Source organism: Vulpes lagopus, chromosome 22, assembly GCF_018345385.1.
Source record: "Vulpes lagopus strain Blue_001 chromosome 22, ASM1834538v1, whole genome shotgun sequence".
Taxonomy (NCBI): Eukaryota; Metazoa; Chordata; class Mammalia; order Carnivora; family Canidae; genus Vulpes; species Vulpes lagopus.
In genome coordinates, this window is record NC_054845.1 from 14,309,647 (window position 1) to 14,594,470 (window position 284,824).

General features: G+C 46.4%; 2 protein-coding genes across 4 annotated transcripts; both read left to right on the top strand.

Moving 5' to 3' along the window:
- The first annotated feature begins 28,966 nt into the window (after positions 1–28,966).
- On the top strand, positions 28,967–145,091 carry NRP2 (neuropilin 2). 3 transcript variants are annotated; one of them, XM_041737156.1, is made up of 17 exons: positions 28,973–29,910; positions 44,066–44,243; positions 63,774–63,955; positions 70,277–70,507; positions 71,920–72,075; positions 73,713–73,882; positions 75,724–75,879; positions 88,745–88,889; positions 90,005–90,354; positions 92,775–92,919; positions 97,212–97,328; positions 100,229–100,369; positions 111,651–111,913; positions 113,473–113,569; positions 114,768–114,788; positions 139,683–139,733; positions 141,758–145,091. In XM_041737156.1, exons 1-17 carry the CDS (start codon positions 29,838–29,840, stop codon positions 142,060–142,062), a joined length of 2,781 nt encoding a protein of 926 aa, XP_041593090.1. In that variant the 5' UTR covers positions 28,973–29,837; the 3' UTR covers positions 142,063–145,091. The 3 variants fall into 3 exon arrangements, with proteins under 3 accessions (XP_041593091.1, XP_041593092.1, XP_041593090.1); XM_041737157.1 differs by lacking the exons at positions 139,683–139,733; positions 141,758–145,091 and adding an exon at positions 123,741–127,374 and having other exon boundaries at positions 28,967–29,910; positions 114,768–114,803; XM_041737158.1 differs by lacking the exons at positions 139,683–139,733; positions 141,758–145,091 and adding an exon at positions 123,741–127,374 and having other exon boundaries at positions 28,970–29,910.
- On the top strand, positions 31,512–35,986 carry LOC121480545 (translation initiation factor IF-2-like). Its single transcript, XM_041737159.1, has 2 exons — positions 31,512–32,489; positions 33,511–35,986. Exons 1-2 carry the CDS (start codon positions 31,644–31,646, stop codon positions 33,586–33,588), a joined length of 924 nt encoding a protein of 307 aa, XP_041593093.1. The 5' UTR covers positions 31,512–31,643; the 3' UTR covers positions 33,589–35,986.
- Positions 145,092–284,824: the final 139,733 nt, after the last annotated feature.

Genomic DNA, 284,824 nt, shown 5'->3' on the forward strand with positions numbered 1-284,824 from the left:
CTTTCAATGTCTAACTTGAAAATAGAGTAATCTCCATTCTAGAAGCTCGCCCAGGCTGGTTCCTCTCCGTCTTTTTAGTTCCTTTTCCCATCTGCTTTTTGAAATGCACATATTTTGATGGTGGGCAAGTCATTTCTCCCTGTGGGCTCGGGTTTTCCATTTATAAAGCCAAACAAAGATTTGCACCATCTCCGTTTTAGGAGCTCTTTTTGCATGCCTTCCTTTTCCTCTCAGAATACGCATATCTTCATGTTGGGCACGTTTCTCCCACAGCTCTGGGTCTCAGCTTTCTGGTGCAGTGAAGATGGATTCTCTGAGCTCCTTCATGCTCTTGACAACACAGTGTGATGGAGTGATCGCTCGTGCAAATATTGCGAGCTGGGGCACCTGTTTATTCTTCCTCCCTTTTCAATTTTTACTTTCCGGCCCATCTCCAACTTCCCTTAAATCTTCCTCTCCTTTTTTTCTTCCTCTCTGGACTACTTCTGTGATGTGATGTTCCCAAGGAGAGCTGGGAAAGCTGGGAGGGTACCTTTGAATCCCGACCACCTGTATCTGGAGAGTGGCCCGTAGATGACCAGGTTGTGGTCCAGGCGGGTCTCTGAGGTCCTTTGAGCCAGTTTCTGTGTCTGAAATGTAGATGAGCACAGGCAGCTGTTGAGGGGAGTCAGTGTTTACTTTACGTGGAGTGGTTAGAATGGCGTCTGGCTCAGTCATTGTTGACTTGTTCAGTTTGTCTGGACAGGACTGTCGGATTGAGGTGTCAGCTGGCATGAGAAGAGGTTCACGTGAAGTTTGGGTAGAGAGAGGAGATTCAAGAGAGCATGAGGTGGGGAAGACGGCCAAGGGTCCATGTCAGATGGGCTCCATGGTTGGGTCCCATGGAGGCCCATGGAGGGAGAGAGGATGTAGCCAGCAATGGAATGTGAGTACACACAGAGCTACTCTGGGGCTTGACGAAGCAAGACCCAGAGGGAGGGAGAAAGACGTTTTCCTGAAGCTTCTGCCCAGAACACAAAATTGCTTGCGTACAGTGAGGCCTCAAGAGAACTCAGCAGAGCTTAGTCACCACAAGGATGGGAACTTGACGGGCATCCGGAAAGAGTACGCTCAGCACAGACGTCAGCCTCCCCAGGGAGGATGCCAGTCAGGAGCGGCGTTGGGGAACGACATAATCAGCGGACATCGCCAGGTGGGCAGAAGCTATACATTCACAGGCCCTGAGTGAGAGCCAAAGAGATGCCCTGCAGGTCTCCTTGACTCTCGGGGAGGAGCGTTTTGCACACGGCTGAAGTCCTCCCCAAACAGGTAAGGAAGCACAAGCAATAAAACGGGATCATCAAATTCCATGAGCCCATGGATGGACCCACATCATGAGGCCTGGGGGATTTCGGGTAACACGTTGGGGTAAGAAGTGTGCTGGTCCCAAGCTAGACGCACGTATCAGCATATATAAACTGTAGCCTTCACCTTCTGAGCCAGATATCAAGATCCCTGATGGAAAAGTCAGCTTGATCACAGATAAAGTCAACTAAGAACCTGGCTTGAAACCACCCAAGTCAGCTTGCTGACATTTCACCCCTAAATTAGCTCAACGTGACCTCCTGGGTGCAGGCAGTGATAGACAACCTCAGTGGCCTCCTGCAGAGACTGCCCTCCCCTCTGGGCGGGAGCCGAGGCATCTCCTATAGACAGGCGAGTGTGAGGATGCAGGGGCTGAGCTGGGCATGCCTGGCTCTTCTTCCAAAGTTATCAGGTGAGGGGAAGGAGAGAGACCAGGAGTGATATTCAAATGAAACTTTCTCTACGTAGAATCATGAAAGGGTGAGATGAGGTGCTCCCCTTATAAATCCCAGCTGGGATCACAAACCCAAATGCTTAAGGGAGGATAATGCGCTGTGGGCAAGAGTGTAAGAAGGTCAAGAGCAGCAGTGGGAGGATGTAGGATCTGAGAGAAGGTGGGAGGGATAGAGGCTGGGCTTGGGAAATAGAGGAATCTGTGTCCCATCCAAAGGTGGCGGCCTCCCCTCGACTCTGGCCAATTGTAGGGCATGGTGCTGACGGAGCTGCAGAATTAGAATTCTCTTTGAAACATGGAATCTGATGATTAAGTGATGACACAGAATTCAACCTCCCACAGCTCACCCAAGGTCTGCCAGTTTGTGGCCCTTTTTACAGCAACACAGGAATGACCCTGAAAGGGATGTGCTTTAGGGAAAATGGGAAGCCAGGTCCGGAGGCCTTTGCTCTCTCAGGTAAGGGCAGAGGAAAGAGGGAGATTTCCTCCACAATAAACAAGGAGGAGTCCAGGAAGCTCAGGCAGGAAGAAGGGTCTTCCAGGGACCCCAAAGCTAGGGAATCTGAGAGATCGCCTCATAGCCCCAAAAGGGGGGGATTATAGCCTTTGATCCATAAATACAGGAGGATGAAAGGGCTCCCAACTGGGAAAGAGGGAGATCTTGCCAGAATCTGCCTTGTTCGCCAAGCTCACACCCTCTACTGTCCTCAGTCCATTCAGAGGCCTAAGGAGAGGCAAACCCAGAAGCCAGTGAGTCACCCAGTCTGGGAGGACTGTCCTTCCGCCTTTGCTTCCCGTCTGCTCCCCTCATCTCACTAATTGTTTCCAGGGCTGGAGCTGGGGGCAGACGCCGTCCAAAGGCCTGCTCTGTTCCTCCCTTCCCTCTTGAACAGGCCTCACAGGCTGCCCTGTGTTGCTGGTGCCCATTCATCTGGAACTGGCTGTTCACAGCCCCAGCTAAAAAGGCCTTTCATCCACTCATTATCCCTCCACCGAAACCTCAAACGGGAAGAGACTTCAAAGTGCCACAAGCGGGTTTGATTTCCAGTCTGCAGGCAGCTCTCCCACAAGCAGAGACAGGAAGGAAAAGTAGCCCCACCTCTGCCGGCAAAGTTGTCACCTGCCCATAGAAATTCCCAGTCTGCTGTGTCCCTTCTCTTTTCGGATGCTCCCATTATTGTGTCTATTAGAGAACGACAGTCTTCACAGGAAGACTCTTTCACGTTCTGAATTGGCCCCTCGCTGCGCTAAGAACCCCCTTTTAGCAACATAAGCTGAAATGCTGCATCTTGGAGCTCCCAGCAGGTTGGGTCTTGAAACCAAGAAGCCCCTGGCACAGCTCCTGGGTTCCTCCATCTTATTCTCCAAATCCTATGATTTTATTCCTGATTAGAACCACATTTCTAAAAGTAAATCTAAAGTGAGGCTCTGAACAGCAAATAGGATGGCGAAGTGGCCGTTTCCCCATCTTGATCCTAAGGGTCGTGTTAATGTTGCCTGGTCCTTTCTGTTCATCCTGTGTTTAGATTGAGGTTGGGAGGAGCTTCCACATTTTATGGATCTTTGAAAACCTGAAGTGTGGTCCTCAACACCTATCAGGACCAAATATAAACCAGGGTTTCCTCTTTCCCCCTCACCACAGTCTCTTTTTTTCTTGAGTGAGAGATGCCCGGGTTGGTGGGGCAATATCCCTACACAGAAACATGTTCTTAGCCTGTCATCTGCCCAAACCAAACATTAGTGAAAAGTCTTGTGAAGCTTTGAGCGCGTACGTACGTACAAGTGCACAACCTTCGGGCTGCTAGCAGCCTAAGCAACCAATTTCTGACCTATTTGGAACCGTGCTTCTCGGCACAGGTAAAGGAAGACTTGAAGGTAGCTGGTCACTGAGAATTCACCATCTGCCTCAAAAGCCAACCAGAGCTTGGAACATAGACCCTTGCCTTATTTAGTGTTTTTGTTCCCATCCACCCCACCCCCAACTCCCCACCTCCCCAAACCCTGCCCTACATCTGCCCCTAACAATTTCTGCTTGGGAAAACCCACTAAACTTGAACCGAATGATCTGGCTCCCACTGGCCATACAGCAGGTGCTATTTGCTTCTAACACAAGCTAAAAACCCCTCAAGTCCTAAGAAGATTCAGCACCACTGCTCTCTGCCCAAGCTCTCAACCATTCGTGCTTCTCTATTAAAAGCAGCAGTCCTGTCTCCAGGAGCTCAGCCAGGCCCAAGATGAAGGGAGGGTCCCGATGTCCCCATCCACTGCCACTGCCTCTTTTGCCACACCAGCTTGGATGATCTGATATGCAAAGATTCTAGAAGTAAGAGTAGAACTCAGCTCTAAGACTGAGATTGACAACAGCATCTCATGCATTTCATGAGCTAGCAGTTGGTCCCTTTCTGCTTCCTAATGGATCGTGTCCAAGCCCTGCCTAAACCATTGTTTGATAAGTTTGGAGCTTAGACTCACGAGTAGATGGGGCTAGCGTCTACATTGTTTAAATTGGTGTGGAAATTATGTGTTCAGCTCCAAAGCGGGTCTGGGGGACACTCAAAATCACCAGCTATGCCTTGCATAATATTCTGATAATCTTATTCAAAGATTTATTTTTTGAAAAAGCAGTTCATTAACAGAGACATTATAGATATGGAATGCAAAATGCTTCATGAATTTTTAAGCTAGAATTTGAGACTTGAAAGCTATTTTCTTGCTTGAGGCAGGAAATCCAGGCAAAGCACTTGAACCCTCAGGCCAGCTCCCCTACTTTGCTTTGCTCCCAGGGTTAGAAGTCTAGGAAACCTTCATGAGCAGGATGATCATCAAGGCCTCTTCCAGCTCTTGGATTCTGAAGGTACATCCTCCTTTATTTCCTGGGGCTTGTTTGTTCCAGAGGTGAGACAAAGACATTCCATCTGATGAAAATTACTCCTCGTATTCATGTTGTACCATCTAAAAAAAAGAAGAAGAAGAAGAAGAAGAAGAAGAAGAAGAAGAAGAAGAAGAAGAAGAAGAAGCCACCCTGATGGACACTGAAAATTTTGGATTCAAGGACACAAGAAGGCCCGAATGGAGAATGTCCGAGGGCTGCTGAAACCAAGGGTTCGCCAGTTCAAAATCTCACAAGGAGCTGCCCCTATAGCTATATGACCTTGGGCATATCCCCTAACCTTGACTGTGGCTCAGTTTCCTCATCTGTAAAATGGGGATAATAATAATTGAATGTACTTCATGGGATTGTTAGAAGGATTGAATAACTGTAAAGTGCTTAGAATAGACGTCACATACCTTAAGTGCTATAAAATAAATTTTGGACCTATTCCTTTCCCAAGATATTTTAACATTCTTAGTTCCAGCAAGAGCCTTTCCTTACTGCCCCCCATCAGGATTATTATTATTATTATCCCATAGCAATTATTATTTGCATAGGGTTTTCATTTCTCCTCACCATTGGCATTTTTCTACTCCTTTCCATAGTAAAGTGGAGAATTTGCACAATAGCTCATGTTATTAATCTAAGCAAGGCTGCACGTATTAGCAAGAGACAAGTGTGTTTGAATCGCAGATACTTATGATAGGCTGAATAATGAATGGCCTCCTAAATGCCGCATCCCAATCCCCAGAACCTGTGAATACACTACCTTAGGTGGCAAATGTGACTAAATTAAAGAACTTGAGTTGGGGAGATTATCCTGGGGGGCCCAGTGTAATCACGAAGATCTTTTTAAAGAGGGAGGCAGGAGGCCAGAGAGGAGAAAAGGTGTCACACTGCTGCTTTCAAGATGGAGAAAGGGACCACCAGCCAAGGACTGTAGGCCAACTTCAGAAGCTGGTAAAAGCAAGGAAACTCATTTTCCCTGAAGCCTCCAGAAGGGACACGACCCTGCTGACACCTTAATTTTAGACTTCTGACCACCAAAACTGTAAGATAATAAGTTTGCATTGTTTTATGCCGCCACTAACTTTGTGCTAATTGGTCATGGTAGCCAAGATGCCCTGAGCAAACCATGGCCCAAGTGGAGAAAGGACACACTATTTCTAAAGAAATGCTTGGCATCATCCTCTGGACTCTGCTTTATGATCAACTAAGGACAAGATCACCCGGCATCTGGCCATGAATTGTACCCGCGTGTGTTTCCAGACATAGTTGGAATGTGTTCCTTAGAACATATTTGAAACTTCTCATTTTTGCTTTGCGCCATTTCTTCCATTGTTTTTATCGACTGTTATGGAAATCTTTTAGTTACATTTTTATGTGTTTATATAACACTACTGACGACAAACCCTTATCACAAGCCTTCTCTGTATCAGGCATTATCCAAAGCATTTACATGCACTCATTCATTTAATCTTCACGATAACCCTTTGAAGCATATACTGCCATTATGCCCACCTTAGAGATGGGGAAACTGAGGCTCTGAGAGGATAAGTAACATTCCCAAAGTGACGCAGTTCACTGATGAGCTGGGCAGTGTGACTCCAGGTGTCCAAGAATCTAACTGCTATTACCTTTTTCTTCATTACCCCATGACCATGAATTTCCTAAGGGCCAAAGACCCAATGTTATTCATGTTTTCACCTCCCCTACTCCCCGCCCCACCATGCCTCCCACATTTTTTGAGCACTTGTAACTGCCAAGGCAGAGGCAGACACTTCCACATGTAGTATTAACTTCATGTAACCTCTGCTGTGATCCCAAGTGCCTCATCCAACGTCATATGAGCACAGAACCAGAAGAACCCAAATCACCATGCACTGGAGTTGTCAAAAGCCTTGACTGGAGCCTAGGTCCTCCACTTATTACCGGCGGTATATATTGTGTCGATCTCTTCAGCATTTGGACTGTTACTTCACCTCTAAAATGGAGAGGATAAGATCTTCTCTGTAGAGATCTCAAGCCCCTGCTGGATGGGGCTAGGAAACAAAGCTGACTTTCCCCAAGGCAGCAGCAGGTGTCTGAAACTGGCTGTTGGAGCAGAGCTGGGGTGGGTTCTCTACCCTTCTCCCATGGAAGGCTTGCTGGCCTTCCCTCCATGCCTTCTCCAAGAGGAGCCATCATCTGATTGGAGAGGCTGGAGATTATATCCTCACTGAGAGCAGTGCTGCATCACCTGCCCCAACTCCTTTCCATTCCTTAGGTGTCAACACTGTCTGCCCCCAGTCGGGGTCTCACTGCCACAGGCATTGGCAGCAGCTTAGAAAACCTGGCTGACAAATGGGGGATAGGGGCCCAGGACTGAGGCCCTACCTGACTCTCCCTTCCCCATGGTTCTAGATACCTGCCCAGGCTCTGAAGGAGATGTGAACACTAAAGGGTTCTGGGACCTTGTTGGAGGTGAGGGAGAGGGTCCCTGCACCCCGAAAATAATCCTACCATGGGACCCTACAACTTCCCCAATCTGAGGATAGGAAGAAGGGAAGCAGGCAGCCCAGAGCAATCTCTAACCCCAGCTCTGGGAGACAGGGAAGCTTCTCAGTTACTTACCAAATTAGTGAGCACATAATGCAGGATTTTAAATTGTTTAGTTCTCTGGACATTACAATAGGAAAGCCTATGGCTTGCTTTTGGGACTTTTTTTTAACTTTCAGACACATTTTCAGTTCTCATTATGTGTGAATGAAAATAGAAGATTGCCTCCACTACATCAGGTAGGTGATTCATAGCTCCTCACTAACTCCATGTTTCTCGCTACCTGCACATTAGGATCACTGAGGGAGACTCAAGAAAGTAGCAAAGGTCAGGACCACCCCCCACCCACCCCCAGCTAGTCAGATCAGAATCCCCATGAGGATGGGAGATAGGGCTGGCTTCCCCCAAGGAATGGGTATTTTTTAAAGTTCCTCCACTGGTATTAATGGGCAGCCAGGATTGGGAACTCTCAGAATAGTGGCTCAGAGTTCAGTCTTTGGAATCAGATAGACCTGCATGCATTACTCACTATATAGCGATAGGCAAGTCACTTGAATGTTCCTCAATTCCATTTACTCATCTATAAGGCCAGTAAGTAGCATAATACTTCTCCCTTTTTTTTTCATGTCACAAAACAGAGAAAATAAAAAATATTTAAAAAGCATTCCCAAATGATGGAAGGCGACCTTCTCAAGTGTGCAACCATCCCAAGGGCCAAGGGGATCAGTATCTGTCCATACTATGTGCCTTTCAGGGCATGCTGGTCAGGGGGCTTTGTGGAGGTAAGCAAGGGGGAGATTTTACGAAGCCATCCCTCCAGACTATTAGAGCTAGAAAGGACCTTAAAAATGATCATCGGTTTCAGGGATCGTCTTTGGTCAAAATCCAATACCTGGCCAGGATGTACTTACCCTCCCTCCCTTTGATCAGTGGGCAGCCCCGAAACAACAGTCCCATCCCTCGTTGGGGGATCTTGCCTCCATCACGCTGAATAACACCGATGCATGGGCACCACGCTTTTCTCACAGCCCCAGAGAGTAGCTGGGAAACAACTGCCTTAAAGTGTGGTGCCCATACGGAATGACAGCGCACAAGCTCCCTTGCTCTTTGTCTTTTCCTCTTCAATCTGAAAAGCTGCAGTCAATGAATGTGTGCAGAATTAAAGCCAGCAGTGTGGGAACAGAGGCCTGATCGGAGAGCCACTCAAGACTGACAAGTCGACCACTCAGCATGTTGAAGTCATTTGTCTAGCTGGAGGATTGTTTTTCCTCTTTAGGTTTATTTCATTTGCGGAATGGTTGGGGTCTGGGGAGCTGTTTGGGTCCTGACACTTGAGCTGCTTCTGCACCACTGATTTATAACAGATTCGTGATTCTAGAAACGCTGGTTGCCCTGTTTGCATGCCGCCCAGGACTCCCTCCCCCTCCAGCCTCCTCAACTCCATTTCCCCCTGCTGCATGGAGATGAAAAACCAGAATGTAAAATATAAAATGTGCTGGTGACAAAGAAAGGCCAAGAAGCCACTGGTTACATGGGCTTGAAAGTGGAAGCCAGGTGCATTCTCTCCAGCATGGCTGCAGATTGTCTTTGAAACAGATGTCACCCACTCCTCCGCCATTCTCTCTTCGTGAGGAAGGCGCAGAGCTCCAGAATGGGAGACAATAGGCATTAATATCCATTGGAATGACAGCTGTTTATGACTCGCTTTGCACAGGACACGTGTCCCCCAAGCAGAATGATTAGCGCTCCAGCAGAATACGATATTTGTGGGTAATCAAAAGCGAATGGCAAACCGTTTGGACTAATGGGAAGCAGAGTCCACATCAGCCTTTCTGGAAGTTCCCACCAAGAATAAATAATAAAGTGAGCTCATAGCAAGAGAGCGATAGCCTCTCTCCTACTCATAACATGGTGGATTTGTTTAGTGTATCCTGGGAAAACTTACCTGCCTCGCCAGGGTGTTATGAGGATTAATTAATGTTTGTAAAGTGCTTGGAATTCCACTGAAGAAATGTACCTTGTCGATGCAAATTATTATCATTCTATAGTGCCTTTCATCCCAGAATCTCAAAGTGCTTCCCCAACAATTAATTAAGCCTCGCTACACCCCTGTGAGAGAGGAAAGCATCATTCTGCCCGCGTTAATACAGCAGAGTTTTTGCACCTGAGTCACAGAGTCTAATGTTCAAGTCGCCCTCCAGGAGGGAGAGAGACCCCATTAACGAGCATCCCTAAGTGCTTCATAATACATGAGTCACTAACAATGCAAGGCAAAGCGCTACACCCAGTACCTATGGCCATAAGGACCTGTTTAATTTTGTTTGGTCCCTAATTGTCTGGGCTGCGTGTTTTATTTCCCTCCCTCCCTTGTAAAGCAATAAGGTGCTTGTCAGATGAGAGCCCAATTAGCAGCTGTAACGAGTTACGGTGTTCCGACTGCACTTTCTAATCCTCTTCCTTACCATCTGTAATGCCAGAAACAGGTTGCACCCCTCTCCCACCTTGTGCATCCCCAAAGAAGTTAACTTACCTTTCACAAAAATTTTAATGGCATTATTAACGGGATGGGCAGTTAGATGCCGTGTTAGCAACCTAGAAGCTGCGCACACATCTAACACATGAGCATCTCAAGCATGTATTGTAATTCTTTTTGCATTACAAGTGCAATAATTCATAAAGCATAAATCTCTTGTATTGGCTCCTTTCAAAAGAAGCCTGGAAATCAAGTGAGCATGTGTGGTATTCCAGGGTGTGCTGGAGACAAATCAGCCTGCAGAGTCCTCACCAAATGCATTTTGAAACGAAACTTTTTGGCATCGGTTCTGGACAGGGTTAAGACAGGCTCAGGAGGCCAACGTTCTAGTCATGAAAGCCTGGGAGGGAGATAACGATTTCCAACTCTCATCCTCAATCTCAGGTGCCGAGTCACCAGGTGACCTCAGTAACATCCCCACGTCCCTCACATAAAGCTTCCGAATCCTCTTGTGTTCATCTTGATGCTGCAAGACTCCGCTTTCCTGTTGGGTCGGCCACTTATCTGGACAAGCCACTAACCATTCGGAGGCACCGTCTCCTCATCTATTAAATGGGAATAACAATGGCTACCCTACATACTTTCCACGTTGCTGTGTGGCTGGAATGAAATCATTTTTATGTGGGAGTGCTTTGTAAACCCTGACAGCTAGACAAGTGTAAGTGGCTGCTAAGAGCAAGAGATGAGTCATCGTAAGAACCCTGCAACCGTAGGAAGATACATTTGTTCATAGCCATAAATCACACTGAAGGTCGCCATCTCTGGGTGTGGCTACAGATTCATGCTAAGTAACACCAATGAGACAAACTGAGGAGCTCTAGGATTTTGAAATTTGGAGGCATCCTCAGATGGGTTGTAGCACTTCTGGTTCTGTTGGTCTAGCTTCTTTGCCACTCCCTTACCCTATCCCCCATCTCCTAGCCTCCTTTATCTGATGAAGACTCCTCCCCAACACCATGTAGTCATGGTGGCTTTCATGTAGAGTCTCATCTGCTCCCCACTCTGAGAGCAGGCACATGATCCAGGTTGGGCAATCAGAAAACTCTATCCCCTGGCCTAAGGGATGGGCACCAACTGAAGCATGGCCAGTTGGAGTCTTTTCAATGATTGATGTTCAGATGTTGGCATAGAGAAGTCCCATTTCCTCTGAAGTTGCTAAGCCAGGAGGATGGATACAAGTTGCCTGCCACTTGAACAAAGCCGGCCTGGGAACATCAGGGACTTTCCGAGGCAAGAGAGAAGTGATTATTTGGGGCACATGTGTTAATATGGGAAATACTGATAATGTCTTGACAACATTATGTGGGTTCCTGGGTCTAGCTGTTCCTGGACTTGTGATTTCCTAAATATATGAGCCAAAGAATTCCCATTTTACCTGAGTTTAATTTGGGTTTCAATATCTGTTCCTCGTAATAATAAAAGACTTGGTTAACATAGGCATGATGTTACCAATGAAGAATAGATAAGATTTATCAGTTCATCTTTTGGGGAAGGTGAATCACAAAAATCCCGAACCCCATGATTGGATGAAGCGGTTGTTTTGTGAATTTTCATAGTACCTATAACACAGAGAGAAAAGGTGATTTGAAATGACTATATTTTTGGGGGTGGGGGGTTGTTCTTTTTTTTTCAAAGATTTTATTTATTTACTCATAAGAGGCCCAGAGAGAGAGGCAGAGACACAGGCAGAGGGAGGATCAGGCTCCCCATGGGGAGCCGATGCGGGACTTGTACCAGGACCCCGGGATCATGACCTGAGCCAAAGGCAGACGCTCAACCACTGAGCCACCAGGCGTCTCTGACTATATTTTTTTAAAGAGAATATAGTCGGCCTCCTTCCAAGTCAGTTGGGCATCATCAGAAGTTTAGTGTCCATTCTCTCTGCCTGCTTCTTGTAACATAAGCCAAATGGTCAACCAGCGACTCTTCTCCTGACACTAGGTCCCAGTGTTTGGGCGTTTCTCCTCTCTTCCGCATGTGCCCCCATCAGAAGCCTTCATTCTCATCCCTTCCTCTCCATTTGCATCGTATTATTCCCAGTAGGGTTAGTCCTGGGTCCAGTGGGTAGAATGAAAGCTCTTCAGGGACAAGGTTGGAACCTCTGAAAGCACAGCACGCTGCCTGATACATAGTGGGATCTTGAGGTTGGCTGTGACATACTGCTCAGTAGATTTAAGGAAAAGCCAAGGCACAAAAGAATGACTTTTTAAATTCTGAGCTGGGCCAATCGAAAATATGTAAGTGTAATTGGTGTGTGTGTATATGTGTATGTTTTAACTCACAGGAATTCTGTTGACTGGATTGGGGTATATTATTGGGTGCATGATGATGGGCTCCAACCCTGGTTCCAGATGGTCTGAGTTTGAATCCTGAAACACTGTGTGACTTTGGGCTAATTATTGCCTCTCTGTGTCTCATCCTCCTTATCTGTAAAAATGGGCCAAAAATAAGGCTACCTCATTACTGTAAAAATTAAATTGGTGCCAGTAGAACAGATAGAACAGTGTCCAGATCATAGCAGATACTCAAAAAATGTAAGCTAGTATTATTAAGGGGGAAGTCGGCCTTAGAGCACTCATTCAACTGTGGGTGTAGAGATACAGCATCCATCCCCTCTCCTCTACCACACAAGGTAGAAAAACTATAGTTTTTCTGATTGTTCTGGCTATGAAATTGGGTGCTTGTTTCGCCACACTGAATCACTGTCCTGTGGGGTTGGGCAGCAGGTGGCATGACCGTGAAAGCCCATGATGGTGTGTCACCGCCACGGCAAGTCACGGATGGTGTTCCGAGACACTGTAACGAAACCAGCGAGAGGAGACCAGGGACCCCATCAAGCTTCAGTTAAGACTCACGGAGCTCTTCTTTTCGTTCTTGTCGATGTTTTTTTTTTTTTTCTGGCTTGTTACCTTCATGAGCATTTATTTTTCTTTATTGTGTCCCAATGGTAGGTTTTTGCTCTCTATGTTTGGACATAAACTTTTACTTTTTCGCTGATTTCCTTCCCCACTAGCCCTCATCTGATCTTTATTTGCATCCGTTTGCTTGTGTGAGAAACATAGTTGTTCATGAGTGTCAAATGGATGAAACAATTCTCATGGTAAGGCAAGTTTATACGTCCTCTGAGGCTCCCATAAGGTAACTCCTGACCTACATGCACTTCATTCATAGAGCTTTGAAATTTGTTCAACTTGCTAACAAGTCAGAGAGTATTTACAGAGGAGGGATGAGTCAAATGGGGAACATGAACAGATGGAGAAGAGCCAGTTGTTATGCTTCAAGAGTACATTTCCCACATTGGAAAGCATCAAAGCCTGGCGGTATATACTGCATGCAAGTCACCCACATAGTATAAAACTGATTTAATTTACTACCAAACGCTTTGTTTTGCCATTACATAATCACAAATGTGCCCCCAAAGAGGCAGTATTGGAACGTAAGCCAGGGCAAGGAGCCAGCCAGACATGAGTTCTAGTCCTCGTTAGAAAACTCCTTCTACTTCCTTACAAATCCTCTGTGGCCAGTCTGATCTGTGACAGAGACGTACCTTGACGCCACTCTGGTCTGTTGACTTGTCTTCCATGCACCTGGCTGTGATCTGCAGCTTACCAGGAAGCCTCTGAAGCGTGCTGAAGATATTAAAGGGTAACTGACCTCGTGCCTCGGGGCGTTGAAGTGACTCCCTCCACCACCCATAGCCTGCCTACCCCGTTGTGCAATCACTTTTCTGAAAACAGAACTCAGTGCAGCTAGCGAAAGGCCCGGAGAGGATGGCTCTCAACACATTTCCCCCACAAGGCCTTGCTGTTAAATCTCCCACAAGCTCTAGGAGCAAATTGTCAGCGATCCACTTAGCCGGCCCTAAACACCTCAGCCGCCTCTACTGGATGAAGAAAATTGCTTTCAGGGATAGATGCATCTCAAGAAAGTTGGCTACAAAATGGATTTCTGTAAAGAGAATTCCATTTTCTCCTGGCTTCCATTACAAAATTGGAAAATTTGTCACACCAGGGGGGGAAATCCTCTCAGGAGACTAAAATGAACATTTGGGATGAAAAAGAAATTAACGTAAAGCCATAGCAATGGCACGTCTCTCGCTGGAATGCACCAGTGCCTGCTGGGAACCACCTAATGGTTCACTTTTCTTTTGAACCACTTCCAGCATTTTGTAGAAGTGTTGGAACTCGTGAACCTTAGACGCACTGCCAGTCCTTTTCCCTCCTCACCCACATCTATGAGAATTTTCCCCATGATTGAAGGTTCCACTTCCATGGTCTTACACCTCTCAAAACTTGCTGGGGCTCGCTCATACTAGTCGAATATGGCATTAGGTAGCAACATGACGTTTTACTCCTTCATTCACTCATTTATACCCAGCTTTATTCCTATAAATAATTTGATGTGGCTTACAGGGATAAAGACGATAAAATGGTATGTTTGCATTTCAGATTTAATTCTGCTTGTTTGCCCTAATTAAGTCAATTTTGACATTTTAATGTCATAAGTTATAGCACTGAATAATAAATATTAATCTGTTTGAGTCGGAAGAGTTTGAGAGGTCGTCTAGTCCTACCTCCCACCCAACATAGCTTCCGTCACACCCTGTCCAGTGAAAGGGAGAGAGATTTCTACTTCAGCTCTACCACAAATTATTAAGAAACCGCACAAACTTCTTTCACGTAATGGTTCACGGGAAGCCTTCATTGATGACATGAAGCTTGGTGAGTGTTCCGCTGAGTGAAGAAAAGTTTGAGTTTCTGTGGGAAGACTCTGTTACAAGTAACGCGATGAGTGCCACTATCAGGCGACAGGAACACCTGAGGCATTTGTAGCTTCTTTTTCAGTTTTTCTCCCTTTTAAGGTTTGTGAAAAAGCCAGAGTCTTCATTCTTGGAACCGTAGCTCCCTCTCTGCCCACGCCCACCTCCAGAACAAAACTGCTCATCTCATGGTCATCTACACTGACTCAGTGGAATTTCCTGCACTCTGTTCAAGGAATCCCTCTGCCCTAAACTTCTCCTTTTCTGGGTCAGTTCCCCCAGTTATTTCCTCTTTAAAGACTTCACAAAGAAGGCACAGAGTCCTTCTCTTGGCCCCACAAGATGTGACTATAGCTCTCCTGTGGGGAGAGGAAACAAGGACAGGAACATTGATCTGACTGCTTAGCTGGTCAGGTGATTGCAGAGACCTCCTCTGATCTCCCGACCCATCTGCAGGGCCAAGGACACCTCCTTCTGGCTAGGTCACACCTCCTCAGAGTGGGCTAAGCCCCACTGCCTCTATCACATTGTTCCAGGATCACAGGGAGCACCCATACCACGTAAAGCAGGTTTGCATAATCCGCGTCCAAGACCTTATGCTGTCACAACCCCCAAGATCTCAGTGACCTACATGGTGAGGTTTGTGGCTTGCTCTTGGCACACATCAGTATGGCTCACCTGCAGCTCAGCTCTGCTCTTTGTTTCCTCCTCGTGCCGGGATCCAGGCTGATGGGGCAGCCCTTGGCTGGTACCTGCCATTCTCATGGCAAAGGGCAACACTGACCCTCACGAGAGCTCTCCAAGTATCCGCTTGCAGGTTACACCGCAGCACTTCCACTCAGATTCCAACGGCCAAAGCACATTACATGGCCAAGTCTGATATCAAAAGGGTAGACACATGCACTAAACCTTAGAGAAGGCACCGCACAGCACAGAGCAAAGGAAAGATGTATCATCCTTTTGCAGCTAATGAGGAGAATAATTGGGACCAATAATACCCGCTATCTCAGGGACATTAAAGTTTGGGAAAGAGTCCCACAGAGGAGCTAACCAGCTTATTCCAACTATAGGGTATCATGGACTTGCACTGTCCAGATTTTTGGGGCAACACCTCACTGCTATTTCTTCAGGCAGTACTCAATGTCCTTCAAAGATTTTCTTATCCCTTCCTCATGCCACACTCTTCACTTCTTACCTCCCTCCTCATCTCACACACACACACACACACACACACACACACAACGGCAACTGGGTCTTCTTTGCTCTCCCTAATTCCCTACCTCCCCTTCATTCCCAGGCTGTCGGCCTTCCCAAAGCTTCCTCTTGTGTGCCTTGGAAATCTTTAGGGACATGAGGGACAGATGTTCTTGGCTGTTCCCATTTCTTCTGTTGGTTAAGGCAACGGGAACCTTTGTCAAGACCTTGTGGTCAAGAGAAGGAAAGAAAGACACAGTGTAGGCTTGACTTTAAGAGGCAAATCGCTGTCGTCTGCTCTCTGAATTCCTTCTCTTATGGTCACATTCTAAATAGATCAGGAGCCTCACACTGCGAGAGTTTACCTTCTGCCCATAGGTTTTCCTAAGTTTATAGATGAGATTCCTACTGTCCCTGCTGGCAAGCCTTTGGGACCTTCTTCAGCTAAAAGGATATCAACCTCCTTCACAACCTTTGGTCACATACAGATTACTCTTCTGTTGACTTATCCTTGAGGGACGTGCCCCAGAGCGTCACTTTTAAGATTTCTCAGTGTGTGTATGTGTGTGTTTTCCGGCCTGGGGCTTTTTGTTTATTTGTTTTCAGCACTAAGTAGAGTCACTTTTGCCGCTTGGTCAGATGGAAGCCCCGATGCAGGGTACCAACCGCATCGCCGAGCAATCTCATCCTACCACCACCGCCACGTTTTCCTCTCTCTTCCAGAAGAACCATAATTTCTTGATACTCCTCAGGACCCTCCTCCTGCCCAAATGGTGCTATATGTACAGAAGAGCATTTTCAAAGTCCTGTGTCGAGGTGCGCCATCTCCCAGCCCAAGTTTGTTACCACACACTGACGCTGGTAAATGGTCTCTGAAACAACACTTATGTGCCCCAGAACCTTCACTTTTCAGTTTGCCCAATTTTCTTTCTCTAGTCATTTGAAGAGCTGCAGCCTGAACTCTGTTTCACTGCCTGGTCTCGCCTGGTGACCCAGTAACAGCATACTCCAGGGGGAAAATACCTTGTGACTGGCCCAAATCCATACTCTAATGCCACACAGGTATGCAACAGTCTTGGTTTTTACCCAGAGAGGTCATGACCTTTGACCTTCATGCTGTTTGTATTCCTGCCCCTGTGCCTAACCCTGCTGCTTTGGGACAAAGGGTACTAACCTATAAATTGCCAGGCTCTTTCTTCTAAAGTATGGATGACCATTTGAAATCATGTAAAGCCAACCACCTCTGAAAGAACACACATTGAGAGGGGGCTATTGATGCAAATGTCCAGTGAGCTGATGCTTCATAGAACCATGGAATAGAAGAAAGACTAATCTTCCAGGGAGACCTGTCTAGTCCAACCCCCTCATTTTATAGAGGAAGAAACAGAAACCCAGAGCACTGCGTACAACGTGCTCGCAGAGCTGCTGGATGACAGAAAGTAGACTTCCTATCCCTTAAAAGAATGTTCTTTCTGCTTTAGCATGCCCCATCCCTGAGCCAAGCGCAGTCATTTTTTTTAAGCAATGACAAACCAACAAAAAATATATTTGAGATGTTCCTCTTTTTGAGAACGCCACGTGACCAGTAATGGCAACTTGTCCCCGTTTAGATAGGAGCTGGTTTATTTAACTTAATTCCCATCAGAACTAGTAGAAAGAGTATGCAGCGGTTCTCCCTACCTAAGCACATCCTATCTGCTTGTTCCTGGAGAGACCCTGCCCCAGCAACAACAAACAAGCTATCACTCAGGAGCAGATATCTTACTGGCCATGCACGTCATGTCCAGGTCTTTCCGTCTCTAGAAGAGTCTACATGTGATCTGCACTCACAGACAGGCTGAAGCAGGAGCCGTCTCTCTGCACAGCCCCAACTACCCCAAAAGCAATGAGGTGTTTAGTAAATGCTATTGTAAGGTGATATGTTTTTACTATAGTGGTGATATTGGTTTTTTTTTTTTTTAATCAATATCCTGGTGACAGACCCCAGTTGGGCCAGCTGATGCTGATTTGTGGTATAAGATTTCTTTTTGAGATCTATTACCAAGTTCCTTTGTAGTAAACAGACCATGTGGAGAGGTGGGGAGAGCTGGAGTTTGAAGTCTGAACATTGCCTTGTGGTCAAAGTACAGTACTTGGTTTAGAGTTTAATTTCCTCCTTAGCCAACAACTGTTGATAAATAAGCTGACATCCCTGTACCTCTAGGCAGAAGGACAGTCCACACAACTCTGGAGCAGAGGAAATCTATTTATTTTGCAATTAGCAAAAGGTAAAAGGTCTTGTCTGAAACATTTTGTGAGATTCCCAGACATTGACACTCCTCCCACCGATGGTGGGCATCTCCCTCCTCTTTAAACAATCCTCCGGCCATCACATTTTAAGAGTCTGAGAATTTGTTTTATTAACTCTAACAAACAGCACAGCAGCATTTGTTCAAATTGACTTTTTCAAATTGTTTTCAATGGATCTGGGGTTTCTGCCACACGTTACTCTTGAAAAGAAAGGATCAAAATACAAAAGCTATCGTAACAGTATTTCTGATGGAATTGCCCTGGTGAGTATTTTTAAAATAGCAGCAGAAGACGCTTTGATTTCTTCTCATCACAACGTTGCAAAAGAACCTAAATACAGCTTTGCATTTGTTTAAATGAAAGCTGCCATTTCTCAGTGTCGGTTAGATGTCGAGTCCCAAAATGATGAGCACAGTTAACTTAAGCTACAAAAAAAAAAAAAAAAATTATGAGTCTTAGCATATTTTTATCAGAGTGTCATTGTTAAAATGACTCCATAAGAGATCCTGCAAGGAGAAAACTAGAATTAGAGAAACACGTGGGATGGGTTTGGATTTGATAGAACTTCTATTTCGCAATGCAAAAGAAAAAGGGGAAAAAATGTGAATACATTGAATTTCTCTGTCCTGGGCAAATTCATCATTAGTAACAGGAGCAATAATAACACAAATAAAGACCATAAAGTGGTGCAAAAGCCTTTCATGGTTTTTATACATTTTGGTCTAAACAGTGGTTTGAGAACTGATTCCAAGCAAATATGCTTTAGTTAGTTCCAGGTCAGTCTATACCTATAGAGCAGATCAACCTTGGGACCCTTATTCACTTCAAAAATATGTGCTTTCTTCAAACAGTGCCTTCTTTAAGATTATTTATAATGTACTTTGGCTCACGAAAATGTGATTTTCTTATGTCATAGCTCAAGAGCACATTTTTGCCTGAACCAAGGTGCCTGTAATGGAAATGCAACCATGACCATCAAGTTGTCCTGAGCTGGGCAAGCAGTTGCAATGTGACTGGGGTACCAGGATGCTGATATTTCTTCCTTGTCTCTGTGTGTCTGCTTTCCTTTGGAGAAGGCAGGAGGGAATGCATACAGAAGGGTGGGTGTAGCAATTCTAAACTCTGAGCCAATTTATCTGGCCGTGGATTTTCAGGCAATTAAGGAAATGGACTTGAAAATTAACTCATGGGTATGTGCGTTGGGCCCTGAGCGGGGTCCATTGACTCTTGCCTTTCTTAAGGATGATGTATCATTGATTCCTCAATGGGATCGCCTCGGTCTGGTTCTCCCATCCCAATGGGCGTCAACAAGAGATCCAGGCAGGGAAGGATGGAAGACTTGGGTCATCTATTTCTAATCAAATGTATAATTTTTAAAAATGATTCTGAGACTCAGAAACTTACTATTTAAGCCATAACTAAGAAGAAAATCTGTGTTACAGTAAGAATGCTACTGCTTTGAAAAAGCAGTCATAAGAAATGGAACCACAGAAGACCAATTTTAGGAAAGCAGAATTACTTGGATCCCCCAAGGATAAGAAATAGAAAAATTTCTCCACTAATTCTTTTCTTTCTTTAAACATTCCAAAGCGTTATTGAATTACAGTTATAAGTGAGAAGAAAGCAGTTTACCCTACTTGAGAGAAGAACACGTTAAGCTCTTTAAAAAAAAAAATCATAACAGAGTTTCTGAGAATTCTAAGCATCACAAGGGCAATATAATTTTGAATTTGGTTTGTAAGGCTGGCATTTGGGGAAATATAATGTATGATTTTGATACTTTGAGTGCTAAGTTGTTTGGTAATTCATATTAAGTTGCTGTATTTATTTAAGACCTAGTGCAGAAATCTCATGTTTTCATTAATTCAAAAACATTTGTCAAGCACCAATCATGTACCTGAAAACTGGGTTAAACACTGGGATCCTCTGATGAGAATAGACAATAAGCAGCAGTAATGCTACTGTTTATTCAATAATGAGTAAAATCAAGCAAGAACTATGCTCCGGTGAGCTCCTGCTATAAAAATTTAATAGAATTATAGAATGTGGGAGCTTAAAAATATTTTAAAGATCGCCTAATTCACTACAACCCACAGAAAGAAATAGATTTTCTTGTGACCCAGAACACTTGTGTGTATGTATATATGAAATCCACATACACATGGAAACCAGTTTCATGAACAATATATACTCTGATTTTACTCTGACCGATTGCATTTTTCTTTAATGTTGTTCACCAACGTCTCAGTGGCTTTTGTAACTCACTAAGCGGTCTCATCCTGAACTTTGAAAGACACCAAAGTTCTTTCACCAAAGTGGTACAACCCCATATCTTAAAGACGACAGATAGAGCCTGAGTTAGTCTCTTGTTTATGGCAGCGGCTTGGTTAGTAGATGGGCTAGTTCAGATTTCCCATCTGTTGGTTTACCGGTCTCTCACATTATCTTATTTTGTCTTCTTCTTAGAAACTCACTATCACCTTCTGAGAGGACCCTGCTCTTTGTTGACTTGGGTGTTATCTGTCCCTCCCTCTAGGAGAACATCTGTCTTCATTGATTACTATTATTCCCCCATGCAAAGTCTGGCATGCAGTATGTGCTCAAGAAATATTTTTTGAATCAGTGAGAGGAGCCTCTAAACTGACCCTCCTTTCTATCAAGGGCAGACTCACCTAAATGGCTTGGTAGGGCCATCACTTTGGAAAAACAACATGCCTTATATGAGTGAAGAAACAGAATCACAAAGAGAGAATGGATCTTGTGACACCAGGCACACACAGCATCCGTGAAAAAACTAGAACCAGGAACTAGGTCTCCTGACCCCAGCTCAGGGGCCTGAGCTCATTCCCCCTGACATGTCTGTCTTACATTGCGAACCTAGTTATTAATGTTATCGAGCTGACTTGTCCTAGAATACTCCTCACCCCTAAAGTGCAACTTTCCCATTTTCTGAGGGCTGGGGGGAGCTCCGTGCTGAAGAAGCCTCAGCCTTTGTGGTAATCCTGTCAGTCGGGTATAGCTACAGGCAAACTTCCAGATGTGTTGAAAGGTCAAAAATTGCATTTACTTCTTCTAAATTATGATCAAATCAAGTGGGAAATCAAATGGGAAGTGTTTTTACATCCTAGCTCCTAGCCAAATTCTAATAAAGAGACAAACTTGCTCTGTGATTTAACTTTGGGGGACTTGTTTAAAGGAAGCAAACTGCTTCTGGTCAGAGAGGCTTTTGTTTGGTCAAATTTCCTGTTTGATTTTTTTTTTTTTAAACCTCTTAGAAACTGAACTCTAGGACTCCATGTCAAAAAAAAAAAAAAAAAAAAAAGAACAAGAGTGGACTAGAGAGAGCTTGTGACTTTAGGCCACAGAGGAGAACCCAGATTCTGCAAAATGACCGCTGTTGGAGATAGCTCCTACCGCAACCCACCACAATTCATCAAAACTCCAGTGCCCGCTTGAGGAAGCCCGGGCTTCAGCTGGCACGGGGGTTAGCGTTCCTTATGGCAAGTGCACCCTGAGCTTTGTCTTTCATAACTCCAGCTTGCCCAAACGTCCCCTGCCCATCCCGGGCCTTAGTGAATACGTGCATCTGACAGCTGTGATGGAAGGTTGGGAGGACGTGCCTTTCTTTCCAGAACAAAAGTTTTCACTGGACTTTGCTCAGTGACATCGGGTATAGTGCTTGGAAGGATTCTATCCTCTGAATCAGATTTAGCAAATACTAAATACAGGATGGCCAGGCATCCCATGTTATCTGGTGACCCGAGGCCAGGGTTTCCTCGAGTTTCTTCTCTCCAGTTTATAGGAAGTTTGGATTAGAAAGGGAAAAGGAGGCTACGCTAAAAGTGATCATGTTTATTATGCTCTAGAAGCAAGTTTCCATTTAATATTATCCCAGCATAAATGTTGCCCCTGCATTCCATTCAGGATACAGAACTCCCATGAGGTCTTGTTTCTGCCTAATGTACCCAGGGGGAAAGCCTAGAAAACATTAAAGCAGTAGCTAGGAGCTTTAATGAAGTTAACCTGCTGAAACCAGGGGAGGTTTGCTTGAACTACACCTGAAAGCACTTTGATTATGGCATCGGCTTCCAAAGAAACCCATTCCCTCATTTCTGAGCCCTGCTGCATTGAGAAGTAGAATTGCACCTTTATATTCAGGCTAATTTTGCTGCCTTGCTGAGGGCTGAAAGCATTCTGAAGCGTTCTAACCATGTAAGGGAGGCGGACTGCTCCCCCGCCCTCCACCCCCCCCCCCCCCCCCCTCATCACAAGCCCAAATGGACAGAGGGTGCTCTCAACCCTCCAGGTCCTAAGCCTGCGAAGTCCAGTATGATAAATGCCTCCTGGTTCAGAACCAAGATAACCTCCCACTTTCTGCAACACTGAGCCAATTCAGGTTCTACAGGTTTGCTGGAGAAAAAAACAAAAACAAAAACAACAACAAAAACAAAAACAAAAAACAAAAAACAAAAACCACAGCGACAACCTCAATCCTTGGGCTTTATAAATTTCTCCTCCCTTTACACTTATCCTTCCCTTAGCTTTGTAATATAACTTCCTTTCATTTTGTAACGCTCTGCTGTTGTAGACTTCTGCTTTCCTTTTAATTTTTTTTTACTTTGGCTGATGTCTCGCCTTAGCGTTCCTTTCGTTTCCTTGCGCATCCCTTCCTCTCGGATTTTAGTTCTGCGGGCGCTCCTGCGGTTTTCTTTTCTGGTCACAGCTGCCCCCTAATGGTTTTCAAGATCATTACTGAGTAGGGGTAGAGAGGGAAGAAAAGAGAGCTGGAGAAAAACATAAAAACGTGTTTTTGCTTGTAACTTGGAACATAGAATCAATAACTCTGGAAGGATATTGACCCTCCAACAGGTATCAATGGGGAGGTGAAATGAAGAGGCTAAATACAAAACTGGGGGATGAGGGGGGAGGGCAGTTTGGGTTTTCATTGACTACTTTTGTGCTGTTTACATTTTTTTTTTTTAACGATCTACCTGTATCATTTATTCTCTTTTTAATTTAGAAAACAAATAGAATTCAAGTCTGGAGATGCCTCTACAAATTCTCTTTCCTTGCAGAAAATAAACATCACTCCAAGCCTCGTCCCCCTAACAGGGATCCTATCCCGATGCGAAGGTTGATTGGCAGCTCAGTAAACTGCGTAGGAGTAAATATGAAGGAGGAGAGTGGGAACTAATGACCAGAGTGGGTGTGAATTAACCCACCCTGAAGTATCCTCAATTGCAAAAGGTCAGCTCCCTGACTCTTGCCTTTCCATCACGACTTTCATGCTCAAATTAGCAGCTATTGCCATCATAATGTAACAATCACCTGACATGTAGATGTCTAATTAAGGCACCATAAGTCACAGGTTACAAATTCAAAAACAGCAATAACAAAAAAAAAAAAAAAGGAGAGAGAGAGATCCCTTGTAAATCAATGGGGGGTTGATAGGGTATGTATGCATGGGAACGAAGGAAAAGCATGTGCACACGTGGACGGAAGATTCGAGTTTGCAAGAATATTAGTCTGTAAATTTAGTGAGAGACGGGGAATTTTCAGTTCAGAATCAGATTCTCCTGAATGGTAGACGGAGAATTTTCAGTTCAGAATCAGATTCTCCTGAATGGTAGACGGAGAATTTTCAGTTCAGAATCAGATTCTCCTGAATGGTAGACGGGGAATTTTCAGTTCAGAATCAGATTCTCCTAAATGGTAGAAAATGTAGGTTATGACCCTAAAATTTCCAATCACATCACCTATAAACGCCATGAAGTTATAAATAAGTTGTTGGCTTTTGTTTGTGATTGTCAAGTGGAATCTGCTCCTTGTTTTGTTTTGGGTTTTTGTTTTGTTTTGTTTTGTTTGAGGGTCTAGGAAAAGCCTTTGCCCAAAAATCTCTCTTCTGAAAGCCTGGTCAAGATACTGAACATACTCACTATTACTCACTCTTTGAAAAAAAAAGTACTCAATGTAAATACTGTGATAATGGAATATTCAATTAAGTCCCATCCATAAACTAATGTCTTCTTGGGGGATAAATGGCTATTAATTTTAATTACTTAGGGTGGCTATGAAATTAGAACTAAAATAGTTTTAGATTTATGAATGAGGATGGAATCAGGAAACATTCCTAGCCCAAATTCAAAACTGTAAAGGGACAGAAGTCATGCAAATGAACTCCTTCATTTCTACAGGTGAGGAAACTGGTCCCAAATTAGTTAACAGACTTTTCAAGGACACCCAAGGGCAGTGGAGACCTAAGGTCCATCTGTCCTGAACTCAAGGTTTCTGCTGCCCCAACCTGCTTCTCTATACTGAGGCCAGGAGCCCGGGGAGCGCTGTGGAGGATCTGATTCCTGGTGAGTGCTCTGGAAAAGTCATCCAAGAGAGCACAGACGGAGCACAGGATGATAGATACTAATATGATCCAGCCCTTCTCTCCTTGCCAAATAGACACCAAACACTTTCAAACGATGCTTCTGCTAATACTGGGATTCCCTTTTTGGTGAACAAATGAAGTAGCCTCAGAGACTTACAGGGGTGTGAATACCTGCGGGCTTTTAGGGAGATCTCCAGCTCTGGCATTGGATTATCTAGAGCTGAGTTGTCCAATGTGGTATACACACAAATGGAATCCGTATTTTTTGAGGGGGATCGGAAACGTATGCAATAAAGTTAAATACAATTTAAAATTCAGTTAGTCACATGAGGCACATTTCAAATGCTCATTAGCCACCTGAAAGGCACAGATATCTCCTTCATTGCAGGAAGGTGTACTGGAGGATGCTGCTCTAAAGAGAAGGGTTGATGGGGACCTCTTTGAAGCACCAATGCCTCAAATGTACAAAAAATCAGTGTGGCTGATTTTACTTCAGCAGAGCAGAGAAGAGGGAGCAATATGCCTCCTTTAATTTCCTTTGCCAAGGATTCCAGGGATATTTGAATGAATTTTGCACATTTTGCTCATTTTTTCTTTCATTCATAGGATTCCCTCCCACCTGACCTAGCGTCCATGTCTGAGAAAGAGTTGAGAGATATACACAATTTAGAGTAAAGGGAATTTTGATATTTTATAGAAATCTATAAAGATTCTGGGAACCCACCAAAGGTAGAATCAAGTAGAAACTATTAGGTCATATTCAAATGTAATAACTAAAAGAAAAATATCGTTTAAGGTCTGGGGGAGGGGGGACCCTACCGACCAGAAACTGGGACTTCACCTGAAACAAAAGAGAGGATAAAAAATGAGGACTTATTACTTTTTAACTGAAGCTTTGCCTCTGAGACAGATGTAGCTAAATATTAACTAGGGCAATGTAGTAAATTACAGATTAAGACGCAATTACGTCTCGTATCTCCACCTTTCAGGGTGAGAGCTTGTCGATGGTAGTCCTCCGATAAGGGGAGGCACCATGTGACAGGTGGCATCTATTGTGGAAGCATGAAACTTCTGGAGCTTTTAGATTCCGTATTCCCAGGAGGCAAGACCCAAATGTCTTATTTGCTTGCACACCTCCTGCATAGTCACGCTTCCATGAGCATTTAATAAGTACAATGTGATGAACACAGATGGAAAACCTATACCTGAACCAAACCTCTAGTGACAACCAATGGTTGAGTGGGTTGGTGCTGAAAGGGCTGGATCCAGCTCCATAAACCCCATCAGTTGGCACCTCGAACATGTTCCTGCAAACCTCCCGCCCCCAGAGGTGTTTTCAAATGGCCCTTTGCTGTGGCTGCTAAATAAATGTCACAAGATAAAGCTGGGAATACCACCACTCTGGCATTTTAAGAGACATGTTCTTAGAGGCTCTTCCCAATGTTTTCCTTGAAACATCTGCCCGCCTATCTGAAAAGTGCCTGGAGAAAAAAATGTGGAGAAATGCTTATCCAGGTGTCCTTCAATGGAAGTGCCTACATCGAAAGCTATGCGTAAATATAACATCTCAGAACAGAGATTTTTTTCAATGGCTGGCCTGTTCCGCATTTGCATCAGAATCACCTAAAATGTGTGTTAAAAACAGAGATTCCCAGACACTACCCTAGACCCAAGGAATCTGATCTGCAGGAAGATGGTGCCCAGAGATCTGAATTTTTAACACTTGCCCTGGGTGATTCTGAGGTGCCCGCCCTCTGGGGTGGGACTGTGTGTCTAGCTGGGAACACCCATCTTTCCGTTGGGGTGTGGCCATTACAGCTTTCTCTCAGCATCGTTTACAAATCCGTTTTATGTTCCCCACATCCCTTCCTGTCAAAGGAATGGAATGTAGGATGGGATTATCTATTATTATTTCACAATTAAGGATAATGATGTGAAACGTCCCAGGTGAGTCAGTGATGCTGCCAGGAATCTCACCCTTACTTGTTAGCTGGTTTCTCGTTGGTTCGGTGTTTCTGTTGATAAGCCCATGGTCTCTGTCCACGCTACTGGTCCTTTACTAGGCAGCCTTTGTGGACTCACTAAAGGATGCCTAGTACGGAGCCTGGCTCCTCACCCCTGAACCTCTGGTTGAAACCAAACCAACTAGAGTCAAACTCCTGGGATTCCAAGTCGAAGCAAAAATGGGCCTGCAGGTCTGGGCCGGCCCCAGGCTGGAGAATTTCCTTAGGGATTTATTTTCCATCAGGCACACATGGGATTTGGGTTTAGTCCTCAAGAGTCCTTGGAAGCCTTGGATGAAAGAAATTCTGAGTCCTCCCTGGCCCGGTGGGCTCTTGTTCAGAGTGGGCTGGGGTGATGCGGCCCAAGCTCTGACTCCTGCGGTCTGATAAAGGGTTTTGAGCTCCTGGAAGCGCCTGCAGTGCTGCTGCAGGTAGTATTCGCATTATTTATTCAGTGCTGCCCCCTAGAGGATTACGAATGGTCCGGCCGCTTGGAGTCCCCGGGGCTCTGAACCAGCCTCACCCTCTACCCAACTGCACTCAAGCGGATTGATGAGAAGGCTTGCAGCAGTTGGAGTGAGAACTGCCAGGAAGTAAGTTAGCTCCCTCTTTAGGGCACCGCTGAAAAATTAAAATCCGTAACGCTGGGAGTCAGGTCCAGGAGCTGAACACTGAAACTGACCCTTCTTCCTTCCAGACGGAGGCAGCTCCAAGTAGCCTGAGGGGGACCCTCAATCCTTAGGCCCCAAGAGCAGAAGCCCAGAGTTGCTATTCTTATGGCTTCCCAATGGGCTTCAGTGTTCCTTTTGTCTCTTTTCTCCTCTTCCCTGTGCCATTGACCTAAGCTCTGGCCGCAATGTTCTCAGAAACAGGATTCTTTCAGGTGGGGCACTTGCTAGAATGAATGGTTTGGCCCACCTGGGGAGCTGTGGGGCGAGGTGCTACTAAATGACTTTCTTTACTCATTAGAGTGTCACTAATAGTAGTGTCACTAATAGTAGTGTTGGTTGTCCTTAGGTTAGCATCTTGGCAATGATAGAAGCCAGGAGCTCTGCTGAAGGTTCAAAATCCAGACTGCCTCTTTATCCCATTAAATGTTGGAGAGTGGCAGTCTTTCTTTATTTTGGCGTTTCAATGGGGGGGGGGGAGTAAATCTGGAGTTTTTAATGATGGGGATGTGCTCTCAAGTCCAGGAAAGGCGGGCAAGAGGGAATAGAGAGGTGTGGGGGTGGGGGATGAAAGGAATGAAGGTAGCCTTTAGGCCGGCCAGCAGGATAGGTTCCCTGGAAGAACTCACTAGGCCTCTGTTAAATGCCCTTTCAAACCAGGCATCTAAGATTAGCAGTGTGATATGCAGCACTGTAAAATCCCTCCATGGCTTGGCTCAACTATTTGCAAATCACTTCTGATTCAATTTTGTTTTGGTTATCTCAGTGTAAATAACAGTTAAGTGGGAGTTACAGATTTTTCAAACACTAAAACTGATAAACAAAGCTAATGGCAAGTCCAGATAAGGAGGAAAACCACCCAGAAGAATCCACAAGTACAAGCAAAGAAATAAATGGGATAGTCAGATGTGTGTGTGCTTCTTGTCACCGAAACTTTATTTTTCTTCATCGGCGGAGTGGCAGAGGAGGTATATGCGGAGTGTTATTTAGACTGTTCTTGTTGGGAGTCTTTAGGATAATGCAGTAATGGGTGCTTAGTGAAGCAAGACAGTTTGGAATCCACAAAGCCATCCTCGGAAACAAAGATACAAGTGTTTCCCCAGCTGTTAGCTTACAACTCCCTCTAAACAGTTTTCACACCTCCATTTAAAAATAGTTGGCATAATGCTGTTTTCTTTCTCTGCGCGCCGTGACCACATTTCCATGGGGGGTGGGGAGGTGAATAGAAGTGGTTACAGTAGCATTTGGAGGAGAAGCCTTCACGTACCCGTACTTTTGGGGAGGCTTGGGGCGGGGCGGGGGGGGGGGATGCAATTGAATTACCTGGAGAAATTCTTTGCACAAAGTGTCTCTCCTGCTACTAGTTGGGTGCGCGGGGGGGACTACACCCTGGCCCCGCGAGGAGGGCGACACAACAAAGGCCCCGGGGAGGAAGCGCACGAGGGTTCGGGGTCCTCCTCGGCGCCGCCTGCACCGAACCCCCGACTCCTCTCCTAACGCCATTGCGCGTGGCGCTGTGCCGGGCTCCACGCGTGTGGCCTGGGAGCAGGGGCCTGGGGGCGGCCCCGCGCAGCCTCGCACGGGCGGGGACCCCGCGGCCCAGGGCAGCGCGCCCCGGGGCGCTCCCTCTCCCGGGCTTTGCGCGCGGGCGGCGGGGCGCAGCCAGGCGCGGAGGGGCCCGGGTGGCGAGGACGGCGCCGCACGGGAGCCGCCTCAACTTCGGTCGGCGGCGGCCCCGGGGGTGCGGGGTGCGGGGTGCGGGGTGCGGGGGGGAGGGGGCCGGGGTGCGGGGGAGGGGGCGCCGCCGCCGCCCCGCCCGGGCCGGGAGCCGCCGCGCCGTGCGCCGCGCGCCTCCGCGGCTGCCTCTTTAATCAGGAACACAGAGGGGGCGGGCCCTGAGCCGGCGCGTAATCGGATCGCGGTGCCGCGGCGCTGACATCCACATGCTGCTCGGCCTGAAAAGGCTGGGGGAGCCGGCGGGGACGCACAGGCGGCGAGCGAGGCACCGGCCCGCAGCCCGCCCGCGGCACATCCCCCGGCGCGCAGAGCCCGGCCCGGCGCCCGGCAGGCGGAGGCGGAGGCGGAGGCGGAGGTGGAGGTGAGGGCGGCTCGCTGCCTGCCCGCCGCGCCCCGCCGCCGCGCCCCGCCGCCCGCGGCCGCCGCCGCCGCCGCCTCTCCGCGGTGCCTCCCCTCGCCGGGCTGGCCGGGCGCGCGTAGCCGCTGGGGACGCTCCCGCCAGGGGGACCCGGCGAGGGCAGAGCCGCGCGGCCGCCTCCCGCTCGGGCCGTCCGGCCGCCTGGGGGTCCCGGGGGCCGCGGATGCGCGTCAGCCTCCGCCTCTGAGATCGCAGCTGCCCGGGGGGCCGGGGGATGCCCGAGGCAAGTCTGGGCTTTCCTTTTTATTATTATTACTATTTTATAGACATATATATATATTTTTTTTTTCTTTACGCTTGGCTTTCGGGAAATCTCCGTGATGTTGTAGGAGAAAGGAAATGATACTTTGAGGAACTGGAGAGGACATCGATGCGTTTTCTTCTTAAGATTGGAAAGCCGTCCGTCCCCTCTGCCCGGCTTGCCCCCGCTCTGCTGATTCCGAGAGCCACCCTCCTCTTGGGGAGGTGAGGACCCAGCAGGAATAAAGGTGAAGACCGGCCGCCAGGACCCAGGAGGGGGGACACTGACCGGTGCAAACCTTTGCAGAAGATACTGTAAGGAAGAACCTAAGGGAAAGAAAAACACAAAGACTTAAAATCATACAAGAAATCTGCGAATCCAGCTCTGGAGAAAGCCTCCTTCTCCAAAATGGATATGTTTCCTCTCACCTGGGTCGTCTTAGCTCTCTACTTTTCAGGATGCGAAGTGAGAGGCCAACCAGGTAAGCCCCTGAAAGTTTTTTTTTCCCCCTGTTCATTTCAGCTTGCTTTTCCTTTTAATAAGCAACTGCTCATATGGGCCACACGGAATGGCATAGAAGGAGGCTCCTTCTATACTAAATAATTTCAAGAGGGATCCCAGCCGGTCCTCCCTGCACCACCACGGCTCCTAAAACCCAACTTTTCTCTCCTGTTACGAGTGTGTGTGTGTGTGTGTGTGTGTGTGTGTGTTTTGAAACACAGACAGAATTTGGCGGTGTTCAGATGTCACATATGGACTGAATCAAAGGTTTAAAAATACTACAAAGCCTTTGCATTACAGTTTTTGGGATTTTTTTCCCCCTGTCTTGAAGCAGAACACATCTCCCTTGAGTTTCTTCAACCTAGCCAGTGAAATATAAATCATTTGCATTCTCTCCACTTAGCTGCATTGAGCAATGTTAACTGAAGGGCTTGGGAAACACAAGAGTCTAGTTTTGGTTTTCCAGCGCTGTGGATTCATTGCAGAATGTGTGGATACGCCTCAGAACCACAGGGCTCGGGCTTGATGGAGCAAGTTGGCCTGCAGCTGAGCTAGGGGCTTGGGGCTGGGCGCTGCTGGCAACCAAGGCGGCTGGTGGACCCCGCTCTCTTCCCTGCATCCATGTGTTTTCTGGGAAAGTAAATCATGTTCTTTTAAAAATTATTATTAGATAAAACAGACTGCGTGGCCTTCGAAGGTCTCATACTCTTGTGAAGTGGTTAGAAACTTTTGAGTGGAATTTGTTCTCAACCACTGCCAAAAAGGGTGTGTGGACAGACTGCAGAGATAAGGACTGCAAGGCCCAGAACAGTCTGGGGCCAGTATTTGGCAGCGGGAGGAGGGCTGGCAAGGGGCGCCCTGCCCGAGAAGGGCTTTCTGGGCGCAGGGAATCCAGTGGGGCTTGTCCTTCCTTGCCCACGCCACTCTCCAGAGTGAGCCTCTTCTCCCCTCGGAGAACAGTGTCGGGAATCTGACAAAACTCTTGGAAGCTGCTACAGGTGATTGAGAATGGGGAAACCATCTGTGGAGGAAACAGGGGAAAGAGGAGGTACAGGCTTCCTGAAGTGCCCTTCCCGGAAGGCTCCTGCCGCAGTGGCAGGGCTAACCCCTTGCAGCTCCCTGGGCACCCTCCCTCCATCACAGCGGCCTGGGGGGTTCCGTGGGAGCCCACAGGGGAAGCTGTGCGCCGGGTGCTCTGGTTCTCACCGCCGGCACCCCCCCCCCCCATTTCAGTTTGAGCGTCTGCTTGAGGGGAAGCAGGACTGAGGAATGCCTTTGCCATCTACGTGCACACGTTTGCTGCCCCCCCTCTGCCGTAGCCGGGCTTCAGGGCAGCTGCAAATCGTATCAAAGAGATGGGCGCAGGTCCCGCTTGGGGAGATTTCCTGTGTCTCCCCAAGCCCTCTTGCCTTAATTCTAAGTTCCCAGCTTGAAGCGAAATTAAATTACCTCCCACAGACCTAGATGCTGCATAAATTATGTATGTCTGTGTGATCCGCTGTGTGTGTGTGCGCGCGCGCGCGGAGAGGATGCCCACGGCACACGGTGTGTTCAGGCGCGGACTCCAGCAGGCCCCGGCGCGCGCGCACACTGGGGCACACGCCGGCACGCGCGCCCGCAGACACACACACACACGCACCCCCAACTTCAGGTTCTGTGTGCTTTGCGGAGCGGGAGGGGTCGTGCAGACTCCGGGGCCATCTCCTACCCCAGATGTTCGCACATCTGTCCCCGAGCGCTGCGCGGAGCGTACGTGTGCGCGCGACGGCCGCTCGAGCCCAGTCCCGCGCCGCCACCTGCCTGGGGCGCCCTCCGCAGAGCCCCCCCAGCCCCGGGCCGCGCTGCGTCACTTCTCCAGAAGCCCGGAGGCGCCGCGCGCGGGGCAGGTCACCCGCTGCAGCTCTCGCCGCAGGCAGCCCCGCACCCGGGGTGGGACCCCTTGGGGGACGCGCATCCGGGACCCGCCCGGGGAGGATCCTCTCCAGCCCCTGCAAAAGGCGACCGCAGACCGCGGGGAGCTCGGGCTGGCCGTCGGAGCACCGGCCGGCACGCGGGAGGTGGCAGCGGGGGGGCAAAGGGCGAGGCCCCACTAGGCCTGTGACTCACCCGGGGCGCGCCCGCCGGGGGTGGGGGGTTCCGGGGAGTCAGAGCAAAGGGAGGCGGAGGGTGCAGCGGGGGGGGGGGCGGCTGCGCGGACAGCCCCACGGCGGCGGCAGGGAGGCCCACGCGCGGCGCGAACCAGCTCCCCGCCCCGCGCCCCGCCGCCTGCTGCCTCCCCCCGGCCTGGGTTCGCGGGCTCGGGGTTCGGGGCCGCCGGGCGGGCCCTGCGCTGAGCGCCCCCTCCCGCCTCCCGCCTCCCGCCTCCCGCGCTCGGCTCTGCTGCGGAACTGCCCTCGGCGCCCCCGGAGAGCCGGCGGAGCTGGGGAGCCCCGCGCTGGCCCGAGCGGGTGGCGGGGAGCCGGGCCGGGGGCGGAGAGGAGGCGGCTGCAGCCCCGGGGATGCGCGCAACCTGCCCCGCGCTCGCGGCGCCCCGCGCCCCCCGTGCGCCCGCCCGGGCAGGTGAGGAGCTCGCGGCGCGCGGCGTCCACGTGGTGGGGCCGTGGGGCCCCCACCCCCTCCGCGCGGCCTCTAACGCCCCGCATCGATCTGTGTGGGCTCCGCGGCAGAAACGGAGCCCAGCGATCCATAAACATTCTATTAGGGCAGAGAGATCCCCGGCGAAAGCAAAAGCAGGGCTCGGGGCCGGGGACGTTGGCCGCCTGCAGCTCCTCCAGGCCTGCCCCCCTCCTCCCCGCGACTCCGGACACCCCCAGGGACAGGCCTGCGGCATTTCCTCCGCGGTCCGCGGCCAGAAAGTTAAGTCTCCGCAGCGCAGAGGGTTCTCGGCTGGGGAGGAACCTCTGCAGTCGCCGGCGCGGTCCGCCTCCCCCCCCCCCATCCCCCCACCCCCACCCCCCCGCCGCCTCGCCCCTTGCTTTTTCCACGTGAGAAAAAGAAATCTGCACGGCCAACGCTTCATTTTTCACTGATTGATTTCTTCTTAATATGCACACGAGTTAATGGAGGCGAGGCGAGCTGTGATTAAAGGACTGTCCCCCCCCCCCCCTGTGCTCGCGCGGGCTGACTGCATCGCAGCTTTTCCAGCCGGGCCCCGGGGGCTGGGTGGGGGGCACCCGCGGAGCCGCGGTCCGGGGACTGGCAGGGGCATGCAGGGGTGGGGGGTGGGGGATGACCCGGTCTCTCCTCTGGGAACCGTGGGGGCGGGGTGGGAATCCGCTTTCCTGGCAAAGCTTAGGGGATTCGGCTGGTCCGTGTCGCAGCTTCTGCGGCTCCGGTTGAATTTCTCTGGAAGGGGAGGGGACCGAGCCCCGCTTCCCCGGCGCTGCTCGGCCCGCCGCCCCCCTCCGCCCTCCCCGCCCCCCTCCTAAGGGCTGCAGGCTGAGCGCAGAGCCCCCTGGCGCTAGCCGCTCCCCGTCCGCGCCCGGCCTCGCAGCTCCCCTTTGCAAGAGTTAATGGGGAGGGGGGTGGTCTGGGGTTTGCTCAGGAAATTATTCAGGCCCTGACAATGGGTGTTTTTCAGATGGTGGCAACTCCCCGCCCAAACGTCTTCACCTCCGGGACACACCGCTTGGGGCCCGAAAGAACCAGGACCCTATAACCCACAACCTGCCTCCCCCTCCACCGCCCCCATCCCCGCCGCCCCCAGAGCTTTGATCTGTGCTTGGGTTTAAACACCATTGCCATGGACACGGGCAGACGCGGTCAATCAACCTTGCGTCTGGAGTGGATGATCAGATAAGAGGTGTAAATTGTCTGTGGGAGACAGGTCTGGGTTCAAATAAATCCGAAAGGAGAAGCAATGATGTTCGAGGAGCCTGATAAGGGATTCTTTTTTAGCCTCTCTCCCCCCAACAGGCTGGAGGACTCCGGGCAGGTATAATGATTTGCCAGCAAAACCAACTCCTAGGTTGTGTACCGACAGCCTGGCCTGCTCTAGGCTCTGGGGACTGGTCTCATGCCCACATTCGGAGCTTGCCCAGTAAACTTTACCCCATAAGCAGCCACCGGAGGTAGTGAAACTGTTACCAGTTGCCAACAGAGCACACAGTGCAGAACAGTGGGAAGAGGAGAGCTCCCCGAGCGTGCTCCAGGCAAGCACCTTCTTGTCCAGGATGTGCCTGCTAGGGTTGTGAGTGCCCGGGCACACTGCAGGTTTGGACTGTTTGTTCATTCTGCGGAGCCTTCAGATTAAGTCACGGAGCACCCAACTGGCGAAATGTAAGGTTGGGAGGCTGCAGTGACTGGAACCCCAGGCTATCTAGACAGGACCCCTGCTGTCTACCAAATGGCTCTCATCCCCTGCTGTTGAATGTGGAAGTCCACATTCTGCAACCAGAAAGGTCAGCTCCTATCTTCCTAGTATAGAAAAAGTTAGAGGACTCCAAATGCCATTTCATATGCAATGGGGCATGAATGTAAACAAGGGCTGGGAGGGGTCTGGGGGCATCCGCGGAGAGAAATGCCTTGGACTAGATGATTCTGAGGCCCCTGCTTGGTGTTTTTCATTTCATTCAACTGCTCATTACAGTAATCAAGAGAATGAACTGACTTTGGGTGATCAGAGTGTGGGACAGTTCTTGGTTGATAGGATTCAGAGCCAGGCTTATTCATAAGGGTTTTCAGAACGTATTCCCCAAAAGTCCAGCTGGGAAGTCTAGGAAACAGAGATGAGATTTTTTTCCTTTTTTAGAAGATGGAGCAGAAGCATGATACCTTTTAATTTCTTGCACTGTTGAGAAAGGACTTGAGACGTGACATCTGGGCAGTAGTTTATGTTGTCATTAACGTATTTGAAGTATTTTATCGTCTGACCGTTATTTGCCACTGTGTGATCTTTGAAGCACCCTCCTTGAGTGGCAGACATGAGTTTGATCCCCTGAAGTTAGTCTTGGTACCTTTCCTTCCAGGTAAGGAATTCACTTTTTTTTTTTTTTTTTTTTTTTTTATTAACCCATTCCTGGAAGACACAGGATTGACCTAGGGGGAGCCTACAGCATTTTTTCAAAGCTTTATCAGCCTTGATGAGAAATGGCCAAGGGGCTTAATGGTTTCATTACCTAACAGGATTCGATGAGGCTGGATTCCTGGACACCGAGGCCTTGTAGTGTGGCTGGCCCTCCAGGAGAAAGCATCTTCTGAAGGTTTAGGAAGCTGTCAAGTTTAGATAAGGCTGAGCTCCGATCCTTTGGGACCTTGGTTGTATTAATAAGAAGAAATTAATTTTTAACCACTGGGAACGTTGCCAAATTATGTGACCTTTGGCAGACCAGCTGTGCTATAAAAATAAATCCCCCATTTCTGAAAATGCTGCTCCTATCCAGTAGAACAATAACAATGTGGCATTTGGGATAGGGATGAGTGGGGTTGAGGAGTAAGGAGAGAAATGGGAGTTGCCAGCAAAAAACCCTCAATGTTGTGACACATGGTTTCAGACCCGAACATCCTATCCACACCACCCTCTCTCCCCCAGAGAGACGCACCTCGGTTTCCAGTACACAGGAAAGAGGGCCAGGAGGACAAGGAGCAGGGTGCCAATGTGTGCAGGGAGGGGAGAAGGTGTTAAGTGCTTCCAGCCCTCCCCACACCCCAGCCCCGAACACATCTCTCATTGTTCACACAGAAGGATTACTGGCACGGGAAAAGCAAAGGGAGATTTCACACAGGCAAAACATTTTTCTTTCTCTAAATGCCACTAAATAAGTTTGTCACATAGAAGTTTTGGGGAGCCCTGCCTTGGGCTTCCCAGCTTCTGAAGCATCGAAGCCAGACTGCCTAGGTTTAAGATCCAGCTCAGCCATTTGCCGGCTCTGGGGTCCAGAACACTTCATCTCTCTGTACCTCATTTCTTTCTCTGGAAAGTATGTTTGATTGTAATACCTACTCCCTAGGTTTTGTTTTTTGTTTTTTTTTTTTTTGGTGCTATGGCAGGTTACATAGACTACTGTTTGGTCCAATTCCGAAGGTATTTATCTTCAGAAGAGCTTCAGTGAGGTTGAACTGTATCTCATGATCATAGAAAGTACATTATAACCATTGTGGTAAGTTTATGTTATTTTTATGCATGTTTGTAATAAGTAAATAATGGTCATTCTCAGCTCTTACCCCACTGAACGTTTGTCTGTGTTTTATAAGCTTCAGATGCTCTCTCAGCACACTGTTCTTCAGAGAGCAATATTCTTTGCTGGGTTTTCAACTTAGATTTACGCCTCCTTGTTGCGTTTTTTTTCCCCTCTCTCTCTCCCCTTGTTCTTCTGCTTTCAGTGTTCTCATCTTTACTTAGTTTTTTTTAATCTCTCCCCCTTTCCTTTCCTTTTCTCCTCGTCCATCCTTCATCACTGCAAGTATGCTCAGCAGGGAGCACTGTGTGGAAGGTGCTCCCCCGAACGTGCAATAACTTCTACTCCGGCGTTAAGGCCCCTCAGCAGCTGAACTCAAGAAAGTCATCATAAAGACAAAATAGCTTTTACCCAGCAAGACTCTTAATAATCCCATTTCCCTCTGGGTCTTCATAAAAGAGGCATGATCTAATCCAGGAAAAAGGGAGGGGGTTGGGAATAACAAAAGGAAAGCTCTCCCCAGTAGCGCGCAGTGGATGGGGCTGCTGGCCAGCTTAATGCACATATGCAGTGAATCCCTGCTCACCGCCTCCAAAGATCCTGATAACCAATGATCTGGGCTCTGGCCAGTCTTTCAGCAGAGAAGATAAAGGGAACTGTGAACTACTGGGCCGAGCACTAGTAATAATAATAATTGTTTTGATAAAGGGGAAAAATAAAACAGATGTGCCCCAAAGGCATATTGGGAGAAGGGAGATGGGGAGGGATAGGTAGAGAGAAGGGGCCTGAAACCCAGCAAGAGATCATCTGTTACCAGCAAACAGTCTTGTGATGAAGCAGCAAGTGTGCGTCTTCCTGGTGCTACCGGTAACAGATATCTAGAACTCACCTTTGGAAGAGTGAGGGAGGGATGGGACAAAGAAACCCTCAGATAAATTATTTTTACCATCACTAGGATTAAAATGTGTAAATATCCCTTTGAACTGCATCATCATTATTATCGAAGGTTTAGAGTGTCTTTGGAGACATGATTCACATAACTCAACCTTAACTCATGACCAGGTATTATGGTCCCAAAGAAGTTAACTGCAACTCATAGCTCACAATGAAAAAAAAAATCTTTACAGTTAATAGCAGCTGTGGGTTGGGAAGGAAGGGTAGTACTAGGGAAGCAGGACAATTTGTGATAAGGCTTCCTGGAGTTTGGCCTAGCTAGTGATTCTTTTGGCCTTATGTCAGTCAACTAGTAACTGGTGAATTCATCATACCTCACTGAGTCGGACTTTTGGGGAAGGCTCTGGGTTTTATCCTATGAAGTTCACCAAAGACGAATGAGGAAGGAGTCATACTCTCAAGTTGCAGTGGTCCAGCGGAATGGATCAGGCTGTCCCGAGCTCTTGCACACCTTAGAAGGCATTAAAAAGCTTCCATCTCCGAGGTTCGAGGTTCGAGATACGGAGGCTGGAAGAGTACTCTTGGTGTGGGAGTCCAGGGAGGGTGGAGGTGGTATCTCAGCCTGAGAAGATGGATGGGCTTTAGAGCTGGAAAATGGGTATCAGGGGAAGATGAGAGCAGAGAAATGGACACTGGGTTTAATTGGGGAACACTCAGAAGCTGCAGTTTAAAATATGTGGAGGGAAAGAATTGCAAATAAGGATTGCACACAGAAATGATTCCTTAGGCTAAATGCAAGGCCCCATTGCTAGGCCAAGGGGTTTGGATTCCATTCACTAACGAATGGGGCGCCACTGACGTTTTAACATGAGCCTTCAGTTAATCAAAATAAATGAAACAAAAATCATATTACCTTTTTTTTCTCCTTCGGTTTTTGGAGAGACTTCAGAATTATTCTTCCTCTATTTCCTTCCCCAAATGTCTGTTGACATGGTCAGGAATTGTAATCCCAGATCTCTCATCAATGGCATCAAAATTGCATTTGCAAAGAGGGCTGGAAAAGAGTGGACATAAATATAAACTAATGATATTATATTGGCTGCCCTATTGGAATTGCATTTGTTTATGATATAAGATGACAAATAACAAGGTTACCACAGGTGGCATGATTCGAGGTCAGAGGAGGTAATCACATCAAACTTACATTTTAACGATTAAATGAAGGTTCATTTTTAGAATCCAGATGAAGGGGAAAAGACTTTGCGAAGGTCCCATTTCCAGACCCAACTCCCAGTTCTGTCCTTGGTGAATCCTTTGGAGGTGTTTCTGAAGAGGGAGCTTGCCTGGTTCCTGACTCCTTTCTTGCTATGCTTATGTGCTGGCTTCCACTCCCCCCCTCTGATCCCCTCCCTGTTGCCCTCCCAGAGGTTCTTTTATTCAGATTTTGAACTTTATCACTGCAAAAGTTCACAGGGATTTCCATTTGCTGTGCCTTCAGGAGTGCATCATTCACTGCCACCCGGCCCCATAAATTGAATAGATTGCATCCCTTCCCGGTTGCCTTAGGAAGTGGTCAAACAGCCACATTCCTGGGCTGATGGATTGGCTCATTTCTTCCCAGCTTAAGCCAAGATACAGATTTTATGAGACTGTCTTGTGACAGACTGAAGTCGCTTTGAATAAAACAAAATCCAGCCTCAGCTCACAGAAATAACTTTTAAAAAGCAGCTTATCCGGGGTTAGTGAGCAAAATTTGGTTAAAACCCTGAGCAGAGGACTTAGATGATTCAGGCAAGGGATTTGAAGAAACTCTTTCTGGTCTTCCTTTTTATGCATCGCTGTTGCTGACATGATCACACACACAACTACACATCCACAATGTTTATCAATATGCAGCCATAGACTCGGTTAAGGAAAGAAACCCACGTCAGTAGAGCTAATGTGATTGAAAGAGACATCTGAACCCTCCATAATGCAAGACAGGCATGCTCCTCGGAAAAATCCTAGAGGTTGTTTCAAGGCTTACCACACCGATGAAACAGGAGTAACACCTTGTTCTCCAGGAGAAGAGGAAATCTTTTTAATTTTCGGTTCAATCTTTGGGTCACAGGATCCTTTTCTCCCACCTCATCCTATATGCTTTGGATTAGAAAACTGGAACTGACCTTTAGAATCACCTCCTCTCACTTTCTAGGTGAGAAAACAAAGTCGTAGAGGTGTCTCCAGACTTACCCAAGGTCACACAGCCTGCCAGTGGTGAGACCATATTGAAGACAAGATTTCTTGCTAGTGAAGTGGCAAGGTGACAACCGTCTCTCTTTTGCAATAGGAGAAAAAGCTTCTTTGCCTTGCCACTAATCATGAAATGAAAGCAATGCTGTGGGGGCACAGCATTGTGTCTGCCTTCCTCTCAGGTCCTCGGGTCATGATTCAGGGATCCTGGGATGGAGCCCCGCCCCTCCCTGCTTTCTCTCACTGTGGCTCTTTCTCCCTCTCTCAAATGAATAAATAAAATCTTAAAAGAAAAGAAAAGAAAAGAACAAGCTAGCTAGCTAGCTGTGTAAGTAGGAACAGGATGGGATTATGCTGTGGATAAAGGATAAATTATGCTTTAAATAAAGTATATTGTTTTCAGGAGAAGTGAGATCCAATGCTCTTCCCCACCAGGTATATGGTGTACATGACCCTTAGGTATATGCAAGAAATAGATGTCTCCTAATCCTTCCACTTCCCTTTTACAAGGCACTTTAAAGTAACAAGGGAACTGAGATCTCTTCAGCAGGTTTCAGACTGTGTTCCCCAAAGCCCCTTGGAGGTGATGGGGAACTGTGAGGCCCAGACTCTACACCCCTTCTCGCTGCCCTACCTCCTGCACCCAAGAGAGCTCCACTTCTGCTTCTATCTGCTTTGGACACTGGAGTTCTGTTCCAAGAGCAAACAAACACTTCTAAGAAGAATTTTGAAAACTACACACTTGATTTAATCCACTCATTGAATTGCAGTGTAGGAAGCTGAGACCGGGAAGGTCCCCAAGTGAAAAGCCAGGCGTGCTGCATGCCCTCTTCTTGCTACTATGGGACCACCCCGCCCCCTACCTAGTAACTTGCTCCCATTATCCCAGACCCACCTTTGACAACAAACTGAGTCTCCAATCCCACATTCAGCCAGTCGTACATTTCCCTGGTTTTGCCAAGGACTTTTTCCTTCGGTTCAGCTAAACTAAGTGATCTGATTGTTGTTTTGCAGGGGAGGGGGGGGGACGGGACGGGGGGACTGCCAGCAGGCTGTTGCCTGGTGTCACCTGGTGCCTCTGCCTGTCCTGGAGTGAGCCATTGTAATTCTAATTATTTAAAAGTATTCACAGCAGTCAGGCTTCTTTTTGGTGAATATTATTGTCAAGTTCAGGCCAGACCGTGTTCCTTTAAGACCACTCCAGCTGAATTTCCTTGGAAGGCAGACCAGATTTTTCAAAAGATTTTCTTCTACTTATTACTTCCTAAAAATCACATATGACCAAGAAACTAGTGGTTTGTCTTAAACTGGGTTCTGTAGAAGGGTAAGTTCCTCTGGAGCTGGCAAAATGCCTTAGAATTGTAAGTGGATGGATACAAAATCCCTTTACCTTACCCACAACCAGGTTACCTCCAGGGAGCATCAGATGCTGCTTAGGCCACCGACAAAAACGAGCCCATCTGAGGAGGAGAAAAACAAAAATAAAAACAACACAAAAAGAGACAGAAAGATATAAATGCCAGAAATAATCTGACATTTCACCTGTCAAATAAGAACACCTAAATACTCATCATGGGGGGAAAAAATCAGACCTTTATGACTTTAGGACTTACTATTCCCTTTCTTTCCAATTACGTCTAGTGGTGTCACTTTAATCCTTTTATTCTTGGGCCTCAGAGGTCTTCATCTGGCCTGAGCTGGCTCATCCCCCAGGCTGCCCTCTCCGATGAAAACCTCTCTGAACAGCCTGGGTTTGCCTGCTTCTCTTTGGGAAATGAATTTGCCCCAGGTGAAAGGTATTCGCAAAATAGCTGGAGAAAGAAGTCCCTTGTCAACTCACCAAACAGGCTCGGTAGCTCCAACTTCTACAGGGCCCGCTTCCCTTGTGTCTATGGAGATTGGCCTAAAGGGGTTTGCCCTTGAGTTCAACTCGCTTTGCCTGAGCTGGGCTCCTCTGACACAGGACAGAGAGCATTTATGCTGTCCCTGCTGGGACACAATACAGGCCTCCAAAGGAATGGACGGTGTAGCTCTTCAGAAGAAAGTCTAGTTCATTTCTATTGGGGGCATGTCTGTATTCAAGAAATGAAGGCTCCTCCAACCTGGGAATGAAATATCAGCGATCAAGAAGAGGTGTAGTAGAAGGATTGTGTTTTCTTTATGAGTTTTATGGATATATTTCAAGAATTCAATGCTCTCCAAGAAAGATAGAAACAGAAATTGCGGTATTTATCTTGGTGGATATACGTCTGTGTAAATGATGTGTGATATTTTACGAGAGGGTGTGAAAGCGTGTATGGGGCCGAAGTGTGACTTTCCAATATGTGTATGTACCCGACGTACGCTCCGTATCTATGTTTGCGTGTGCTTCTGAGTGTGAGTGCCATCCGAACAAGCATGGGAGTTCATAAATGTTTGGGTATGGAAGGGGTTAACTACACAAAAGCAAAGCAGATATTTTAATGAGTTTTCAAAAATTTTCATAAAGTGCCTTGATTTTCCTCGGATAAAAACAGGACAGAAAAAAAAAGAAATGAGTTACCCCTTTTTCTTTCCGTTGAGTTTTTACCACGGAAAATAGACCATCAGCCATGGATTATATATAGTCTCCAATTTTTTTTTTTGAGTGGGGAAGTGATCACTCCTGGTGTGGATGAGAAACGAAACCTTCCTGTGAGGAAGTTTCCTGTCTTTATTGCTGATTATGTGTGCCTGGTCTGATTCCTAAAAGCTCGAACTTTGGGGGCACAGGGAATTGAGAAGTTCTCCTTTTGGGGAGGAGTGGCTGGAGAGAAGCTGAGCAGGGCTCGGAGAAGGAGGGAGAGTGTGGATGATGTAGAAGCCACAACAATTACTAAACAGGAGCTCAACTCTGATCCCCTCTGATGAGTTCCAAGGCGAACAGTGTGGTTTGGGGTGAGTGTGCAGCAGGGCTGCAGTTTCCAGCCAAACAGCTGGCAGAGGAGCTGTACCCAGGAGAGTAATCCCCTCTCCTGCTAGCCTGGTGAGAGCAGCTGGCCATCTGAGCCCCCACACCTCCGCTTTCTCCGAGGTTCCTTCTCGGCCCCATTTCACACGCAGGAGCCAGCACCAACAGGCCACAGTCTGACTTGCTGGAAGGTGCCGGGAGCCCAGCATGGCAGTGGTGTGGGCAGGGGCGCTGGCTGCAGGGGACAGGGGCGGCATGGGGCCTCTGCTGGCCTCCCCTCTCTCTGCGGGAGGGCTGGGCCCATTGTCCTGCTGGACTGGGGAGGGTGCAGGGTCATTAGTTAGAGGATGATGTGGTCTCTGCTAGCCAGAGGAAATGGCTTGCTTTTGTTTTCCACCCAGTAGGAAATGGAACCTGAATCCATTAGATTCTGGGCAGTTCAACACGGCACAGTTTGAGCTCTTGGAGGCACGATGCCTAAAAGGCTACTTGTGTGGATTTGTGTGTCCCAACCACCATTGTGCAGCATGCCCATCTTTTATGCATTTAAAGCCTGTCAGGCTGGTAATCTAAAGCAGAGGTCTGGAAGACAGTAATGCCAACAGACATGGGGAATAGTAAAGTGCACCTGTAGAGTTAAAAAATGCATGACCCTTTCCCTCAAAGACTGAACACAGGAGAAAGACCCCGTCCTGTAGGGTGGCTGCTGAGCCGTAATACATAATTCACGGGCCCATGCTGCTCCATGCAGATGGCGATATTAAATCGTGATTGATGCTAAGAGAGGCGCACATCTCAGGAAGGTCTCCGGGAGGCTTCTGAATATTTCCAGGTCTCTCGTGCCTTCCTATCTTCTGTTCTACTGTGGTATTAAGCAAAACCCCCCATTTCCCAGGAACCCCTCCTGGGGATTACAGAACTTCACTCCCAAATATATGATATTCTTCAAATGTCATCACCCACCTTTTCTGCCTTTGAAGTCTCCCCCTTGCCTCCTGGCCCACATGAAGCTGTTTACCTCCAGCCAGGCACTGCTGGGAAGGAGGGGGGGGGCAGCTACTCCCCTGCAGTGGCCTTTCAAATGGCTGGTTACTGGTCGCTGCTGGACAAAGCAGCAGCACACTCTGGTGGTGGTGACCAGGCAGGAGGGACAGTGGGTAGAAAGCAAGAGAAAAACACAAAGCACTTTTGTCGAAACTCTGAGGTCAGAGCCCATGAATTCTCCAATGCAGATTTTTCCACTCGGTGTATAATGAAATAATAAATCAAATTTGTGGTGTATGTGGAATTAAATGTTTGGGGTTTTTGCTTTTTCTTTCTTAAAAAAAAAAGAGAGAGAGAGAGAAGAAGAAGCTAAAATCACCCTCCAGGGCCTGTTCTGGCCCAAAGCTGAAAGTGCTTCCTCCGCATCACATGTAATTGTTACCAGGCTCGCTTGTGGGTCGGCACCACAAAACCACTATTGTCAGTTCCCGGAGCCGTTACTTCTGGCTGCCTGGGCTGGGCTGGGAGACACCGAATGAAATGAAGGATTTATGAGATAAAGATAGAGATGTGAGGTTTGAGCAAGAGGAAGATGCACCAAGGAGAGGAGACAGGAAAAGGCAGGCGGGGGGAGGGGGGGCATGTTACGTTTGCTACGCTCTTGTGTTTTTTTCATCTCAGACCATGTAATTGGGAATATTTATGATCACTTTCTGGAATATTTTAATTTGGGAGTGTGTATGATTGTGCACACATCTGTGTGTGTGTGTGTGTTCAGTTGGGTGAGTCGGGGTTGGGGGGATGAGCTGAAATAATCTCTTCCACCGAATGAGTAAGTAGGTTAGTCTTCTGGACTGCCATAAAAGGTCTGTAAAACAGTTTTAATCAGCCACTGGTAAGGAAGAGAAACAAGGAGAGGGGAAAAAAAAAAAGGCTGTAGCATATTTGAAGTTCTTTGGGTTCTTTGCCTTCTCTTTCAGACTCACCCTGTGGAGGTCGTTTGAATTCCAAAGATGCTGGCTACATCACCTCCCCAGGTTACCCCCAGGATTACCCATCCCACCAGAACTGCGAGTGGATTGTTTACGCCCCCGAACCCAACCAGAAGATTGTCCTCAACTTCAACCCTCACTTCGAGATTGAGAAGCACGACTGCAAGTAAGCAACTAATTGTATATCCAACGGGACACACACTCCCACCCACATCCCTGGGCTCCTGCCACTTATGCCACCTGATGGCAGCCCCCATAACCCAGGACCTGCTGAATAGGGGCCCCAGAGGGAAACCTCAAGATGATGTTCTCTTTCAAGGGAAATAAAGGCCCAGTGGATCCCATAGTATAGAGGGAAGAGCCTTCTTGAGTGAAGAGGGTAGAGAATAGTACCCTGTATTCAAAGTGGGCAGTGGAGGAGAAGTCTATCCTAGGGGCATGAGGTGGAGTACAATATGCCAGCTCTTGACTTTGGGACTCACTTTCCCCTTGGAGAGCTCTCCATTTCCACCGCTGCCACCGCATGTGGAAACCCCACCAGCTTCCCTACTAAACTAGTAGCCAGGTCCCCAAGTGGAGACATCTCTGCATCCAGCCCCAGAGGATCAAGCTGTTATTTTATGAACCAGCAGCTGGTTTCCTTAAGGAAAGGGAGTTAAAAATCTGAGTCTACACTGGTGGGTGTCAGATTCACATCGATTCTTGTTACCTGGGCTGCACAGGTTGGAGTCCCAAAGCTGGTGTCATGGATTTATTTCACCGACATGTTCTAATTACTTTACAAATATCGATCCATCCAGGGCCCATGGTGGCTCTGGGGAAGTTGGTGCTGTCAGGACTTCCATTTTGCAAATGAGAAAACCAAAGCTCCAGAGCACTTGCCACCCAAGGAGGCTCAGTTGGGCTCGTAACACCAGTCCTGCCATCTTGGAAATGGGTAGAGACCAAGTGGGCACTTAGACATCTGTGAGAGCTTTAGAAATGCCTTCTTGACGCCAGGGTCCCTTAAATTAAGGCGAAGGAGCAGGTAATGTTGTAATGTCAAGAATGAATGTGCTTTGTACCACCTAGTGGGCTCTGGAAATCTGCTTATTGAAACAGTAGTGTGAGGTTTCTGTGCAGCGAAGAACGTACCAATGATCGTGTCCTGCTCCCAGTGTGCACTTACACCGTGCCGTTGCTCTGATGGGTGTTTGGTATCCCCTCATGATTCATCAACAGTCTGGACATTCCTTGTGGCCAAGGTGTTGCAAGAATGGAAAAATTAATAAAGGGACCAGCTGGCGAGAAAGTGCAAGGGAGTAGACCTCCCTTTAGGCCGGCTCATCCGTGTGGGGGAGACAAGGCCCCCTTTTAACCAGGGCTAGCCTGGGAGGCAGTGAATGTCGCTGTTACCCTCCTAGGACTACTTCACACTTACATAATGGTTTTCTCCTAACAAGAGGTAGTCTTCACTGAAAACTGGAGGGTTTCCAGGATGGATGCCTCATGTGACGAAGAGTCATAAGACGGATTTTCTAATCCCAGATCTACTCTTGACTCGGTGGATGACATAGGGTAGCTCATCAGTTCCGCTTTGTCTGAGTGAAATGCGCAGCCTGATACACTTGCACAGCATCTCGGGCCTGCTGATTCCCCGCAGTGGACTTCAGCAAGAGTTTCTGTTGGAAGAGCTCCTATATTGAGTGTTTTTGCTCCTAGTCCCTTTGGCTGGGCTGCCGAAGGTTGGCACACACCGAAGTGTAATGCACAGAGAGCTCGGGTCTGAGCTCAGAGAAATTTGACTAAGCACCTCTGTCCACTGAGGGCCAAACTCTGTTATGCTGATGCCAGCAGATCTCCCGGGGAAATTGCTAAGAGGTCATCTTATGTATATTCATAGTGGCAGGAGGAGAAGGCATGGCTTTCGGAAGGAAAAACTCAGGGAGCCAGTGAGCCTGGCTTAACACGTGTCAGGCAGTATGAAAGGCCAGAAGGACATGCTCCTGCCCCAGCTGGGGCTACGGGGTCCGCCTTCCCCTCATAGGACTCAGCCCCAGGGCTGCAGAGAACTCAGGTTGCTGGAGTCTCCGGCAGCAGAAGGGGACTAGGATGTTGCCTCTTGCTGGACTTGGATTAGGGGAAGCGGTCAGGGGTCTGGTTCTCTCCTGGCTCATCATCCTCACTAAGTAGCTTCCTGTTTTCCTCCCCGCTCCCCCATGGATGCTCCCCCATGGATGCTTCTCGCTTGAACTGAAAAGGTCTGGAGGGTCAGAAAAGAAACATTTTTCTGGGGTCTCTTTTCCGCAGGGCCAGATTGTCAGAAAGGCTCTGGTGGGGTCCAGCCTCCACTACTTCAACCTCACCCGTGGGTCTCTCTCCCTCCCGCCGCCCCCTTTCCCCTCTGTTCCCCATTTCTCTGTCCTTCCTGCTCATTTTTGTATTTAGAAACACCCATCGGGTTCTCTCCATCCCTTGCTCTGCAAGTATCTTTAACATTCTTCCCGGGCCACTTGCATTCGCAGTAACTGAGCTGCTCCCCGGCCGCTCGACCCCGCGCTGGCAGAGGAACAATTAACCTAATGCAGGTCCTCAAAGTTCTGGGTGGTTCCTCCTCTCTCCCCACCTCTCCTCCTTCGTTCCAGCGGAGCTCCTGGCTTTGGAAAGCACTTACTACCGAAGGAAATTAGACTCCTTTCTCCTTTCATTTCCGGTGCATGTTTGGAATTGCACTTGGCTCTGCAGGCCCCCAGCGGGGATCCTTACGGGGGATCCTTAACGGGGAGCGAACCGCAGATAGGGCCCCCCCAGCGCCCGAGCAGCACCCCGAGCAGCACCCCGAGCAGAGCCAGCCCCGCGCCAGCACCTGCCCTCGCATCTCCTCCCCGTGTTCCCGACGATGGGAGGCCCTGCAGGGGCTGCCACCCCGCCGGCCACCCAGACACCCAGACACAGGCCCTTGGCTCTCCAGTCCTTGCGATGGGGCAACGCACAGGTGGAGCCCGTTGAAGAATAAAACCCCAGACAGACCTTTCCCTCCTTAACGGCGGCTCGTTCATTTTGTTGCCCGAGAGCCTGCTGTCAGCTGGGAAACTTTTGCTCGGGCCTGGCCTGAGCCACGGCCTCGTGCGCGGCTCCTCGACACCCCTCGACTCCCCCCGACGCCCCCCGCGGGCTGCGAGCGGGCCTCCGCACCCCCAGCTCCCGCCGCTGCTCTGAAACCCCTGCCACCTCCCTGTGGCCCAGGGACCCGGGGGCAGGGCTCAGGGCCACCTGAGCAACAGGGCGAAGCCCCTGGGCCCTACTGCGGTGGGGCTGCTCCTGCTCCCCACCTGAGTCACAGCACTAGGGTGCCCGGTGGCTCAGGTCATGATCGCAGGTGTGACAAACACCCACAGCACACACTTTTCCCGCTTCTGAAATCAAGATATATCCGTGTTGTTAAGAACAGCCGCCTGCATATGACACACAGCTTATTCACGAGTCCTCAAACGGGCATGGCATCCCCCCCCAACCCTGGAGGCCCAAGTAAAACCAAAACCCAGAGTCTGGGCCCTGTTAAGAATTGGTCATTTCCAGATGGGTGTCTTGGAAAACATGCTTCACAAAGTGCACAAACCACTAGGAAGACCAAAAGAACAGTTCTCGGGCTAAAATACGCACATGAAGTTGATACGAATGATTTTATGTGTGCATTCAGTGCAGCGTCCTCTCGTTCACCACGAGGCACGGAAAACCGCGCTCCATCCAAGTGAAATTTTTAGATACCCAGACCTACTCCTTTAGAGTTCCAAAGTCCTTTTCTGAACAGATTTCTTTTTTTTTTTTTTTTTAAGATTTAATTTATTTATTCATGAGAGGCAGAGAGAGAGAGGCAGAGACACAGGCAGAGGGAGAAACAGGCTCCAGGCAGGGAGCCCAATGTGGCACTCGATACGGGGACCCCGGGGTCACGCCCTGAACTAAAGGCAGACACTCAACCACTGAGCCACCCAGGCGTCCCTTAGGTTCAGGGATCTCACATCTGGCTCCCTGCCAGGAGCCTGCTTCTCTCTCTGCTAGTGTTTCCACCTCCCTCTCTGTGTCTCTCATGAATAAATAAATAAATAAAATCTTAAAAAAAAAAAAAACATTCTAAATCATGCGCCACACTTCCTTGTCTTCTTAAAACCAATGCTGAGGGGAGTCAACTTTTCCTTGATGATTCAGGCTCTAATTTTAAACTTCACTTTTGGTGACTAAGACCGGTTGATAATCCTGTTTGGATCAGAGAGGTTGAGAGTGGAGTTTTTGTTCACCTTTTAAACTTCCCAGGCCTCAGTTTCCTTACCTGCAAAACTGATAAGTACTTTGCAAGATTGCTGTTTGTTTATGTGGATACACATGATCAATTAGCAACCACATTAGCATCTTTGTCCTTTGTCTTGGGAAAGTTTGCATTGTGATTTTGGTTTGTTTTTTTTTTTTTTTAATTTTTATTTATTTATGATAGTCACACAGAGAGAGAGAGGCAGAGACACAGGCAGAGGGAGAAGCAGGCTCCATGCACCGGGAGCCCGACGTGGGATTCGATCCCGGGTCTCCAGGATCGCGCCCCGGGCCAAAGGCAGGCGCCAAACCGCTGCGCCACCCAGGGATCCCTGTTTTTTTTTTTTTTTTTTAAGATTTTATTAATTTATTAGAGAGAGAAAGCATGTGTACGAGTGGGGGGAGGGGCAGAGGGAGAAGCAGACTCCCTGATAAGCAGGGAGCCCATGCAGGGCTTGATCCCAGGACCCTGAGATCATGACCTGAGTTGAAGGCAGAGGCTTAACCACTGAGCAACCGGGCACCCCAAGTTTGGGACTTCTTTCTAGCAGTACTCTTGCTGTCACTTCCTGTTAGGTGTATGCCTGCCTCCTGGAGCCTTCCTCTTCTGATTTGTTTTAAACCTTTATTGTGTTGCATGGATTTTGCTTCAGGAGGTCTTGCTGTCCATTAGGAAGTTATGGATCTGGGGTGTCGGCTCTGCCCCAAACCAGTGTGATCCCAGGGCCACCATGTCGGCTCAGCCAAGCTCATGGCACACCAGGCACGGGGTGTGTGGAGGGTGGGGCACACCCCCAGGGACAGAGTGGAAAGAGCATCAGTGCACGGAGTCCCTGGCATTAATTGAGGTACTCAAGGTCTTTTCTTCTGAAACCATCCCCCCAAAGCTCACCCATGTTCTAGATATTGAAGGTTTAGGGATATTTGGCCTCTAGCTAAGTGTCCTAGATAAACAAAGTGCTCTTATATTTATGGCCAGAGGAGCTCCCTAAATCTTAGAAGATGTGTCTATTTCTCCCAGAGTAGGGGATGATATCTTAGAGACGTAACAGCTTCCCAGGTTGGTAAAATGACCACCGTCAATAGAGGGAACAGACCGGACCTCAATAATCTAGCCCCTCCCCACCCAACGAACAGTGAGCATCCTCCATTTCAGTCAAACAGCCCAACACCACCTTGTACCTGCATGAAATCCTCTGAGTACCCAGTGCTTGGACCCTCCTCCCTCACCGCTCCATAGTGACCAGCTGCATACTCCGCTCCCTTCTGTTTCCTTGATTCTTCTGTTTCTCTTCTGTGGGTCCCAATGCCGAACTCCCAGGGCATTGTGTATTGCCTTGATTTGCTGGCTTGCCTTTAGTTCATGTGTAGTCAATGTTGTGTTCTGAGCGTGCAAATTCTCTAGGGGCATGGACTACATATTTCATTTCTATACCCCCAGGGCACCTGGTCTTAGAGTACTAAGCAGGTGCATGCACGTGATTGTTTCAGTGATATTTTTACATTTGAGATGCCAGGACATAGGTCACATGGCATGAACCTGCACTGGAAGCAGACACAGCTGTCTTCCCTATTCATCCATCTTGTGATATGATATAATGACAGCAAGAGGGTGAGACAGGCTTGTGGAAGTTCCTAAGCTCTCTGTGACTTGGCCTTTCACCAACAAAATGGCAATGGACCATGCATTCATTCATAATTACTAAACACCTACTGTGTGCTACCCGTGATGATGGTAGTGGGAATACAGTAGGGAGTAAATTCCTTGTCTTCATGGAACTAAGAGTTTGGGAGCAAGTTAAAAATATGGTTATTGGGACATCTGGGTAGCTCAATCAGTTAAACATCGGACTCTTGATTTCGGCTCAGGTCATAATCTCAGGATCCTGAGATCAAGCCCTGTGTCGGGCTCCTCACTGAGCATGGAGCCTGCCTAAGATTCTTTCTCTCTCCCTCCCCACTCCCCCTCCCACATTCGCACACACTTTCTCTCTAAAAAAGTAAAATAAAATTTAAAAATGTTAAAAATACATGGTTATTGATGATAAAGCTACCATATCTAGAGCATCACCTCCGAGCCCAGCACTTTGCTAAGTGCTTCACATATATCATCTCATTGATCCTTGAATCAAAAAAATGCAAAGTCATTGTTACTCCTCCCGTTTTGCAGATGAAGAAACTTGGCCTTCAGGAATAACTTCTGGCCCCAGGTCCCACTCGTAGAAATGGCAGAGAAGAGATTTGAAGCCAGAATGCCCTCCTTTGCAACCTGTACTCTTTACTCTTGTGCTCTGTGGCCTCCCCCGGCACTGTGCATGCCAACTGGGGATCTAACATGGGCATGTTATGTGAGCCCACAGCACGGAGATCCAGCCTAGGCTGGGGAGATCAAGGAAGGCTTCCTGGAAGAGGTGATGCCTGAATCAATCCCAAAGAAGTTAGCCAGACAGGGGGAGTATATATCTCTGGTGGTCCAGGTGGAGAGCACCACATCAAAGGCAAGGAAGGAGAAATAATTTGATGTCTTAGGGAACCACAGTAATTGAAAGGCCATCCTTGTGACTTGCTGATCAACAAAAGTTCTTTTCAGTGAAGAGGTACCTGAGCCATGCTATTGAATTTTGTTTCCTGGCCAGGCGACTTCACCATCTTAGAGAGGGGCTGTAGTCAGGAAGCAGGAAAGACTAGGATTTTAAGGACTCTTTGCTGCAACCACCCTCTCTGACCAGGGTCTCTACAATTTCGTATCCTATGTCCAGGGACAAACCCCATCCCACTGCCACCAGGGGAGGTGAATGCCTGAACTTGGGCCTGGAAAAATCCAGGTAACACTGGATTAACCTCCACCTGTCATTTTATTCCTTCCTACACAGGACCCTCTCTCTGAACACATGTTTCTTTCCTAAGACTAGAGAGCAGGAGGCCACATTGCCCAAGTGGAGGGGTGGCTTCAGCTGGTGTCCACTGAGCCTCTGAAACTTGAAGTAGAGTGTAAGTGCTTGGTTCTAGAGAGTGTCATGCACTCAGGAGAGAGCCTCAGGTTGATTACTCATGACATTATTATAGATTTACTGCCTGCCCAACCACAGAAATATTCTGATTCCCCCAAGGAACCGATGAGCAGCAATATTTTTCTGTATTGCAACGACCCTGCTAATGACAGAAACAGATCCCCCTGCAGGTACTTGGTACAATAAAGTGGAACAGTCCTACCGACTCCAGCTCAGCTGGCAGCCGACCCCAGCTCACCAACCTTGACCAAGGACTCCACCCAGCAACTTAGCTTGCTGAACAAGTGGGAAAAAACATCACAGATTGTTCTCCTCCTCCTACCAAGGTTAAAGAGCGGTTGGGACAACGGTTATTTTTGGCAGTTTGTTTTTAAATCTGCGATGTTGCAATCGCAACTCTCCAAATGCAAGCTTTGCTGTGGATGTCCTTCTTAACAATGCATTTTATCTCCTGATTGAGAAAATCACTTGAGGTTTTCTAATTCACAATCTCACTTGTTCTGCCTCTCAAGCCTGGCACCTTCTCTGAACCTGAAGGTCCCAGAGGGCCAGCATCTTACCCCATGTAACTGTGTGTAATTCTCCCAGCTAATTACACTGGGTGAGAGTCTGTCTTCTGAAATTCAGTGGGAGTTCAGGGTGCGGAGGGTATAAAGAGGAGAAGGAAAGAGGCCAGGTAAAGAAATTAGATTTTTCTTAAAAAGAGATTTGTGTATTTTCCTATAGTCATGAGTCCTATAGAAAATAATATATGCTCTTTGTTTTGTCCTTTGTAACAGCAGGGGGATTGAAACCTTTGGATTAAGAGAAACTCAATAGATAATTTAATTCCAGGATCCCTGGGTGGCGCAGCGGTTTAGCGCCTGCCTTTGGCCCAGGGCGCGATCCTGGGGATCCAGGATCAAATCCCACATCGGGCTTCTGGTGCATGGAGCCTGCTTCTCCCTCTGCCTGTGTCTCTGCCTCTCTCTCTCTCTCTCTCTCTCTCTGTGTGTGTGTGTGTGTGACTATCATAAATAAATAAAAATTAAAAAAAAAAGATCATTTAATTCCATTCATCTACTTCTGCCTGGATAAATCATCCCAGAAAAAAATATATACATATCAGCTGCCCTTGTCTTTCCTTCCAGAAAGGAGCTTCCATAATCGACCTTCATTATAAGACCTAGGGCCTCACAACTCATCTCAGTGATTGCAGAGTAGATGGTTGTATTTAATTTACATAATCAGAATTTTTTTTTTCCTAGAAGGAAAATCCCTGAAAAATGTTAGCTGGGTCAGAATAAAATTTTTAAAAAGAAGAAGAGAGAAAAATATGTGAACTGGGCTTAGGTTTGGGAAGCTACCAAGGACTTCACATGATGAAAGAAATCCACATGATTTTTTATGCTTTTTTTCCTACCTTTGGTATCCAAGCATCTTGGCAGTCCTTCTCTCTCTGTAGTTATATATATATTTATATATAGGTACTCCTAGGTACTCCTGTTATTCCCATTTAACAGGTAGGTACAGTATGAGAGAGATCTCCCAGGTGGTAGTGGTAGGGCTGGGATTTGAAGCCCGCCACCCAAAGCTGCCTTTATATTACCTTTGTCCATGTACCTAGAGTTGTCACCCACTGTCCCCATGCTCAGGTATTTGAGGCCTCTGATTCCCTTAGACATCCCTTAGATATCCTTGACAAGTCTTTTCTTTTCCTCTTCGGTTTCTTACCCCTTTTCTTCGCCTCTTCCTGCCATGCGGTCACCTCCGGATGCCAGCAGGGCAGTCAAGGAGAGAGAGATCTTTCTGTGACTCTCCATCGATGGTCTCCGACTGCCTCCCTGTCATCCGCCCCCTACTCCCCAGTCCCCTCCAGCCCCCCTCGCCATCCTCTTCACATTCCCTGCCATGCCCCCACCGCCTCACTCTGCAGCTGGAATCTGAAGATGTGAGGGCTAGTAATAGAGTGTCAGCGGAAGTAATTGATTCCTCACACACAGAGAATTCTCCTGCCTTCAGTGTCAATGGAGCTGAACCAGAGTCTTGGAGGTGAGCGAGACATGTAAACAGTCCATGGCTGAGCTGTCAGGGCGAAGCTAGACACGCCAGAGAGTGAGCGAGAGGGAGAACGGTGGAACAAATAATTGTTTTATTGGGAAGGAGAGGAGTAAATAATATTTCAGCCCGGGAATTGGCAGTTTGAAAGAGATGGTTGAGAGCAAGGAGCAGAAGGCATCGTGATGCAGGTTTTAATGGAAGAGTTTTTCTTTGTCTCAAGGTAGGAGGTTTCGTCCTCACCCTGCCCCCCCCCTTCTCCCATTATCATCATTATTATCATTAAAATAATTACCGTAACAATTACGGTTGATGAGACCTCGAGTTTATAGAGAGCACCTTTCATCTAAAAGTTCAAAGTGATTTATCTATGTGTCATCCCTTTGAGAGTGGTAGGAGGGTAAGAAAGTTTTTTTTTTTTTTTTTTTTTTTTGGTCTTATCTGCTGGGAAACTGAGGTCCAAGCAGATGGGTGATTCGGCCTAAGCCTTGGGGCAGGCAGCTGGGTCAAGTGCTGGGTTACTGACAGCCCTTGCCCACTAGGGCCCTGACACTTGTGTGGCCCTCACAGCTCCTCCCTGGCACTAAGTGCTCCCTCCCGGGAGGCCAGGGGCCTGGGGGCCCTGCAGTCCGCTAGCTGTGCAGCCCAGCAGCCAGCAGCTCCATGCACAGAGCAAGCAGTCTACGATGCTGTGAGGTGTGGAGAGGTCCTTCGGGGTCTGACTCCCACTGCTCCCATCCTGCTAGGAGACTTCCTGCAATCTGGCTGCCTTTCTTGTAGAAGCTGCTGTCCTTCCCAGACCTATTTCATCTAGTCTTATGTAACCTCCAGCCAAGAGAAGCCCATATTCCTGAACATTCGCTGCTTCCATCCCCAACATGCTAGCCACTTCTTTCAGAACCCAGGGCCACTTCTGCGCCAGGGAGAGGCTGGTGCCCTAAGATGCCCTGGGTGGGCCAGGCCGCTTTGGCTCCCAGTGCTCACATGGTGCCTGCACCGCCCTGCCGTTGAGGAAAGCAGTCACCCAGCGGTGGCTGGAGAGGGAAGCCATTCCAGCCGACGGGCCCCTGAGTGCTGTATTCAGAATCTCCACCCCGGCGTGGCAGCGGCCCTTCCCACCTGGACATTAGTGCAGGCCCGTCACCTCCACACCAAGGTGCTTTTTGCACGATTCTGATAAGTCGGCCCCTGAAGCCAACAGAAGCTCTGAGCTCTGTAAGCTGCAGCTTGCAGTGAATGAAATCCAAGGACAAGGGCCCATCGCCCCAGCCCCGTACTCCCAGATTGTCTCCTGCTAGGATTTCTGCGTGGTACATTTTTCAGGCAAGTTTTGTATTTTCTACATTTTGTTACTGAGGCTGATTGCCAGCAGAAGGGGACAGAAAAACGGTTGGGAGCCTAAACCCCTAGAAAAACATTTTTCCGATACAGTGATTGATTCCCTGGTGCCTCGTATGCCTCATTCCCAGCAGGCTCCCATTTTTCGGACAGATGGGAAGGTTATGATTTGCTCTCACAATTAGACCCTCTGGGAGCCAGGGTTAGCGAGCGCCCGTTCCAGAGGGAACCGTTCGCCCGGCCAAGTGCGGGGCTGCTGCCAGCACACCAGGCCCTAGGATGGTGTACTCTGATTTCCCCTTAGTGGATACCGGTCGCTTTCTGCCCCTTCCAACCAGCCCCGGGAGGCACAGAGGCATGGTTCCTGTTCCCATTTATGTGATGAGGCAAACCGAGGCATGCAAGCTTGATTGACCCAGGCCAGTCTGGCCTTGTTGGGTGGGGCTCACCTTCACATCCCAGTGCCAGCTTGCTGGTGAACAGACATAAAATACGGGTTACTCTCGCCTACCTCCTGCTCTGGTGTCCTTACAAAATGCTAACAAGGGGCCCTTTGAGCTAACTGCAGAGAGTGAGGATTTTATAGACGTGTACAGCAGACGGGAAAAAGACCCAACCTTCACGCTGAAAACAGCCCGCCCAGCAGCCTTACACTTCACATCGGCCCTGGTTGCCTAGAAAATCATTCCTTACATAAGCAAACACGTTCCATCCAAGGCGGCCTCCAGCGCGCTCGCTGGTCCAGGAGTGGACCGATCCGAGGCCATCCAGCCCCAGGAATGCGCCTTGCTGGGGAGCCAGGTCAGTAGGGGAAGCGGCGTCCAGCTAGGGGGCCGGGGAGAAGTGCTGGAGGCTTTGTTGAGGGCCCTTCATTCTCTGCAAGTTCATCCACAGCGAGACTTATCAGACACCCTGTCTGGAGCGGCCTCCTTCCTCACGTCGTGCGGCGTCTTGGCAGCCTGCTCCATCAGGAACAATGAGATCGGCAGGGCCCTCTCCATCATCCCAGGGCTTCTGCAGGAAAACAACCAGCAATTATAAATAGATGTTATTTGTATTTCCATTTTCTTGCCTTCAAGGTTTTTTGGAATAATTCCTTCAGTTTGTTTTGGGTTATTTTCTTCGCATACTTCCTTTGCTGGGTGGTCAGATTTCCTCCTTTCTGAAGAGCTGCGATGACCCTGGCAGGGGCGGGGATTGCGGCTAGGCTCCAGATACCAGAGGTTGGTGGCGGGAAGAAATGAAGGAAGAAAAGGAAACTGCCTTCAGTCACTATTAAAAAAAAGCAGTGGCACCAACATGGATACACAAACAGATGCGGAGTCTTGGCTCCCTTGGAGTCCTTGCGGTTATTTAACAAGTAATAACAATAACAACAGGAATAATAGTAACAATGACTAACATTTATTTATTGAATACTTCCTATGTGCCAGGCGCTGCACTGAGGTGTTGACATGCATTAACTCCCCACACTGAAGGGGGTCCAGTACCTAGTTCAGGGCCCACGAAGAGGTGGGAGTAGGGGTGGGGGCGGCAGGGCAGGGGCAGGGGGCGAGAAGGCACAGATTGTTCTGAATCCGGCATGGCAGGCTGGTTCCAGAGCCAGGGCTCAGAAACATGAGATGGAAAGGGAATCCCCAAAACGCAAGTGATTGAACTACTATTGATGGATTTGTACAGAAGGAGGATTTTTAGAAACCACCATCCCTAGCGTCGAGGTTGGGGAGGGCATCGAGACTGTCTCTAACTTTGTGGCTTTTCATTCCTTCTTCACGTGTTCTTCTCGTGTTCAGTTCATGTGGCTGTAACCCTTCTCTCCCCAAGTCTGCCACCCTGCTTTGTAAAAACACGAGTAATAGGAAAAATAGCGAGTGTCTCCCAGTGACTTTCATAGGCATCTAGCACTCTCCTGGGCTCGTATGTATTTTTGCAGTCCTTCCACCAGTTCTACAGGTGGGGCCCTTTATTATTTGCATTTTATAGGCAAAAAAACTGAGACTCAGAGAGGTTCGATGCCTTGCCTGCACTCATGCCACTAACGAGTGCTGGAAACAGCTGGGTCTGCCTGCAAAGCCCGTGCACCACACTTCTCAGCACACACACGCACATGGACAGATATGTTTCTGTATAACAGTAATTTAAGATTTTTTTGTGTGTGTCACAGACCTAGAAAAATGTGCATCTACACAATCGCAATAATTTCTGCGTGTGACTATAGGGGTCCCCTCCCCTACTGAAATTCATCTGTGGACCCTACTGGAAATCCAGACGTTTAGGAATATGTGCTCTAGATGATACTTTAAGAGCTTATAAATACACAGGATACTGTTTTCTCACTCGATGGACCATATGTTCACATATGGGCATATATGTGCTTATAAAAATACTTCACTTGCAAAAATTAATATGTTATCCCATCTGAACACTTAAAAGCTAAATTTCAACAGGGTGAATCTTGAAACCATGAATTCCAAATCTGCTCACTGCTTCTATTGGTGATTTGTCTATTAATTTTGGCAAGTCCTATAGGCTTTGTTTAAACAAAAACAGCTAAATAAAAAAGAGCAAGATTCTGGTAAGTCTCTAACGGAAACCAAGCACTTTCTTTATGCCCAGTACCTTCTAATGCTATTGTACTGTGGCAGTCGGATGTTCTGATAGGATGGTGGTGAGGCCTATATGCCCAGGAGTGAGACCACCTGGGTCTGAAGCCTGCCTCTGACCTGTTCTCACGGGACTTTAGGCAGGTCACCTAGACTCTTGGAACCCCAGTTTCTGCATCTGTAAATGGGTGGGAGCCTAACAGGGCATGGCATGAATTCAATGAGGACTAAACGAAGTAATATCTAAACGGGGGTCTAGCCTATAACAAATGCTCAGTAGATGATTCATATTTCTTCTCACTGATATTCCCGGGAATGTTCCAACTTCTTAAATGGGTGGCCCCAATGAAAGGGAGAAATTCAAGAAAATGAAATTTGTTTCTTAAAAGACCTGATCTGATCTGATTCCTCCATAAAGGCTGGATTTCACTATTGAGCCGGAGACCAGGTGACCTGGCTTTGGGCTTGACTGGACCAGAGACTTTGGCCTCGTGCAGACCTGCCCGCAGCCCCTTTGTGTCGCAGGCAGCTTCTTCACGGGGAAGTTGTACATGACAGTGTTGTTTTTTCCTCCTATTTTCCCTGCAGGTTTTAATGTAAGGATTAATAAGACAGTGTGTGTAGATGTCTTTGAGCTTCCCAGAAGAAAGGCACTCCAGGAGGTGGTAAATTCTCTGGCCTCCATAATCTACTCATGAAATATGGAACTTTGAAAGTGTGAGAAAAATCTCAAATCACTTTGACAGCATTTTAATTATAGTTGATTTGTTTGCCGCTAATAGTGAAAATGCTGTCAGCATGATTTGAGATGTTTCTTCCACTCAAAATGTTATATTTCATGTTTTCGAGTCATGAGGCAACATTTCGGTTTCCAGATAAAACCAGAATAGTTCAGTGAATGCGCTGGATCACAAAGGCAAAGGGTATAAAATGGACCAAATGTATCCAACCCCTTGGGAAACATCATCACAGAGGAAATTATTCCTGGACTTACCAACCGCAAGCCCCTCATTCATTTACTCGCGCCACAAAACATAGTGAGCCCTGGGCTGTGCCGGGCACCATGCAGGTGCTACCAATTCAGCAGCAAAAAGGCGAGGTCCTTGCCTTCGTGGTGCTTGCTGTGTAGTGAGGACACAGATTCCAAACAGATAAACAAGTATGTTGACCTTTTGCAGCTTATAACGCTATATAAAGGCAATAAGAGGATGGCGTGGCGGAGAATGAGGGCATGCCGTCTGAAATAGGGTGGTCAAGACAGGCTTCTCTGAGGAGGTGACATTTGCACATAGAAAAAGGAGATGGCATCAGCCACCGAAGAAGGTCACAGAGTTTCGCAGGCAGAGGGAAGAGCAAGTGCAAAGGCCCAGTGGCCAGAAAGAGCTCGCCATGCGCAAAGCGCAAGGTCTTAAAAATATATGACACGGTAGCATAAAAGGAGACGTTGATTGGTTGGCCAAGGTTATGGCTTCGGGACTTGGGTGGTGATGTGTAGACCCAAGTATCATCAAATGGGCACAGCACTCTTCCCCAGTGTACCCAAGTACTCCCCCTGTGACAGAGAAATCTCTTCACAAGCAGTTCTAAGCACATCCCTCCAGGTGGACCCTGGCAGGGGCCGGACACCATCTGGCCATTTAAGAAGGGCCTCGGCGTAGTGGATCCTCTAGCACAGGCTCTGTTGGCTAACCCAGCCTTCGGGGGCCTGCTGGGAAGTGTCAAGCGTGGATAGAGTTATGGAAACTAGAAAGCCTCTTTTCATGTTTGCCTAGTGATGAGAGGAAGAGATGAGACTGTTGCTTTTTCATACCTCTCCCGTGGACTCTGAAAATTAATTCCACCGTCAAGATTCCCACGCCCCAAATGTGGGTTTGGGGAGAGAAATTAAGACTTTGAAGTCGAGGAAGAACGTACAGAAAGCGTTCTCTAGACAAATGCTCGACATGCAGATGTCAGAATCTGTGAGGAGAAAAGTAAAAAGGCACCCGGGAACCACTTTGGAGAGAAAAGGGAAAAAAAGGTAAGGAGTGGAAATGGCTACTTCAGCTTAGGAAAGTAAATAGATGAATAAAATAACAAAAGGTAGTGTTAAAGCTTGGGAAGGAATTTTTTTCATTTGAGGGAGATTATGAATAATGAAATGCAAACACAGTACTTAGTATGTCCGTTAGCTGGTTTATGTTTTCTTCCAGAAAATGCATAATGTGCTCCAAGAGGACCGGCTTTGTAGGTTATCCTCCTTGACTGTGGTTGGGGTGAGCCTCGAGGTTGGACCCCAGATTCCTTCACCAAATAAATGCTGGCTCTCAGGCGCTAGATGAGGGCCGTGTTTATTCCAAGGCCACAAACTTCCTAATCTCCTGCAAGCTCTTCCAAATGAACCTGACAGCACTGAAATTTCTAAGGAGATTTATGCCAGCTGTAGCAAATCCCTAATAATAAAAAAGTTCCCCAAATGAGTCAGTCACACAGGACGTAAATGAGACATTCTGTGGGCAGTGAGCATGTCATTTGGTGTGTGCCCTTTATAGGAGAAGGCCAGCCAGAGGCCCAGCTTGTCCACAGGGCGGAGCCCGGGCACTGGAGGGAGGGGGGTTCATCACCCAGTGGGGACTCTGCGCCCCTTTCCCCTCAAGCAAACCTGATGGGAAAATCCAGTTTCTCTGAGAAGTTTCAGTGAGGGCTGATTATTTGCTTCACAAAAGGATTCACCAGAATCCTTTTAAATAACAAGCTCAGAGAGAAAATTTATAATACGATTGATGTATATGAACCCTTTTCAAAAATGCATCCCTTCACTGTATGTGTAGGTAAGTATGTAAAGATGTATTTTTTAAAATATATTATTTATTTATTCATGAGAGACAGAGACAGAGAGGCAGAGACAGAAGCAGGCTCCATGCAGGGAGCCCAACATGGGACTCGACCCCAGGACCCCAGGATCACGCCCTGGGCTGAAGGCAGCGTTAAACCGCTGAGCCACCTGGGCTGCCCTGTAAAGATGTATTTGTAGCTGCCAGCATGACAAAAAAAAAAAAAAAAAGAATTTGGGGTCATTATATCCACTGAGTAAATTGAGGCAAGCTTACAGCTATGGCATTTGCTGGGGAGCCCTGCTTCATCGCTGATTGTGTTAATCCCCTAAATTACTCCATGCGTGATTAGGCAACCAGATAGAACCTCCCCTTCTGGTCATCCAGCCATTGGGATGTCTGGGCGTCTCTTTGTCCTTTCTGGAGAAATTGGCAACACAGACTGGAGATATCTGGTTATCTTTAAAAAAAAAAAAAAATGTTTAAGTAGTTACTGAATGTGGGCCACGACCCCTGGCACTGTTTTAGGTGCCCCAACACTGTGAGTTATTTAGTCCTCACGACAGTTCTGTGAGACGGATGGTGATGATGAGGATGGTACTTATGCTTTCATCTGCTACATTCTGAAAGCTGGGTTCTTTTTCTCAGTTCTCCTACTTTGAAAAAAAATTCTTTTTTAGTCTTTTTTTTTTCTTTTATTTTATGGCGTATTTTATGTGTTGTTGAAGTATGGTTGACATACAAGGTTATATTAGTTTCAGGTGTGTGACATAGTGATTTGACAATTGGATACATTCCGCAATGCTCACCACGATGGTGCAGTTACCATCTGTCACGGTGGAAAAAAAAATTCTTAATGGAAGCAGCTTTATTTTATATATTTGTGGCTTATTAAGAAATGCAAGCTCATGGTAAGTGATTCAGAGAATAGGAAAGAACAAAGAAGGAAGTAGAAATTGCCAGTTTCTACCACCTGTATATCTCAGTTCTGTTAACATTTTAGTATGTAGTCTTTCAGACTTTTTTGTTTGTGTATGCAAGGACGTATGTATGTATATGTATTTTAACACATTATTTTTTAAAAATATTTTTTAAACTATCAGGATATATGTCATGGCCATTTTTCCCATAAAAACAGAATATCTAGACCTACAGCACTCCCTATCTACTTCAGTGGTGGAATATTCCATTTTATAAATATACCAAAATTGATTTACCCACCTCCATTGTTGGACATTTAGATATGATGCTGTTTATAAAAAAAGAAAAAGCATCTTTTCACTTTTCTTAATTTAAATTCTATCTACGCTTTTTAAATTATATCTACGCTCACCAAGATGCATATACATCTTTGCACAATTACCTGATTATTAGGAAAAATTCCTAGCAGTGGAATTGCTGGATTAAAGGATTTGTCACATTTCTGCCAAAATGCACTCCAAAATGTTTTAACAGATGTTCATTCCACTTACACTGTACCTCGATGCGCTTGCTCTATCGCTTCACCTCAGAAATGGGTATGAGAATAAAACAAATCACTGTTAACCAAACACTACCTACCAGGCTGAGTACTGACACTATATAGATTATGTTGGTCACTTAAATCTCACAACAACCCTAGGAGAAAGGTTCTAATATCCCTATTTTATGATCATTTTCCCCATTGCCAGGGATCAGAAAGGTTGAGTAACTTGCCTGAGGTCACCCAGCTAATAAGGATCCAAATCCAGTTCTACTTTTGGCATTGGCCAGGGCATGGCAGGGGTACAGGTGGGGGGATGGACGGGCTCCCCCATGCAGGTTCATAATTCATTACTCCCTGTGAACTGGCGAATGTCTGCTTACTGAACACAGCTGGCTTCTCAACAGTTGTGCACCCTACATCACCATTACTCAGCACAGAGTGATTGCCCAGGGTGCTTACCCCAGTGTGGAAATACTAAGGAGGGATTTTCCAGAAGGTTTGGGGAATTTCCTTTGAGAACAAACTAAGTGTCTTTTCACTTTGGTTTTTGGAAGTGAGGAAGCACACTTGCAAACTCGGCATCATCTCCCAAACTGAAATCACAGATCCCCCCCAAACCTCCACTGCCTTTCTCAATCTGTGGCTGTGTCCCCAGAGCTCCTGAGGGGAAACCCTGCCATCTTGTCTTCTCCAGACTAACCAGCTTCTGTGATTCTTTGGACTGTAGGTTTCTAGGGCTCTAGGGTCTAAGATTGAACTAATCCCTGTCGGTTCCTTATACTTCCTTCACGGTCTTGTTTTTCATAAGTGGCTGCACGATCTGAAATATGGCTCCTGGGGGCTGTCGTGAGGCCTCGGGCTACTCTGGCTCAAATAAGCCACTTCTGCAGGCAGCCAGCTCTCACAGACCCGGTGTGTGTGGCAGGAGCCTGCAGGCACATCCCAGGTCCCTCTCTTTACCCCAAAGAGAGACATTTCTTACATGTTGTTTTAACAGGTTGATGCAAAATAAATAAACAGGGAGGGAGAAGGAAATGGATGCTTGTCGGTAAATAGTGGCACAGTGACCAGCAATTAGCAGGGAGCTGGTGGGAAAGGACCTCAGCAGCTGAGACAGCGGGAGTCCCTGGGAGCCCAGAGAAGGAGCCCAGAGGTGGCACAGGGAAGACTGCCCGAGCACCACCAAGGCCCAAAATGTGTGCCTGTGCAGATTGGCATCCCGTGAACCAAGCCAAGGATGTCTGTCTTTGACTTGTCTTCCCCAACCTGGGGCCAGGTTGATCCTGTTTGAAATGAGCTCAAGCCTGAGCGCAGGGCCGTCCCTGCCTCTTGCTGAGGCTAAGAGTTCTGTGCTCATAGACACTGGGTCCCTGGGGACTCACCCCCTGCTTTTGGAGAAAGGTTTTTATTGCCTTATCTAATATGATGCTGATTCCTTTTAAAAATGTGTTGTTGACTAGACACCGCTGCTGATGGGAGCTTTGCAGAGTCATCTCCAGGACAGAGGGGGCCTGAGCATGGGAGTCTTTGTCACTAACAATTAAAGATAAGGGAAGAGGGGATGACCCAGGAGGAAACTGAAACACGGGGGAGGGGGAGGGGAGTAAGCAGATATCTCAGGAACGTCCCCAGTGTGCCCGGCTTGGGGCCTAGCACCTTACTTATATTTTTCATTTCATCTCCATCCCAGCCCTCTGAACTGGATATTTTTATCCTCATCTTACAGATGAAGAAATTGATCTCAGAGGGGTTAAGTAGCCTGCAGTGACGCAGAGCTAAGAAGAAAAGACTAAGATTCAGGGAGATCGTGGTGGACATAAAAATGGTGCTATGGAAAGAAGGAAAAACGCTTGCTCAGAGATCTTTGATAGAGGGGTGCTACCGCTCTCACGTGGGCAGGAGAGAAGGCCTTAAAATCTAGCCATCCACTGGGACACCCGTTCTCTCCGTGGCTTCAATAAGGCGATGCAGCTCCTAGATCTAGGGCGGCCGGTCTGTGCAAGCACACCCAGTCCCTTGTTTATCACTCGGGAACACCTGAGCATCCATCTAGAAAGGGCGGCTGGAGCGAGACGACGGTCCCTTTCCTCTCCTGAGAGTGATCTTGGCTCATACGTGCCCCTTTGTACCGTCCTCACGTAGGTACGACTTCATCGAGATCCGGGATGGGGACAGTGAATCCGCAGACCTCCTGGGAAAGCACTGTGGGAACATCGCCCCCCCCACCATCATCTCCTCCGGCTCCGTGCTCTACATCAAGTTCACCTCCGACTACGCCCGGCAGGGGGCAGGCTTCTCTCTGCGCTATGAGATCTTCAAGACAGGTCAGTGCCATGGTCAGGGTCAGGGTCAGGGTCACGGGCAGAGTGGGGTGCTGGGCATCCCCGGGAGGCCGCGCCGCCCTGGGTGCCGGCCGTGGGGCGCTGTGCAAGGGGATAGTTACGGGCGCAGGGATGCCCCCGGGGAGGCAGGCAGGGAGGCTTACAAACGTTTTTGGAGCTGGAACAGAGGCTCAGGGTGACCCAGCCATAGCCCGCGACAAAAAGCCAGTTTAACTCCTGCTGCGACCTGAGAGGGTGTGTCGGTGCGAGGTTAGTGCTGGGTGCTGCCCACTGAGCAGACGGGCTTTGTTCGCGGCACCCCGAGAGGGCAGCGCCAAGTAAACCGAGAAACGCTTCTGCAAAGAAATGTATTTTTGTATGTTTTTCAAGATCACAATCCTCCTTTTGGGAGAAAAGCAAAACTTCGTTGAACTTCCTCCTATTTACTCCATGGTTTAATGTCGCCTTTATCTGGAATTTCATGGGCAGAAGGACATAATCTTTTTCGGTGTTCAGAGTCTCTAAAGATCTTACCTGTGGGGTCATACAGGAGCTTTTAAATTCAGATGTGGCTTGTAGGACGTCCCCATGCCCGATCCATTTTACCACTTCCACCTGTTGAACATCAACTTCCTAAACGCCAATGGAGCCGCCTCCTGAAAAGCAACCAAAAAGATAGGAAGAAAGACCACTGCCCTTCTTTTAAGTTGACTTCCTTGCTTTCCATGAGGCCCCCCCTTAGATGACTTTAGGCTCTGGGCATCCTTATTTCCATAACGGGAGTGAGCCAACCTTAATTCACAAGTTGCTGGTCCAGTATCTACCCTGAAGCGCTCAGGCCGTGTGTCCTTCCCCTCAGTGTAACAGCTCGCTATCTTGAGGCTAAGCGAAGTGCCCCCTCCAGTTCTCCCCTCGCCCCAGCCCACTCCCCCACCTACAGGCTCCTACCCCGTCTGCTGGTGTGGCCCCTCCGAGCCTGTGTTTTACAGCTTGTGGAGGGAGTCTGGTGCAAAGGGAGGCTGTCCGTCTTGTCATCGAGAGGCCCAAGTCAGGCGCCTACTGAGTTCAGTGTAAGGGGACCTATTCATATATATTTTCTTTTCACTAAACAGTTCTTGAAAGGAAGTGGTAGCTGCTGAAAGCACTTTTTATATCCACTCTGTCTAAATATTTGTCAGATTTGTCTGCCTGAGAGCAAGATGTAGAATCCAATGACGGGGCGGGCCGAGGAAACTGTATCAGGGCGTCATTAAGCCAGAGTGGGAGCACAGACCATCCCAGGGCACGGGTCAGAAGAAGGCCCATCTGCCATGGGTCATCATGCTCCCAACCACATGAGGTCATAGGGACTGACAATCTGTGTGTCCGGTGTCACGGGGGCTGGTGTGAGGCTCCTGAATACTTCGATCCATATTCCCTAGCGTCTTGCTCAAGATCCAGATCAGTCACCCCTGGAACATTCATCATGCCCTCTTCAACTGGGGAGCAGCGGGGAGAGAGAAGGTAGAAAGGAGTAAAATACTAGAAGAGGACAAACAGATGTGTAAACCCTCACATGTAACAGATGTACGTGGATGTCGTTGCATGAACATAGATCAATAGCTACGTAAATTGAAAGGAAAACTATAATATGTGCCAGTGGGAGTCAGCACTAAGGAAGGGTATGATTAATGTGCTCTGGTGTTTTGTTTTTTTTTTTAAGATTTTATTTATTTATTCATGAGAGACACATAGAGAGAGAGAGAGGCAGAGACACAGGCAGAGGGAGAAGCAGGCTCCCTGCAGGGAGCCTGATGTGGGACTCGATCCCGGGACTCCAGGATCACACCTTGGGCCAGAGGCAGACGCTAAACCGCTGAGCCACCCAGGGATCCCAATGTGCTCTGGTTTTGAAAATGAGGGCTCCGCTGAGTGGACTTGGGTGGTCAGTTAGATAGCAGCAAGGTCCCCAGTGCTAAAGCTGTCACTCGGCTCCACTGTGCTGACTGGGAAAGGAAAGCAGCTCCAAGCGGGGTCTTCCAGGGAGCTGGCCACGGGAAGTCCCAACAAGGGTGAGCAGGACCACTAAAGCTCATCTGTTTGATGCTTCCCTTTTCACCAAGGATGGTGCCACATTCTCTGGAAAGCCTCAGAAAGAGTGAATGCTAACCCTATCCATTATGCACCTTCGAAGGGATGAGGTTAAAAGTTAAAACGCACAAGAGGGTAGCATCACGGAGCGCTGCTGTCTTGAGGACAGCCAGTCTGTGGATGCCCAGACACAGGAGCGCCAGCCATGCCGTTGGCTTGGGCGTGGAGCAATGGGGCAGCCTACTTCAATTACTAGGATTGCCCAAGGAAAGAGGAAAGAGATTCTTGCGGTGGGAGAGAGAACCCCGCCAACAACAGCCAAATTTCTGGGGAACATAAGAGAGAAAATGGGAACCCAGTAGTCTTCTGGGGGGGTGCTGCTGTCTCCTGGCATCATGCTTGTCCAAGAGAGCAGCTCTTGGCATGAAAGCCAACCCTGTATAAAACACATACGTTGCAGGCTACAGAATTCAACGCTGAGAAGTCTAGGAGGATGAGCATTTCTCCAGGTGCCCTCCTCTCCCTGCACCCACATTTCCACTGTCGGAGTTCTGAAAGAAAATACACAAAGTTTACGTCACCCACAGAACATGAAAGAAATTCGTGAACATGCTGAAGAAATCCAAACAAACACAGCTATGTTTGCTAGTGAGATTCATAAAGAGAAAGAGGGGGGGACTGTAAACACAGATACACAAAATAACCGTACAGAGGACCGTGGAAGTCTGCAGCGGCACATTGCCCTGGCGAGCCCCGGCCTCGGAATGCCACCGACAGACACAAACCCTCAGTTCGGGTGTAGACAGAGCGGGGCGGGGGCGGGCGTGTGGCTGGGGTGGGAGGTTCATGTCTACCCTGAATGAAGTGGTTTATAAAAGAGTCTATATAATACCAGACCATCCACATGTTAAAGAGCAAACCAAGGCAGCTCACAAACATAAAGGATCTCAGATTGCCAAATCATGAGCAGAACAGAGAAAGGAATTTTAAAAGTAACATTGGACACTGAATCACGGGAAAATGTGGTGGTTTTTTTTGTTGTTTGTTCGTTTTCTGATACTCTTGACCCAAGTTCAAGATTAAGTTGGCTTTCCTGGTGTCCGGCGACATTTCAGAAACTGAATGCCCTGGGGTCATTCACAAGTAGAGAAACCTCAGTGTGCTCCCCCCCCCCCAACTCCTACTCCCTGAACCGAAAATACCTTTGGAGGTCAGGCTGAGCTCCTTTGGGATAAATCCACCATGTTTTAAATAGCTCTGTGCATGCAGGTTCTTCTTCTGCTTGCAGAGTTATTGTAAAATTGACAGTGGAAAAACACGGAGTGTGCATTTTTCACACCAGAGTCCTTTGGTATGAATCATTCACTGCAGCCGAAATCCCCCCAGCTTGTGTGGACAATCTCCGCATTGAGTCAACCGGAGTATTTGTTGACTGAGCTTTTTTTTTTTTTTTTTTTTTTTTTAACCTGAGATTCTTCTAACACATTGGCAGACAAGGATCTTGGGTCAGGTGTCTACAAGATTCCAGTCTTGTCCCAAGATGGTCACCCTCTTCTGAGATCTCCTCTCCACAGTTACTGTTCAGCTTTCCTGCTTTCTGACCCTTTGACCGCAGTCCAAACTATGAGCGGCACATTTACAGACGAAGGCACCACTGTAATGCACAAGTTTGTTCCGCATAGAAAGGATAAAATTGTTTTTCCTTCCTCTTTTAAAATAAGCCAGGGGACATACCCATGTATATCCATATGTCAGAGAGAGAAAGAGACAAATACATGCTCTTTTTGGTTGGGATTTTGTGTGTGTTGACCTTACAAATGTCATATTAAAAAATTCTGACCAAATGCAGGACCTGGGAACCCTGGAAACTGTGGGTACTTTAGAATCTCACATTCCCCGGGCCTCTCTTGGGCTCACTGGGTGTCTGCTGTGGAAGACTTTGTCTCCCATGGAGGGGAAGAACCAAAGAAAGATTGCACCAGAAATTCCTCACTCTCGGGAGGATGGGGATTCCCCTTGCCTTGAGCAGGAATGACAAGAGAGCGAACTCGAGGAGGGAATGTCAGGATGCCTTTTCTAGCTCTGAAAGCAAGTCGTGGATAGAGAGTTAATTTCCTCTGGCTGAGTGACCCACATGGAGAAGGCTGCACAATGGCAATAAACACTAACCTTTTCAAGATTCCTCTCAGCCCCCCAAAGACCTGCCAGCTGGCTTGGCTTTGCCAGACCGCCTCATCCTGGGACCATTGAGGAGGCCCCCCCGGAGCGTGGGGCTTGACAGTAAACAAAGCTGGGGATTCGGTGGTAAACAAACTGGGAAAAGGCCTCCCCAGCTCAGCCCTCTGGACCTGGCTGCCCACTGGGCCGCCCTGCCCCTGATCGGTGCGGAGCCTCAGGCGTGGGGCACCTGGAGAATGTTCAGAATCCTGAAGAGGTTGGCTCTCACCCCGGGAGTCCCGGGACCCCAGGGCAGAGCGCTGGTCTGGTCGGAAGAGCAGAGGTGATGGATGGGCAGGTAGGGATGTCGGAATTTCCCATCTGCTGCTAAAGGAAGTCGCGGGCCTCCTTCGCCCGCTTATTTGCATGGCACCTTTTCCAAGCCAGACGTGTGCACTTTCCAGGAAGCCGTCGTCAATAAAGAGCCTCGCGGAGGGGCCTGCTGCAGGAGGCGCCGATAAAGACATCGCTGCGGGCTAAGATCAGTGTATTGACATCACACAGTTATATTTCAGTGGGATCCCTAGAGGACACTTCCTGCCAGTAAACACCTGGTTTATCGAGTATTTCTGTATTTTTTCTTCATGCTTAGAGTACTTATTATCCTCCTCATAAATCCTGCGACCTTTTTAATTTTAAAATCAGAATGTAGGGACGCCTGGGTGGCTCAGCAGTTGAGTGTCTGCCTTTGGCCCAGGGCGTGATCCCGGGATCCAGGATCGAGTCCCACATCCGGAAGGTTCCCTGCATGGAACCTGCTTCTGCCTGTGTCTCTGCCTCTCTTTCTGGGTCTGTCATGAATAAATAAAATCTTTTAAAAATAAATAAATGGGATGAAATAAAATCAGAATGTAGTGAAATCAGTTGTGATTGCCCAGCCTTTATCCATTCGCTGCAGTGACTGGCGTGGCCTCCGGCCCTGGGCTGCTCTGTGCGCCCGTGGCCTGGGCCGCAGTGTCCCAGGACCTGCCTGGAGCCCAACCGCTTTGGCAAATGGTGGCTGGGTGAAAGCACAGGAGGGCCCTTTTAACGTGACTCCACCTCGAGGCATTAGCAGATCTGGTGGCTGTAATCCTCTTAGAGCTCCCACTGCCGTCCAAGCCTGCACCGGGTGTGAATGTGGGCCGCATTTAATAAGAACGCCTCCATGAGTCCCAAGAAAGCAGACGCAGGAGCTTCGGAGAGAAACAAGGCCATCCCTGCCACAAAGCGACCAGAAGCCTTCCAAATGTCAATACACTGCCGCATTTTTCCAAACTTGCTGCTGGAGCGGCCTTTAACATCCCCAACGCCCTGCTGTGATCCACCAGCTACAAAAGTCGATTGTTAATTGTCTGGCCACTACAGAGCAGCTCGTTTTAATATAGTCATGACATGAATGGGACCCAAGCTCCCCTTTGCCCCTCCCCTGAGGCACCTTGCATCTTGGAGGGAGAAGGGGGCACTTGGTTGGCTCTGGTACAATGGGGGCTAGTGTTGAGGTCAGCGATAAATAAGGGGTAACATTGTTTGCCCTGCTGGCAATCAGCAAGCCTTCCTTAAGGATTGAAATAACTTACATTTCTGGAGCAGGCAGCTGAGTAATTGAGAAAGAAGACTCTGTTCCTCTTTTCAAGAGAATCTCTCCCTTTCTCTCTCTCTCTCTCTCTCTGTCTCTCTGTCTCTCTCTGTCTCTCTGTCTCTCTCTGTCTCTCTCTCTCTCTCTTCCTTTCTCTCTCTCTCTCTCTGTGATTCACACACTTCTTTCTGACCCCCCTCCACCCCACCGCCCCACAACTCCTCAATTGCTGCTCTTCTTACTCTATTATGTAGAGCAAACCAGCTCTCCTCCCCTAATTTCTCTCCTAAAGAGAGTCTGGCTCAAAGGCTTGAGGCGTGGATGTGAAGAGTATGTTGCTTCAAGGGCCACTCCAGTGGAAACAAAAACCTTATGAGTAGGGGGATTGGGACTCACGCGTCCAACTAACCCATGTGACGGAGGCGGCAAAGGAAGACATCTTTTCCTTGCTTAATACTACGGTTCTCTTTTACATACAGGCTCTGAAGACTGTTCAAAAAACTTCACAAGCCCCAATGGGACCATCGAATCCCCTGGGTTTCCTGAGAAGTACCCACACAACTTGGATTGCACCTTTACCATCCTGGCCAAACCCAAGATGGAGATCATCCTGCAGTTCCTGACCTTTGACTTGGAGCACGACCCTTTGCAGGTGGGAGAGGGAGACTGCAAATACGATTGGCTGGACATTTGGGACGGCATTCCGCATGGTGAGTGATGTCGCTGTCACGAGGCGCTTCTCGGTAGCTTCGTCTTTGCCTGTGAATTGCTTTGGTAACAATAAAAAAAAAAAAAGAGAACAAAGACTTCAAAGCTCCTTAGGGTTTGTGTATGACCCATGATGACTTTCTTTATTCTTCACCGAGGATGATTTCAGAGAAATTGCAGGAAGGCAGTTTCCTTTCTTGGAAAGATTTCTTTGGAGAAGCATAGGAGGAGACTGAGTAGATACTTGGCTAAGGAGGAGAGAGCCTATGGGTGATGTTCTTTTCTGCCCTGGGTTGTCAGGATTTCCACAGAAAGTGACTCAGTGACCAGCCTCTCTGCCCCAATAGGATGCGAGGGTCAGGCTGACTAGATTGGGATGCTGGCTCTGCTATAAGTAGCTCTGCAACCCTGGGCAGGTCACTTAAACCCTGTGTCTTATCCATATAAGCTGCCTTCATCATCATTATTATTACTATGATTTTTCTATTATTATTATTAGAGTCATAGATGTCAAAAAGGAGTATCACTCAAGGCCCAAAGGAACCAGTACTTCTCAGGTAGAGACCAATGTTAGGTCTTAAGAAAGTGAGAAAACCAATCGTTCACTTTTGTTGTCAGCCACACCGTTTTTGCACCGTGAGGAAGCCTTGATGGCTAAGCAGTTTGATTTCCCAAGAAAAGCATAAGACTAGGTCAGAAAACTTGGGCCTGAGTCTCAGCTCAGTTATTTCCTAACTGTATGAATACGGAAAAGTCACGTGACCACTCCGAACCTCAGTTTATTCTTCTCTAAGACAGACATTATTATGATAGCTTTCTGGCCCGTCCCCAGAACAGAGCAAGAGAAGAGAATGAGGCCAGGTCAAGAAAAATACAGCTGTCCCTTCAATAACACAAAGGTTAAGAGGGCTAGTTGCCCATGCAGCTGAAAATCCGCATAGGACTTCGGACTCCCCAGAAATGTAAGTGCTGATGGCCTACTGTTGACTGGAAGCCCAACCAATGACATAAATAATCAACACATATTCTGTGTGTTATCTATACTGTATTCTTACAATAAAGTAAGCTGGAGAAAAGAAAATGGTATTAAGAAAACCATAAGGAAGAGAAAATACATTCACAGTACTGTATTTGTCGAAAACAATCCATGTATAAGTGCCACGCGCTTCAAACCCGTATTGTTCAAGGGTCAACTGTACCTTAAAAAAACAAAAAAAGGGTCAACTGTACCTTTTATAGTGCAGGGAAAATATTAGATATTATTCTTTAAGTCTATCTTTGGGCGTTCTTTCATGCCAAGGCATACCCAAAGGATGCCCTGTGAAGTGACCTGCGATTGTGGCCAGGGTGAATGTATTGAAAATGAGTTTGACATTTCCATTTCTACGGCCCTGTCTTTGTCTTGTGTGTCCAGTCGGTCCTCTGATTGGGAAGTACTGTGGGACTAAAACACCATCTGAACTCCGCTCGTCGACGGGGATCCTCTCCCTGACCTTCCATACAGACATGGCGGTGGCCAAGGATGGCTTCTCTGCACGCTACTACCTGGTCCACCAAGACCCACCAGAGAGTGAGTTGGCCAGTTGGGAACCTCTGTCCTGTCCTTCCATCAGGCCTTTGAGGATGTGTAGTAAAGAGAGGCCAGCCTCTGGGAGAGGAGAGGGAAATTCTCCAGAATTTGTTGCAACCTCTGAGTTCAGGGAAGGGGGGCTGTATCCTCTTGCTAGGCAGAGACCGATACAAGTCAAACAAGTGTCGGCTGGGTATTCAGGTCTTGCACCAAGAATTAGTTATTCCCAGCGTAAGTCACAGGACCATCTCACACTTCAGTTTTCTCATCTGTGAATGAAAAGAGATCTATATCAATTCCCCGCTCTATTCTAACATTTTTTGAGTCTTCTCTCCCTCTCTAAGTTTCTGTGGCCATGGTCAGAAAACTGAGCAATTTTTAAACTTCCCTTGTATATATATTTTACATTAAACATCTCCAGCCCTGGGAAGGTTTCTCCAACTAGACTGGCACATGCTTGGATTTTCACTTCATGCTTCAATATACGCAGTTTCCAAGCTTCTACTGTGTGCCAGGTACTGTGCAAAGCATAGAGTGTAGCTCTGGCCCCGGTGTCCTGGAACTGCCCATCGAGACCATGAGTCTCCTGCCTACGCCCACATCTACTCTGAACTTCATCTTCAGATCAGCTCCTCTAGGACATGTGCTTCAGATGTACTGCCATTTCCACTTAGAAACCCAAATGATAACTTTAAGTACTAAAGAAATACTTTAAGGATGACTGGAGCTGGGGAAATCCTGCCATGGGTTGTGGACAGCTTACCACGTGCACAGCTACAGACATGGCAGCCCGGCCTGCTGGAAAGGTGATGGGTTTTGTGCCGGGTTTTGCTTTTGTTCTTCTTCAAAGAGCTCATGAAGATTGAGTAACAGGGAAATAGTATTGCAAATTGCACCGGGTTCTGCAATTGGCCAGTACAGTCACAGAGCTCAAGAATGGGTTTGATACCTGAAAAAATTGCTGGTCTTTATCAGACACCTACACGTGCAGAAATTAACCAGTGTCTGCAGCCTGCATGGGAAGGACAGCAATTGAACTTATGGCGCATAGCCAAAGTCAGTGACTTCTGGGTCCATTTGCCCAGACAGGTGCAGGGGAAGAGAGTGACATGCGTGTGCTCATAGAGTGTCCCAAAGACGGGTATTTACTGCTTTGTAATGTCGGTCTTCTGTGCCAGAAATTGAGACAGTTGAGTGAAAGAACGAAGCAAAAGTGCCTCCTGGGTGTTTATTAAGAAAGCAGGCTTCCCACGATGTATCAGCCCACCCAGATTGCCACGAGTCTATCACACGTTTACCTGTATTTCAATAACGGTGCATCTGGCATCTGTGAGCATCCGTAGCCTGCAGCACCAACAGTTCTTGTGCTTTAGATTGTATTTTTAATTTGTATGATGATTCTTATTTACCCACAGCCTGACTTCTTTTAGGTCCAATTTAGTTTCTTTCAGACCCAGAGGGGTTGTCAAGCTCTATGACTTGGCAGAGATGTTTTTTAAATGGGAGTGTATAATTAGATCTCTAAGATGAGGGAGTTCCTGCAAAGACTTGTCCCTAGAAGGGAGCAACGTTTTCAGGGTCTCAGGAGTTTGAGATTGAGAGGTCTAACTCTGCCCTTGATCGTCTCCCTTCCCTAGACTTTCAGTGCAATGTCCCTCTGGGAATGGAATCTGGCCGGATTGCCAATGAACAGATTAGTGCCTCATCCACCTACTCTGATGAAAGGTGGACACCTCAACAAAGCCGGCTCCATGGCGATGACAATGGCTGGACACCCAACTTGGACTCCAGCAAGGAGTACCTCCAGGTACTTATTCAGATATCGGAGGGTGGGCAGAGTGTGAGCGTTGTGGTGGGCAAGGGAGGTGGTTCCTCGGCTAGAGTGGACAGAGGACACAAAGAAAATAAACACAGCGAGCTTGAGAGCTCCATTCATTCATCCATCCAAACAAACACATACACCAGGCCCAAATAGACTTAGCGAGGCACTGTGCTAACTGCTGGGATAAAACGATGAGTAAGACAGACACTGTCACTGCCCTTGTGAAGACTACCAGGCCTTGGAGAAGTTATTTGGCCTGGGTGCTGTTTGCCTCTCAATATAGATATCCAAGGAACATTCTATAAACAGTTCCAGATCTTCCTCATTCTTGGCACAGGGAGGCATCAGAGACTTGGTCGGGGGAGGGCTTTTTCCTAAGGGCAGACTTGTTGAGTTGCTAGCTGAGCATGGCAGCTTCTCGTGATCTTTGCTGTTTGGAGGGAGCCCTGCCAGGAAGTTTTTGCACATAGCTATCGGAAGAACACATGAGAAAATGTCCCTACCGGGAATGAAACTCTAGTCACCCAGATGCTCTGTAGCATCTTTTCAGACTATTGTTTGCTTTGCTTCTGAATAAGACTTGCAGTTTATGTTGAATAATACCCCCCTGAAACTATAGACTGGTCCAGTTCTCATCCCTTGGGGAAGAGCAAGCTGCTAGACCCGTGCTAGAGCAATGACTGCTTTTATGACACACACCAGACAGCCTTGTGACCCATTGACAAGCCTGTCCTAGTTCTGATGTGACACGGTGACCTCTGCTCTGAGGAGGACGTTGCAGAGCAGACAACAGGACAGGGACAAGTACCACTTAGAAACTTCCAGGGAGTCTGCAGAGGTTCTAACAGCACAACCCTAAAGCCATTTGTCACTATCTCTTCTCTGCCCCTCCAAAAACGCTTCTCATCCTGCAGAGCTTCCAGAACGTTCTCCTTTATAATCAATGTTCCATTGATTTTACTCCTTATTTTTGGTCCTCAGTCATAAGCTCTCTCTTATTGCTATCCAGCTGTTTATACAGCACTGCTTACTTCTTTTGAATTGCATAATATGCTGAACACATATTAAGTACCAATAAATGCTTCCCGAATCAAATTTTACCAGTGAGTGTTGGCTAAATTTTGATCACACAGAGGTTGCCATTAAGAAACACTGCAGCCAACAAAGGAATGACATCCAGCAATTTCCAAATGGGTTTGGTGTTGTGGGAAGAGAGGTGCCTCAAAATGTTGGCCATCTTCCTCATCGAGCAAAAGGTCAGGACTTGGTGCATAAGCCTAATTGCTTGGGCAGACTCTGGATGCCCTTTGACCCTTGAGTGACCTGAGTGACTAAATACACAAAAGAGTGAGGGACCTAGGGGAGGGGAGGCGAGGTAGCCCTGAACTGAGACCTTGCAACTAGCGCGTCCTAAGTGGATTGGAGTGGACTGGAGTGGATTTAGCCATTGTTCCTTTAAACAGCATCTATTTTTACTACACAAAGCAGGTTGTAGTTCAGTAAGAAGAGGTCACAGTTCTAGATGTTCAAGGATCCCTTTAAGGTAAACTGAACGGTTTGTCCCGTTTGGATTTGCAAAAAAGAGAAAAAAAAGAAAAAGAGTCAAGTTACAGTTTCAAAGGTGTCCAATCTAGTGTCTAATACGTTAAGTTTAACCATCCAGACTGGAATTGCGGACTGATACGGATCACACTGATGCTGGGGGATCACAGACACGAGTTGTAAGCTAAGTATTACGGTTTTATCCTTTGAAGCTGAAAAGCAAGAGGCTGCCCTCCAGTCAGGAGCCACGGGGCCCTGATTCCTCCTCCTCCGCTCTTCCTCAGGTGGACCTGCGCTTCCTAACCATGCTCACAGCCATTGCCACGCAGGGAGCGATTTCCAGGGAAACCCAAAACGGCTACTATGTCAAATCCTACAAGCTGGAAGTCAGCACGAATGGGGAAGACTGGATGGTGTACCGGCATGGCAAAAACCACAAGGTAAACCCATTTCCTTCCCCCCCCCCCACCTCCACCCACTCCTGTCCCCAAAGGCATGCTGCTGGGGTGGCGCAGGAGCCTGGGGACAAGAGGAGCTTCGAGTGGACCCCACAGAGGGGAGGAGGCCTTGTTCGGTGAGGCTCAAATAATTGATGGAGGCACAGGAGGCGGTGGCCCTGAAAATATTCTTTCTTATGCTAAAGCGATTGGAAAACACCGTTTCTCCGACAGCCTGGCTGCCGTGGCGTGTTGCACCGCAGAGAGAGAGAGAGAGAGCGAGCGAGAGAGCGAGCGTGAGCTTGCAGAGTGCTCTCTGACTGCAAATGAAGGGGAAAATGTGTCCCCAGTCCGCGCCTCCCCATACAGGATTCATTGAGCATTTATGGCCTGAGTCCCTTCCACATGCTGGGTTAACAATCACAAAACCACATGAAACTGTAGTTCAGGAGTTACCGAGGTCTGGAAATGAAAGGGCACAAATCCTGAGAGGGAATCACAATGTCCCAGAGAAGAAAGAGGACAATAAATACTGAGGAGGAATTCAGTTTGTCAGGGATGGGATCTGAACTGGCAATCACGCTTGGCAGCAAGGCATTGAGTTCTCTCGGCTGGTGTCTTCAGTGGCTGTGGCTCCCGGAGGTGTGTCCGTGGGGGCCATGTGGGGCTTTTGTTGTACACAGGGATGGATGTCTGGCGCTCGGCTTTCTTAAGGCACATGGCATTCTGGCGGTGAGCAGGCCTGCAGCCGTCACTGGCAGTCCCGGTTATGGGGTGCACTCAGGGGAGGGGGCCTGGGTGGCTCAGTCGGTTCAGCGTCAGCCTTGGGCTCAGGTCATGACCCGGGGTCCTGGGATGGGGCCCTATATCAGGCTCCCTGCTCAGCAGGAGCCTACTTCTCCCTCTCCTTCTGCCCCTCCCCCACCCCACCCCCACTTGCACTCTCTGGCTCCATCTCTCTGTCAAATAAATAAATCTTAAAAAAAAATAATAAGGTGCACTCAGCATATGGGGGCCTTATTGGAAACAGCTGGTAGTCTCGCCTGGGCAGGGGGAGAACTCTGTCTCGCACTGGCTCTCAGCTCTGGGAGGAGAGTGCTCATCCTTTCCTGGATGGAAGCGGGGTCCAGCGAAGGGACTGTCCTCTTTAGTGCTGTGGTTCCACCGGGCCCCTGACCAGTCGGGTTGTGAATTGCCAAAATGGGACACGTGTGGCCAAACCTAGAAAGGCTGGAGATCTTTTCCAAACACATCCTCCTCGGCTCCTGCCACTGCTCCGAGGTTGCTTGGCCTCGCTGGTACGACAGGAAATATCGGATGGAGAAAATGCTGAACCATAATGTCAGCACTGATTCACTTGGGAAGTGTGAGTTTTTAAAGCAGTGGATTTTTTTATTATTAAAATCGCCATAGTAACATGGCACCATTCAGCTGAAAATCATGGCTTCTAGATATTACCAGGTATCTCTCTCTCTCTCACAAACACATGCACACATACGCACACATATGCACGCACATGCACACACACATACTTCCTCCATTTCACAAATAAAGAAAGTGAGGTATGTAGCAGTTGAAAGACCTCCCCACCTTGACATATTCACCTGGGTCTGGCTTCTCATTGACTTCTTTTGTTTCGGTTGCAAATATCACTTGGAAATGGCAAGCCTGGGTTGGCACTGGGTGCTGGGAGCATGGACTGGGTCGTCATCCCACCCAACTCTTGCCCATGCCTTGTCTCCCCACCCACCCTGTTCAGTAAGAAACTGGAGGGCAGGCGAGGGCCGGTGCTGAGGAGGGGCGGGCCCTGGGGGAGAAGGAGGAGGTTCACCTGACTGCCTCCCTGTCCAGGCTCAATGACTAAGCAGCGCTGGCCAGAGGGATACTGTAGCATAAGCTGATTTTAAAAGCACGCAGATGGACTGGGATGCTATTTAAAACACTATTTGTAGGAAATCTGCTTTTGGAAATACCTTAGCACTGCACATTTTGACAGAATGCTGTCCTCTCTGGCTTTATCCCTGGTATTCGGTCTGCAGGGAAGATATTCCTGAGAATTGAATTGAGCTTGCTGGGCTCCTTTGGAATCATTATCAACTTTTTCATATTGGAAATACCATTTTGTCTCTCTCTCTCACCTCCCCTTCTCACCCTTGGCTAGAGTCCCTTCCTCAGTGGCCAAGAGGCAATTTCATTTTTGTTTGGTTGTTGTTTGGCTTTTTAGCAAATCAGTCCTACTCACATAAAAAGCCCTGGAGCAGAGGAAAAACCCCCTCTCCCCCCAATAGATACTCATTCTCTGGCTACCTAGATGGAGGCAGGAGGATGGAAAGCTTGCCAATTAGGCATCGCCCCCTCCCCACGCTCCCTTGCCCCACTGCGGGGGGTGGTGGGCGACAAAGGGGACCTGCCCGTGCGCCCTGGGGGGTGAGTGCTGGGCTCCTGCATTAGCAGGTCTCTCTCCCAGATGTCTGTATTTGACGTGCAGATCCCGCACCGTTCATGGAGCGTCAGCGCAGCTCTCTGGTCTGTTCGGGTTGAAGTAGTTGAGTGAACCGTGCCAAATAGATTTGTCAAGTCTGCTGCAGTTTGATTTGATGCCACGAAGGGGAGGCGGCCGAGGAGGGGAGCTGGGGGCAGCTGGGGGGAGAGGCTTGGTCCATGCCGTCTATGCCGCTTGCAACCACTGAGTTTCTCTTTGTAGCCACTGGCTGGTGGGCGCCGGGCCAAGCTAACGGGTGCTAGGTGGTGGGCTTGAAAGCACAATTCAGACAGCAGGACCTGTGAGCAAAGCAGAGCGGAGGTAGAGGCAGCAGCCTGCGCCACTCGTGCAGGGGGAGGATTTGCAGACGCAAATCCGTGCACAGGGTGCAAAGAGGGGATATGGGGCTGTTTGGGGCAGAAATGTGGGAACTTGATTTCAACTCCCTGGTCACTGTCAACACCAGTGCTGTGTACCAAAGACCAAGGGATTGGGGAAATCGGAGAAAAACAAGATTAATGAGTGCTGAAGGTGGCGGGGGATAGCTATGCTATTTCCTTGCAATACACGATTTATGATTCGGACCCAGGCAGGGCTGAGGCAAGGCCTGGGCCTGGGGTGGTGGGGGGCAGGGAGCGGGAATGATTTCCTTCTTGTGGTCAGGAAGTGAGGAAGACTAAGGAGTTCTTTTCCAGCTTCCCCCAGCCTGTGAGTAGCCTCTTCTTCGTCTCTTTCTACCCAACAGGTCATGGTGAGGTTGCCTGTGACAGAGGCATTTGACTAACGTGGGGGGTATTGCAAGCATCCTCCTGGCAAAACACGGCCCATTTACACAGGCCACATGTACAGTAAGCACATCCCCAAAACCTCATCCAATTGCACATGCCATAAATATGGAACCTATGATTCTCCTATAGGGTGGGCCCTCCTTATGCATATTTATGGCATAACCACAAGGCAGGGAGCTTGTCGGCCTGAGACAGCCCATATCCAGCCCATGTGCTCCCTTAGATGATACAAATTGCTTCACCTATATTTCTTCAGAAACCACAAGGAGAAAACTACTGCTTTTGGTTTCACCAGCTATATTAATAACACCCCAAACATAGACGCAGTGTTGTAAATACGGCCTTAGAAGGTTCATGTATGTGTCTATAATTATGAGCACAGTTATGTACACACAAGCCAAGGGAGGGGCATGGAAAAAATGGGAGTAGCTGGAGGCTCAAGGCCTTGGCCAAGACCCTGCTCACCTCTAGATTGCTGATTCCATGGGGTACACTGGGTGGAATGAGGCCAAGACCCATGTCGAGACAGGGGGACAGAAGCCATTGCCCTTATTCATCTAGGCAAAAGCCCTTGTCTTCCTTTCTCCCTTATTTGGTAAATGTGGGCATCTCCTTGTTGATATAACCCTGGTTACCTCACTCTTAGTCATGGTGTTGCTGGCTGTTCTGATGTATTTGGAAGAAATTTGGGCTCAAAGAGAGAGTCTGCGGGGGTGCTAAATATATCTAGATGGCCAGATTGAGGATGGGAGGGTGAGGACAGGATGAGGTCCAGGAGTTTTCACAGTTGCCCTGTAATGAGGGGCAGAAATGCACTAAGCTCATCACATTAATGCAGCAACGGCCCCCAAGGGGATCAGAGAACCTCCAGGTACCACCTCACTGGCATCAGAATTTAACAGCGTTTCAAAGACTGGAATTGAAGCCCTTAGAGTCATTTGCCCCAGGGATATGGGGAACTGTGGAGTCCCCATGACAGGCACCTGGTCACAGGGCTTTGAGCTCCAGGAAGATGTTCCCAGCAATCTGATCCAGGCCTTGCTGTCATCTTGCATCCAGAGGGAAATCGGCTTCCTGAGATGTTCAGTCTAGGCATCTGGAGGCGTGCATTTTCCTGGAGCACCTCCGTTATTGCGGAGGTCCGAAGGCAGGCTGTGCTTGGACAGGACGGCCTAGCGAGCCAGGCTCATCGTTTTGGGGTTTGGGCAACGTCATAGAATCCCCGAGGACGTAGAGCTGAGACACGTGGCTTTGCGTTTGATTTGGCCGCATCCTTTCAAGACACATAAACACCCCCCTTCAAAAATTCTCTGTCCTATGTTTATTTTCTAAATTAAAACAAATCACTTTGAAAGCCATTTGAGAATTTAAGACCTTCTGCAAAATTATCAGAGACTTAGGAGGAGAGGGAGCGGGTGTCAGAAACACCAAACCCCCCAAGTCAGTCGGCTAACAGAACCATGTGGCATCTATTTTCAGATCTTCTTAGATGATGCATCGTGTGACCTTGGAAATTTCTCTTAATAGCTCTGTGCCTCAGTGTTTCTGCTTGCCCAAATGGAGTGGTGCCGCCGCTAGTGTTGGCAGAGCACTGTGGGATCCGTAGATGGAAGGCTCTCTGCAGATATAATTAATGTATTAGACCCACAAAGCTCTTCTTGAGCAGAAGCAAGTTATCAATTTAAAAAGTAACAAGGCCCCATGGGATATTTATCTGCCTCTTTTAAAATCATAGGTCTGGAAGGGACCTGATAAGTCATCCAGACCTCTCCCTGCATCTGATGGGTCCTGCACTCGAGCTGCCTCAGATAAACATTACCCTTCTCAGTTTCATTCTTCTGCTAGGGATGCAATTATTCCTCCCAATTAATAACTTCGAGTTTTCAAAAAGTTCTTTTTTTTTTTTTAACCTCCTGGTGGATGACTGGTTTCCCCTTATCCTTTTCATTGCAGTTTTGTTTTTTGTAGATTACGACACTGACTCCAGCTGTCAGCTGGTAATGGGCATCAGACTTCCGAAGTCACGCAGATGATCACATTGTCGAACCGGGGTTCTGTATATTCCGAAGAGGGCCGATGCCCTGTTGAAATTCATATCTCCCAGTTTTTCTGCCCCCCCCCCCCAGTCATAACTGAGAAGAATCCAGGGCTCTAGGTAATTAAGTTTGTCCCTTATCCATTTGCCATGGGATGAGCTCAGACCTTTAGCCTCTCCACTTAGGAAGCCCAAGGGAAAATGTCATTATACATAAGCTTGGAACCTTTTCTCGATCAGGCTCCGTGGCTGGCTTCACCCAACTCCCATGGGTGCTGAATTGTCTCTGGGAGCTGAAGCCAGCCTCCCTGGCGCTTACAGCCTTGAAGCCAAATTCCCAGTGCTTTCCATCTCACTGCTGTGCATTGAGGCCAGGAGGACAGAGCAAGTGGCCAGGGGATGTAGAAGGGCATAGTGATCTTGCTTGGGCTGGAGAAACTCTCTTTGCCCAGCCCAGCATCCCTAGAGGAGCATCGGAGAGAACACCTCATCTGGTAGACGGTCGGGTTCTCCACCGGTCCCCATGTCCCTGCTCTGTGACTTCCTGAGATTCCCCGGACCCCCACAGCGAAGAGGAATGCAGGTGGCAGATAGGCTCAGGAACCTCACTCCCCATGCCCTTTCGTGCTCCCCTCTGACCACCTGCCAGTCACAGGTGCCTCCTCAGAAAATGTGACAACGTCACAGGAGGTTCTCAGTACGGAGGACCCTGCTGACCCACCTTTACAGGAGGACACTGACCGTTCGGTTCCATTGCCCTGATGCCACATCCTCCCCCACCCCTTCTCTCCCCCAGCCCTGACTCCCTGAGCTCCCCTCCCCTCCTGCTCTCTCCTCCCTGGTGCTTTCCTGTCTCCAGTCCCGAAACCCTAATCCTGTTAGTATGCTATGTTCCAGGGCTCTACGTCTCAATGGGAGTAACATAATCCCGCAGTAAATCTAACGGGACCCACAAGGCACACACAGATGGGATGCGCACATCCCACCCACCTCCACCCCCCACCCCCAGGAAGAAGCCGGCCTCCCCCACTCTACACCCCATGACATGCTCCTGCTCCTCTGTCTCCTCCGCAGCAGCAGAACTGCTTGATGACAGAAACAGCCCTAAGTAGAGGAGCAGGAGACAGGAGGGCATCATGGTCATAAATGAGCATTTGGTGGTTAGAGAACTTTCTCTGCCCTACCCCCATCCTCACCCTCCCTTAAATTCTCCCCCGCTTCTCTCTCATATATGTATATGTATACGCATATATATGAGACACATCCCTTCTGACTCTGTCTGGCTAAGTTCCCACATCCACTAGAATGAAAGCAGCTTTAAAAAAAATTTTTTTATAGTCTTTAAGGAGGAGTTTTAAGAGAGAAATGTCAGGGCCATGATTTACAAAAAAGAAAAAAAAAAGTCCATTACCTTAACATCATTTTCCCCGCATGCAACAGCACCCCTACCCTGCCCCCTACCCCTTGCCTGTTTGGTGCAACAAATTAATTAAACAGGATGGCATTCATTGATTAACAATTTATTTTTATGTGTGGACCCAATGGCTGGTTTTAGAGAAAATGCAAGGGAAAGGGGGTGAGAGAGAGCGAGGACAGGCATTTGGTTCTGCAGTAAGGATGAGTCAGTTCAATTGTTTCTGAGAGAAATTTTTTAAAGTGCTACTGGCTTCCCCAGTTTCTACCCTCCTTTCCTGCCACCTCTCTTTTCTGCCTGCTTTGGTCTCCTCCTCCTTGAGTGTCTGTGCCAAGTAGATTGAAAATGAGAACTTTGGATGCAATGAAACATTTATTAGTGGAGAGAAATATTTTTTTTTTTTAAAGAAGAGGAAGAAGAACGTCTCCTGCACAATTTCTACCTCAGGGCTCCAGCACTATATCGTCTTTGAAAAATTTCCTGCTTTCTTTGCAGTCCCTGGAGCTGGCCACATTCAGATATTTACAGCAAAATAGGAATAAACCGTAGGTCACACCATAGGTAATGAAGAGACGGGCGTGTGCAGACTGCATAAGGAGAGCCTGCATCTGTCGGTCGAAGGGCCCGCCTGGTGAAGGAAGGTTACAGCCAGCTCCCACCACGAGCCTGCACCACATCTCTGTGCCAGGGAGCTCAAAGACTGGGGTGGTCGTGGAGCATCCACACCACCCTGGGCACCTGAATGCTGATGGCAGAGATTACTGGTGTATAGGGGAGGGATTTAGGCCAGGCAGGAGACCGCCCCCCACCCCCAAGGTAGGCAGGCCAGCACTCTCTGCTCTCAGCAGTGCCAGGGCCATGGCATGTTCTTAAAAAAAAAAAAAAAAAGACCTAAGGACAGGGCAGCAGGGAAAGGTGGTTGTGACAGGAAATGGGGTGAAAAATAGAGAAAAGATAACCTTAGGGCTACTCGCTGGCTAGATGTTTCCTCTTAAATCACGTATATTATCTTCTTTTATTCTACATAGTATTAGAGTCCGTGCCATAGGAGCTCCTAGGCATGGTCAAAACATGTTGGTTTTTTCCTTTTCCTGGGTGGGGTATAGAGATAGTAACCACGCTGGGATGTTGGACAGCAGCCAAGTTAATTGGCAGATGTCCCCTCCCCCCAGAGGTGCAAATCAGAAAATCTTTGAAGTGCTGCTGGTTTCAGATTCTGTCTTTCTGAAAACAAAGCAAAGGTCTCAAGAATCAATTGGAAAGTGTTGGATTATGTTCAGAATTCAGCAAGGCACCAAATGGATTATCCAAACCACTTTGTGCCCTGAGCTGCTTTTTAAACTTGGTTTGCAGAGATGCACTTGAAGAAATCTGTGTTTTCAACATAAACACACACATACACACACGTACACGCAGACACACATGCAGACACATCTAATTTAATGATTACATCAGTCAACACTATCCTTACCTCTTAAGAAGGCTTAGGGACACCTTGAACACACTTCCGGTTTTCTCTGGGGTGATAAAGCAACCATATTGGCATTTTTCTTTTGAAATTAATAAAAATGCATCCCATTTGTGACATCCAGCTTTTAAAGCAGATGTTGTAACGCGATCATCACGTATAGTATACGTTTATCTGGGTGTACGATACGCAGACGATCCACTGAGTTTTCTTAGCATTATGGACACCCCACTGTCAAGCTTTGGCCTGAAAATTTGGGGCCTCGAGGTGGGACTTGGGAGTCCGTGGCTTTCAGAACGTGAACCCTGCCCAATGAACAGAGCTCCATGTGTCACTTGTGACATAGCCTCTACTCTAACATCTGTCTAGGGTGTTGTGCAGGCATTGGAGCCAGCAAGGAGGGCTGGTAGCCTTTAGCTTCTATCTGCAAGCCTGCTACCCACTTTATTTTCCTGAAGGAGAAACCAAGGTATCTAAGGATTATTGATTTGCCTATAGTGATTCAGTGAGTCGGCAGGGAATAGGGAATAAAACCAATTTCCTGGCATCATTTCCCATGCACACAACCCCTTACCTTGCAATGCCTAGACTAGAAGCCAAGAATCCATCTCAGAGAATTTGATCAGAAAACATATGAAGGGTGATTCTGAAACCACAGAAGCATTGAGAAAGTCATAAAGATGTATAATATATGATAGCATTTCCCAGCTATAAATAGGAAGATGCAGGGAGAAAAAATAGAGACCTTGTAAATCCATTGGGTCCAGAGAAATAGAAACTGCTTAATATTTCATTAAAAATGGATTTTCATAAATTGCACTTTGATATCTTTGGGTGAAAGACAATATGTAAGGACTAAGGTGTTGTTATTCATTACTTTTCATTATTAATAATTTGAACTGTTATTGAGCAAAAACATCAACAAGGTATCTGCTCCCTCTGAGTGGGGCACTCGCCGTGTGTCCTGAGCACTGTTTGAAATGTATTAAAACCCACATCCCTCATCCACAAAAGCACTTAGGTGATAAGGGACACTGGACAACTAAAATGCCCTTTACAAAATGGGCATTGCTGGGGCAGGTCTAGTTGGAAACTCTTATGCAGAAAGGCTCAGAGTCTGGGGGCCCGAAAGGACCTTATAAATCAACTCATTTAATAAAGGAGGAAATTGGGGCCTAGGAGAGGTAGAGATATTTGGCCACACTGATGAGCTAGCTAATCAGCAGCAGACTGTCTGCCCCAACGCCTGGTCCAGTGGTGTTTGGGAGTTTTTTCCCACTCAGCCACACTCAGAGTGAGAGGTGTATAAGGAGTTTGATCAGGTAAGCTGGTGTTCCTTCAGCAAAGGGTGCAGGGGCAGATATGAGTGCAAAGTCAAGAGCAAACAAGAAGCCAAGAAGGAACTAGGCTCAGAAACTCAAAGGATAATTCGAGGCCACGTTGAATGAGCGATCATTTGGTTCCAGGCCAGGGTAGGAGCAGAATGAGCAAAACGGGAGGGCAGGATGAAGCTCAAGGGGAGCCAGGTAGGTGGCCTAAGTAGATAAACCATGTGCCAGGTGCTCTGCTCCCTTTCTGACTGGTGTCAGAAGAGATCCGGGGTGGGGATGGGGCCTGGGTGGCTGAGTGGCTGAGCATCTGCCTTTGGCTCAGGTCGTGATCCTGGGGTCCCGGAATCGAGTCCCACTTCGGGTTCCCCGCAGGGAGCCTGCTTCTCCCTCTGTCTGTCTCTGCCTTTGTCTGTGTCGCTCATGAATAAATAAAACCTTTTTTAAAAAAGAAGAAGAAAAGATCCAGGGAGCTTCCCCAAAGCGAGTGACCTGTGCATCTATGGGAAGACCAATTCCCTTACCAGGCAGGTACACACACGTGTGTGCGCACACACCCGTGCCAGCTTCCCAAAGGCCTTCCAAGGACACAGTCATTTCCTTACTGAGGGGCGGGAAGGAAAGGCTTCTTAGTGTTGTCTGCCCAGGCTGAGCAATGAAGGGGTCAGATAAGATAAAATTGGATATTAAAAACACATAAGACGTGCTGTGTTTCTAAACGGTACCAGCGTGGTGTATGTGCTGTGGATTAGCAGCTGTGTTAAAGTTCAAATCCACTCAACGCTCCAGTTATGTATTCACGTGGCAAATCAAGCTCCCCTCCCCACATGAACTCCTTAGCATCTCCTGATGGAGGCCACACACAGTCCCTGTCACCATCCTCAGGGAGCAGGCCAGCAGTGACCCCCCACTGCTCACAGCACCCTCCCAAAATAAGCGAAGTGCTGCATTTGCTTATCCTTGCCAAAACAAAACAAAAAACAAACAAAAGCCACTGCCTCATGCTGAATTCTAAGAGAACTAATTAATCTCTTTCCCTTGGATTCAGTTCCTCCATTCCTTTCCTCCGAGCTACAGGGCTCTTCATAAGCACCCAAGAAGCCGTGGAATGGGCATGGCCAGGCAGGGTCCTTCACCATTAAGATCACAGAGGCTGGGGCACATCTCGCCCTCGCTTCTCCATCAGCCTTCCCCCAGGTGCCCGACTCTAGCCCTCTTTCCTCTTATTTCCCTGGTCTGTCTTCCCTTATCTTGTCTTTCTGTCCTTCCTTAAGGGTAGGGAAGGAAGGAGCCAGATTAGACCTGGGAGAGAGGGGTGGTCAAGCAGGTCTGCTCTTGCTCCCTGCAGTTAGCAAGGCAGCAAAGGAAGAAAGTTGGCCTTAAGATGGGGCGGGGGGCTCCCTAGTGAGGAGAGGGTGCAGCAAACCGGGCAGGCTGGGTGGGAGCTCCCCTGGCTTTGGTGGGCATAGCACCAGGAACAAGGGCTTTAAATGGAATATGTTGGGCCAGTAAAACACCTGTTGTCTCCTCTCCTTTGCTCCATCTGCCTGAAGCAAGCCACTTCCCCTTATCTGGCTGCAAAAGGTGTAATGTCTCTTACCCTTTACCCCCGCCGTCAGTGGCGTGCTATGTAATGGCTCTAACTTTTGACCTCAGCACGTGGGAAATATAGAGGGTTCAAGGTTGCCAAATGGCAGCGTTCCTAGTTATAGTTCATGGGCAAGAAAGGACCACATTGTTAATTAGCTCTAAGCCGCCGTGCAGCTCATTGCTCTAACCCAGAGCTTCCGAAGTCAGGATTATAAACGCACATCCCCAAAGAGCAACTCCACCTCCATTCAACCCAGGCTCGGAGACCTTAAGGACTCCCAGACTCCTAGCCACCAATAAAAACGCTGCAAATATGTTCAAAGAGATGAGAGCCACTGTAGGAAACCATAAGCCTACAGCCTAAAATCATGGCAGGGGCTCTGGATCCAGGCAGACATCTCCGAGCCTCTGTTTTCTCGTCAATAAAGCAGGAATAATACTACTTACTTCCCGAGGCATTATAGATGTAATTGTGTTTACACAGGGTCTGGCTCAGGGGTACTCAAACATACCAGTTTCCCCACCCCCTGGTCCCAGCCCTGTCAGTGCCCAAACACCTGCATGTTATAGGCATCATGAGCGGTCTAGCCCCTCAACCTAGGACAAACTGCCAGCAGAGTTGGCTGTGAGTACATTTGAGGAGTCTCCTGGTTGTTACAGCTCTGACAGGTGTGATTTAGAAGGGATGCTTGGTTAGTGGGTCTTTCCCTCCACCCTTAACCAAGGAAACCAAAAGAAACTCACATATACTTGCTCCAGCTACTTTTTTTTTTTTTTTTTAATGGAGAGCACAGAAAAGCATAAGGTCCATATGGCAGTTATTGATTTGGGCCATCTGGTAAACTAGGACTTGCTCCTACCATGTTGGCTTAGAAGCTACTCCAAAAAGCCTTTCCTCCCCTCAGAGATACATTGGTCAGATGGGGACAGGGATGGATTTCATTACAGGGTGGTACCATAGTGAGAGGAAGCCAGAGCAGGACTCTGAGAGACTGTCTGCAACCCTGACTCTCCAACAAAGACCAGAGAGAACCAAGAAACTGTTGATTGGCACAGGGGCTGGGAGGGGTAGATGGCACCCTCCACACTCTCACCCCTTCACCGAGCAGGGGGCCTCTAAGTAACTAACAATACAACTGTGAACCCTTTATAAAAATACCCTGCAAATATTCCTATATGCCTGCGCTGGGAGGGAGGGGGAGAGTCAAGGTCAAGCTAGTGAGGTCCGCTAGCCTTAAAAGATGATCTTTCTGCTCCATTTTTTTTTTCTGCTCCATTTTTAAGGCGCCTTCTTCTGTTGTCTTTCAGCCCAGAGACAAATTTTCCTCTCCTTTTTTTTAAGTTTTTTTTTTTATTTATTTATGATAGTCATAGAGAGAGAAAGAGAGAGAGGCAGAGACATAGAGGGAGAAGCAGGCTCCATGCACCGGGAGCCCGACGTGGGATTCGATCCCGGGTCTCCAGGATCACGCCCTGGGCCAAAGGCAGGCGCCAAACTGCTGCGCCACCCAGGGATCCCCAAATTTTCCTCTCCTCTAAAAGTTTTTGCGAAGACCATTTATTGTTTTCAAGTTAGAGCAGTGTGCGAAATTAAACTTTTTTTCCATGGTGCTTCTAAAGGAGCCCCAAACAACAAACACGCTGATTATTTTTAAGCTTGAGGAACTAAGGCCCAGCAGAACATTGCACCCCGTTCAGAGCCTATGTGAGTGGCCACACTACAAACAGGGATTTTGACAGCTGTGTCCCATCTTACACGACAGGTGTTTCAAGCCAACAACGATGCAACAGAGGTGGTTCTCAACAAGCTGCACACGCCGCTGCTGACCAGGTTTGTCAGGATCCGGCCCCAGACCTGGCACTCGGGCATCGCCCTGCGGCTGGAGCTCTTCGGCTGCCGGGTCACAGGTGAGGGGGGGCCCCGGTGAGGCTGGGGAGCTGATGGCGTCCTGGGCTTTGCTCCCTCTTCCACCCATCTGCAAACAGCTTGATTGCACCATGCGACCTTTCCAGAAGACTCGCTTTTACCTGGAGCTCTGTTTATCAGTATCCAAGGCACCCCGACTGCAGACCCTGTCTTGCTGGATACCATTTATCCATGCATTCGCCACTCGTTCATTGGCTGCACGAGTTGCATTCTTGAAGGCCTGCTGTGCGCCGGGGCCCACACTGGGATTGGAAGTGGACAGGGGAAGGGAACGAGAGGACGTTGTCTCTAACCACATGAAACTTGCAGGCTGGTGGGCAGCATAGATAATAACCAGACCAAGTACTGGATAGTTATAAACTAGGATGTGTGTATAAAGGAAAAAGACAGGGTGCGCAGAGAAAGAGTGGTGAGGGGGACCTAACTGACTGCTGACTGAAGTTTGGGGACAACCTGGGGATGTGATACTTAAGTAAAGGTTGGTCTGATGATGATGGAGGGCAACAGCATTTGGAGTGGCAGGAATAGCATGTGCAAAGGACACAAGGTAGTGACAAGCTATGGTAACACGTGTGTAAGCAAAGACCTGACCCCAGGAAAGTTTCCATCCAGCTGGGAAAACAATCATCCAGGAAGCAATTCGGGGCTCAGCTGAGCTCCCCTGCGCTCACTGCCCTGGGAGGCTCAGTGGGCACCGGTGTCACCAGCGAGCATATGAGAGTCCTTGGCTGACAGCGTGAGATGCTTAGATGTGCAGCACTGTGCTGCGCCTGCTTATGTAGTAACCGATGGAAGCCTCGCAACAAGCCCCAGGAGGTAAGCTCTGCCGCTAGCCCTCCTTCAGACCTGGATACACTGAGGGACAGAGCAGTTGACTCGTTTGCCTAAGGTCAGACACCAGTAAGGGACAAAGCAGACAGTGGACCCGGGCGCTCGGCCTCCCGGTCTGGACTCTTAACCCCAGCGCTCGAAATGCAAAGGAGTCGATGCTGACCTACAGCATTCGGGTTGGCTTCTCGCAGCTCCCTAGCACTGGGACGCGGGGTCGGGTGAGCAGGTGCCAGCCCTGAGCCCTTGCGTCTCCCTCCCTCCGCAGACGCTCCCTGCTCCAACATGCTGGGGATGCTCTCGGGCCTCATCCCGGATTCTCAGATCTCGGCCTCCTCCACCCGCGAGTACCTCTGGAGTCCCAGCGCCGCTCGCCTGGTCAGCAGCCGCTCGGGCTGGTTCCCCCGGATCCCGCAGGCCCAGCCGGGCGAGGAGTGGCTGCAGGTGGACCTGGGAGTGCCCAAGACGGTGAAGGGCGTCATCATCCAGGGGGCCCGCGGGGGAGACAGCATCACTGCCGTGGAAGCCAGGGCGTTTGTCCGCAAGTTCAAAGTCTCCTATAGCCTAAATGGCAGAGACTGGGAATACATCCAGGACCCCAGGACCCAGCAGCCGAAGGTAGGCCATTCCTGGAAGACTCCCTAACCCTACACCACACAGGGAAACTCCGATTGGGGGTGCTGACTTCCCAACTAGACAGTCATCCACCAAGGCCACGTATTCTTTTTTTTTTTTTTTTTAAGATTTTTATTTATTTATTCATGAGCGATGCAGAGAGAGAGGCAGAGGGAGAAGCAGGCTCCATGCAGGGAGCCCAATGCGAGACTCGATCCCGGGTCTCCAGGATCACGCCCTGAGCCCAAGGCAGATGCTCAGCCGCTGAGCCCCCCAGGTGCCCCAACCCCCTGTATTCTAATAAAACAAATATTAACAGGGAGATCACTCTAGGCCAGACACTCTGCTAAATGCTGTATTTTAATCCTTACAACCTCTTTAGAAGGAGGAGCCTTTTGTCACTCCCTGTTAGAGATGACAAAACTGAGGTTTGGTGTCCGCCCTGGGGTCACAGTGTGCACCTGTGGAAAGCCGTGAATCAGACACGGTCTGGCCCAGACGCCTACCCACCACCCAGCACTGCCTTTCTGTCAAGTTTGACTCCCTTTCCACCCTCTTTCAGATGACATTTCCTTGGAACTGGCCAGCGGTCCAAAGGAGATGTGGTTTTTGGAGGCTTAACTATAGAAACTGGGGGATCACTTCCAAAATCAACTGTTGTTTTGAATGTCGCTGTACTCCTTTGTATTTTCCCAGTCTTGCCTCTGCTCGATCTTTCCCACCTCTCATGCTGAGGCTGGGAGAGGCAAGAGAAATTTTCCAGGCCAGCACAGCCCTCCCCTCCTGCCACTGGGGAGTGGAAGGGTCAGCTCTCGATGCCGGGGGTGGACGAGCCCCAGCAAGGGGAAGAGACGGGGTGCCTGTTCCTCTCTAGGACAGCTCGGGGGAATCAGGGGTTCCCATCCTAATGGCTGAGTTACCTTCGTTTCCCTCAGAAGAGGAGGCCTCTTTTGCCAAGGAAGGGGCAATTTCCTGGCTCTTTGGTCCCCTTTGCGCAGCAAATGTTTCCATTCTTAATGCAGAGGCACGGGCTGGGTTGGGGGTTTTGCAGTGCTCACAGTTGAGGGCCCTTGGTGACTGGAACCTTCAGTGGACAGAGCAGAGCTGGTCCGTGGCTCTTCCTGGAGAGAGCCGACCCTGGCTCTTGACCATTCTGGGATCCTGGGAAAGGAGCTGATCTTAGCCAGTGTCAGGGCCTGCCTTCCCCATGACAGTGCCCCCTTTTGGAATTGTGGGCATCCTGCAAATGAGGTAGCCTGCGGCATCCCTGGTTCGGATCAGCCACAGCCCCGGGCACGTCCCCCCACCAGCATCCCCTAAGTCAGTGGTCCCCAGTGTGACCCACCCAGCCTCGACCAGGGCAGCCGCGCTGTCCTCAGTTCACATACTGGGGCTCTAGGGAAACTTTGTTTTGACAGAATTGGCTCCACTACACAAAGCTTTGGGGAACATGGTCTCAGGCTGTCAACGTATGGTGAGATGGTGTGGTCAGTAGCCCGGAGAAGAGGGTGGTCACCTAACCCTCAGCCTCTCGGCAAGCTGGGAGGTGTCCGTCAGCCAGGACTGTCTACATCTAGACTCTCAAGCATTACAATGAGAACTTTTTTTTTAATAAATTAATTTTTTATTGGTGTTCAATTTACCAACATACAGAATAACACCCAGTGCTCATCCCGTCAAGTGTCCCCCTCAGTGCCCGTCACCCATTCACCCCCACCCCCTGCCCTCCTCCCCTTCCACCACCCCTAGTTCGTTTCCCAGAGTTAGGAGTCTTTATGTTCTGTCTCCCTTCCTGATATTTCCCACACATTTCTTCTCCCTTCCGCTTTATTCCCTTTCACTATTATTTATATTCCCCAAATGAATGAGAACATACACTGTTTGTCCTTCTCCGATTGACTTACTTCACTCAGCATAATACCCTCCAGTTCCATCCACGTTGAAGCAAATGGTGGGTATTTGTCGTTTCTAATGGCTGAGGAATATTCCACAATGAGAACTTTTAAGACAATGGGCAAAGCGGCCTAAAATTGACTTCTCTCCTCTCCAGCTAAGTCCATTCAGAGCCTGATTCTTTCCCGAGTCAGGATAGAAGACAGAACCTAGCAATTGCCGCTTTCCCTCTTCTCTGCTTCCCTCTTCTCTGTGTTTCTGGGATCCTAACCATCTAGCCTAACCATCTTCCAAATGAATCGAAACTGTGGTCTGAGAACAGAGCTCCTGTGGGTTGTAATGTCCAGCGAGTCAACTATGAGGCTGCCCTCTGGAGGGATGTGAGGGACAGGGAGGAGAAGGGGAAGGAGGGGGAAAGAAGGGGAAGGAGGGGGAAGAAGGGGGAAGGAAGGGGAAGAAGGGGGAAGGAAGGGCAGGGGCAGGGAGGGGGGCCCACAGAAGAAGGGCTGAGTGGCCTATCTCGCCTGCAGCTGTTTGAAGGGAACATGCACTATGACACCCCTGACATCCGAAGATTCGACCCTGTTCCGGCGCAGTACGTGCGGGTGTACCCCGAGAGGTGGTCTCCAGCAGGGATTGGGATGCGGCTGGAGGTGCTGGGCTGTGACTGGACAGGTAAGGCCTGCCCTCCCACTCCACACCTCACTCATGTGGTCGTGTGACCCTGGCTCCTGGGACACCCCGGGAGGAGGTCAGACCAGGATGTGGACGGCAGCCTCCCCCGGGGAGGCTCTGTGAGCTGGAAATCCTCCCCACCCCAAGCCCCGCCACGTTCTCTTGCCTCAGACCACAGGCCCTGCAGCCTCTGGACAGGGGACAGTTTCTCAAGGGATGTGCTTTGTCTTTTTTAAAGGATCGTTTCAGTTCTCCAACCCAGGTCTCTCAAAAACAAATCATAACCACACACCACCCACCCAAATTCAATTAGACCCTGACTTTTTGGGCCAGAAGGCTGTGGCTGTTGATTTAGGGAAGAAAAAAAAACCCTCATGATAATAAAGTAATCGGTTTATGTCTGAATCTGGCCTCCAGATGTCAGTGGCTAAGAGACTTCATTTTCATTTCGAAGCCACATCTGTAAAAGGCATTTATTTGCTCAGGAGGGACCCTGTTGTAGGGAAGCTGACGGGAATAGGACTTCTTCCCCCGGCACAGCAGGAGTCTTGCTCATTCCTTGGCCCCACTGCCCCTCGGCGTGGCGGCCCAGGGAAAACCTCTAACTGCCCTGAGTGCAGATAAGGCCCACTGCTCATGCCCACCCTCCCTGTTTCTGGGAAGCACCCTTCTGAGTCAGGCCTCACCCTCCCTCTGGGCACCTCCTTCAGCAGAGCTGGCACGAGATCTCACCTGGAGCTGGCTCACGGCCCTCCAGAAGGAGCTCAGGGGAACCACCTGAAGCCAGCGTCAGCAGGAGCAACAGACAGACAGAGCTGCCCTGCCTCTTTCCACCAGGCCCCCGGGTATCTCCATTTTCCTGTCTGTGCCCCATCGACACCGGCTCACCCAGCAGGGTAGCCGGAAGGATTAATAAGGGCATGTCAGAGAAGTGCTTCTGGAAAGTGCTGCCTGTGTGCTGACTCTGATGGCTCAGAGGAGGAGCCCCGTGGAGGAATGCAGGCTGGAAATCGGGCCCAAATGAGCCTCGCTCACCTTTGGATTGAAGGCAGCCCCAGCGAACACGTTTTAGTGGGAAGATACTTAACTCCCCATCATGTAGGGGAAAGGCCAAGTTTCCCTGCAGCCTGCTGAATGGAAGTCACCTGCCTGCTTGCAGGTGCAGAAAACGGCCCCTCCAGCCGTGATACAAGCTGGCTTCGTTTACGGCCTCTTCGAAATCAAAGGGTTAGAGCTGCAGGGGACCCAGGAGCTTCTAGGCCAGTGGCTTTCAAACACTTTTGACCATAATCCACAACTTAAAATAAATTTATATCACAATCCACTTGCCTTGCAAGTGCACAGCCCAATGGTGCGTGTGTCCAGGTTATAGCATATTGTTAAGTGCTGGACCCTGGGGACAGATTACCAGCTATGAGCTCTGCCTCTGCCGATCGCTGGCTGCATGACCTCAGACAAGTTACTTAGCCTCTCAGCATCTTGGTTATCTCAGCTGAAAAATGGGGATGATAATAACATATCTTCACTCCCCTAGGGTTGTTAGGAGGATTCAGTGAAATCATGGATATAAAGTACTTAGACTGCTGCCTGGCACCTAATAAACCTGTAATAATAAGTAAACGCAACAGGAACAAAAGGTGCCCAGATCAGCGCTCACTTTCCCCCTGGGAGCGCACTCGGGCAGGTTACAGTCTACATTCAAAACTGCTGGTCGTGACCCATCCCGTCGATTCACAACCTACTAACGAGTGTGGCACACACTTTGAAAAAAAAAAAAAAACAGATCTAGGTGCAAGTCTCCATCACAGATGGGGAAACAGAGTCCCAGAGAGAGAGAGGAAGCCACTTGCCAGAGGTGGCTTAGGGTGGCTTAGCGCGCTGGGGGCTGACTCCCACCTCCCTCCTGGGCTCGGCCCCCTCCCTGCCCTGCCTCTCCCGGGCCGGCCCCGCTTTATGACTGGCTGGACAGTTGCTAATGTCCTTCTCCACTTATTGCTCCCCGACCCTAACCTGGCCCAAATTACCCTGGCGATGGTCAGCAACAGGTTTCTCATTTCAAAGTCCTGCCTGGCCATTCCTTGGAAGATCAGAGTTGGGGCTTCTTACCCTCCGCCCAGCCTCCTTCCCTTTGAAGTGGCTGACATCTGGTTTTAATTGCAGGGGCGCGCTGCAGTTTGATGGGCAGTTAGCCCTGAGCTCCCAGTAAGGTGCAGCGGCCCGGCCTGCCTTCCCACTGTCCTTCTCGCGCTCCGTCCTCTCCTTGCCTCGTCAGCCCCCCTGAGCCCCTGGATTTAACGTGATCTTTACCAACCCGCTACCTAACCGCCCCAGCAGCTGCTCTCGTGGGCCACGTGGCTTTTTTTGGCTTTTCAGATTCCCAATTCCTCTCTGCCCCTACCCCAAAAGGAGAGCCGGAAAACTAATAGGGCTGGCCTGAGTCACTGCAGCCACCTAATTCGACAGGGCGGCTTCACCTGTTAGTTTGTTTGTGTTCCAAACGATTACTTCTTGCTTTGCTGCCCGTAGTTTGCTTTACAATTGAGTTTGAGATCCTATGACACAGTGACAAATTTGAACTTACAAATTAGGACGCTTCGAGGTTATTTGCTATTTACCGTGAGCAAGAGGCAGACACGGCAAAGGGAAGTATGAAAGGTTATGTGCGTCGTATTTAATAGCAGAAAGATGGGAAGTCGACCGTGAAAAAGCTATTCAGCGTATTTAGCAATTTCCTTCAGCTCCTGGCTTTATTAAATGGTCTCCCGAAGTGTGCCTGACAAAGGCGCCTAATCACGTACAATAGCGCAAAGGAACACGTATAGAAACGGGAGGAACAATGCACCAGCTCATTCGGGGAGTCTCTGGTTGGAGGGCAGCCCTGGGATGAAGACCCCACCCCACGAGGCATGGACTTGAACGCCAGTTACCAGAACCCCTCCTCGCCCCACCCAGGGCCTGACTCATTGTTTCATTCATTTCATAAGTAGCTGCTGAATGAATGAGTGGCGTGAGCAAATAGACGAGTGAACGGATGAGTGAACGAATCACCTGGAGCCCAGGTCAGAAGTGACTGCCTGCAGCCAGGTCCGGCCCGGCCAAGTTTTGCTGCGTGCTGCTTGTTGTAATACTTCGACTAAGTTGCCAACATTGACAAGTCTAGAGATCTTCCATGGGAATGGAATTGGCCTCGTGTTGGAAAAACATCTTTTTTTTTTTTTTTTGCAAGATCTGGCCACACTGGGCCACCTCTCCTCAGGCCTTCAGTGTGCTGGAGCCGGGCTTGGTGGCCTCCCTGGAATCAGGCTCGCAAGGTGCCCTCTGCCACCCTCTATCCCACTCTTCACTCTCCCCAGCCGCCCCCCCCCCCCACCCCCCTGTCAGCCGCCTGGCTTGCACTAGCTGCTTGCATCCAGGAAGTATTTGAGTTTGCCACTCCCTGACCTAGAGGCACAGCTGCAATTACTTCCGCCAAGTGGAGTCTGAGTGCCTTTGAGCCCGTATTCCTTTCTGTCCAGTTTTGTGCAAACACGAACAACAACGTCTGGGGTCACACCTCCGCAGCTGTCTGGCTTCACTCATGGCTTCGGCTATTGTGCTTCTGATTATCTTGTGATAGGTGGGCCCCCTAGGTCAGTTAGCTTTGGTTCAAAAAAGTTCTGTCTGAGTCAGAGAAGGCTGAAAAGAGAATGTCTCTTCCACGTAAGAGCAGGGGTGAGCCAGCCAGGAAGGCACGTCAGCAGCCACCCCAGGGGCAGGGCACAGGAAACTCACTTCATTAGGCACTGAGACTTTTTCAAACCGTTCTGGATGGACACCAGGCATTGTGTGTGTGTGTGTATGTGTGTGTGTGTGTGTGTGTGTGTGCAGCACCCACGCTTCTGTCTCAAACAGGACACCCAAGGTTAGCCTGCCTTGGGGTCAGCTTTGCCCACATGCATTACGGCCCCACGTGGCCTTCTGGGCTGGCACCAGGGCCTCTGCTGCGGAGTACGGGGCCTGGGTTTGTGTCCCTGCTTCTGTCCTGGCTGTTCCTGCAGCTTGGGACTCTTCTCATTCAGCTCAGGCAATGCTCCTGACTTCATTGACAGCACACATAGGTGACTCCAGGGGTGTGTGTGTGTGTGTGTGTGTGTGTGTGTGTGTGTGTTATCTTCATTCATTGTCTTTTCTTCCTCCTTTAAAAGCCCACATTTAGAAAGGAAACAGCTTGAGAATTTGGGGCATCTTCTCCTACTGGGTTTCCATGCGGGCTGCTGCACCCAGCATTCACTTCCCCCTTTGCCTTTATGCAGACTCGAAGCCCACCGTAGAGACACTGGGACCCACTGTGAAGAGCGAAGAGACCACCACCCCGTATCCCATCGATGAGGAGGCCACGGAGTGTGGAGAGAACTGCAGCTTTGAAGATGGTGAGAGGGGGTCAGAGTCAGAGTTCATCCCGGATGGCACGGTGCCGACAATGAGAGGCAGCTGGCCTGTGGCTGGGGCAGGGACCTGGACGTCCTCTGGTCAGAGGCCAGGGAGGTGCAAGTAGTCAAGGCTTGGGGCACTGACCATTTACAGGCAATCTTAGAAACATTCAGATATTGGAGCAAGACCAACCAGTGCAGCCTACAGGCGTGAACCTACTGGTCATCAGCTGACATAAGGGTCCGTCCAGAGAGGACCCCTCATTTGAGAAGTCTCCCTTTCTAGCCCTCACTTTGAATCATTAGAATCCTCAGCCTTTTTGTACACGGCCCAGTCAGGTGAAGATCTGGTGGTCATGAGGGTGACTTGGCCCATGGAGCGTGGCCGTCAGGTGAACTCAGCAGTTACCATTCCGTGATTGCATTTCCCTGTGTCTTTGCCCACTGCTGCTTGAGAAAGTGTGATCATCTTGGCTCCATAAAATGGTGCATCCCATCCTCCATGGGGGCAGGTGGGGGGGTGGTGAGCACAGGTCAGTGACAAAGGCAGAGATGTGCAAAGGCACCTCAACACTACCTTCAGATCCCAGGGCCTCCTGGTTCAGGATCAGCCTCTTCACATGGGAGCTCTGTATCACCTTCCTTTCCTCATCTAAACGCATCCAAGTGAGATAAAAACAATAATTGGCAGAGCCCAAAAGTACGTCACCTTACCAAGTATGAGGACATTCCTAACAAACCACAAATTTTGGAGCACCTGGCATTTTTGGCTAGAATTTCAGGCTTGACAGCCTCCACTTACAGTAAATTACTGATCCTTATTAAACGTTCATTAAACAAAATGAGGGAAGATTGGTGGAGAGACTTGGGGAGTGGGGGAGACCCGGTGTAGCGCTGACTCGGTAGGTAGGTGGCGCAATCAGCTTTGGCCATGCGGCACCTATGGAGTGGCCGGCTTCAGAGCAGGGCTACAGAGGGGAATGGGAGGGAAGCCAAAAATAAATGCTGAAGTTGTGTGCCTGAAAAATGATAATTTAATGCATATGCTTTTAGGAATGTGCTTTTGTGTATTGTGTGGGCGAGGGGGACACTATTGGTCAGGGTTAGTTGAATACAGGATTCTGACATTTTAATGAACTTGTTTTTGTTTTATGAAGAGGAGAAAGAGACTTGGAGGATCTTCCAAGACATGTTTAAGATAGTTCGTGAGCTCACGGTGGAATGCATAGGGAGTTAATATATGGTATCGGATTAGCGGAGTTAGCTTGGGGGAGGGCCGGAGGGAGGGGGTCTATCTAAATGGCAATCCAGAGGAAAATTTAAGAGTTCTGCTGTAAACTTTCAGAAGTTTAATGTAATTTTCCCATTTATAGTGGTGTGTTTCATTTGAGGTTTCTTTGGTGGTTCCTCCCTATTTTTTTTTCCTGCAAAAGGTTTCTTTGTGGAATTTGGTTCCTGAGATAGAGTATGCGCATAAACATTAGAGAGGAATTATGGTATATTGAATTACTCCATATTTTTTAACGGAAAAATAGAAATTCAGAAATTGTCGGGAGAAGGGGGGTGAGGGCTAAGGGCTGACTTTTCCAAGCCACAGGTTGATGCTTCTGTAATAGATTCCATGTGTTTTTTCGATTCAAGCTGCCTTTGGCCAAGGGCGGGCAACATGAAATGCCCTCCCTAGGGAAGCAGGGACAAACCAGGGAGGGCCTGGTGGCAGTCTGCCTCCGTGGCCGGCAGTGCCCTTCCCCTCGCCCCCATGGTGTGAGCAATTTGTTTCCACCAGTCTGTTGTTCCCTTTAGACTTCCTAACCTGCATTCTAGGCCTTCCCCACGGAAATTCCTCTCTGGGAACCCTGAGAAGGGAAGTGAGGAGGCCAAAGACCCCACTTCCTCCCTGCTACTAGCATTAGCCAGCACTTTTCCGCTGTCTCTGCAGCCACTGCCGGCAAGCATCCAAATTTGGATTCCCATTTCCTCTTTCCCCCACCTCCACACCCGCCCCCACTTAATCACATATTTGGCACCAGCTCACATTAGATTTTTAGAGCTGAGTGGAGCCTCCAAAGAAACTCTTTGGGTTCAGTCTTCTAGCTTGGACAGGTGAACAACCAAGCAGACGGGACAAGGCATCTTGTCAGAAGCCATTGTGCGGTGGCTTCTGACATTGCCCAGAGGAAGGCATCCTCTGCTGCCCCTGGGATCGTGGCCTGCAGCCACTCAGGGCCATGCAGAATTGTTTTCTTTTCCTCCTGGTCAGCGCTGAGTGAGGCGGCCGGCTTGCCTGGCCCCTCGTTTTGCCCTACCAGGCCAAATCTGCCCACCTGTCAGTGCCACCCTGTGGGGATGCCGAGCTGACCCTCTGTCCTCGAACAAAAGACCTGTCACAGGAGGTGAAGGGGAACACACAAGCCCTTCCTTGTTTCGGAGCTCACTCTCTCCTCCCTGGCCAGCACCTCCCTGCCATGTCAGCCTCTCTGGATGCTAATGGGCTGTGCCCCATCACTTGTGAGAGCCAGGTTGGCAGGAGCCAGCCTTCCACTGAGGCACTGGGGAGACATTCTTCTCTGGCACTTAGGGAACAGCAATTTTCACATTTGTCTGCTCTCCGAGGTGGACAGAAGAGCCTGATTAGAGCCTGAAGCCATTTGGTGGCCTCATTTATAATTGCTTACTATGGGAACCACTGGCAGACTTGGCTTTCATGCCTGGGAAGGATGAGACCAAAGGCTGACCCGAAAGCCAACGATCGCCAAGATGAGTTAAATGAATAAGCACAGGGAGCCACTTCTTTCTCTGCCCTCCACTTAGGCCTTGCCAGCGCTTTCAATAGCACCACTGTGGCTGTTGTCCGAACCCATTTCATTTGCCTTCTTTGGGTTATTTTTCCCCACTTTCAGACAAAGATTTGCAGCTCCCTTCAGGATTCAATTGCAACTTTGATTTGCCCGAGGAGCCCTGTGGTTGGATGTATGACCATGCCAAGTGGCTCAGAAGCACCTGGACCAGCAGCTCCAGCCCCAACGACCGGACGTTTCCAGGTAAGCCAGCTGCAGATTCAGAGAGGAAAGAGTTAAGGCTAGCCTGCTGCACGTCTTGCAGCCCCAGATTCCCTGACAAGCGTCATAACTTCCCACCACAGAGCAATCCTCTGCTCTGCGCCCACAAACCACTGCAGTCTTTGCTCACAACGTCACCCTACAGAAGAGCTGGCCGGTGGTTCCTCTCCCTGTCTTGTGATTACAGTAGAGCTCAGAAGCCGGGAGGGAGCAAGACAGGCCAAGAGAAAAGAAAGAAAAGGAAGAAAGGAAGAGCAGTTGGGGGGTTTCAGGAGGTGGGTTGAGTCAGTGCCCCCTTGTCACCATAACTAGCCCCCACAGCCGACATCACAGAGCCTCTTGTCAACTCCGAGCTGGCTGTTGTTCCTGAAATGCCTCCTTAGGAGACCACCGGCCTCCAGCCCGACTGATACTTCTTGGAGAGTCTCATCACGTTGGTAGCAAACCACTCTGAGAGTCCGGAATGCTGCCGTGACCAGGGGTCGAGTAGTGCCTCCTGGCCCTCGGCTTCTGGAAGAGTGTTGCTGGAAGATGGTCCTTGACATCTTGCTCAGCTTCCCCTTCCGAGGACAGGCTCTCCCGGCACTGTTGGCGGAGAGGGGCGGCCCTGGGCCCTCCTAAACCTGTAGAAGCAAGAGGCGTCTCCTCTCTCCATGGCAGTGCGCGTGTCCCGTGGTGTTCTGGTCCAAGATTTACCTCCAGGAAAAAGAGAGAAACCCTGCCTTGTAATGTTTGCCACTGTCGGTGGTGTAAATAATCCCCCAGTTGTGGTTAAGCTACCCACATGACCAGAGGCGGAGTTGGGAGGTACAGTAACAGCATCGCATAGTTTTCTGCGTCAGACAGTCAGGACAGGTATGAATGACTTCAGGAGCGTAGATACTGGCAAAATGTATTCAAATAATTAGGAAGTGTTGAGTTTTGAGAATTTATGACCTTTTGTTTTTAATGTAACCTGTTTAATGGTAACTTTATGTAATTTAATTTTTAATAATGACTGCACTTAACTACTGCCTTATAAAATTCCAGAAAATTTAACAACTGGCTCTCACAAGCCAGCACACGTTGACTCTAGCACGCCACGCATTAGGTTTTCATTTTTCTGCACCGCCGGCCTGGACCTTGGTGCCCCATAAGCATTTGAGAGGAAAGGGGTCAGTTCTGGAAATTAGTAGATCAAATGTTGCCTGACTAGAGAACAAAAGGGAGACGGGGCCTCCCCTTCTCCCCTCCGGGTGCCCCAGAGCTGCTCTGCTGCCCTCAAACCCAAGGACTGGAGGTGTCCCCTGTCCCCAGGGGACGGCAATGGGACAGATGCCAGGAGAGCTTTACGGGCTGGCCTCCTGACACAGCCTGCACTTGCTTTCCTGGAGGGTCACAGCGTCTGCTCTGGAGAAAAACATTTTCATATTTCAAGTGTTTATCTCTTCAGCATTTGAGTGCTCAGAGAGATTAATATCTGAAGATCACCACGGCCTCGGGCAACAGGAGAGAACACTTACCCTCGTCCCAGCCTTAATCACCCTCCCCCCTCTCATTCACTGCAATAATGTTTAATTAATATAATGAGCCTCCTGCACGTTGCAAAAAAAAAATACTTATTTTTATAACCCAGCTTGGATTTTTCATTTCATTTCCTCTCCTTTGAGACTTGGCCCAATTAATTGGTTGTTTTTCCCAACCTCCACTCTTTACCCGAACATAAAGACGGTTTGTGGGGTATGCGTAAGTGTGCGTGTGCATATGTGTACTTGTGGGTTATGTGTGTATGTGTGTGTCAGCACATCTGTTTCTTTCTCAAAGTGTTTGTGGGTTTTGTGTGTACGTGCACATGTCCTGCGTTTCACGTATAGATGTTGATGTGTCTGTGAATATGTGTGTGTGTTTATGCATGTTTTACATGTGAACCCTCTGTGCATGTTTGTGTGTGTATGTGTGGAGTGTGTTTGTGGTTTGTACGCATGAGTTGCACGCAGGCGTGGCCGTGAGCATTGCATGAGGGTGGGGACGAGGGGACAGCTTGGCAGAGACACTTTAAATGAAGGGATACAGATGACCCAGCGCCGGGAGGTCTACTGGCTCTTATTCAGAGACTGTCTTCAGGTTGGCCCTAAAAATTCAGCCTTCTCCCTTGTGCTCCTCTGAGCAGATTTCCTCTAAGAATGTCCGAGGCCAGCCCTGTCCAAGCTACAAGGCCACCAATTAGCAAGTGACACTTTGGCGAGAGCTTCTGTTACTCTTCATTTGAGCCTGGCCTCTACCTCTGTCCCTCTGCCCATTGACCTCCACCTCCTCCTGGCGCAGACCTCGCCCTCACCTGAGTGCCCCTTCCGCCACCCTGGCTACCAGTTGGAAATTCGAGTTCTTGTCCTCATTCCAGTTGGTTCATTACACCCTGTGGTTTGGGAGGGCTTTTCAGAGCAAGCTCGCGAAGCAGGCAAAATTCCAACCGTTGGCTGGCTGGATGGGGACAGAAAGAAAATTAGGGCCATAAGGAACTGCTAGATCTAATGTTGTTTCTCCCTGAAGATATTGAGAAGGAAAATAATCATTTTCCTCTTCGAGAGGAGTCCCCGAAGTTCGAAAAAGTGGCACTTGTCACCTGTCTCCAGAAAACAAAATCGTACTACTGTTTTCAGAACCCTTCCTTTATCCTCTGATGATTTTAAAAGTCACTTGCTGTATTTGCCACTCTCCTGCTTACGAAGCTCGAGATGTGGCTTTCAGCAGGGGAGGATAGAAAGCCCTCTCTGTTCAGGGTGGTCCTTTCTTCAAAATAAAAAGGGTGGGGGCCGAGGGGAGCGGTTGGAAGAGAGGAAACAGCTGTCCCTGATCAGGGGCAGGGCAGATGCTGGACCTTCCCAGGCAAACCCAAAAGCCCTGTGTCCCCCACACTTCACCACTCCACAAAGAGGAGACGTTGTTCAGGAGAAGTGTGCCATATGTTTTATCCCCTTACGGAATAGCTCAGCAAAAGCAATTGCCTGTAGGAAAGGGGGTGTCTCCATTGAGGGTGGAGGGCGTTGGGAGAGACCAGGGACAGGCCATGTTGAAATATCATACACAGCCTGTTTGCTGAGAAGCGTCTGTGGAAACAACTCACATTCCGTAGATATTTTCTGATTTAGTTCTTTACTCATGTTTTGTTTTGTCTTTTTTTTTTTTTTTTTCCGCCCTTTTCCTTTTAAGTCAGCAATTAGTTCTGTTCTTTTGGCCCGTGGTAACGGTTGCTTAAGGCTGATGAGACACCCATGGATTTCATGCCACTGTTTTTGTTTTTCAAGATAATCTTTCAAACCACTCAGAATCCCTTGCTTTAGCTCCCTGCTTGTGGCTTAGAAGCCCAGAGTGTGCTCATGCCACAGCCCCGGAGGACCCTGTCCCGAAATCAGTGACCCCTGCTGGTTGCAGAGGAGCCAGCCTCGTGTCCTCTGAGAAGCCACTTGGCCTTTTTTTTCTGGAGCTACAATGGCACAGAAGATGTCCTCCCTTGTGGGAGCCTTGGTATTTTTTACAGACATTCTCAAGTGCGATGATCATAAACCCAGTTTTGAGGATGATCAGATTCATGTGCTTAAGGGACAAGGTAAAAACTCTGAGATGATATGGTGAGTCCACGTGTCTAGCGCTGCACTGTTTAATATGGTGGGCACTAGCTATTTTAATTTTAGTTAATTACAATTAAATACAGCTATAATTTTAGTTCCTCATTTCAAGGGCTTGGTGGCCATGATATTTTGGACAGCACAGATGTAAAACGTGGCCATGGTCACAGAATTGTCTTGGCCAGACTGCTCAGGCATCTTTTGGCATTGATGTGTGTGTGATCTCTGGGGTCCTTGCTGATGCTGGTTCCCCACAGAGAGGATGGATGTCAGTGTAAACCAAGAAGCAAGTAATTAGGTGGATGTGCCTTCTCTGTGGTTCCTTGATGGGAGTGTCCAGTGGCAGCTATTTTTGTCATTGCATCATTCAACCCCAGTGAGCAACCATAGTAAAGTAAGCAAGTAGCAGAGCATTAGATAGTCTGGAATTATTTCACTGGATGACCAAAAAAAAAGGTAAATACTAAGTAATGCCAATAAGAGTAATAGTAATAGTTATTATTATCCTTATTATCAAGAATGAGACAAAAAGACTAGAGAAAGAGCGTACCATTCCAGGTCAGCTTCAGAATCCTCAAGGGTGTGGGTTCCCTAAATGGGTGTTCTTTTATATGTTTGTTGACTTCATGAGGTATGGTTACGATATTACTTCATTTCAGTAACTCCAAATCGTGGAAGTGGTACAAAGAAAACAGGTAGGGCACCTGGCTGGCTCAGTTGCTAGAGCATGCGACTCTTGGTCTCGGGGTCTTAGGTTCAGGCCCCGCATTGGGCATGGAACCTACTTAAAATTAAATAAGTAAATAATAATAAAATAAAAACGAAGTGAAAACAATGAAACAGGAAATGCCTTTTTGTAATGTCATACCATTATGAAAAGACAGAACTTTGGTTGCTTGGCACTTATATGTTTATTGGATTGAGAAAACAAAACCATTGCTCTGGATTCAAAAACAAGCTCAAGACAGACTAAGAATACAATGTTCTGAAATACTCAAATTTTATTAATGGTAGCTATTCCATCAAATGTCCGTGGTAGGGTTATTAACGTACTGTGGGACTGTTTTGATGCAGCTTGGGCCATTTATAAACTCCGTGAGAGTAGAGGACCAGAACTATGATTCACTAGGGGGACATGTACACAAGAAGATTAAGTGTGTGTGTGGTGAGGGGGCGGGGTGTAGATGGTTGCAAAGAAATTACAGAAGAGAAGTGATGAGTGAACTTGCTCGTGATGGGCTTGATATTTGACAGGGAACTAGTAGTGACTCTGTGAATTAAAAAGCCACTCTCTCTGAACTCAGAAGACCTCCGCCTAGGTGGGCCACTGGCAGCAAATGATCCAGACTCTACTGGCGTTAGCTTGAGTTGTCCTCGGAAGGAGGATGATGTGGTGTGACTGAGGCACAGCCACTGCACATACAGAGAGGAGACTTTCTTAGGCTTAGACTATGGTAGATAATTAAAGACCAGGAGCAACTTGGCTAAAAGAAAGCCAGTATTCAAAGAATACCTTCAACTGAAAAAGGAAAGCATAGAGGCTCTTCTTTAAAGAAAATAGGAAGGAAAATATCTCTGACTTTCTAGAAAAGACAGCAGTAAAGAGAAGCTCTTATTCCTTTTTAAATTTTTTTTAATTTAAATTCCATTTAATTAACATAGAGTGTACTATTAGTTTCAGAAGTAGAATTCATTGATGCATCAGTTGCATTCAACACCCAGTGCTCATTACATCCTGTGCCCTTCTGAATGCCCATCACCCAGTTACCCCGTCCCCATCCCCCCCTCCCATCTCTTCGTGCAAACCTCAGTACGTTTCCTCTGGTTAAGAGTCTCTTATGGTTTGTCTCCCTCTCTGTTTTCCTCGTATTTTGTTTTTCCTTCCCTTCCCCTATGTTCAACTGCTTTGTTTCCTTTTTTTTCTGAAAGTCATGATTGGCTGGGGAACTGGAAATTGATAATGAAGAGGCAGTATAATGACAAAGCTGCCTCAACTGCAAAACCTTCATGAAAGCTGACATACAAAAAAAAAAAAAAAAAAAAAAAACAACACCAGCTCTAGGAAGACTCCTGCACAGACCAGACCTGAAACCTCAAATGTCCACAAAATGGTCAATTGTAAACCTTGAGAACATCCTGCTGAGTTCATCCAAAGTCAGTGTTTCCCTTAACTGGTTGTTAATTTGAGGACCTTAGCGGAGCTCGACTGACCTTGGGAGGCCAGCTGAGGGGCTGACTCATGTTTTAAGCATGACCTATACAAAGAGATTACGTCTCCTGCAGCACTAAATATTCTTTCAGATGGTTGTTCTAGTAGGAGGGCAAGATGCTAGCCAGGAGATGTGTGTGTTGGACAGATGGTGCGTTTGGCTTTGCGATAGCCAGGAAGATCCGACTGGTGATTTACTTCAGGGTTTGGTAAGGTGTGGACACAATCGATTCCATTGTTGTTGGGCCCAACCACAGTCACATGTCTACACAGCACTCATGCAGCTGAAGCCAGATGTGGCCATAAATCTCCAGGTGAAATGTCAAGAGATTCTTTCTAGAGACAGCAGCAGGTTAAAATGCCTGAACGACTGTCCTGTGCACGTCCTCTTTGCCCTTTTGAGCTCTTGTTGTTCATTCCCATGTGATTATTTTCCCCGTGTCATGGGCAACAACAGATGTTTTGAGTCAAGAACCTAGCAAAATGCCTCCAAAATATGTCAGGTCCAGGAGGAGAGGGATTGTATCTCTGGGACATTATTTCTTCATTTCTCTCTTAGCAACTGAACATATATCCTTTCTATTGTCTTTTTGTTGGAAGCCATCCATTGCCGGCATCGTTGCCATCAGCTACGAGAACAAGAAGACAGTCTCCAGCAGGCAGAGCTGGTACTAGGCTGCTCGGTTGTCATGTTTGGGGACCTCTTGACAACCCAAAGGGCTTTTCCTTAAAGTCCCTAAAGTAAATCGCTAAAGTGGTCCACCCGCACCATGCCAGCCCTTTGCTCTATCAAGTAATCAACAGCCACTGTGTGCTTACCACTTCCTCTGTGTTTGGCAGTGATAGGCCATAAATTAGAACATTCTACGAGAACAGACTTCGCTTACAGCACATGTGCTTCACTCACAGCACATGTACGGGTGCCATGACTTAAAAGAACTGAAGCACTTAGCTTAGAGGAGCGCTAGTATAGACCTACCACCATAAGTAAAGGCCCAACAAGTGGACATTTAAAGAGACAAAGGTCGGGTTTCCCGAGACAGGGAAGAATGAGGGTCTGAATTCTTCACAAATGAAAATGTTTCCAAGTCAGAGGACAGGAATTGGCTGTGCTCCATCAGGGATGGAAGGAGGACATGTGTCTAAATGACAGCAGGAAAACTTAAAACTGAATTTAGGAAGTTCCTGACAGTTCGGGTTGTGACCCAGAAAACGCATTGCCGATGTGGCCTATGGAAGCTTCTTCTCTAGAGAATTTAAAGCAGAGGGTAGACAGCTGTTCTGGGGATGTGTTCAATGTGGTTCCTCTGGGCAGCCGACTGACCTGATCTAAACTGTCTCTTGAGGTCCCACTCTCATTCCAGAACCGTGTAGTATTTTATTTTATCTACCGTACAGTGACAGGAAAGACATGGTAAACAGTGCATGATGCACAAGTAGGGGCTGGCTGGTTGCTGGGCTTGGACGGATGGGGGAACCGACTTACTCCACAGAGCATCTTTACTGCCCTCGGCCCAAAACATACTTCTTTGGGAATCTAGGACTGGTCTTCCAGGTTATTGTGGTCTTCTGACCTTTTTCTTTCTTAAAAAAAAAAAAAAGGCAAGCATAGGAAGCAGAGCGTATAGCGATAGTAGTAGTAGGCGAGATCATAGCTTTTATTGAGCACTTACTGCATCCCTGTTACTGGGCAAAGCATTTCGCATGGCTTGCTCCTTCTCACAGCCCTCTCCAGTAACGTTCTTATTCTATCCGTGCTACAGATGGGGAGACTGAGGCATTAAGTGATTAGTGAGCAGTAGATGAGGGCTCCAGCCCAGATGAGAGGCCGTGCCCAGCAATCCTGCTCACTCCGGTCAGGGCTGCTGTAATGATTCCAGCAGCCGTCTCGGACGCGTGGCTTCAATTCCCTGAGCCTCCGTTTCCTCTCTGGTAAAAATGAAGAAAACGGTTCTTGTTCCGCGGACCTAGATCTCGCAGGGAAGGTTACGTAAGAAAAGGCTTCTGGCGCGACAGCTGGCACACAGTAGGTGCTCAGCAAACACCGGTTCTCTTGCCCTGGCCCTTCCTATCCCCTCCCTGGACCTTGCCTGGCCCAAGCCATTGCTTTGCGACGTCCTGGTTCTAATCAGGCCCCTCTCGGTGACAGGCAGGGAAGGTCTGCAGCTCAGCGTCCCTCTGACTGATGTCTACTGCTAATTCCTTAAATTTACATATCATCTTTCTTCCCTCGAGCTCATAGCACTTAACAGACAAGTGGGGCACAAATGATTTCACTAAGTGAAATTCAGAGGCCTGCTTGTCTTGAGATTCTGCAAACTAGTGGATTAGCTTAGATGTCAGCACTGAATTATGATCCTTCAGCTGCTCGTGCTTAGCACGCCACCAGCATTAACTCCCCGGTCTTCCAATGGTCCTTTACATCATGCGGAGCGATTATCGTCTTATTGTGAGAGAGCGAGCGCGCAGAGGAGGGGGCAAGGGGAGGGGGGGGGCGGCTGGGTCGGGCCTGTGGCAGCCTGGGGACCTTAGGCCTGATGATGCCTAAAGTCTTAGCAACAGGATGGGTAAACAGAACAGACCCGGGTAAAACCCAGCCAGCGCGGCTCTTTCCACCTCCACACACATTTTACTTACTAAATTCTAACCATTATGCTATGAATCCCCTGCCGCTTAAGAATGTAAATTCACACAAGTGACAGTATTTCTGCCAAGCAATTTTCAAGCAGCAAGTGGGTCTTATTTGTGAAACTGAAGGAAGAAGGCTGAATAATAAGTCTCTGAAATCTGCTTTCCTTTATATCTGAGGTGGAAGCAGTCAGGGCTTGCAAGTTACTGGAGCACGGGAGCGTCTGGGGCGGGGTGGGGGGGCTCTCACTGGTGGCTCCACGGTGCGTCCCCAGGTCACTGTGTTATTATCAGCTCACCTCGCCTTTGGAAGGGGTGTTGGCCCAGAAGAGTGGGAGGGAATTGTGCAGAGATGATCGGAATCTGTGCGATTACCAAAGACTGGCTGATTCTCCCTCTGTTCTGATTTCTCTCTTGTGAGCATAGAGCCTCATATGCTTCCTTTATCTGTGTGTTTGTCATTCATTCATTTGTGGGAACAAAATTTTCTTGCAAAGCAGCATATACATGTCACTGTCTAGGGGCAGGGGGAAGAAGCGGTGTAACCCTGACACGTGTAAGCCTGGGACGCTAATCTCCTAACCGGAGTGATGGGGAAAACACACATAAAACAGTTCAATTACAGCACGAGGCAATGGGTGGTTACCTGCTGAAATGCATGAGAAATGGCCTCGAGTCTTTTTAAAAACCAGGTAGGATCAGTGGTACAGCTGGTAAATGTCGGAGTTGTTGAGAGAAAAGAGGCATTAGTAGAAATGTGCCAGAGTAGGTAGAACTGGCAAGAGCACTGGGAGAGGTGGAGTGGGGGGGGGGGAGCAAGGGGCGGCAGGAAGGAGAAGCGGGAGCAGGGGCGGTGGGGGGAGCCCAGTTTGCCTGGAATGGAGTGTGACCCATCGCCCGGCCGTGGGGCACAGCTAAAGTGGAGACCCTACTGCAGGAAGGTGGAAAACCTAATGTCAGGTCCAGCTGTACCACTCGCTGCCCTCTCTGCTTTGGACAAGTCACTTGAACCTTTCTGAGCTCAGTTTCTTCATCCTGTGCAGATAAGATTCAGAAGCTAGAGCTCACCGAGCATTTAGGAAGGATTAGATGAAATAACGTATGTGCACGTGCTTTGGAGCCTGCAAAGCATTCTGCAAATAAGACTTATAATTATTATCATTACTAGCGGGAGTAATGAGATCTGATAGGAGGAGCGTAGGTGAGGAGGATCTCGGAGTGCCTGGCTGCGGCACCCTGGTCTCCTCCCTTGGCAGGTCACTTTTAAAGTGTCTGCTGTGGACAGCTGCCTCGTTATCTGGCCTTGAAGAGGTCTCGTGTTGGGGGGGAATTAGACAGACTTGGCTCTGGATGGTTAATGAGACAAACTGGAATCCCAACCATGCGCCCTAAACTGGTCTCATTTGACTTCAGGGGAGGGTAGCTCCCGGAGCAGTAATCCTAGAGAATCTAAGTGGAGGCCTTACGGGAGCCAGGAAGGAGGGAGAGAGATGGTGGTGGGGAAGAAGGAAGGAGCTGGTTGGGGGCCAGTGATGGGAGGACTATCACAGGCTCATTCTTGCTAAAACAATGATATCAGCAGGAGTAGCAACAGCAAACCAGTGGTCCAGAGAGTAACCTGTCGGTTCAGGGCTCTGGAGCCCTTCCTTGCCTGTTCTCCCCTGACAACCACGGGATGTTCACAGTCCCCGGTGAATAAGAACGCTGGGTGCACATGTCTCAGATTAACATGATCCTGAAGTGTCTGATGTGCTGGCTGTGTGGTGTGAAAGTGCCCCTGCCATCTTGCAGAAGTGCTTAGCATAAGATATTTCAGGGCCAAAAGGAGGCAGTGAGATTGTCTTCTCAAATGCCACCCTGTTTTCTGTACAAGCGGCCACGAATCTCCTGCGGACGTTGGGTTTGCAGGTACGGGCCCCCATACCCGTGTCCGCAGGGCATGAGTTCCGCAGATGGCAACAAGAACTTAGTCTTGTGCATAGTGTCTGATGGAATTGAAAACTCGTCAGCCAGAAGGCCCATTCCCCCAGCCTTTGGGTGGGTGAGACCTTAATTTCCCATCATGTGTATATTTGCTGCTAAACACGTCGCCTTCGTTCCCGATGATGACGGTTCTCAGCGACGTTTGCCCGGCTTTCTGAAAAAGGCCAGTTCTGGCCTCCGCAGGCCGGACGGGGAAGAAAGTAGGGTGTCAGGCCCCCTGACTCACCCCTACACGCCACCGTCCCTTCTTCCGCTTGCGGTTGATGCTGGCTTCTGGGTTACAGTCACTCGAGTCCAGGCCCCACCTAGTAGCTAGCACTGGTGGAGATGGACGGTTTTAAAGGTCTCCCGTTTGGACAGTGCCCAGCCAAGATGACAAAGACGTGAAGCACAAACCACCTGGCTGGAATCCTCTCCCGGTCCAGCAGCACCTCGCCCCCTTATTATTTAGTTCATTCGGCTGCACTGGCCCTTTGGGTGAGCCAGCAGTGAGTAAGACGTGGGTCTGGCACCCTCTGATCTAGGGAGGGGACGGCCAGCGCAGACACCGCCAGCCAAGCGCAAGGCCAGCCGCACCAGGTGCCAGCTGTAGAAGAGGCACAGAGAGACTGATGCGGAGGAGTAGGCAGGAAGGACCAACCTGAGGTCCAGAAAAGGCTTCAGAAGGAAGCAGCTTGTGAGCCAAGGTCTGAAAGAACCTTGAGAAGGAAACCCAGGGCCTGGAGAAGGACAGGAATGAACAAGACCCCCAAACTCGGGGTGCAGGCGAGGGCCGCAGCCGCCAACTGTGGCTCTTCCCCAGGTGTTTACCAGGAACCTCTGGGTGTCTTTCCCACAGACGACAGGAATTTCTTGCGGCTGCAGAGCGATGGCCGGAGGGAGGGCCAGTACGCGCGCCTCATCAGCCCTCCGGTGCACCTGCCGCGAAGCCCCGTGTGCATGGAATTCCAGTACCAAGCGACGGGCGGCCGCGGGCTGGCGCTGCAGGTGGTGCGCGAAGCCAGCCAGGAGAGCAAGCTGCTCTGGGTCATCCGCGAGGACCAGGGCAATGAGTGGAAACACGGGCGGATCATCTTGCCCAGCTACGACATGGAGTATCAGGTAGGGCGGGGCCAGCAGGTGGGTGCAGAGATCCAGGGGAATCTTTGTGATCCGTGTTTCAATATTTCAAAGGGCCGTGCCCATTCATCATTAGGGAACGTGGTTCGGCGCTGCTGTTTTCATTGTGTTTCTCACATTGCCATGGCAACTAAATGACACTCTTATTTGTTATTCAAAATGTGCCTATCTCTACACCCAGACTTGGTTCTTTGTTCCTCCTATTGCCTTTTATATTGCTGAAATCTTCCCAACAAATGTTTCTTCTCTCCATTTTAGTTTAGATTGCTATCAGGTAGGCTGCACAAAGGGACACAGAAGCCCGGGAAATAAACACAAACCAGCCTCCACACGCGAGGGAGGAAGCCTGCTGAGCCCCTCCTCGCCCTCCAAGGAGAGGGGAAAATCCTGCCAGACCTGTCCCGGGAATGGGACCTGAGCGCAGGAAGGGGAGGGGTGCTGTTTGCACTCGGTGGCCAGCAGACCAGAAAGACTCCTAAAGGAGTGGCTTCTCTCCCAACAGCTCCAGGAGTTGAGTTCTATTATCTCTGCCCCACAGAGCGAAAGACTGAGGCACAGATGGGTATGCACAGCTGCGGCTGAGGCTGGGTAGGAGTAGACACACAGTGGAAGAGGTGACTGAGAACCAGCCAAGGCATTAACCTGCTCCTCCCCAGACGAGAGGCAGCAACAGATGGCTGGTGAGGCAGCCAACTGCTCGCTCAGCTTGCCAGAGGACATGTGCTCGTTTGCAGAGAGAACCTAGGGAGGGAGAGAATGAGGAGTGATTGAAGAGCCCAGAGCAGAGGGGCTTCTGTGCGCAGCCTGCAGTTCGCCCTGGCGGCTGGGAGCTGTCCTGCGTCCTGCCCCACCCCTGTCCGCATTCCCATCTAGAGACCTTAATGCGTTGTATGGCAAGTATCTGCTTGCGTGTTTGTCTCACCCACCACATGGGGAGATTCTCTGGGCAGAGGGTCTTACTTACTAGATTTTGTAACTGTCCTTGTGCCTGGCACACGTAGTGGGTGTTCAGTAAAGTATTGGGGAAGGAAAAAAATCCTTTCCCTCCTCGTAATAATGGAGCCGCAAGACAATGTTACTATGCCAAAGGCCGTCCAGACCCAGTGTACTGTGTTGCTCACCTTACCCCCACCTGTTTTGTCCTCAGAGTTTCCAAAGGCCTGGGTTGGGCATTTGAAAGATTTGTGAGAAAGGAACCACAGAAATGGCTTGGGACATTCCAACCCTCCTTTAAACATGTCCCGATTCTGGTCCTTTTAATCAGTACATTCTAGTTACTGGACAACAGTATCCATCACCTTGTTATATATATATTTTTTAATCCCTTCAGATATGCATTTGATTTGAACCAACTCTTTTTAAATTAAGATTTCAAGCCCATAGCCATGTGGTCAACAGATGGCTACCAGGTACAGAAACATGCGCACGTGCGCGTGCACACACACACATTTTAAGCTGCAGTTAACAGAAAATTGGAAATCTTTGCACTGTTCGAAGGGGGGAGCTCGGTTTACCATGACTCTTGTTCTTCTGGCTTCCAGATTGTGTTTGAGGGAGTCATAGGAAAAGGACGTTCAGGAGAAATTGCCATTGATGACATTCGGATAAGCACGGACGTCCCACTGGAGAACTGTATGGGTACGTGAATATCTGTCTCTTCGTAGCTCTTCCAAATAAGACACCAGGGGCAGGGATATACAAGACGATATACAAGCACGCCCTTTAAAAACCAGTTGCACCCAATGGGTAGAACAGCTACAGTCTGTGCAGGAGATGAGGTATGAATGTCGTCGTGTCTTAGGCTGCATTCAGGATGGGAGGAGTGTAACATGAGGTGAAGTCTTCTATCTCCTGTTCCCATTCAGAAATAGAAATGCATTAAGTATATGAAGACTCAGGGTGCCAAGACCCCATCATCAGACTCCAGCTTTTAGCAAAGAAAATGCTAGAGGATGAGAGCAACTGCCAGTCAGAATTACATGCTGCAAAGGTTTGATGTTTTTAATGGAAGCCTTCACTAGGAAGCGAAAATAGTACATATGTTATATCAGACTGATAACACAATTACCCAAGTTGTTCTTTTACATGAATGAATTGTAGGGCAAACTATGGCAGGGGAAGTAAGATTTTAGAGTTTGCTTTGAGGCTAATTCCTTCAGTGCCCAAGATCCCAGAGTTGTAAGATTAAACCTGTTGCATGCCAGGTGACCAGATGGGTAGGACACCATGACTGTCCCTTTGGACAGAAGTGCTGAGCAGACGCACTGAGAAGATGCACACATTTTACCCAGGTCACCCCAAGGGTATCCTGACCATCTCCCAGGAGAGCCACGCACATTACCAAAAGCAAGAGGGAATCCTGAGAAGGAACAGGACCTGCTTTTACTCGGCAGAGCGACTGTCATCACTCACCGAGTGCTTTTCTTGGCCCATGCGTCCCGGATGTGTGTGCCTGATGATGTCAGAAGCACCTGGGACCACCCCAGTCCCTTCAGGCAGCTCTCAGGCCCTGGGCATCCAAACATAATCCAGCCTCTGAGAAAGTCATCAGTGGTAGCTGACTGATTACAATGCTTCAGGGACACATCGCTCCATAAAGGATTTTGGTCCCAAAGCGACTTTGGGAATCTCTCCCCATCCATCCGGCCCTTGTCATGATGATGTATTAGACACAGTCTACAGCATGAGGAGGACATGGGGACACTTCCCATGGGGTATTACAAAAAAAAAAAAAAAAGCAACTTATTGGAAGTCCTCTTCATCACACCCTATACCTGCCCCACTATTTCCTCCTCATATCTAACTCAGTATTTTTTTTCTTTTTTTTTTCTTCCAGAACCCATCTCCGCTTTTGCAGGTGAGAATTTTAAAGGTAAAAAAAAAATTTTTTTTTTGCATGTCTTTTTCTACCACCCGTGTGATGTGAATTTGGTGTGGGGGAAGAAACCTCCAAACCTGACAAATCCCTCGAGAGAAAACAGACGCCACACCTTCCCGCCACTAGATGGCACCAGCAACACCTGTAGATTCCAGGAAGGAGGATTGAGATCTTCACTGTGTCTCGTTTAATTAAAGTTTAGAAACCTATAATAGAGACAAATAGGTTACAGATAAACCTTTCAGCCTTGCATTGTCCAACGGGGAGCAATGAGGCTGAAAATGGCCTGAGTGGTGAGAAAGGAGAGGCTGTGGAGGAGACTGACCAACAAAAATCAGTAGTAGAATTCCAAGTGAAATGGGGTGGCAATGATTTATTTTCGGCTGAAGATGGTTTCTTTCCAGCCGCAGGGCTCCAAGGCAGCGGTCTCAATGAACCTTCAGGGAGGTACAGCGGCAGGTGGTCTTGTGAGGTCAAAAGTTAGGGAAAAGGCACAAAAGGACTGATGATCCCGAGGAGGAAAAGTTGTGCAATTCTGGAGCTGGTGTCTGGTAAAGGGAACAGGGAGGTGCATTTGCTGAGTTAGAGCATTCAAATATGGGACTGAAGACCAGAACAGGACATTTATCTCGCTAATAAAGTAAAGAGCAGAGCAGAGAGGAAGGAAGGTGGGCTGCTGGCCTCGGCGCCGAGCGTGGGTGGTGGTGAGAGGCCTGTGCTGCGCGCAGGGTGCAGCAGGCCTCTCCTGCCCTCCTTGCGCTCCGGGGACTTGTCACCGGTGAACTTGCCACCCAGTTTTCCAGTGCCCCGTGCTGAGAAGCCACCCTCAGGGCTCCCGTCCTGTTGGCCTGGGTGACGGAGCACAGTCCCACCACTGCGCCTCACCTGCCGACTGGGGTTTTCCATATGAACAGTTGCGAGGCCTGATGCGCCCTACTTGTGCTGGCGGGCCTTCACCCCGGGGTGACAGCATTCCAGAGATAAGGGAAGTCACTTTTATATCTGAAGTCTAGACTCGTTATCTTCGCTCTCGTGAATCTGTCCAGCTCCCGGCTAAAAAGAGATGAATTCCCGGTTTGCCACCTAGATGCGCTTTTGACTCCAAATCATCCGGCCTGATTTTCCACCCATCACCCTCTAAGACCATAGCAGGGGGATGAAAGTGGCAGAAAGAGGGAATGGCAGACCAGCATAGAGTACAGTTTCTTCCCCTCTCACCCTTCCTGGCCTCCCGAACGCCATCCCCGCTCCCCACTGCACATTTTCCAGTATGAAGCGTATTCGTGTGCATGTGTTGGTGCTCTTCGGGTGTGAGATTTATGTTAATGCGGATCCAAGTATGGGGAGGGAAGCTGAGATCCCAACTGAGTCGCTTGGTTCACAGTTGAATTCAACTTCTTGGAATTCCAGGACCCAAGGTAATGTCTCTGATGGGCAAGTCAAATCTGCTGATTAAGACTCAAAGCCCCCCGGGAAGGCCGGCCAAAGGCTTACACAAGAGCGGCCACAGACACAGTTGTGTGTGAGCACGCGTGTCTGAGTCCATGACTGACAAGCACAGGGGCCAAGTGCTTTGCTTCTGTAAGAGAACAAACAAACCAGGGCACATGCGCTCTCCTTGATGCTGTGTTTGCCGTGAGGCTTCACAGTCCAGTCATGTTCTCTTGTAAAAAAAACACATAAATAAAATATCATCAGAGCCGCAGTGCTCATTTAGCCAAAACAAACACAGGGCTTAGTGACTGGAAGGTGAGCATCTCCCGCGCGCTCCCGATGGGCTGATCGGGGGGTGAAGCAGAAGCAGCGCTCGGCTAGCCTGGCTGGGCCCCGGCTGTTGTCTCTGCAGGTGAGGAGCAGTTTGGGAGAAGGAGACCAAGTCTTGAGGGGCAGAGACTTGGCCAAGGAACATAGAGGCCAGGGCAGGATTGGAATTGAAAAATGGACCGTTTCGATCACATTGGCAAGTTTTACGTGGAACTCGGGGAGTCGGTAGGCGGATGACCTCAGGGCCCGTCTTCTCTTGGCCCGGAGGCCCCTGTGACCTCAGCATGTGACTCTGTGTCTTGACTCAAGCAAAGCCTTCCGCTGGGGAGAGGAAAGACGATGACCATTCGCTCTGTCGCCCCTAGGGCCTGGCATAGGGTTCCTCTCCTGGTCTGGGCAGCCGCAGCCCTGGTGGGGGGTGGGGGGTCCTGGGGTGAAATCAGCCTTTTCACTCCCAAAGGGAAACAAAGAGACATCAGGTTTGGGCAGGCAGGATGTGGAAAGTCGATGGTGTAACACTAATGACAATAGGCGGTTACATTGTTAGTACTTTTTTTTTTTTTTTTTTGGTTTTTTTTTTTTTTTTTTTTTTGAATACAGGTTGTTTTTCTTTTCTATTATAAATTAACCATGAGACAAAAGCAATCTCATTCTTTAGGAGATATCAGTGTGTACTAGGTAAATCTTTAAGGAAATGCAATAAAAGTGGCCTCTGGGCTGGGTCTTATGAGGTATCCTTGATGTTTTATATTTGAAAGTGTCTTTTCATTCTCTGCCTCTTACTCATTTCTTGCCATGAAACATTTTCTTTTGATTCCAATCACCTTGTGTTTTCTGCTTAGCGTGTGTACTTTGATTGTAAACCAGGGGGTGAGTCCCTAATGAAGAGAAACAAGCCATAGAGAAAAAGAGAATGTGTAGAGAAAGAGAGAGAATGAATAAGCTGCGTTGTCGTGTGATTTGTAAGAAGATGCTTGTTGTTGTTGTTATGAGTCACATTTTAAACAATGTGGCCTGGATGTGCATTTTTTTCTTCCATTCTTTTTTTTTTTTTTTTTAACAGCCGCTATAAACATAGTGCCAGTCATGTATCTTTTTCTAGAATATGAGCTTTAACAAATGAAAAAGTATATAAAGGAAAAGAAAAAGAACCCAAAAGTGGTATAATTAAGATGATGGATTATTTCCTCTTAACCAATACTGTCTTTTTTCAATAAAAGAAAAAAGAAAAAGAAAGAAGCCAGTAAAAATATGGAAAGCCCATGATCAGAGCTCTGTAGTTGTTGTCCAGGTGGTTATTTTTAGCAGCTCACAGTAGAAGCAAGAGGTTTTGTTCACATTAGAGGCTGGGGACTTTGAACGATGCAGGAGCAGAGAGACTGGGTCTGGTTCCCTCCCCATTAGAGACCCATGGAAACTGCTAGCACGGGTGCACTCAGGGAGGGTGGTTGTTACGGTAAAGGGTTCAGAGCCTCTGTGTCTACCACTGATGGATACTAGAAGGAACATCAGCGTCTCTCGCAATGGCTGTGAGCTTGGGTGCTAAGCGTCGGACCAGTTCTGAGAGCCAGAGGCCCATCTCTGGGTTTCACTCTCCACAGTCCTGTTCCGTTTTCATCCAGGTAAAACCAGGAGAAAGTGAACATCTCAGTCAGGCTCCTGGGCATAGAGAGGAGCAGTCTTACGAGAGACCCACTCTGGGGAAGCGACAGAGCTGGCCGGGGTTTGCCTCGGGTTTTAAGTTCTGTTTATTGGGTGCCAACTGGTCCATCTCTGCCAATTCCCATTGCCACCTCCCCTCTTTGATCCCCACCCTCATTCCCCACGGGCTGCCTCCCAGAGCTGTCCCCCCCCCAATGCAGTGCCCCCCCATCCCAGGGGGACCTGGGGTTGACCTCGAGTTCCTTCTCTGCTGGGCTTCCCCACTCTTCCTTCCTAGGAGCACTTCCAAGAGGGGGTGCAGGATGAAAGGCAGAGAAGTATTCCTAAACTCTGCCAGAGTTCCAGATAGGCAGCTGTGGTGTGTGGCTCCTTCTCCTTCTCCACAGCCCCCTCCCCTTCCGTCTCCAGCTGCCAGATTGAGGCTAGGTGTTGCTGAGCAAGGAAGCATGGAGATCAGATGTGTGTAAACCGCGGAACTGCTTGGCTGCCATTGCTTGCCTAAGGGGACACTGAGGCATTCTTTGTGAGGTTTGCTTGTGCAAGCTGCCTCTCCTGTCACAGAGGGGCCTGACGCGCCCCCTCCCTGCAAGCTTGCCATTCATCTAAACAGCTGCCAGCATCAGTTTTCTCTAAGGGGAGAAGAAAAATTTTTTTCACCGACTTTTCCTCTGTCCAAGAGGAGAGGGCTGCTGAAGAGCAGTGTCCGAAACTCCAGCCGGCCCCAGATCCGAATTTAGAGGCATTTGGGATAGATGTGGGACACCAGTGCCGGGTCTGCAGGCCTCGGGGGACCCTTCCAGGAAGCCTCCGTGCACTGCCTGTAAGGCAAAGCCAAGAGTCATTTCTCAGGGAGATCTTGTACTTGTACATTCCTCTTCCAAACAGATCTGTAGGCGTGACCACATTCTTCTACTATCTTCTGTAAACTCTTCTAGAGGAGGCAACCCTTTTTTTGTTGTTGTTCGTTTAATCTCACAAATTAAACAAGCCTTTTATCTGCAATGCTCCTTCAGCAGCACCTCATTTTCAACCTGTACAGAGAAGACTCTGAGATAGGCCAGGCCTCTACAGTTATTTGCAGCGAGGCTTTTTTTTTTTTTTTTTTTTTTGGTGTCCTTCAAAACATTTCTTTTGAAGACTAGGATGACTCCTCCAGGTCCAGGGGACATTTTATAAACTCAGCTGTGGGAGATGCTTTCTCTTTACAGTGGGAACTTGACTGAGACAGTCCTCAGACAGGTTTGGGCAGAAAGGGAGAGGACCACTTCCGCGCCATCCCAGCTTGGTTAGAACAGGGGTCTGCATAATTCTTCTATAGAAGGACAAGAAGGTCAATGTGTTGGGCTTTATGAGACCCTGCAGCACCAAAGTAGCCATAAGCAACAGGTAATAAGGGTGGCTGTGTTCCAGAATGGACAAAAAAAGAGGCCGTGGGCTAGAGCGGTTAGCTGACCCCTGGGTTCCAGCACCGGCCGCGGATTCCGTGCACGTGCTTCTGGCCCTGACACTGCGTCATCTCCAGGGTTTTACTGTGTACTGCTCTGCCCTCTTCCTCAATTTTCCTCCGGAGAAATTCACTTATCCTCTGAGATTCTCAAGTCTCCCATCTGAGGGTCCCGACGCATAAATAAGGTGATGCAGGCCCAAGAAGCAGCACACAGGAAATGACCACTCACCGTAGCTGTTGCACTGGCCACATTTCCCGATGGCTCGTTCATTCAATAACCCAATAGGCCTGGGAGGAGCACTGCCTACTGTGTCATTTTTTTCCCCTAGTCCCCTCCTGTACATTTACTGTTTGTCACAATTCAGATTCTTTGCTTTTGCATTGCCCCTTTCTCCAGGGGGCTCAGAACTTTTACAGATGGAAGCCTGCTCAACCTTGCAAATACACTTGGAGTTATTGACTATTCAAATATCTGTTTCTCATTATCTCACACAATGAGAAAACTTTGTGGAGAATTAGAGGATGGTAATTAATGAAGAAAATAGTTCAAGAGTTGAAAGCATGGTCCAATGGAGGGAAGAAAGAAAAAAAGGGATGTGAGTAAGTGATAAAAGTTAATACAATCAAAAGGAACGTTCGGGTCAGCACATTGCCAGCTCTGGACAAGGCTTAAGGCTTACCCACACTCTTTCTCCCATGTTGGGGAGGCTCCTTTGTTGCAAAGCAATGGCCCAGTCACCCCATATGGGGACAAGCGAGGCCAAAAAAGAGCCACTCACCATCCTGGGCACCTGGGGCTGGTGACATCTGTCTGAAGGTGGCACCTTTTTTGCAACTTCACCTAGAGGCACAGTAGGAGTCCGCCAAATCACTAGCACTTTCCAAGGATAACTGTTACATGAAGTACCAGCGGGTCATTAATGTTTTCGAAGGAATCTGGATGTTGTTTCCAATACGTTCCCCCACACTTACATCCATCCATCTGTCTGACATTTGTTGGATTGCTGCTATTGTCTGGGATGGTGCTTTGGAAGGGCGTTTAACCACTACCGATCTGTCAACTTTCCTTCCTCCATCTAGCAAAGCAGGGCCTTAGTATACAGCCCTTGAAGGCTACTGCAAAGCCAGGTTCCAAACCAGTAATCCACCTGCCTGTGAGAGTTGAGTCTCTTTAGCCCTGAAGAGTGTTCTGAGAAACTCTGGCCCCAACTCTGGGTCACCCAAAATTGCCTGTGGGGCATGAGGGGAGAATTGTTAAATGGATCCTCTCTTTTCTAACTCCCTTAACATTAAAAACACAAACTCACATAGCATGTTTTCTCATTTCTCAAAACAAATGTCCAAGGAGAATGTCTGAGGAGCTAATGTACAGTCCCCCCCCCATCACCATCCATAACATGGCTTTTGTCCCAAAACTCTTCTTCGTGTTGATAATGCAGGGGGAGGAGTGTGTTGGTAGGAAAGGGGAGGCAGATCTTACACCTCACGTGGCGTGTGTCTTCCAGAGCAGAGCAGAACTCTGAGACCAGAGGTCCAGCTCTGACTCTGAACGTGTAATCCACGTATTGTGGTTTCCCTTTCCTCCAGGGGGCCTCCTAGATAGATCCTCCCCATTGTGCCCCAATATTGTCTCTATCACATGAAACACTTTAGGAATAGCATTAAGGCCCAGCCCTGGCACTCTGAGCCTTGGTGAGGAGGGGGGTGTGTATTTTATGTCAAAAACCAGCATTTTGACTGAAGGAAAGCAAGCCTTTGAACCTGAGACTGTACAGTTTGGAGGGAATGTGGGCAGTTGTGACTGTTTTCTGCTTGGCAAAAATGTGTGCTCCTACCTTTGTGGTCTGCTCGGGTGCTTCAGGTGGGGGGGTTAACCCTGTGGACGTATCACTTTCCTTTCTTCTCATTAGAGCAGGGCTCTCACTGTGGCACCAAGTCAAAATGAGAGGCAAACCCAAGGATGCCCTCTGGGGAGAGGTGGTTGGCACTGGGGAACTTCGGCCCATCCCCGCGCACTTTGTTGTTTCTCGTGCATTCTTCTGAGCCCACATGAAAATCCAACAGCAGGATGGTTGCCAGGCAGCAGATACTCTTGGTGACCTGAATAATGAGTTGACACCAGTTCACTGTGGCTCACAAGCTGGCCATTTCAAGGAGTCGTTTTCAGCGCCTTGCTTTCTCTTTCTGTTTCTATGCATAATTTTCAATATGGTCACAAAGATTGACAGAGTGAGGGGGGAGTGGAAGGGGGAGAAGGAGGGAGAGAGAGAGGGAGATAAAGAGCTTTCTCAGCTACAGTAATGAAATTATTAAAAGATAGAAATGATTTGGAAATAAAGGAAAATAGAGTAGGTGGTAATGAAGAAGACAAGGTAGAAAGGAGATAGCGGGGCTGTAGATGTGGCTGCCAGTGTGTCTGCGGTGTGACACATCCTTGTCAAAGCTCTTCCAAGGCCGCGGCACCCCTGAGGGCCAAGAGGCACCAACAGACCCCGCACGTTAGCGGAAAGGGATCCCTCAAACTGGGGGAGCCAGTGATTGAAGGCTGGGAGGGTGGGCAGGCTCTAAAAGATACTCCAAGAAAAAATGCTACCGTCTTTCTACCACTTCTGAGAAGACACCAGAAGGTCTGATCCACCCCTCAGCTATTCCCTGGTGTTCAGGCTGAGGGGTTGGCCAACACTGACCCACAAGTAGAGGAGTCTTCACCTCAGGAAGTCTTTTAGTCACTGCTCCAGGTCTCGTGGGAGAGGCATGAAAATATAAATGCCCCCTGGCTGCATCTTGAGCAGCGATGCACCCACAGGGTGGGACCAGTGATGGGTGAAGAAGGCAGCGGCCCCTCCCAGCCGTGGCCCCCCCCGAGGAGATCCCAGGGATAGAGACAAGGCATCTTTCTGGCCACCGCCAGTTGATGTAAGCAACTAGGGATGTAAGCTTTCACAGGTTAAGCATACATCATTTTTCAGAAGTAAAGATCATGTCTGGTTTTGGCAAGCTCCAAAGCTCCTAGTCCCATTCTGGGCCAGATTCTCATCTGATGTAAATCTTTGGGAGAATCAAGTCGTAGCACTGTTTTGCATCAAGTGGGACTCTAGCCAGTCTTTCCCCAGAGTTACCCTGGGCTTAAATCTGCTACATCATCTCCATGGCAACCAGAGGCCGGCCAGTGAATGTGGTTTGCCTTCGAAATCCTCTGCTAGCTTCTCTTCCCTCCTCTGTCTTTTCCGTGATTAAGAATGATCTCCCTCCCTTGGCTCTCGCTTACTCACTCTCTCTCTTACATCCCCACTATCATTTGTGCCCACATTTTTGTTGTTGTTGTTGTTGCAACGTCTTTCCAATCAGGTTCTGAAAACCCTCTGTCCAATTAAAAAAAAAATGAAGATGCGTTAGTCATGGCTTGACAGTGATAACTGACCTGTTTAGACAAGGCCAGGCTGATTTCGATGGGCTCGGGGGCCTTGGCAAGCCAAAGTGGAACTCACCTTCGCGTCTAGCCAGCCTAATTAATACACTGGGTAAGAACGCTGGCCAGCCGGACCAAGGATTCCCGCCCATTCAGAGAATCAGCCTCACGGAATCCCGGAACTCATTTCAGCATCACTTCCTTGTGTGCATGCGTGTGCATGCGTGTGCGTGCATGTGTGTGTGTGTGTGTGTGTGTGTGTGTGTGGACGGTGACGCTTCTGGCTGTTTGAGAGTGACTGTGTTTTTAGCAGACGTAGAGAGCCTCGAAATCCTGCAGCTCTTGGCTGAACCCCATACTCACCTACCCACTTGCTGTGTCGCCGCGCCGTCCACTTACCCTCTCAGCATCTGTGAAATGGGTCCGACGGTCCCCATCCCATGAGGTTGTGAGTAGGAAATGACAGTCCTTTAAAAGTGCTTGGCACGAGGAGATGACCCGGTACCATCTCACCCCCCTGTCCCCTGCCCCCTCCACTCCAAAGCATGTATGTGTTTCTCTTTTTTTTTTTTTTTTTTTTTTTTAATTAATTTTGGGATCCGTCTGCATGCTCTGAGCCTAGCAACACTCTTCTGTGTCTCTCCACCAGGGGGCACCCTGCCACCAGGGACCGAGCCCACAGTGGACACGGTGCCCGTGCAGCCCATCCCAGCCTACTGGTATTACGTAATGGCCGCCGGGGGCGCCGTGCTGGTGCTGGTCTCCGTCGCGCTGGCCCTGGTGCTCCACTACCACCGGTTCCGCTATGCGGCCAAGAAGACCGATCACTCCATCACCTACAAAACCTCCCACTACACCAACGGGGCCCCTGTGGCGGTGGAGCCCACCCTAACCATTAAGCTAGAGCAAGACCGCGGCTCGCACTGCTGAGGGCCGAAGCCAAGGACAGCGCCCAAACAAACGAGAGAGACTGCAGACACGTTGCCTCGATTTTGCACTTTTTTCTCCTCGCCTAGTCTCTGTGTGATCTCTCAGACATCTGTCTCTCTCCCTCTGTGTGTGTGCGTGTGTGTGTGGGTCTCTCCCCCCCTCGGGGCCCGAACCCCGTGTGCTTTTCTTCATCCTGACCATGGTCCTTGGGTTCTTTCTTTCCTTCTTTCTTTCTTTCCTTTCTTTCTTCTTTTTCTTTTCTTTTTCTTTCCCTTTCCTTTGTTGATTCCCAACCCACCCCCCCCCCCCCAACTCTAATGCTGCATCTGGGACTATGAGAAGAGATCCACCCCTCAGCACTTCACAACTGAAGGCCCAGCTGGTTTCCTTGCAGAGACTGGTTCCCTGTTTCTCCCCCGGCCTTCCCCCGCCCTCCTGCCCTCGGTGGGCAGCCTGCCAGGAGACTGGAGAGGAAACCTGGCTCTGTGTGTTTGTACATAATATACACTTGCGTGTGAATAGCTCTACGTTGTGTGTGGTGGTGGGGTGGGGGGAGTGTGAGAAAGAGAGCCTGGTTCATTGTGGGGGGGAGTGTGTGGGTGTGTTCAGAGAGGACCCCCTTTAATTCTTGTGTTATTTCCCCGGGGGGGGGTCCATTTTACAAGAAAATAATATACTGTACTAGTTTTGTTTACTCGGAGAAGAGATTGAAGCTTTTTGTTGCCTTATCTAGCTCTGGCTGGGTTTCTGTTGGCTACCGTTGTCATCTCCAGGTCCCTAAGAAACTAGAGGCCACGTGAAATGAAATGTGGCCCCTCCCCTCCCTGTCCCGTTCCCAACCCATCTGGCCCAAGAGGAAAGTTCCCCCAACGCACTCAGACGTGACCCCTTGTCATGTCTCCTGGAGTCTTTGAAGCAGCAAGATAGCAGCCATTGGGTGCGTGCAGAACCATCTCGACTTCCAGCCCTGAAGCAAATCTGTCTCATGTTGCCTTATAAAAGAGAAGCTCATAATGAATGTTTAGCTTTGATCAGTGAAGTCCAATCTTGGAGTAAGTCATAGAGAATAACAAATCTGAGACTGGCGTAGCAGAAGCAGTAGCCTGTTTTAAGTTGGGAGCAGGAGGTGAAGGAGAGGAGGGAGGAGGAGGAAGGACTGAGAAGTGGGGTCTTTTACAAGTCTCCTCCCTCGGATGGGTGGGGTTTATTGTGCCCGACTTGGGATGGAATGGAGTAAGAAGGTTAAAAATCACATTCTTTGGTATTATATTGATCATTGTATTCGCATTTGTAAAATGTGGGGGAAAGGGGATCGTTTGCTTTCCTTTCGTGGTGTTAACGTGTGCCTGAATCTATAGCCGCTAAAACATTAAGACTGTCCACCTGACTTAATTTAAATATTATGAGATTATAAACAAAAAGTAGTCATTTTTTTTTTTTTGTAATGTGTCAGTGTGCTACCCCTTAAAGCATTCGTAGCATCTGGCAAATACGCCCTCGTAGGCTGGCCTGGCATTTCCAGATGTTGCGGCATCGGAGAGGCTATAATGAAAATAAATCTGTTGCTGCCCATGTGTCTTCTCTAAGCAACGCACGGAGAGGGGTGTTGGAGATAAACTGCCTGATGATACTGTAGAGAGGATAGATTCAATAATGGAGTCGATTTCATTGATAGGAAATGCGTATTTTTAATGAGAGGCTCAGTGAACCATGGCTCAGCCTTGGGGGGTGTTGATTTCTCACCTTCCTGCTAGGAACCCACTGGGGAGGCATAAGATTCTCTCCAAAGATGGTTGCCTGGGCTGAAAGCCTCCAGGTACCTTCTGAGAACAAAATATTAATTTTTTTTTTTTTTTTGGCTGCTTGGGAGAGAGAGACTTTTAGCATTCCTTCAGAATTGTGCTCGCAGGTCCCTCCAGCACACACTCACTTTCGCATCTGGTTTGTTTCATCCTTCTGCAAGAAAGGTGCTCTCCCACTCTTATTCTATTTCAAAGAGCTACTCTGTCTCAACCACAGCAGCCCTGCCAAGAAGAGAAAAGATGAAAGGCTAGAGCATGAGCTACCTTGAGATTTCAAGTGTCCTACCCCAGCTGAAGATGGAAAAAGAAGCCAGGAGAGGGAGGAGGGCCAAGAGCCCGGCATCCCGTGTGATGAATTCCATGCCAGTCACTAAGGGCTTTTTATCTCAGGTGTCCACATCCAGTTGTGCGCTTGGGGCCAGCCGTTGCCTCAAAAATGATTGACATCCCTATAGGCACCCCGTGGAGGCATGGTGTCAGGAAATTACACCTGGAAAATCCAGCCAGTGTAGCAAACTGTCTGAGTTACTGTATACCCTTGAGGATTTCCCTTCTTTAAAAGAAGATGACAACAACTTTGTGCATTTGCTGTGTCTTTATCTGATGCCCCGTGTGGCATCATCTTTATGTACATGCCATAGTTGAGAATATGAGACTGCTCAAATCTTTGTGAATCCCATGATGCAGTTCAGCTGGGGATGTCACATTTCTCTCTCTCTCTCTCTCTCTCTCTCTCTCTCTAGCCCAGCAACTTTCATAGTATTATCCAGGTACTATGCTCAAAGGGCAACTCTTCCATAAAGTCATGCTTTGCAGCTTTAGAAAGCAAAATTCTGTATTTCATAGAGAGGGGAAGGATCACTCTCTTCTAAGAAAAATAGACTGGACAGGTGAATGCATGCATGCATGTGTTTAGAGTTGCTTCTCAGAAGACAAAGAGGTGATAGCAACTATTAAAATATAAACGAATGAATGAATGCATTGAAGGTCTAGCTGGGACTGGTAACATTTTTGCCTTAGTAGGGGTTTCGTATCAACAGCTCCAGGAGGGAAACCCTTATCTCTGGGGTTAAAAAAAAAAAATCCCTTCCTTGCTATTATGCTAACAATTGCTATTCCCCTAATTGCTGGTGAAGGCAGAAAAAGGAAAAAAAAAATCATAGCATCGCCATTGACGAAACAGGACACTGAAAATAAAGTGAAGTGAAATTATCTTTTCCCTTATCCCACATTTTTGGGACTAAAGCCAGAATAGGACAGGAAATCCAGTGATATTTCTGACATTGATACCCTATCTTTAAAAAGACCCTGTCTTTAAAATGAAACTAGCAGGCAAGCAAACTCCTAAATAATCGAAAATTACCAAAGAACAACAACAAAACGAGAAAACTTAAAGATTTTTACTTCCTATTCTTATTCCCTCTTCCTATAACTGTGACATCTCTTGCATTGCTCAGTTGCCTGTGTGTCAAAATAACTTGTGGACATTGGAAACTATTTGAAAATGTATTGTGTGGAATGTAATAAAATGATGATATTTTTATACAAACATCTGGGCTTTTTTTTCCCTTTTGCCTATGAGAACAAAGTTGAAATGTAGGCTTTGAACAAACTGATGTTTCCCAAAGTTTGCATATCGCCTTCTGAGCTACAGGGCATTGCTGTGGGAGGTAGGTGGGTTTTCTCCTTGCAACTAAATGCCAGCTTTTTCTTCTTTTATTTTTTATTACTGCTTGTTAGGAGTTTTATCCAATTTGTGCAGCTGAGCCAACTTTTATGATTGGTGTGGGATTTTGCAAAAGTTGCTAAGTGCTAAATTGCTCAGTGTGATTCTACAAAATTTCTCTTGATGGCAAATCCCTGGCGATTGGACTCGACTTTCAAGGGACCCCAGGGGGAATGGGACCAGTGGAACTGAATCATGTACTCGGCCCTATGGAGACAGATAGCTTCCTTTGGAGAAGAAGCGGCGACATCATACCCCTCGCCTACCAAATTATTTCTTCCAAGGGGACATTGATCTCTAGTTTATGAGCACTTTCCCAGACAAAATGGGGACTTATGGCATGTTCAAGGCTCCAAAATATTCCAGACTTCATTTTGGAGCAAATAATGAAGATAATTATATGATGACTATGAACCTGCAACTATCAGGCTGGAACAGTTTGTAAAAGGAACTTTCTGTAAAAACTTTGAGAGGGGCTTGGGGAAACTTACTCGAAAAGCCTGATTGTGTTGACATGTATTTTTGTTTGGTTCTCCTTTTTGGGTAGTTAATGATTCGTTATATAAAATATTTCTATCGGTGGAGGATTGGGGGGAAAAATACAGGAAACACCACCTGCCAGCTGTTTAATGCTTCTAAATAGTGGTCAAGAAGTGATGGAAGGATTTTTCCACCACGGCCCCATTTGTTGGGTGTTTTAGGCATTCCATCAACCCGTGAGCCTTTCTGGGAGTTACAAGAACCATCTCTATAGGTCCTAAGGAAGGGGACGTCTCCAGGTACCCTATTTCCACCAGAGTCCTGCCTTTTCCCCTCTAAAGCTAGATCCAGGAGGAAGACCTTTTTACCTCCGTAAATGTGTCCAAGTGGTGCTGAAAGGAAGCAGGCTTTTGGTTTTCAGATCTTACAGGAAGCTCTGTTAGTACAGATGGCGCGGTATAAATGTCGCTGTCTGCCCTCTGCAGGAGAATAGAGTAGAATGCCCGTGATTAGAGCATTGTTTGTTAGTCTAATGACAAGCCTAATTACCCATTTTGTCTAAATAACCTTTGGCTTTCCTCAAAGCCATTTGTTCCCATTAGTAAAGGATAAACTGAAAGCATCTCAAATGTATTTATTTCAGGCAAAGACCCAGGCTCAGTCAACATTTTCCTGAGCTGGCCTGGAACCACATTTGCCAGACCAAATTAAACTGGCCATCACTTATGCTTCGTTAGCATTACCATTTGTAGGTGGAACCACCTTTGAGCATTTCATCGTTGCTCTTCCTGCCTTGGTTCTGGTCCCAAGGCATTTTCTAGAAGTATTCTCTCTTCCCCAAAAGGGCAAAAGACTGTTAGGACTCTAATCTTAGGCGTCCAACACAGCACTGTTATCAGTGTGGTATTTCAGACGGAGCCCAAGCATAAATGTTACAGAAATTGTGTTTCCATGGATCATAAATACCAGATGTCGAGGCCCAGTATGTCTTTTTTGGCTCCTACCTGGCCCTTTATGATGGCTTAAATGCGTGTTCTCGCCATTGAAGCAAGACACCACCCTCCCAGCCCAGATAACCCAAGCCCGGCCAATCTGCTGTGGCGCTGCGTTCGTTTTCATCACCCCTCTTCCCTGACTTTGCAGTTGTTTTGCACAAACATTGTGGCCTTTCTGTAATCTTTGATGAAAAGAGCTTCGTTTTTAAGTTTTGATTTGTCTGCGTTGTGGGCTACACATCTGAGCCAAACTGCAGATCTGTAGGTACAGCTTGTTTTCTCTCTTTAATTGTGCACATCTCTGGGGCTCTCACAGCTGTAATTTGCCTTTCATCCACTTCAATGATGGCCCAAAGAAAACACAAAACAAATCCAGCCAGAGAAAAAGGAGGGGAGAGGGGAACACCAGCTGATGGTCTTACAATCGGCAGGGAAAAGAATCGCCTTACATAAATAAATTAAAAGCTAGGACTAGTGTAGGATTTAATTAAGCCTGACATAGATCAGTTGCCCTAGAGTATGTCTAGAGGTTAGATACAATCAGGGGACTGCACCCTTAGAAGGCGTCGGGCCACATGCCTCAGCCAGAGTACGCTTGCACCAACTGTGCGGTGGAGTTCTGACTGGCCCCAGACCCTGCAGATAGAGGATTTGGAGAACCGCCAAAGAACAAAACCCCCGTTAGCATAGTATGGCACAGGGGACAGTCCAGGTGCTTCCGGGCAACCAGCAGAAACCAATCTTGCCTCTAGCCCAGCGAGCAAAGATCCAGAATCACTCCACCCTCTTCTGGGTAAAGTAATTGTTCTTAGGCTTTGCTGTCCCTGACTTCCAAGAGCCCAAAAAAGCTAAAGACCCACAGGCATCAGACCAAGAAATAAGAAAGGCTGTTTGAAAAATCAGCCATGGACATTCTGGTGGCAGACTGAGGGGTTGAGTAGGGAAACATCTTGTTTTGGAGGCTTAATGACCTGAGTGGTTACTGACTCTGAAAGAAGTTTTTGGGGAAATTTTAGGATAATAACTGGTTGGGTTTCTCCCCTCCCCCCCTTTTTTCAAACTTATAAGGTATACACAACGACATCCTGGAAATGGGCAAATAACACAGAGGACGCAGAAGTCCATTTCATTGCTAACAAGTCCCACTCTCTTCCCCAAAGAGAGTAATCATGAGAAACGGTCTGAGGTATCTGTTTCCAGGCCTTGTTTTATACCATTGCAAACATGGATGTTTGTGTCCAGTCGTGTGGTTTGTTTTGATTGGCGTTCGGTTTTGTTCTGCGTGAATGGCGTCACGCCTTTCCTCCTTTGTTGGACAGCCTCCTGTTTTTCCTTTAACAAAATCTTGATGATACTTCGTACACACTGCCAGATTAGCCCACCCTTTTTCACTCCTGTATAGCATTCCATATTGTGTGGATATCCCCAAGTTTATTAACTGCTCCCCTACTGGTGGGCATTCAGGTTGTGCCTAGTTCATTATTTTCCCTATTATAAACAATACCGTGAGGAACAGCTCCGAAGTTGCCTCCATGTGCACGTTTCTCTCCAGGAGAATTCCTGGGTCCAGTGGGGTGCCTGTTTTCATTTTAAGAGGTGCTGCAAATGGCTGAGGCTTACCTTCCACGGTGAACCTGTCCCCCCTTGAGAGGTGGTGGATATCTAGGGATATCCTGGTTTCTCTCCCCTGCCCCATCCGCACAAGCCATTTAATCCCTGTGCCTATCTCTCTTTCCTAAAGTGGGTGGAGTGCTTGCAAGAGAAGACTTTAGATAGTTTTAACAGAAGGGAATTTTAATTGTGGGGACTTTTTTTTTTTTTTTCAAACTGTCAATTTGTGGAGAACGTGGGCCTGGCTGTAAGCGGCAGCTCACTGGAGCTGTGGCCGCTGTGGCCCAGGAGTTAATTCCATCCCTGGGTTCAGTAGGCACAGCCCTGTTCTCCATGATTAATGAGTTCCACTTGGTTTCTTCAAAGAGTGACTATGCTGTGCCTTGCTCTTATTTATTTATGTTTCCTACTAAAAAATTCATGTAAAAAACATCCTTTAAGGTCAGTGCACAGTATTGTGCTGCAAACTAAAATATTCCAGCAGCCACAAGTAGGCCCACATGCCAAAAGAAAGTCTCCAATCCTCAGAGCTTTATGACCAAAGCCCCCACACTGGCCTTGAGCAGACACAGGCTTTCTGGGCCAAAAGGTGTCATCCAGCTTTCTTCTGAGGGTGTTCAGGGCTAATGTGACCCAAGGAAAGTCACCAGGAGGTGAGGTTGTTGTCTAGTGGGAGGTTTATATACATAGGCCAAGCTGCTATCCCCACGTGGCTCCAGCAAGGAGTGGCAACTGGAAGAGAAGCCAAGAGATCTGTTTGTTCAAAACACCATTTCTTCCAAGAGTGTTACCCTGGTGTCTACTATGCACTAAGACAAAGGGTTTTAATAATAGGACTTTGAGTATAATGGACAGTGTCCACAGCCATATATGGGCTTTATGGGCATTTTTCTCCAACCTGCCAAAAATCCAGGACTTCTGCCTCTTGGACATGGGGTTCACGTAGATAACTCGGGGTGAGTGGCTCAGGAAAGAAAGCAGCATGAGCATAAGGTATGAATGAGCTAGTGATATGTTACTGCAAACACACGCACACACACACAAGCCTTGTTTTGTCTTCTAATTGTGCAAAATTGAACTCTTTAAAGATCGTTAACTACCATACCCCTAAGCAAGGGCTCCGATCCAGACCGGGAATGATAGTGTACTGTGTCTTGGCTTTCAGCAATAGCACTTTCTTTGTCAGGCAGCAGGACTCATTAACACGATGCCTGGACTAGAGTTCTCTACTTGCTAGAGAGCAGCAGCCAGCTCCAGTAATGATGGGGGTGCAGAGAAAGCTTTGCGCAAAGGTGGCCTTGACCAAAGTCCTATGCTCAGCCAGCCTGCTGGTTATTGAGGCTGCATTTTAGCAGAATGTTAAAGAACCATTTTGTCCCTTTGTGTTTCCTAACTACCACCAACGGGCTGGGAGAAGGGGTATGAGGACCCCAGGGCCCCAGCTGGACTTCCTCATCGGTCTTCTTAAATAGTTCAACAGCTGGCCTGAAGGTGGGGAGATAAGAACTAGGACCTAGACAGGGGCTGACATGTATTGTAAAAGCAGCCACTCAGGGTCCTCACCAGCCTTGGCCAACTATAGACCAAGGGTGTAAGCTCAATAATAGCCTTCACGGGAAGTCCAGGCCCACAACCCCGCCATCGCCGTCTGGCTTTGCGACTCCATATAGGACCGCCATCCCCTCTTTCCCCAAGCAGGCCCTGTCTCCACCCCTCTGTCTTTGTGCCGGTATTGTTCATCTCCAACTTCCAGCCTCCCCTTTTATGCATCATCCCCTTCTCCTGGTGGCCCCTTCTCTCCTCTGTCATTCTCACACCTTCACCAAACCCCTTCCCAGAAAAGTGTGGAGCAAATTCCCTCAAAAGCTCAATTGGTTACTTTCCTCCCAGTAGTTGCATTCTTACTGGACACCAAATTGTTCTCTTCAGTGATAATTACAGTCCTTGGTCACCAGCAGGCTTCTGGGGGAAATCACCTCTTGAATGGCTAGAGAGAGGTTTTTGGAACTCCTAACATCTTCCCACAGAGTCGTTCATTCTTGTGTTCTGAAGAAGATCCCAGCTTTTAAGTATAGCAGAGTCCCTTGGTGAGATACATAGGTTGTGTTTTTTTTTTTTTTTTTCAAGGACTTAAAAAGATGAGAGCTTTAAGAAGACATCTTTTGTCATATTGGGAGTGGTTGCAGTTTCATTTTCTGTGACTCCATCCTTTCACCCAGGTCATAGGAAACTACTCCACCTGAGTGCTGTTCCCAGTGTGCACACTCACTGAGAGTCAGGATTGGAGGAGAGAAGTGTCAAAGCCTGCTGGCAGAGCTCTCTGAAATGTAAAAATATAAGACTTTTATCTCAGGAGAAGATAAGAACGGGGAGGGACACTTCTTCCCTGAAATTTCCTGGTTTCCTCACCTTCCTACTCTAAGAAGGTGGCCAACAAAAGAAGAGCCTATTTCTTGGTGACATATCCACTTATAGACATGAAGACTAGCTCTGACTTTTCCAAGACTGAGGGTAGAGGAGAGATCCAAGAATTTTCCTCCATCACCGTTGCTGGGTTTTTCCAGCCTGCACAATTGTGAATCCTGTCTTTACAGCTAAATATTTCTCTGGCTGCATTTTTCTTATTTTCACGCCATTGTTGGGGCTCAGTGGAGCCATTCTGGCCTCAGCTGCTCATCCGCCTCCACACTTGAAAATATTATTAGGTCATTTCACAGCCTCCTCGTTTGCAGTTGGTATTTCCAGGCCCTTATAGTATTTTCTCCTGGTTATTCAACTAAAAATAATTTTTTGGCTAAATCCAAGTTCAGACTCCAGATATCTCAAACCAGGGCCCCTGTGTTTTCCAGCTTGAAACCATTTGAAAACTCCAAAAAATATTTTTCCATGACTTTGCATGTATTTGGCTATCAGCCCAAGAGATAAAAACCCATGATAAAGGATCTTCTGGTGGTGTTTCTAAACTGAAGCCAAACCCGGCAAGGGATAAATGGCTCTCGAGTACCCTGACTCTCTAATGGAGGAGCTTTGGCAAAGTTTTCATCAACATCTGAACTCTTGGCTCCTTGTAGCAACTGGGGATGAACAAACTGAATTAGGGAAATTAAGTGTGATGGGGCGGGGGGATCTTCAGCCAATACTAAATGTTCAACTGAATTAAACACTTTGAAAGGCCAAGAAGTATCTCCTAGTCCTTCATTATTTCTCATTTATTTCAGTCTCGGTGTTATATCTCCTGCAGGGATCAAAACAAAATGGCTGAGAGAATTTTCTGAGGACTATTCCCATCTGGACAGTCCAGTGATTTAGCTGCCTCAGGGGTTTCAGGAACTTGGAATCAAATTCAGCGAGGGTTCTAAGTAGCCAAGAGCTTATCCCACATAAATCACAGCCCCAAACAAGGTGTCGAAAATGTGGCTTACTCACTTCACCGCCGCTTTGTTCAATGACTTATTGCACTTTTCTCCCCTCCTTCCTCAATTTCCTCCTCTTTAAAGTAGAAGCGATGACACTTGTACCTGTGAAAATGAATGACTTTGACGATCTCCTGTGTGTAAGAGACCCTTCAATCCTTGCTTTAAAGACCGGTTGCAGTTTGGTGGGTTAAGTGGTCATGTTAGGTTGGTTTTATCAGGCTGGCATCAGGCGAGGCAGAGGCTTAAAACTTGGGGCACAGTATACCCCCTTACTTCCTTGATCGCAAGTTAGCAGGGCTAGTATCTAAGGAAATGAGCAAGTGTCGAAAACAGAGGACCTCGTGGCTTCCCTTTACCTGTTCTTTTTGTGGTCTTCTCTTTCCATATACACCTTAAGATGGCTCCTTCAGGGAGCAACGCCCGGGACACAAGTAGTGTGGGGTGCAGGCTGGGGCAATGAGTAGTATGGGGCCCTTTTCTGTGGGAGTCACCTGGTCTACTTCAACCAGCAGCCACTTGAGAGAGCCCTCAATGGAAAGGGCCTCTGACTTTTCTCATTTTCTTCCTATAGGACATAGACTACTAGAGCAGGGAAGAAGGCTGGTGGTTACTTTACAGAGGAGCAAACTGAGGCTCAGGAGGCCTCACCCAGGCTCTCACACCTGGGGTGGATAGCCAAACTCGGCAAGAAATAGGCAGCCTATCCCCAGTGCAGTGCTGCTCCATAGCCCATGCTGCTTCCCCTCAGATACAGAGCAGAGCTGACACTCTGGCTGGCGAACTTGTCATCAGCATCAACCAGGCCTCTTAATCCACTGCTCCGAATTGGCATGGAAGGGACTCTCCGTAGAAAACCAGCATATGTTGGTAGCCTGAAATGATCTATGTTCAAGTGACCCAGGAATGGGCTGTCCTAAATAATTTATCTAAAAGTAACCAGTGGTTTGAGGCAGGCCTCTCACTCTCTGAGCAATCTTGTGAAGTTCCTTTTAAGATGCAGAAAGTAAACAGAACAATGTCAGTGCCAATACACTCGCAGGAGACCACAGCATAGCAGAAGTGCTGAAAGTGAAGGTGGAAAGTTTTCTATGAGTAACTGCAGAAAAGCAGCCTCACCCCAAAGAGCCTTAATTTAAGAGGGAAAAAAATGGAAGAAAATGAGGGGGAGAGGAAGATAGATAATGGGTTCGTGTGCACCTGTGCTTGTGTGTGTGTGCGCGCGCACACACACACACACACACACACACAAGACAGGGACAAGAGAATGGGGGGCAAAGACTGAGAGAGAGCTTTCGTATTTGAGACTTAAATCATGCTCAGTGGGGAATTTCCTGGCTGCAGGTTGGAGTATTGGGGGTGTTTCCCCTGCATAGCATGTGTGGTCTGAACAGGCAATGTTCCAAACCCCACAGGGAAAACACATCTCCTTAGAGTAGGTTCGGTTTGTGACTGGGTATGGCCGTTAACCTTTTGGGCCATAGTGTTGCAATTTACTGACACTTGAAAATCTGTGACTCTTCTAGGGTGGAGGGAGTTCCTGGAACAGTGAGTGAATGTTTTAATAACTAGCCCCTACAGGCCTCTTGCCCTGAAAAACCAGGACTATAGGACATGAGTAGAACCTTAAATCACTCTTCACTGTGTACCTAACCCACTGCTTGATGACACTAAAGGAAGGGACTCCTGGGGAAATGGGACTTTGTAGCCTAAGGCTTCTACGATGATATGAAAACAACCAGATTTTGTTGAATTGAGTTGTTTGTTCTTTAAGCAGTGGCTACTCTGCTCACTGGATTAGGTAAACTCTATTAAACTCCTTTCCAGTCCTGCATGAGTTAACTTCCTCTCAAGGTGCTGGTTCACACCCCTCCACCAGAGGGGAGGAGCAGACACCTGACTCTCACGTAGGGAAATCCAGGTGGAAGATTTGTAGCCAGCGAGGCAATCTCTTTGAATTCCTTAATAGATCAAAGTGAATTCAAGCCAAAACCAAGGGATCAGCATATGAGTACAAAGGCTCAGGTGCCATGTTTGAAACCATTCCTATGGATCAGATAAAGGAGCTAGAACTCTACCCCCCATCTCGAAGCTGCCTCAGTTCCAAAGCATCCTCTTCCCCACTCTCATGTTTTCCTTCCTGGCAAGTGGCCCAGCCTCATGTGCCCCATCCCTACCCTGGACATCAGTGGCACTTGGAGTCCCTTCTATAATACCCCACTTTCTTTTCTGCTGTTTTGGCTTGGACTAGTCTTTGCTTCCTAACCATGCTGAAGGGCCTTGACTGTAGACACCTGGTCCCATACATCTCCATTTTTCATAGTCCTCGGTACAGTTCCTGGGCACCTTGGGAATCCCCTTTATAAGTGATGATTGGTTGATCGGTTGGTTAATGAAGATTGCCCTTGGAAGAATGAGGTAAAGCAGCCTTCCCCCTCTGAGCAATGGCTGTCACAGAAACCATGAGCCTCAAATTTCAGATCATATTTTCACATTCATGAGCAGTCCTCATGAGTTCCCATCCAAGTGGTGAGCCAGCAATGCAGGCAAACAGCCAGAGAGTGTATATCCAGTCAACCAGGATCCACCCCTACTCTTAGGGTAGGTAGTTATGATATGGTGGTAATTGCAGTGTCCTCTCTCCACCCGGAGAACTTGTGGGCAGACCTGGGTGGGGGTGGCAGTGGGAGGTCTCCTCTGGCCGTAACACAGTACAGAGTGTCAGAATTCAGGATTTAGAGTCAAACTGGCCTGAAATTGAGTTCACACAGGATCCCAGAGGAAATAGGGTCATGGGAGCACAAAGGTTGAAAGTGGAAGTCGTGTGGGTGGTAAGATCCATTCCTGATCTGTATTATCCTATAGGTGTGGCCCATTCCACTCTCCTTCATCCATCTCCCACTCAGAGACACACCCATCCACTGACCCAGAGTCCTGGAAGTTCCTCTCCAAGTTTGTCCTTGACAAAGAAGAAAAATTCAGTTCAATTCCAAGTCCCCAGTCCCTACATGCTTTTGCTAGAACTTCTGCTATCAGGAAGGTGTGTCTGGAAGGTGTTCCTGCTATCAGGAAGCTCTCCACTGTGTCTGGAGCTCATCATTTCTCCCTCCTCTCCACTCTTGCCTTTTCTTTCTAGAATGACAGGGACCTGGTGGGAGAACCACACTCCTTCCTGCCAACGTCCTGAGGAAACAGGCTGAGGTTTACCTATTGAGCTTAACAGGAAAGGAAAGTGGCCCGTGAAGGGCAAAGGGGCTTTTAAAAAGGAAAGCTTTTAATCAAACACAGGTATCAATAATATTAGCAAGGGGACCAGAGAAAATTGCTATCAAAGTAAATTGCTTTTTGTACAAATGTTCCCTTTATTTGGATTTTCCCCCGTGTGCCATTCTTTCTTTGAGGCTTGGTGAACAGATGCGCTTTTGAAAGTGTTGATTAACTTATCCTTTTGTCGACCCCTTCCCACTCACCTAAACTCCTGGGAGCAGTGATTACACAAAAAGCCAAGTCAAGCCTCTAAAGTGTTCTTCTTCACCTCAAGTAGCCTCTGGTTCTCCAGGTGCAGAAATCTCGGCCACATCTGGCCAATCAATGTCAGAGAACCTTAGAAATGGACCAGTTCTTGCGAGGTCATCTCATCTAGTCCTCTATCTCCAGAGACAAGAGGGTGTGGTCTCCTGGGGCAAAATGTTCTAATACTGATTACCATCCTTTTACCCTTTTTCTTTCAAGATCAATGCCACATCCACCCCCTTTCCAGCCGTGATCAATAGTGTCCTAAGAGTTCTTCCCTGAGGGTGTGAGATGGAGCAAAATGGCATTCTAGCCTCCAAGAATCTGTCACATCCTTGGCAGAGACCAAATCCCTAAAAGCAAGAAGAGGATTTGGCCCAAAAGTCACTGGCAAGAGCCCCACGGTTTTTGTGCTAGGCTGATAGACATATTCTTTTCCAGTGTTCTGCATCTCTTAACCATGAAGGTCTTAAGATATATGAGCATCACACCAAAACGATTAGTTGTTGGAAATGTGATGGTTTTCTTCTGTGTTTTTTGTTGTTGTTGTTGTTTCATAAGGTTAAAAAAAAATCTCCAGGTTTCCTTTCAAAAGCTCAGTTTGATCCCTATGACAGACACCACCTGCCCCTTTTTGATTCATATTCACATCTTCATTCCAAGGAAACAGCCTGTGCCATAGGGGCCTGGAGAATAATGCAGGGGGTGGGCATTGATGTGGGGAAGCTGGTGTGACCTGCAGGTGCCAGTTGCTGTGCTATAAACATGCCAGACACGGGCTGGATTTACGGCAAATCAGTGCCACATGGCGTTGATCCTTTCAAGTGGGGTGTTGGCAAGTTGTTTTGTTGTATCCCTTCTAGCGACCAGGGGGATAAGAATGTGCTTTAGCACTTGGCCAGGAATGAGGAAGACTTCTATCTAACATGATTAAAACCACAGCCTCTAGGAAAGGACTGAATTTTGTGTGTGGCAGTGATAGATCAGTCCTCAGTTCAGGTCATGGTCAAGTAGATCTTCTCTGAGAAGTGCTGATAAGGGAAAAGTTCAGCCAGTCCGAAGTTCTTTTTTTTTCCCTCTTGTTTGAGAGTGTTAGCTCTTTGGGATTTGGGTTTGGCTTAAGCCTGGATTTTCGGTTATCAATTTATAGTGCTGACCTCAAGGTTGTTCACCTGACTTGGGGTTCAATAAAATTCCTAAAGGGCCCATACATTCACTGGCGCCACCTTGAGCTGACAGCCAGGGCAGGCATAATTAATTTGTGAGAAAGAAAGAAATGATGAATCAGTACATATTTGATTCTCTTTTTTGATGTTTTACCATTTTAGTCAGGAAGTTTTCATTGGCTCTGATTTCTGTAAGATGGACAGCATCGTGAATAGGAAGACTCTTTCCCACCTCCCCCAAAAAATTATCATAAAAAAAATAAAAGATAGACAGTGATAATGCTGGAGAAGATTCACAGTAAATTAACTTAGCGCCATTCAAGCCTGGGCTAGTCAGATTGGATGCCCATGTTTGACCTATTCTAAGCCATAAAGAAAACCAATAGGAAAAAAAGGCTGAGAAGGAAAGATGAGAGATATTAGCACAGATACGTGGAGGTAGACAGGTTATCATGACATTCTTTCGAGTTCTACATTAAAATATAAAATAATGAAACATCACTTTGTTGAATTACTATATGTTTATTTGAAATCCAGAGGACAAAGACTCTCGCAGTATATGTCTACTTAGATGCACACATATGAGGAGGGTCAGTTATACTAGATAAATATCACAATGATGGCAACTGATGATGGGCATGCCATCCATTTTGCCTTGGATAAACGTAGGCCTATATTGGCAACGAACTACAGTCATTACAACGGCACAAGGATTTATTGGTGCTGAAGACCTTTTATGTTTCTGTTCTTTGGGTCACTATTGGAAATAAAAGACAAATCATCTGAAGGGGAAAGAATCCAGTAATGTACATACTAAATGATGTAGAAGCAGATGTGAATCTTTTGCTGCCTACTGTACCGGGGAGTCAGTCTGAGAAAAGTTGCATCTCTGCCTGTTAGCCACGGTGATAAAATTCGTTATAACTTGATTTGTTTGTTTTCTTTTTCGTTATAGTGGACATTCCAGAAATACATGGGAGAGAAGGCTATGAAGATGAAATTGATGGTGAGTATTGCTATGATTTAGCAGATAATCACGAAATTCAAGTTTGGTTATAAAGACGTCAACAAAAATAATGCCTGGGGTATTAGAAGGCCAGAATTTAGAACTACCAGTCAGAAATATAAGAGAAAAGAATCTAGAGAGGAATGAAGGAACCATCAATTGCTTTGTCAGGGTCAAATTTAGAAAGCTTATTGAGTTGCTTCTGCCTAATCTGAAACAGGTCCCCTACTTAAGGCAACTTTCGACATTGATGGACTTCAAATCTGGATAAACCCTTTAGAAGTAAAAGCCAGGTTCCCTTATATGTGTTGCTACTTGAACCCATTGACCTCTTCCCAAAAAGACCTTGAGTCAATGAGTATAAACGTGAATATTCTCCTAGGCTTTCTGTGGTTTCCTGTTCCCTGGCTTGGACAGAGCCTTTCTCACACTATCCAAGACTCCAAGTTGAGGCCCATTGCAAGATTTAGGTTTCCTTGCTACAATCCCCATCTTGTATTCTCATACTTATTAGAAGCTCTATTCTACTTCAAATACACATACCTAAGGGGCCGAAGCAAGAGCCCTAACTGGAGGGCCGCTGAACAAACACGTAGATAGAATTTCTTCCATCAACTCAGAGCAGCGCAGGTCTCTCTGGGCTTCTCTGAGTGCCAGAGTTGATCTCCAAGAGAGATGACCAAGGTTTCCCTCAAAGAACAACTTCAGACCAAGATTGATGCATTTAAGAAGAGCAGTTTATAGAACCAGCTGTATTTAACCTGACCTTAATCAAACACTTCAAGTGTAGTTATAGAAACAGAGTGACTAACCCAAACAGCACCTTGTTAACTCGGCGCAGACTCTCCCTGCAAAGCCCCAGCTAACACTCCTTTTATGGGCAAAGCTGTGGAACTCGCCTACAAGGAGAGGCAGCAGCAGAAGCAGATGGGGACAGAGAGCAGGGCACGAGGATGCAGAAAGCCTGAATCCTATTCCTAGTTTCACTGCTTGCTAACTCCTGGGACCTTGAGTGAGTTACCTGGCCACCTAATTTCTAAAAAAAAACCTGAGTTTCTTCATTTATCAAAAAAAAATTATAATAGCACCCTGCCTTCTTCATGGGATTATTAGGAAATTCCACAAAATGAGCTATGGATGTGGTCATGCTTTGGCCACGCTCTGGAAACCTAAGTATATAAGTCTGCTAGGGCTGTCATAACAAAGTACCGCAAACTAGGTGTCATAAACAACAGAAATGTATTTTCTCACCTTCCTGGAGATCAAGGTGTCAGCGGGGTTGCTTCCTTCCAAGGACCATGAGGTTTATAGATGGTTATCTCCATGTTTTCAAGGCAATCTCCCATCTGTGTGTGTCTCCAAGTTTCCCCTTTAATGTTGGATTAGGGCCCACCATAATGAGCTCTCCTTAGGTTGATTATTTCTCTAAAGAGCCCATCTCCAAATAAGGTCACATTCTAAGGTACTAAGGGTTAGAACGTCAACATATGAACCTTAGGGCACAATTCAACCCACAATAGTAGGTAAGATGTGTATCAAGTGAGGTGTGGTGGTTCGAAAGAAGTCTACTGCTCCGACGGCCAAGAAAGCTAAATTCAGAAACCTGTCATATAAAAATAGTCTCAGCCTATCCTTTGGTGTAACTTGAAGCAAGTGGAAGTGGGGGATGAGGGGGCAAAAAAGAAGCATGCCCAGAACGCAAGGACCACCCCAGTGCTCCAAAGACACCCCGAAGTTTCTGTCAAAATCCAAACTTACCTAGTAGGAGTCAAATTATTTAAATATCAAATACTTAGACTGTACCATCTGTGTGCTGGACACCAAGAACTTTGCAAATGTTAATTCATTTAATCCTTGTAGTAACCCAGTGAGGCAGACTTAACAGTATCCCCGGTTTATAGAGGAGACGACTGAGACAAGAGGGGTTCAATAAACTTAGTTGCACAGCAATGATGTGGGGAGGCTCAATTATATCACCTTGAAAGAGGCAGCACCTGCAATCTCTCATGTGCTTTATGTCACAGATGAGTACGAGGTGGACTGGACCAACTCTTCTTCCCCAACCTCAGGATCTGGAGCCCCTTCAGCCGACAAAGAAAAGAGCTGGCTCTACACGTTGGATCCCATCCTCATCACCATTATCGCCATGAGCTCCCTGGGAGTCCTCCTGGGGGCCACGTGTGCGGGGCTTCTGCTCTACTGTACCTGCTCCTACTCAGGGCTGAGCTCCCGCAGCTGCACCACCCTGGAGAACTACAACTTTGAGCTCTACGACGGCCTCAAGCACAAGGTCAAGATGAACCACCAGAAGTGCTGCTCCGAAGCATGACGGATTGCACCCAAATCACATCTGACGTTTCATTCCAGCAAGAGGGGCTAGGGAAGATTACATTTTTTTTTCCCCTTTGGGAACTGAATGCCATAATCTCGATCAAACCGATCCAGAATACCGAAGGTGTGGACGGAACAGACAGACGAGTAGAGGGAGGCGGGGAGATGCGGCTGCCCCGGGGAGGGGGGTGCGTGTTGGGACCCACCTGGGAGCGCCGTGGCTGAGTCGTTGCTGGGACTAAGACGGGAGCTCATCTCTTTGGGGTCACAGTTCTATTTTGTTTGTGAGTTTGTTCTTATTATTATATCTTATTTCTTTGGTCTGTGAGCAACTCCAAGAGGCGGAAGAAGAGAATGACTTTTCCAAGTTGGAAGCAGAGGAGTGGTCATGGTACTCTGCTTTCTCATGATAGTCAACACTTGAGAAGCAAAAGGTCTTTTCAGACTTCTCATCTTTAGGGGAAAAAAAACTAAAAAAAACAAAACAAAACAAAACAAAAAAGCCGTCCAACTTATCCTGTCCTCTGATCGTCTTATGACTTACGGGATTTGCTGTGGTGTCCAATCTACCAGCCAACCCTACACGCTGCCGTTTCCAGTCCTAGCATTTAAGTAGGATGTTGTTGCCTTTAACTTTTTTTATCCAGGGGAAAATTGCCATTTTAGGGTCAGCATGAATAGCTCTTTCTTATATGTGATGTAAGACAAACCAGAAAGGAAACTTCACACGTCAAAATCCACAGAAGCACCTCCATGTTAGAAGCGGACAAGCCTTAATGTGCTTCGTGACTAGGAGCCATTCATTAAATCTAGACCCAGAAGTTGTGGCTGTGAGGCTACTTCAAGGGGCCTCTGGTGGTGGTTTTGCTTTTTCTTTCCCCTCCCCCTTGTTCTTCTAAAACATACACACATACGCACACGCACATCCGTCAGGTGTCTGATCCCCAAGACGAGCACTGTTTGGCATTCTCAAAGATGGGTGGGTGCAAATACGGGCTGTTTGTATGTCTTCTCCACCAGTGAGATGTAACTGGTGACCAGTGGACCTAAAAGGAGAGCAGTGGAGAGGGAATAAGAAGTCCAGCTTCTGTGATCACCTCATGGCACAGGCTAAGCAGACAGTACAGAGACATTTGGATGCATTAGTCTCTTTGACAGGCTGGTAGACGTTGAGTTCTCCTCGGGGTTACAGCCACCACCTCAGTATTTCAGGAGAGCCAAGTAGGATGTACGCGAGCTGATCTTAACCACAAGTGTGCAAGTACTATGGACCAAAACACTAACAACACTGCTTCAACCCCAGAGAGACCTATGTTCTTACACACACATGCACACGCACGCACACACACACGCAATTTATGTGTTTTTTATTAAGTGCCTTGAAACAATGAAGAAAAACTGTATTTTCCCCTCTATGTAGAAATCAGTGAGTATCATACAAGTAAGGCATCGCTTCTTCCCTAACCCCCGTGACTCCACTGCCAGTTTCTCCAGCTCATCACTGATCCTACTAATGGATTGAGCCCTGCTGCCGGAGAGGTAGTCATAGCCCTAGATGACTCTCAGCTACTCTAGGAGGGGAGGCATCCAGCTGTGTGAAGGTTAAGATTGTCCGCGTCAAGATCCCAATCTTGATTTTGTAGTGATGCCTAAAGATCGCCTGGGTGCTGGAAATACATTTGAAACCCAGGATGCCCAGCCCATTGCTTATCAGTGGTAAACTGTCAGACGGTTTTTGCTGCTATGGTCACCCACAAGTTCATTTGTCTCATACCCAGGTGAAAGGAAAAAGGTGAATGGGACTGGCTGGTTCCTTTAAATGTTAACTTATGGAAATGCTAGTTCAAGTGGTAATGTCACAGTGTTTCGTATGCGCAGAGGGAGAGTCCAAACCGACAGCTATTTATTCATATGTGTGTGTGTCTTTGCAAGCCTTTGAGTTCTCTGTATCTACTGTGTATGTGAATGGTCACGTGGGACTCCGTGATGTTGTTGTGACTTTGACCTAGGGCCCGAGTGTAACTGCTGATCTCGGCACTCGTTGGCACAGTGGTAGTTAGAGGTGAAAAGTAAAGCTGTCAAGCCCGAGGGCTTAGCTTTAGGACCCCCCCAAGCCAGGCATGCAGCAGAAGCAAGTTTTTACACTTTATCGAAACCAAGTCATTAATTAGCCCACTCTCCTCTTCGCCTTCCCACGTAGCTCAGTTTCCAGGAAGCTAGCAAGTCCTAGGGATTTCCAGAGGTTGCCTGCAGAAGAAGGGAAATTCAAAAGCCTACTCTGGGGCTCCTGGCCCTCTCATGCTCCACGGGTCCTTTGACAGTTCCCCAAAGACCAGCCCTGTCTTCAGCCTGCAGTTCGCCTCTAAGTTACGCGCAAGCCAACCTGCATCCCGCTGACAGTGCTCGATCCAAACTCACCATTGGCTGGCCTGAGGCCCTGGATGAGCCCTGCTAAACAAAAGCAGACTACCCAGGGCTACATGTAGATACCTCACCAACACTGGAGGCTGGTCTGTTGGAAGACAGAAAGACAGTGGGGCCTGGTTCTAACTCGGCCAGGGGGCACCCTGGTGCATTTGTGGTCTCTATCTGCAGGTAGGCTAGCTGACCCGTCTCTTTGAGTCGTTCCCTTTGGGAAACCCAACTCACAGTATTGATCTCCTTTTTTGCCTTGTACTGAATGACACATTACCTCCACGCTCTCCCGGACTAGGCAGTCAACAGGGCCACAGGGTTGCTTTCTCTCTTCGGTGGGGATGGGGAGTTGACAGGGATGAGGGTCCGAGGAATGAGCATGAATGCAAGAAAACAAGGGGAAAAGTTAAACTGTCACACAGAAGGTTAACTTTTCCAGGGTTTGCAGTTAAAGGTATTTGACCATTCGCTGGCTGAGCCAGATCACGGGAACTTGAGAGCTTTTACTGTGATTCTTCAATGTAAAAAATAAACAACAAGGTCAAACTGTGTTTATATGATTTGTATAAAGCCTTTTTAAAATTGCTATTTAAATAAACATTATACCAGAGATATTTTTCTGTGCATGTTTTTTATTGGAGACAAAGAGTTTGGATGACTGGATGACTAAGTCATCCCAGTTTGCCCAAGACTTTCCTGGGTGTTAGTGCTGAAAATCCTATGTCCCTGGAAACCCCACAATCCCAGCCAAACAAGGATGGTTGGTCATTCTCCAGGGACAATGTTTCTTTCTTTTTTTTTTTTTTTTTTTTAAGATTTTTATTTATTCATAGAGACACACAGAGAGAGAGAGAGAGAGGCAGAGACACAGGCAGAGGGAAAAGCAGGCTCCATGCAGGGAGCCCAATGTGGGACTCGATCCAGGGTCTCCAGGATAACGCCCCGGGCTGCAGGCAGCACTAAACCACTGCGCCACCCGGGCTGCCCAGGGACAATGCTTCTTAACACTTCTTATGGAGTTAGTAGGTTGATTGGCTGGCTGGCTTTTTATAAAATTGAAAATAGGATGGGGATGGGGATTGGGCTACCTGGCCAGGTGGGCTATTTTAACTCAAAGACTTGCTGGTAGATTTCCAAGACCGTCATCCCTGTAAAGCCTCTTCCTCCCAAGACAACACCAATGCCCTACAACTTTTGTCTCTTCACTGCTTCTTTCCTGTCCCAACACTTGTGTATCAATATCTGTGGTGATTTTAAGGTCTGTACATTCTTGGGCTCCATTCCAGATCAACTGAATCAAAAACTCTGGGAGGAGGGCCTAGGGATCTGTGTTTTAACAAGCCTTCCAGTGTAAGCCTTCCTTACACTTTCAAGTTTAAGAACTTCTGGTCTAGGAGAAAGGAAAAGTAGCCTGGCCTCACAAAACCGTTAGGGATCTTTCCACCTGTGGGAATTTTGGAGTCAAAACAAACTAGACTTTGACCAGGGAAAGCAGAAAGAGGTCGAGTTCATTTCTAGGTAGTACAAGTTCCCAAGGGAGGAGGAGGGAACAGCTTTATTATGAACTTCCCCTAGACGCACATAGACAGGAGTCTCAACAAACCAAATCTGCCCCCATTCTGGGGCTCTGTTCACCCCAGAAAAGAAATTTGGTTCAATCATTTACTCAGGAAATGTTTTTGAGCACTTCCTGATTCTGTAAGCTCTCGGAGCTTGCGGACACTCCAGTGAAGAGGACGGAAAGCAAACAGCCAAGCACATAAAATAAGGACTGGTTACGTAAACGTGATGAAGACAGTAAACAGGTAGCTCTGATGGAAAATTACTAGACAGTAAGGTGTAATATTTGTGTTACTTGAGTTCGTATTTGCAAAGCACGGCTCTTGGTTACTGATGTCATAGGATTTGCAGTAATTGAATACAACGTCTTCTGTAGTCAACAACGCTCACCATAATGAAACCTAAGGAATCTGAAATCTAATACAGTAGAGCCCTTGAAAACCCCTTTTAAAAAGAATTACTAGGGTCACTCCCACGAAGTGGTTCATCAGAGAAGGCCTCTCTGAGGAGGTAATATTTAAGCTAAAACCTGAAGAGATAAGGAGGAGTCGGTTCAGCCAAGTGCCTGGGAGAAGCTTTCCAAATTGAAGGAACAGCACTGAGAGATCCCCGCTGTGGGAGAGTTAGCTGCGCCCCTAGGAACGCAGAGCAGTGGTTGGTTAAAGCAGGATGGCGAGAAGGGAAAGGTACTGAGAAGCAGCTGGGAGTGGAGGAAGGTCCTTTAAGGCACAGTGAGGAGGCACTTTCTAATCTTTATCACTCTTGGCATTCCTTAAAATTTATAGAAAAGACAGCTCCCCACCCAGGCCCCTCACCGCCCACCCCACCCCCTTCCCACTCCTCACTGGCCAGTAAGGTCACCGCAGTCAAATTTCTGCAATTTCCCTCTCTGCCCCTCCGTGATCTTTACGGTATCATGTGTCTCCTGAGATGCCTGCTTCTGTCACATTACTGACCCTAGCAACCATAACAGAGGTTAAAATGAAAGCAAAATTTTACTTTCCTTTAGTTGAGCTTTTGGGGATTTTTAAAGCCCTAATAAACTAATAATATCTCCTGGTCCCTAGCCATCTAGTGTTTACGTAAGGTCTTTTTTTTTTTTTTTTTTTTTTCCATATCTGCATCCTTCTGGAAATGTTTATACAATCCTCAGGGGAGGGAGTGAAATGAAGTTGGAACAGGCCCATCCTTGAGGGAAACAGGACCCATCTGGATGCTGAGGTGCCCTTGTCTCTGCAACGTTGGTGGTAGCCATGGGGGGAGGGAGGGAAGCCTGAAGAAGAAATGGAAAGATGATTCTATTCCAGGTCTTGCAGGCTTCAGGCTCTAATCCCCGGCTGAACTAAACAAATTCCTGGGGGAATGTGCCCCCTCCACCACCAGACACACACCCACTGTCAGGGGACTGAGCGAAAGATGAGGAGGTGATGGTCAGACTAGGAATTGCCACCTTCGGGGGTCCTCAGAGACTCCTCTGGTCCACCTGGGGGCTTCACAGGAACTGTGACTCTCGTTCCCATCAACAAAATGGGAAGGGCCCTGAGAAGCCTAAGGACTGAGAGAGAGTCAGGGGCCCGGCTTGCTTCTGAATTCCCACCTCTCAGGAATCCCAGGCCTGCAAGGCTGGGCCTCCTTTTTCTTTCTTCCTCTAAGAGGAGCTCCTGGAGAAAGGGCATGTGCCTTCTGTGTTCTCCTGAAGACCAGGGCCGGAGACCTGCGAGGGAGGCTCTGCAGTTGTTTCTGCCACTTCTCCGAAGAATGACACCTGTTTCCTCTCTCTTCCCCTCCAAAAACCCTATAGGACACGTGTGTGCAGGAGCACAGTTCCCGTCTTGAAAGCCGGCTTTCAAGAGCTATGAGAAAGAGACCCTTCCAGTGAGGCCTCATGCCCCACCTGGCACAGGGGTCTGAGCCTTCCCTCATCCCCACTCCGGCCCTGTGGCACCAGGTTAGCAGGGTCCCCCTCTCCAGCCCAAGCGGGTCCTTGACACAGGGTGCAAAGGCCCTGAGGTCCTGAGGGCCATCCAGGCCCGTGTGCACACAGAGAGAGCCAGAAAACCCTCCATCCCGGAGAGGTAAGTGCCCGGGCCAAGGACCTGGGACGTGAAGATTTGGGGTGCTCTGCCCTGGGGCCATCCTCAAACCAGCACGCCCCGGCGGCTGTGGTCTGGCGCAGACCCTCCTCTACCCCCATTCAAACCAAGTCCCCTGGAACCCCAAGCAGTTGTGCTTGCGAAGTGCAGGCTGCAGCCTCCACAGCCCCCAGGCTGCTCAGCGCTGTCTGCAGGGCCAGGTTGGCCTGCTTTGGAGCGCAGCCCTGCTAATAAATCTCCATCCTGAAGCCCTTGACTGCCTCCGCTGGGAATTGAAGCGCAGCCTTTCCGAGAGCCCGCTGGCCGCCCCACCGCCTGCCAAGCTTCACACACAACCGCCCTGGCAGGGCCTTGCCTCCAGAGCCACGGCGGGCAGCCTTTCTGGATTTGCCCTTCTTCCCAACCTTTCCCCCCACCAGCCCCAACCCTCACCTCCCATCTCCGGAGCGCTCACATTTCCATTCCCAGCCAACGAGGCTTAAATCCTAGGGGAGGTCAAAGAAACCTTTAGAGGGTTCGAAAGCAGCAGGGCTCTTATCCCCTTGGACATGCCGAGGAGGAGCGAGAGCTCTGGTCCCAGAGCTTGGGAGACCAGGGTCCTCAGTTCCACCTCTAGCTCTGTGACCTCGGGAAGGTCATGCACATTTTGGCTTTCGCATCTGGGAAGAGGGCACTGGGGCTAAGGGAACTCCAAGCCCCGAGCTCTGACATCCTGGCCGGTGGAACAGTTCTGTTTGGTTGTCTGAATGTGCATCACACAGCTCTGCCAGGGTAAAGCTCTGCAGAGCCTCCTGTCCCTACCTTCTCGCCGGCTCCCCTCTGCAGAGGCGCGAGGAGCATATCCTTGGGCTTGATTCTGCTGTGGAGCTGGCCCAGCTCCAAGCTCGTCTCAGCAGAAGTGCTCCCTTTGCCAGAGCCCCTCACTCTCACTCACAGCAATTTACATAGACGTGGACGTGCTTTGCTTGTCCCCCACTAGCTCTTGAGAAGAGAATTTATGCATGAATACATGCATGTGGTTGACACATTTTACATTAAATACCTCCCATGTGCCTTGCTAGGTGCTTGGGGTTGGGGACTATGATAAGCATAACAGACATGGTCCCAGCCTTCAGGGAGCTTACAGTCTAGAAAGACACAGTGAATCAAATAGCCACACAAATCTACCAGAACAAGTGTGGCAGGAGCTCTGAAGTGATACGTGGAACACCGTGAATGTGTGAGGGGTCAGGGAAGCCTGAGCACTGTGGCCCTTGGGAGCTGAGCCCTCAGGGTGAGTCAGATGAATGGGAAGGGCAGGGGGAGAGCATGAAGGGCCAGGATGCACAGAGATTCAGAGCCCGAGGGAGACTTGGCAGGGGGAAGGGGGGAAAGAGGGGGGTGGGTGAGAAGCATCTTGTTCACCTTTGTATCAGGACCTCCAACTCATACTTGGCACTTACTGTACAAACACAAGAAATGTTCACTGAATGAATGAATGACGTGTATACGTTCTCCTTTGTGATGGGCTTCAAGCTGCCCAGTGTGTACAGGCCAGAGGCTAGGCGGTTTTCATTTCCCCTCACTTCTATGTATGCTTCACTCTAGAGGAAGCCCTGCAAGTAGGTTTCCTAGAGTCTGCCCTGAGAAATTATGCCCACAAGTTCCACCATGGAGATGGGCACTATCTGCTTCCATTTAAATATGATGATTTAGGTTAAATATATTCAGATGAAAATGCTGTTGAGAAAGTCGGACGCTTGCCAGAGTTAACAAATTAAAATATCCCATGCAGCCACCGCGGAAAAACAATATAGCAGTTCCTCAAACTGTCACACATTGAAATCCCACGTGATCCAGCAATTCCACATCTAAGCACCTCTACCCAAAAGAATGGAAAGCAGGGGATCAAACAGATACTTGTGCACCAACCTTCACAGCAGCATTAGTCACTACAGTCAAAAGGTGGAAACAAACCCAATGTCTATCAGCAGATAAGTAAATAAGCAAAATTGAGTAGAGCCATCCAGGAGGACACTGTTCAGCCTTAAGAAGGAGTGACATTCTAAAAAAAAAAAAAAAAAAAAAAGAAGGAGTGACATTCTGATACATGTTACAACAGGGATGACACGTGAAGATACCGTGCTAAGTGAACTAAGTCAGACACAGAAGGACACATCATACGATTCCACTAAGATGAGGTACCGAGAACAGGCAAATCCAGAGACAGACAGACAGTAGATTAGAAGTTACCAAGGGCTGGAGGCAGGAAGGATAGGCAATTACTGCTTTACGGGTACAGGATTTGAGATGATGGATAGTGGTGATGGTTGCACAACATTGTGAATGTACTTAATGCCACTGAATTGTACACTTACAGATGGTTAAAAGAGTAAATTTATGTTGTGTATATTTTACCACAATTTTAAAAAGCAACTTGTCTTTTTTAAAAAGTCTCACTTTTTTTAAATGTCTAATACCTGGGACATACTTAAGCTGAAAAGTTACTGTTTATCTGAAATTTCAGTGTAACTGGGTATCCTGTATTCTCTCTCAACCCTAATCGAGGGGCTTCATCTTCACCATAAGCTTCCCAGAACCTTCCCAGGATTCAGAGACCGTTGTTTCAAAACCACACTCGGTGCTTGTGGTCTGATAAGAATGAGCGTACAAGATAGGCGCAGGAAATCAGGAGGATGCCTGCCCCAATTATAGACTCAGCCCTAGACAGAGGCCGTGAGTGACTCCCTTAGCCCTCCGTCGCTCCATCAGCGAAGAGGTAGAGATTAAAAATCTTGGTTGGGTTTCCCATCTGTTGTTTAATCATCACGATCTACAAATGCAGTAAAAGCTGGTTGTAAACCCCTTCTTATGATTGACCACGTGGCTAGAATTACAGTTGCAGATGGCAACACTCATGCGTATGACTCAGACGATGGCCTTGTCCCCCGCCATCAATGCGTCTTCACACCAGAGTTGGTAAGAACCCATGGGGTGCCCAGATGCCTAATTGTACCACCGCTTGCACCCATGTCTTCTCGATGAAAGAAATTGCCTGCACAGCTCATCATGCAGCAAGAAACAACAGGTGCAAAAGGCAAAGGCCACTTTGGAACCATTTGGACCACAGAACATGGCTCAGTATAACAAGAGCGCCCACGGACTTGGCACGCCTGCATTAATCTGCCTGCGAGATGGGCCTGGAATCAGACCACAGCCCTGGAGTCCACGGCTGCCGTTCCAGGTGGTCCCACCTACTCCTTCTCTCAACCGAGACGAAAGGCAGCTGGGGAGGGCATTTCACGAAGATGGGTCGTGTCCAATTCATTTTTACTAGGTGCTGACAAGTCACTGCGGAAAGTCTGGAAATGTGTAGCACAGCAAAAACACACGGGTCACAATGCACTGGTGAATGATTACCAGAGGAGAAATTCATTACAGGCTGCTCTCGGCTCCCATCACATAAGGAAGCGTTACTAAAAAAAAATAAAATAAAATAAGGAAGCGTTACATTAACAAGGTGGACGGTCCCCGCGCTCCCCTCCCTACCACAGCCCCCACCACCACTGCCTGCCACCCCACTATTGCAATCTGTGTTGCATGGCGAGAGCAGAGCCCAAAAGCAGGGCAGTTAATTCAGCTATACTAATCAGAAGGGGGGCCGCAGTGGCAGCCACAACCAATTGAAGCAGATTCGACCTGCATGCTACATGAAACACCAACTATGACTGCGGTGTCTGACACCTGTCTATGGCCTTAAAACAGGGTCGGGGGCGCCTGGGGGCTCAGTGGTTGAGGGTCTGCCTTTGGCTTCGGTAGTGATCCTGGGGTCCTGGGATCGAGTCCCACATCAGGCTCCCCAGAGGGAGCCTGCTTCTCCCTCTGCCTATGTCTCTGCCTCTCTCTGTGTGTCTCTCCTGAATAAATAAATAAAATATTTTTTGAAAAAAGACAGGGTGAGGGTGGGGTTTTTTGGGAGGAGGGGCAGTCAGATAATTTGCTTTTCATCCTGGGTGTACCTGCATCCCTGAAAATGTGCCTGGCCATCGTCGCTGCTGGTCCCCCAGTTTGCTTGCGTTTCCAGCCTTTCCCGACCTAGACACGGACCGGTGAGGAGCTAGCAGGTGCCAGAGAACCTGTGCAGGAGACAAGCAGGATGACTGAGGTGAGTAAGACACACTGCATTTGGGGCCCCTCTGGACCAACAAGTTCTGGGGCACCAGGAACAGGGAGTCTCCATTTTTCAATGGCCAAGAGGACTCAACAGGTCAAGCGGCCTTCAAGTCCTGGCCATCCAGTGTCACACACAGTCACTGCCCAATTCCTCTCTCTAATCTCTCTTCTCCAATTAGCACTCCCCACATTCAAGAATCACAGGTCACAAATGGAAGCTTAGCACGCAGACAGATGGGTCAATAGTTCTTCCTTAATGGGATTTCTGCTCCTTCCAGATGCCATTCACGTGCCGAGGGACCAGCCCGCTGAATCGGCTTTTAAAGTCAAATGTGCCACCAGGCCAGGCCGGGGACAGGCAGGCTCTGGCCCGGGCAGGTGCCCCCGCACACCACCACCGAGCGGGGTACCCTGGCCTCACCCCTGTGCCGAGCTCCTCACCGCGGCCCGCCCGGCCGGTTCCCGGGGCTCCTGTTGCCAGCGTCACCCCATGGTGGCCCAGCGAGCCCCAGGCACCCCAGGACGACGCCTATAAAGCCCGGGCGCTCCCCGCCGGCCAGGCTCAAGCTGCCCGATCTTTCTGCAGCTTTCTCGGGACATGCGCCCCAGCCCTTTCCTGCTGGGGAACCTTCCAAGCGGTTCTGTTGGGCTAAGCCCCATCCATCTTCAACATCAGAGTCCCCGTTTTCCCCTCACTTCCTTTTTCAAAGCAGCCAAGAAAGAAAATGTCACTGCATTTGGGGCCGATGCAAAAGCCAGACCTAGGGGATGCTCTGTTTCACTCCCCAGCCCTCCGAGCTCTTCTCCCCAGCCGAGTCCTCAGGGCCTGCACCTCCACGCCTGTTCCTGGTTCCTGGATCACCTGGCGTCGGTGGCCACCCCTCTGGCCCATCCGCACTCTGCCAGAGCGTCAGCCTCAGCACTCACCAGGCTCCTGGGCTGGGCCTGCCAGGAGGACAACATGCTGGTGTTGCCAGGTGAGGCTGTCGCCACCCCCATCAACACCCTGCCGGGGATTCAGAGGCTGAGCAGCTGATGCAAGTAAAAGTCCCCTGTGCTGCCACTTAGACACCAGATTCCCCAAATTTGTCCAAAACACGTGGAATCCTCCCCAGCCATGCAGCTTGGTCGCGAAGAGTGTGTGTACCTTTAAGCCTTGAAGGGCAGGTGGCAGTTCGGATGAAGATGACAGCTAGAATGCCTCCCTGACAGCCCCTGGCTCCCCCAGAAGTAGGGAGCTGATGCCCTGATTGATACTTGAGGGGGAGGCTGTCAGCAGGGAGGACAGGAGGGAGATAAGGGACTCAATCAGTGTCAGACCCATCCTGACACACACGGCTATAAATCACCTTGGGTAAAGATTCTCAGCTGCTAGCGTGAAGAAGGGGGAGCGGGTAATAGAAAAATAGGGTGACAAGCACTTGTGTGGGCCTGGGGCTGTGGGATAAAGACGCTGGGCTCGGCCCTGGATAGAGATGCACAAAACTCACAACTCCATCCATCGCTCCTAGACCAAGCACAGATACAGCACTGTCCTGAGTCAGCTGCAGAGGGTTCAAGTACAATCTAGGGTGAACTTCAGAGAGCGTCAATTACGTCTCCATAACACTATTATAAATACATCGATTCCAACCAGCTGCCCCCACGACTGCGGGAGAAATCCTCCCTCCTCCCCTTCCACCCACCGTAAGGAAGACGGAAGAGATCTCGCTGTTGATGGTCAAGCCTGTCCTTGCCCACTGATACCTGGGCTGAGAAGCAGCACATGGTGAGCTGTAAGGAAAAGAGGCCTCAAGGGCTCAGTGTTTTGATGAGAAAGGATTTCTCCAATTCCAGAAAGCCCCAAGACTGCACGTCAACAACTTCCAGCCATATCACAGATGTGATTAGCAGTGGCCAAACCCATTTCAAAGATTCTCTTTCTACATGTTTTAATTAGACATTTAAAAAATAATAACCTTTTTTTTTGTCCAGGGGACAGAGATTCCTAAGTTGGAAATAATGAACGGATTAGCGATTAATTAATTGCTGGCAGGTGTGGGGAGAAGCCATCTACGGCTTCTTAGCATTCCCCCCCCCTTCTCTCTTAAGATCGTTCTTTCTTATTTTAATTAATTTTTTGCCACCCCAGCACTCTTATCAAATATTCAAATAAACTAAACAAATAGAATGTGCCGAGACCAAAGTACTCAATATGGTGTTTAATTGGAAGTGTAGCCTTGTTTTCTCCCGGTGGAGTCTCAGGGTACCTGGAAGCTGTCCCTGGCAGTGGAATTGGACTCCTAAAGTGCATTTTTAGCATCTAGTTAATCTTCCTTTCAGGTGCCGAGGGTATGGCTTGATTGAAACAAGGAGCAGTAAGCCATTGAGTGGTTTGTGGTTTCTCCTCCCTGGTAAGGAACGGAGGCGGTAACATAACTAGACTGTGGCCTTTGTCCCACCCACCTGTTCCACCGCTCCCTTCCATGTGTCTACACCCCACATGAATGCATGCCAGTGGGTGCACCATCCAGCTCTTGTGCAAGCCAGGGCCTAGGTGGCCACTGCAGGCCTTGGGTGGCCAGCACTCTGTGCAGCTCTGCAGAAATGCTGCTGGCACAGTTGTACACCCGAACAGTTCAACCTGGCACAGCTACCCAAATCCAGGTCCTCAAACCCAAGCCGTGGCCAGAAGAGGAGTGACAGGCAGGACATGTGCTCATGTCCTGTGCCCCAGCACTTCTGTGCTCATGTCCAAGGCCCCGGCACTAGCCAGGGAATGTGGACTTCATAGAAAGCTCTGTTCTCCTCTGAAGGGATGGCGGCTCGGAACGGCTATGGCACAGTACACTTCCTACTACTGGGGATTGTTCCCTGAATGAGCGAACAGTCCTATCGAACTCTGAGGGAGAGCTTCAAGGATGTAGGTCTGTAATGGAGCCAGAGCTATTGGCTGTTTCAGAATGAGTTATGGGCTTCAGGACATTACTCTGGTGCCTTGCAACAGTTGGGAGATTCCTTAGGAGGGAAGGCTTAGGCTGTCTTCTGAAAAGCAGCCACATTGTTGGGCCATGACCACAGATTTATCCAGAAATAATGATTAGAAAGAATAAAGAAGAAATGGAAGGGGAGTTTTAAAAGTGTGTGTCTCTGGTGACCACTATGTCCTTCAGCCCAAAGTATTTGTCTCCAGATCGAGGCAAAGACAGAAGTAGTTCTCCATGACTGATGGAGCCCAGATGATTCCTTGTCAAGAATTTCAGAAACCATGAATTGAAAGGTAAAGTGAGGTGGGGGGTGGCAAGGAAAGAGCCCTGGAGACTGGGGGACACTGCTGCTCAGGAAGCTAGTAAGGAAATGAGAGTTGCTTCTGAGGGCTTCTAAAATCAGGCGGGTGGAACGAGGGGTCCAGGCAGAGGGAAGATTTTTCTGCTACTTCTCTCAATCAATCTTTTTGCTCTCTCCCAAGTTTGGAAGCATCGAAGGACTGGAATACTGGCACAGGGATTCTAAAGCAGCCATGTATATCACTTTAATTTTTAATCCTCGAGGATAAACTATTAGGCAGCTGTAAAAAAAAATCATAACAGCAAGACAGTTCTTTATGTATAAATATGAAAAGATCTTCAAGACATATAGTTAAGCCAAAAAGCAAACTGAAGTACCATGTCAAGCATTCAATACCGACCATATAAATTGCAGGGCCCTGTGCAAAATGAAATGGAGGGGCAGGGGAGTCAACAATTACCAAGAACTGCAGGACAGCAATAGCAGAGCATTAAATCAAAGGCAGGGCCCTCCTGAACCCAGGGTCCTGCGTGACTACGCATGCATTCTCCACACCCACGTCACCAGTCCTGCTGGTATGATTTCATGTGGTGAACCTGAAATACTAAAGAAGGAATAAGGAATAAGGTTTACCTACTGAGAGGTGAGTGAGAACTGGAAAAAGGGAAAGAATTTCCACTATTTCTATTTTTTTAATGTTTGAACCATTTGGATGAGTTATCTAGTCAAAAATTCAGATAATTAAGAAAAAGTTTTCAGGGCTCTACAAAAGTCCACAGGGACTATAAGCAATACACAGGTTTCCATTCATACTTCTCAGTGAGTCCATGTTGCTCTGTGAAAGTCCTAGGAATGGGAAGAAGCTCAGAGAAAGCAGCATCTGACTGTAATGACAAAAGCCACAACTGTCCTCTCTCTCATCACTCGCTCACTTGCCAGTGTACTCGGGCTTCTGGAAGGCAAATAAAATAGAAAATGTTCTCTCTCACACTCTCTCTCTCCTTCTCTATCTCTGTATGTGCAGTGTCTGTGAGGGTTCTTCTTCCTTCTGAACTTTGATAGGCCTGGGGCACCGGGATCAGCGTTTACTTTCACAGGTGTCCTCCAGGTTAATAAGTGCTACTCCTGTGAGCAGAGGGACTCCCAATCTCATCAAATGCATGGGTTGGTTGATTCTATCAGCAATAACAGTAATAATCAGTAATAACAAAATGGACATGTGTCTTTAACTAAAAAGACACATCCATGTGTCTCCAGAATGGTGCAACCCAAAGAAATGGAACCTGAGATGCTCCTGAACCACAAATACTCATCATAGTTTACAGATATCAAGTACCTATAAAGTGCTAAATGAATTATTCATTTCATCCTCATGATTTCCAGCAAGGCACATTCCACTCTTTTTCTCATTTTGTGGATAAGGAAACTGAAGTCTGAAGAGGAACAGTAATTTCTTTGCTACTACCCTGTGAGTGAAGGATAGAACCAAGTTGGAACAAAGACATCCTAGCTCCAAAGCCCACACTCTTAACCATTAACCACAGAGGAGGGAAGCTCCAAATTCAATGTAAATGATCTATGTGATATTGAACTAAAGTGTGATAATACTTCTCAGCTGTTCCACTTAACAGAATCTTCCATCCAGACGCAATAGGGCTACTTTGGAAGTAAAGGCTGCCTACTTGCACTTGGGTAGATCTGGCTATGAATTCTTTCACGCCATCAAGTTAAATGAACCCTCAGGTCACCATTGTTTGAGGCTCGTGCTGATGTTCAGTACAGCCCTGGACTTCCCTTTTTTGGGAAACATTGCTTAAATTTTGACAACTTGACACCTCGTGGGAGAAACTCTCTCAAGACTTACCCGTAAGTGCTCCAAGTGACATAAGTGGTAAGGCAGTTAAGAAGCATGATGAGGAATTACTTCCAAGAGTACAAATAAATCAGTAAAATAATCCAGAGTCACAGAAGGTGAAGATCAGAGGCAGATGTTAGCATCCCTTAGCTGAAGAAAAGAAGACTCCAGGACTCAATTCAAATTGGCTGTAAAAATATTTTACAGGTTGGACCAAACCCCAACATTCCCTTAGGAACGTCTCCCTTTCTGAACTGCCTGGGACACCAGGAACAAGTATCTATATAAGAGAATCTTACATATATATATATATACCTGTACCATCTATATTGTCTTGCATTTATCCCACTGTCATGACGACTTTAATGGAAAAGCCAATTTTGCATAACATTTTAGCACCTGAAACACTACAAGACACAGGATAGGTTCTTGATATATGTTTGTGGAAATAGTAATGAATGAATGACTCATCAGTCAACCCCTAAAATGGGTTAGACAAGAAATATCTCATGATAACAATCCCACCCCTCCCTGCAGCCAACTGATAAAATATTCAAATGATTTTTATTCCATTGACACTTTGCGATAATTGCTGAAATTCTATTCCCAGTAGGCAGAAGCTGGAGATGAAACAGAACCGATGTCAAATTTCTTCATCAAGAATTGGAAAGTGAAAACAAAATCTCTTGAATATAGTAAAAGAGGAACATTTTGCAGATCAGCTTAATACATTGCTCTTGAGTGCCTAAGTGTATTTGTGTGATATTGTCAAGTAACTACTCGATAAATGCTTTAAATCTTGTCTGGCTTGTTCAAATGTAAAATATTAAGAGAAAAGAGGTTTGGCTGAGTTTTACAAATTCAATACCCAAGGTAGTATGGAAGGAAATAAAAACAGCTGGGATTTGTGTAGTTGCTAATTTAGTTGAAGAACCATCATCCATCTAAGCCAAAAAAAAAAAAAAAATCCCTCTGCCACATCTGGAGGAACCAGTTATACATGGGAAGGTGTGGCTTGATTGCCAAAAGAACATTTTCCTTATTAAAAAAAAAAAATCTTAATTTTATGCAAATTTCCATGCAGTCTTTTTTTTTTTTTTTTTTTTCCAGAACAATGCACAGGAAGAAGGTAGTTTGGGGACTTCTATAAGACTAGCAAAACCAAAGCCAGTCTTTCTTGGGAAAGAGACTAGTTGAACCTCTCCGCCAGGTGATGAGGCCAAATTACTGAAGGTATCTAGTAAAAGCTATAGGATGAAGAAGATTGCCAGCAACTTATGGAGACCAGGGAATTGGTCTACCACTCTAGGAATAATCGAAAATAGATAAGTTTTACTTAAGTGAAGGAAGGAAAAATAGAGTCACAAATTCTGCTTGATAATTGAAGTCTAGTGAGACAAAGAACATAAGCTGCATGTAGATTTCTGCATACTAGTTGTATGCTTTTTGAAGCTGAGTCACTTTCTATACTATTCTTACTATTTAAAAAGTTATAATGAGATTTTCCTATTTGCATTTCTATTTTTCTCAAAATGAGTGATTCTCAAGACTTATCTGCATCAGAATCACCAAGGAAGCTTTTGGGAAATGATGATTCCTGAACCCAAGGCCCTAAAAAGTCCAATTAGATACATGAAAGGTTGGGGCTCAGGAATCTGTGTTTTAACAAAGGACAGGAAATAAGCCCGAGGTAATTTGATGCAAGGGATTTACATCTCACTATTGAGAAGCTACTCTTACGATTTATGTACCAGGTAATGTCCTGGATCAAGGCAGCTAAAGCAAAGAATCACCACCAGGTGGAAATTTATCAAAATTACAGGCATAAGGGAAAGGAGAGCTGTGAGAGGTCAGAAGGTAGTGATTTTGTCATTTAAATGTGATGTAGTCAAATAATGACTCAATAAATATTTCAAAGCTTACTTGGCTCGTTCAAATTTAAAATATTAAGAGAATGATAAGGAGTTCAGATGATTTTTACTGGTTCAATACCAAAAGTAATGTGCAAGAAAATAAAGTACTAGATTTGTAAATGGCTAATATATAGTAGAGTTTGGGATTCCACGACACATGGAAACAGGAGTCAAGAGACAGGCTGGAGAGCTACAAAAAAAAGCTTTATCTACTTTTCAGTTCCACCCGCGTCTCTCTGGAAGTAATGACCTTATAATACACGTCAAGCTAAATTGTTAATGTCTGCATTAAGAAGTCACCATTTGGCTGCAAATCTCCATTTTGACCTATCAACCTACCTCTCCAGGTGAGGCATGTCCAAAACTGCCTTACCACTACAGAGCATGTTCTTCTGATTTAACTGGAACCTTTCTGAAGAAACCTCCCCCACCCCCGCCCTTGTAAGTAGGGCCAGGCCAGGGTCCAATACTTTCCTTCAACTGAGAGGACATGGGGGGAGAAAATGAACTGAATGTAAAAGCACCCTGCCCAGAACAGCATTTCCTCCTTCCCAAATATGCACATACCTCCTTTCTCTTCTTCCATCAGTATGCGAGGTCCATAGGGGAGGGTGGCCCTAATACAGGAACCTTTGTAATTTCCCTTTGTGGAAAGCCTATGGCCACCATAGGTCAATAGAAAAGTAAGAAGAATGGATTCTTACCTGGGTTCTGCGAGGAAGATCTGTTTTTCATTGACCCATCGTGGCACTCATTCACCCAGAGAAAAAATATGAGCTAATACATACTAAGACACATCCTCTCTTAGAGAAGTTCAGCCCATACTGGCTCAGTGGAGCCAAGGATTTGTCAGAGAGCACATTTCCTAAAGCTTTCATCATTTCTGGCCCTTCCCTCAAGGTCCCTACCTCAGTTACCCAGCTATTAGCACCATGACAACCATCAAGGACTACAAGCTTTGGGCAACACGACATCCTCCAGTGGGGAAGTGTGACTCAAAAAATCAGTCTTCCATACCAGTCTCTCATCTTCCTTTTCATCAATAACAGCAGCTTGCACAAGACATCAAATCTGTGCAGGAAGCCACTGCCCTACAGTGTGGAATGAAAATGCACTGAGCATTTGGCATCAGATATTAATTTGCATGACCAACAGCAAATTACTTAGCCTCTCCAGGCATCATTATCCTCCTCTATTAAAGGGCTATTCCTACCTTCTGGGTTTGTGAGAATTTAAGATAATATATTCAAAATCCTGGGATATAATAGGTGTTCAATAAATAGTAGTTATTATTTTATGCATGAGCCTCAGGCTAATGTATGTGTGAACATTTAGTTATTAATTAGAAGGTAAATGAAAGCTGGCTGGAGGGAATTGCATTTGACCTTTAGCAAATTATTTCATTTAGATGCGCTGATGCAAAACTATCACATCCTATGAAGAAAGACGAAAATAAATCTGGCTGACAAAAGATATTTTAATAAATACTCAATCTTTCTCCAACATCCTCTCAGTCTATGGCCACCCCACTATAATTTGTATGCCATTTGGGGAAGCTTTGTGTCTTTCCCTCTCTTGTCATAGTCAATCGCCAACTGATCAGAGGCCAGATTTAGCTCAAAAAACCTTTCTTTAGTGCTTGCATCTAATGATTGCTCTAAAAAAGGAATTCTTGATGCTGTTCTCACTCCAAAAAAGCTTGCTACCAAATAAGTGTGAGTGTACTGGAGTTGGTAGAGTCTCTCTAAAGTGTTCCTAGGCTGAGATCAGCTTAGCTGGTAGACAGGATACAGGAACCTAATGCATCTATCCTTCTATGTGTCTCGTGTTATTGACAAGCAAAGAGAACCTGCTGCAGTCCACATAAGACACCCCATAACATGGAGGCCATTGTCATTACAGGAAGAACAGGCTGATGAGAGAAAATAGTAAAGGGGGGAAGACCAGGGTTCACTGCAGGCCAGGGAGAGAAGAGATGCATAGATGCACCAGGACCTTAAATTGGAAATCCATGGACACTACACCAATGAATGAGAAAAGAAGGAAAGAGTGTTAAGGGGAAGGGTGAGCATCCATGAAGGCATTTCTGGGGTGGAGAACGTTGCATCAAAGAAGGTAGGCTGCAAGAGGTTAGGAAGGATTAAGAAACTAGAATAGCCACTTTTTGCAGAAAAGTCAATAACAAAGAACTGGCTGGCAGTCTCAGGGAAGAAGGGAGTTAAGACTACCAGGCTTTAAAAGAAGACGAAGGGCAGCCTGGGTGGCTCAGTGGTTTAGCGCCACCTTCAGCCCAGGGCCTGATCCTGGAGACCTGGAATCGAGTCCCATGTCAGGCTCCCTGCACGGAGGCTGCTTCTCCCTCTGCCTGTGTCTCTGCCTCTCTCTCTATCTGTTGCTTGAATAAATAAATAAAATATTAAAAAATAAATAGAAGAAGGAGGAGGAAGAGGAAGAGGAGGAGGAGAACTAGAAAAGAAAAGGAAGGAGAGCCATAAAAGAAATTCAACTGCTGATACTATCCTGTTGGAAGAGATTTCAGATCTATTACAACTGAAAGAAAAGATATGTGTTTATCATGTGTGATTCTCTCATACTGCATCACACATGAGTAAATGGTGCTCTCAGGGGCCTCATCTGGAGTTTCTCTGCTTCTCAAGCTACCTGAGATGAGGATGCGTTAGAAAGTCCAACCCAATGAACTTTGCAAAAAAGCTGTGATTAGTTTCAGAAGGCTCCAACTGTGCAGGCAGCCAATATAATAAGCTTGCGTGTTGTGACCGATTATGCCCATTACCATTCCTGCATATTCCTGCCTTGGAAAACCCATGGAGGAGCAGGAAGGAGAGTCAGGCACACATCTCTGGGACTGGTTTATTAAGTGAATGTGCCAGGCATTGCCCATTTTGCATCCTGAGAAGCGATCGAGCCCTTTGAACTTACCATTTTCATCAGAAATCATCTATTTTAAATAATGATACAGCAAATCTTTGGAGTGCTTTTTATCTAAGGACCTCAAAATACATTACTATTACTGCTGATTCTCAGCATTTGGTAGATAGTGTTACATTAATTTTCTAGATGGCTAAGCTAAAGCATCTAATGGTGAAAGGCAAAATCAGCTGCAAAGGTAGGAAAAGAATTTAGAGTACACTGGGTCAAGCTCTGACTGTTTATCTATGTAACTATGCTTACTGGTACATGCCAACATCCAGACACACAATTATGAGCTAGAAGCAAGTACGGCTTTATTTTATGACTGTCCATTTGCAGAGGACATTGGACATGTTGGTGGCTGCCTGACATCTTTCACATATGCTTCTTTAAAAAAAATGATTTTATTTATTTGAGAGAGAGAGAGAGAGAAGGCACTATTGGGGGAGGGACAGAGCGTTGGAGAGGAAGGAAACTCCCCACTGAACATGGAGCCCAACTCTAAGCTGGATCTCAGGACCCCAAGATCATGGGCTGAAATCAGATGCACCACCAACTGAGCCATCCAGGTGCCCCACACATGCTTCTCATGTTTGGGGAAGGTCTTACTTCCCTATCTCCCTTGCAGCTACAGTGTAGACATCTGCAGACATGTGGCCCAGGCTCTGCCAATCAGATGCAATGGTGGGAACGGCAAGTCTAGATCCTGGTGAAGAGGTTGCAAGAGAGCAAATTATAGTGTCACGTGCATGGCAGTGGCAGCAGTGGCTTCCCCAACAGACCATTTTGACAGCATAGTTGTAGGCATCTCTCTAGAGGTTTAGCCTCTAGCCTGGTTCTTCAGCTCTCCTGATGACCTTATGAACTCCTCTGTACCCTTGGAACAAATCAGCCAGACTCAGCTTCTGTCACTTGCGGTTAAACTCCCTGACAAGTATTCCTTTATAACCTATGGAAAATAGAGGCTCACAGACCAGACCTCCTTTTATACTCCTAGATAGGTTGATAACTGCTTATCAATCCATCTTTGAAACCGAAAGTCAATTTGCTCAATTGATATCTGGTATTTATAAATATCTAGTATTAACTGAGCACTAAGTATAAAACTCTGTGCTAAGTATTATGGAAAATATTTGCTGGGTTCCTGCTATGTTCTATCTATCACACTGGGGGCTGGGGCATCAGAAAAGTAAAGAAAAACAGACATGGCCACTATCCTCCAAAAGCTGATAGTCCACAGGGAAAGGCAGGCAGCAATTGAGGAATCACACCCAGAACTGCAAAATTGCCACCATGATAAGTGATGTGAAGGGCAGAGAAAGCATCCCTGAGGGAAAAATATGTTAGCATGAGATATGCCTTTGAAAAGAGCACACGAGAGTCAGTTGGAAAATTAACTAGAGGGAAATCAAAATAGATGGAGACAGACCAGTGAGGAGGCAATTTGAGTTTTTCAGGAGGGAGTGGATGGTAGCTTACACTAGGGTGGGAGGGGCAGATGGAGAGAAAAGGACAGACTCAGGACATATTTAGGAGGTAAAGTAAGAGGATGTTACAAAGAATTAGATGTGGGGAAATGAGGTAAGGTCATAGATGACTGTCAGGTTTCTGGGTTGAGGCACTGGGTGGATGGTGATGTCTGTCCCTGGAAGAACACTGGGAGAAAATGAGATTTTGTAGGGACATGGTGAGATCAGTCTCACACGTGTTAAATGAGTTACCTTTGAAGCATCCAGGAGGACTGGAGCTCAGAATAGAAGACTATGCCAGAGGCACAAAATAGTCCTGGTACGATTGAAGCCATCCTATGAATGGGATTTCTTAGGGACAAATAGCCTCAGAAGAAGAGAGGGCCTTGGGCCTATTCTTAAGGCATGTAAAGTGCAGGTCTAAGAATTCAGAGACCCACTTGTCAAAAGCTACTGAAAGGTAATCTTTGTCTGTCTAAAAAACATCAACAAGGCAAAATGCTTTTAGCCAAGAAACATATCCTGATTCTGTTGCTACAAACTCCTCTATAATCCGGATCACAAACTCAGGGGTCTAGCCAGCCTATACTCAGTAAATGGGCCAAGCAGGGACTATGGTATGCAGCAAAGTACATATCCTATCTAAAGGGTGTAGGTGGGGACTCCCGGTTGACTCAGTTAGTTGAGTGTCCAACGCTTGATCTCAGCTCAGGCCTTGATCTCAGGGTCATGAGTTCAAGCCCCACATTGGACTTGCTGGGCATGGAGCCTACTTTTAAAAATTAAATAAATAAAAATTTAAAAATAAAGAGTGTAGCTGGTTCCAAGCTTAGGTAAATTATTCCCAGATATGATACTTGTATCCATATCTCTCTATGAAGTCTCCAACTGGCTGAAGTAGCTACTGTGGTTTACATGAACCTGAATGGACCTTGACTGAAATGGTATTTAACCCAGCTTTCTAGAGTCAGAACCCAATTCTCTGCTTCTGACTCGTAAATTATCTCCAACTACTGTAAATTATTTTCCTACTAAATCACCTGTTTTTTTATTTCCATATAGCAGTGATACCGCCAGGAGACTGCTCTTCTACTCCCACTTTCCCTAGCTATAAATACTATCCTTAAAACTATTATCTAACATCTAACACTCTAATCATAGTTGGTCTACCCAAAACTCCCTCTAATATTCAAATCCACCCTGAAGACAGGGGAAATACTGGCATTATAGCCCCATGGTGTGCAAACAAAGGTTAATCATCTCCTGGTACGGTAGGATAACTTGGGTTAGGAACCACAAAGGTGGATCAGCTGAAGTGAAGGGACAGTCTCCGGAAGCTAGGGGCAGGAGTGAAGACAACAGAGTTCTAGAGTAATCTTGAAGGTGGCCTAGGGCAAAGAAAAGAAAGTGAGAAAAACTAGAAAATAACAAGATGCACTAGCTCTCCATGTTAATCAAATCTGACTTCTGATTTTATTTATTTTTTTGCCACCCAGTACCAGTATATTTGCCTGCAGGTCCGGAAGATATTTTCCATTTATATGCATTCAGGCTTTTTTTTTTCCTTCTTCTCAATATTCCTCTGAAGTAATACATTGCATGTTCTAATTATAACTGCCAGCTATCGACTAAATCTGATATGTAGTTGAACTGGATTTATTTCTTAGTTTAGTATTACAACACACACAAATACTTACTCACTCACACAAAATCAAATTCTTCCTCCCTCCCTCTTCTTAGTCATCCGACCCCAAACTGTAATTATTACACAGAGGCATGAAACAAAGCAGACCGTCAGTGCACATCATTGTAAAGCAACTATTGGAATTTGCTCTGTCTCGGCCTATACCAGGTGAGTCAACCACACAGCTTGCCTGTGTGGTAGCTTCCAAGGCAAACATCCTTTGGGAGACATTACGTGGTGCCCCAAACAAGATCGCTGTGAGTATTTTCCATACAATCTTGGTTGGTGTTGGTAAGAGCTTGCCCCTAAATTTCCTTTCTGTTGACATTTGGCAGGACTTCTGTCAACAAACATTACATCAACCAACACCTCAACCAACACCTAGCAGAATGTCTAACACATGATAAAGACTCAATACTTGTTTAAAAAAAATCAGAAAAAAATCAAATGAAAATGAACCATCCTAATCCAATAATGAGTGAACATAGTAAAGCACTTACTGTCACAGTAACCACTATAAAAATATTAACAGTTAATGCTGTTATTATTATCTTGAGTCCCAGTTGTTCCTTGTTTACAATCTGGGAAGCCAGAAGAACCTCTCTCACTTCCTTCTCTCACTCCACCCTTGTTTTTTAAATAATATCATAACTTTCAAAGAAATTGAAACCACACCTTTCCCACCACACACACACACACACACACACACACACAGTACGGTCTGTCAAGCACTGCTGATGGGAAGGTAAGCAGCACAGCTCCTACAGAAGGCAGTTTTAACACATCTATCAAAGTTACAAATACTTTTCAACCCAACAGGTCGCATTGGAGAATTTATCCTATAGATTAATTCACAACCATGTGGCCTATGATAAGTACAAGACTGTTCATTGCAGATTTGTTTGAAATTTCAAAATGGAAACAAGATAAACATCCATCAATAGGGAACTCATTAAATAAATTTTGGGAGAAGCATAGCATTTGAATACTATTTAGTAATGAAGAAATTTTCAATGAGGACATTTTCTGCGTACTTTTACATGAAGATCTCCAAGATGTATTGTTAAGGTTGTTTTTTTTTTTAAGGCACAGAATAACAGTGTATAAAACATTCCAAATGTTGTATTAAAGTGGTGATGGGGGTATAAGTTGCATTTGTTCTACATTAAGAAGCTCTGGAAGGCTATGAAGGAAACTGAGAAGAATAATTGCCATGACAGCAAAAGGAGAATTAGGGGGGTGGTGGGAGGGTAAGGATTGAAAGGAAAACTTTTTACTGTAAAACTTTAAATTACCAATTCAAGATCAATAAGCCCATTTTCTTTCAAGTAAAAAGAAAACCTAGTCTTACAACAATCTAAGGAGCATGTTTATCTGCCAGTGCTCTAGAGTTGAAGTTGATGCCCCAGAAGTTCAACATTTTGACCAGTCTGTTCCCTATCCTCCAGGCTATTCCCTTACCCACTGAGGGATGATGCAGCCTTTGAGATGAACCAGTGTGCCTGGAAAACTGGACACCTGTGTCAGCTAGCTTAACACAGTCTATTGGGCTATAGTCCTATTCTCACATCTATGTTTTCCTTCTGAGACACAAGAGTATAAATTAAGAGAAATCTCTTGGGTCACAGACTCAATATTATAACTCTTTATTCCTTTGCCTTCATCAGTTTCAATTCAGACTTTTAATGTGATTTGCAAATAGCTTTGTGTGATATGATATCAGAGGTCAGAGGACTTCTTAATCCATCTAAAAATACATAAACACACTGCAACAAAAATCCATTAAAAGTAGAAATAGCTAATCCTTTACATGAGGAGAATAAATAATTCACCCCCGGATTTTCCCACCATAAATCAGTTCTGCCGTAATCAGATGCCACTCCTGGAATAGGAAGGCAAAGCAGCTGTATTAAACTTTGACAATTAAAAAAAAAAAAAGGAATGGAAAAAGTGGGGGATGAACCATTTGTTTTCTTTCCTTGTAGTTCTCTAAACAGACTGCATAATGAATGAGCTGGGGAGAAACCAGTGTCTTAATTTTATTTCTAAAGAAAACCTTTCCTTTGTTTTTCCCTCAGGTAAGGGATTTATCTGACTCACTTTGCAGGTTCCAACAATGCCATATGCCAACCCTCTGATGTGCTTCAGGCACCTGCATGGGCTCATCCCAGCTCCAGTGAAAGAACCACTGGGAGGGACCTGTCATCTTGGCTCCCTAAGCTCCACTGAAAGAGGAAGGGAAGGTTCAGGGACAAAATAATGCAGGACTCATTACAAAAGGCCATAAGGAAAAGAACTACTCCAATGTCTCCTGGAGTCAGGAAGAACCAGGAAGGGCTATGGAAGAAGTTTAAGGACGAAGAGGACCAAGTTAGGAAATGAAACTCAAGCCAAGTCAGCCCCTTCAATGCAGATGACTTCTTATCGCAAAACTTTTTAAAGCTCAGTTAACAAACATTTGCATGGGTCTTGCTCTCTGCCAGGCCCTTGTCTAAGTGCTTCAAATACCAATTCCTTATATCCTCATAGTGTCCCCTTGAGGGAGGTTCTATTGTGCTCTCCATTCTACAGGTGAAGAGATTAAAATGATTGAGAAATTTGCCCAATTTTATTCAGCTGTGGATGAAGATACCCAAAGATGCTTCAGTTAGTCACCAGCTTTACGAAGGGCTGGCACCACCATCTTCACTTCTGTTCTGGGCTCTGGGCTGCATGTGGAGAAGGAAGAGAATACAAGTGGCCAGATATATGATGCAAACTCACCTAAAGGTTAACAGAGCTGCTTTTGCATCCTAATAATTATCATTATATAAGAAATTGCTGACATTTTTTTTTCTAGAAATAGTTGACGTGTTTCATAACATACTCTTTTTTTTAAATTTATTTATTTATTCATGATAGACATAGAGAGAGAGAGAGAGAGAGGCAGAGACACAGGAGGAGGGAGAAGCAGGCTCCAAGCTGGGAGCCTGACGTGGGACTCGATCCTGGGACTCCAGGATCTCACTCTGGGACAAAGGCAGGCACTAAACCGCTGAGCCACCCAGGGATCCCCAATTGCTGACATTTTTAACAGGCTTACTTATCTTAGCAGTCTCAAATCTCATCCATATCCAATTAAGAATCATAGTGAAAAACAGATGTGAGTCAGCTCTTCTCCAATACCAAATAATAACATGTATGAGGGGGCACCTGGGTGGCTCAGCCAGTTAAGTGTCTGCCTTCAGCTCAGGTCATGATCCCAGGGCCCTGGAATTGAGCCCTGGGTCAGGCTCCCTGCTCAGTAGGGAGTTTGCTTCTCCCTCTCCCTGTCCCTCTGTCCCTCCTTGACACTCATTCTCTCTCTTTCTGTCCCCCACTCAAATAAATAAATAAATAAAATCTTTTTAAAAATAACATGTATGAGGAGGGATGTGAGGGAATTGTCAAGACAACTATACCTCACTTCCTCATCTGTAAGGAGCCCCCAAAACATGGACTCAACATAGTACTTCAGAATGTGGTATATGCCAGCAGTAAGAATGTGTGAAATGTGAAGTGGAAAAAATAAACTCTGTATCAGTTAGCTATTGCTACAACAAAGCTGTGTGACAACCCCAAAGCCCAGTTGGCTTTGCTGGAACAACTGAATATCAGCATGTAAAAAAAAAATTATTTGGACCCTTACCTCATACCATACACAAAAAACAGCTCAAAATGGATCAAAGACACACCTATAAGAATTAAAACTATAAAGATTTTAGAGAAAACATATGAGTGAATCTTCATGACCTTGGATTTGGCGATGGATTCTTAGATATGATGCCCCCAAATTACAAGTGACAGAAGAAAAAAATGGTAAATTTTTGTGCAAACAAAGGCCACTGTCAAGAAAGTGACTTTTTGTTTTGTTTTGTTTTATTTATTTTTGGTGGGTGGGAGGGGAGATTAAAAAAAAGTTTGTTTTTTGCTTCAAGGAGCTTTTCTCAAGAGTGGTAACTCATTCATTACACATTCCCATGGATGAGCACTGTTTTCTTAGCTTTCATGACAGTTTGAGTTCAAGGTAATGTACATGAAATATATTTTTTGAAATTCAGTGTATTCATTTGGACACACATGGGGTGACCCTTGTGTTCTCATTCTCAGACAAAAGGACACCTGGGTGGCTCAGTGGTTGGGAGTCTGCCTTAAGCTCAGGTCATGATCCTGGGTTCCTGAGATCGAGTCCTGCATTGGGCTCCCCACGGGAAGCCTGCTTCTCTCTCTGCCTATGTCTCTGGCTCTCTCTCTCTCTCTCTCTCTCTCTCTCTCTGTGTGTGTGTCTCTCATGAATAATAAATAAAATCTTTAAAAAAAAAAAGAAAGTGAAAAAGCAACCCACAGAATGAGAGAAAATATTTGCTAATCACATTATCTAATGAGAGCCTAGTATCCAGAATATATAAAGAACCCTTAAAATTCAACGGCAAACAAAAACAACCAACTCAATTTAAAAATAGGCAGAGGACTTAAACAGACATCTCTCAGAAGACACATAAATGGCCAAAAAGCATATGAAAAGATGTTCAACATCATTGTCATTAGGAAATGCTAATCAAAATCATAATGAGATACCACTATATACCCAGTAAGATGGCTATCTGTAAAAAAATTCTTTTTTAAAAATGCAAGAGAGAGAGGGAAAGGAAGAAAGAAAAAAAGGAAGAAGTGTTTGTGAGGATGTAAAGACATTAGAACCTTCGTGGGGCACCGGGATGGCTCAGTCGGTGGAGCATGCAACTCTTGATGTTAGGTTGTAAGTGTGAGCCCCATGCTGGGTGTAGAGATCACTTAAAGAAAACAAAACCTTTATTTAAAAAAATCATTTATACTCAGTCATTTATCTCTAGGTCATCTGTGGATAAAGTGATTGAGTGTGAGCTAGGCTGGGCTTTGTTCTGGGGTACAGGTTGGAGCCAAATCTGCCTCCCACATCTCTCAGGCCCCTCACACTGGTAAGCTAAGCAGAGCATCTTCTCATAGTGACAGCAGAAGCACAAGAGGGCATACCCAATACTAGAACATATCTAAAGCCTTGGTCAGCATAATGTCTATTAACATCTCATTGGCCAAAGCAAGTCACACAGCTGAGCTTGAGGACCAAGGGCAGGGAGGCACACTCCCACCCTTAGGTGAAAGGAACTGCAAAGTTGAGAGACGACATGGATGAAACTAGAGGACATTGTGCTAAGTTAAAAAACCAAACACAAAAAGACCAGTACTGTATGATCTCACTTGGAGGGGGAGTCTGAAAAAGTTGAATTCATAGAACCAGAGACTAGAACAGTGGTCACCAGGGGCTATGGGTGGGGGAAATGTGGAGATGGTGGTCAAAAGTACAAGCCTTCAGTTATCTGATGAATAAATTCTGGGGATCTAATGTACCGCATAGTGATTATAGTTAATAATACCATACTGCACATTTGAAATTTCCAAGAGAGTAAGTCTTAACACACACACACAAATGCAAATACGTGAGGTGACAAATGTGTTAATTAACTTGATTGTGGCAATCATTTCACAGTATATACATGCATTAAATCATCATATTGTACGCCTCTTTAAAAAATCATATTGTACAACCCAAACATGCACGATTTGATTTGTTAATCACACCTTGATAAAAAAATGGAAATACATAAATGCATTAAGAATAATTTTAAAAATTGAATGATGAAACACAATGACAAAGAAAAGAGTAAAGAATTATGAGCTATAATCCAATCTATCACAGCTCTTTCCCCACACAGAAGACCTTTTGCTTCTGTTCTCCTAAATGGCAAAAATTCCTCCATACTTTTCCCACCAACTTTTATAACTTTTTAGAGCAAAGGGCCTCCACCTAAGGAATGTGACCCAACTCACTCAAGGTAACTCTTATTAAATTGTAGAAAACACAGATCAAAGTGTGTGTTTATAAACTTAGCTGGGCTTTGCTAATGGGTGGCAGATGGAATCAATGGGTTCCAAGGCAGTTACAAAGTGCTTGCTATCAGGTTACACATTTTCAGGTGTGTAGGTCCCCCACCATCCTCAGTGGCAGGTTTTAAATCTGACCATCGGAGGACCCAGGGGGAATTTCATGGGCCAGTCCTGGAAGTAGTAGACCCCGCTTCTACCTTCTATTGGTCAGACCTGAGTCATTTGATTGCAAATTTCACGGCTGCAAAGGAGACTGGGAAATGCAATGGGGCCGTGTGCCCAAGGGGAAAAGGAGACCAGTGAAGTGAATGGTTGGCTAGTCTCTGCCACATTCTATATCAAGCTGCCTTTATTGAATGTCAAGCCATCTGAAGTTGACTTCAAAAAGTATGAATCTTTTATTTGTGGGAGTTTCGGGGACCACTTCTTCCCAGTTGGAGGAATAGAGGAGAGTCCTGGCACTAGATTTGAGGACATTGAACAGCTGCAAAAGTAGCAGCAGCAGCAATAAAACGAACACGAATCAGCTCAAAGGAACAGAAAACTACACCAAAACTTAAAGAAAAAGCATTCGAGGCATCATTGACCTACAGGATTCTAAGGCCTGGAATCCAAACAAGAAAAAGGAGTGAGTTCTTAGAGACAGACACCATCAAATGACAAAAGCCTTGACTCCACTTAAGTCTGGCCTGGGGAAGCAAGACTTCCATACATGTTACATAATTCACCGTTCCATTAATGGCTTGCTCCCTAGACTTTTACTGTCACCTTGAATAAATTTAAGATGGAACAAGCAATGTAATCAAAGTGATTTGGACACAAAAGTCTTTCTCTCCCACTCTTTCTCCAACCTTCCCCCTCATTACAGCCGCCCTGAATGGGAGTAAAGGCAAAGTGAGGCCCGCGAGGCTGTTAACACCTCCAAGGCCAAAAAAAGACAGAATGAATTCAAGAAAAATCATACTTCCAAAGTACTCATTGTGCTTCGCGGAGCTGGCAAGTTCTTTCTTTCTCTGCAGTGACCTAGTCTTCTCCCCTGAAATTTCAAGCCGGTTGCCATTTCCACCTCTCTCAACTGGGGGCTTTATTATCTTAAGGTGAGAAAAGTTTCTTCGGCAGAAGTCTGCCTGGGAGAGAAATCAGAGTGATTTAAGCAGTGCCCATGTGTGTTGGAGATGGAAGAGAATCTCCAGCTGACACATCAGAGAGGAAAAATGTAAGCTCAGATGCATCTATTAAGGGAGGCTGGATATCTGTTCAGCCAACCCTCCTCTTTTTTTTTTTTAAACTCTCAGATACTATTTTAATGAAAAGCCACCACAAGTCCTCAGCAAATCACAGCTTTGAAGGAAAATGTCAATCCCTATCAAACCCCGAAGAATTGTTGGAGCTGATGGAAATCTAAATTCATCAGCTCGTTTCCCCATTTCCCCCTCCTCGGGCTCCAACCGGCGCCCGCCTCCTCCTCTAGCTCTCCCCGGAGTGGAGAAATGGGGCTGCAAATCAACGCCTGGGGGACATCCCATCAGACAATGGGAAGGTCTAAGGAAAGGTTAAAGCAGAAAGGAAACGAAATTTATAGACTTAGCATTAAAATCTTAAAGGACCTTAGGAACAGCAATGAATCTGATGTTAGGAAAGGCAGGGGCTGTCAGAGGCCACGGCAGGAAGGCCTGACAAGGGCCATAAATCTAAGCCGGGAGCAGAAAAAATAGGCGTCTTTTCAGGCTGAGGCAGCGTGATGAAAAGAGTCCAACGTGGACTTAAAAGAGAGGCAAGGCCGCAGAGGCATGGTGGGGAAGAAGCGCACTGGGGACTGCAAATAAGGAAGGCCGGCAGAGGCCAGGGACAAAGGCATGGCAACACGCCTTTGGCTGCGGGGGGATCTTTGAAACTGATCCCCAAAGAAAAGCCACAGAAAAGATGTGGATGCTCCTGGCTGCTCTGAGGAGATGGGAGTGGGAGGACTGAACGAGCTCCCGGAGGGGGAGCTGGGGAAGGGGGGGAGGGTAGCAGGAGTTTCCACCGGTTATGACACAGGCTGGGAAGCCAAGGACTCCCAGGATTGTCTTTAATTTGCACTCACCCATTCTGTCGTATTTTGGGGTTTGGGGTTTTGTTTGTTTGGATTAGTCCTTCTGGGGCCCAAGTAAAGTATGTTAAGACACTAATTAAAATCCATAAAACCACTGCAACTGAAAATAACATCCCATGAATTATCATTAAAATGCCAAGCTCAGTGGCCTTGCCCTCAGGGTAGGCCTGACTGGAAAAGCAGGACTGGCACCGCGTGGGTCGCCAGGGCTCATGCCAGCTTCACCCATGTCCCAGAGTGAAGCATTGTTTCCTCTGTCTTAGTTCCCTCCCGGTGGAAGGGAAGTTGGTGGATGTGTTTCACAATTGCAGGAGAGGATTAACTGAATTAATATTTCCGTGGTATGCTTCAAACCTTTGAAATTAAGTTTAATTGTTGATGCAGTGAGAATGGTCTGTGTATGTATATACATCTATCCAAGGATTTCTGAAATGCAACCTTTTCAGCTTTTTGAAATATGAAAAAACCCATATACTTTCTCAGTGCTTAAGATTTTTCTCTATTTTGTTTATATTCTACATTCTGCCTTTCTTTTTCCTAGCTGCTTTTCCTTTCTTATCAAATTTCAGTCTGCTTTCCTCTCCTGGTTTCCATTTCTTGTCTTGCCGGCCATTTTGACTCTCCTCAGTTTCTCACGCCTTCCATTTGTCTCAGAAACTAGAGTGCATCTCAAATGCAATGTCATTTCATAGGTGAATACATCTGGTCATTAATATTCATTAGTTTTCTTATCTCCAGTAAAAACAGAAAAAAATGATTCCTTTCCTTGTGTCAAATGGTTGATTAGCAGTCTATATCTTTTAATATATAATATCTCTCATTCCATAGAGAACCTGAAGGCCTAAAAGTTCGGGGGGGAGGAGTTTGAGACTTTCCTTGGACCAGCCCAGGAAAGGGGAGATCAGTAAAGTTAAGAAAAGATCTTGGGGGAGAAATTTAAGCTTCAAAGTGATAAGCCATATAAACTTCAGCAGTGAATTCACCTATGTGCATTTCCCAAAGATGGTGATCATCTTTTCACACCCTACACTTAACAGCAGATTGAAGGGATTTCCATAAAAAGTTAAGAGTCTTACACTCACTAGAACCTACTAAGTGCCCTCAACCTAGATCATGAAAAAACTGGCTGCTGTGACTCAGACCTAACATGTACTATCTTAAAACACAGAAAGAAACCTCAAATGTCTGTGTGGAAGGTAAAGGGTGTGTAAAAAGTAAGAAAAATAAATAAGTAATGGAAAAGCAAACACTACCTCATGTGTAAGGAAATTCTGATATTAGGACCTCCCATAAGAAATAACTTCTTTTCTTTTTTTTTCTTTCTTAAGTCAATGGATCCATAAATAAATGAACTTAATCTGACTTCTAACTAACTCATTTGGTGAAAAGCTGGTGGACTAGAAGTTTATTTGCAGAACTGGGGTCTTTCAGCAACTCAATAACAGGCTTCCTGTTTGACTTTGGGCAAGTTATTTAACTACTTGATATCTAAAGTTACTCATCTGTAACATGAGTAAAACAATATGATAGCCATGTTATTTTTGGCTCTTGGGCTGCACCCAACCTTGAATGTGTAACTAAATCTCACAGAGGAATTTCACAGAATTAATGAAGATCTGCAAATCCTAAAGGGCCTCAGGTTGAATGCTGATTTCATGGTATTATCATTATAGAGTAGCTGTTAATAGCCTGTACTATCACCCCCTCTCCTAAGTCATCCCTCTCTTGTGTCTGGTCTGTCCCGCCCCCTGTGCTTAAGAACACATCTAATCATCTGCTCCTAAAAAGCTGTCTTGTCATTCCACCATCCATTAGAGCCCCTACCATATTGTTCCCCTAGAATGCATAGAAAACCTTGTTGACTTTGGTTTGTCTCTTCTTCCTCCCTCCTGAACACCATGTTCATCACCGCATATGATTGTATTTGTGTCAAACGCAGTAGTTTCCTTATATACAAATCTTTCTAGAAATTGTGTTCTTCTTACCACTTTTTCTAGTACTATGATAGTTTGTGTTTCGACTTCAGAGGTGTGTCCATATAGCAGATCACCTCCAACCTTTCTTTTTTTTTTTTATAAATTAATTTTTATTGGTGTTCAATTTACCAACATACAGAAAAACACCCAGTGCTCATCCCGTCAAGTGTCCCCCTCGGTGCCCGTCACCCATACCTCCAAACTTTCTGATAACTCCTTGGCAAATTCTGATTTCTCCTCCTGCCTAATGATCATCCCTTCTAACTCTACTTCATGTAGCATTTCCAGTGTTTCATCTAATTATGTAGATTTCCTATCAACTAGATGTATGATCCCCAGCTGCTATCTTTCAGCTCTGCAGCATAAATTCTGCCCAAGGTACATGTGTCAGTTATCCATTGTCGCATAATAGTGCATTACAAACTACCTTAAAACTGAGTGGTTTAAAACAGTAACCAATTTTTATTGCTTGTGAGTATATGAGTGCTCTGGATAGGTTTGTGATGTGGGCCTGACTTAATTGATTTCAACTAGGAGTGTTCATATATCTGCCATTTTCCCAATCAGTCTATTATACCATAATTTTCCTACCATCATTTAAGTCCAAGCAAAGAAAAAGCTAACCTTTGTGCCTGACTTTGTTGGCAGTTTTAGCAGCATTCCAAGACCCTAAACTCCCTAAGCTTCGAAATTTAAAACCATCATTCAGCTTACTTCAAAATTCCAGCATTTTCTGGATCTTTTTTTCTTCATATCACATCCGACCCTGGCTCTTACAGTCATTTCCTCACCAACTTCTACATTTCCAGGGATCCATTATTCCCTACAAGTCATCTTAAACAGAGACCTACATTCCCCTTCTTTGAATGTCTTTTTGACCCTCTTGGCCTCTGATAAAAATTTCTGCTCCTGGTCATGTTCCTCCACAAACATTTGCACACCTATGCACAGGTTGGTGTGCCACATCTCAAAAATTAAAAGAAGAAAGGAATCAATAGCTGAATGATTTTTTTAATAGAAAAAGAAAGAAAAACAACAACTAACTCAAATGGCACAAAAGTTGAAATCCAGCTTACCCATTTCTTCTAACTGAGCCAAATCCTGGAAAACTCTGAAAATGATATATCAACATCCTCAATCCAGTCACTCATGCTGTATATCCATCTCTGACTACTTAAAATATACAGACATAATTGTTGGAAAACTCATTAATCCAGATCTTACTGATATAGCTACTGTCAAAAGTAATCATCTCTTCCCAAGCAAGATGGTTTTCCCTTTGTTAAATTCATTGGCGCCATGAGGGAAATAAAATGTCCCTGGATTTTCAAAAGTATGTTTGAAAAGATCCAAGCACAGTGAATAATTTCTAGAACTAAAAGCTCTAGTTGGAGTGTAATGTCCTATTTGGGCTAAAAAATGGAAACATTTTTATGTATTTGCTCATTTTTATTCTCAACCCTTGCTTGCTGTTGTTCCAAAGATGCCCATGTCTTTACCTTCTCTCTCTCTCTCTCTCTCTCTCTCTTTTTTTTTTTTTTAACCTTATCTCTTATTGAACAGATTTCTAGATGCAAAGGTCTTGGTCCCACCACCGTTCTGTCCTCCAAGCTTTCCAACATTGCTTGGCACATAGCTGAAACTTAATAAGTATTTATCCTTTATGGTGGTAGTACAGGACCCATTTCAAATGGACCACCTCTTTGTCAGTAGACTTCACAAAGACACAAACTTATAATGAAAATGTGCAGTCTTTTGAACATCTGGAATACATGCCAAGACTTTGGTCTGAACACTCTTCCCTGGAGATTTCAGATTTGTCTTTCTTTTGAGTTTGAATGTGTGTGGTTATAGCTATTGTTCTTGAAAAACCAATGTCTGGTGCTTTTTCTTTGGATTAGTTTAGACTCAGAGCTTTAAACTAACTTTAATCCATTAACAGTTGCCCTTTTTTTTTTTTTTTAATTTGGTTCTCTTTATACTTTCCTCACCCTGTGTCTGTTAGAGCCTCAACTTCTAGGTCTCAGGGACAACACTTGAAGACCCTTAAATGGAAGACTAATCCTTCTGATTTTGTCTAACATAAGTCTAGCCTTTTCCTTCTGTTCTCCATGGCTCAGCAATTATTAATAACTATATGTAATTTCAAACACTGCTTCCATCTATATATGTTCAGGTATCCCATCCTATGCTCAGATGTGGGGGACCATTAGGTCCTTTTTGGTTTTCTTCAGTTACTGAATTTGAATTTCTAATTTCCCCTCCTGTCTTTAGTATAGAATCAATCAGACTAGAGACTCACAGTAACCAAGCAAGAGGATAGGACCAGGGTCAGAGAGGGCTAAAGTTCCCAGGTTGTTTTTATTTTATATCTTCCCATTTTTGAGGTACTGTTCCCTGTAAGTTGACTTCAAGCCCCATATTTTACAAAGCTCCCCTCTCACAGAGTTTACCTCAGTCCTTTCCTCTTCTCTTGCCCACAAACTCTTGAGGCCCTAGAAAGTCTTCTTTCAATCCATACAGACAAGCAGTTCCACTTATTAATTTGATTCAATGCCAAGTGACTTTTCTGAAACACTCTCAGTCTGCACTATAAGCCAACACTCCCACGAGAGCTGGCTTGCTTCCTTCCCACACTGATGGTGTGAGAGGGGAAAACAACACCCCGCACATCAAAGAGCAGTCCTACTCAGATCTGTGATTGGTTGAGAGACAATACAGGGCGTGGTTCTGGGTCAACTGTTCAGCTCTTCTACTCATCTTCTTTAACTTACAAAATGGAATAAATGATGAGCGGGAAAATTAAGCAAATCCAACAAGATTAATTAAGTGAGCTTCTCTTTCCACATGCTAATCTGCATAGTGATGGGGAGCAATTTCAAATCAAGATGTGAGCAGTAGCCAAAACTATTAGTAGGTTGGGAAATGGAGTGCATCAAGGGTCAGATTTATAAAACAGTGTTCTTTCGCCAAACCTCTGAAATTCTAAACAAAAACAACACTCGGATACATTGAAAAGACCAACCCGAAGCATCTGGTTTCCTTAGCTGGTGCACATAGCAGGAGAAATGTTGGCAGAACATTTGATTACCATAAAAGAGAGAGCTATGCAGAAACCACATTAGAGTAAACTCAACCAAAACAAAGTCAAATGTTTGAACTATTTTGAATAGATTATGGTGGAGACTTGAAAAGGGTCTAGCCTGGATTAATGAGAAATGCAAATGAACTGGCTCAGAAGAAAACTGGCTTCCCCTGTGATGTGACCCTTTGCCCCACAGATTTGGGGGTGAAGTAAATACCTGTCATCTACACAAATGTTCAGAGGCACATAACATCCACGTGACGGGTGGTTCGAACCAGGCATGTTAACCATTTCCAGAGAAGTGATAAGTCAGCCTGATGCTGAAGTGTGTCTGAGGATCCCCCTGACCTGCCAGCTCCACCCTTCTATTACTTTCAATGAAGAACTACATGGAACAGCTGTTTTTGATCACTTCAGCCATGGCAAAGACTGTGAGAAACACATTTATTTTGGTAACACACTGCAACATATATACACTTACAAATACATATTTGCACATGTTTTTTCTCTGGGTTGTATATGTCTCTACTTATTGTCTAGGGTTGGCAATAACCTTCAACCAGTCTTTCAAAGTGTCCTCTTATGAGCTGTCAACGAAACCTTCCCTAATTTGGGTTCTTGGCAGCTGGATCCAACCACCATTGGAAACCAAACTGCTGGGCTTTGGAAAGCCCAGCCCATCCATCTGGGCAGCCCATTTTCTAAGGGATTCTGACCTCCCCTGGAGACCCTTTCCCCTAAGCCCCTTTTAGCATTATTGTGCTAAAAGAGACTATTAAAAAAACAGTACTGGGCAGCCGGGGTGGCTCAGCGGTTTAGGCTGCCTTCAGCCCAGGGCATGATCCTGGAAACATGGGATCGGGTCCCATGTTGGGCTCCCTGCATGGAGCCTGCTTCTCCCTCTGCCTGTGTCTCTGCCTCTGTGTGTGTGTGTGTCTGTCATGAATAAATAAATAAGATCTTTAAAAAATAAAATAAATAAAAAATCAATACTAATTTGAGAATACATGAGTGGTTCTCATTACACTCTCTAGATCCTGTCTAGAATGGGAGCAAAGATTCACTCAATGATTTGTGGGCTTGGAGATTCAATGAATCAGGAAATTTTTCTCTAAACCATTGTTAACAAAAAGAATAAAGGGGGAAGTATAAAATCAGGTTGACAAAATGACTGGGAGTATTGGTTATGGTTCTGCTTTGCTGTCAGGAGAACAAGTTCTGAGTAATTACCTTGCTGATAGTGAGTTATTTTCATGAGGGCACTTTAAGTGAGCTGCTCCCTCTCCCTAGATAACCAGACTGCCTCATGCCAAGGAGCCAGCACCACTCCTACTACTTTTGCTGCCCAGTGCCTGGGGTCGAAAAATGTGAGGCAGCTGTGGGAGATGAGAGCCAGGCATCTTTCTATTTATTTAACTACTCCTCTGGCCAGAGTACAATCATGTGGTTTTCCATTTACATGATCTGCTAATTGGATATCCATACCTGCCCAGCCGTGATCCATGCTCAGAGGTCCTAGACGCTGACCCTGGCTATTTCATTCCAAATATGCTCTGGATGCCAAGAGTGGCCAGGAAAAACACTTGAGAAAAACACATTGAGAAAATGTTCTCAATCTATACCATGCATAAGAACCAATGGTAAACTATAAAGTACACATTGTTAGGCCCACCCCAAAGGATTCTGACTCAGTCTGGGATAAGGTCTGAGAAACTACATTTTTCCAAAACGAAGTTGCATTTCTGACAGGGTAATGCTGATGGTGTTGGTCTGTAGATTACACTTTGAGTAAAGCACCACCTTTAAGAAAACTGCTATCAGAAGAGGTCATTACTGTCTCTTCAATCAAGTCCACAATAGATGTTAATTGAAAACCAATTTTTCCCTGGTAAGAAAAGGAATCTGCGGTCCTTCATATGCAGATAGTTATCTTTCCTTCTCACTGTTGAGTTAATTCTATTCATCCTTCAATGCCTGGCTCAAGTCCCTCTGGAGTCCTCACTAGATTCTCCAACCAACACTAACATCTCCTTTATCTTAATTTCTACTGCACTTCAACATGGGATTGCTCTGTTTTGTTCTTAATAGTTCACTAGTTGTTCCTTGCATGTGAATTTTGTCATAGATCTAAACAATTGGTTTATAATGGCCGTATCTTCCTGATGAATCAATAATTCTCAACACTCACAGAGTGAGAAGTAGGCACAGGATGCTCTTTAAAATGATTTTCAAAGACCAAAACAGAGATAAATTAGTGTGCCTCTAATTGTAAGAACAGGTAACATTGGAGAGCTATGATCATAAAGAAATCATCAGATTAATCCATCACCATGGCATTTTGGCTGTGGCTTTGAATTTTTTTGTTTGAAGTGGCTGGCACAAGATAAAGAGAAACTCTACTGTGTGGAACAGTAAATGGCTTAACCTTTTCTGGTATTTTTTTCTAGACAGGAGTTAGTTCAAATTGTACCCAAGGTATTCCCAGATTGGATGTTGCTGCATGAAACAGATTTAAAAGTAGTATGATGGGGACTGACTGTAGAAAGTCAAGGTAAGGGGTGCTGAAGACCTGCTCCCCAGGTGAATACCATTTAAGTACTGAAAATTATAAAATAAAAACCATTTAAAGTCTCTGAAAATTTTTCTAAGAGGTACATCAAATGGAGAAGCATTCATTTAGGAAAATCTACTAAATCTTAATATATGATAATATGTATACTGAAAGCCCTAGAATGACCACTAAGAAAATAATTCAAAAAATATAGTTAAAAGTATAAAATATAGTTTAAAAATCATTAAAGGAATTAAAATGTTACACTAGGAAATATTCAATTAATGCAAAATAAGACAGCAAAAGGGGAACAGAATCAAAAAGATATGAGATAAACAGAAAAAAAAGGATAAAATGTTAGACATAAATCTAACCACATCAGTAGAAACACTAAACATGAATGGAATATATAATCCAATCAAAAGGCAGAGATTGTCAGACCAGATAAGAACCAAGATTCAATTTTATGGTGTCTACAGGAAACACATATTATTTTTTTTTTAAACTTTATTTATTTTTTTTTTAATTTTTATTTATTTATGATAGTCACAGAGAGAGAGAGAGAGAGAGGCAGAGACACAGGCAGAGGGAGAAGCAGGCTCCATGGACCGGGAGCCTGATGTGGGATTCGATCCCGGGTCTCCAGGATCGCGCCCTGGGCCAAAGGCAGGCGCCAAACCGCTGCGCCACCCAGGGATCCCGGAAACACATATTAGATTGAAAGATACAAACAGTTTGAAAGTGAAAGGATGAAAATAAGTATATTATGCAACCAGCAACCAAAAAAGACCGGGAGTGCCTGTACTCATATCAGACAAAAGAGACATTAAAGCAAATAATGTCACTAGATTATAAAATAAAAAACACATTTTATAATATCTATGATTTATAAAATAAATGGGATATTTTATAATAATAAAATTATTAATTCATCAGGAAGATACGGCCATTATAAACCTGTATGCACCTAACAGTAGAGCCTCAAAATACATGAAGCAAAAGTTAGTAGAATTGAAGGGAATAAGTTCAGTCAACAATAATAGTTGAAACTTCAATACCCCAATTTTGATAATGAATATAACAACTAGAAAGGAGACTGACAAGGATATGTGAGACTTGAACAAAAGCATAAACCAGCAAAATGTAACAGACATCCAAAGAACTCCACCCCAAAACAGAATATTTAGTCATCACTCAGTCACAGTAGAGTGGAGAACAGACTGACTGATCTTACCTGGATGCTACACTCATGTCTAGGTGGTTGATGGGAAGACTCACCTGAAACATGGACTAGCATGTGCTACAATCCCCCTAAGGGATTTTGGAATGCTGATAACAGAAGGAGGTATGGGTGCTGGGATTCACCACAGTGGTAAAAAGTATAATAAGAAGCAGATTGTTGTTAAAACTTCTCAGTTTAGGAAAGGAAAGCTCTATCATGATCACTGGAAATTATTTTAAACCAATCTAGAAAAAAGAGCGTACACAAGGTTAAATAATAAACTTTCATTAAGTATCCAGCCACATAGATGGTGCCTTTTGAAAAGTTTCTTAAATGATAACAAACAGCTGAAGCACTTCATGGTTTTGATGAATCTAGTCCTTATGATTACATAGCTCGATTTGGCACAATTCTGACATAGAGTTCCTATTGCAAGCTTTGAATTCCATCATAGACTTCAACCTTAGAAGCCAGGTATAGACACAGACATATATCTGACTTCTAAAGTTAGGATCAGCGAGGTAGATCAGTCCAATCTCTGCCCTAAATGGAATGCAAGGGAGGCCGACTGCAAATACAAGTGTTTTTAAGGATATTGTGTTACAATGTTTTCTGGCATGTGATCCTTAGAGCAAAGCCCGCTTATTTATGCCTTTATCTGCATCACACTCAAAACGTTGCAGTTCAGGACCAGTCCAGAGCCATTTGCAGGGTGGTTGAATTTCAGTCTGGCTTCCGTGATCTTAGCATCTATAATCTTTGTCATCTTAGTATAAGATTAACAGGAAAGTTGTTTAAATTAATACTTTATTAAAAACAGACACATAAGGTCCTTAAATAGCCTACTACTGATCGACTATTTGGAGCTTTTCCCTAGCTTCACATTTTACCTGTATTAATTTTTCTTTGCATATAGAGGCTAAATACTGTCCTGCAGCTTTTGTAGCTTTAATAGCAACTCTGCAGAGTAGATGTAACAGAATATTTTAAAAATAATACCAGTTTGATTACTGAGAATGTGATCTTCCATAGGGATGTAATTACTAAGAAGAATAGCACTTATTATATTAAATATAATAGTGTTTATTAGGCACTTACATGTACTAATTTAATTTTCACAAGACTTTAAGAAGATGGTATTATTTAAACACTCCAAGGGCACTCCGAGAGGTGAAGTGACTTACTCAACACCACATAGCTGGTAAGGAATGGAGCCATAACTTAAACTCATATTCTAGTCAGTGCTTTTAACCACTTTGCTGACAGTTTTTAAGGTAGCCTCTAAATTTTTATGCCCATCAGAAACCCTGGCAACACCATCATGAAGCTTACTTACTGCAATGACTAGAAGGACACATGAGACATACACACACACACACACAACACAGACACACAGACTCGCTCAACCATGTACCCACAACCCTCACACACAAAGATATACTGCTTCTTCCATGGCCAGTCAGATATGAAGCCAGAAACTCTAAGCCATTTCCTTATTGGGCGACCATTGGTAGAACACGTTAGCACTCTGACCTTCAGTATTTGTGAAATATCCTGTCTCCCTTACGGTATCTTGAGGACCAAATAAGCTAATGTTGGGGCAGGTGCCTTTGACATATGGTAGTAGAATCTGTATTGAAGGAAGATGCAACATTGTGCCTTTCTCGGGGTGGCTAAAAAAACTAGGCCTCAGAACCTCACTCATTACCCTTGGGAGCCCTTAATGTTCAGAGGTGTAGCCACATCATTCATTCCTTCTTCCTATCTCTGAGGGGGGCGGGGGGAATGTAAAGAGGTAAAAAGTCCAGAGTTATGTCCCCTTAACCCCCTCTACTCCAGCCTAAGGGGTACATCCCAAGTTCTTTCTACCCCTTCATGGGTGTTCTGGATCTAAAAATTCAAATGATCACCAAGATTCCATGGCAGCCACTTTCTGAAAGGAATATAGTCACTTGTAGCAAGCTGGTGTGAGACACGATTGGTGTCTTCTCCCAACCATTAAGGCTATAGAAATGACACCTGACATAGAGAAATCTCTACTAAAAGAAAAAGTTCCACATTTTCCACAGCTGGATTCAAAGAAGTCTCTGGTGCTCAGAGGCAAGACCACAGATCTGGATTATAGTTTTCATCATAAAGAGGAAAGAGCAGGCCTGGGAACGCAGAGAGGCTGTTAGAAGAGAGAGGGTACCCCTCTCAAGGTCAGGGAAATGGGTACCCTCAAAGATTCACTCATCACATTTAGGGATGTGTATAAGAAAAGGAGGCTGGCAGTTTGATTGGTTGGCTTCTTAGCCCATGGACTTCCTGACTAGTCCTGATAGCAGGAACTGAGGACAGATGGCCAGACTGAAAGTGCCAGTTTCCAGAGAACTAAAGATGAGTTTACCTCTGCCTATAGGCCCAGAAATGAAGCCATGGAGTGTAGACACTGGGCTGCAGGCTTACCTGATACCACCAAGGCATGGGCCAAATTGGGACAATATCAGGTGAATGTGGCTCCAGGGTACTACCTAGGGGATGTCTGAAAGATATAGTCCAGGATTCCAAAGCTCAGTAGCTGATGAGTTCCCATCAATAGACCCTTGAGGGCTTGTTGGGGTTTCCACTTCTCCATACCAAACCCAAGATCAACAAGCTGCACCAGTGTAATGATCTCCTGAAAGGAAACAAACAAGGTCCCCACTAGTAATCAGGTAGAAAGAGCATACTCCCATCCCTCCTACCCCCACCCTTCACCATAGTGGGAAAAGCATCAGAAGGAATGGTGTACAAGACAGCCAACCAAACCTTTACCTCCTCTCTGGGCCATTGGGGCCACGAGTGCAACCAGTGCTGGGAGGAAGGCAAAGAGCTATGAATAGAACCTGAGATTGAAGCTGAAACTGAAAAATGAATGAGGCCGAATTCTAACAACCTGAAGGAGACTGTTCTAATAAGCAGAAGTGAGTGAAAAATTATGGAATCCAACTGAGAAGTTGCTAAGGGAACCTGCTGCTCCAGCAGGTAGGGAGGGACTCATGGTCGACAGAGCACAGCTGGCAGGAATTATTAGAAAACAAAGCTGTTTTCAGGTGTACTTGCCAATAAGGTGAGACCTTTCGATCTAAGCTCTAGTACATCAACGGGGAGTCTGAAGCACATCCATCGTCATCCATATGGGCCGAAAGTCAAGGCAGTAAGGGTAGAGATTAGTCATAGATCCTCTGGAGTCAGCAAGAACAAGGTATGAGACCTGGCTCCACCGCTTACTGGCTGTGGGGCTTTGAGCAAGCTCAACGCCTCTATGCCTCAGTTTCATCATTTGTAAAAAGGAGATATTATAGAGTTCTTGTGAAGATTCACCAGAAGTTATGTGAGGCATTCAGCCCAGTATCTAGTAAACTGTGAGTCTTTAGATGTTCATTATTTAAAAAAATAAAAAATAAATGTTCATTATTGACCTTACTACTATTCTCTACTCAGAAGCCATAGTAGGTTCCAAACTCCGCCATCTTCCTCCTCATTTAGTACTCCTGTTCTCTTTTCTTTTGGCTTTCTTGCCACCATCCTCCTTAATCTTCTTGTTAGCACCTCCTCATCTACTGAACTCTCTGATTCAGTCCTGGCCCTCTCCTCTACCATTCCACGGCCTCCTTTAGTGACTACACTTACCTCCAGGCTCACAGCTCAAACCCAGATCCCTTTCCTGTGCCCACTTACAGGCTTACAGACTCACTGCTGACTAGACATCTCTCCTAGATGTCTCATGGGAACCTCAAACTTAACTTGTCCAAATATGGGTTCTGGGTCTGCCTTCCCCCCTCACTCCCTACATTTGGCCTTCCCACCCAAATCCACTCCAGACCAGCTAGTTTTATTCAAGCCAGAAACTTGAAGGCAATCCTTTAAACCTCTTTCTTCATTGTTCTCCACCACCAATCCATCACCAAGCCCTCTTATATCAATCCATTCACTTCTCTCCCATGTCTACTCCTACACCATGGTCCAAGCCACCTTTGCTCTCACAAAGACAGAGGCAAGGGATTCCTAATTGGTTTCCTTCCTTTCATTTGTTTGTTTTAACCTTTCTTTCATGGTGAAATACACATATATAAAATTCATCCTTTTTACCGTAGTAAAATGCCCAACTGGGTGGCATTCAGTACATTCACAATGTTGTGCACCCATCACCACTATCTAGCTGCAGAACATTTTCATGACCCCAAAGGAAAGCTCATCTCCATTCAGCAGTTGCCTCCCCTCAGCCCCAGGCAACCACTCATCTGCTTTCTGTCTCCATAGATTTATCTATCTGGACACTTCATATAAATGCAATCATACAATATGTGACCTTTTGTGTCTGGCTCCTTTCATTTAGTAGAATGTTTTGAAGGCTCATCCATGTTGCAGCATGAATGAGTATTTCATTCCTTTTTATTCCTTGCTTCCACTCTTGCCCCCTATTTATTTTCACAAAGATGCCAAAGTAATCTTTTAAAAGTATATCATTTCCTTGCCTAAAACTTTTCATCACCTGTCCACTGTGATTCAGATAAAGTACAGAATCCTCACCATGACCTTCAAGGGCCTGCATCACCTGGCCTTTGCCTATTGCTTCACCTTCTCTTGCTCATCATCTCCTCCTAGCTCACTTTTTCCAGCTGCATTGATCTTTCTTGGCTCCTTTGAAGCTTTACCCTGTGCACGTGTTTTTTCTGCCCAAGATGTTCTTTCCTCCCCTCTTTGCCCTCTCAGAGAAGCCTTCTCTGACCCCTCAATCTAAATCACATTGCCCCATTTTTCTCAGGGCACCCTGTTATTTTGCTTTATAACAAACATCGCCATTTGTAATTAAGCAGTTGACTCTTTACCTGACTGATATTCACCTTCCTTGCTAGACTGTAAGTATCCTGAAGTCAGGGTCCAAATCTGTTTTCTTTACCAGTGTTATCTCAGAGTCAGCTCTAGGCTTCCTACATAATAGTTTCCCAAAAAAATATCGATGACTGAGTGAACAGATGAATGGATCTTCCAGAGGAGAGAGAGTGGGAAACAAAAACTGGACCCTTCTGCTATTAGAGAGCCTCATCTAAAATTGCACAGATGAGCTGAAGCACTCATTTACCCTTATCATCACCACTATCATCAACAGCGGCTTCCTGCTGACCTAATGGTGGCTGCACTGTGGCAGTCTCAGAAAAAAAATACACTTTCTGGGTAATTCCAGTTTTCCTCCTACAATTTTCACTCCAGGCAGCTAGAAGCTAGAGGCTAGCAGCCAGCCCCATGAAGAATGACTGCAGGGCAACAGCAAGAGACATGGGATAATTTCCTGGCTTCTATCCCTTTGCTGGCCAAGTCACCCCTCAATGCTGTGCTTCTCAGACTTCCTTGCTCACAGAGAGACAAAGATGCCACCCTCACAGCTCCTACTCTCCATCCTAAGAGAAATGCAGAATTCAAGAGAGAATGGTGGTGCTTTAACAGGAACACCAAAAGAGGACCATCATAAATAATTACTAATCTAAACCAGCAACAAAAGCTTAACATTAACATTCACCCTACAGGAGACCAGCCTTGCAGACCACCAGGGAACCTGGACCACACTTCAAGAACATTTCTCTAAGAGGATTTGAGAATTTCCTGCTAACCTCCCTGACTCTACTATTGTGGTCCCAAATGAAACCCAGTCCGGTTAAGTTAGCATCATTTTTAACCACCAGCAGAACCAGCCCTGCTATGGGTAGCTCACCACTTTATGTCCTCTGTCACTCCACCATCCCTGTCTCTGTCAGCTGGTACCATCTTCCTCCTCTTTTGATGTGGTTCCCCATTTGCACATGTGTTGGCCTGAGCACATCTGGAGCTCACAAACTAGGTCCATTAGTTCAAATGCTCTGGGGCTTTAAAACAATCCGAGGCCACAAGTGGGCTTTAAAAACAATGAGACCACAAATAGAGCTTTTAACATTCTTCCCCCTGGCTCAGCCCTGCAAAGGAGCCCCAGGTCCCCAAAGAAGATTGGGTTATACATCCAGCTAGTTCATCAACAAACATTTGCCAAGCATTTCCAAGTGCAAAGTTCGGGGTTAAAATGGTGAACAAGACAGATATAATCTTTCTCCTCATAGAGTTTACAGCCTACTTAAGAATAAATAACTCAATCGCTATCCAATTTAATAATTGGTATGGTGAGGGAGAGAAAGGATCCTTAGGAGTCCATAGGAGGGACCACCCCCTCCAATGAGGGAAAGTCAGAGAAGGCTGTGTGGTAGACGTGATATCTAAGTGATATCTAAAGTGAAAGGTAAGTAGAAATTAACAAATGAAGTGATGGAGTAGAATAAAAAGTGTACAAGATAAAGGGAACACACGTTCAAGGGACCAGCAGTAAAAGAACTTGAGGAACTAAAAATGTAAGTTGAGTTGTGGGGAAGAGCGTAGGAGAGATGATGCTGGTGAGATAAGTAGCAGACAAACCTCATAGGGCCGCGTAAGTTACTTCACAGAGCTTGACATTTATTCTAAGAGTATTGAGAAGTGAGAATAAGATTTGGAACAGGAGCAAGGGAATTTGCATTTTCCAAAGATCTCTTTGACTGCAATGTGAACAATGTGCTACAGGAGAGCAATAACAGAGATAGAAACCAGCTAGAGGCTATTTCAAAAAACCAGATGGGTGATAATCGATAATTGCCTCAACTGGGATAATGAATGGCAGTGGGTACAGGGAAAGAGGACAGAGTTCTTTTGGAGTGAAGGGACTTGATAGTAGGGTGAATCGGAGCCTGGGGGAGAGAGGTAATGATGACACTCTGGGTCAAGAAAATAAGTGAATGATCATGTAATCTGTGCACACAAAGAAGCCCAGGGATCCCTGGGCTCAGCAGTTTTGCGTTTGCCTTCAGCCCAGGACGTGATCCTGGAGTCCTGGGATCGAGTCCCATGTCGGGCTCCCTGCATGAAGCCTCCTTCTCCCTCTGCCTGTGTGTCTGCCTCTGTATGTGTGTATCTCTCATGAATAAATCAATAAAATCTTTAAAAAAAAAAAAAAAAAAGAAGCCCAGAAAAGGAACAGATTTGGAAGGAAGACAAGTTCAGTTTTGCACAGGTTGGTTTATGGGTGTCAGAAGGACCTTCACATGTGGTTGTTAGGTAGGTAGTTGAACGTGTAGATCTACAGCTCAGGAAAGAAATCTGGGCTCTATAATCATATTTGGGAGTCAAGAGAATATACGTGCTTTTTGCAGCCATGGTAGTTAATAAATCCACTTAGGGAAACCACTTCCTGAGAGAGGTTACAATTAAGCAGAAGCTAAAGGATGGAAAGAATTACCAAATGAAGTAGAAGCGTGGAGAAGAGAAGTATTCAAGACAAAAGGAGCAGCACATTTAAAAGACCAGAACTAAAAGAATTTGAGGATCTAAAATACATCTAGTACAGTGAGAACATTAGAGGGCCCCTAGGATGGACTTCACAGGAACACCAATGTTTTAAGAGTGGGTCGAAAAAAGTCTGAAAAAAAAAAGACTAAAGACTAACTAAAAACTAAGAGAAAAATAGAAGTCAGGGAAAGTGAATAATTCAAGAGACAAGTCGATAGAATTAACTGGTGTTGGGAGACTGTATCCTTAGTGCCCAGAACAGTATTCCCTAAATAATTGTTGAATGAAAATAAGTGAATTACATGAAAGAAAAAAGTCCACTGAGTTTAGCAGCAAAGTTCATTAGTAATGTAGAAAAAGGACTTTCACTAAAGTGGGAACCTGGTGTGGTGGGATGAGTGAATATGGGATGACAAAGTAAATGTTGAATCAGAGTTTGGGCTAAAATCCCAAGTCCTCATTCAGGCCTAAAGAGGCCCCTGCCCATCCCTCTAACCAAACACAAGCTGACCTGGTGCCCCCACCCTCTTGCTCATTATAACTCAGCCAATGGTCCTCTTTCAGGTCCCCTTCCAAAATCACGGTCAATCACCTACGCTGTTCCCTCTGCTAGAGTTCATTCTTCCCTCTATCACATCCCAATCCACAGGCCAACCAACTTCTACTCATCCTTCACGGCTCAGCTTAAATGGCATGTCCTTAGTGAAGGTTTCCTGATGCCCCACCTTCTCCTCCAATTCCCCATGATGTTAGGTTTCATTATTACAACCTCTTGTTGCCCCCTACACGGTTCCTCTGTATCACTTAACACAAGTGCAATGAATTATTTGTGTGGATATTTAAGGCTGATTTTCCCAACTAGACTATAAACTCCCCAGCTAGGCTAAAAGCATCCTGAGAGCAAGGCCTGAGCCCCTGGGCTTGAAAGAATGACTGACACATAGTAGGCACTCAACAAATATTGAATGAATAAATAAATAGATAGGTAAGTAAAGGAGGAAAATTGTAGCTTGAAGGAGCTGAGACATCAAGGAAAGGCTTTAAAAAAAAAAAAAAAGAGAGGCAAAATTTTGTTGAAGTGTTCATATGAAGAGGCCAGAGGAGAAGAGATAGAAAAGAAAATGAAATAAATACGTGAAGAGGTTAAGAGGGTGACAGTAGGTGTAGAAATGATTCTCAGGTAGGAGGAGAGCCAGCCTCTTAACTGAAGCAGGAAAGGAAGGAGGACAGGTGTGGATTCAGATGTAGAGGCAGAAAATTGACAGAGTGCCTGTCTATGGGCTTGTTCTCCTTCTGAAATCTAATTTTAAACCTTGGTTTCTCTTGATTTTAAATAGTCAAGTGCTTATTTGAATAGTCCCTTCAACTCTCCTTTGAAATAGACAAAAGTTAAAAGAGTCAGGAAACAAAAGAGATGGAAGAAGAGGATGGATTTGAAGTACATACTGGAGACATGTGGGGATTGATTGGATATGAGGACAGTAGAGAAGGAAGTGTTTCATTTCTTTTTAATTTAGTTTTTGTCAAGGTTATATAAGCACAAAATTTAAAAAGTCAAATCATTCTTTAAGACTTGTTGTTGACACAAATAGCAGTTCCTGGCCCTTCTATTCCCATCTCCAGAGGCAACTAATTTCAATTATTTCCACGAGTTCTCTGGGTGTTTATGTCCATATCAGCAAATAACGTGTTTGTATTTTAAATTCTTGATTGTTCTTTTTGAGGCATTATGCATAGACTTCGCACCATAAAACATGAAGATCTAGCTCTTTTTTTTGCCAAATGTCTTCATCCTTCCCACACACAACTCCCTCTGCCCTCACCCTCAATTCTCCAAGACACGCATCACATTTTTAGATAAATTAATATTCTGTGTTTATATCTCTAAGTAAATTCTCTTTACAGATGAGCCATGAACTATGATCGTGATTACTTTTCCTGTGCACATTTTTTGTCTGATGTTGATTTTTTGCTTTCGTATTATTAACATTGTTACCACTAATTCAACTCAACAGTTTCCTCTTCTCCATGTATTTGAATACAGCAGAGAGACTTTGAGTTTCATCTTATTGAAAAAAAAAAAAATCCCTGTTGGGTCCTCCTGACCTGTTCCAGATTGGCCTCAGCACCTTGGTTCTGGGTGCATAGCTGCTACCAGGCTCCTCCTCTCTCCTTTGTTGAGTCTGGTTTCCCATCTCCTGTGTCTTCCTCTTTCTTGATTTACACCCTCAGTTTGGTGGAACATATCCTCCTTCCTGAGAAAGGGCTGATGAGATGCTGAGACAGGGCTGATGAGATGCAGAGAAGGGCTGATGAGAAGTAAAGTGATTGAGATGCTGCATGACTTGAACTGTCATTCACACAGTACCAGAGTAAAAAGCAATACATACACATGATCATTTCAACAGATGCAAACAAAACATTTATAGAATTCAACATAAATTCATGATTTAAAGAGAAACTCTTATTAAATCATTATTTATAATAGCTATAAGGTAAGAATCCAAGTGTCCACCAACAGATGAATGGATTAACAAAATGTAGTTTAGACATAGAATGGAATATTATTCATTCACAAAAAGGACTGAAATTCTGATACATGCTATGACATGGATTTGAAACATCAAAACATGGCATTATGCAGGGGTGCAGGTCTTGATCTCAGGATCATGAGCAAGGTCATGAGCTAAGTATGGAGCCTACTTAAAACAGAAACAAAAACAAAACCACAAAGACAAAATATGACACTAGGTAAAAGGATCCAGACACAAAAGAATAAATATCGTATCATTTCGCTTACATGAAATATCTAGAATAAGGACATTTATAGAAATAGAAAATAGATTAGAAGTTATCAAGGCCTGGGGAAGGGGAGCAGAAGAGCTGTCACTGCTTCATGGTCACAGAGTTTCTTTCTAGGGTGGTGAAAAAGTTTGGGAAAACATTGTAGTGATGGCTGCCTAACAATATGGAGGTAATGCTACTGAATTATATACTTAAAATGCTTAAAATGGCAACTTTTATGTTATATATTTTTTACCATAAGAAAGTATTTTTTTAAACCTTAGTAAATTAAAGCCAGGGGCAGTTTCCTTAGCCTGATAAGGAGTACTTACAAAATAACTTTGAAATATCATCCTGAATGGGAAAATATTAGAATAATTCTCTCTAAAATCCAAAATGAGTCAAGACAATTCAGTCTTATCATTTCTATTCTTCATGAATTTTAAGGCCTCAGCTTTTTAGAAAAAACAGAGAGAGAGAGAGAGAGAGAGAAGAAAAGGAAAGAAGGAATGAATGGAAAGGAAGAAATAGAACTGTCATTGTTTTCAGGTAACATAATTGTTACCCAGAAAAGCAAAAAAGATCTATGAGCAAATTATTAGAAATAGTAAACAAGTTTAGTGACAGTCAATTGCATTTCTGTACCCTTGGAACAAACAACCAGAAAGTGTAATTAAAGAAAAGATAAAATTTACAATAGTTTCAAAGTATACCAAGAACCTAGAAATAAATATAAATATAAATGTAAAACCTCTACAGGGAGAATTATAAAACCTTATTAGTAGCCAATAAGATGACCCAGATAAATTAAAGGCTACATCACATTATGAATAGGAAGACAATAGCATAGCGAGACAATAGTAGAGTGTTGTCCATCTCCCCAATTCAATAAAGTTCCAATCAAATGCTAATATGCATTTCATGGAGTTTGATAAGCTGATTTTAACAATTGAATGGAAGAGTAAGAGGGGAAAAAAATACCCTGGGCTTTTATGAAGAAGATAGCATGCAAGGAAGAATTGCCCCACTAGATATCATGGGTTTTTTTTGTGGAACTGCAATAATTAAGACAGGATGATATTGGTACTGGGTCAAACAGAGCATGGAATAGAAAAGAAAGCTCAAATAGAGAGTCACATATGTATGAAGCTGGTGTATGACACAGGTGGCCTGCCAAACCAGTGGGAAAATAAATATAGCAAGATAAAAAAGGTTATCCATACAGAAAAATATGAAATTAGATTCCTCTATCACACCATATACAAAATTAATTCCAGATGGATGAAGGGCTCTAACCATAAAAACTAAAATATTAAAAGTCTTCACAAAAATCACAGGTAAATATCTTTTTAACTTTGAGATAGAGAAGAATTTCTTAATATTCCCCAAAAATGCTAATTATTAAAATATTATAAATTTGACAATACTAAAATGTAAAACTTCTATCCATCAAAAGAAAGTGAAAATAAGCTGCAAATAGGGAAAAGATAGGGGCAATATACAATAATTATTCTTGGATGATGGGCATAATGGGTAATGTCCCAGGACAACCACGATGCAAAGCCACCCCCTGTCAGGCCCAGCAGTTCTATCCCTGATGTGAAGTTATGAGAGACTTCTACTCATGAACACCTGGAGACAGCTCTAAGGATGTTCATAGGTGTGTTATTCGCCATAGAAAACCTGTTGTTACAGACTGAATGTCTGTGTCTGTCCAAAACTTGGAGGTTGAAGCCCTAACCCCCAGTGCTATAACAGGAGGTAAGGTCTTTGGGAGGTAATTAGATTTGGATCATGAGGTCATGATGGTGGGACCATGATGGGATGAGTGTCCTTACAATAAAAAGTGAAATCAGAGCTTTCTCTTTCCATGTGAAGACAAGCAAGAAGTTGGCATCTGCAAATGAGGAAGAGGAACTTCACTGGGAACTGAATTGGTCAACACTTTGATCTTGGACTTCCTAGCTTCTAGAACTGTAAGAAACAAATGTCTGTTGCTGAAGCCACTCAGTCTATGATATTTGTTGTAGCAGCCCAAGCTAACTAAAACACCTAGAAGCAATCCAAATACCAATTAACACGAGAGCAAATCAACAAACTATGATATATGCACACAATAGAATATAACAGAGCAGGGGCGCCTGTGCGGCTCGGTTGCTTAAGCATCTAACTCTTAATTTCAGCTCAGGTCATGATCCCAGGGTCAGGGGATCGAGCCCCACGGTGGGTTCTGTGCTGGGTTTGGAGCCTGCTCAAGGTTCCTTCTCCCCCTCTTCTCCCTTTGCCCCTCTCCCTCCCCCCTCAAAAGAAGGAAAGAAGAATATGACAGATCAGTCAATAAGATTAAGTTAAAGCTATACACAGCAATATGAATAAATCCTAAAAATATAATGCCGTTTTTAAACAGGTCTTAAATAGATATGTACAGCATAATACGCTTTTCATCAAATTAAAAGCATATTTAAAAAAAATACTTTGTGCATATGATTGGTTGAGTGTGGGTAAATTTATGCTATGTCAACTGAGCTAAACTAGAACTACATTTCCCAGAATTCCCTTTCCTGCATTTTTCTGGGTTAGCAAGGCCCTCAAAAGATATTGTGAACAATACTTAGAAGGCAGCCCTTCCTGGAGCACGTAGGTGGCTCAGTAGTTTGAGTCTGACTCTTGGTTTTGGCTCAGGTCATGATCTCATGGGTTGTGAGATGGAGCCCCTCTTCAGGCTCTGTGCTTAAAGATTCTTTCCCTCTGCCCCTCCCCCTACTCACATACACGCTCTCTCTCTCAAATAAATAAATAAATCTTTAAAAAAAAAAAAGAAAAGAAAAGAAAAAGAAAAAGAAGATGGAGGAGGAGGAGGAGGAGGAGAAAGAGAAAGAGAAGAAAAAGAAGAAGAAAGTGGATCTTCCTTATGTTCTGGTTGGTACAAGGTACTGGGTGCTGTGCAGCTCACACACATTGTCACTGAGCTGCTGGCTCATCATGTTGGCATGGGGCAGCAGGTGGGTCCATAGCAACTCCACCTTCTCCTCCAGCCTCTGTGAATCCTGGCCCAGTGAGGGCAGCTCCTCAGGCAGCAGCTGAAATCATGCCTCCTCAGCTCCTGCTGGGTCTTCTCCTTCAGCTCCTCCAACTCCTGGTCTATATCTAGCATCAGATACAGAACAATAACCATATAGCAATAATTTAACGGGGTCTGGCAACTACATGGAAGGTGAATCTCTTTAACAAATTCCATATTCAATGTCATTCCTATGGCTCTGTTTCTATGACCAAACCCTGATATACAATGAGATATAACAATCTAAGCAAATAAAGCAATGGTGAATACAGAATTCAGAATGCTGGTTACTTAGGTTGGGAAAAGGCAAGAGGTTAGACTGGAGAAGGACCATAAGTGTAAACTTATTTACATAATTCTAGTTTTTGTGCTGGTGGTGTGTTCATAGTGGCCTATTACATAAAAAATAAATACAGGCAGATGTATGAATGGATCGATGGCCTATATGGACCAATGAAGAATCATGAATACTGTAATTATGTGAATCTAAGGTGAGAGAAAGGGAGAGAGAGAGGACAAGTCATTTCTTTTGAAAGGAGATGCCCTAGATACCGCATTATCTCTTTAACTACCTCCCATTGATTGAATCTTGGTCCCCTGGGCACATCTAATTGCAAAGGAAGCTGGGTAATACCTTCAGTTGGGCAGGCTATGTTATCTGCATGAATTTCAAGGTGATCTAGGTCTAAAGGGAAGAAGAAGACAAGGGCTACTGGGAGGTAATGAACAGGCTCTGCTTCAGGTGAAGGCTATAGAGACAATGGACTTATGAGGTATTTTGAAGAAAGAATTGGTAAATCTATAATGAACATAAGTGTCAGAAAGCATTCCACAAACCAATGTATGAATCCAAGATGTTGGTGAGCAAGTGTTGTGGGTATTTGTTCTGAAGTCTTCCCAAAGGACCTTCCTAAAGGCACTGAAATTTTCTTTGGGAGAATGATTTCCTCTCCATTGGATATGATCTCATGGGACTATAATTAGATGCCATGTTTTCCTCTAACCAAAGTGCTAGCAAGAGACTAGTCTTAACCTAGCTCTTGCAAAAGTAAACTGAAAAGTCAGTGGACTTACATGAGACTGGAAAGGTCGAGGCCCATTTCTGCCCTGACTACATTGCTCCTAATAGCTTAGGATGGCTTAGATGGCTCCCTTCCTAGCCTTCTGGGGATGCCTTGTTTTGAATCCATTTCCAAATCTAGTTCTCTAGGTTGCTTGCCATCTTTGGAAGCCCCCAGTATCCATCCAAATAAACTTTTAATAAACTTCCTGTAAAGTTTTCAGAGTTGGTTTCCATGGCTTGCAACCAGAAAATATTGGTACACCTGGAGACTTGTTACACCTGGGCATCACTGCCACTGGTCTGGGTCTTTATAAACATAAGTCATCTCTCTGCACTTCAGGTTTCTCATCTATAAAATGAAAAGATTGGAATAGATTTATTTCCAAGTTTCCACTCAGTGGTAAGATTCTATGATTTGGTTTAAGCTAATTGATGGATCAAGCAAGGGAAACATAAGCTCTTTCCTACAGCCTGACTTCCAGACTCCATTCTGTGCAAGTGTTGCTGCCTCCTATTATAACAGTAATAGGCTCCAGGATCATTGCAGGTTGAGTCTTACAAAAGAAAGACCACAACAAAGGCCAGCTCCCAGATTTTATCTCTACTCTACCAGGAAACTGACCAAAAAGAATCATTCATGAAAAAAGTGTTTTGCTTTTATCCAAGGGAATTCTGGGCAGATAAAGCCAGGCTGCCCACGGAATTCCTATTATATCAAATTCCTAGTGCATATGTAATTAAATTTCTCTTTCTTACTCCCATCACCACTACTTCTGGAAGAAGGCACGTTGAGGCATGGAGAGAGTGATGTACATAGTCCATTGTTCTCCCACATGGATTCCATAAACAAATCCCCAAGTTGGAAAAATGATTAAGCTGCAGTCAGCTCTCACCTTCCAGCTAATAATACAGTTGAGCAAATGTAGCAATATTGCAGAAAATGAACAGATTCAGAACTCTATCTATGAAGCTGTGATTTCCCAAGATGTCCAGAGAGAAGCAGAGATGCAGCTGATAAAATGCATGGCATGGATTGAACAGCATGAAGAAAGCAACCAACTGCAGCTGTCTGTGCAATTTGGCAACCTGCAACTATTCAGACAAATCTAAACAAATCACTACCCTTGGCTTCCTGATGCCTCCAGGAAAGTCCTATAATGACTGCTCTGTGCTGGCCTCCTAGGTAGGGGTGAGGGAAATATGCAGATTCTACAACTTTAGGGCTTTCCTAAGGCTTTAGCTCAATGTAGCAGCTGCCATCCTTCCACAGATTTGGCTGTTTTCTGCAAAATCCAAGTTTTCATTAACTAATCATATGTTTGCAGCCCTTCCCACTGTGGTGTGGTATCCATAGCTAGCATGGTAGGCACCAAAGCCCCATTCCCCTCACAGCCCAGCTTTATAAAATCTCAACACCCAACAAGTAGCCCCAGCTGGGGAAAGCTGAGATTTGTCTCTCTGCCCACATGTCCATGCCTTTCTAACTCTATTTCCAAGGTTTAAGTAGGAGCATTAGTAACTAGGTCCATGCACGTGGCTGTCACCTGAAGGCACATGTCCAGCCCTGAGTCCTGGCAGCTGCCTTCCCCCAATCTCTTCTGCAGCTGTCAGGATGGCTACAGCTCTGCTTGGCAGCCGTGGTCATCTAGTTAAACACATTTCACTGGTGGGAAAGAGATTTATCTGCTCTTACCAGTCTAGAACATGATGTAGAATGGGTGGGGTGGGTTGGGGAAAAAATCCTGCCTACTGAAGTCTCCTCCTCTCAAAGAGAGAGAGAGAGAGAGAGAGAGAGAGAGAAACAGAGAGGATTTTCTAAACTTGCTTTTTTGGGGGGTACCTGGGTGGCTCAGTGATTGAGCATCTGCCTTTGACTCGGGACTCAGGTTGTGATCCTGGGGTCCTGGGATTTAGTCCCGCATCAGGATCCCACAAGGAGCCTGCTTCTCCCTCTGTCTGTGTCTCTGCCTCTCTCTGTGTGCCTCTCATGAATAAATAAATAAAATCTTTTAAAAAATAATAAACTTGCTCTTTTGCCCCAGCAGCATTTCAGTGAAGCAGCCCTGAAGGAAATTATGACAAAAAAGTCTGATGAGCCACCAGCAGAGGCTGCTGGGTACCCACAGGGAGGGTTGTAGCCCCATCAGAAATCCATGACTTGGGAACACTGGAGTGGGGGAGAGTAGGGCAAATCTGTCCTGACAGCTGGCACAGTGAAGAAGTGCTCCCTCCACTCAGTGTGCTTGGAGAAGGGCAGTCAGAGGAGTCTAAGTGCAGTCAAAACAACCCAGGTTGTGTAGACAGCAGAACTTCCTCCAGGAAGTCAGCTCCCCAGAGAAAAAATGGAGAGAGAGAGAGAGAGAGAGAGAGAGAGATGATAATGATGATTACAAATCAGCATAATCACAGAAGAAACACCTGAGCACCTAGTTTGATGCCATGTACACAGCAGGTGCTCAGTAAAAACTTGCTGGTGATGGAGTTAAGTGTGGCAAAGCCTGCTTTACTGTCAGTGAAATAAATGTGCTATGAATTGAATTGAATTGAATTGAATTGAATTGAATTGAATTGAATCGAATTGAAAGGCAGCAGGTTAATGGTGTAGGAGGAGCAATGGAAAAATGGTCCTTGTCCCAAATCTCTCTCCTACTGTAGATGCCAGTGTGCTAGAATTTCCAAGTTCCAGGCAGCCTGGGTGGCTCAGCGGTTTGGCGCTGCCTTCAGTCCAGGGTGTGATCCTGGAGACCCAGGATCGAGTCCCACATCGGGCTCCCTGCATGGAGCCTGGTTCTCCCTCTGCCTGTTTCTCCCTCTGCCTCTCTCTCTGTCTCTCATGAATAAATAAATAAAATCTTAAAAAAAAAAAAAAAGAATTTCCAGGTTCCTCTACTAGATTGATGGAGTAAAGACAAATGTTGGAAGGCAAATATTGTCCAGGAGAGATAATCCATGAAGCTACTAGATTCTACCATTCATCCAGGATGACAAATTGAATCCAATTCAAGAGCCAGCACTGATAGATTCACAGGAGCTGCCTGGAGCTCTGGTGTGAGAAGGCTCTGAGGCCCCACCTGGCTCAGCAGAAAGTAGTGTGTACCAAAACAACTCAACTGATGTCTTCAAGGATGTGGAAAGAGGCTTGGTATGGGAAATGCCACATATTTGCCATACCTGTCACGTCACCTGAATTCCTTAAACATAGCCTCACTTCACAGGCCCCTAAGGGAAAGTAAACTGGAATGAACAGTCATAAATTATGAAGGGTCCAAAACATGAGGGTTTTGCCTAAAAAGCAGGCCAGGGTATAAACCTCTGATAGGCAGTATGAGCCATGTGAGTTTCTGGGTAGGGGACTGGAGAAAAGTTATCTGAAATCTAACCTCACCTACTTCAATCTTGCCTTGAGTGAGTATGTACTACAGACTCTACAGTCTGGAGGACAACCACAGCTTTTACTCCCCCATTATGTGAATTTATCTGGCCCTTGTCAAAATTTCCCATCAAGTTCACCCAATAGCGGAGGAAAGTGAATGTGTAACTAGGTACCAAGGCCCAACAGACTGCCATGAGCAAAATCAGTCTCTGAAGTCTCAGTTTTAGCTTAAGAATTCATGTAAAGTTTATATTCTATCATATGACTATTTGCTTTCATGAAGAAATATTTAAATCATGGCTCAGTTCTATGAAAGTAATGCTATCTGCTGTAACAGAGCAAGCCCAAACCCTCAGTGGTTTAACTCTTTAGACATGTGTTCACTCATATGAAGTCCATGTGGGTGTGGCTGGTGAGTGGACATCCTGCCCCTTGGTCTTGTGACTCTACCCTCCTTCAGGGCCTCTGCAACGCCTCCACTCAACTGTGAGATGGAGAAAGGAGAGCTCCTCAATTGCTTGAGCCCAGAATGCATAACCATTCTCTCCACATCTTGAGCAAAAAGTCATCACATGGCTCCACTTAAATGCAAGAGAAGCTGGGAAATATAATCCCTGTTTACCCAGCCACAACTCTGGGTAACTTTACCTCATTAACTAATGTCTTAACTTCTCCATCTCTCCAAGTCAGATTAAGATGACTCTCCAAATCATCTTAATCTCCAAGATTAAGAAATACTAATCTTCCAGAAAGCTGTACTGAGTTTTAACCTCTATCTTTATGCACTCCAAGAACACTGCCACATATTCCCAGAAGAATATCTATCCCCATTCAAGAAACACATAAGTAGTCTATTTTCAATAAGATTCCATCTGTAGCCTCAATGGAAACCAATTTGAAAGGACTACTTCACTTACCTCCTCTTCTCTCTGCTCTCTTTCTTATCCTCTCAATCCAGTTAGGTACCATCAAGATTCTGAAAGTGGGCCCAAAGCCATGTTGAATATTACCAGGAAATGGCTGGCTGGCTGTCTACCAAGAGGCCTTCCAAAGTGGCATTATCTTAATGAATTTTTCACAGTCCGAGGTCTGGCCAGAAGACTTACAGGTCCAAAAATTCAATCTTGTTAGTGTTCCAGGATTTGCCTGACTTGAGAGGCCTGACTTATGTGAACTAAATTCAAAAAAATACCAAGACTTCTCACCAAAATGTCAATACCTCTATTGAAAAGGGGATGTGTAGCTGTCAGAAGGATCAAATACTCACACTCTTCTCCCCAGCACTTTTTCTCCCTGAAGAAAGTCTACACAGGAAGTCAATTATAATCGGAAAGCTCCTTAGTGAGTCTGGAATCAGAGCAAGGGCAGTTTAGTTAGATGACTTGAAAGCTTAATGGCATCAAACGGCTGAGACCTGACGAAACCATCACCCCTGGAATATTCATATCAACTTTTTGGTACGGCCTGACCTCTGGCCTGTCCTCTGAGTTCCATGCCTGCCAAGTCCATTTCTGATTGACCCATTCTTTCTTTAGACACATCCGGACCATCGTTGGGGTTACTGTCACACCTACCCTCTGCCTTCTTCTGACATGGCCAGCTTTTTGTCTCTAAGGTACATTTGTGTATGTCTAGTCTCATTCATTGTGTTAATTTTATAACCTAGCCCTCAGATCTCAGAAGAGGAAAAGGGGATAAGGCAGATAGTTCGTGCTCCTCTCTGCCTACACCAGCTGATATTTTCCTAAAATGGAATGTCAGAACTTATTTGGAACATGGAGGGACTGGATATTCATAAATCTTTGAATGGAAAAAAAAAATCTTCTCTCTTCTTTTGCAGAGACTGAGGCAGACCCAGCCAGATGCTTGCAGGCTTCCCAGTCAAGGTCGTAACCCAGAGTTGCTAGCAGCAAATACACACCGTAAGATGAGTCCTAATCAAAGCCAAGAAAGTTCACCAAGTTCAGTGCCAGGGAAAAGGATTGAGTTTCAGTTCTACTGGGTGAGAACCAGACTGTGGATAGAGGGTCAGATAGAGATCACTGGCTAGTGCAAGAAATGCATCTGAAACAAATAGCAAGGAGGCTTTCAGTGAAACAGAACAAGGTGGAAGCTTGAAAACAGCATATCAAGAGGCTCCTTCTCATTGGATATTGGCCAGCTTAAAGTCCAAGACTGAGCCAGGCACCGTGGGATCTGGGAAAGTAATCTTTAACTCAGTTTGTGACATCAACAGGCAATCTCATGCGGTGGTAAAGAAAGGGACTCAAGCATGGAGAACCATGAAAGACAGTCCACAGCCAGACTGCACTCACATCTAACCAGAATATACAAGAGACCTGCTTTGCAGTTTCTGCTCTGGCAGTAATTGGAAGCTTGACTTCTGCAACTCATTTTACTCTCTGAGCCTTTCTGCAACTCTGTTTACCTCTTCTGTTAAATGAGGCATTTGAAATCAGTGCTCTCCTTTCCTGATGTATGATGACACTGTGTCTACAAAGATAATGCACCCCTCTGAGCACACATCTATTAATATCATGTGCTGAAAAGATCACCTGCTAGAAAAAAGGAAACTTTTTAATTTATAACATACATACATACATAAAAGTGTGGAAAACAGTCCTGTAACTGGCTCCCGGATTAAGAAACAGGACATTTATCAGCTCAAAAGCTTCCCTATGTCCCTTCCCCGTCACTACCTAACCCCAAAAGCAACCACCACCCTAAGTTTCAAACAGGATGATAGATCAGTTTTGTCTGTTTTAGAACTTCACATAAATTGAATCATAGAGCATGTACTCTTTTGTGTCTGCTTTTTCTGCTCAATTATTTGTGAGACTCACCCATATTGTTGCAGATAGCTAGAGTTGGTTATTTTTGTGTTGCTTACAGTGTTCCACTATATGAATATACTGCAATTTATTTATCCACTTATCGTCCACAGACTTTTGAGTTGTTTTTTATTTTGGTATTATGAATACTGCTATGAAAATTCTTATGTACGTTCCTTGGGAACACATTTGTAAACATTTCTGAATTTGTTATCTATTGCTGTGTAACCAATTACCACAAAAAATTCAAACAACACACATTATCTTACAGCTTCTGTGGATTAGGAGTCTGAACACAGCTTAGCTAGATCCTCTGCTTCAGGGTGTCTCACAGGGCAAAACCAAGGTGTCAGCCAGGGCTGGAATCTCATCTGACATCCCAAGTGGGGAAAGATTTATTTCCAAGCTCCCACTGTGGTTAGCATAATTCAATTTCTGGAAGACTACTGGACTGAGGGCCTCGGTTCGTAGCGGGCTATTGGCCAAAGACCACATTTAGTTCCTTGCCATGGAAGCCTCTCCAACATCAAAGCATGGAAGCCAAGAAGGCAATAGAGAGAGTCTGCTAGCAAGACAGAAATTACAATTTTAGGAAATGTAATCATACAGGTCATATCCCATCATAATTGTTGTGTTTTACTGGTTAGAAAAAGGTCACAGGTCCCATCCACCCTCAAGGGGAGAAGATTTTGCAAGGGCATGAATCTCAGGAGGTAGAGCTCATTGGAAGCCATCTTTGTGTCTGCCTACAACAATTTCTATTGGGATTTCTATTGGGAATGGAGTTGTCTGGTCACAGTTCCAGCTTCATTATGGAAACCCCCTAGTTTTCCAGTGTAATTTTATCAGTTGACACCCTCACCAGCATGTGCTCCACATCTGTGATTGGTTTTTACCTAAATTTCTTTCTGGTATGAGTTATCAAACTGATTCTGGCAAAATTTAAAAAATGGCTTTCTGCACCATGAACTATGGTACATTTAGGAATGGGCCTTACTTCCTGACTGAATTGAGAAGCAGAATTCTAAAGTCCCTGCCTCAGACCTACTCACCTCTTTTCCCCACTGTCCTCAGAGGCAATTAATCTCTGTTAAACACAAAGTCAAAGAAGGGCCAACTGCAACAGCGCTAGCAGTGCTGGTGGCCACCATGCCATAGAGTGAAGGGTCTGGACAGAGTGCCACCAACCCATTTACCAGAGTCCCCTCATAATATTCATCTTCCATCAAGCCTGGGGTGAGCCACAGAAGTGAATCTGATTGCATTCTGAACTGTCAACCAATCCTGCATCGATTCCCAGCAGCAGGAAAGTTGTCCATTGTCATTCCTCTCTTTCCCAACAGGGCATACTGTGGAAATTCCATAACTGATTGGAACACAATTAGGCATCTTCTCCTAAGAAGTGCTTTCTAGATTTCTCTGTTTCAAATAAAGAACAGACCCTGAATTGGGGCGGGGTGGAGGGGAGCAATGAATGAGCCAATAGCATTTCTAGGATTTACATAAGTGTGATTAATATTTCTGCCCATGGGTGTCTAGCAGGATAGAATCCTAAAGCCATTAAATAGTGGTAGTAACAGTAATATGAGCAAGCTGTCTGAATTTGAAAAACTTCAAAATGTCTTCAAAGAAGTCCTTAAGAGACAATTGACTTGAGTATGTTCTGCATAAAATACCCTCCTGTGGACACCTGTGAAATGTTGAGGCTAATTGGGGCTTCTGATGCTGATTGTGAAGGAGTCTGGGGGTTGCTGTTTTTCCTCCACTGAATTCCATCTCCTTTTCTACTACTCCCTTTCATTGGGGCTGTTAGTGTATCAGATGTAAAGAGTATTAAATGGAAGCATGCTTTTGTGTGGAAGTCATTACAGTGAACACCTGTTCACTGTTGAGTTTAATTGGACTACAGCTGGTGCTGATTGTGTGTGAAGGGGGGCTGCTCCTCTCGCCCGCCGAGGAGTTCACTGTCAGTGGTAACAGTGGGGAAGTCAACACTAGGAAGTTGAACATGCACATGCCACAGCCAAGTACTCTATGTCCTGTATGGCTAGCTGCCTCTGAGTTATCCTAAGGTAGATTGAGCCAGGCAAGATGTAAAAAGGGTATCTGCGTCTTTCTTATATCGGCTCAGTTCCATACATGACAATTCAAGGACATATGGCAGAGATGATTTATATAAATTTAGCTTCGTTATTTACAAAGGAAACAAAGAAATGGCAAGTTTGTTCAGAGTGATATTCTTAGCAATATTAGCTGCTTGTCTATGTCCAGAAATGATAGGCATTGAACACACATAGAAGTGGAAAGCCAGTAACAGGTCAGGGGTAGGCATATAGAGGCAAATTCAGATTACGCTCCTGATTGAAGCACAGAAAAACAGTATGTCTATAGCCTTTAATAATAATAATAAGCTCAAGTTGTTGACTTAAAAAGAACAGATGCTGTCTTGCAGATTTTGGTAGTTGAGCTGTAATTCACATTACTTATTCACAATCAAAATTCATTGAAACGATGAAACATTTAAAAGTCCTTGCTTAATATTCATATTTATATTCATATTATTAACTTCCATGCTTATGAGGATGACCTCTGTCCCAGGAATGGCAATGATCTCCTAGAAACCATGAAATGTCCATGCTGCATCTATACATCCAATGCAATCCCTACCAAAATACCAACACCATTTTTCATTGAACCAGCATAAACAATTCTAAAATTTGTATGGAACTACAAAAGACTCTGAATAGTCAAAACGATGTTGAAAAAGAAAAGTAAAGTTAAAGGCTTCACATTTCTGGACTTCAAGTTATATTAATTACAAAGCTGAATTAATCAAAACAGTATGGTACTGGCACCAAAACAGACACATAGATCAATGGAACAGAATAGAAAACCCAGAAATAAACTCACAATTATATGATCAATTAATCTTTGACAAAGCAGGAAAGAATATCCAATGGGAAAGACAATCTGCTTAACAAATTGTGTTGAGAAAACTGGACAACAACATGCAAAAGAATGAAACTGGACCACTTCCTTAAACCATACACAAAAATAAATTCAAAATGGATTAAAGACTTAAATGTGAGACTTGAAACCATAAAACTCCTAGAAAAGAGTACAAACAATAACTTCTCTGACATAGGCTATAGCAACTTTTTTCTAGATAGGTCCCCTGAGGCAAGGGAAACAAAAGCAAAAATAAACTATTGGGACTTCATCAAAATAAAAAGCTTCTGCAGTGAAGGAAAAACAATCAGCAAAACTAAAAGGCAGCCTACAAAGTGGGAGAAAATATTTGCAAATGACATATCTGATAAAGAGTTAGTATCCAAAATATATAAAGAACTTATAGAATTCAATACCCACCCCCAAAAAATTCAGATTAAAAAAATGAGCAGAAGACATGAACACACATTTCTCCAAAGAAGACATACAGATGGCCGACAGACACATGAAAAGATGATCAACATCCTGATCATCAGGGAAATACAAACCAGAACTACAATGAGATATCACCTCACACCTGTCAGAATGGCTAACACCAACGACATAAAAAACAACAGTGTTGGCAAGAATGTGGAGAAAAAGGAACCCTTGTGCACTGTTGATGGGAATGCAAACTGGTTCAGCCCCTCTGGAAAGCAGTACGGAGCTTCCTCAAAAAGTTAAAAACAAGAGCTACCCTATAATCCAGCAATCGCACTACTGGGTATTTAACCAAAGAATGCAAAAACACTGAAAATTCAACGGGATACATGCAGCCCTATGTTTATAACAGCATTATTTACATCAGCCAAATTATGGAAACAGCCCAAGTATCCATTGACTGATGAACGGATAAAGAAGATGAGGTATATAGATAACGGAATATTACTCAGCCATTAAAAAGAATGAAATCTTGCCATTTGCAACAACACAGATGGAGCGAGAGAGTATTATGCTAAGTGAAATAAGTAGTGAGAGAAAGACAAACCATATGATTTTACTCATGTGTGAAATTTAAGAAACAAAACAAATGAGCAAAGAGGAAAAAAAGAGAAACAAACCAAGAAACAGACTGTAAACTATTGAGAATAAAATGATGGTTATCAGAAGGGGCAGTGGGTGGGGGGAAAGAGTAAAATAGGTGACAGGGAATAAGGAAGTGCACTTACCATGATGACCACCGGATGATGTGTAGAATTGTTCAATCAAAACACCTGGAACTAATATAACATTGTTTGCTAACTAACTGGAATTAAAATAAAAACTTAGGGGACACCTGGGTGGCTCAGCAGTTGAGCATCTGCCTTCGGCCCAGGGCATAATCCTAGGTAGGGGGATGGAGTCCCACATCGGGCTCTCCACAAGGAGCCTGCTTCTCCCTCTTTCTGTGTCTCTGTCTGTGTGTCTCTCATGAATAAATAAATAAAATCTTTTTAAAACTAAAAATTAAATAAAATAAAAACTTAGAAAAATGAAACATCCTTGATAAAGCAAATCTGCTGGTAGTTGGTTTGTGCTATTCAGCAGGTCCCGGGGGCATGACCCACCTTTGGGGAGGTGAAACAGAATTGCTCCTGAAAGTAATGAGTAAGGTAAGTGGTTGTATCCAAAAATTCTTCCAGGAATCTATTTTTTGTTGTTTTGATATTTACACAGTCCCTTTCCCCATGGGATAAGAAAGCCTACTTGACCCTTTATGCTTGCTGAGACTGAGGTCCATGTCACCACCCTCGGCCTGCGAGGGAAAATGAGGCTGAGAGTTTCCCCAGGCCCCAAATCAGGGCAAGATGTAAAATATTAATGTCTCTTCTGTCAAGTTCAACAGCCCCTCCGCAATCGCAGCTGCCTCCGTCTTGGAGATCCAGCCACCCCAGGAGCTGAACGAGGCCTCACTGGAGTCAGAATCCAGCTCCACGGTGCCGATCTCTCTATCTGTGCGGTCTTGGATTCGTCACTCCACCCCTGTGGGTAGGATCAAATGAAAAAACTTTGCAAAAATGCTTTGTCAACTGTGAAGAGCCTTACAAATATAGAGACGTTTATGACTCATGGGGCAGTTTTTCAGTCCAACTGAAAACAGATTTTTCTGCGTGAGAAACTGTTCCTGTGAAAGGCAACAGTGAGGGATTTAAGGGCGGGAAGTGTTTGCTCTCTCCTCTGTTCTCTTTTTGATTACTTATGATGAATGATTCCTTTCAAGCCAACACCAAATACAGCATTTCGGCTGATCAATAGATGGTCTTCCCCAGTCGTTTGCTTCAGTTCTCTCCTCCTCAACCGAACATTACAGCTGCACTCTCTGAGGACACATGCACACGCGTACACACACGCACACGCATTTGCACACAGCCTCTGTTTCCCAGCACAGATGGCAAGCAGTTTGAGTTCGTATAAATGAGGTCACAGATACTTCCTTGTGTTTGGCGTGCTCTTTCTATAGCTATGCTAATCCCCACCAACACCCCGAGTCGTTGGAAAACACGAGATGTCCCTGATCAGATGATGTGAGTGGATTCCGGTACTCAGCAGAAGGGTCCTGAGGGCCTAGCCACCTGAGGCCCTGCGCCCTCCTCACTGGGCTCACTTGGAAGCCACTCCGGTATCCAAAGACTGGCCTCTGCTGCCTCAGCCTTTGTGGGATCAGGCCTGAAAAAAAGTGACTTAGAGCCACACTGGAGCATTTCCAAACTGCAACTCAGACTCTAACACTCGCAGTGACCCAGCCCTTAATGAAAGTGGATGCTCCACCGACCGCTGCTCTGAGCCAAGTCAGAAACCTGGCTTGCTGGGGGTCATAAAGAGGACATTGGCACCTGTGAAGAGCAACACAGTAAGGCCTCGGCCTACTGTTGGTTCGGGGGGTACGTGCCTACCCCAGAGGACTTCCAGATAGGGAACTAAATGAGAGCTGAGACCACCAGTGGGCCCAGAGCCATCACACAACAGCAGCACCCAAGAAAATGCCAGAAGAATGTTGGTCATTTAGAGCCAGGCCGTGTGCCATGGAAGACACCGAGTCTCCAGGGTGGTACGTTACGGAAGAGGTCAACCCTATCTGCGGAAAGCTAAGGCCACCTCAGTTTTGGCCACTGGATGTCACAAGCCTGGGGGATTTCCCAGGGCCACACACTTGACACTTGCATGTTTGTACCTCCTCCGACCCGGCACTACCACTGGCCGCTAGCCCTGCCGTCCTGCTTGGTGGCCTGCCCAAGCCACTCCCACACAGCTGGTCCAAGCCCTCTTCCCCACCTCACCCTGCCCGCTAAAATCTGCGCTCTTCCCTAACTTGGCAGGGCAGCCCGATGCCCCCCTCTCCCCCCCAAGCAGCATGGCAATCTTTCTGGACAGGTTGGCTCATCTGCTCTGCGCCTGGCCGCATTGCACGCAGGGAGGGCTGGGCACGCATGCCTCCCTGGCTCCCTCCCGGAGCAGAACCACATGCTCCCTCCCCAGCTGCTTGGCTGCGCTCAACTAATTTGAAACAGTGATCTCGACACCAGAAAATGCTCTAATCCTGCTCTGTGGCCCAGGCTGCTCCGCCTGTGGGAGGGGACCGCTCAGCTGCGGCAAAAAAATTATCTACTTGATTTGCTCATTAGTCACAGCCTGTCCTGAGTTCGGCGGCTTGGTCTATGTGTCGAGGGACATTGTAGCAGCGAGACCCGCTCATTTCCGTCACGTCCCTGCTCCAGGTGACCCATCAAGCTGGTCTCCCACGCCCTATGCTGGTCCTTCGTGTTTCCTCCTGAGCAAAGGGGAACTTCGCTCACTCTGTTGGATCAATGGCACTCACACGGGACGTGCGTCGGAAGGGTTCATCAGAAATGCAGGTTCTGGCGTTCCGGATCTAGAGATTCTAATTCAGTAGTCAGGGGCGAGGCCCAGGGATCTGCATTTTTAATAAGCACCTGCCTCAGGTGATTCCAGGACCTGCCTGTGGCCCATTCCCATGTGATGACCCAGGACCACATCTTGAGAAACCACAGAAACTGGGAGCACCAAGAGGCCAGGGAGCAGGGACCAGGGCCTGCATCGTGTCAGCCACCGTTTCCCCAGCTCCTGGCAGAGGCCTTGCACACAGTAGATTCACCGCAAACACCCATTCAGGATGAATGATGAGCAAGAGAGCTGTCCTGCTTCCTTGAAGGCCGTGAGTATTGGGCCTATCATCCTGGAATAATCTAGGAGTGTGTAAATGGAGCAACAGAGTTCATAGTTTTAACTTGGCAATTCCTTTTGGGAGGAATATCCATAAAAAGTATGATACAGAAGGTTAAAACATTGTTTGTTACATGAAAGTAAATCCGGGATCCCAAGACAGCATGCAATACCTGAATGGCCTGGTTGTGGTGTTTGCTCACGAAAGAGCGCTACCTGGGCACCAAAATGCAAGTGTGCAAGCCAGGTGTACATGCAATGATGCAAAATGAACGAAGCAGAGCCCCACACAGTCTGTTCCCACAGTGCAAGCGTGTGCACGGACAAGCGCGAATGTGCACGTCGAGGGTTAGGAGTGGCTAGCAGTTAATGTTCTTTTGGTTCCTTTTTATGTGCAAACCAGCTCAAATTCATGTGAACTAAATAAAAGCAAATGAGGCTGCCGCCACGTGGCTGGCCTCGAGCTCCTGGTAAACATCTGAAGAGACTGGTGGCAAGAGGCAGAAAGCTGCGCTCAGAGAAAAAAACATCTGAGACGTACATTGGTTCTGACAGACGGAGGAAATCACTCCCAGATGCCTGGACGTGGTCCTCCCCAGGTTCCTCCATCACGCTGCTCCACCAGGATCCGGGCTGGGTGGGACATCCCCTCCTGCCTGCATCCTCTCCACAACCCACAGTCCTCTTGAGCTGGTCCCAAGGGAACAACACAAGCCCTCTGTGGCCTTCCAAGCAGGGCCTTCCCGGGGCCCCTCAGACAAGCAGCTAGAGAATGATGCGGGTCCTAAAGGAACAGGAGGAGAGTGCTCATACAGGTGTACCCTGACCTGACCACCGATTCCCTCCATGTTTTGGGCCATTCTTTTCCCCACCACTGCCTTTTCGGTCATTCTTCCCAAGGGGTCTGTGGTTAAACAAGGTGACATTACCAGAGGCGAACTGTCAGTAGGCTGCCTTGCAGCTGACCCCAGAGAAAGGCTGGCCAAGAAGGTACACTCAGGGGAGTGAGGCAGGAAAAGCAAAGAGCGAGTGGTTTCTAAAAGACCAGGCAGCCAGATCAAGCCAAACAGCATTAGCATCAGCATCTCTCCCCAAAGCCAAAGAGAAACGGAGCCAAAGAAGCAGTGGATTTAAGCACCATCACTTTGGCACTAGTGCTTTAGAAAACAAAACCAAAATGTAACAACATCTCAAAGCCAAAGGTCTGCTCACAGCACTGGGATTGTCAGCATAGGAATAAAGTACCAGGCTTTCTCTTTTAAGATGAGGAGAGGGTATAATGTTTCTAACATTGTCCCACTGGTCTCACGGTGATTTCTCTTAACCATTCCTGGAGCAGGATAGCAAGGCAGCACATGAGCACTGGACACAGAGACCTGGCAGGTGCATGCACAGACCGTGGAAGGCCACAGACAGAGGACCGTCTCACTCACCACTGGGCCTCAGCTCTACCTCCCCGCTAGGGCAGCGCATGCCAGAAATGTGTGAGGTTGCTCTGGGGATGCAGACTCTAGAAAATCTGCAATGGAAGAAGGGGCTGGCCTGCTCAACCATATCCTATCCAACTTTCGAATGTCTCACCACACAATCGTGTAGGAGAAAAACCTATTTATATGTTTAATTGAGCCTGGACCCTGACTTGGATTTACATGTAGACATCAAGCATCTTTTGCATGGCTTTAATATTCACTGAATTCTGAAAATGCACTTACGGTGTAAATCTAAAGCAGATTTTACTATTTTATTTGTTTTTTATTGAGCTGAAATTCATATAACATAAACCAACTATCCTCAAGTGTACAGATCAGCACACTAATGTAAATGTATGTTCACATTGTTGTCCTACAGAGTTGTGTGATATTGTGATTTATATATATTTTTTGGTCTTCCCATAGAGCTCCAAAAACCACTGGAGTTTCCTAAGCGATTGAGAGCAACAATGGTGTTATGTTAAAGAGGGGACTTTTGGGCTGCACCTAGGTTAAGAGCAGGTTACCAGGAGAACGAACCATGTGATTAGAATGTTGGAACTTTCCATCCTGCCCCTGGCCTCCAAGAAAGGGAAAGAGGCTTGAGGTTGAATCAATTGCCAATGGCCAAAGATTTTTAATCAAACATTGCCTCCAAAATGAAGCCTCTATAAAAACCCAAAAAGATGGGGTTCAGAGAGTTTCTTGGCTGATGGGCACATGGAGATTTGGGGGAGAATGGCACACTTCTACAGAGGGCAGGAAACTCCACACCCTGTTCCATTCCCTGCCCTTTGTATCTCTTCTATCTGACTATTCCTAAGTTATATCCTTTTATCCTTTTATAATAGTCCAGTCATACAGTAAGCAAAATGTTTCTCTGAATTCTGTAAGGTGCTCTAGCAAATTAATTGAACCCAAGGAGGAGGTTGTGGAAACTGCAGATTTATAACCAGTCTGTCAAAAGCAACCTGGACTGGAACTAGCATCTGAAGTCCAAGGAGGGAGTTGTTGGAACCTCCGGTCTCCCGCTGGTTGGTCAGAGACACAAGGGATAACCTGGACTTGTGATGAGCATCAGAGGGTGGGAGGCAGGTGAAGGGTGCTGGGAGGATAATCTTGTAGGACTGAACCCTTAACCTGTGGTATCTAAGGCTATCTCCAGGTAGATAGGCATCAGAGCAGAGTTGAATTTCAGACACAGGTAGGTACCAGAGAATTCCTTATTGGTGTGGGGAAGCCCACAGCCACATGCATGCACTGAATTGGGTCTAGGAACCCTAAAAGAAGTTCTTGAAGATTTTTATCCTTCAAAAGAGAACCCCATACCCATTAAGCCGTCACTTTCTAAAAAGGACAGAGACAGAGGACCTGAATAGACATTTTCCCAAAGGAGATATAGTGATGGCCAACAGACACATGAAATGACACTCAACATCACTAATCATGAGGAAAATACAAACTAAAACCACAATGGGATATCACTTCAGACCAGGTGAAATATCTGTTATCAAAAGACAAGACATAACAAGCTTTGGAGTAAAGGGGCCCTCATGCAGTGTTGGTGGGAATGTAAATTTGTGCAGCCACTATGGAAATCATTATGGAGGTTCCTCAAAAAGTTAAAAGGAGAAATATCATATGATCCTGTAATTTCACTTCTGGGTACTTACCTGAAGAAAATGAAAACACTAGTAGGAAGATATATAGGCCTCCCCATGTCTAGTGCCGCATAGTTTACCGTAGCCAAGATATGGAAGCAGCCCAGGGTCTATCAATAGATGAGTGGATAAGGAAGATTCCCATATATACACAATGGAATATTACTCAGCCATAAAAAAAAGAATGAAATCTTGCCATTTGTGACAACATGAATGGACCTACGGGGTATTATGATAAGTGAATAAGTCAGACAGAGCAAGACAAATACCGTAGGATTTCACTTGTATGTGAATTCTACAAAAAAAAACAAAATAAAAAATAAGAGACAAACTCATAAATACAAAGAACAAAATAGTGGTTGTCAGAGATGGTGGGGGAGGATGGGCGAAATAGGTATAGGGGATTAAGAGGTGCAAACTTCCAGTTGTAAAATAGATAAGTCCCAGGGATGAGAAGTACAGCATGGACAATACAGTCAATAATATTGTAATAACTTTGCCTGGTGACAGATGGGAGCTGCACTTAATGTGGTAAGCATCTGTAATGTACTTCGCTGCAGCATGTCAGTGAAGTGCCATCACTTTGCATCTGTGAAAATGAGATGACGTAGAGATACCAGAAGTACTGGCCAGGACAGAGTTGTTTACACGTATTGTCCGGCAAAGCTCTGTGGCTTCCATGCCTATAGCTTAAAAGTCACATATGTGGTGGCCTCCAAACAATGGAGTACTAAATCCCTGCTGATAACATTCATGGTGAAGGTCCTGGACCACACAGAACGGGACATAACATTGTTTCTGCTCAGACTGGGGATATTTGCAGGAGGCCTCTTCCTAGGAGTAGTTCTTGTCCACCAAAGGGTGGGTAATAACCCTCTCCCTAGCGCACTATTTGGAGAGAAGGTACTCACAAATAATAAAGCAGCAGAGAATTTTGAGAGGGTCAGCCTCCTTGAATTTCAGCTGCATATCTGCACAGCCATAAAATAGAAACAGAGAAGGATGAAGCTGTAAAATAGTTGATGAAAACACTATTCTTAAAATATCCTACTCACTAAATTCATAATAATGGTTGCCTCTGGGATGTATGGGGAAAACCTTTGACCAAAAGATATTTCGACTTTCTCTGTCATTGTTTTTTCTTTCATTTAAAAAAATTTTGCAGACAACTCATTAGCATATTGATATTTGTAAATTCTAGGAAGTAGGAGTAAAGATGTTGGTTAAATATTCTCTGTAAACGTCTGTATTTTTTTGTCTCAAAAAATACAGCAATTCTAGGCAAAAAACTCAGAATTCTCAGAAGTTTATATAAAACCCTAAAATGTGACCAAAGTAGCCCAAACTAATAATGAAGATCATAACAAAAGAGATAGATGGGAGCAGCATGTTAGGAGAGTGGAGAAGGCCAAATCCAAGGCATTTCCCAGGATTCTTGCAGTTTGGAGAGAGTTTCTAGCAATCCATCCATCATACAGGACGATGAGCATTAACACAAGAACCACACGCAATAGCGATTTTGTTTGTTGTGTTTATAACATTTAACTACTGTTTTCCAGGGCGCCGGGGTGGTTCAGATGGTTAAGCATCTGCCTTCAGCTAACTAAGGTCATGGTCCCAGCGTCCTGGGATCCAGCCCCGCGTCAGGCTTCCTGCTCAGCTGGGAGCCTGTTTCTCCCTCTCCTCCCGACTCATGCTGTCTCTCTCTCTCTCTCAAATAAATAAATAAAATCTTTTTAAATAAATAAATAAATAATAAAAAATGGAAATAAACTACTGTTTTCCATTCTGTGCCTAGATGGATTGGTCATCTCAATTTTTTATGTTCTCTAAATGGCATCCCGAACTAAAAGAACTTTTCCAAGCATTGCTTAAGATAAATCTGAGGCCAAGTGGAACCCAACTGACATTTCAGCTAAGAGTCTGATGCCTAAGAAAGCCAATCAGAAAGACGCCTGTGGTAAATTAAAGATAACCACAAATCCTTTGCTTCTCCTCCCATTAAAAAAGTGGAGTATGTTTCCTGTCCCCTGGAGCCTGAACTGGCCATGACTTGCTTGACCAATAGAATTCAGAGGCAGTGATATTCTAGAATTTCTGAGGCCAGGTCGTAGAAGCCTTGCAGCCTCCACCGTGACTCTTAGAACACCGGATCTGAGTGAAGCCAGCCACCACGTGAGTCTGACTCCTCTGGGACTGTCATCCTGTGAGGTAGCTCAGCTAGAAGAGCAGAGATGGAACAATGACTGGCCAGCCCAAGCCCAAGTTGCTCTGGTTATTCCAGCTCAGGCGCCAGACAGACATGAAAGAGATGAAGCCATCTCAGATATTTCATCCCCAGCAGATGTGACATGGAGAAAAACTGAGAAGCCAAGTGACAGCTGAAATCACAGCCTCAGTGAACCCAGTTGAACTGGTCAAACACTCTCCAGCCCTGTGAGCCATCCCCGTCGTCAAGAACAGAGATGAGCTGCTCCCACTGAGCCCTATCATAATCCCTGACCCAGAAGAATCCTAAGCATTATAATGTCATTTACTGCCACTTTGTTCCAGAGTTGTTTGTTCCTTAGAAACTGGTAACCAGAACACTGCCTCTAGCTGAACAGTACTTCAAGGTTTGATTGTGGCCTGGATGGGCAGAAAATCATGCAGACCTTAAATAGCCAACCTGGATCCAATAGGAAAACAGATATTTTCTTGACTTGAAGATGGTTACAAACTTTTGCTGTTTATTTGTATCTTGTCTTATTGTTTTTATTTTGTTATTTATGTATCTGAGGACAAAGACCAAAGTTTGTCAAGGATAGGTATTCCTTGGGGGTGAGAGGAGAGCAGGAAAGCTCTATGATTTTAAGAAAGAAAGAAAGAAGAAAAAAAGAAAAGAAAGAAAGAAAGAAAGAAAGAAAGAAAGAGAGAGAGAGAAAGAAAAAAAGAAAGAGAAAGAGAAAGAAAGAAAAAGAAAGAAAGAAAGAAAGAGAAAGAAAAGAAAGACTAGTAAATCAAAATGAAATAGGTTTTTTTCTTGCAAGATTATGTTCATTGTAGATTACCATAAATGTTCATTGTAGATTACCAAGACAAAAACAGAAGATGAAGCATTTCCCCAAGTCTATTTGATCACAAAAAAGGGCTTTGGTCTCGTACCACCTTGCAGGATTCGTGTTTCACAGAACACCCCATAGACATAGTGTCCAAGCCACTTGTCTGTACCAGTGTTTCCGTCTTGGCTTACAGCTGTTCAGTAGACAGTGTGCACACTGTTCTGGAAGTGCAGCACACAGCAGTGTGCTCTGGTTGTTGCACACATAATATGAGCCTTTGAGAAAGAAGCCCAAAGACGGTGCAGAGATGACATTCGGTGAGGCCCCATCCACGTTACACACCCCACCTCTCTTCTGATTTGGCCCCACTGCCATATTGATGGTTCTATATATATGTATATATATATTTTTTTTTTGCCAGCCCCTCTGGTAATATAAAGAATAGGAGGAAAAAAGAAACGAACAATGGTAGAAATGATCATGCAGCCCACCCTGTCATTGCTCAAAAAAAAAAAAATCATTTTGCCTTTGATTCTGGGAAGCACATGCCTGGGAATATTCCCCAGGCTCCTCACTTGACCCTAATGGAACTGTCCCTTTTATGCCACCAAATGAGCTTCATGATTAGTCATGCCCGCTTCAGCTGGCAAGTGCCCAAGCAGTGCCTGAGGCTGGTCCAAGTGTTTCTTCCACCAATTTGAGCTGTCAAATCCACTCATTTTCCTGGGTTAGTACAGCGGTTCAATCATTCTCAAAAGAGACACTTCCTAAGGGCCAAGTCTCACATGCTCCCTAGAATCACATCCAAGCTGGGCTCAGCACTGGTCTGACACACACAGGAACCTCGATTAGGATTTCAGAAAAGCAGATTCAGCTGCCCTACTCTTGGACTCTTCACTCTGAATGCTTATTCTCAGTTACGAGATCCTGGCTGGCCATGTTTTTCCAGGTTCCTCATTCAGGACTTAGATAAGTATGAGGAATGTTCCAACTCTGGTCATCAACTTTATAATTTGGGGGTTTTCATATCAGTTTGGAGTGGTTTTTTTTCATGGTCTAAACCTCCTATTTTATAACTCCCCCCCCCCTTTCTATTATTGGACTTGGGATATACACATGGGATGTATATGAAAGGAATGGGATATCCATCTACACATTTGTATGTGTTCTGGCACAGTGCCACGGCACTAGAAACCCTCTTGTTTACCCCCAAATGCCCGGACCTAACAGGGTGCTACCATTTGTTACCTCACCCTGGGTATCTCACCTGCTTTCAACCATGAAGGGGAGAAAAGAGAAGAGATAAGGAGAAGAAGGTATATACCAGCTAAGTTCACCTTCTTTTATCAGGACAAAAAATAATACCTGTCAGTTTTAAAAATCCACCCAGTAAGCTACCTTTATACCTCGCTAGCCAAAACTGAGTCACTTAGCCATCCCCTGAGTAATGGAATCCGTGTCAGAAAAGCAGCGATTTTTAACTAGGCACATGGTTACCCTAAACAAAATAGGGTTCCTTAGGAAGGAAGAAGCACAGAATAGATGTTGAAGCATTAACCACAGTATGTGACATTGATCAAAATGAAAATACCAGCCTGCTCTTATTCATAAAAATAAAGTCCTGAAATGATGTGTTTGGGCATTTCTATCCAAAGGTAAAGAAATGACTTAATTTTATTTACATAAGATACTGCGGAGAAACTCTCCTACTCCTCTGGTCAGTGGAAGTAGCCAATGGGGGAGGAAGGGTTGTTTTTTCAATAAATCACTCAGCTGTCAGAAATTGAGCACGGCCCCTCCTCCTCTGGGTTCCTTCATGAATCACCAGACCACATCCCCTTCCATTTATTTGCCTGTGTTGTGTTGCAAATTAACTTTTAAAGGACATTTTTTTTCCCCAAAGAAAATTTAAAGAACAGAGTCCCCCCACAGCCACCACCCAGGATAATGAACTATAGCTGCTGTCATACCAGGAGGGCTTAATGACAGTGTTCGATGTGTGTGTGGACAGCCAAGGCTCCCTTCAACGTTGTCTCTGAATGGGCTTCAAGATGTTTTGACTATTATCTGTTACAAAGAAACTCACTATTAATTGCATATTGTCAAAGCTCTTCGTCCAACATAACGGTTAGCCCAACAAAGCTTTCTCTCCTCAGGAGAAGGGGATAGGGACCTGGCCTCATCTTTTCCCACTGGGTACGTGGTTTCCTTAAGTCCCTCTGAGCTCTCTGCCTTTAGTTTTCTTGGACAAAAATCAAGGAAACACTCCATTGGTCTCTGTGCATGACCTCAACTCTTTTCCAGCCGGGTATTCAGGACAATGCTCCATCATCCCAGAATGCACCAGGAAAGTGCAACCACAGGAGCAGCGTCCCTCAACAAAGTTCATGAAGGCCCCCAGGGATGCAAAGGCATTAGGACTGCAGAAGCCTCAAGTAGCTCAGGTGGCTGCTTCCTAGCACCTATCCCATACTACTCACCCTTCCATGTGATCTGATGCTAGAGAAAATGTGGTTTAGTAGGAGGCAGATTGGTTTGCAGGTCAGGAAGAGAAGAGGCAAAAGTAGGTTGGAAATGTTGAAAATTCTTAATTGGAGGGATGTTAACTATTATTTAACCCCAAGACTCAATATCATTATTGTGCTAGCTTTGGGAGCTTCACTCCATCTTGGACAAATCCAGAGAGTTGGACCAACTGTACCCCTAATCCATTCTTTACATGCTCCCATGGATTTTTCTTTTAAAAACACAGATCAAGTCACATCCTTCCCTTCCTTAGCCACCTCCAAAGGCCCCCATTGTTTGCTAGATAAAACTCATCCCTCTCAGGCTAGCATGAATGTTCTTATATAGATGGTCCCAACCTACTCTTTCAAACTGGTCTCCTACCATGGCTCCCACAGTCACACTGGAACCACAAAGGACTAATCAATCCCAAGGTCAGTACAGTTCATGCCTTCATACCTTGCCACAGTGCTCTTTCCTCCTCCTACAATGTCTTTTCTTCCTCCTTGCCTGATAAATTCTTGTTATCCTTTGGGACCCAATTTAAATGTCACATCCTATGTAATGCTCATCCCAAGCCCTCAGGCAGAATTTATCCTATCTCTGGGCTCTATGCAATGCGCTCCTACTGAACTATATCACTAATCATGTCGTATCATCATGTTCTCATCTCCCCTGTTAAGTCATAAGATGATCTCAGCAGGACGTGTGTCCTATTGATGGGTATAGACCCAGCAACCGGTACAGGCAGAAGAAGAAGTAAAGTATGCTGGAGGATAGGAGGAGAAATGGACGGACGGATGGATGGATGGATGGATGGATAATTTGTATTATATTAGGTACCTTGGACTGTTAAAGAGACTACCATAAGCCTATGAACTATAAGAAATCTGTAAACAAAGAATCATTGAACTGAGACTCAGGTGATCCCAGACCTAGTAGCTTTATAGGTCCCAGTGTCTCTATCTAATAAATAAGAAAGGCATTTTCTGCTCTAATGTTCTATAAGTCAGTGATAGTCTAAACCATTGCTGTCCGGTTGAATTTTCTGTAGGAATGAAAATGTTCTAAAATTTGTTCTACCCAATAGAGTAACCATTAGTCAAATGTCACTATTAAGTACTTGAAATGTGACTAGTGCAACTGAGGAATTAAACTCGTAAATTAAAATAAATAAATAAACAAACTCATAAATTTTATTTAGTTTTCAATTAATTTTAATTTTATATTTATATATAGCTACATGTGGCTAGTGGCTACCATATTAAACAACACAGGTATAAACCATTATGTGCAACCCTACATTATACCTCAGCGTACTGCTACTCAATACCATGAAAGGCATCACTATGCAGGCTTGAACAGCACAAATTCTTCTTGTCTAGCCTATCACACCTACCTGGCCTGAATTCACTTAGTTAGAATTATAAGAATCAGCACAGAGATGCCCAAAGATCAAAACCCACTGTTGAACCTAAAAATACAACTTCAGACATCTCCAATCCCTTTGTTCTGTTCTGGTCCTCAAAATTATCACCCCATTGAGGGCAGGAATGATGTCATGCTCATCATCGTATCTCTCATAACATCTAGAATCATGCCTGGCACTACGCAAATGCTCATTAGCATTTGCTGAATTAATTTACCAGGATTGCCAATGGGAAAGATCATTTTAGTTATAGACTTGAGCTCTGATGACTAAGAACTTTACTCCCAAAAGCCTATCAGTCCATCCAAGGTGATCAGTCATAAAACCTTAGTCAACAGTCAATAACAAACAAGTCTTAAATACTTGCTCTGTGTCCAAACCCAGGTCTTTTGCCATTTACTCAGGACCCAGGATACAGAATACAGAAGACAAAGTCTCTCTCTTCAAAGAATTCACAGTTTAATGGTAAAGAAAGAAACACACAATTCTAATTCTAGAAACCATGGACTCCAACAGAAGTGCATGAAAGTAGGTATACAATACCTCTTCATTTTTCAAGTTTAAGAATCTCTGTTCTTGGGGCAGCCCAGGTGGCTCAGCAGTTTAGTGCTGCCTTCAGCCCAGGGCATGATCCTGGAGACCCGGGATCAAGTCCCACGTCAGGCTCCCTGCATGGGGCCTGCTTCTCCCTCTGCCTGTGTCTCTGCCTCTCTCTCTCTCTCTCTCTGTCTCTCATGAATAAATAAAGTCTTTAAAAAGAAAAGAATCTCTGTTCTTACCACAAGAACAAAATTGTAACTATGTACAGTGACAGATATTTACTAGACTTACTGTGGTGATCACTTAACAATGCATACAAATATTGAATCATCACTTTGTATACTAGAAACTAATGTAATGTTATATGCTAATTATACCTCAATAAAGAAAAAGATTCCCTGGATTGGACATCATGGTGGACATAGGGTTACACCATCCCAATCCCCAATCAATGAAGGACTTGTTGCCCCAGTCCTAAGTACCACAGCAGACAGAGTCCACATACCAGTCCCTTCTGATAGTCCTCATCAAATAGCCAGACAAGGCATGAGTATACAGGCCTAGTCATCTGGTACCAGTTCTAGATAAGTCTGAAGAGCCATTTAGCTGCAGATATTGCCAAGAGTTCAGCTGAGACAGTTCTATACCTGTATGGAAGCTTGATTTCGCCCTGCATGCACATTCTTCTACTCCCCTCCCAAGGGCCTTCCTTAACAAAACTGCATGTTAAACTCTACCTCAGAGTCTCCTTTCCAAGGAACCCAACCTGCGATAATTAGTAGAATAAGTGGTAAGAGAAAGCAAGGGATTAGATAGGGGCTTGGGGTGGTACATCATTTCCCATCTGGCTGACAAAGAGACCCCATGACTCCTTCATAGAGTTCAGAGCACTACTAGCCCCTGGTACAACAGAGCAGTCCAGTCCTGTTATAAAAGTAGCCACTGGGGGTGTACTGAGATAGAAGCCAGTGGAAGGGAATGCATTAACTGTTGCAGTGCATCAGGCATTTGAGAAATGTGGTGATAATAGTAATCATAAGACCAATGTTGGCTGTTACTCGGTTTCAATAATACTCTGAAAAAAATATAAGAAAAAGCTGAAGGGATTAACCCCAACTAAATCTAAGTATGAAAGTCAGAAGATGGGATCCCTGGGTGGCTCAGCAGTTTAGTGCCTGCCTTTGGCCCAGGGCGTGATCCTGGAGTCCCGGGATTGAGTCCCGCATGGGGCTCCCTGCATGGAGCCTGCTTCTCCCTCTGCCTGTGTCTCTGACTCTCTCTCTATGTCTATCATGAATAAATAAATAAAATCTTAAAAAAATATATAGAAAGAAATAAAGCCAGAAGACCTCACTGGTAGCATATAAAGAGGATCTCATCTCATGCAGGACAACAGCAGAGATGGCTGAAGGTCAGGACCATAACATAATGGTCAGTATAGGTGAGCCCAAACTGTAAACTCCCAACCAAGGAAGAACTGTTGAGGTGAGGACCATGGTTAGGATCAAATGAAACCTGACAGAAGGGATGGGAATGGCTGAGATATCGTCTCTCCCCTCCCCACAAATTTTGAATCCACAGATTTCCTAAACCTTCTGAGCCTGCAGAAGTGGCCCACTCTTCCTATCAAGAAACAATACTCCAGGGCAGCACCGGTGGCTCAACGGTTTAGCGCCGCCTTCAGCCTGGGGTAGGATCCTGGAGACCAGGGATAGAGTCCCATGCCGGGCTCCCTGCATGGAGCCTGCTTCTCCCTCTGCCTGTGTCTCTGCCTTTCTCTGTGTGTGTGTCTCACATGCATAAATAAATAAAATCTTTAAAGAAAAAAAAAGAAACAGTACTCCATCACTGGTTGGGAGATTATGACAGTCTTCACCTCCACAAGGCCACAGGTGCCCCACTCAACATCTGCCTCCACTTCCTTCCTGATCACTAATCTTACACCTAGGTTAAGTCATAACATAACTCTGCTGAGGAAATGACATGCCAGATAAGGAAAAAGAAGGTGTGTGTGTGTGTGTGTGTGTGTGTGTGTGTGTGTGTACGCACACGTTTTAAGTAGGCTCCATGCCTGCATGTGGGGCTTAAACGGGGCTTGAATTCACAACCCTGAGATCAAGGCCTGAGTTGAAATCAAGAGTCCGATGCTCAACTGACTGAGCCACCCAGACACCCCAAAGGAACAGTACTTTTAAGGAGCTCCAAGACCTAGCTAGCATGCACCAACAAAAACTGGGAGAGTATTCATGGAACTGCATTCTGGAGATGCTTCATCAAGAAGGTTGGCATAAGATTGGATAAATAAGAGTTTGTCAATTTGAGATCCTCTCCCAGGATGAAAGATTTAACATGTTGGCAGGAACCCTGGAAGATGGTGTAAGCTCACAACAACATGGCTGCTGGAAGAATGCAAAAAGCAATGCTCACATTAAGTGAGGTTGAAATGCCAGAACTGCCAAGGCTAGTGGTGGAAGAAGGGAGTAAAAGTCTCAGAAATGTGGAGCTACTCGGGTGGATATTCTAAGAAAGGCCAGAAAATCTACAAGATGATTATGTTCCCAAAGAGGACTCTAAAGAATGTACTAGTTGGAGGGGCACCAGTAGTGCTAAGAAATTCAGTGGAAGCTCACCTCTCTAGGCCCAGGCTGTCAGTAGGGAAGGCCATTCTAGCACTAGACTCACGGATAATAAAGGGATGAAGAGACACCAAAATCAGAGGGGCAAGTCGGCAATGCTCCTAACCCTTAGGAGCTAGGTGAATTCAGTTGTCAGAAGGAGCAGTAAGATTGGACAGAGGCAGAGAGAGGGGATTGCCCTGCAAAAAGTTTCTGCTGTCGGTTCATAAAACATGAAGTATTCAGACAAAATAGACAGGCTGCCAACAAGGGTATTACTCAACTTGTCCCAACTAAAGATATCATATAAATGATTAGGAGACCAGGGGCAGTTGTTTTAATATCATAATCTCTTGCCCAGTGTTATGACCCAGAGCCCAATGACTGAAGTACAGGCCAGGTCCCCCACGGAAAAGACCCTACAAACCACAGCAAGTACACACTCTTCTGATTCCCCTGTTCTTCAGTTACTTGGTCAGGTAACTGTTCAGGTTAGAGAAGGGGGCATACCCAAACATTTTGAGGACTATTGAACATAGCATCCAGATAGACAATGATACCCAGAGGCCTGTTATCGTAGGGGCCTATGGGAGATAGATAACAGATGGAATCTCAGCCAAAGTTTAACTCAATAGTGGAGCCATTGAGTCTGCAGACTCATCTGTGGTCATTTCCTCAGCTCCCAAATGTATCATCAGCACGGACATACTCAGTGGTGAGCACAACCCCTACGTTGCATTTTGGGACTGAGAGGTATGAGCAGTTATAGTGGAGAAACCTCTACCTGTCACCTCCCAGACAAGAAAATAAAATAAATAAAATCCTACCCCAGAAGATATGTCAAAAAATGGGGCCTCTCTCAAAGGTCTAAAGCTGTACCCTCTAATTCCTATCCCTAACCACTCATGGTTACTGAGGACTTAAAATGCTGTTAGTGCAACTGAGAGACTGAATATTTTATTTAACTTTAATTAAGAAAATTTTAGGGCAGCCCCGGTGGCGCAGCGGTTTAGTGCCGCCTGCAGCCCGGGGTGTGATCCTGGGGGCCCAGGATCAAGTCCTGCATCAAGTCCCGCATCAGGTTCCCTGCATGAGCCTGCTTCTCCCTCTGCCTGTGTCTCTGCCTCTCTCTCTCTCTCTCTCTCTCTGTGTGTGTGTGTCTCTATGAATAAATAAATAAAATTCTTAAAAAAAAAAAGATTACTGAAATATTATTTTAAAAAGTAATAATAATAACATTTTAAAACATAGTCAAATCAGTTATTGGAAAATGTTTAAATATGTTTGGAAGAACTTGAGTATATGAGTCTACTTTTTCAATTGTAAATTTTATGAAACCTAAATTTAGATCAAGTATTTGGTTTTTTTTAAGATTTTATTTATTTATTCATGATAGAGAGAGAGAGAGGCAGAAACATAGGCTGAGGGAGAAGCAGGCTCCTTGCAGGGAGGCTGATGCGGGACTCGATCCCAGGACCCCAGGATCATGACCTGAGCCAAAGGCAGATGCTCAAACACTGAACCACCCAGGCATCCCTAGATCAAGTATTTCTGATAAAACCATAACATCTGAATTGGAATATCCTGTAAGCATACAATACACTTAGTATAAAAAAAAAGACTGTAAAATATATCAATAGTATTTTGCTTATTACATATTAAAATATTGTTAATAGATTGAGTTAAATAAAATGTATTGCTCAAATTAATCTCACTCCCCCCTTTTTCCTTTTTAAATGTGGCTATTAAGCATTTTTAAATTGCATATGTGGCTCATATCATTTACACAGTGGAAAGCACTGGTCTAAAGGATGCAGAGGTTGTGGTTCCAATTATATTTCCATTTAACTCAGCAGTCTGGCTCCTGCAAACACCAGACAGATCCCAGAGTACAACAGACTACCGCGAACTCAACAGGTAGAGACCCTAAATGCAGCCATCATGTCAGATGGGATTTCTTTCCCAGAGCAGATTAATGGTATTCTAGAGCCATGTTATGTGGCACTTGATTTGACAAATGTGTTCTTTCCCATCCCTATCAGGAAAGAGGCTCAGACACGGCTCCACTCACATGAAAGGGATAACAGTACACATTTACAGCTTTGCTTCAATGGACTCTGACCTGGGTTCAGATTCCACATGTCCCCCAGTCCTCTGCCTTTAGCAGGTTAACCTCCCTAAGCCTCACATTTTTCCCCTCACATGTGAGTTAGATTAATTACATCCACCTCATAGGGTTGCTGTGAAGACCAATATGGGTTCGTATGTACAGAGCACCTGGTATAGAGTAAAGCAATCAGTAAATGTAGGTCTCTCTTCCCCTCAGCAGCCAGAGAGAAAAACCTTGGATGATAAGACACTCAGGGCACCTAAATTCAGATCACGAATTACCTCCACTTTGTTGCAATACACACTGATAGGTTCGGGGAAGGCTGGTTGCTTAGCTTATCCACAAGGATACATATTAGTGACTCTCAGCACTGGTTGCAACTAATGGAATTACCTTGGAGAGTTTTTAAAAGAGGTGAATGATCAGACCCTAATCCTATGGATTCTGACTTAATTTAAATTTTAAAACTTATACTCAATTCAGTTATTGGGAAACTTTTTTTAAAAGATTTTATTTATGTATTCATAAGAGACACAGAGAGAGGCAGAGACATAGGCGGAGGGAGAAGCAGGCTCCATGCAGGGAACCCGATGTGGGACTCGATCCCAGAACCCGGGATCACACCCTGAGCCAAACGCAGATCCTCAACCGCTGAGCCACCCAGGTGTCCCAGTTATTGGAAAACTTTTAAATATGTTTGGAACAATTGGTCTGGGTAATATTCAAGTATTTTTTTAAGCTTTCCCAGGAGATTCTAATATGCAGCCAGGGTTGGGTTAAAGCCACTTTTCTATCTTTCTTCAGTCTTGGATAAGTGATCTCCTCTCCCAGCTGCCTTTTTAAATGAAAACTGAATGCTCATCAACCATAGGTAAAGATTAATGAGACAGTGGCATCTGGTATGTTTGAGATCCTTGATCGAGGAGAGGGACTTCAAGATCTAATTAAGGCCATTGTCATTACTTGTTCTCAAATTTAAAGGAAGGCATTAGAAGAAGGCAGACCCCTTCTCCTCCTGCTTTGCCTCTCCTGCCTTCTCCTGGATTTATCATTCTGAGTGTGCTGTGACGTCCACGGCCTGCAGAAGGTCCTGAAGCCTATTCATGTGGAGCCCAGCCCAGGTATAAGCTGGAGTCTGCTGCTGCCTGCCATTAAATACAGCAACCTCGGTGTCAGCATGTTTGCAACACAGTTCGACACTGGGTCAGGAGGCCAGGGGTTGATGATGGATTTTTAATTTACTTATATATTGATTTTGCTTGCTGGCAAATGTGAGACTTGTAGGGTTCTCAAGCAGCTGCTGTAACATCGTCAGGTGATAAGGAACAGGCACCTACGGAGAGGGAAGAAAATGGATTCTGGTTCTGACATCCTGTGTGGTCAGCTCATCCCCTCCAGGTTTCCCTGTCCCGTGGTGGAGTGAGGCACCAATGGGATGAGGCACAGGTGTTTGTCATTGGCCTGCTGGCTGGGACATTGGCAAGGGGCCGCCTCTGCCCCAAGCAGCAAATCAACTTGCCACCTTGTCTCAATTGTTCAGCTGAGTTATCCCAGCTGCCTGGCACCCCAGACGGGTGTGGACATTCCCAGGGCCTGGAAGGACACAGTTCATTCTACCTCTCACTGCCAAGTCCCCCTCATTAAGCCCACGGACAGGGTTCAGGAAAGGAGCAAGGCCCTCAAGGGCAAGGACCAACCTCACACTGTTGACTTATGGTTAATATACGTTGCCCTCCACTTTGGGGGAATGCTTAAGTCACATTACTCCTAATCTCTGTATGTTTTCACTGAAAATAGAAAATGCTACCAATTTTCAGTAGAGTCAGAAAATCTTAGCCTCAGAAGCACCTGAGAGGTGAACTAGTCACACCACCCACTGAACATCTTTCATGCCACCCTTTCCCTGCTGGATGGTCCCCTGTGATGAGGGACTCCACTGATTGTCCAATGCCCACCCCCAAACTATCTCAAGTGAATATCTTTGCTGTGGTTCCAGAATATAGAACACCAAAAACCTGTTCGAGGTCCTAGGGGGTGAAGGCAGACGTTGAGAAGCCTGACTTCATGCAGAGAGGACGCAGAGTCCACAAGCTAGGCCAGCTAGGAGCAGAAGTGGGTTCCTCTAACTGACAAAGGGATCTGCAAAACATCGTGCTCAAGGGTGAAACAGTGAAAACATGCCCATTATTAGCAAGGGCATTCAACACTGTGTTGGGAGTCTCAGCTAGAGCACTAAGGCAAGAAACCAAACAACAATAACAAAAAAAAACAAAAACAAAAACAATACCTCAGTGAGAGAGGAAGAAATTTAACTGCCACTATTTGGTTACTATCATTGTCTACATTAAAAAAAAAAAAACAAAAAAAAAAACACGAAACCACCAAAACATATTACACATAAATTACTACGATTTATTTACTGAAATACTTGATGTATTCAAATTATTAAAACAAGAAAATTTAACAGCATTGCTGGACACACAGAATGCAAAAATCATTGTATTTCTTAATACCAAGCAACCTCGGTGAACCAAGAAAAAAAGTTTGAATTTTAAGTATCATTTAAAATTGAAGCAAATACACAAAGTATTAGAAATAGATGTAGGTGTCCTGAATCCTCATCCTGGGTTTGTTCAGGGCCCACCTATCTTATTCTGCAGCAGCAAGTCATGGAAGGCTCAGCCGAATTCCACCCACACACCCCGCTGTGCTAGTGTGGCCATGAGCTATGCTTGAGAAGGGACACGAGAGAAAATATTCACCATATCGTGTTTCTGTTACCTGGTTCCATTTATCTATCATTCATCTCTTTCTCTCCCTCAGGCTGATGTTATTTGAGCTCAACACAAGACTCAAGGTTTGGCCTGGCAAGCTCTGGGAGGAAGGGAGGTGGGCAAGATGGTTAAGAATAAGAATCAAACCCCCCGCGGAAATTGGGTGCAGGCTGAAAAAACTAAAAAGAACACGATCAGGACTTCCATATCAGACAAGCGTGGGTCCAGTTCCCAGATTTGCCTTTTACTACCTCTGTAACCCGGGGCAATTTCTATAGGGCCTTCTCCAAGACATAATTGAAGCAATACATGCTAGTGCTAGACACAAAGTAAATGTTCAATAAACATTAGCAATGGGATGGTGCCCCCTTTGGGTTAAAAGTGGTACAGACATTACTCAAAACTAGATGCAGTTTTAATCTAGAAATCAAAGTTGAACCAACGAGATACTATTTTTGAGCTAACTGCCACTGACAAATAATGACTGTCTAATTCCTAGGATTGGTGAGAAGGTCCATTTGATGTAGGAGCCGAATGTAGGACCCCATTTTAGAAAGGCTCCATCTCTGCTGTTTTGTGCCAGGCCCCATTTACTCATGTTCCGTATTTTGCCTCCGAATTAGCCAAAGCAGCTCTGTTCCGACCTCAAGAAGGAAGCAGGAAAGCTAATCCTTCTCTGAGTTTTGTCCTAGGCCCCCAATACTTGATAACACCCAAGAGCCAAGTCACGTTCCAGACATTGGCTCTAAACAAATCTTGGCTGGCACTGGCATCAATGCCCTTACCTTTGGCAATTTATTGCAATAGCACCCTTTGTTCACCTGACACTCTCCTTTGTTTTTGTTTTGTTTTTTTTTTTTGACACTCTCCTTTGATTAGACCCCATCCTGGATTCCTGAAGGAACATTTACCCTAGACCCTCTTCCAACATAAACCCTAAGAAGTGATGAGACTCATTCTCCTTCCCACTCCGAGTGCCCCAGACACCCTGTCTGCTATTCTCTGTCCCCCACCCCATTCAGTAAACTCTGCTTTCACTTCCTCTGGCTCGCATTTGATTTCAATCCTGTGGGAAGCCAAGGGCCCCCTTGGCTGGTCCTGTGGGACCCTCCCCTGGGCTCCTGGACTCAGCCTGCCGGCATCGCTCTCATGCGGTGATAGGCCTACACATTGATGCAAACTTTCTGGAGCAAATTAAGGCAGCTCCTATTAATTACCTTCAAAGCATACATATCCTTTCACCTACAAGAATGTACCTAAGGAAATAATTATGGATACGTGCCCAGACATACACCCAAGTATGTTAACTGAGACATTGTAAATAATTAGCAAAAATTGAGAAAAGGGGCATCTACATATCCGACGATGGGACTTGAAGAAGTGGGGATGCAATCCTCTGCAGTCATTGGCAATTACACTGTAAGGACATATCGAACGCCCTTAGAAAAGGCTCACGACATATTTTCAAGTTTAAGAAGCTGGCTTCAGAACAGAGGGGAATTTTTAATATTCTATATAAAAAAGATGCTATAGATTTACTAAAATATTATGAGCAGTCATCTCCGGGCAGTGGGAATAATAGCTATAATAATCTCTTGGTTAGTAAAATTGATTCACAGATTTGGAAATGGTGCCTTGAAAGAACTCATGCCATTTCTCAGAACTGCTGAGCAACTTTGGGAAATAACTAAGAGAAGAGGAAGGCTTCGCCAGCCCGCGGCCCCGGGGGCCAGCACCCTCCACTCTGCCTCCCACCCCAGCCTGGGGCTCAGGCTCACACCCACCCTTACCTCTCTACTTGGATTCCAGGCAGCCTGGAAGAAGGTCTTCTCTTTGTGAATACGGATTCGGGGGAATGTTTATGCAACAATGCTTATAAAAATTTTTTTTCTCAAATGTGAGTGTACTTTATCAAATACAGCAAAGCAGGAAAACATTATTTTTGGAAACAAACGGAATGTAACAAAACAAAGCAAAAAAAAAAAAATGTAGAGTGCAGTGATCAAAACAAAAATGTTCCCATCTCTGCGCCCCCCCTGCCCCGTGACAACGTTTGCCAACAAGGGAATATTTTTTTTAATCTCCGAAAATATCACTAGTGGACAATGACTGATTTCAAGCAAGAGACGGGGTCCAAGCCCCAGGTCTGCGCTTCCTTCCGCTTGAGAGGAGTTGGAGGCTTTTCTGTTATGTGAAGAGTTTGTAGCTTAAGGCCTCCTTGCTACACTCCCTGTTTTGGAGAAACAAAGTAAAGACGTTAAGCTGAAAAGACTTGTGATTTATTTCTGTCTTTGTGCCTTTCTATATATTCCAAATTTTCTAAGGTGGCTATAATTGCTTGTGTGACCAGGTCATAACTCTTCCTTTAAGGAGAGGTGTTAAGTCACAGAGTTACCTCTGCAGCACCTCAAGTGCCCTGGAAAGAGCTCCTGGGCCTCCTGGAGTGGCCTGAAAAGCTTTGGACTTGGACTGAGGACAGGAACTCTCCTTTCAATGAGCTAAAGCTTAACATTGAAAGCCCTGCAGCAGAGGTGAGGGAGGACAAGGCTCCATTCCCAGCCCGTGGTGGAAACATCAAGTATCTTAGTGGGGTGCCCTGGGAGGGGGCTCTTTCATCAAGGGGCCCACTATTTAGCAGCTTGCTTAGTCCTCCTTCCTAAGTCCTGACCCGCAGACAACCCTGGGGGGTCAGGAGGCGATTCCCCTGACTCCCAGCAGTCAGTCCTGGGGGGGCGGTGGGGGCAGGCGAGGCCCTGCGCTTCATAGGAGCGGTGCTGGTACTGAGAAGAGCAGCTCCCTCTGTCCATAACCTCAGAAAGGAATCAAAGCCTTGGACTCACCTGGGTCCTCTTGGATCTTAATGTCCCACAGGAGTGGCCCCAAATCTTCTTTGGGGGGCTGGCTCTTTATAGCTTCCTAGCCCTCTCTGGTCGGCCCCTGAGATGCAATCACGCCCCAGTTCCCAGGAAAGGAGGAGAAGGCAGGGAATGGGTCAGTGCCCAGACTTAGGCTGAGTCAGGAAATCAGGATTTCCTGCTTGAAACAGGCCTGACCACAGGTGTGCAAACTACATCCGAACAACCCTTTTTCCTACTCTGCTCCTGTCGGAAGGGGCCTCCCGGACCTCCCAGGCCAGATCACTGCCCGGGTCAGAGCACCCACCTGACGGCCTGAGAACAGATGTGCAAGCCACTGAGACCTGGCATCAAATCCCAGCTGCACCCCCTTCTCGTCCGGGCTACCCTGGCCAGGTTCTCCGCACTCACGGAGGCTCTTGCTCCTCACCTGGAGGGCGGGGACCCCGGGAGAAGACAGTCACCCACTTAGCTGATACCTTGCAGCTGCGATTTATGAATTATCTCACCGCCTTACTTCCACCCACATGCAGATGTGCTTACATTTACAGCCCTCACTGTGATGAATCAAAGGCCAAGAGCCTAACGACTATTGGTGATATTTCTCATCGGTTTTCTCCTCGGGTCCACCGAGCCACAGAATAAATAAATAAATATAAAAATAACAAGCAACCAGGGGCCTCATATAAGAAGGAAAAACTTAATCTCGGTTTCATGTGTTTCTGTTTACAGAGAAAAAGAGCTAATAAAGGAATACAAAAAATAGATCAATTTTCCTACTTTTTAAATTTTAGAAGGGCACCTAAAACTAATATGAAGTACACCAACGAGAATATACTATTTTTAGAAGAATATCTGTTTTTATAATAATATGATATTTTTTATTATAGCCACCTCAGGATGGAAGGGGCAAGAAAGCCACAGGAAGGAGACAGAGATGCTTGGAACAGAGAGATGGGGCCACTGATGGGGCAGGGCTGCCCCTGCGGCCTCCCAGGGATGCCCAAGTGAGGGGGTGGAGTCGCTGAGAAAGAGAAGTTTTGAGAAGGAGGAGAAAGACAGGAAAGACTCACAGCCCCCCCCCCCCCCCCCCCCCCCCCGCCCACCCACAACCTCTAGCCACCTGCTCTAAATCAGGGGTCCCCTCTGCGGCCTCGCCCTGAACCGGCCCTAGTCCTTTGCGGTGGAGGAACAGCGCCATCTCGTGGGCAGGTCGGTTACTGGCGCTGAAGATCTTTTGAGTCCTGTTGCTTTTTTACTACCACCGACACACTTTCCCTTGCAGCAATTAAGAAAGAGGAATCTGAAGCATCTTCGTTATAGAAAACTTGGTGAGGGGGCACCTGGGTGGCTCAGTGGTTGAGCGTCTGCCTTTGGCTCAGGGTGTGATCCTGGGGTCCTGGGATCTAGTCCCACATCAGGCTCCCTGCATGGAGCCTGCTTCTCCTTCTGCCTGTGTCTCTGCCTCTGTCTCTCTCTCTCTCTCTCTCTCTCTCTCTCTCATAAATAAATAAAAATCTTAAAAAATAAAATATTTTTAAAAAAAGAAAACTTGGTGAGGATCAAACATAAATAAGGAAAGGCTGGCGATTTTCCTCACCAACATCATTCACCTGCTGCAAGCACTGACTCCCTTTCCCTACTGCATCCAACAGAGAGGGTTCCGGGGAGCAATCTGAACCCCACTCCCGAAGGAGGGCACTGTGGCAGGGACAGGAGTTGGAAGAGCAAATGGGCATCCTGGAGGAAACGGGACAGAGATGGGAGGTGATCTGACCTGGCTGAGGGTTCCAAGTGTTTGTGCTTGGGCAGAAAGGAGTTGGGGCAACCACTGGGTTCATACCCCAGAAGATGGTTTTCATTTCAAGGACAGTGTGGGATTCAGACCTAGTGATACCTCCGTGGCTTCTGGTGTTGCTGCAAACAGTCCTAGGAATGTACCTGCTTTGCAGCTTTATTTCTAATACTGAAATTTTGGAAACGGACTACAGGGACAATGGGAGAGAACTGATCAGGTAAAGAGCCGCGTCACCAATCAGTGGGATGGCACGGAGTCATTAAAAATGAACCTATGTTGGGCCATTTGCTTCGAATCTGTGCATTTTTCTGTGTTATGTTTTACTTACTTGAAAGGGATTACATTTTTAAAAGATGCTGTAGAATGTTTAATAGCATAGGCAAATATTCTGGGTGCTATGTTAAATTTTTAAAATACCAATCTGGCAGTGCCTGGATGGCCCAGTCAGCAGGGTATGTGACTCTTGATCTCAGGGTCATGAGTCCGGGCCCTATGTTGGGTGCACAGATCACGTTAAATAAATAAATAAATAAATAAATAAATAAATAAATAAATAAATAAAGCAAGCTTACTTAATAAAAATGATAACAGAATTTTCTTTTAAAAATTACAAATCTGAAAAAAAAATTACAAATCTGGGGCAGCCCAGATGGCTCAGTGGTTTAGCACCACCTTTGGCCCGGGGTGTGATCCTGGAGACCCAGGATCGAGTCCCATGTCGGGCTCCCTGCATGGAGCCTGCTTCTCCCTCTGCCTATGTTTCTGCCTCTCTGTGTGTCTCTCGTGAATAAACAAATAAAATCTTTTTTAAAAATTACAAATCTGTATTATATTCTTGAATACACATCCTGTTATATACTGTATTATATACCTGAATGTCGCTAAGAGAGCAGATCTTAAATACTCTCAGCACAAAAAAGAAGTAGCAATTATGTAATGTGATGGAGGTACTAGCTAATGCTATAGTGGTAATCATTTTGCAGTATGCAAATGTATCAAAGCAGTGTGCTGATAATACATGATATTATATGTCAGTTGTATCTCAATAAAGCTAGAAAAAATACAAATCTGAATATGTCATGGAATGGATTTTTCTTTCTTAACCCCACTTTTAATTTGTGCTATCGTGTCATATTTTATGCATCCTAGTAAACCATGTTAAATCTTTGCTGGAATAAAATAAAGAATAAATAAGGACAAGAGTGTTTACAAAAGATCCCCCTGTCCAAAATTTATATATGCAGACATTGGAACTATCTCTAGGTGAAGACTGCTGGTATTTTTGTTTTATTTTATTTTTGCATTTTCTTCCTTTTCTACAGTGAAGGGATATTACTTCTTAAATAAGAAAAGCAGTAACTTTTTTTTAAAGGAAATGAGTTTCTGCACTAGCCCTACCATCCCGCCTCCTCCCACCCCACACCCACCCCTTACCCCCTTTCCAGCACATGTCTCACAGGCCTAGTGAGCCAGGCAGACCCTGGTAAACCGAATCAGAGACATCCTGGGAAGTTCAAGCTGGTTGCAAACAGTACCCCTCAATTCCAGTAGCTTTCAGTGCCAGCATTAGAGCAACTCCCTAATACACCTGCCCAGTCCCGCGGAGGTGGTGACATTGGAAGCTGTTACCAATCAATTAGACATTAATATTAATAGGTTTATCAGCGTAGGGTTATGGCTCTGGGCTGGGCCTGGGGTCGGGATATTGAACAGACATCCTCACTCTGTGGTTTACTAATGTACAGTTTAGAGCCAGTGACTCAACATCTCAATTTCCTCATCGAAAAAGTGGAGATATAATTATACTTCCCAAGATTGCGAAATCAAATGTGATGGCACTGTAGGAAGTTGCTGTTTATACAGGTTAAAAATTGAGCAGATGCCAGCAGTTTCTTGGGGTTCAACCTGTGCATGGGAAGCGCTCAGCACAGTGCTGGAAGGTGGCCAAGGCTCTCTCAACCTCAGGACAGTTTTCTTCCCATTTCACAGATTGGGCTGCAATGGTGGAAAGTTGGGGAGCGGGGGCTGCAGGAAGGCATGGGGGCCTATGAGGGAGGTCGAGGTCAACCGCGATGAGAAGCCTAGATATTGGCTTGATATAGACAATATCAGTCTAGATATTGAAGGCTCTGGAAAGAGAAATTACTTTCATAAGACAGAAATTCTCCCCCTGAATCTGAGCCCTGCAGGATTCCTCTCGTGACCCCAGAGAGTTGATGTCAGGACAGGAACTCTGATCATTCCCTCCAGCAGCTCCCCCTGGACACAGGCTTGTAGGCAGGTGCCTCCCACTCCATGCAAGGCACAGAGACTGTAACTTAAGCAGCCTGGTTGTGCTGCTTCCCTTGGTTCTAATTAACTCAGTCGCTCTTAGTTCCATTGCACTGGGTACTGAGAGACCCATGTCCGAGGAGTAGGGAGCCATGGGAGGAAGCGGAAGGTGGGGGGCAGAGAAGCAGAAAGCCACCACTAGTCAACTTGTCCGGGCCTTTCACCAGGAGTAATATGAAGCTGAAGCTTTCCTTTAGATGTCAAAATCTGAATCAACTTTCATCTCAAACAAAAGGTCTGCCCTGCTCGGGCCAGAGCTGCCAACGCCCCTGTGCCTTTAATAAGGACTTTGAGTTTCCTCAATGCCATCTTTCAGACTCAGATGTGTGGGAGCACACAGCTGGTGGGTTGGGAGGTACATGAGAAGGGAGATGGGGAGGAGAAGTGAGGGTGTTAGGAGCTCTTTCATCCTTGGGTTATTTACTCCAAGAATAACACCTACAATTCACATTAGAAAAATCTCCATGGCTTGCTTCGTTTAATGCTCCAACGCTCCATACGTAAGAGTTTTAAGAGAACACACGGGCTCAGAAAAGCCAAGGGTCATGCCCAAGTTCACACAGGGAATATATGAGAGAGCCAGGACCCAAACCCACACCCACTATCTCAAATACCCATTCTCTTTCCAAATTGCCACAAATCTGAAGGAGAATAATTTCTCTAGAATGGATATTCCCACACTGGGGGGTCAGAAACCCAATCATGGCAAAGAATATCAAGCTACGGCAAGAAACCTAATTCAGACGGGACATCAAGCATGGTCCAAAAACTTGGAAAGACAAAAGTTGACTGTCTTACAGAATCATCCATTCATTCATCAGTCCAACTGCCATCCCACTATTTCTCAAACACCTGTAGATGTTAAGATGATTAAGATACAATCCATTGGGGAAAAAAAAAAGATACCATCCATTGTATTGTTGCTTCCTACTGTTGCTTGGTTGCTGCGGTAACAAGCAACCCCCAAATTCCAGTGGCTTAACAACAAGCAACATGTATTTCTCACTCAGACTACACGTAGTCTGCAGGTTGGTTGAGGCTGAGTCCTGCTCTGTTCTGTGTGTCTCCTCATGCTGGGAGTCGGGCTGAAGGAGTAGCCCCCGACTATAACGAGCTGCAGGAGACCTAGCCAAGTTATGCAGTCACATCTGGCGCCGCTGTGGAGTGCAAACATCACAACACCTGCAGGAGGCCCAGGAAGGGCAGGAATCTATAAGCCTCTTATGAGAGGGAACAAATAATCATGAACATTAATGCTGCCTACCACTTTACAGACTTTCTCAATCAGCAAATATTAGAGGTAGAGCTACAATAAAGGAAGTTTTCAGAATCAAAATATTGGGGGACGCCTGGGTGGCTTAGTGGTTGAGCATCTGCCCCCGGCCCAGGGCGTGATCCCGGGGTCCCGTGATTGAGTCTGAATCAGGCTTCCCGGGGAGCCTGCTTCTCCCTCTGCGTATGTCTCTGCTTCTGTGTGTGTGTCTCTCTCATGAATAAATAAATAAAAACTTTAATTAAAAAAAAGAATCAAAATATTGAGAGGGTCCTGTCCTGCTGAAGGAAGAGCTTGAAGTCTACTCCTAAAATCCCGATTTCCCCCTGCCCAAGCCCCATCAGTAATCTATTATGTGAACCAGCGGGGAGACCAGGGTCTCCAAGATGGAATTCAATATTTAACCAGTGGTTTTAAGGTTCTAAGGCCAAACAAGTTGACCCCGTTTGCATCTGCCCTGAGGAGCCTCTGAAGCAGCTTCAGATGATGTAGGTCCATGGAAAATGTCATTCACTGCCCACCCCAGCTGGATGGTGCCAAACGACGTCTGTTAGTCAACTCTGGGCAAGAGTCTTACAGGAAACAGGCAGAGTCTTGGGGATTCAAGGATTCAAGAAATAGTTAGATCGTGCTGACCAGGTGCAATGTGAGAGAAAAGAGTAACAGTGCTCATCCTCAATATTGCAGTTGAGTAGAATCAACCTCCCAGCCTCATATAATGAGCAACATCAAGGCTCTGAGGTTCCCCAACTTGACCAAAGTTGTACACACCAAATCCATGGCTGTTAAGGGACTAGAAATCAGGGGTCCTGACTCCTCATCTCTTTTGTCTACCCATATGCTTCTTTGATTAATGTACCTTCCATTCAAAGTGCTCTGTTTTGTTTTGTGTTAACTTTTCCCTCCCTGCAAGGCAATGGGGGGCCCCACTCCTTGATAACAAAAGAGAAGTTGTAGGAAGAAACAGTGTGCACCCAGAAAGCAGGTGTCAGCTGTCCATAACCCAGAGGCATCAAACAAGGGACAAAAATCCAGGGTTTTTTTTTTTTTAATTATGTAAATGATGAAAGCCACCTTTTGCTACATCCTTTCCATCAGAACTCTCGGAGCATTTGTGGCTTTGATTAATGAGGCTATATCCAAGAATGATATTTATGTTACCCGATAAAGACACCACGGGGTTGTTCCGGGCTCAATTTTGGCAACTTGCTCAATATTCAAGCTGGGCTTTTTTTTTTTCTTTTTTTCCTTCTATCTTATCGACCAGGTACAAAGGGATGTTGTTTAAATGAGAAAATCTCTTCCTTCGTGTACTGTTCTAAACTCAGTGGGTTCTCTTTGCAGCCAGGTGAGAAAAAGTTGCAATTTCAATGCAGAGAGCCCTTCTGAATGCCTGCGGCCTGGGAGGTATAATGAACAAGCTTCAGTCTTGGATCCGTTCCCAGACCCACAACGCGAGAACGCTGTGGTGTCTAAACAGAAGTCCCTGGCTTTCTTTCAGTCCCTAGTCTTATTAGGTTTGACGCTTCTTTATTATGTTTTGTTCTGCATCTCTAAATCCCCCTTCTGAAGCATAATGCTGCAAACATGGGGTCTGCACGCCCAAGAGCATTGTCCCTCGGTCGCCATGGTAACCCAAGCGCATCCACCAAGCACTTTTCCTCCAAATGAAACAGCGAGCTCGGGCTCTGAGCTTGCACCTTACGTGCACCCACCTCAGTCGGTGAATATCCCCATGGGGGGTTCTGTTTATGAGCGAGGGTTGCCAGAGCCAAAGGGGCCAGCGCAACTGTGTTTTATCGACTTTATTAAAATACCTGGGATACACATTCAATTTCTATTTATTGTTGTTTCACCTGTGCCGAGACGGGAAGTGCCGGCGCTTGACAAATGGGCTGAAAGGCTGTCGGGTTTCACTCTGGTGTTGGTGGGTAACAGATGCCGAAGTGTGGTTTCCTAATAGTGTTAGAGGACTTTGTACTTTTACAGCGCCTTTCATCAGTGACTCTCAAAGGCCCCCTCATTAGCCCCCACGGCCCCCTGGGAAGGAGGCGGGTGCTGAGCGGGTCCCCCCAACACGGCAAGCCCGAGGCAAGGGGAGGCCTCCAGCTAGTTGCCTAGACATAAACAGGACACAGATCCACAAACAGACCATTGCAGCCCTTGTCTGACGGAGCTGCTCTAATCATGTAATTAGCCAGCAATCGTGCCCATCATTTGCATTTTTAATTCCACTCATTAAACTCACGGCTTCTGTTTAGGGAGACTTGTCTCCACACATCTCAACCGTCTGAATGCCTGTGGCTGGCCCTTTTATGCAGTAACCAGGCATCCCGATGGAAAGGTTGAGGAAAGCATTCGCTTGGTCCCACCATAAAATAGCACATGAGCTACCTACGCAGAATGGCATGGGAAGTGGTTGCTTCCATGGAAACACAGAATAGTAAGTTCTGACCGTCCCCATGTCCACAACTGAGAAGCCCTCAGTAGGCCCTAAGTCACCTAAAACCTTCCTCCCCACCCCAAACTACATCCCCACGTTGTTCAAAGTAGGGGTGGGGAGGGCCTTGGGTAGCACCTAAATCCCAGATGGCCAGCTTCAGATGACAAAATTGAGACCCAGAGAAATTTGTCAGCTAATTTCAAGCCCTACAGTGAGGCAGCGGCCAAGGGGAGACCCAAATGGTCAGCCCAGTGGTTCATCCTCCCAGCCTACGTTAACTGAATGATCCGAAGACAAATTCACATGGAAAGCTTTGTCCCACATATGATTGCCCTTGATTATTAGCAATATGAGCTCCGTCCTAACAGGGATTTTGTTCATTTTGTCCTGCTATATCCCAGAAAAGAGAGCCTACTACACAAAGAACTCTCCATAAATGCTTGTTGATAGCTAAACATCTGCACTGATCCTACCCAACATGGTTTAGTTTGAAGAACAAGGAGCAAGGATTCAGAAAATCCACTTGAGCCTCAGCCTTTTCTTGTGTACGTTGAGGCACCATCTATGTCCTGTCTGATTCATGGGACCCTTGACCTTGCCATGCCCTCGGCCTAGCCGTATTTCCCTCAAGTAGGGCTCAGCTCCAAGGTTGCCTCCTCAGGAAAGCCTTCCTTGATTTGCATGTTTACCATTCATCTCCTTCATCCCAGTCACTTCTTTCCTGTTTTATGCCCATTTTTGTTGTTGCTGTTATGGCCGTTGTGAATAGTTGAAACTCGTTTTACAACTCTCTCCCCTGCTCTGGTGTAATCTCCATGAGGTCAAGGATTTTTGTCTCTCTTGGTCACTACACTATTCCCAGGACCTGGACCAAGTCCTGACCCATGAAACATGCTCAGTAAATATTTGTTGAAGTAATAAATATATGATGAAAAAAACAATGAAAGAGAAAGTGCTAAAGTAGTAAAATCCAAAGTATTTGTTTCAAAACTAGAAATGTTCAGTAGTCTTGTATTACTCATATTTATCAACATTAGCAGCAACTTGGAGCTTCATTAACTCTCTTAGGACTTGAGTAAATTTCCAAAGTTGATAGGTGTGTACAAAACACATCCATACAACATATCATTATCTTCCTGGTTCCAAGTGATCCCACAGTTGGTGTTCTCACTATTTGTCTCAGCCTCTGGGGCTTCATTACTGTAATTATAGACACAAGTCACCAGTTGGGTATATAATTGGGTGGAAGGGATTATCAGTATAGAACTAATCAGTCAAAGGCAAAACCAGAGGCACCCAGTAAATCAGCTTGTCCAACTGGTCCATTTTACAGATGTAGAAACTGAGGGCCCAGCAAGTGAAGGTACCTGCCCTAAGCCACCATGGGGAGATATCAGAGAACTTCAAAGGAACAAGCCCTCTTATATAAGTGGAAATTAAGTTCAAAGAATGTAAATTAAAATGACTTTCATTAAACACATTATTAAGGAGATTTCCTCCCCCTCCAAACTTCTAAGAGTCAGCCCGAAGGAAAACCATCTCCAAAGGGGACCAGTCACATAATATCATCCAAAAGGAACACAGGAACAGAGCAAACGTTGTACTGGACGTCCCACACACACTCTCAGAGCCCTTCCCACTCTTTCACACAGAAGAACTACCCTGCAATAAATAGTCCTTCACTAATATTCTCTCCTTACTGTGAACAAACAACAAAAGAATAGAAGCATCACTGGGCTGATCAAAAGGGCACCATCAGTATTTTGGGTTTGGGTACAAAAATCCAATACACTGCTCAGACAATTATGATGTATCTGTCTTCTGTTAAAGGCATCCTCTGTAATTTCCCAAATGTCCCCTGTCTCAGCCATCTCACCCCCAGGCAAGGTCCATTCCCCTCGGGGCCTTGATACGCATCGGGTTTTCTCTTCTTGGCTGGGTGTATGAACTCTCCGATAACCTGCTCCCATCACGCCCCACGCAGCCCCTCTGTGTTGGAGGACTCCAGACACCGGCCCACTGCAGCGCTTCCCGTTGCTATCTGCGTTGCTAAGAAGCAGAGTAATGCAGCTGGTGGATGAGAGCCCTTCCTTGGCCTCAAGCCAAGAGTCGGTGTGATTCCTTGACTGCTGTCCATACCCCATCTCTCTCAACCGAATGTCAATCTGACAATTTTCTCAAAATAGCTGCCCCTTTTCTAAATATTCCTGACAAGTGCAATTTGCCTGTGTCTCCCTGGGCAGTGTCCGATCGCTTTGGGATGTGCTTTACTATCAAGTGGCTTTGCCACATGGGAACACACTTGGCTAGATCCTCAGTTTACCATTGAACTGATATCTTGGAAACCTGCCCTTATGAATGTTCCATCACATTTCCGTTACTTGGCATTTTGAAAAACACAAAGTTAGCCCTACAAGACTAATTAATTCCTCTCTGTATTCTGAGCGCTCATCGGGCCTCCAAATCCAATGGCTCTCACCAGTGACTTAGGTGATGTGGGCTGAACAGAGAGCTGTCTCCAGGCATAAGAACAACTCTTGATTGTCCCTATGGCTCATGTGACTCTCTCCTGCTGGTACACTTTTAAGTCCCTTGAAGATGGGGACCACGTCTTACTGTCTGGGTATTTCCCAAACCTAGAGCAGTGCCTTGTCCACAGTGAGTGTCTCATTGTGAAATGAAATATGGAGTCTCATTTTTGTTTTCTTTTATTATGGTAAAATACACATAACCCAAAACTGACCATTTTAAAGTGTGCAATTCAGTGGCATTAAGTACGTGCACCATGTTGTTTCATCACACTTTTTAATTTTAAAAATCTCTTCTTAATAAAATAACTTTAAATAGGTTAACAGCTTTCCCTAAGAAATGAATAAACAAAAAATAAAATATGGAGCCAGATTTAAAGGAAATCTAGGCAACAAGGTATGAATATTGTTTCCTACTAAATACAACTGTTATCACTGCTTAGCTATTCTGTGACCATCTCCCAGCACTGAGAACACATTCAGGAAGCAGCTGAATTGAGTATTCTGCTAGACACTGGGGATAAATTGACAGAAAGACACGGCCATTGACTGAGAGGCTTAAAGGCCAGGAAAAGATGGGTGGTTCTTTCTAACTCCCCACACCATCACGCAAACCTCATAAGGGCAGGGATGTTTGTCAGTTTTTTCCCTACTGTTTCATCAGTACCAAACAGTGCCTGGCATCATTGTAGGCACTTAACGAATATTTGTTGAATGAATAAATAATGAAAGTCTTTCTGGAGAAGTCAGGGAAAGCTTCATAGAAGACATTAGATTGAACTTAGTCTTGAAGAAATTATTTCTTGAAGAAAGTACAAGCATCCTAGTAGGACAAGAGGGTCTACTTGGAATGCTTGGGGACCAGGCAGGTGGTGTGACCGGATGCTTACAGGGGAGGACATGTAAGTAGAGATTGGGTCATGAAGGACCCTGTATGCCATGTTCAGAAAGCTGGAGTTTTAATTTTTATCTTGCAGGTGAAGAACTTTGAGCAAAATGTTTGCATTTTGGAAAAATTCCCTGAACAGTGTTCCACATTAGCAGCATTTACCAAAGCTCACCATTCGTATCCCTTCCTCATCAGGAGCCTTTAATTATGTGAGATGTACTTCATATTTTTCACCCTGTCAGCACGATCCCTGATGAGACACTCCCCTGGCCTTTCCATCCCAGCCTTTCCACTGAAGACCCTGCTCCTTGAACCATCTTCCTCTCCTGGAGAAGAGAACACAATGAAGAGACCTGCGTGAATCCATCTAAGGGCCTCTTCCCCATAGGATTACACTTCCAATTGGCTTTTAAGTTATTCTCATCTGTCCATAGTTCGGGTTTTCCTGGAAGCAGATGCTGGGACAAGGACTTGAGAATGAAGGGGTGATGGAGAATGATGCCAGCATGAACAAGTGAGCCAGTGGAGAAAATGAAACATGCAATAAAGGGCAGGCTGGTGAGTGAGCTACCATGGGAGGACTCTGGAGCTTGGCCTCATCAGAGAACTGTATAGCGTACATCTTGCAATTGTCTCTGGGAAGACCAAGGAAGTTGAAGTATTTATCCACCAGTTCTTAACCTTTTGGCTAAGAATACCCTGGGGTCATTAAATTCCGGGTACCTGGGGCCCACCCTGTGCTGGGGCTGACTCCCTCAGACAGAGAAGCAGAGACAATGGCATCTGCAGTATGGAGCCATCGGTGTGCACCTGAAGGGGAACACAGAGGTGGGCCTAGGGGATAAGAGCAGAGCATCAGCGGCATACCACCTCCACGTCACCTGCTTTCCTGGAGGTTAGCTTCTCTTCTAAAAGACTGTGGCAGAGACAATGCTATGTGTTCATCACATCATTTCTCCTTAAGCACACAGGAAGACCACATGTCCCAAGCTCCCTTGTAATTATGCCACCTCATTCACAACTAAGTTGGGGAAGAGATTGCCATTGGACTAAGTTCTGCCCAGTAGAATATGGAAAGAAGAGATAGAAGTCCCTTCCAGGCCTGACCCTTAAAAACCTCCGAGGTGATCTGCCTCTCAGTGACTAACTTGGAGGCCATATGTTTTAAATGACATGTTGTGACTTTGTTAACATGTGTTAAGTGGAGCACGGGGGGGCGGATGGTGAGCTGCAGTTCAACAACAGACCATAAGAGAAACTGAAATAGAGAAGTTTATTATTCACGGTTCCTGAAGGAAGTACATAGCACCCCTGGAGGGGCCCCATGAGGAGGTCAAGGCAGAGTGCAGGCAGAAATAGAGCAACAGGACCTGGGACACATTCCTTCATTACGCAACATGGGTAGGACGCTTTGGGGTTCCCTGGCCAGACCCAGATCGGTCAACTCAAATCAAAAGAGTGGGGTTTTAGTAAGCATAAGGCATGCAGATGCTGGGAGGTAGGGAGACTACAGGTCACAAGGATTGTTGAGAAATCCATAACAGAAACTTACATGTGATTGGGACACTTCAGCTACTGTCTAGAGCATGTGCTTACAGGAGGGGTTAGTGGCAGGTCAATGCTCCTGCAGGCCCCTCGGCCAAATAAAATGAGTGACAAGGCAGCAATTCCATGGAGTAGCTCAGCTAAACTCTCAACATGGTGGGAACACAAGCTAGAAAGAGGAGCTTACTAAGGAAAGCCGCTTAGATCACACGAGACCGAGAAATAAACAGTTGAGCAGAGTCGCTTGGGTTGGGAGATGTATTTGTTACTGCGGTAGAGCCTAGCCTGGCCTGACTATGCAGGGTATATTTGGACTCTGCTGAGAATCTCTGCAGGCCTTAGCAATATGCTCCTTTCCCCCTCCTTCCTTCAGAGCTTGAAAAGAATAGTTTAATGCAATTTTAGGACTTGAAACCGTACGCTCAAGTTTCAAAGAACAGATATGCTTAGCTGAGTGATACTCTCGCAGTTTGCAATGAACCTATGAACCCCAGCTGGTATAATGGATTTGATAGCATCTCTCAAGGCCCCCTGCCCACTTTAAGACATCAGTTTTAGCAGTGAGGTTCAGCCCCCCCCCCCCCTCCACTTAACAGATCCAGCGAAACTACCAATTACTACTCAACAGCCTTGCGTGGAGCAGCCCTCAGGGTCAGAGGATGACATCCTGGAGGGCCATTTGCAATGATTATGTAATTAATATTATTATGATGTATAACTGCATATAATGGTTTTCAAAGGTGGGGACCTTTTCTTCCTTGGCTATTCTTCAAAGCAAGGAGGCTGCTTGATCCACCTGCATGACATTCAGGAGTATCCTCTGACAACCTGGTTTATCAGTTTTACTGTACATCTTGAGGTCCTTTGTTGAAAACCCACAGGTCCTGGAAAGTTTTGAAATGAATCGTGTGGCTCTATGTCACCTTCATAGTCTTTAAAGGCATCAATCAGTCTACACAAATGCTTGATGGTGAGCATTGACTCCTCCCAAAGTCAACACTTATTTATTGACTGAGAAAGACATAACTGACCGAAACTTCACCCAGCTCAATATTTGCCTTGAGACAATAAATCTCAACACTGGCCAGAACTGAAAGTCGATGGCTATGTATTGTTACATACTTTCCTTTGGCAAGAGCAATCAATTGGGTATGGATTTTGAAATAATTTCATTTTGATTGGAGTGTGGGACTAGCCTGACAGTGCCGGCAGAAAATGAAGGGTGGAGAGTATGGTAGGAACGGTTGCTCCTTGTAGTCTCACGGTTAAATGTAGTGCTGTGAGCAGCACTTAAAAAAGAAAAAAGACCCTGTCATCTATCAAGCATCCAGAAGGGCTGCTTTATGTGAGATGATGTCATCATAATGGCAGAGCGTGTTAAGCCCTCTGTGAATCCCCACCGGGCATTTGTCCTGCATGAGAATCAATTACAGAAAAGATAAATGGTACATTAGAAGTGTCTTTTGGCATATATTTCACTTCTGATATATGTTGTTCTGCTGAGCAACAAACGATTTAGATAAACCTCAAGGTCATGTTTGGACCAGAGAGATGTTTTTCATTAGCCAGAGAGTGACCATCCTGATAACAGAAAAAGCAGCTTGTGGATAACTGTAGAACACCCATCTCCTCGGGGGCAGCCCCAGCAGCCTCCCTGGGCCGCCTGGATCATGCCGCATGTCCTGGAAGCTCACGGAAAACCACCTTAGCATCCAGACTGAGTGTGCCGTCATCTCCCAAGTAGGGCCGCTGTGAGTCCAACGGGAGATTATTGTTGTGATTATTAGCCCCACGTGGAGGAGGGACCCTGGACAGTGCATCTCCCCAGCTCAACTGCTTGTCAATCACAAATCTAAAAGTCAGCTGAGTCGTGACTTTTTCCCTACGACAGCTTATGGCCTGCGTTATCACAGTTGATTTCTTATCTTGGCCAAGCCTCTTGTTTTTCCTGAGACTTCTTCACAATTCCACATGGGAGAAGGGAGAGTGGGTTCATGTCTCCTTTGGGTCACCTGGGTGTCCATTTCCTTGTCACTCGGTCTCAGATCCATTGCATTAGGACTTTTGTACTGCCTGTCTCACCCTGTGGGTGCCAGCCTGAGTGGGCTACAGCACTGTCACCCTATCTCATTCAGTCCAGTGCCCGCAGTGGGCTCTACCTGAGGGCCCCATCCTCCCAGGACTTCGCTGCAGCCTCAAAGGCCAGGGAACTCCACCCTACATGTCTTTATTCTAAGCTCTTAAGTGTTTCTAGGGTAGTCAATCGCTTTCCTTGTAAAAGATCACCCTCCATATTTTCATAAAGAAAAATTTAAGTATTTTCTCAGTCTTACACTAAAAAGCACCTTCCAACTCTTCAAATCTCAAGTGTCTTCTCCAGTCTTCCCCAGCCCACTCTAGATACAAAGAGCCCATGTCATAATCGCCTGGTTATTTTTTTGTCATCTCACTTAAACAGTAAGTGCAATGAGAGACCATTTCCATCTTCTTCACCACCTTACTGCCAAGTATAAGCCTGGATCTTGGCACATAATATCTGTTCAACAAAGACTTTTGAAATAAATGATAAAGTCTTAGGACATAAAATGTCTGTGCCCATATTTTTCTACCAGGGTCTGTTACAGTGGGACTAAGAACTTGACTCATTGTTTCTGGACCAACAAGCCCTGCTTTCCGTCTTGGGAAATTTTTCTCTTCTTTCCACGGAGAATGTAGACCTGACCAAAGAGAACAGTTAGCTCAGCAAGAAGGGGGAAGCGATCCTAAATCACAGGAACAATGGTGTGTTTGAGCTCGCCCTCCCACAAAGGAGGTCCCCTCTCTGCACAGAGTGGCTCTGGCCCGGTGCTTCCCACACCACGTTATGACCACCTGGTTATTCCTCTGATCCTTATCTTCAGCCATGTGTAACCAGCTGGTATCCTAAACCTACTTGGGAATTTTTTTAATAGCTTGATTGACTTATAACTGACATAAAATATCGCACGTGTCTGAAGTGTACAATTTTGGTAAATAGAGACATTTTTATATACATGAAACCATCACCACAATCAAGACAGTGAACATATTCATTGCCTCCCAAAGTCTCTCCACTTCCCTGTGTTACCCCACCCTTCTCCCAGCCAATTTCTCAGGCAACCACTGATCTTCTTTCTGTGACTATAGATTAGTTCGCATTTTCTAGAGTTTTATATAAATGGAATCATACAATATGGACTCTTGTTCACTGACTTCCTTCACCCAGCATAATTAGTTTGAGCTCCATCCATGTTATCACATGTAGGAATAGTTTATTTAAGGCTAAGGGTTTTTCGAATCTTATCTTGAAAGTTTGAGGACATCCTAAAATTGGGAAACATTGGGTTCTTACAATATATTCTAACACAGATTGTCTATATTTGTTCTAGAATTAACAACCCTGATATCAACAGGAAACCCACCTTAAGGAAAGATTCAGAACTGGGAAGGAACAAATCACCAGTGGAGATATACAGCTAAGAGAACAAAAAGAAGGAGCTGGAAATATCTCCTGAATCTCCCACAGTCTGTAACTCTCTCCCCCACTGTGCTTCCCCAAGACCCACTGTCACCAATTCATCTTAATCTGTCACTGCAAGTACTTCACTTTGCTCTCCTTCCAAATATCTCACCTCCATCATAAATAAAGCCTTTTTTTTTTTATCACCTACCTCTAGCTGAGCAAGAAAGAGTGAAATTACCTCCTACTCAAACATCTCACTGAAAACCCCACGGATTCTGTTTAGAGTTTTGAATCCACTGTGACTTGAGACAAATGTTTCCTTTTCACGTTTCCCACGTAAGGGTCCCAATGACTGCCTTCCCCATCACATCTCTGAGACCTCAACCCAACCAGGGGACATTCCCCATTGGTTGTAAAGCAAGCTAATTTCAATATGTTATCCGGGTATCTCAGGACTGATGCGTTTTTAAGTGGAAGGCTCCTTCCGCGTCTCACTCTCTGTAACAAAGGGACTATACGGGTGTACTTCTCTTTGCTGTGACAACTGAGCTCCAGATGCAAGCACAGTGTCAACTCGTAGGCTGCTGCTTTTCCAGAGTCAATCCTTTCAGCCCAGAATAGCTGGCTCTCAGGCCCCAGTTGCCTCTTTGAAACCCTTAAATGTGTAATGTCTTCCCTCTTTGATTTCTGCATGTGCAAGCACCTAAATCCCAGAAGGTTGACTGCAGTGAGAAGTCCACCTTGCAGCAAGCCATGTGAGAGATACTGGGTTTGCTATTTGCTTTGTAAAAAGTCCATTTATCCTCTGTGCTTGTTCCAGAACTCCTAGCGTAAAACTTACCTATTTAATGGGCAGATGTTCATGCATTAGACAGGACAGATTCTGAAGCAATGGTTGAAGGCAGGGCGAAATGATTCCCTTGTAGATAAAGAAGGCGCCGCTCCAATTACTGTAAACCTGGCCACTAATTGCCAGGCCGAAAGCAATCCTTTCTCCAGACTGGTGAGGAATGTCTGGCCATTCTCTCGCCCAACACTTCACAAGTGGAAGACTCTTTTCCCCTGCTCTTCCACAAGCAACTTGTGCCAGGAATTTGCTCACATTTCCAGCAGGAATTAAATGCTCACATTTAATTACTTGTGGCTTCATTGGTCATGCCATAGTTGTGTGGAGCTGCAAATAGTCCAAGTCTGCAAGGACCCTTCTCTACCAGGTCCTGACCTGTCTTACCTGCCTGACCTCCTCTGTCCCTGGAATCATCCTTCCAGACCACGAGGACACTTTTCTTCATTCGGCCTCCTTTTCCACAATGTCTCCTACCTAGATTGTCTCTGGGGGGGCCCCACCTCACCCATCTTTGCCTATTGAAAACCTGTCTTCCAAGTCTACAAATAAATACCCTCTTGTCCTTAATGTTTCCATTGATCACCCAACCAAAAGTGATTTCTTTCCCCTTTTTTCTGAACACACTTGGTTCATTCTATAAATATGGTGGATGTCCGATCTTGCCTTGGTTGTAGCTTGAACAACCTAGATAACCATCACCAGGTGTCTGACATTTGAGAGAACTTCCGGACAGACACTCTGCTTTCACATGGATTAGTGCACTTAATCCTTAAAGAACTGTCTAAGTCCCAAAGAAGTTATATAACTTTTCTAAGATCGAGCTCAGAAGTCATAGATTTGAGCCTAAATTAGCGTGACCCTTGCACTTAAGCAAGGTGCTAGACTGTAAGTTTCTAAGGAGAGCTCTGAAGCTCTATAAGCCTCACAGTGTGCCCTCCCACAGTGTGACACACACAATGCACAACACACACACAGTCTTTTGTAAATATTTATTTGTATTCATATTAATGTCTGTATTAATACTTATGTTCATCTTTGCACCCACATAGGTAGAGATACATCTCACATAAATGCAGTGAATTAATAGAAGACATATTGGTTTCCTGTGGCTGCAGTAAGTAGCAAATCACCACAAGGCTGGTGGCTCAAAACAACAAAAATTTCTTCTTTCACAGTGCTCGAGGTCAGAGGTCTCAAGTCATTATCGCTGGGCCAAAATTAAGCTGTTGGCAGCACCGTACTCCCTCAAGAGGCTCTAGGAGAGAATTCATTCTTTGCCTCTTCTAGCTGAAGAGCTGGTACTTTCTTTGGTTTGGGAGCACTTCACCCCAAACTCTGCATCCACCTTCACATGGCCTTCTCTCCATGTTTGTTGGCCTCTCTCATACAGGGCACTTGTGATTATTACATTTAGAGTCCACCCCGATAATCCACAAGAATTTCAGCAGGTCAAAATCCTTCACTTAATCACATCTTCAAAGACCCTTTTGCCAAATAAAGTGGCATATATGGGTTCCAGGGAATAGAACCTGCTCTTCCGGGGCCATCGTTCGGCCAACCCCAACAACCAACCTTGACTCTTATTCCTAAGACACAGGTGTCCACTAGCATTTGGTTAACAAATTAACATGTTCTAAACAGTAAGATTAGACTTTGTAGGAATCACTTCCTCAGTCCCTGATAAAGAAGCATTAAAAACAGCCAGAATTTCACAAAAGACTTCTTTTAGAAGCTGGGTTCAACCCTGAAGAGTATATTCTTCAATAGAGAAAAGAAACAGAGCTCATTCCCCTCAACAAACATATTGTAGGTCACCTTTTTATGGCTGAATCAACAAAAATACTCTCCATAAACTACAATTTTGTGCAACACAAACTGTTTCAGAAACACTCCTGCTGCCAAGATGAGAAGTAGATTGTGGCTCATTCCTTACCCTGGTGTCTCTGAAAATTCTTTCCCACGTATCTCGAGCTTGCCTGTGCTAACAGCAGGGATAGTATATCATCCTCCAGTGACCAGCCAGCTACCCCTCCATTAGGGGCCCAGGGAATCTCAGAGCACAGAGCATGAAACACTTCAAGGTTCTGCAGTAGAAACCCCAGACAGCTGTTGTCAGAGGAAGTTACATAAGCATATTAACAAGGGCCAATGTGAAATCACACGCTTACGTCGAGCCCACTGACTCTGACAGCTTCGATGCGTGAGTCTCTGCTAACAATCCTCCATTTGGGAAACAACCTCACTAGACGATGCTCAGATGTGGAGAATGCCCAGTAGGCCTTTGGTCAATATGATTTTATGGTTTGTTTAAAAATGGTTAAATAGCTATTAAGCTTCCCTCTCTCTGGCCTGCATCCCTGCCTGCGTAGAAGTCATGCGTGCATTTGCTCTCCCTCTAAATCTCCGAGACACATAAACACACACACTCTGTGTAGTTTGATTGCTCCATTATGGGGAGGAAACATCATGATTTTTCCACCGCTGTTGAAGGTTAAGAATGCAGTCACAACCATGAACGTGAGCTCACCAGCCTTCAGCAACAGGCTAGGTCGTTTACAAACCACAAGGGCTCTCTCTACCCTGAGACGTAGCCAAGGGTGGTGGTGGTGGTGGGGATGGTAGGCGAGTGCCTTTCTGATCCATTCTCTGTTTCAAACAGCTCAATAAAATTCATAGAATTAGACAGCTTTCTTTTCCTGGTGATAGTTCAACCTACTACCCTGTTTTATTTCTGCTGGGTTGGCACTAACTGGCCAGCCAGGTTGTTAACCACGTTTATTACTCACAGTCCAGGGAGTCTAAATAAATGCAGCCAGAGAGCCCACAGCGCATGCTCCCTCAGGACTCTCTGGGTCAGGCAGGAAGACCCCTCCAGAAGCAGATTTCAGCAGTTGCCAGTTGGATGGCCATTTTGATCAAGAGCCAGGCCCAGCTTCCCTTCCAATGTCACACTTGGGGGAGGCTCAGCAGCCGTGAAACCTCTCCTGGGACGCTGTCATCCAACTGTTACACAGAACATGGATTTGCCTGACAAGCCTCAAACGGCACAGGGTATTTTTCCCAAATCCTTTATCTATGCATCCTAAGAAGGTTTCGGTTAGGATAGAGCTATATTTTCTACCATTCAGCATGTTGGCAGTTCTCTCCTTCCTTAACATGTGATTTAGAATAACAGTATGTAAGGACCTGGGGTTAATACAATAATGAAATCCAATCTTAGCACGAACAAGGAAGAACGGAGATTAACACGGTCTACGCTATGGAAACACAAATGCAGGGATGCCAGATGTTTACCTTTTGATTCACAGAACAAATCCTTATCAGCTCAAAAGATCATAAGAACAAAGGTGATCTTCTCTGCCGTTTAAAAATATGACCTGAAATTCAGAATTTTACTCATTAACATTAATTTCTTCACTGAAGGAAATAGAGGGTTTCATCCATCCCTTGGAGAACACGAAACAGTCCAGTCCCTCCTTGATCGCATCTGTTCATCCTGGAAATAAAGGAGGCTCCCATTTCACCAAGATTGGAAGATGTCGGTGCTAACCCTGCCGCAATATTCCTTCAGGGACTGCTGGGGAAAGAAGAGAAGGGAGAGAGGGATGGAAAAGCAACAGAAGGAGCCGGAAGAAGAAAAGATGTGAAGTCTCCAGGAAGCTACTGACACAAATACATTGCCTTTGTTAGAGAATTATTCACAGCCCAAGTTTTTGCACATTTCTACAACCCTTTTAAGGTCAGGACACAGGCCTTGTCTTCTAGACACCATTTGGTAATACCAAGGGAATGCAGAAAATGAAGGGCTGCCCCTCCAACACACACACACACACACAAAACAAAAAAAACCAAAAAAACCCACCTCCCTCATGATGCATCAAGTCACCTCTGTGTGTTGAGAATGGCTTTTTCCCACACACTCCTCCCAGGAGATGTCTTATCCCTTGCTCATTACCATGCATAATACTTGCAAATTCTTCAGCAAAGGAGAAATCATGAACATTTAAGGATGCAAAGTGAACTAAGGGCAAGAGAAATGGAGGTCAGAAGTGGGGAAGGTTCTACCCAAACTTGGACAGGTGCTCAGGGTGCAGTCCAGTGAGCTACACCTGGAGGCTAGGGGGCACTTCTGTGGAATGGGGAGAGGTACGCCTTCCTCCTGACAAACAGCGCCACGGCAGGGCATGCAGCTTGGCCATCAGCTCCCACTCTTCTCCTCAGCCAGGCCCCCTTCTGGGGTACACGAGCTGCATAGCCACAGGCAGGGGATCTGACAAGAAGATGAAACCTCAAGTTCACAACTTCACATAGAGACTGACCCTGAAGAACTTTCACCAAGACACAAAAGGGAAAAAGACCTTTGGGCCCCATTTAGTACTACTTGAATTCATGCTCTCTGATAGTACTCTAAGTACCCCCACGTGTCCGCTGTCCTCTAATGGCAGAGACACTGGCATGTGTACCCACTGTAACTATCTCAGAGTATTCTCTATGCCTTCTCTGTCTCTGCACCCAGAATCTACCATTTTCCCCATCACCATCTATCTCTCCCATTGTTTTCCTGTTCTCCTGACACAAATGAGAAACAAGATGATGGATGGGTTTGTGGCATTCGTGTTGCTGAATTACCATTCGAGAACTAATTCATGAGCCTAGACCATTCTAGACCTAGAGCATACTCTCTGCCTACACCTTCAAAATCATGGCAATCCCATGAGGTCTAGCCTCATGTATAAATCTTTACACTTACTTCCATGGAAGGAAGGCACAATCAAATATGTGTACCTTTCTTACCCAGGGGTCTACAGGTGGAATGTGGTGGGGGTAGGATTGGAACACAGTAGCCCCAGGGTTCATGACCACCATGCCTGCATAGGATCCCAGTAAGAGCCCAGTGAAGCTGGGGGTGTCTAGGAAGGGTCCTCCAGATTTAGATTCTGTCTTTCAGATTTGGTATCTGATTTCTTGCTCTGCACTCTAATAACGTGTCTTCCAAATGGAGACCATGCCCATGAGCAACCAAGCAGGGTCAGGGTGATAAGCCCTTAGGTATGCTGCCATTCAGCCAGGACCAAATATTACTGAACAAATAGGCTTAACTGTAGGTTGGCCAGAGAATTCCTCAGACCTAGCTTCACATTTCACGGCCAAAAGGATAAGCCCTCAGGCCAAGATACTGGGTTGCCTTCCTATACGGGACATCTACAGACTGGGAGAAGGAACAAGAAGTAGCTTACTTCTTCCATTATCAGTAGGGGCTACATAATAAGTACTTTCTGTTGATCAAAGTAATGGAATTTAGACTTCAAATAATTGTTGCTGTGCTTGGAAATGTTCATATATAAGAAATATTTGGAGGGTTTTTTAAAAAAAGATTTTATTCATTTACTCATGAGAGAAATAGAGAGAGAGAGAGAGAGAGGCAGAGACACAGGCAGAGGGAGAAGCCGGCTCCATGCAAGGAGCCCGACGTGGGACTTGATCCTGGGTCTCCAGGATCACGCCCTAGGCCAAAGGCAGGGGCCAAACCACTGAGCCACCTGGGGATCCCTATTTGCAGGTTTAAAGAAGTTTCTCACAACTCATAGCTAAATTACTAAATGAAGAGGCAGATGATGGGGATAACTAATATAGTTCTCTCCTAAGTCATGGTCTATATTTGATTTTCCTCTTGCATGTCATTAAATTAATACCTCAAACTTTTATTATGTTATTTAAATAGTGGTAAAGGATATATCTTCCAGTATATTAGATGCATACTATAAATATATTTTTATCATAGTCTTGGAGCTAAGAATTTAAGTCCAATTTGTGGAAAATGTCTCCCACACAACCTGTTTAGAAAACCTAATCTTATTGTCAAACCAATTATCAAGTCAAATTCACTTTAAGCCAGAAGAAGTCTAATTTTACCTTGTTAACTCAAACAAATGTGTTTATACAGGCTCCCATGACTATATCCTTTGTTTTGGATTCTAATTCCAAAATGGATTCATGGGCAGGTGGATGAATAGATTAGAGCCTTATCATGAGTTTATCACCTGGATGAAAGAAGGTGTCCTCTCCTTCAATATTTTTTTAATTGTGGCAAACAGCATATACATAACATTTACCATCTTAACCATTTTTAAGTGTATAGTTGTATAGTGTTAACCACATATGCATTGTTATGGAACAGATTTCTAGATATTTTTCATCTTGAAAGACTGAAACTCTATCCAGTGAATAACAACTCCCTGTTTTCTCTCCCTTCAGCCTCTGGCAACCATAGTCCTACACTATTTCTAGAAGTCTGACTACTTTATGTACCTCATATAAGTGGAATCATACCGTGTTTATCTTTTTGTGGCTGGCTTATTTCACTTAGTATAATGTCCTCAAGTTTCATCCGTGTTGTAGCATGTGATAGGATTTCCTCCTTTTTAAAGACTGAATACTGTTCCATTGTATGTACATTCTATACTTTCTTTATCCATGCATCCCGTGATGAACATTTGAGTTCCTTCCATCTCTCAGCAATTGTAAATAATGCTGCAATGAACATGGGTGTGCAAATATTCCTTCAAATTTCTTAAGAAAGCTCTTTCTGCATTGGTCTCATGAGATCTTATACTCAACAGCGATGTTACTAAATTTTCCTGTTGAAGGGTTGTCCTGGGGGTATCCTATCCCCCGAGAATATACACCATCATAAAAGCCAAGATTGGTGAGAAAAAATTTTTTCTTTTGTAATGTGGGGAAAGATACTTAGAAAAAAGAAAGTCAAATGGATGGAACTAGAAGACATTACGCTAAGCAAACTAAGTCAATCAGAGAAAGACAATTATCGTATGATCTCACTCGTGTAGAATTTAAGAAACAAAACAGAGGAGCATAGAGGAAGGGAGGGAAAAATAAAACAAGATGAAATCAGAGAAAGAAAAGAAAAAAAAAATCAGAGAAAGAGACAAACAGTAAGAGACACACTGAGGGTCACTGGAGGGGCATTGGGGGGATGGGGTAACTGGGTGATGAACATTAAGAAGGGCACGTGATGCAATGACGGATAAATCACTGACCTCTACCTCTGAAACTAATAATACACTATATGTTAACTAACTGAATTTAAATAAAAATAAATATTTTTTTAAAAAAAAACGAAAAATAAAGTAAAAAATCTGGCAGAGCACAGACAGACATCATAGAGTTGGGTTAGCCCAGAGGATGTATGGAACTTGGGTTCCAGGAGATCTATGCCCTTTGAGCTATCCATGCCCCTATAGTTTCCACAGACTCCCAGAGGCATCCATAGCCCAGTTGAAAGACAGCTAATGACCTCACGCAGTCCCTGGCACCTAGGACAAACCCCACAAAAATCAGATTTCAGTATCGTCTGGCCCCAGAGAATGCATTGCCACATATATACCTAGACCCTCATTCTACTCATCCCCCAACAACAACAACAACAGCAACCAACCTAGGTAAAAAGACTAGAACATTATCAGGTTAACAGGTGCAATGAAAAATTAAAATATACTGAGCTGAAGGAAAGAAATGTATTTTAACCCCCCAGCAGGGAAGGTGCTCATTCCCTGCTCCTTTGCATGCCTTATTAATGATGATGACTGTTTAATCACATCCCCCGGTGGGGGGGGAAACATCTTGTTCCCATTCATTAGGTCACAATAACTTTTTTGTTCATCCAAAGTGCTTAGGATAAGGTTCAGTGCCTAATGTCACTGACAACACTTCTAATTGAAATCCCATCTGAAACATTGCACCTACATAATGGAGACCAGCCAAATAATTCCATGCCTTTCATAACGTCTTCTCCTTCTCCTGTCCTGCTCTAAGCTCTTGTACCTAATTCAACAGCAAGCCCATTTTCTGAAGTGTTTAGACTGCTCAGCAATCGGGTGTCACCGTGACCCAAGATTTGCTGTGCAAAAGTAAACGTTTGTTGAATGAATGCATGCAGGCATGCATGAATGAATGGGTGAGGAACAAATGAATCAAGAGTGTAAGGCCACAAAGGATTTGATTCCCCCGGCGCCAAAGAAAATCAGAATGAGAACACTCCTCAAGTGTTTTAATCCTTCTTGCTAAGCACAGCCTTGACTTGGTTGACACTAATTAAGTCCTCAGCAATAGCTAATGAACTGTTCAATAAAACTAACCAACCTTACATCGTGACCCCAGAAAAGGTCAAATGAGTCAATGACCCAGCTCCATGGCCAGGTAGCAAAGTCCTGAGAGCTGGCCCTCAGATGTCCCTCGACGGGATGGCTCTGCCACACAGTGTCAGGCTCAGCAATCATTTGGATTCATTGCTTTCCCGCCGTGTGGATGAATGCACACATCCATTTTCCAAACCACACGCTTCATCCCCCGTGAGTCTGATCTACTGAGCCTCCACTGAGGGTCCTTCTGCTCTTCCAGATCCTTCCCTTTGCTCAAAGGAACACCCCAAGCCCCCGCCCTTTGACCTCCTAGCAACACTGTGATTCCCTTGATTTTGACAATTAATCTCATCCTTAAAAATAAAAAGATAGTAAGCAGATGCCAACGAGAAATAAACAGCAAAACTTTCTGTGAATTGCAGAGAACCATAATTCTCTTAGGAAGGTTTTGTGTCTGCCCCCTCTGTCCCTCAGCGTGAAAGTGTATCACTTACTACCCTTATCTTAGGATACAACCCAGACGAGCAAGTCGTTCTCCAATCAACCAACTTTCAGCCAAGTCTGAAATGTTGACTGTCTGGAGATTGCACTAGTTTAGTTATTTTTTAGCACTTTGGCCTGTCATAAAAACATTCTCTCAAATCCCAGTGTTTTTCCTACCCTCGCATAATAACTTCGAAATGTATTATTGCTGAGAAACCGCATTCTCTCTGCCAACAAGTCCCCAGAGAGAAGCTCTAGCAGAAGAAAAGAAGTTTTTACAATCATTTCATGAGAGAAAGTCACTCATCCACTGGACCTAATCAAGTTTTCCAAGACATGGGCCACAGCTGACACCCAGAGCTACATTCTTTGTATTTGTGTTTTTTCGTTTTCTTTCCTTTAAAAAGAAATGGCAAAAACCTATGCTTTTTCTTCCACGGCAAAACATAATGGGCAAAGCGAGCACTGCCATTGTGGGAGTGCTAATGGAGATTCTAGCCTGTAAGTAAAAAGACTTACCAGGACCAGAGGACTAATTAACAGGTCAGCCAGTAATGCACTAACGCAGGAGGAAATGTGTATTTAAAAAACAGGGCTGAACATGTACTGCAGGCTGCTGCTGACTTTACAGCTGCTCTTATGGCCTCGTGCAAGAGCATTAACATGAGGCAGGGAAGAAGGGGACCTCAGTCCCAGCCCCAATTAATGTGTCCCTGTCTCCTCCATAAATCATGGGTTATGTACTAAAGTGAGGCCCTTTCAGAGGCCTCTATTTGGAAACAGGGATCTCCTTCTTGGTAGTCTGATGAACACTTTAACAAGCAATATCTGCCACTTGGTGGCTTCGTCTCAGAGACACAGGAGATGATGGGCTTCCCTTCTCAGAGCTTAGGTTCCAAGGAAGGGGACGCAGTGTCCACTTTCTCTGTGTGTTTATAACTCGTGTGTGGAAGGTTGGATTCGTGGCATGCATGTCGGTTCGTCTGGCATCCCTTCAAACAGAAACTTCTGTGAGCTGGCAGGCTTGCCCACTGGCTATCAGTGTTCCGAATGGGGATCCAGGGACATCTAGGATCTGCCAATGTCTTCAAATTAGCAAAGAAATATTACCAATGGGCTTGTTTTAGTGTTATGTATTTCATTAAAGCTTAAAACATCTGAGGACCCATCCCATTTTTCAATGAAAGTAATGAAGACTTCACAGTGAGCACGTACGGAAGTTAACTGTAGTCAACAGTCTCGGTGATGGCCTCAAGCAAAATGGTGAGGCCACGAAAGCGCGTGTGTTGGTTTCCTTTCACCACTGGAGCAAACCACCACAGAGGGGTAGTGCTACAAAACATGTGGATTTAGTATGTCACAGTTGTGGAGGTCCGAGGACTAAGCTGGGGTCCCACTGGGCTATAAAGGAAGGCCCGAGTCAGTGGGGCTGCATGACTTTCTGGAGGCCCCACAGGACATCCACGTCCTTGCCTTCTAACTTCTAGAGGCCGCCCGCACTCCTTGGCTCACGGCCCCTTCCCCACCTTCAAAGCATCTTCCAAATCTCTCTCGTACACTGAACTTCAGCCTCCCTCCTCCACACTGAAAGGACCTTTGTGGTTAGCTTGGGCCACCCATTTGGATAACGGAGGATAATCTCCCTATCGTTAGGTCGGTCGATTAGCAGCCTGAGTTCCTCACTGCCGTGTAACATAGATTCCGGATTGGAACACGGAAACCTTTGAGGGGTGCCAACCACGAGGTGTCTGTAAAGGCCTCTTTCCTCACTCTGTTCCCTCCTTGGCACCTCCTGCCACCAAGAATCCTGCTTATTCCCATTTGGAGAACCCAACAGTTTGCCCTGCTTGATGGTTATATCACAGTGCTCCTGGCCGCTCCTTCATTTCCACTTTTGCCTTTACTGGAAATTCAATTTACCATATCTGCTCGCTTTTTACCCTACCATCCACTTCCATTCATTTGATCCGCTGAACTGTTTCTTCCTTCCTTCTCTACTCCTAATTCCGTGACTTTTTTTCATGGCACCCGTGGAATACTAAACTAAACTGTGTACGTAGAAAAGATCCTAAAAAAAGAAGTCCCCCAGCTGCCTGCAGGCCCGGGTGGCCACAGGTGGGGCCCAAGTAGGCCTGGGCACAAGGCATCTGAACGTAGCCTTGGATATGACAGCCCAGAGCTGTGTTCCTCAGCCTGGTGGAGAAGGGCTCACCTGTCAGAAATGGTGGCCTGAGACCTGCCACTGAATTTCTCCATCTGCAGAGCAAATCTGTCTTCGATGGACTTTCTCCCAAAAGCCTGTTGTGGCTCCATGTACTTATTGTTGCCAGACATCTCCTTGAAGCTTTTATAATAAAATGCATTAGTGTCTCCAAGGCCAGTCTTTAGAACTACTGGTGTGATCTTAGGGTTGAGTTGGCTGAAATAATACTTCTTTCACTGGATAGTGTCTAAAATTCACTTCTAAGATTCTTATTAGAGAGACATTCCTGTAACTTGAGGTTTCCTTCGATATTAAAATGAAAGATCCTGCAGCGGGGTTTATGCATTAAATACCATGGATTGCTTGTATCTCTGGGTGAATGAGTGCTGGTCTGGCCTCAGCCAGGGTTTGAAAGGAAGTGAAGTACGAATAGAGACCAAGATTCTCTAACTGACTGCTACCCGAGTCCACTTCCTCAGAGAGTTAAGTCAAATGGCCCGTGTTTCAGCAGGACCCTGGGCTGCTATAGTTCACTTAGCCAAACACCTCCCATAGAAAAGGGGGGTACCTTCTAGAGCACCTTCTTAAGATCTTCATCCCCCACATGCCTTCAAACTGCTTAAAACTCTCCAGGCTCTTCTGCTAAAATCCACCAATTCAGGCACGTCAGGAGCATGATACGTAGTGCAGAGGTCCTGTGGGACATTATCACACAGAGGCCAGGGGTGCTTCCTCATCAGTAACCTGGAAACAGTGAGCATCTCCTGGGATGGTGGTGAGGACTGAGAATCACACAGAAGGTGGTGCTGCTACTAGGTCTCTATCTGCAGGAAAGAGGGGGAGTGAGTGGGGTTGAGAGAAGGAAAAGCAGTTAGCTTCACAGCTTTTCCCCAGTCTTTGCAACAGAGGCCTGCAAGTCCCAAGCACAGAGCCACCTGCTTCTCCAGACATCACCTCATGTCATCCTGGCAATGGCCATTTTTCTAGGTGAGGGCATGAGGCTGAGGGAGGTGATGTAACTTGTCAAGCTGGCAGGGAGGTAAGCGGCAGAGCTGGGACTCCTGATTCTTACTTCTGAGTCTCTCTCCCCTCAAATGACATCAGCCCGACTCCAGAGTGATAAGTAGACACTTCTTTGGGTCTGCCTATTAGGGCCATTTTGATATCAAGTGAATACTAAGAAGTATCCTTGCAACGTGCCAAGCTCCCCTAAGCACGTATCACATTGAATACTCACAACCACCCAGTGAAATAATATCAATCCCACACGGCACATAAAGAACTGGATTCTCAGGGAGGCTAAACAAGTATCTCAAGGTCACACAGCCTGTAAAAAGGGACAGTTCTTAGATTTCAACCCATGTCGGTCTAATTTCAAGTAGCCGTGCATGTGGATTGACTGGGGTAAAGATAAACGGGGGCAGCCCGGGTGGCTCAGCGGTTTAGCGCCACCTTCAGCCCAGGGCCTGATCCTGGAGACCCGGGATCGAGTCCCATGTCGGGCTCCCTGCATGGAGCCTGCTTCTCCCTCTGCCTGTGTCTCTGCCTCTCTCTCTCAATTTCTCGAATAAATAAATAAAATCTTTTCCAATAAAAATAAATAAATAAATAAAGATAAACGAAATGAGCCCCATGGATTTGTTTTTGCTAAATTCACCACAATGCAGCATGTTAAAAAATTAAGGAAAGCACTTTTAGAAAGGGCCTTAAAATTATAGAAGATCCTCAGCTTAGAGGAAAATCCAGACACCAGATTTGAAAGCGCTATGATATTTAGGGATGATATTTAGGAATGAAGCAGCAGTTCTTAGGGCAATTCAATTTATTTAATTTTTAAAAAGAAAGGAAGGAATTAAAAGAGAGAGTAAAGGAGTTAAGGGGCCTCGTGTTGCGTTGTTTGAAGAGCCGAGTGCCCAACCAGGGAATGCTCTCTGCCCCACACGGCATCCATCATGTAATGCTGCAGACTTTGTGAAACCAACTGCCTATGTGTGTGGAATTACTCCCTCAAGGAAAGTGGCCGAAACTCTGTTACACGAGACTCATATAACTGTGCTGGACAGAAATGAAGAAAGACACTCTGGAGAATACTCTGCCTGGCGGGAGGGGAGACCAGATGACCCACGAGTGCGGAGACCCGCAAGCCACATGTCCCACAGTCACAATTCAGCCCACGGCAGCATGCAGGGGCAAAGCATCTCACAGCCAGCAGGTGCACGCAGAAGCACCCGAGCTCCCGAGGGCCACAGGGACTGGCCTTCACACTCTGGCATCCTCGGCTTCTCACTAGCCTGGCGGGCCCTGCTGACTTGAACCTGGTGAGGCAACACAGGCGTCCTCCCGGCAAGGCCAAGCCCACCCATTCTGGCCACCATCGTGCTCAGAGCCCTTCCCTCGGCAGGCTGCCCGAGCTGATGGATTGCATCCTGTCAGGATATTGATCCTGGTGAACTAGGGGACCCTTGGCTGTGATTAAAAGAACCTGAGCATAAAGAAAAGTCTTGAACTATAGATGATACCATGCCGCGTGGGAGACATAGCCAGAAAATCAACTCTGAATGGAATGTGATTGAGACCATAAGCATCTAGGGAGGGAGTGAGGGGAGGTCTACACAGCCAAAAGGTCCCAGTCACTTGTTCTCCAAACACTGTGGCCATGTGCCTCTGTGTGGCGACCAGACCACCCACCAACGCTTTGGCATGATGACCTTGCATCACATCCCTTTAGCAAGAACAGATCAGTCTCCACAGAGCCAAGAATCCAAGAGTGGAAGGGGCCTGTGGCCACCATGTATCTCCTCTCTTGCAGACTCCCCAGCACCGCTTCCCTCCTGAGTCTATGGCCGAACAGAAAGGGAATCTGCGGGGCTGAGTCTCTCCACATCTCCCACCTGTCTCCAGGTGCAAAGTCCCCAAGGCGTTTATGATCTTTCTTTCCATTTTTTGTGCTCTCTTCTGCTGAAGTCATCTGCTAACCTCGTTGGGTGTCCCCGAGCAAGGCAATCTGGCCACTTAAAGTAAATGAAGGCGCTCATGTCCTTTGAGAGCCGAGGCTGGTCCATGAGAAACAGAAGGGCCCCTCGGTGGCTTCCAGGCATGGACAGACCTGAGCAGAGGTAAACAGGGAAGTGGGTACCATGACGCAGTTCTTCACCAGGACCTGAAAAGCTGAGTAAGAGCCACGTCAACCATTCATTGCATTGTGTGTTGGTTTTCGAGATGTGTTTCCACAGAGGGCAGTTCTGAGTCTAATTCACCTTTCCGACCCTTGCAGCAGGTGCGCCACCTGATGACCACAGGCTTTCAGTTGTACTGGGTTTCACGGTTGGGGGGGTCCTTCCTGTTCAGTCACCCTTTGCACCTTCAGCCAACGGCCTCTGAGCACCGAGTGTGTGCCTGGCACTGTCCTGGGCAAGGAATGAAAGACGTCAGAGCCCCTGTGCTACCCATGGCGGGAGAAAGAAAAATTACCATGCAGTGTGACAGATACAATGACAGAAGAGCCCCTTCTCCACGCCTACATGGGGACAGAGGTCGGTTGAGGAGGCATCCTTGTGGTAGCGACCCCAAGCCCACTCCTGAGGGCTAGCTGTGACTGGCCTGCGAGGAGAGCTGAGCCCAGAGGAGTCAGGGTGCTGCTGGGCTGTGGGGCTGCAACATCATGGCACCCTTGACCATAGGGGTGTGCTAGGACAATGGGACAAGGCTAGCAGGGGTTTGAGTTCACAGGACTCATGCTCCAGGCAGGGAGCCCACCTTTTATCACAAAGATCCCAGCAGGATGGCATCCACATTTGAGAAAGGTCTTTCTGACTGCAGTTGGGAAGGGGCGAAAAGTGTGGCAGGGAGGAGGCTGGAGGCAGAGAAAGCAGGTGGGGGGGGGGAGCCACCCCCAGGGTGGCTGTAGGGAGCTGGTGAAGACATGCAGATGGAGAGCAGGGTAGGGAAAACAACCGACCTTGGTGACCCATGGGTGTTGGGAGGGAAGGAGAAAGAGTCGAGGATGACTCCCAGGGTCCAGCTTAAAAGCCTGGTAGAAATGATGTCATTTGTAAAGGTGGAAATTCGGAAGCAGAGGCAAGGAGTCAGAGAAGGAAGCGGCCATCAAGTCAGGCTGGGGCATGCGGAGTGCGCTCTGGAGGTCTGTGTGGACATGGGCAGGGGTGCTGACCTCTGGCTCTGGAGCCGGATGCGCAGGGAACAAGAGCTGGGGATGCGGGAACTCCCAGGCCAAGCTAATCCTGGGGGGCATGTCACCCAGGGAAAGCACACAGGATTGCTGAAGACAGCCACAACAAAGGAAAAAAGACACGGGCATGGCTGGAACCCAGGAGACTCCAGTATTTAAGAAACCACAGAAAGGGAGAAAGTCCACATAGAAGACTTTAAAAGCTTGAGAAGGAGAAGAAAACTCAGGAGGGGTCCACGTTATGATAACTCTTTTTTTTTTTTTTAAGTAAGAAAATACAAGAAAAAAGAAAAATCAGGAGAAGGTGGTGTGGGGAAAACAGAGGAAGGAGAGGAGACCCCGAGGCCACAGTCGGCCCTGTCCTTCACAGCCGCGGTGCCGTGCCCATTTCACAGAGAAGACAACTGAGGCTTGAGGTTCAGAGACTCGGAGAGATTAAGCAGCCTGTTGGAGGCTTTTAATTTGGAGAACAGACTCAAATCCATGTCTTCGGGGTCAGCGCGGCCCACACCCTACGCCCCCACGCCTTTCGCCCACAGAGCAGGCTCTTGGGGTCCTTCGTTCATTCATTCATTCATTCATGCATGCATGCATTAATCCATTCATGCATTAATTAATTCATGCATGCATGCGTGCATGCATTAATTAATCCATTCATTCATAAAAACTGTAATCACTTCCTACTGTCAAACTAAGTCACTGGAGGCGGCCGGAGTGCTGCACCCCAGTTCGTTGCTCAAGGACCCGAAGAGGGGGCTCCCCATGGGGCGGAGCCAGCCCAGCCTTTGCTACATGCTTCCTGCCAGCTGCAGCCCACTTGCTCCCTCGGCCCGCAGGGGTGCGGCAGGTCGGCGTGGGTGGGAGCCTGAGGACGCGGGGAGGGGAGGAGCCGGCCCAGGCACCTGCCCCGGGGGGCGGGGCCGCTGCCACCGCGGAGGAGTCGCGGTCGAGCCGGAGCCGGCGGCTCCCTCCGGTGCGCGGGCCTGGAGCGCCCCCTAGTGCGCGTCACGGGCACAAGCATCCCGGGGAGCGCGCTGGACCCCGGGCCGCGGCTGGGCGGGCGCCGTCCTGCGGGAGGGACCTCGGAACCTTCCCCCGCTCCGGGTCTCCCAAACCTGGGGTCCGGCATGGTCGGTTCAGAGGATCTGAAGAAGTTTTCCAGCCACGGCTTCGGTGGCCCGAGCACGTTCGCCGAGACTGCGGATGACAACGAGCAAAAAATGACCACTGTGACAGTCCTCGAAACCCTTAAAAGCCTGAAACAGTTGCACAGCTCCCCCCCCCCCCCCCCCCCCCCCCCCCCCCCCCCGAGAAACCCGATGTTTCCGGAAAAGCCAGGCAAGGTGGATAGAGAGAGAAACGTAAGCCTCGGAGCCCAGCTACTCTGAGCACCCCATCAATACCAGCCGCACCAAAGGATACATCCAATGAACAAAATTATTTTCTCATGGAAAAGGAAAGAAAAAGAAAGAAAAAAAGAAAAGAAAAGAAAAGAAAAGAAAAGAAAAGAAAAGAAAAGAAAAGAAAAGAAAAGAAAAAGAAAAGAAAGAAAAGGAGAGAAAGAGAAGAAAGGAAAGGAAAAGAAAAGAAAGAAGAAAAGAAGGAAGGAAGGAGAGAGAGAGAAAGAAAGAAGAAAGGGAAGAAAAAGAAAAGAAAGAAGAAAAGAAGGAAGGAAGAAGAAAGGAAAGGAAAGAAAAAGAAAAGGAAGGAAGGAAGGAAAGAGAGAAAGAGAAAGAAAGAAAGAAGAAAGGAAAGGAAAAAAGAAAAGAAAAGAAAGAAGAAAGGAAGTAAGGAAAGAAAGAAAGAAAAAGAAGAAAGGAAAGGAAAAAAGAAAAAAGAAAGAAGAAAGGAAGTAAGGAAAGAAAGAAAGAAAAAGAAGAAAGGAAAGGAAAGGAAAAGAAAAGAAAAAAAGAAAAAAGAAAAGAAAAGAAATACATGTGTGCCCATGAGGAATTTTTTTAAAGGGCAAATAATATGTGAATGAGAAAAGTGCAGGCTCCTCCTCTGTAGAAGCAGGGAGGAGGCCGCTCGATTTGGGATTCACCTGATGTGGGAATGATGGAATTTCCCTCTGCACCCAGCTTAGGACTAAATCGGTCTTGAAATGCACCAGAGAAACCAGCAAACAAAACATTCCGGTCTCCCCCATCTCTCATGCAAAGTGTCCCAAAGAGCCTCCATCGGCAGAATGGAATTGAGCCGAGGTCCGCAATGAGAAAGCATATTCGCTATAAAGGAACATTCTACATAGAAGCAATCAATCCAAGGTGATTCATGCAATCAGTCCGTCAGAGGTGTAAGTCCCTTGGGGCGCATGAGGTATGCCGCTGGCCTGGATGCCTATTTTCTGGGGGCAATGAATGAATGGATTTCTCCCTCCTTCCCCGGCTCCAATGCTTTTAGCAATTGGCACTGTGGCAGGATTTATACCACGGTTCTTGTAAATTGTACCTTCTCTCTCTCCTTTTCAAAGGTTTCTTTCAATAAAATGCAGATGGAATTGTTGGAGAGCTGCTTTTCATGTGTTTATAGGTTACTTCTGCTCGGCTGCTTATGCAGGTGCGTGTCTCTAGGCCTCTTTGTTTTTTATTTTCTCTGCCTATTAGGGAAATGGAAACATATGGATTCCTTGTTTGGGCCCAGCGGACCTTATAGAATGGTATCCCTGTTGCTTTCCTCACACATCTTCCTGTAATCACGGGCCTCTGAATTAGCCTCTTAATCCCCAGTGGAAAAGCCATAATACGGAGAAATTCAATAAAATGTATATGTGGTGTGAATGCCAAAGCATTTACAAAAATAGATGGGAACGTGGTCATTTCTACACCCGCGTTAGGAGAGCCTTAGCTGGCGTTGGTGATGAGGCACAGTGTGCGTAAAGAAGCAGACATTCAAGATGGCACATGTGAGCCTGGTGTTCAGGCAAGCTAAGATTTTAAAATCCAGTTGGAAAAAACAAATCGTACCCGAGTGCAAAGAAAGTGGAGGCTTGATTCTGGATCTGATACTCCAACATAAATATTTCCAGGTTACATGAGCAGTTTAATGCAGAGATTCTTTACCTGGACGATGGAATCTAGAAACATATGCAGAGTGTTCCCAGAAATGAATGGCAAAGCCCTGCTATAGGTGATATTCCCCTGTTATAATTTTCATTGTAAATAAATAACTCATTTACTCAAGGCTGCATATGTTTTATTAAACGGTCCCACGATAGTCCTTTAGGAAGAGGAAATATGTAAACGTCCACCATCCCCAGCAGAGTGCTTATTAAGAGTAATGGGAATACAGAGTGTCTATCATGTGGAAAACAAAGGCAAAGGACAAATTAAATTTCCTTACTACTTACAGCCCATTGACAAGTTCTCGAAACAGGCACAGTGACATTTCCTCTAGGGACTCAACTGCCTCCATGCTGATACTTTGCTAAGGGAAAAAGGCCATCTTAGCCCGACCCACCAGGATCCTGTAAGTCTACTTTAACATATAAAAATTCCTTTGGAAACTTCCTTTACCATCCAAGATACATGCTGGCGATCATCCCCCAAGCATATGACCCACTGACATACATCTGAAGGGTCTCATGACTAAGGGTTTATTAGACAGTAATAAGTGACCTTTTCCCAACAATAGCTAGCCCCCTCAAGGTCCTGGAAACCTTGTTTCCAAAATTCCTTGTAGGGACGCCTGGGTGGCTCAGCGGTTGTGCGCCTGCCTTTGGCTCAGGGCGTGATCCTGGAGTCCTGGGATCCAGGCCCCCATCGGGCTCCCTGCATGGAGCCTGCTTCTCCCTCTGCCTGTGTCTCTGCCTCTCTCTCTGTGTCTCTCGCAAATAAATAAATAAAATATTTAAAATTAAAAAAAAAAAACTCCTTAGAGACTTAGGCTCTCCCTAATGCCTCCCAACTTGAAAGTATATAATTGCCACTCCTCATGACCCTGCTGCAGCTCTTTCTGCCCACAGGTCCTGTCCCCGAGCATTAATAAAATCACCTTTTTGCACCAAAGACGTCTCAAGAATTCTTTATTGTCCATCAGCCCCGAACCCTAACGTCTTTCCTACATCATCTATGATGCTTAAAATTTCAGAAAAACATCCCTCAGGTGAGGATGATCATGGCAACATGATCCTTCCATGCCAGGAGAGGGTGAAACACACAGACATTGTCCCACCCACACCTGGACCGAAAGACAAATGCAGCCTCTGAGGTATCAAGTTTGCAACATTTTGCAGCCGAGGGCCCCAAAATGATTTGCAGAGGTTCAGACCAAATGTGGCTTCCCTGAGCCTTTGGGAAGCACCGCCAAAGATGCTGTCCCGAAGAGTCACACTGGAGAGCCCTGACAACACGGCCTCTGACCACCTTCCCGGCCACAATGGGTGGGAAACCTGCTCTTCTGGATGGATCGATTCCACCTGGGTGGGACAGAGACTCAAAAACCTTCACCCGCCCCTTCCCCAGACCCACTGCAGAGTTTGGAGAGAAGGCTGCCTAAGGGAGGACATGGAGACATTCTCCCCCTGGTGGGGATCACTGTACGCAATGAATGGCATCACGGGTGGAGCCCTTTGCTCCACGAACAGAGGAAAGTGGAAAAAGGAGTCCCTGCGAAGGAACAGCTTGGAAAATTCCTACAGTGACCCTCTTGACTTGAATTTGATTTTTCTCCTTTCAAATTCCTGAGTCCAGTTCTACAGTAGCTTTTTATTTAAAGAAAATGAGACGAGGCCTAGCAGTGGGGGCCCTGACCTAGGCTTCACACACACACACACACAGACACACACACACCCGTGTAGTCCCAGCTTCTCCTCAAATGTATAACCTCAGGCTCAGGCAGGGTATGCAGCATCGTGAGACTCGCTTTCTCAATCTGCAAAATGAGAAGTTTGGACAAGATGATTTCTGAAAGCATCTCCAACCTTAACATTCTAGGACTTTACATGTTACGTGTTAAGAATTAAATATTAAAACGTGCTACCCATACCACGCAAATACGGTGATGCGTATGACTCAGCAGAGCCCAGAAGGGATTCCTGAACACGGCCAAATCGGTCCCCCCACTCGTGTGTTGACGCCCCTTCCACCCATCAGCCCTCATGCAAGAGATGGCTGGTCAGAAAGAAAGGACAGCACGTGTTTTGTCACAGAAGCATTTGCTCCCTTGGTGTATTGCCAGGGGGGAGATGTAATAAATACTAATTAAAATATAACCTGATGCAGCACCTTTCATCCTGACAAACAACCTCATCCTCCATCTTTTCATAAACAAATCTTAAAAATCATCTATGGATCTAGAGAGAGGAAAAGAAGGGGAGTCAACACTGTGCACGCTGTACATGCCACAAGTTCTGTGAGCCGGTGATTGTAGCTATTTCAAATGTAATTACCTCAGTCACCCCCCACTGGGCAGGGACTCTTAAGGTCTGCTCAGCTTCTAGTGCATGGCTGGTGCTCAATAAATGACAAATGCAATTATAATAATTAATAATTCATATATTAATAATGCAATCCCTTTCCCATGCTCAGTAATTGCCTGCCAACATGCCATGCATACAAGCAAGAACAGGGGCTGCCAGGCATCCCAGAATTTCTCCACACTTCCATAAAGCCGTGTCCAAAGGTCACCTTGAGGAGGCCATCCCAGCCGCCGGTTAGTCTAACAACCATGGCTGGCTTCGGTGCTTCATTTTCCTTCTGTCTCCTTCCCATTTCAAATATGTGGGACTGTGTCCGAGGCCCAGCCCCCAGAAGTAAATGCCCTGTTGCCACATGCGGGAGAGCTGCGTGGGACCCTCACTGAGCCCCCCGGGGGGCCCCTGCAGTCCTGATGCCCCCCTCCTCTCCGGCACCACCTTCCTTATCCAAAAACTGCACAGAGCTCAGGCCACAGGAGCGTCCATGCAGACCCCGCCCCGACAGGGCCTATCCTGGCAGCGGAGCCTTGAGGCGCACGGAGCCGCTTATCTGGGGTGAATTGGTGAACTCGGTTTGGCAAATCCTTATCCCACAGTGAACAGATTGTTCATTTCAGAGGCAGTCACAAAAATCAAAAGCTCCAGCAGGTTATTAATACCCTAGCAAGTCTTCCCAGAAGAGGGCTAATGTTGATCTCTTTATCTCATCTATGTTTTCTTTTTTTCCTGGCATTCTTTGATTTTTCACAATGCAGGTAATTCTACTCTGTTTGATCAGAACTCACTCAAGTTGTCTAATGAATTTCAATTGGCCGTTTATTTAGTTTTCCAACTGGCCTCTCCTCCCCGGACATTCCAAGCGATTTCCAAACTAGGATTAAAAACCCAGTGTTTGTAACCTCCACCCCACCCTAAGCACCAACCCCCCACTCCAATCTCCCCCCACTGCTCCCTCCCCCCCCCCCCCCCCCACACCGGTCTGGGAGCTCTTACCCCCAGACCTGGCCGCTTTCTGCTTTCTGTAATATTTGAGGCCTTCATCAGCAGGAAGCAGAGAGGCTGACAGCTCTGCAATCCTTCTGCAGCCCAGAAATGACTGACCTTTTGTTTTGCATAAAATCCACTCCTACACCCTAACTCCAAGAGACCAGAAGGCAAAGGAGTCCTTTAAACTGATCATTTTGCTTCTTACAAATTGCTTTCTCACAATGCTTTTTTAGCTTTACTTTTTTCCAGGCTCCAAATAAAACCAACTAAAATACAGCTTCTGGTTTCACCTTCAGAGGATAAAGTATCTATGAAACGAACTTTCAGATTTAATGTTCTGGATGTTGATGAGATCCCATCCATCAAGATCATGTTGAAATGGAAAGCTCTCCCTTCTAACTGGCTCTACTGCTAGGACAGACATGCTCCCCGTTCCCACATCTGCACAACCAGGGCTCGCTTCTGTCTCCAGTCCTCCCGGAGAAAGTGCTCTGTGTATGTTTTTGGTACACTTTATGCACCATAGGGGGCTGAGAAGGAAACCCTCTGATATCAAGTTTTCTCTCTCCCATGCTTCTAGTTCACAACCAGAGCCAAAAGTATCTGTCCGTGTTAACATTCTCCTTCCAGACCATTAAAAATATCTTTGCCTTCAGTTCAGTTCTTTCTTTGTTTTACCGAATTTGAGACTTCTCATTAAACAAATACATTGCTCACTCATCTGTAAACCCATCTACAAGACAAGCCCAACATAGCAAACCCATCACCTTTCCCTATAAATCTGTTCTTCCTCTCCTATCCTTTATGCTAATTCAAGGACAACACCGCTCCCTTAATCCAAGAGTTGGCAACCTTTCCCTGCAAAGATCCCGTAGGTCTTAGGAACCGTATGGTCTCTGCCACAACGACTTATTTCTGTTGTAGTGTGAGAGCAGCCGATGAGCCAGGTATGTAAAGGAATAGTGAGCCAGTGTTCCAAGGAAACTGTATTTGCAAAAACAGATGGTTCCCCATATTTGGCCCTTGGGTCGTAACTTGTCCACCTTTTTGACCAGAAACCTGGGAACCATCATGTTTCCTTCCCTCTTTAGCCCCATACATCCAATCTGCAGATGAGTGCCAATCTCGCCTCCTAAGTATTTCTGAATTCTGCTCTTCCTAACCAACTTTAAGTTCTCACTCCACTTTAAAGAAGCTGCAAATTATAGAAGATGCAAGAAAGACAATGCCTGGATGGATCAGTTGGTGGAGCATGCAACTCTTGATCTCGGGGTTACAGGTTCAAGCCCCATATTGGGTGTAGAGATTACTTTAAAAAAAATCTTGAAAGAAAATAAAAGAAGAAGAAGATGCAAAGAAGATACTAGGGCACACCAACGTCTGTTCAAAGGAAATTGCTCATGCAAGAGAAGATTGGAGAACAAATTTATACTCACTGTATTTCCTCAAATCTAAGATTTTGAGGAAATTGATTGTGAGATATGCATTATTTAATGCATACTACATTAGAAAGAAAAAATATAGCCAAAACTATAATCAAAGCTTTCCTATCACTTAGAATTCTTACTTCATACTTCTTGGAAAAATTATTTTAGACAGAGAAGACATTGATTGCTGTTGCTTATCAGTCTCGTACATATAAAATATACACATATATGAAAATAAATTGGTTAAACTTCTTAACATGCAGAACCTTATTCGTACATCATTTTCTTTCTAGAGTCTGTATCTTTCTACTCAGTACCTTCCCCTATGACATCATATTCACACAATTTCAGCTAGTTTCTGTGCTGTCCCCTTTTTGATCTTACTGGAAGGTGTCAAAGGAATGTTTGCCAACAACAGGCAGGACTCATATTCCTCCCTCAAAGAGCCCTTAAATGGTCTGTGGCTCAGAACATAGAGGATCTGCAGTTGTCCAGTGGTGGCACCAGGAAGAGCAGACTAATACACTCATGCTGCCAATGGCAAGCACACCCTGAACTTTGCCTGGCAGACAGCAATTACAAAACAATCCTGATTTCAGAGACGTTAACGTAAAAAAAAAATGTGCATCTTAGCATCCATGAATTATGGTATATATTTTAAGTTATAACAAATGTTTTATGACATGCACATAACATTTTTTATGATGCCCCTCCCACTTCAACCAGTTTTTTAGATGAACTAACAATGAGTCATTGTTACCTATGAGATAATAAGAGCACTTCTGCGGTACATGCCAAACAGTAAATTGACAAGATCAGTCTCTATCAGAGTGGGGGTTTGGAACTTAAATAACTTTCCTTGGATGAGTATGTCACTAGCAGCTAGACTGTCTCTCTGGCACTATCGTTAGCAATTAGGGAAAAAAAGAAATTAGTTTTTTCCCCAAAACTCCCAATGGGCTTGAACAATTCTTATTTCCCTACTGATTTGGTTTGAAAAAACTCAGCCACGGTGACAGAATGAGCAATAAGAGTCTGGGTCACAATCTTGTAGTACAAAGATTATATCCTGACCTCAAATTGGTGAAGTCTTGTGGGACCCACAGGATACAAAAGGAAAGAGCTAAGTTTCACAAGTAAAGCCCTCTGACCCCAAGAGTTTGGATCGTTCTTCCAGATTCACCCTTGGAAGGCACGTGCACCCATGAAGGAAAAGCATCTGGGGCATCCAGGCTTACGTAGGACGGCTCCCCATCAGGAACTTGGGTTGGCTCCAACTTCCCCACGGAATGAGCTGCTAGTTCAGCTATTGATTGCAGAAACAGTGCCCCTTACATAATTGTAGAGCTAGAAGGGACCTTGAAAAGCCAAACCCCTAAGTTTCCATCAGGGAGGACTAGAAAAAAAGTGGATTTGCCTGTGGGACCATCTGCGGTCAAAGGCAGAGTGTGCAGATCCTTCAGCCAGTGTTCTGTCCCTTGTTGGCAAATTCCTTAAGTTCTCCAGACAGAGGCTACTGGTAAGACAAATTTTTAATTATTAAAATAAAATGCCACCCACCCCAAACCCCACAATTAGAAATAATCTTCTTTTCCCTTTGAAATGTGAACGAGAGTGGTACAGCCAAAACTCCTGTAAGATCTCTCCTTTTCAGCTGGAAGTGGAATTAATTAAAACACTTGGGAAAAAGTACTACCGTTTGACTTTCTTGTGAGGCTTTCGAGAGAAAGGCAGCATAGTGAGGAGAACGAGCCCAGGCAATGGCTGGGTGAAGCAACAGAGCTTCCACTGCTGACACTCAGCATCTGAACTGCTCCTGATAAAACAAAGCAAACCACGTTAAGCAGGAGCCCGTACCACCCTTCTTCCTACGCACCTGGATAATCCTGAGCAGAACCGGCGGGTATATGCCTCGGAGACCCGCCAATAGGTGTGAAGTGACAGGGGGAGCCAGAGGGAAAGAGGAAGGTGGGGTCACTTTTCTCTGTCTTATTTCAGCTGTAAATTTTCTGGGCAATACGACCGTGACAATTGATTTATTTTTCATTTAATACAGATTTATTCTGTGAAGCTTTGAACACTCACTGACTCAGAATGGAGAATTTGCAGTTTAGCAAAGCAAACGCTCAATAAATATTATTGGATATGAAATTTGTTAATCTGCACTTCTCCTGTTTGGAGATAACTGTATTTTCTGCTGCCCCATTTGACAGATCTCCAACCTCTAGCATCTCAATATTAATCTGAAATGATAAGCGATTAAGGCTCATAACCTATTTTCTTTTCAGACAAGACTGACATTTTTTTAAAAAATCACCTTCTTAAAAATCACCCAAAGAACAAATCAGGAATCCCTAGGGAATCTAATCAGCTCTATTATGCTAACTGTGAAGACAGTCCTGCCCCCCCCCCCCCACTCCCACCCAAGCCCTCAAAAAAGGATCTTAAGGAAGTAGGAATTAAATTGCCAAGTCTAATGGATTCCCTGTGTGACTAAATCACTGTATTATTTCTCATGTTTGAGGAGATACACAAATTTCACGGACAGGCCCACTCCCAGCTTAGATATTCCTGTTTCAACAGCTGTTGCCTTGCTCTGTGTCTAAGGTCAGGTTCATCGATGGCGGAGCCTAGCAGATCCTACTCAAGTGGGCTGAAAGCATGAAAGAGTTTTCTGTTGACTTTACACCAATGCTCGCAGGGAGACCCCTCCCCACTCTGTCCCAAGGAAGATTCCAGGATTTCGCCTCTCCTCTTCTTGATGGGAGGTGACAGCGATTAAAGGAATGGGGGGTAGCTGAAAGCACTTTCATCTGAGTCTGAATAGCACAGGATGGTTCAGGTCACCCAGCTGTCCCAAAGAGGCCCTGCCCCTCGTGGCCTCCAACCTTCATCTTTAGTTTCCACAATTTGCTGCTTCTTGGTCTGCATTTCTTATGCATACTCCAGAGAGAAAACCAAATCAGCCATCTTAAATCTTTTGGGGGAAAGGCTTGGTATAAATGCATTCGACAAAGAATAATAACAAACTTTTGACCTTCTCCTTTCAGTCAACCCCAGTAGCAAAATGTACAAGAGCCCTCAAGGTTCTGGGCATAGCAGACAGTTCTTTCCCGTCAATTCCATGTACTGCATCTACATTTAAAAATGGTTTAGATTTTATATATATTAGAAATCATCATTTAGGATATACTGACTAATGAAATGAGCATAATCATATATAGTTCCAATAGTCGCACACGTGTTCATAATCTGAATAACACCACATAGAATATCATTATTTTTCAAATGGGTTACTAATAAGGTTGATACACTTTTTAGCCTCAATAGTGAACCTCTTTAGCCAGACCCAGACAGGAAGCACATCCTTTTTACAAATCCTAAGCTTAGCGAATACGAAAAATAACGCGATGCCTGAAGTCTAAAGTTAGTTCCTCAGGGAGTCCTTTGCTCTGATCATTGTCAGCAGGTTCTATCAAATTATTTCCATTCTCCAACGTCAATTTTTGTTCTGCTTAACTAGGACCTTCCTCCCAAATGGATATCTCCCTGTTGGAGAAAGAAATCAGAAAACATTATGACTACATCTCAAACTTCCTCTTTCTGTTGTCATTTGAAACAGGTGAAAGGAAGAAAGCAGACAGTTCTGAGTCCAAAACAGGTTGTGCAGCCGCTTGGGGCGGGGGGGGCTTATGCCTCCTCTGAAGGTGGGAGGCCCGTGCTCGCAGGAGCAGGGAGCGCTGGCCTGCACACAATGGCAGCCTGGTGCCAACAAGCCCTGGCCTGGGCCCATGAACACGGAGAGGGCACCAAGTGAAGAAAACCCTTAAGGAGAAGAGAAGAAAGAACTTCCAAACTTTCGTGCGTACATTCACAAAAAGGGTGAGGGGATGTGCATAAAATAGAAAAGCGCTCTCCAGGCCAGGAAGTTGCCTAAGACCCAGTCAGGCTGCCCTTGCCCTCGCCCGCAGGAGGCTCTCCTGCTGCCCTGCTGGGGGCTCAGACTTAGCTCTCACAGCTACGGGGCCTGGAAGCCCAGAATCAAGGCGCCAGCAGGTTGAGTTGCTGATAAGCATTCTCTCCCTGGCTGGTAGACGGCTGCCTTCTGCCTGTGTCCTCAGGTGGCCTTTCCTCGGTGTGTGCAAGGGGAGGGAGGGAGGGAGAGACAGAGAGACAGAGAGACAGGGGCTCTCTGGTGTCTCTTCTTATGTATGTATGTGTCTGTGTAGGTATGTATTTTATTGTTGTTAAGTAGGCTCCATGCCCAGAGAGGAGCCCACTGTTGGCCTTTAACTCACAACCCTGAGATCGAGACCCTGAGATGGAGTCCTGAGCTGAGATCAAGAGGCAAACACTTTACCGGCTGAGACACCCAGGCGCCCCTGGTGTCTCTTCTTATAAAGTTACCAATCCCATCAGACCACGGTCCACTCTAACGACCTCATCTAATCCTAACTGCATCCCAAATGTTCCCTCTCCAAATGCCATCACACTGGGGGGTAGGGCTTCAACACATTGTGGGGGGAGGTGGGGGCACACAATCCTTTAGTCCATTATATGACTACAGGCCCTAAAATAAGTAACCACAAAGCTCAGAGCCATTGCAACAACAAACTCACACACCTGTGAGGTTCCCTGATTTCATCTGGAGGGCCAATTTCTGTATCTGAGGTCCAACTGGGGGTTGGCTGATGTAGACTGGATCACCTAGGGCCCATGTCCCTGGAGGCCCATGTCTCTTTCCTCCAGCAGGCTGGCCTGGCCACATGCTCCTGTTGGTAGCAGAGGAGCAAGAGAGAAAGGGAGCCTTTTCCATCATCTGGGTGTGTCACATTTGTTACCAGTCCATTGGCTCACGCCAGTCCATTGACAGCATGGAGGACACTATAAAGTGACACTCCTCAGCAGGGTTCAGAGAGGGGTGGAGCACTGGGGCCATCCTTTCACCTTGCACAATCCTTCCATCGTTGCTCACATTACCTTACCTCTCTGCAAGGGTTTCTAATTCCTCTTCTGAGGGTCATCAGGATATGTATATAAGTCCCTTTTCAGCTTTATTAATCTGTGATGAGTTTCTTAATATAATATTTCATGAATAATTTCACCCTATTGATGAAATAGTTAAAGTGTTTTAACCCTAATTAAATAGTATTTTAAGCAATATTTTGACATATGGGAAGGAGTGGGGTTTAAGTCTATAATGTTCAATTAAACCAAGACTTTTTGATAGAGTTCACCAGAATGTAATACTGCTTGGGTTTTGTCTCTCTCCTCTCCCACCCCTTATAGAGTGTTTTTCCCTGAAGAGAACAGAGGATTGGCTTAGGCAAGTGAAGTATCCAGTGGGGCCTATTTGCAGTCAATTTGAGTTTGTGTGAGAAAGATAACACCACATCCTGAAAAGTTGCTAGGTGTGGGGAAAGAAAGAAAAAGACAAAAGAGCTATTGTACAGACATCCTGACGAACTTAAAAAAAAAAAAACTAGAAGGAGATTTAAAAAGAAAATCTAGGACTATGAGCTTATGAGTTGTCAGGATAATTGAGAACAGGTAATTTCCTAGGTGATAATGAGCTAATGGAGAAGAAATGTATATTTTCAGCACTGGAAACAGGTTGTACCAAAATATCAAATTTAGGGAGATTCCCCAAGAGACAGTTTGACGCATGTGTTCTGGTAGTGAGAGTGGCATCCCAACCCTGCAAAGCCAGGCACATTCAGGGTCATATTGCTGTTGGTCACCTCCCAAAGGAGGTAAAGGCGTGCAGCAGATTGCAGTTATTATAACCAGCCTGCCCTTTCTGCAGGGAGCCCTGGGAGTCAGCCCCAAAAGGGACCCAAGTGGCATAAAGCAGACCAGTCCTTTTCCAAGAGCAGCCAAGTGTGTGGGGCCTTGTAGTTAGGGGAGACATAACTCATTGAGCCTTCCTGAGCCCCCTGAGGTGTGATTCCACTAAGGCAAGCCACCAGCAGACCCTCCGACTTCTAGGAAAAACCTGCCTCCGTTTCTCCATCTGTAGAAAAGAGCCATTCAAGCCAGGTCAGCCGACAGAAGGCCGTTAGGGCCAGAAATCACTGCCATGGGTCCCCCACCATGACAGGCGCCTTGGTAGCCCCTGCATGCCCATCAACTCGCATTCTCTGAGAAGCATCAAACCCCCATTCTATGAGAGCTGGCTCCCCAAAGGCAGACAAACTAGCCTGGGAGCACTCAGGATGGGGGGCAGAAATGCATCCAAAAAGAAAAGGAGGGGGGATCCCTGGGTGGCTCAGCAGTTTAGCACCTGCCTTTGGCCCAGGGTGCTATCCTGGAGTCCCAGGATCGAGTCCCACGTCGGGTTCCTGGCATGGAGCCTGCTTCTCTCTCCTCCTGTGTCTCTGCCTCCCTCTCTCTCTCTCTGTGACTATCATAAATACATAAAAATTAAAAAAAAAAAAAAAGAAAAGGAGGAAAAGAAGCTCGAATGTGATCAGTGGGCCCAGCGGTGGTGGGGTGCTGTGAGGGGGGATCTGGTGTCCTGCTGGGCCTGGGGCCACCACACACTCCCGCCCTCCTCTGGCAGGACGGTGCACAGGGCCCTGGGTTTGGCTTCCCAGGATGAGGAACCCTGCACTCAGCCTACGTAGTGACTTAGGGACGCCAGTGAGCACAAGCTGTCACACTTGTCACCACCACCAAGTGACCTGGTGAAAACACCTCCTGGCACCTGTGGTACAGGCGTGGCTTTGCCAGCAGTGGATAAAGGGCTCAGAAAGAGGATAACGAGAGACTCAGAAAGCCAGGGCACGGCGGAGAAAGCAACCGCTATAGACTCTCTTCAAGGAGGACATGAAGTTAAACTTTAAGTAAGTCGTCCTCCGACCCGCATTCAGTTCGATTCCACACCCGGATTTCTGAGAAAACTGTAAGGAAATGAAGGTTTTAGCCAGAAGAAACCAAAGGTGCTTTGATGCTAAGTTTATTCTTGTTCCATTTTTTGTCACTTGTTTGATTAATAAAAATATTTTTTGAGAACCAAACAAACATGAAACTTAGACGACACCCTTCGGCCCTAATACTCGCCATAACCTCTAGAAAACCACAAACACACGAAGGGAACCGAACGGGAGCGGAGAGCGGCCGGAGCAGCCCCGGGGGGGGGATCTGCGCCCCGGCCTGCCCCCCCCCGAATCCGCCCGCCTCGCAGCCCCCCTCGGCTTCTCTCCCGAGACCCACCCTGTGCCGAACGCCGCAGAACACGCTACTTCTACACTAAAGGAATCCAGTCAAGGGGAAATACAAAGGCCACGGCTTATAGATTTCTGTTACGATTCTTCTCAGCCGGGCTTCAGAGCAGCCTCTGATGCTGGGGGGCCCAGAACCCACGCACCTTCGCGGGAGACAAGAGCTCAGGAAAGCCAGTGCGTCCGCCAAGGTGGTCCCAGCCCCAAACGCAAGCCCCGCCCCCTGCAGGGAGCCCCGCCCCCGGGGAGCCCCGCCCCCAGGGAGCCCCGACCCCAACAGGAACCCCGCCCCCTGCAGGGAGCCCCGCCCCCGGGGAGCCCAGACCCCAACGGGAACCCCGCCCCCGGGGAGCCCCGCCCCCAGGGAGCCCCGACCCCAACAGGAACCCTGACCCCAACGGGAACCCTGACCCCCAGGGAACCCCGACCCCAACGGGAACCCTGACCCCCAGGGAACCCCGACCCCAACAGGAACCCCGACCCCAACGGGAACCCCGCCCCCTGCAGGGAGCCCCGACCCCAACGGGAACCCTGACCCCCAGGGAACCCCGCCCCCACGGGAACCCCAACCCCAACGGGAACCCTGACGCCCAGGGAACCCCGACCCCAACGGGAACCCCGCCCCCCCGGAACCCCGCCCCCCGGGACCCCGACCCCCAGGGAGCCCCGCCCCCCCGGGACCCCGCCCCCAGGGAGCCCCGCGGTCCACAGAACCACTTTGCAGCTTCCCCTCCTGGTCCCCAGGGGCGTGGGGACAACTGGCTCCTTATGGGTCCTCTTGATGGTTTTAGGACCCCAGGCGGTGGGCCCCACAAACTGCCTCTTTTCATGAATCTTTCATGAAAGCACGTTTTCTCCGTAAGCGGCGGTAATCGGCGTCCGGAGAGATCAATGAGGGGCCTGCGAGACCGCAGACTCCGGGCAGTAGCGACAATAACGGACCGCAGCTCCTCAGGCGCCTCCCGGCCGCTCCCGGAGGCCGCCCCAACTCGGCGGGCAGGGGGCGGGGCCTTGGCGGGCAGGGGGCGGGGCCTTGGCGGGCAGGGGGCGGGGCCTTGGCGGGCAGGGGGCGGGGCCTTGGCGGGCGGGGGGCGGGGCCTTGGCGGGCGGGGGGCGGGGCCTTGGCGGGCAGGGGGCGGGGCCTTGGCCAGGGCCTGCGCTGCTGCGGGGACACCGGGCAGCCGCAGCCGCGGGACGTGCCCCCCCCCGGGCCTGCGCTGGGGGCGGCGGGGGGCGCCGAGGGCGGTGGAGGGCGGCGGGGGGCGCCGAGGGCCGGCGGGGGGCGGCGGGGGCGGCGGGGGGCGGCGGGGGGCGCCGAGGGCCGCGGGGGGCGACGGGGGGCGGCGGGGGGCGACGGGGGGCGGGGGGGCCGCCGAGGGCCGCGGAGGCGACGACCCCGCGAGCTGCGGCGCCCGGGTGAGCCCGAGGGGCTGCGCGGCGGCTGGGCGGGGCGGGAGGCGCCGCCCGTAGCCGCCCCGGCGAGACTCGGAGCAGGAGCACCGGCGGCGGGAGGGGCCGCGACACGAAGCCCCGCGACACGGGGCCCGGGCCGCACTCCTGCCTCCGGAGCGCGCCCGCCACTTGCGCCCCCGGGAGCCCGCGCCAGCGGCTGTGGCCCCGCCTTCCGCCCGCCGCCCCACGGCCCTCGGTGAAGCCCAGGGCAGTAGCCTTGGCGCACGTGGTGCAGTCAGAGGCCCGCGGTGGCCGCATCCCGGGGCGGCACAGAAAGGGCGGAGGGGAAGGGAGGCGGGACGGGCAGCGCCTTCAGCCTTCCCGCATCCGCACGCCAGGACCGGGGCCACGTGCACGAGGACCAGTTTGAGGCGAGGGTCTGGCGCCTTGGTTGCAAACATGCTGATCCGCAGTCTGTCCTCGTGTCACGAGGTCCCAGGCCCCTTTAGAACAGCCCCCTCCACGGGCCCCACCAGCCTAGGTGCTCCAGCCAAGCGGCTCAGGGCTGTCTGGGTGCGGCTCCCTCCGCTGAGCCACCCGGGCTTGCCCTCAGTTTACTTTTTCAATTAAAAAATAAAAAATAAAAAATAGGGATCCCTGGGTGGCGCAGCGGTTTGGCGCCTGCCTTTGGCCCAGGGCGTGATGCTGGAGACCCGGGATCGAATCCCACATTGGGCTCCCGGTGCATGGAGCCTGCTTCTCCCTCCGCCTGTGTCTCTGCCTCTCTCTCTCTCTCTGTGACTATCATAAATAAATAAAAATAAAAAAATAAAAAACGGGGGATCCCTGGGTGGCTCAGCGGTTGAGCCCCTGCCTTTGGCCCAGGGTGTGATCCTGGAGACCCGGGATGGAGTCCCACGTCGGGCTCCCTGCAGGGAGCCTGCTTCTCCCTCTGCCTGTGTCTCTGCCTTTCTCTCTCTATCATGAATAAATAAATAAAATATCTAAAATAAAATAAAAAGTAGCTGTTGTGGCCTTCTGTTGTGGCCTTCTGAAAACGGACCTTGAAGCAACAGATGCCCACAAGTAAATCTGGGAAGCTGACAAATCACCAAGAAAAAACAAAGCACTTTTTATAAAAAGTCCTGTTTGTGGCTCGATTACTCGGCCCAGGAATAGACTCAGGCATCATTAACACAAGCTGGAACCCCATGTCCAGAGTGTTCCAGAAGTACAGCTGTCCCGCAAAGGCGCACCCTGCACGCCTCTTCTCTTGGTGGGTGATGCTGATCGGTCACAGGGACAGTCGAGCGTCATAGAGCGACAGCGCTCTGCCACCTGGTGGCCGGAAGTGAAATGACCCTGAACCTTCAGCCAAAAAGAACAGGTGAATCGCGCAACGACACCGCGAGCAGAGTGGTTTTCTCAAGTCCACTTCCAACGAGCAGTGGGAGCTGGGAGCCTGAAAAGACAAATTAGGTATGGGAGGATCTTCTTCCCTAACCTCCCGGCATAGTGACATGCCCTAAGGTCGCGGGCTTGGCCAGCTACTGCGTCTGCAGACCCCACTGGCCACACTGACCGTCTGTCCGCGCTGTGCGCGCCTCTGGCGGTGGCCAAGCGGAGAAACAGGTAGCTCATCAGGGTGACACAAGTTCAGGATGGGAAAGGGAGCCGGGACCTTCGGAGAGACACCCGTGAATGTGTCTAAATAGTTGTGGCCTGCGGGAGCTGGTGTGTGAAGCACCACTTCCGGAGACGACTTCCAAAACTGGTCGCAGAAATTTGGAAAATCGGCCCCCAGCCCCTTCTCTCCAGCACATCTATCATTTCTCTCTCCTTCGTTGTGTGTGTGTGTGTGTCTGTGTGTGTTTTAAGATTTTATTTCTTTATTCATGAGAGACACAGAGAAAGAGGCAGAGACACAGGCAGAGGGAGAAGCAGGCCTCATGCGGGGAGCCGGACGTGGGACTCGATCCCAGGACCCCGGGATGATGCCCTGAGCTGAAGGGAGACAACCACTGAGCCACCCAGGTGTCCCATTTCTTCCTCCTTCGTGATTCATAACGTGCAGTAGCACAGGAAAGCCTCAGAGAAGTCCCATGGAAAACTGGTTTAACTTAATTCAGAATAGCCTAAGTTTCTGCGACTTCTGAATACATTTTATTTGTTGTTGTTTATTTGGGTTTCTTAGTTAGGTTTCTGTTTGGGGAATCTTTTTTAAAAATTGAGAAACTCAACTCTAAATGCAGTCTCAGCTCTGCCACTAGCTGAGCAATATTTTGGAAAGTCGCCTAACCTCTGGGTGCCTTTTTCTTCAGATAGAAACCCAGAGTGGAAAAGAAAGGAAAAAGAAAACATTTTACTTCCGCTGTCTCTAAGCTGTACCGTTGCTTCCCCATCAGCAACCAATTTTCAACAATCTACACTGAGGATTATCCGAAGCCGCTCGTCTGTGAAATAGCCAATGGACAACACGCATTTGTTCCCTTCCTCTCCCCACATCCAACAAGGATATGAAGGAATAAGGAAGAAATTATAAGGAAAAGAAGAATAGGAGAGGGAAGAGCCAAAGATACATAATTTCAAAAAATGCTAGGTCACTGGAGAAATAGCAACTAGCATAAATCAGAACATGCAGCAGATTGTATTTTCCCCAGACGGCCTAGCTCCCGTGATCTTCACAGTGTGACCTCAACAGACACCCTCCCATCAAGAGGGATAGTCTAATTTCCCTCCTTGAATCTGGGCTTGCCTTAATGACTTGCCTGGAACCAACAGAAGTCTTGCAGCTCTGTCTTGGCCTTTTGAAAAGCTTTCTCCCAAAACATTCCCTCTTGGATGCCATTAGCCATGCTGCGAGGAAGCCCAAGCCACATGAAGTAACGCTATGTAGGCACTCTGGTGCACAGGCCCAGCTGAGCCGGGCTTTGAGCCATCCCAGCCCAGGTGGCAGGAGTAAAGAGGCCCCACTCAGAGAAGCTTTCCTAGGCTACTCTAAAACAACACCCTCCTCCTGCTTTATTTTTATTCATAGCCATAATGTAAGTCACGTGTTTATTTTTCTCCCTTGCTAGAATATAGTCTTTCATAAGGCCAGGGGACTTTATCTTATTAACCACTACATCCTCAACATGTAGAACAATACTTAGCACATAAAAGGTACTCAATAAATATTTGATGAATAACTAAATGAATAAGACAATCAGAAAAAAAAAAAACAGAGGAAAATGCAATCAATGCAAAGAACAGAATGAAGTTTCAACAGGTATTAATTAATATCCTCAGAGAGAGGATAGCATCCACATAACAAGACTTGGAAGCTATTGGGGTAGCAGGCCACATAAGAATAAACAGAACAAGAGCTTGTACAAAATAAAAATGTAGTCTCTGAAATAAAAAATTCAATAGAAGGCTTATTAGATAAAGCTGGCTAAATCTTTCAGAAAGCTGAATCAGAAGAAAATGAGATGGAAAATGAGGGGAGGGGAGGAAGAGTCGGGGCTCAGTCGAGGAGGGCTCAACATCTAATACAAGATCCAGACAATAAGAACAGAGAAAATGGAGCATAGCTCCATGGAGCAGCACAGGGAAATCACAGAAAGTCGTGTGTGCACCAGGCCAGAGAACACCGGACAAACTACGCAGAGGGCGGGCGGACCCCAGGGATACACAGGACTGATGCATTGCCTGCTTTGTTTGAGCACTTGGAAAAACCATTATCAAGTGTTTCTTCGGAAATTTCTGTTGAAGTATTTAGAAAAAAATTTTGTGTGTGTAGTGGTAGAGCCGTAGCAAACTACAACACTAAAAAATTAAGGTAATTATTAACCCCAGGAAAAGCAAAACATTATACAATGTAACCCAGCAGTAAAAAGACATGACTATTAATCTAGCTCCCAATTGTGTTGGAGGATGGGGAAAAGAAAGGCGGAGAAGAAGGAGAAATGTAAGTGAGCTAAGTCCTCCACCACCAGGAAGCCAAGAGGAGATCATGTCCAAGATGGATAATTAACTTGTCACAAGATAAGCATATTATTTAGGTGTAGGGAGCAGACAGAGAAGAACCATAGAGTCCTAAATGGGGACCTATGGAGACCAGAGAGAAATGAGCAGGAAATTAATATTTTTCTTTATAAGCCCTTTGATACTCACTGGCTTTTTCAACTATGTGCCTGTATGTCCTCGATATAAATACTTACAGACATACAGACATACAGACATACATATAAAAGACAAGGAAATTGATTAGAATATAAGAAAAATCTGAGGAGAGATTGTAGCAGTCCTGGATGGCAAGATCCTAGGCATTGTTTCTCCTTTTTCTTTTTCACATTTTCCAGATTTTCAATAATAAGAATGTAATAGGTTTGCAATGGAAAAGTTCCAATAAACACTTTAAAGAACATGTTGCGAATATTTATAACGAAGTGATAGTCCCAAAATGTGGCTATGCATTGAAATTACCCAGGGAGAGGCTTAAAATGTAGAAGCCTAGGCCTCTCCCCGGGGAGTCTAGACTTCTGTAGATGCCCTAAATAAACCAAAAGTGCCTCAGTACTTACTCCTCATATAATTCAAAATATATGAAACCCAAACCAGGAAATTTTGTTTTAATTTCCTAAGTTACAGAATACGTGATACATGTACAATGGCTAGGAAGCTTAGTGTCTGTCTAGGGTGAACCACTTTCTGATGGGAGCAGCACGTGTTTCCGCACATGCCTCTGTATTGCTAGTGCCCCAGCAGGTGCAGGCGGGGTGTGGAGACGTGCATTTGCAGCACACCCCTCAGGTGAGGGGGGGACCACTGCTCCAGGACCCTGCTCCACAGGAGGGGTGCTCTTCCCCATCTGGTCCCTGCACCTCTCAATCCAGGCTAGCAGTTCCTCCCTCCACAACATCTGGGGCCACTCTGGGACCACAGGGACAAGAAAGAAGCTTGGAATTTTCCTGGGATATACGATTTGGTTGAGAGCAGCAGCATCTAGGAAATTCAACCGAAGAAAAGTGACCGGAGTAAAGTAAATTCCCTCAGGCAGTGGGAGTTGGAGCATCAGTCACCCCCAGCCCCAGGGGATGGCACAGTGGGCTTCCCGCATACAGGAGGCTAGATTCCCAAGTCCCTAATAACCCTAGAGTGGTGGTGGCCTAAAGCAATTTTGCCCACCCACCTCCCTCCACGAGACATTAGCCATGTCTAGAGATATTTTTGTGGCCTACAACTGGGCACTGGTGGTGGGATGCCCCTGGCATCTAGTAGATAGAAGCCTGGAATGCTGCAAAATATCCTACAATACACAGGACA

What these genes read in the sequence shown, in the direction of transcription:
- NRP2 (XM_041737156.1), top strand. Translation starts at nt 29,838, where the DNA reads ATGGATATGTTTCCTCTCACCTGGGTCGTCTTAGCTCTCTACTTTTCA. An exon ending in CTATGAGATCTTCAAGACAG is followed by an intron (nt 63,956 to 70,276) that starts GTCAGTGCCATG and finishes TTTTACATACAG; the next exon opens with GCTCTGAAGACTGTTCAAAA. An exon ending in CAACGACCGGACGTTTCCAG is followed by an intron (nt 100,370 to 111,650) that starts GTAAGCCAGCTG and finishes TCTTTCCCACAG; the next exon opens with ACGACAGGAATTTCTTGCGG.
- LOC121480545 (XM_041737159.1), top strand. Translation starts at nt 31,644, where the DNA reads ATGTTCGCACATCTGTCCCCGAGCGCTGCGCGGAGCGTACGTGTGCGC. An exon ending in CCGTGCGCCCGCCCGGGCAG is followed by an intron (nt 32,490 to 33,510) that starts GTGAGGAGCTCG and finishes GGTGTTTTTCAG; the next exon opens with ATGGTGGCAACTCCCCGCCC.